The sequence below is a fragment of the Rousettus aegyptiacus genome, unplaced genomic scaffold (assembly GCF_014176215.1).
Source record: "Rousettus aegyptiacus isolate mRouAeg1 unplaced genomic scaffold, mRouAeg1.p scaffold_m13_p_18, whole genome shotgun sequence".
Taxonomy (NCBI): Eukaryota; Metazoa; Chordata; class Mammalia; order Chiroptera; family Pteropodidae; genus Rousettus; species Rousettus aegyptiacus.
In genome coordinates this window covers 4,083,210-4,364,303 of record NW_023416293.1, presented here as the reverse complement: position 1 = coordinate 4,364,303, position 281,094 = coordinate 4,083,210, and the positions used below count along the sequence as shown (strand labels likewise).

The window sequence follows — 281,094 nt, the reverse complement described above, 5'->3', positions numbered from 1 at the left end:
CTTGTAAAAGGTCTAAGTTTTCAAAATTCTCAGGTGTCTCCAAACTCTTTTATAGAAGTACCATACACGATATACTACATGCCAACCTATAGATTCATTTGTCTTCAAAGGCAAATAACCTGTGCGCATTGGGCTGCAGAACAAGCAATGGAAACAAATACTTGACTTAATTATAATATTTGATCCAACACGCCTAACCCTGTTTGAAGGAGAGGCGGCCTTGTTCCGTGGACTGACTTCTTGAACAATGAACCATTCATTCTCTTGTGATTGTACCTGAAGGAAAGTCGCTTTTTAAAGCAAGAAATTAGCCTTGTGGTGGTGGGGGGGGGGGGGTGGTGAGGGGGAGGAAAGCTTGGAACAGGTACTGGGGTAGGAAATTGGATCTAGATTAATTCAACATGGGCCACCCAGGACCTAAAAGCCAGTTCTGAATTGAAGTCTCTTATCTAAGTTATAAACTGCTGGCCCTTACTTCTGTTTTTAATGTAGATGAACCATCATCTCACTGAAAGTACCTTACACTAATGGAGACTTTATATGACCAGCACAGCAGGAGGAGCAGAAGGAGGGGCCCAGTGACCTGCCCTCTGTCTTGAAGCCTTGGTAGAGACAGAGCACAGAATTGTCTACACAGCATTGTTCATCTGGATTGAATTCTCCTTAAAATAACTCTGTTTGGGGGGGGGGGGTTTATAGCAAGGAGAAATCCATAATATTGTATAGCCCTATTAACCCAAAATTAGCCGTGCATGTTAAGGTAGGAAGATAGGAGTTTTGGGATGACTAGCGACAGTTCTGGCAGAGAGCCAGTTTGAATGAAGAGCTGACCGTGGGAGAAAGAATACAGATGGAGAACAGCAAGATGAGCCTGCCCGGGAAAGCGGGAAGGGGCAGACACCAGCCGCTAACTCAAGCGCTTCACCCGTATCTTATGCATCATCTTATGCATCCAGGATTGAAACCATCTCTCCTCATCCCCACACAGTTAGGAGAACAGGAACAAACCACCCCTCACTGTCTACATTAGCACAATTTCATCATTCCGTTGGGTTTAGCAGGATTGCTATACTCTTCCAGCAAACGACCTGATTGTTCATCTCAGGAAATCCCAACACTTTCCATAGAGAGTATCAACAGTTTATGCCCAAAAATTCTTTGAAATCCTGTCTCAAAACCTTTGCCTCGTTGTTCCCACCATTACGGTGACTCTCTTTCCAAATGAGGCCACATTCTGAGGTACTGGGGGTTAGCATGTGAATTTTGAGGAGAAACGATTCAACTCATAACACAAAGATATGAGAGTTTGTCCCATCTTTGCAAGTTCAACCATTCACGATTGATGCTTTTATTCCAGTAAGTCCTTGGGACTAGGGATGGCTTTCGAGACGGTCAAGTTTGCCATGGTGTAATGACACTTTCCACCTTAGGGCAGATACATTTCCTGGGCTGCTATGCGGATAATTTAACTTTATTCTCAGTAATAAGTAATCATGAACTGTTCACGAATTATCGAGGCAGATGCATGCCTGGGAGCCACTGTTCGTACTCGGTTTAAAGGATACATCCGTTTCGATTGCATCCAGAGAGCGAGAGCAGCAAATGAATGTGTGCCCTGGTCTGCCTCGTGCCGCCCACTGACAAAAACGGCTCCGCGCAGAAACACAGTTCAAAGAAAACAATCTCTTTTAGTCAAGAAAAGTTGACAGGGAACATGGCCTGTTACTAACTTGGGTGAATTTATTCTGCTTTAACATTCAAAGGCTAATTCTAGGAGAAAACGTTACACTCTTCAGTGCGAGTCTTGCCTGATTCATTTACCGACTGTGAAAATAACTGCTGATCTGAATGGTCAACGCTTTAAAGCAATCAGTGAGGACAGCCTAAAAGGGTTGTTCTTTTTCTGCCTTTGTTTAGTCCATTTTTGTTGGATTTGATGGAAATCTCTATTTTGAGGAGGAAGATATATTTGCTTCCTGGAAACAGATGTTTTTTGACTTGGCAGATTAGACATTTTTATGGCTATATTGATTTTTAAATTTTTATATTTGCATAGATTTCTAGTTATATCGATTTTATGATAACATAACATAATATATAAAAATATATAAGATAAAGATATATTTATGACTCAGAGAGGGCACCAAAAAAAAAAAAGATATATTCGTGTTGATTTTATGGCTATGTAATATTGTAATATTGGTGTAATATGGCTATGCAATATTAACGTCATGTAACATTGCACACACTCAAATATTTCAGACATGTAAACGTGTATGATACCTACCTGTAAATCACGACCTGTGATAAGACAAATGCACGCGAAACCCACCAACCAACGTAAAAACCTGAACATTACCAGTAACGCTCCTTCCCTCCAGGGTTGCAATCACTACCCTAAATTTGGGATTTCTTTGCTTTAAGAAACAAACGCTGTCGCGTACGTAATATGTTGTTTTGTTCCGTTTTGCTGGTTGAGGGCTTGATCGAAATAACAGAGTGCGTGAAGTGTTCTCTGCCCAGCTCTTTTCTCTCGAGGCGGTGTTCCTGAGGTCTGCCCAGGTTGTCGCATGAGGCTGTCCTTCGTCCCTTTCCCTTCCTACGTCAGAGTCCCCTGTGCTAAGGCTCTACAATTTACTTATCCATCTTCCTGGCCATGAACATTTGCGTTGTCCTCAGTCTCTTGCTCTTGCGAATAACGAACATTCTACGCGTACATCAAAAAGTTACTCTCGGACATTGGTCTTCAAACTTAAAAATACACATAACATTTCACACACATAGAATGAACACACCTATTTCACATGTACGATAAAAAGTTCACGTCGCGATCCATATACACATGCGAGCACACACACATGTGAAATGCATCCAGAAACAAAACTTATCCTCGCTTATAGATAATGTCCTTTTTTCCTGCTCTATTGTATTCGATTCTGTTTGTGAAAGATGCTGGTTGTGTACCACGTACTTGGTTTCTTGACTTTACTGATAGATACCTGTTTGAAAACACCTGATCTAGAATACACATCCAGGAGCGAAACTGAGAAGTCAGAGTTACAGGCACGTTCAACTCTACAACAGGATGCCACATTGTTTCCCAAAGGGATTATGCCAATTTACACTCCCACTGGTGTAAATGTGAAGGAATCCTTGTAGTTTTACATCCTCTCTGACTTGATAGTGCCAGAATTCTTAAGTTTTGCTAATCTGGTAGGTGTAAAGTGGTATCTCACTGCAGTCCGCATTTGCAATTCCAGGAGGAATAATCCCTAGCGTATCTCGTGGTTATTCACCTTGTCTGTGAAATGTCTATTCATATCTTTTGCCCATTTTTTTTTAAAAACAAGGCAGCCATTGAACAATTGACATCACATTCTCCGGGTGTTTTGTTCATTTAATCCAGGGCTCCGATGGGAAGATTACTGAGTTTGGAGTGGGTTGAGAATCAAAGAATTCGATCTGGTGGGGGAGGATAAGAGAAAAATTAGTATTTCATTTTTCGTTTTTACTATCGAAGTCTCAGTTTACCGGTGTCGGGAATACACCTGCATCAGGAATACTCTTCTCTCAGCTCGGTCCAGGAACTTTTCTCCCCATTTCTTGAACATGTCATAGCTGCTGAAGACAGGCTGGGGGATGTCAGTCATTTCTCACCGACACGGCTTGAGAGGTCACAGCCCACCTACTCACCCCCACATTTCTCTTCCACCCCCCTTGAACGCCTCGCCCCTCTATCATCAGGATGATGGGCTCCTGCACTACCTAAAGGCTTCTTCTGATGTTATCCACGAGATGGAATTCTAGGTCCTTTCCTTCACACACCCCTCTCTTCCTTGGTATCTAGATCTTCATGAAAGTGGAGAATCGCCGGCCACTGGTGCTGGGAATAATGTGCTCTGACCAGGGAGTCCCGGGTCTGTGAGCTGCCGTCCTGCGCTGTCTCCAGGTGAGGGCGGACCTCGTCCTAGGAGGGCTCATGTAGCCCAGCAGTCTGTGAAACCACTTTATAAAGTGGATGATGTATTTTCCCATGGTAACCATGCTATAATTGGAGTTTGCACTGTTAACTAAATCAATCATAAATAGAGCCACCCAATATCTTAAAAACAAAAATCAAATAATACACAAGCCTCAGTAACAATAAAGTTATGACCCAGGAGATGAGTTACGTTCATATCTGCCACCTACATGATCTGGGGCATGACTTCATTGTTACAAGGTTCGCGGTGGTTCTAGGGTGGCTTTGATGACATTGTCCTTGGGAGTAAGCTTTGGGCTCTGCTTCCCGCAGCTCAAGGTTTCTCAAATTGGGTTTCTTGGAGTCGCGCTGTTCTGGAGAAAAACTTTCGAGCTGACCGCAAACCGAGCCCACAAGAGCAAGGAGGGCAAACGGACAGCCAGGGCGCTAGGCCGCTCCCCTGTTTCAGCCCGGGCTGCCTTTGTGTTTTACTTTTTGAAAACAGAATCCCATGTAGAGAGTCATTTTTATAAACGCAACTTCCTTTTTTAAAATTTGAAAACCCCTGCAGCAGCTCACCTGGAAGCCAAGGTCCTTAGAACAGTGGGCTGTCGTAGTGGCTCAGAAAACTGAGCTCAAGTGACTAGTCTAAGGTCACAGTGATTAGTGACAGAGCTGGAGCTAGAATCCAGGTACTCCTGAAGTTCAGAGAGGAAGGCCAGGCTGGTGTTTGCTGATAGTTCATTTTCCTTCAAATGGGCATATAACTCGTAACAATTATTTTTTTTTTCCTCCTTCCCATGACATTTCTGATGGCCGTTGAAGGACCCACAATTCCCTCTGTCCCAGTTAGGATAGTCTTCTGGCTCTTTATTGTAGTAGACCGTGGTCGTCTCCTCAAATCTGTGTACCCTTCTTCCATAGCGATGGAGTTTCAGCCCACACCCCCCACACGCAACTAGAGGCTTCATTTCCCAGCCCCCCCATGGTTCAAAATGGCTATAGGACAATGTACTCGCCAAAGGACTGTGAGCGCCACTGATGTGTGTAATTCCCACACCACTTGCTGAAAAAGAAACAGCTTATCCAGGACTTTCCTTTCACTCTTTCTCTCTCTCACAGGCTGAACGCTCACGCGGTGGGGACCCTGTACCCCTCATGCAGACAAGGACGACTCTGGCGGAAGGTAGAGAAGCAGACAGAAAAGGCCTGGGTCTCCGAGGGACTGCACGAAGCTCGGTTGCGCCACAGGTGGGGACGACTCACCTCCAGGTTTCTCTAAGGGTCCAGGGTCGAATGCCAGTAAGTGGCCTGCAACCTTGTTCTGTAATTGAATCAGCAAATCCGAGAAACAGAGCTGGGAGAAGTCTCAGGGCTTTGAAACCCGTTCTGGAAGTTGGGTAGAGGACGTGCTTCTGGATTTCTGAAGTCTTGAGGTCACAGTGAGTTGCGACGTGGGGTGGGAACTCGTTTTACAGAGACGGAGGAGGCGCACTGCTGTGGAGACAGCCGCCCTCCCCGCCAGGACCCACAGCAGGCGGCACGGGGCAGGATGGGGCGCAAGGAGGGGCCCGGGCCAGGCTCGGTTTGCTGGAAGCAGCCTGCTCAGGGTCTCCAGAGAGTCTGTCTCTTCTGACTCTTCTAACTGGAATCTCTTCTTTGGGGACCCTTGATGCGATCCAACCTCCTTTGCTTAGACAGAAGGACACTAAGCCCAAGTAAGTCATCTGGGTCTCACGGTGATTTCGTGGCGAAGCTGGGACTGGAATCCAGGAACCCCTGAGGCGTAAGCTACGTCCATGCAACCTGACAAAAGGTTCGCTCCCATTTTACGACACAGTCTAAGTCAACCATGTTGGTGCAGAAACGAAGAGTTCCGTCTTTTGATCTTGGCTTCGTGTTTGTCCTTGAGCCTCTTTCCCAGAGCCCAGGCCTCGCCTGGGGCCCACCTTCTCCATCGCCCGGCACGCTCTACGATTTCCCTCCCTTCACTCGGCAGCCCCATCTTTCTGTCTGACCTTACTCCTTGGCTTCTTTTCTCTCTTTGTCCAGTCCTGGCACAGCGTGGAAGCAGAGAGTGGGCAGAAACCCGTCGGCTGTCAGCTCACAAGACGCCAAGACAAACAGGACCGACCTCTTAGAAGTACGATCTTACGACATCCAGGAATAAATGAGGGTCAAGTCAAAGGCTCGAGAGCTGAAAAAGACCAACACTCCACTGGAGACGCTTGGAGCCAGGTCGTCAGAATGAACGACGTCAGGGAAGAGATGAAAGTCTCATGAGAGCACATGCCGCACTGTTCATACTTTCTTCCTGTCAACACCTCTCTGGTTGAAAAGAAATAAGAAAACTGCACTTGAGTTTCACTCTGGTGCTTCGTAAGATCAAGCCGGAATCTCACATTCTTTCACTGCCTTCTATATTTCTCTCCCTTCTCCCCTTTCCACTTTTTAGATTCAGATTATTATTTAACAGACAAGGGTTCTAGCTAAAAATAAATCCTCGTCTTTCCTGAGCTACCTATGATGTCATTTACTGTATGCTTATGTCTCCAGAGTCAGTACGCCAGACACTCAGGCATGTAGATGCACAGCTCGCAAAATAAAACCACGGTTCACGCGCAGCAGCTTCCGAGGGCTTGTGGTGTTGCTGTGGCCTGTGGACTAGACTTTTCCAACGGCTCTTCGTCTAGATTGCCGCTGTCCTTCCATGTTGCCGTCCATCCGGGCATCTTAGCTGGATTCTAGCCAAGCGCTGATGCTCACGCCTCCCCAAGGAGGTTACTCTGTTCTCGACGGTCGGAAACTGAGGCCCGACCTAATGAGCCCTTTGACTGAGTCAATGGAGAAGTTTCCAACTAAGTTAGGAATAAAATGTACTTTGTGAAAAAAATAGGAACATACATTTTTTTTTGGTGGGGGGTGGGCGTGGGCAGGGGAGGGTAAGGGAGGCAGATACCAAAAGGCTATCAACGCGCCGACGGTTAAACCTGTGGGCGAATTAAATTTAGTGGTTCAATTCAGGACAGAACATATTGGGAAAGAATAATAGAAAACCAGGACTCTCACTGAGCTTCATAACTCCAGCAAATTTGTGGGTTTGGGTTAACCAAGGCTGGAATTCCAGAACTCAAGTTACCCAAGTGTGGCAGATCGGGGGGGTAGTTGTGGGGGGGTCTCTTGATTGGATGGGAGATCTTCAATGTCAGCATTCCTGTTCAACTGCACTCAACATTTTTACACAATATGTAACTAACCTTCTTTCCATTCTTGTGTTGATAAGGAGCCCAGAGACTAGACAGAAAGGAGGAGGGAAAAGTCTGTATCCACTTGGGGACCAGATGCGGCCACCGGCTGGAGAATGTGGACTGTTTATTTCCAATGAGCTCCTCATGCCTGGCACTAAAAGACACTGAACACCTCAGGCTGGAAGGACAGCAAAGCAATGACCGCATCCTGCATTTGTCACTTGATCCATAAGCTGTCATGAGTCCCCAGCTGGCTGTGTTAAATGCTCCATCTCCCCAGGGAGCTGGAAGTCCCCGGAGGTCAGGGACGCCCTGACAGCTCTTCCGCGACTCCCATGGTGCACCACGTCAGTTATGCTATCAGCCAGGGGTCAACTTGGGAAGCAGAACCACCGTAAGTATTACAGGACACGTTAGGCAATTGTGGGAGACACTGGGGAAGTAGGGGCGCCTGATGGTGAGTTAGAGGATCAGTCACTAACCAGCTCTCCCGAAGCACTGCTGCGAATGGACCAGTCAAAGTTCGCTGCCGGAGCCCATCGGCAGAGATCGAACGGCACCTAAAAGAGGGGGGTGAAGCCTAAGAAAAAAGAGGAAGATAGGAAAGCGCTTCGGGAGGGCATACAGTTACTGCTGCAGCCCCGAGTTTATTTAGCGCAGCCTTTATATAAGTTTTTGGATACAATAGCAGAGTATGATAGCAAAGCACAGAGTACAATAGCAAAGTACAGAGTATAATACCATAGGAATGCTGACATTTACATAAGTTCCTATTCTTTTCTGGGCTGTAAAACATTCCACTATCTTAAGAAGATTTCTTTAGGAGGCAAACCTCCCCTCCAGGGTCAGTAATGTTTAACTCCACACCCTGCTTCCTAGAACCTTTGTTTAACAGTCTCAGCAGCAACAGCAGCTTCATGGCTATCAGCTACGTGACTTCTTCAGTGTCTCTTAATGGCTCCCGACAGTTCGCCAAAGAGTGTGGACAGCCAGGCACGGGCAGCTGCTGGAGAGGGACCGCGAGAGCAGAGCTGATGGAGAAGTCCGTGGGAAACGATGGCCTTTGCTGGTGGCGGGCCTGGGGCCACAGCTGGTCATAGGACCAGCAGGCAGAAAGAATGCTGCAGAAAGTAGAATGGTGGTGGCCAGGGGCTGGGGAGAGGGTAAAATAGGGAGATCTCAGTCAAAGGGTACAGAGTTTCACTGACCGAGATGAGTAAGTCCCAGAGATGCCGTGTGCAGCACAGCGCCAGCAGTGATAGGCCCATATTGTGTACTTAGAAATTTGCTAAGATCTCAGTTTAGTATTTTTGTCACACATTAATAATAATAATAATAATAGTAAACAAAGTGGGAGGAAACTTTTGGAGGTGATGGATAGTTATACGGCATAGATCGTGGTGATGATTTCATGGATGTATACTTATCTTCAAATGCATCGAGTTGTATACATTTAAAATGTACGGCTTTTTGTATGTCAATCATATCTTAATAAAGTGGTTTTTTAAAAAGAGAAGGAAGGAAGGAAGGAAGGAAGGAAGGAAGGAAGGAAGGAAGGAAGGAAGGAAGAAATGGAAGGAATGGAAGGAAGGAAGGAAGGAAGGAAGGAAGGAAGGAGGGAAGGAAGGAAGGAAGGAAGGAAGGAAGGAAGGAAGGAAGGAAGGAAGGAAGGAACTTCTGTACGTGGAATGCAGAAAAGCAAGAACAAGCTGGAAACCACCTGCATCCGTCCGTCACCACATCAGACCACAATGACAGTCACAGAATAGTAGCTGTTGCTTTGCTTCCACTTTCCAAATCTTGTCCCATTTTCTCTACCAACTCTAACTCTAATCGTACAGAGAAGGGGACTCTGGGAAACACAATTCCAGTTAAACCAAGTTGATACAATAAATACAGTGTGAGTTCATCACAGGTTTGTGATAGTCACTCAGCTCAGTTTCTAGCACCATGGGAAAGGCTCTGATTGGAGTTGGGAGATCTAGGAATCCCGGTCACGGTTCTACCTCTAAAAACGTGTCCTTGGCTGAGTTGCTTAATTTCTCCGCACGGCAGTTCCTCAAGAGGTGACACCACCTCCCAGAAGGTCCATGCAGAGGTGAGGGAGTTACAATGTTAGCAGTGTGCTTTGATAACTTCCACCCAAAGCTTCTAAAAGATGCTAGATTCTGCAACATTATTCCGCTCAGATTTTCCTAGTGTGCATTTAAAGCATGTCTATTTAGAGCTGTCTCCTGGCTAAAGCATGGGTTTGAAAATCAGAAATTCCAGCTATTTTTTCTCTAACTCTAATCTTGGTGTGCTGTGAAATTTGGAGCAAGTCATTAAACTGTTTGCTGTCAACATAAATTCACGTACAGAAAAAAAAAGATAATAATTATCCAGCGACAGTAATTTCCCAGTACTAGCTAAGCCCCTCAAAGGAATGGAGGTCCAGCAGAGAGGTTATGAGCTTCGCTTCCAGGGCTTACTTTGCTATCCCCTTCCTGAGACAATAGATAAGATTACGCCGGAGTTTCCTAAGCCAGCAAACCTGCCCCATTTCACCTCTTGCTGAAGCTACAGCATTTGTTTCCTTTAATGATGTACCAACAAACAGAAAAACATTTGTTTCCTGATTCTAATCTAATCATCTGCAAAGCGATAAAGGGAGACCTGTCTTGCTCCATCCACTGGAAATGGTGACAGGGAGTCGAAGAAAAACACAGGAGATGGACCCGGGCCAGGGCGAGGATGGCAGAGTCTGACCCACGCAGATGCTGTCTCGCTGGACCAACCACTTTCTACAGAAGTGGGGGTGAGTCAAGCCCTGGCAGACCCCTCTTCCCGAGACCACAGCTCTGAAGAACATAAAACACAAAGTTCACGCACCTCACCCGGTGGATGTGGAGGGTCGACTTCATGGCGAGCAGAGGGGTTAAGAAAAGAATGCGCAATACTGTTTCTCCCACAGTTATTCATGAAGAACATGTGCTTTTCTGGGCCTAAGAACTCCGGTGTCTACCCTTAATGCGTATGTACCATCCGGGCATTAAATGGTCCAGCTCTTTCTACCTAGCATTCCTAAGTGTTGACCGGAACCCACTAACAAATGGAAGCATATGACATGTGAACAGAAAGTAGCATCTCTGGCCTTCCCAGGTGATAGAGCCCAGAGCAGCATCTTTCATCCTCAGCTTCCCACCGTTAGCCTGAGTTTATTTATAAAGGTGAAGCCTTGCGTTGCCCCAGCCACATTCTCTCTCTCGTGACTCTGTGTTCCAGAGCCATCCTTCAATTCAGCAAGTTGGCCGATAGACAGTAAGTGAGGTCTGAATATTTATATATAGAGTCCAGGATGAACAGATTCAGTACTTTCAAAGCCTGGCATAAAAATAGCACTACAAATATTTCAAGATAAAAATAATCAGTTCCAAAGTCTTTTATTAGTTTCTCCCTTTTTTAACTGGAAGACTATGTGACTTACAGCATTTGGGTCCTGTGTCATGTTTGTTATGTTTATATAGTAACCCAAACTCCAGATAAATATTTATGCGGTTACAAAACTTTTAACAAGCCCCAAACTTGGAATAATCCGAAAGAAAACCAAACGCCCCACTTGGGGCAGTCGTAAATCTCCAGTTGTCAACGTGACTTGGACATCGGAAGGAAAGGGGTAAGCTGGAATGGCTCCCATATGTTTGCCGCGAGCGGACTTTGAGGGGAGGAGGGTAGATGGGAGGACAGCAGCAGGGGCTGCCGTGGCTGGTCTTCATCTTCACCGAGTGTCCCGACAGTCTGGTAACGTGCAGAGAGAGCATCATTTTGCACTTGTCAGCTGCTGCCCGGCGGACACCTGCATAATAAATGAATAATAGGCTCTGTGGGGCTCTTCTTACACTAAAAAATTCAGTGCATATGGTTCTGGCCAGTTCTCTATCCCATCCTATCTTATTATGGTCAATATTGGAAGTACATGTGCTCCCCAGGCCGTAAGAAAAGAGGATGGCAGCTTTGAAGACAGAGCTGAGGCCAGAACTTAGAGATTCGGTCTTTAAGGGACATGGCATAAAGAAACTATGTTTGAAACCTGGAAGCGGGGTCATCTGAGAAGTAATCGGGGCCCGTGAGGTAGAGGGTGAAGAAAAAAAAAGACTCTAGTGAGGGTCGTTCCTTTGAACACACAAAGACCCCCGGGCGCGCATTTTAAACTGGAAATCATTTGAGAAATTGGAGGAGAGAGAGAGGTAGTAAGCAAAGGATGCTCCCGGCCATGCGTGCATTACAAGGTGGTGCAATGTGGGGCCAGGGGTCTCTGTGTGTGTTCGCCCTGCTCGGCCCCTAGGGACTCACACGTATGGCTTCTTTCATCCCTATTTGGTCGACCCATCCCCGTTTGGTCTTCCTCCTTCCCTGCTGCCCTCTATATCGACATGCATTGTCGTCTTTTCCAGAGAACCCGGCCTCCTCACGATGTGACCAAAGTCGATCAGCTTCAGTTTCGACGTTTCAGGTTTAATTTGCTCTAAGACCCACTGGTCCATCTTTCTGATGGCTCAGGGTCCCCACTGAGCTCTCCTCCATCATCATATTTCAAGTAAATCACTGATCTGTAAGATGATAATCGTAACTAGTTACCTCACAAGCTCTTGAGAAATAAACACAATACAGAAGGTGCTTAGCACAATGTCAGGCACAGAGTGGGTGGTAATCAACATTCGTTACTACCATTATTATTATTATTATTATTATTATTATTATTGCCCAACCTCTGAGACACTGCCTCACTACCTGCACTGCAAGGAAAGAGTTTCGTACTAGACTTATTTAACTGGAACAACCAGAAAAATTGAGCGGACGACTTTCACGAAGGGCTTTGATGTGGAGGAAGGCTGTTCGTGGTTCTTTTTTCTGGAAGCTCTGGCCTGGGGTATCGCCAGTTCCTCCCTACCCAGGAGAGAGAGCCCTACCCTCGCTGCAGCTAAGCAAGCAGAGAAGTCAGGCTTCCTGCGAGTGGAGGCTGTCAGGGCCTCCTGGTCCTCGAATAGTTCAAAGCATTTCTCGAAGCTTTGCTAGCGGGGCAAGGAATGAACTGTGAAGTAGCCCCCGCCAGGGCCGATGGCCGACAGCTGTGGCCATGGCAGCTGCTGTGACCCGCGTCGCTGCGCCTGACCCCCGGCATGGGGACCCCTGACAAACGATCACGAGAGCCTCGCATTTTGTCATTGGTCCGGAAGCCAATGGCAGGTGAAAGGGAGCAGGAGTCTGTTCCCCAGCGCGGTCATGTCCCCGCCTCCTGCCATCCCTCTTCTTGCCGTGGAATCCACGGAGCTGGAGGGGCAAAGGGAGAACGTCCATGCTTCGGAGCTGCGCGAGAATTGCTCTCTGATCCCGTTTTCGCTTTTGAAATTCAGCTAAATATCTAAGCAGAATTTTACACCTGGGACTATCTGAGCGAGGTTTTGAACACTGAATATCATTTGGGCAGCAATAATGATGCAAAGCGCCGTTTATTAAGCATATACTATGTGCCCGGCAGTATTATGGGAGCTTTACAATATTATTTTGTTTCATCTTACGAGTATATTCTAATACCACGTTTACGCAGCTGGTGAGTAGCAAAGACGGAATCAGCTCACCTTTCTCGTCCATAGAAAGCTGCCTGGTGTTTTTAAGGATCCTCCTGAGGCCTTTTTTTTTTTTTTTTTTTTCCTTCTTTAAAATTATTTATAAAGTTTTCTGGTTATCAAACTAATGTATATTCATTCATATTAGAAAAATCAAAAAATATGAGATGCATAAAAAAGTAGTAATCTCACTACCCTTTATCACTGTTATTGACTTAAAACTTTTTCCCAGTGAATTTTTCTGAGCATATATTTATAATATTCTTTTTTTCCCCTCAAAAGTGGGATCTTAAAACTTTTCAGACTTTCCAAAGATTTTTAAATTTCCTTGAAATACGAGAAAGCCCGTCTTACCCAGTAAAGTTCGAATGGACTTCCAAAGTTCGAATACAGTTCAGAAAACTGGCCACACAGTTTCAAAGGGGGGACTAAATTTGGCAAAATGCCTTTCTCCGCCCCGACAGGGAGTCTAAGTGCCTGGTCATTTGTTTCCCTGGCAGTGGGACCAATGGCTCTTAGTGTCATTAGTAGTTCTGAAACCTCTTCAGGCATTAATCATGCTCCAGATGTTACAAAAATTTAGCGACTGAAAATGAACATTCATTAAAGTCTTCAGCTGCTGCCTCAAGGTCAGGGGTATTTCGGCTTCATTCTCTTAATTCGGAGGCTCGGCCAGACCTCATCAGTGGGATTCCACCCTCATTATAAACCAAAGGGTCTTCATTATGCATATATTTTAGCATTTTATATTTTCAGTTGGCCCATACCAATGGGTGTATGTGTCCCTTTAAAACATCTTTCCTTTGATAGGTGGCCCTTCACGGGGTCCTTTTGCAAGGGTGAGAGATTATACTGTTTTGATTCTATCTTTGCCCCTGAGATACCAACCAGTAGCATTCTTTCTACTTTGTCTGATCAAATGGAATTATTTTTAGTAGAGGCTGCTTTGCTTGAAAGGCCGCTTATAATCTTAAAAAGCCCTTTAGATTGCAGCCATGCGGGCCTCTTGACAGTGTGTGTCTAGAATTGCAATGTCTTCTCTGCCCAGAAGACCGACTACCTTCGAATTCACCCTTTCTGCTCATGTATGTCCGAAAAGATAAATGAACGGCTTTGGCGCCGAATACAGTAACTGCAGCATGCATCATTTTTGACAGCCGCTTCCTGAACTTCAGCCCTGAACGGGGTTCGAACCAATTTTAATTGGTTCTCAACAGAGTTCGACAGTGCCGAGGGAATCTATGAGCAGGGGCGGCGGCAGCGGAGGCCAGCCGTGTGTCCCTACCCACGGCTCTCCACGCCGCCTCGCACAACCCCGGCCGGTATTCTTACATAGTCGCTTAAAGATGGAATGTACGGTCTGGTTTGCGGGAGCCCGGCTGGATAAATACGGAAACAATGTGGGAGCTATGTCATGAACCACAACGGTTTTGCGTTCTGTGTAATTCGAAGACAAGATTCCTTAGCTGTGTGTCACTTACCTCCTTTTTTACCGCTGTCGCCCGATATTTCGTAACCATCGATTCTCTGCCAGTGCCCACATGCAAAGATGGGTTTGTATGAAAAAATAAATGAGAACAGCACATTCTGATGTGGTGTAGTGTATCAGCGTTTTCCTCCCGAAGCCTCGTTCCTTGCCTGTCCTTCCCCTTTTAGGAAACAAAGGACACAGAGCATAACTACTTATCCTGTTACAGCTCCCGAGGAGAAGGGTGACAACATGTCAGAAATCAAAGAAGAGCCTTCATCCTTTGAAATATCTCAGCGTCCAAAGATAGGAACAGCCACAGAGGGCGGAACACTGTGCTAAGCAGTTTGATCTGATTCTGCGGACCATCCATTTCCAGTTGGAAAACTCAATTATTGTCCACTGTGAGAATCAGAAGGCCGGATTCATAGCGGCGTCAGCGTATGGAGATTTATCTTTCTCACTTAATGAAAAGACTGGATGTGGGCTCTCCAGGCCAGGTCCTAAAGGACTCGAGTTCTCCTTTTGTACCAGGTCGAATTTCCTCCTTGTGTTTGTCACCTGGTGGTGGCCGCAACACCACCAGGCCTCGTTCTGAAGGTGGGAAGAAGGGGACAGGGCCATGCTAGCCAGACGGCCGGCCTCCTTTCACCTGAAAAGCAAAAGGCTTCTCTGAACCCGGGGCAGATTTCTGCCGTCTTCTCGTTGTCCAGAAACCGTGTTGCATCGACGCCCTGAATAAGCTTGAAAAATGACTTTTTGCTGGGAGAACTGCTGGCTTGAATGAAAGCGTGAGTGCAGAAGAGGAAGGAATGGGTGCAATTTAGTCCTTAAGACACTACGTAGAGGACGGCGGAGCTGAGCGAAAGGCCTGGAAGAGGAACATGGGACCTCTTTGACTGTCCACATGCTGTGTTCTTACAGGCAACAGGTGTCACAAACAGCCCTTGCTCTCTCTGTGAGCGAGTCCCAAACTTCTCGTCCGTATGTGAAAATTTCTGTACCGGATTATTAATTTCTCATTATGGTTATTATGAAAACCTACCATGCTTAAATTAATGGGAAAGGAAGAATGTTATTTATAAAAGCTGAGTCTGACCATATCTCCACCCTGCTTAAAACCTTTTGGGAACTTAAAACCCTTCCATAGCTCCTAAGATAAAATGTAGAGTCCTTGGCATGGCCTTTAGAGTCCTGAAGGACACAGTCTCCATTCATTTCAGCAGCCTCTTGTCTGTCTCTCTGCCTCAGGACCTTTGCATACGCCCTTCCTGCTACCCAGAAGCCTCGTCCCCCCCTCTGGGCCTAGCACCTCCTGCTTCCTGTTCAGATCCAGGATAAAAAAAGAGTTTCTAGAAAAGCATCCCTTGACCTGTCGGGCTCGCTTAGGGCACCCTGATATGAACTCCAAGTATTCTCATCTTCCTGGCATTTATCTAAAAAATTAATTCCTTTGCTGTAAATCGTTTCAAGGCTGCTTCCCCTGCTGGAATGTTAGCTTTGAGAAGGTCGTAAGGGTCTTGTCTACTGCACCTGGCTTATCACTCGTTGTGCCGTAAGCACTTAACAAACGTATATCAAATGCGTGAAAAAAAAATTGTAAAAGTACCAAAATCACTTTGCCATTTATATGTGTTCATGCTACTCAGAATGGAGTCTTCTAACTGGTGCTAGTCTGCAGATTGTGCACTATCAATCTGCAAAGCATGGGAATTGAAAGTCACCACATAGAGATTCTTCTAGCAAGTTTTAAAACATTGTCAGTCAATGATTTGGAAATTTTTAAAAATAAAGGAAACCTAGTCCTTCGACACAGATCAGGAAAGAAGCACTGCTATTGGTTGGTTAGATCTTACAAACTGTCACTCCACGGGTAAAATGTAAACATTTCTAAAGCTGCGAGAGCTCCGAAGCCCATGCCAGCAGTGGTTAGAGCCGGCAGGTCACATGAAGCTCCTGCAAGAGGGAGGCCGCACAGACCCCTCCACCTCCCGAGCAGAATCCCGTCTCCCCGATTCCATAGCAAGTTGTTAAACATTATTTAATTCATTTGTTCCCACGTGTAAATGGGAATAATAATAGGACCTATTTTGCAGTGTTGTTGAGAAAGGTTGAGCTGGGCAATTGGATGCAAAGCATTTTCACTATATGAGTATGTGATGTTATTATTATTACTTGCAATACATGAGAGAACTGTTTTGCACAAAATAAGAGAGGATTTTGAAAAAAAAAAATAGAACATGGTTTTGATTAAAATAACATTTGGGATATAAAAGCATACTGCACAGAGATTGATATCAAAGGACACAGAACAAACTGCCCGCTGGGTGGCCGTAAGCTTGTGTGTGCCTGGGGCAGGCTGAGACCTGGCTCTGACCTCAGATCAAGGAAAATATTTGCACAGCGGAGCTGGCATATTCGTGCATGGTTCCTATATAGGAAAACTTGCAAACCCAACAGTCAGAAAGGAGAATGATGGGTTTTTTTTTTTTACTCTAATAGTCTTCTCCAACTCAGAGTAGATGCCTGAAATTCCACCAAGTAAGGCTGTATCTTCTGAGTTGAAGGCTTTAATGTAAAATGCAGGCATAGCCTATAGGGTACAGTTTAAGCTCTTGATAGTCATTTACACTTTAGTATGAATAAAAATTCTGAAGAGAGCTTGGACAGGGGCTGTCTGTTCATATCTTACTCTGACACTTGCTCCCTAACGCCGCTCCCTCTGTTGCCTTAGACAGGAACACTTCCTTGGCTGTCCAGCTTCACCCTTCTCCCTCTTCCCTGATAGGGAGTATAAACTATGCCGCATAATTCAACACTTACTTATTTTGTCCCATCCGCCTTGCCGTACTGTTTCATGTGTGTTTATCTTAAGTGCATGTCTGAGTTCAGGGACTACACTTACCCTTTTCAGTCACCTCTCCTTCCCCTGCACAGGGCTGGATGCACAAGAAACTCTTCTTAGATGATGGGGAAGGTGAAGCAGAAAACCCAGGATGTCTGCGTTGGTAGAGTGTAGGGGTAGGCCTTGCATTTGGGGCTGGAGAAGGTCATTCGTGGCCTTAAAGAGAGCATTTTCAGTGGGGAATTGAAGAAAGGGCAAAGAGAAAGGAGCAAGAGGCAGATGAAAACAATGGAGAGTGAAGTATAACAGAAAGTCCTTTTTCTCCTCTTTTTTGCTTCCTCCTTCTTTACTTTTTTTCTTTCAGTTTTATTGAGATATAATCGACATACGGCATTGTGTAAATTTTAGGTGTGCAGCATAGTGGCCTGACTTCCAAATATTGGGAAATGATTGCCATGATAAGTTTAGCGAATATGCATTACCTCATATAAATACAAAAAAAAAATGTTTTGGGTTTTGTTTTGTTTTGTTGGCGATCAGAACTCTTGGGATCTATTCTCTTAGCAACTTTCGGAGATATCGTACAGTCACTGTGTTGTAGATCACATCTCCAGTACTCGCTCATCTTATAACTGGACATTTGTACCTTTTGACCACCTTCCTCCGACCCCCTCATCCCCCAGTCCCTGCCTCTTATAGCCACAAACCTGATCCCTTTTTCTATGAGTTTGGAGGGTTTTTTTTTTTTTAGATTGTACATGTAAGTGAAATCATACAGTATTTGTCTTCTCTGATTTATTTCCCTTAGCATAATAACCACGAGGTCCACCCATGTTGTTGCGAATGGCAAGATTTCCTTCTTATTATGATTGAATAATATTCCATTATATATGTTGAATATAATATAATATCACATTTTATTTATCCCTTCATCTCTCTGTCGATGGACACTTGGGTTGTTTCCATGCCTTGGCCATTGTAAACAACGCTGCAATGAACACGAACGGAGGTGTGGCCGTCTCTTCAACGCGGTGATTTTGTTTCCTTCAGATAAAGTCCCACGAGTGGAATAGCTGGTTATACGGGAGCTTTAGTTTTAATTTTTTTGAGGAACCTCCACACTGTTTCCCATAGTGGCTGTACCAATGTACATTCCCATCAACAGTGCTCAAGGGCTCCCTTTTTTCCACATTCTCACCGAGATTTGTTATTTCTTGTCTTTTTGATGATAAAGTCTTTTTTTAAAAAAAGTTTGTCAGTAAAGAAAGGTGAGTAGGGGCAGCTATAAGGAGGGGGTGGGAAGATGTTTTCACGATAGAAGAGACCTGGGCTTATGTGTTTGCAGAATGAACGAGACTTCAGGGAGGAGGCATTTGTAGGTAAAGAGACCAGAGAGAGTTTGGCGCATCACAGTCCCCAAAAGGCATGAGGTCAGCTGTCCCAACAGAGAGGTTAATCTTGGCTAGAAAGAGGGGTCCTCCGGCTCGGGGACAGAAGGGAAGGAAAATTGGGTGAGCGGGGACAAGGGGAATGTCGAGAGGCGGAAAAGAGCGTGAACAGGGCAGGGAGCTGGCAGATTTGATCTTGGAAAACAAGAATTCAGGTTCGCCTGCAAGGGAAGGCCACCCCCACTTTTCTTACCCACGTCCCAGAGTTTGAGGCTTGATGAGAGTGGAAAGAATGTTTGTCGTAGGTGCTAGGATGTCAGCAAAGAGATGCTTACAAAAGAACCCTGTTTCAGTGACTGCTGTGGATGTGCAATAGACCAAGAAAGAATTAAGGTCATTAGTTCATTCAGCAGTTTCGTACCCAGAACCCACCATGTGCCAGGCAATACCTAAAGCCTTAGGGATATGAAAGAGATTCTGTCCCCTCCTCCAGGATCGGTAGACAGGCAAACGGACAGTCGGGATACAAGGCCAGGGATGCTACGACAGGGGAATGTGTGCGGGCCGGCGGGAGATGGCTCCGATTTTGATAGAGAACTAAGCCCTGCAAAGCTTGGTCCAGTCAGAATGAGTGGCAGCGTCAAAGGGCCAAAGGCAAGAAAGAACCTGGCATTTTGGGAAATTAAAAGTGGAGCAGTGTGGCCGGATGAAGAGAAGGTGGCGAAGAGGGGGAAAGACTGGAGGTCGGAGGGGGAGGCAGGGGGAGCAGGTCCCAGGGAGCCGGATCTGTCCCCACAGCCGCCCCGCCTCCCCCGCCCGCCCCGACATGCTCCAGAGTCTGGTTTTTATCCTGTGGGAGGGAGGGAGTTTGGAAACAAAAAGACTAGTTACGAGTAGTGACAGTGGAAATAAACAGAAGTGAATAGATTTGAGGGATTTACAGGAGGCATAATTGTTAGTTGATTGGATAAGGGAGAAATGAAAGTGGACGCTCAAGTTTCCAGCTTGGGCAGCTGGGCAGAGGGCGGTGCCATTCACTGAAACGGGGAAACAGGAGGAAGAATGAGCTACGGGGGAGACGAGCTTATTTTGAACATGTCGACTTCGAGGGGCCCGTGGGGGAATTCAGTGCACATGGCTGTTTGCATCCGGAGCCCAGATGGGGGAACGGGGCTAGAGGCGCTGAATTATTGGTCATCGGCATTGGATGATAACGGACACCACGGTCATTGGCACGAACCGAGGGAGAGGGGAGAGGAAGGAGAGAACGAGACTGAGGCCAGAACAGGACAGATCACAAGCACTTAGGGAAGAGAGAGGCTGAAGAACCCGCAGAGGAAGAGGAGCTCACACGGGAGACTGGGGGGCGGGGGTGGGGGGGCGTCCAAAAAACAGGCATCGAAGTCTAAAGGGTGTGATGTTATTATGGAAGTCAAGGGAAGAAAAAGCATTTCACAGAAGGGACAATCGACAACTTCGGAAGCTGCCGAGAGGTCAAGGAAGACTGAAGACTGTCGCCGGCTCTAGTGTCGGTGAGATGTCACGGTCTTGGTAAAACCGGCTCAAGGAAGGAAGCAGGAAAGGCCGCGACATGGACCACTCCTCAAAGAGGATCGAGTAAGGGAGAAAATAGAATGACAGATGGAGGGGACACGGGTCGAGGAACGTTTTAAATTTCATCGTCGTTTTTAAAATTCGAAGTAAATCGGATTTGTTTAAATGCTGATGTGTAGGAGCCTGTAAAACAAAGGTCGAAGACATAGGGAGAGCGAATAACTGATAAGAATGGATTTCCTAAGGATGCGAGATGGGATAGAATTCAGAGCACCGAGGAAGGCCTTGGACAGAAATGATGATAGCTACACTCACGACTACAGAAATTTTCTCGTGGCAGGCACTGCGCTGAGCCTCTGATATCCATTATCTCATTTAATGTCCACAACAATCCAAAAAAATAAGTACTATCTGTATCTCCATTTTTGAATGGGAACCAATTTTTAACCAAGGCTCACACAATTGCCTCGATTGCTCTATATGTCACTGAGCTAGTAGTAAGTGGCGGAGCTGGGACTTTTTCCATCTTTGCAGGAACGGAAGAGGAGAGGATGGATTCAGACGCGGGGAGCTTTGTGGTTTGGTGGCAGGGAACTGTGGGCATTGTCATCTGGTGCCTTTTATCTCCCTGTGACGTTGGAGATGGGCTAGAGGTGGCAGTGGAGGGTGCCAGAGGGGAAGGAGAGGGTCCCCGAGTGGTGAGCAGTACGACAGCTGAGGTCCTGACAGAGTCACAGCTCCGGCAGTTCCTGGCAGCCCGGGATCAGAGAAGAGGCGGGACACAGGACTGGGGACCGGTTCCCACTTGTCTCTCCCTCTTTCAGACAAGGGGGAGGGGTGCAGACCTTGGAGGTGTACCAGCCAGAGCGCCAATTCAGTTCCAAAAAGGAGAAGGAACCTGCCAATGCTAACACATGTCAGAACAACGTTCCTGCTGGATCCCGGGAAACTGTGGTCCAACACCCAAGTCATTATCAGACTTAGCATTTTTCGTTGGTTATCGGATCAGCTTTGTAATTTGTTATCATTGCAGCTCATTTTTGATGTATCAAATCTCAGTGGCATAACCGTTTTTAGTTCCAAAATATTTCATTTATTGCATCCATATTCATTCAACAAATGTGTATTGAGAGTCAGGCAGTGGTAGCCAATACACCCATTGTCCCTGACCTCCAAAGCCGGGGGAATGTGTGGATTTTAACTAGACTAGAATGTAAGTCCCATGAAGTGAGAGACAGATTATTTTGCTTATCGCCGTATTCTTTGTGCCTTCTAAGGCTCTAGGAGGGGCCCTACTACATACTCTCATGGTTATATATTTTTATAAAAATTTCAAAAGTAAGATATTTTAACTAGTTAAGACTTCTGTTTCTATCCCAACATTTCCGTCATCACCCGCCCCCCATGTCAAGTGACATTGAAGTGGCCATAGGTATTTGGAGATCCAGCAAAGAGGAAGTTACATTGACAATACATGTATGAGATGTGGGGGACATATTTAAGTCACACGGTTATCACTAGCTGTCCTACTGTGGGAATGACTTTCAGGGATGCTCCTACCATCCTCTGTGAAGACTCGCCTGGCGCGTCACAAAGGAGCGGGGACAGTCAGGTGCGGTGTCACAAACATGAGTGTGTCCTAGTCTCCTGACGCCGGAAGTTTGTGCATGTTAGAGAAAAAAATTTCTTTCTTAAAGACGTTCTCCAAAATGTTGTAATCTTCAGGCCCCTCAAAATGTGAATCTGCCCTTGGCTCGATGAATGGATGACTCTAAGTCTTCTCGGGGTCGAGTAATCACCAGCTCCTACGTTACTTTTCTCTGGCACAAAGTCTAGTTCAAAGCTGGCTCTTGGTCCTCAGAAATACATCAAACCCTTCTAGTAAATGGTCCATTATCCTATATGATGCTCTTATGAGAACAGCTGGACCAGCCTCTCCAAAGGGCAGCTAACTTCCGGTAGGTCTTCAGAGCTGATGCATCCACCAAATTCTTAGTCCCTTTAGAAAACATCCAAATAAATATTGTCACTGCCAAATTCTTTGTACCAAATGCTTTACAAACGCAATCATTACACTTTAGATAATGACTGTATTAGTAGATTTCTGGTAATGTTCATTCATTCATTCAACAAACGTATTGAGTCCTTACTACGAGCGCGGGGCATTGGAGGTAAAACATTGCACGAGACACAGACCCCTTCTTCGAAGAGCTTTTAGTCGAGTCGGGGAGTGAGACGTTTAAACGCGATGACAATCCCCGGTTTGGACTAAGACCGGGGGTGGTGATGAGCGCAGCGTTTTTTCAAAGCTCTGGGTGAGGCACCTACTTGGGGCAAGTCAGGGAATGCTCCTGGGAGAAGCTGAGTCAACGCCCGCCGCCGGGCAGGAATGCTGCCGCGCTGGGTGGGAGGGGAAAACTGGATCAAAGGTCCCCAGATCTGATCTGATCGATCCTCAAAATCACCTGGGGGAGCTCCGAGGATCCCAGCCCCCCACCGTCCCCAACCGACCGACTCAGAATTTCGAGGACGTGGAACCTCAGGAAGTCTGTTTTCACATAAAAGCACCTCCCGTGGTGTTTCTGATCCACCAGATCTGGTGCTGACCTTAGAGGTCCTGGGGGGACAGGGAGGCCCAAGGGACCTCTGAAGGAAGGTCGGATGGCGGAGGCCTCAGGAGAAGGGAGGAGGGCTGAGGGCAGAGCGGGGTGGCGGAGGGAGCCTTCCAGGGACAGGAACCAAAGACGGGCCGCGGCCCTTTTAGACAAGTTGTTCAGCGAGGCTGCAGCTCACGTGGCCGCTGGCTCACTCAGGCTGTGAAAGCCCTTTAGCATCCTCGGAGAGGGCACAGGGCCTGGTGTGTCAAGCAGGCCGCAGGGGCGTGGGCAGGAAGGCTCAGGCTGCCCCATGACCCTGCAGGGACTTCCATGAAGTCTTTTTGAGCTAGTTCAGCCTCCAATTCTCTCGTTCCAGAGACAGCTTTGTGTCATTTACCTTAAAAAAAAAAAAAAAGCTTTCTTTAGATGTAATTCATATACCATCAAATTCACCCTTTTAAGGTATACAATTCAGCGGTTTTCAGTATATTCACAAAGGTCTGTAACCATTGTCACTATTTAACTTTAGATCATTTCATTACCACCCCTCCCCCAAAGAAACTTGAACCAGTTTGGAGTCACCTCCCATTCCTCCACCCCTATCCTTAAACGTTTTCTCCATCCGTTAGCAACTGCTAACCTGCTTTCCACCCCGATAAACTTGTCTATTCTGGATATTCGTGTAAGCGGAGCCATATCATATGTGACTCCCACGTCTGGATCCTGTCACTCAGCATGTTTTCAAGGTTCATCCAGGCCGTAGTATGTATCAGCACTTCATTCTTTTTGATGGCTTCATAATATTCCAGTGTATGAAATTAGTTTCTCCATTTTGTTTATCCATTTGTCCGTTGTTGGATGTTTGGATTGCTTCCACCTTTTAGATATTAGGAATAATAACACGTTTTTGTGTAAACGTGGGTTTTCAGCTTTCTTGGGCGTATAGGTAGGAGTAGAATTTCTAGGTCACATGGTAAGTCGGTGTTTAACTCTTTGAGGAACTACCACGTTGTTTTCCAAAGCAGCTGCCCCATTTTACATTCGCACCAGCAGGGTGTGAGGGTTCATATTTCTCCACATTCTCCCCAACATTTGTGTTTGTTCCTGTTTTCATTATAGCTATCTTAGTGGGTGAAGTGATACCTCGTGTGGCTTTGATTCGCATCTTTCTTGTGACTAACAATGTTGAGCATCTTTTCAGATGTTTATTGGCCATTTGTAGATCTTCTTTGGAGAAACTTGATCCTATGCCCATTTTTAAACCACGTTATCTTTTTATTGTTGAATTTAAGAGTCCTTCATACTTTCTAGGTGTCAGATAAGATGTATGATCTGTAAATAGGTTCTCCCACTCCTTGGATTGTCTTATCACTTTCTTGGCATCCTTTGAAGCAGGAATATTTTTAATATTGATGAAGTCAAATTTATCTATTTTGAGGGATCACTTGTGCTTGTGATGTTGTATTTAAGAAAATATTGCCTAATCCAAGGTCATGAAGATTTATGTTTTCTTCTAAGAGTTTTACAGTTTAGCTCTTACGTTTAGGTCTATGATCCACTAGGATATATAGGACATATATGTATATATAAAAGCCAAGTCTACTTATTGTTTATCACGATCATAGCAGATATTCTGATGCTGGCCAGGTATCCCTTCAGAACAAAAGACTATTTCCCCAGCTGCTGGGAATGTGGACAATCTGCAGCTGTCAATCTTATTTGGGAATTGCCTTAGATGAAGAAGGCACTTACCTGAGATCACCCTGGCTTCCAGGGCAGCCCGCCCCTTTGATTGATAAACATTGGGATTCAAAGGCCTTCCCCCCTTCCCCCAGCTTAATACTACTCCAAAGGGTCACCCCAGCTTTAAATCTTCCCATGGGCATGGCTGAGGCCTCACTGAGACCCCTGCACTGTGGTCCAACCAACTTCCCCTTGTACGCAGTCCTGCCTCCTTCCCTCCCTTTCTACAGGTGCTGATATCAAGAGCACATCCTAACGGACTTCTTCTATAATAACGTCAGCCTTATTGTCTGCTTCCCTGGGAATTCAGCCTACGACTATTGGTAGCAGCAGTGGTCCATGAAAGAAGATACTGAAATGGGATTTGGAGATTAAATTACCCACCATCCGGCTGGCAGTGAGGACCCCGCTGATGGCATTCATTGGAGTACAGATAGGTTCCACCACAAGGTAGCACTGAAATTGTTAAAACTTTCACTGATGGTGAACCAGAATCATATTCTTGTGGAAAGGAATGTACAAGTAGGTCTGATACACGAGCAGCCAAGTCCCCATAGAGAGGCAACCAGGGGACCCTGACCCTCAGAGAGTTGTGGAGACGATGGTAGAACACGGCAAAAGTGCTGGACAAAAGAATTCTGCTCAGTCTGTACAACAACAAAATCAAGAATAAATGATCCGTAAGCCAAGAACAGCCACGCCAATAAAAAGCCATGGTTCCTTATTCGGTTTCCGGAAAGAAACTAGTTCTCAGACCCAGAATCCATGGACCGAAGAAGAGGTTAGGTCCCAGTAGGAAGTGCCCTGCGACACCATGAGTCTTTCCCTAAAGGGAACCATGGCCACGTATTTGGGTAGCCACATACTGAGAAAAGAGAATGCTCTTTCAAGGACTGTTGGGCGTGAGGTCTGAGTTGAGCCTCTGAGACCCGAAGTATCATCATGAGACCCCTCCCTGCTAGAGTAGGTACGTATGGGGCCGGTTAGCAAGTGGAGGCTGACCCAGGCATGGCCCCCGCATGCCCGCTGAGTCCATGGGCCCACCAGGTGGTCATCTCCCCAGGTCTCGAATGTATAATTAGAATGGATGTTTCTTGGTTTCTTGGCCTCTGGAATAAAAGCTATTAAATGGAAAAGCCTTTGAAACTCCCTTTCTTACACCACTTATGAGCCAAGACAGTAAATCAAAAACAATAGCACATCCCAGGCGGGGAGACAGCAATTTATAGAACGTAATTACAAATGTAATTTAGAATCCTAAGGGGCATAGGGCTGGTGGTCCCCATCGAGTCTCCACGAATCTCGCTGGTCGGACAGATGCTGGAAGATGACCGTAGATTACTGTGGTCCGCCGAACAGCAGCCCCATTGGCAGCTGCTGGGCCAGATGTGGTATCTTCGTTAGAGCAAATCAGCGTATCCTCAGGTGCACGGCACGTGGCCGCTGAGCCAACGAGCGCATTCTTTTCTATTCCTTCTGATACAAGGGTGAGAACAGTTGGTTCACTTGGAACAGAGACATACACATTTGCAGCCCTGCGCCAGGGCTGTGGTAATGCTCCCGCGCTTGGCGTAATATAATCCCGAGAGACCGGGTCTGGCTGCATATTGATGACAGCATGCTAATTGGACCAGCCGAGCAAGAAGTGACTATTGCGTTGGAGACCTCCATGACACACGCATTCCAGAGAGCGGGAGGAAAAACCCCACGGCGATTCGGAGGTCTGCCATGTCGGTAACATGTTTAGGGGTCCGGTACTCTAGAGTATGCTGAGACAGCCCCCAAAGTAGAGGATAAATTATTGGCTCTTCCACTTCCCCCCACAAAGAAGGAAGCTCAGTAACTAACTAATAGGCGCCTCTGAGTTCGAGAGACAGCGTATTCCAAATGTGGGCACATCACTTCAGCCCACATACCAGGTATATAAAACCTTGTCACCTTTAAGCAGAGTCCAGAGCAGGAAAGGGCCCTGCAGAGAAGGCCCGGGCTGCAGTGCGAGCGGTCCCGCCGCGCGGGCCACAGCGCCTGGCGGACCCTCTGTTACTGGAGGTATCAGTGGGAGAGGACGCCATGAGGGATTCACAACACGCCTCGGTGGGAGGAGCACGATGCGGATCCCCAGGGCCCTGGAGCAAGGCCGTGCCAGCCGCAGCAGAGAATTCAATGCCCGTCCGGGAAGCTCCTGGCAGGCTATCAGGCCCTAATAGAGCACCTGACCGTGGAGCATCGAGTGACCAGGCAGCCAGAACTGCAAGGGTTATGGAAACGTAAGGTCAGACGGGTCCCCTCGGAGGGTTGAAATGGTACATCTGGGATCGTCCCCTCTTCTGTGTCTATCCCGCTGGGAAAGCATTCGTCATGGGATTAGTTTCCTCCTAATATCCTAAGAGTTCGCTGAGGATGTGGAATATGTCTCGTTCATCTTCGGGTTCCTCGGGTCTGGCCCAGTGCCAGGCGCTTAGTAAGTATTGGTGGAATTGGATTGAGTCAGAAATAGAATCCGGTCACCTGACTCTTATCCAGTGCCCTGATGCTATCCCAAAGCAAAGGCCGGCGTAGCTTCCGTGGACATCAGAAGGCCGAATGGACTATCTATCCCCCGACTCTCCGCCAGCCATTTCTGTCACCTGTTGAAATTTCAGTGAAAATTCATTCTTTTGGGTATTAAATTAGTTTATTCATACAAATTATTCAAATCCCATTAAATGCATTTAAAGTCCATTTAAATTACATACAATATAAATGTAGTTTTAAATTACAAACATCTCTGGGAGGGCTCGATTTTCATCACAGTTAACGCTGCTAAAATTCTCATGCCGGAAGGGAACTTGGAAGGTCTTAGTTTCTTTCCAAAGTGACAACAAGCCTATAAGAGCCACCTGCAGAGAGCTGGCTTTGGATAACTGTTACTAGGAGCGTTGGAAGGGACAGGTCCAGAGCAGGGGACATGGGGGTTGGTAAGGGCCGGTCCTATGCAAGGTACCATGAAGGGAAGTACAGAGAAGCAAGAGGATGTTGGTGCCAAGGGAGGAGACGTCCGCAGAGGACATGAACGCTGTGGTTGGAGAGGGGCGAGCAGCAAAGCAAAATCCTTCCTGCTTCTCAGTATGGTCAGGCACCTTCCCGTGTAGGGTGCTGCTGGTCCCTCGTTCCGATTTCCAAAACACCTCTGATAAATCTCTTTGCTAGAGCGCCAGAAAATTCTCAAGTAATTTTCCAATTTTAATTCCAACTTCGGCTTAAAAATAAATACATGCCTCATGGCATTTTTAAGAGGGGTGGGTGTTTGATGAAATAAAATGAGTGACAATAGAGTGTCACAACTCCGGCAAGGTTTCACGTCGCAGGTTTAGTTCCCCAGTGAGTAGGAGTTTGATGAACTAAAAAAAAAAAAAAAAAACGAAATGGCTTCTAAATCGCTCTGCCCCACTACGCCCGATTTGCAAACACATACCCTTCCCACACTGCCGAAAAGCTCCCAGCGCCGGGGTGAATGAACCCTGGGAAGCCAGTTCTTGGAGCTCACCCAGCAGCTTGAAAAAGGCAGTGAAAAGAGATGTGAGCAGTCGGTGATGATAGCGGCGAGACCCTCGGGGAGGCCCAGCCACTGGCGGGACCAGCCAAGGCGATTTGGACGGGCCTCCGGGTTACAGCACAAAAGCTTTCCTGGGAACTCTCGCGACGGCCTCACATTTCACTCTGAAAGAGGCCACCGCCACAATGGCCACGCTGCGCCCTTCTGGCTCCCCAAAGACGCCCAGGAAAAAAAAAGAGAGAGAGAGAAAAGGGCAAATCGGCCTTATCAGCGCCTGTTTATTCTTGAGCTTGACTCCGAAGCAGCATCTGGTGGTGTCTTCGGCTCTGGGAGAGGCTGGAAGCATCTTCCTGCGTGCGAAGGCAGCTCGTGACTTCATTTCATACTCTTTAGCTCTGGATGACGTAGGAACCTCTTTATGTGATTATGATCTCGGGTTAATATTTCAAACTTTGATCTTCCTATTCCTCAAGAAGAGAGCTCGAGGAGTCCATGGGTCCAGAATCTGTCTCTTCTAGAACCCACCAGATGCTGTTGCTGCTGTGGAGACACCTTTACAGACGTCCCACTGAGGCCCGGATGGCTTTTGCATTTGTAGCCTTTTCTCATACTCACGAAATAACTCTCTCTCTCTCTCTCTCTCTCTCTCATTTTCCCTATTCTCAAAACTTCATATAGCTATTAATAGATAGGATAAAGATAATGCAGCTCAGACCTTTGTAAACTTTTTTTTTTTTCAAAAATAGAACTCTCACAAATGAAATTTGTACCCAACCTCAGTATATAAAACAAAGACAAGTAGAGGTCCTTTTGGCTGAGCTGGGGTGGGGACCTGGAGCCTGATGTCACCCAGGCAGCCCCTGGGAAGCAGATCTGTTCCAATTCTTCCAAAATTCTGCCATCAGCCAAATCGCAATTCTCAATCTCCCAGGGAAATTTTGTCATCTGGCATTCAATGGCTGTTTTACATTGTTACAAAATATTGGACAAGATCCCAATGGGAGGGGCAGGCACCTGCACCTGGACTTGGGAGCCAGTGGGTGTGACATTGGGGAGGCTAAGTGACCACTGCCAGCTCTGCCCAGCGGCTCTCATACCCACCCTGTCTGTCCTCCGTATCACCGAAAGCGCCTGGTTGAGAAAAGCCCTTAGAAAGACCCAGAAAATGCCAGAAGACAGAAAGAGTGTGACACATGCCTGACTTAGGTCAGATGGCACGTCAGCTTTACTTTCCTAGCTGACTAAGGACGCCTCCCACAAGCCATTGGCTTGCTTGCCGAGGCCTGTCTTGAAAACTGACAGGAGAAGGTTGTGACCGGCCAGGTTTTCCCCAAGAAGTGAATGAATGTACGTCAGACACAGACACACGACCCCTCAAAATCTTCCCAAAGGCTCCGGGCCAGCGGTCTCTTCGTCCGCACAGCCCTATTGACTGGGGCTACACGTCAATAGGGACACCCGGGCTGGGTCAGCTAAATAACCCCAGATAGTTGTAGGTCAGGATTTTTCTAGAAGAGAGGCAAGGGGCTCTGCCTCAGTGGGCACGGGGACCCACTTTAGTATTGGAATCAAAATGCAATGATTCTTTGGAACCAGTCAGCCCTGTCCCCAGGACGAGGAAGGCGTAGAGTCAGGCCTGAGCTTTAGGGGGGGATTTCACGTGTCCTGTGGCTCTAGCAAAGACAGGAAAGCATGCAGCCTGTCCCGGCTCATTCCTCTCACCCGTCGAGCCCAAGAGGTTCACCATGTCCTCAGCATGGCTGGAGACAAGCCCGTTAAACGTCCTGTCCTGCGAAAACTGACCCGTCCAGGAGGACACGTGCCGAGAGTCTTTCTCCTTTTGGTAGCCGGGATGGATTATGATACTGCTGTGAACAAAGGCGTGAGGTCCCCGGTTAGGGGCAGCCCGGCCATAGCTGGGAGCAGGCCAGGCCACCTCTGCGAGGGGCCCTAATCCCCAGATCCTGGGCCCAACGCTCCACTCAGGGGACCCACAGCGAATGCTGTCCCGAGGGGCAGCTCAGGAAAAGCAGTGGAGAATCTGGAGTCAGGAGCCAGGTTGTCTGAGCTTAAGTCCCAGTCTCCGGAAAGGGGGACAGTGATCATACTCACCTCGCTGAGTCATTACAAAGAAGAAACGAGCTAATACACGTAAAATCCTCAACGAGGGCCCGGCACACGGCAGGCGTGACATGAGCGTGACCCCTGAATTCACCTCTGTTCTGTGCTGTAAGGCGCCGCTCGGCCCCGCTGGGGCCACACTCCAGCGATGGTTTTTTTCAGGTGCTGAAACGTGGGGTGCATACGGCTCCTTACCCTGCGTCCCCTCCCCCTCTTCCGAGCCCTGTAGCATGACGTTTGTCCTGGAAGAGTCCCGATGGCCCTGCTCCAGGAGTTGCCGGCAGTCACACCCACGTGTGATTTCGTTGGAAAAGTCACTTTTCACCTCTTGTCTTAAGCCATGAGGGAGAACAGTCATGTACTCTGGATGCACGCGTCTGCACTTCTCCAGTGACTAAGAGGGACTGATTCGAGCGGGAGGTGCGTGACCGAGGAGCTCGCTTCGCGAAGCCACGTGCTGGAGACTTGGGAGCCATTAACTCCTCACTCTTGCTGCTTGGCCGGACGCTCTTCGCCCAGTTCCTTCTACGCTCGGCCTTTACAAAATGGGAATGAGCTCTCCGTGAGATTTCCTGTGAACACTAAGGAAAACGCATGCCAAGTGCCTCTCTAGGGAGCAAGTACGGTGGGTATAAATGCTTTTATGGAATCGAATCCAGTCCTGCTTCCTCCCTTCCCAACCGGAACCACAGAATCGACAGGGCCGTGTCCCTAGGACAAGATGGGAATGGACCTGCCCTCCCTCAGGGAGCGGCCCTGCCCCCTGGAGCCTGGCGCCTCGGCCTTTGCCGGGTCAAGCGCCCATCCCTTCCCGGGATTCCAGCCAAGATGCCAGGGTTGCAAATTTCTCTAACTTCAGAGGAAGCTTTGTGCAGGGGTTGAGTCCTCACAATGGCTTTGGCCATCTATGTCCATTCTGTTTGCTCAGATGCAAACTTGACTATCTTTTACTGAGTGTCTCTTGTACCCCGGGCACCACGCTAAACGCAGCCACCAACATTATCTCGTTTAATCCTCTGAGCAGCTCTGTGAGGTAGGAGTCATTGCCAGTCCTGTTTTAACCGAGGAAATGGACGCTCGGGACTGAGCAGGGCAACACAGACGAGCCGGGCCGGGCCGGAGCTGGTTGTTCCTTAGCATAGTCATTTGTTCTCCACGGAGACCGTTTCCCGTGTGAGCGGAAATGGAGCTGCCGTTTGAGAAAGTGCTAATGAGAACACCCAAGGCAGTGGGTGCTTCTGCCGTATCAGAGAAGGTGCTATCGGTGCGGCTGCAGGGGACCATCTGCCTTGGGGGGTGAAGGTGAAGAAAGAGGGGGTTGCTCTTTCTCTTCCTAGTCCCGAGGACCAGCGCGCAGGCCAGTGAGCTGTCAGGGCTCTGACACGCAGAGCGTACAGGCTGTCAATTCTCCAGCAGGGCCCCTGACGGACTGTGCTCCATCCCGCATTATTGTCGGTACCCATTTCGGCTTGACCGTCCAGACGCGTCAGAGATGCCCCGTTTGCTGGAGTCCTTCATGTTTGCCGTGAAGGCTTCACGTGGTCCCATGGTGCAGTGAGTGCAAGGGATGAGTGCAAACTAAAAACGGCATGAGAGATGGCGACCCTTTCTGAGCTTCTCTTAGATCTCCGTGTAGAGATGGAGGAGTCGATTACTAGACCCTCTGTTGCAGGGAGCTGAGATGTAGAGCAAGGTGGAGCTGCCTAGAGATCTATTCCATAATACCTGTTCTCTTCTTCCCCCTGTATCATAAAACTCCAAGTTCATTTGGGGCAGTAACGTGCCCAGCTAAAGTCTACATTTCCTAGCTTTCCTGGCCAATGAGATACAAGAGGATGTTATATATGCAGTTTTCAAGAAGTTTGCTTTTGTTGCCAATTTACACTTCCCTTCCTGTCCCGCTACCTGGATTGTGGATGTGATGGCTAGCACAGCGTTTTTGGACCGTGAGGTGACCTTGGGGATGGAAGCCAGTCCTAAGGCTGGTGCTGGGGAAAGCTGGAGCAGCTTGGGGTCTCTGATAACTTCACGGAGCCACCATGCCCGCCCAGATGAATACCTCTGTTCTTCTTTTACATGAAAGAATGAACCCTTGCTTTCCGTTGTGTATAGTCTCGCTCAGTCCTAACTGATAGATCCTAATTGATAGAAGTTCCCGGAATTTCTAGCTAGCCAAGGGCACTCGAGCCCTATCTGTTCTATCTGTCTCTTAAACACACATACCTAAGTCTTGCAAGTGTGATGAAGCACAGAGTATATGGTCATCTGTAAAAGTTTAGGTATGGAGACTCTTTAAGAAAGAAATGATTAATCAACTAAATTAATGCCTGAACTCGGTCCTTTGTTGAAGTAATAGACATTAAACATCTACCATGTGCCTGGTGCGGAGCTGGATGCATGGTCTCTATTCTTAGGAAACTTACAGACAATTTAAACAGAATGAGATGTGTATTACAAGGAAGTGCTGTAACAGAGAGGAGTTCCCTAACCTAACCTTGGTGAAGGCCTATGGGACCAGTGGGAGTTTTCAGGTAGAGAGTAATGGGAGTCACATGAGGAGCTTCCTATTGCTGATACACAACCCCTCTCAGTGGACCACACTGTCTCTCCGAACAGGCCACGACCCGGCAGCTGATTCTCGCTAAGCTTGCAATGATCTTGTAGTGACCGATACTGACAGCCACTGCATTACCCTACCCACGGTATAGAAGGTGGTTCATCTTTTTACTTCTTTTCCTTTTACCACAATCTTTACTCCTTTCTAGGGCCTAGAGTAAGAGCGAAAAAATGCATGTGGATCAGAAAGTCTGATTCCACATTGAGAGGAGACCTAGGGGAAGGGCCTCCTCTGGTTGTATCCAGAATAAATTTACACATTCACTGTGCTTTTAGGCCTTGGCCTTGGAAGAGAGGTGGTATGGGGCAGGGAGCATCCCCAGTGATCAATAGTCTCTAGGGACCCAGTTTGACTGTCACTCCCGGAGCTGAGGATGGGGAGGCAGCTCTAGGTCTGTGCCTCTGCCTTTAACAGAAGGTCAAAGTTTTTGATTACATTATAGATGAGACTGAATTGGTTGTAAGCAACAGAAACCAAGTCGGCCAGATGAATCACAGAGGGTACGTCACTGAAATGGGTAGAGGTTTTGTTTTTGCACGACTCGCAGGAAAGCAGGCAGCTCTGCCCCGGGACAACACCACAATCAGGGACTAGGCGGTATCGCGAGCGTCTCGCCGTGTCTCTTGCCTGGTCTATGTCCGCCTGCTCCATGATGGACTTTAATGCTCTCCAGTCCACATGGCAATAAAATAATAAAAACTAAACAAAATGCCATGTGTTAGTTCCCGGTTTTTCACGTGTTTAAGAGATCGGCCCAGACTAAATCGAATCCAGGTCTTGTGACAAAGGCATTAACTAATTCAGCTTGGTCTAGAAGCCCATCCTGGGATGAAAGCCGTGGCCAAGGAAGAGGGTCACAGCAGGTAGATGGAGCCGCAGAGCTCACACCTATAACCACGGAGAAGGGAGTGGGCAATGTCGGGGAGGGGGGTTGGCAGACAGCCCAGGACGTGTCTGTTGCAGCTCAAGGAGTCCCAGGACCTTACCTTTCTCCCCCAAGTCCTCCCTGATCCACACGTGGACCGACATGTCTCAGGCAGAACCTGATTCCTCAGACAAATGTCTGTGCCCTAGCTAGAATGTAAGCTCTGTAAGGACAGAGATTTTAGTCTGTTCTATTCACTCTCTTACCGCCAGCATCCGGAATAATGCTCGGCACCATGACGAGCTCAAATACTTGGTATTCTATGCCTTCTCAGGAATGGAAAGGGGACAGGGCGGCGGCCGGGACCGTGGGGAGAGAGCACAGGACAGAGAAGAAGGATAGAATCGTAGAAAACACTCCTGGGGCATATTTGTAGGCATGACCCGCCTGTTTTCCGGGCCCTGGACATGATTCAGGAGCCCAGGAGACACATTCAGGTATTCGAGGAGGCGTTGTTCACTAGATGCCAAGTTTTCCTGTCTTCTCAGCGTCGACAGGCCGGGTTCACCACCTCCTCTGGTCCTGTGATTCCTGGCTACCTTTGGGCCCCTCTGAGTCGCGTTTGTTTATCGGTAAATAGATCGCAAGGTTATCGAGAAGGTTAATGATATCATATGTAAAATACTTCTTTGTATGTAGTAGGCGTTCTATAAATATTTATTGGCTCTTAAAAAAAAACATGGCTGTTGGGTTCTCTGTTGTTTTATAGGGGCTGGGGCGGGAATAGGACAGAACTGTAACTCTGCAATGTCCTACAGTTTCTGGGTTCTTAGAGGAGATGGAATTATCTAGCATAGTTAACACTGCTCACTTAAGAACAGCCCTACCTTCACCCAGCTCCTTTTGTAGAATGTTCCCTCCTTGCTGTAGGAAGGCAAGCTTTGACCCTTCAGTAGGAGCCATAAACACAGCATGGGTCAGTTGGGGGGATGATTTGGTTTGCGCTGCACCACGTGTAACTTCCCGCTCTCGGCCAGGTCAGAGGGCAGGTTGGAGCTGATGGTGACTGTGCAGTGAGTCCTTGGCCTCGTTCATGCTAGGATTTCTTTCAGACCTTGGTTCCCAGCTCCCCTGCTTCCACAGCCTCCCCTGTTTGGTTGTCACGCCCCGCCCCCACGCTCCAGGGCTCCTCCCCCTCCCGTCCCACTAACCTGGGAGAAAAAGTCTCCCAGGCCTGGTGCCCCAGGAGTCTCCCCGCTCACCGACCACTCGCCCCAGTTTGGCCTCACAAGGGCAGACCGCGTTTGAGTATCATCCCTGTCCTCGGTTTGTCCCATTATCCACCTCCAACAGTTAGGGACACAGTGACAGTCTAAACCACAAGGAGAAAGCAGGAGAAATTTTAAAAAGAGAGGACAAGAACAGATCATTTCAAAAGGACATTCAGCTCCATTCAGGGACACAATCTCCAATCAACAAAACGAAAGGCAAGCCGGGACCCCGCAGGGACGGCTGACAGGCAGCTCCTGGTGGGAGTGTTCCGGACCCGGCTTCTCACGCCGGCCTCCCCCACACGGCCAGCAGCACCCCCGCTCCGGCAACCACCCCCGCCCTGGGCTACCGGGTCCAGACCCCACCCTGAGCTGAGCTAGGGCCTCCCCGCCCACGGGCTGAAGACGGCTCCCTCACCTGGAGCTAACAGCAGGACCGAGCTTGGCTGACAGAATTCTTTGGCAGAAAAAATGCTGTCTGAGTCAGCCCTGAGAAATAATTAACCCTCCTGATGTTTCCTGGAGCACTAACGAGGGTTGAATGCTGAAAATGCAGTGAGTGTGAGCCGTGTGGCTCCTGAAAGGGAGGGGAGGGAGTACCCCACCCGCGGCCCCCTCACCTGAGATAGTGGGGTACCCCCCCGCTAGCTCACACGGGCTCTCTGGGCCTCAAGATTGTTCTTGGGGTGGGGAGCACAGAGAAAGCCCCCGTTTCCCTAGACACTCTTCCTGAAGGCCTGTTTCCGTTTGGGGTCTTTCCGTAACATGTGAGTCAGGCAGTAAGCACAGCTCCTAGCGCTCTCGAGACGGTATAGGTAAAACACGAGGCCCACGCGGGCAGAGAGATGAGACACGAAAAGACATTAAATTAGATAGCTTTGTTGGTCATACATTCACACATCCAGTGTGAAAGCAGAGAAGACGTTTCCTTGAGCCTAAGCGGATTATCTTCTGCATTTAGACCAGCAGCTTAAAGACTTGCCAAGATAATGTTGTCATTCCTATTGGCTCTTTCTTCTAAAAAGCCTCCAGAGCTCCCCATTAATGTCCCCAGTGAACCTCGGTCCCATCCCCTCCTTCATTTCCTTCCATTCCCATGCTCATTTCACAGCCAGAAAAGCCAAGAAACAGGCCTCCGGCAACTAGCCCGAGATTTACACACTCGAAGATGCAGGCGAAGATTTTAAAACCCCCCTGGCGCCTCCATCCTCATGCACGGAATGAATACATCGAGTTTTTAATTGTTAAGTGCACTCTTGGAAGACACAGGGTCCAAAGAGAATCAGAGAACTAGAAAGTGGCTGGCATCGTGCTGGGGGGGACTTGCTGTCAGCACAGACGGTACTGGTGCAGTAGGATGTTGCCATGTACGAGCTTGGGTGTCAACAAAGTTTCTGTAGTCAGAACGTGCCTGATCCTGTCTGCTCTTGGAAGCTAAGCAGGGTCAGGCCCGGTTAGTACTCGGATGGGAGACCAGCTAGGAATACTGGTTAGTACTCGGATGGGAGACCAGCTAGGAATACCAGGTGTTATAGGCTAAAAAAAAACAACAAGAAAAAAACCTTTCTGTAAAGGGCCGAGTAAACACTTAAGGCTTTGCAGACTGAATACTATCTCTAGTGCATATTATTCTTTGTTTTGTTTTGTTTACTTTTATTTAAAAAATGTGTTAAAATATACATAACATAAAATTTGCCGTCTTCTCAGTGGAAAAAAGTCTCTTCGAAAAACGGTGCTGGGAAAACTGGATATCTATATACAAAAGAATGAAGTTGGACCCTCACCTTATACTGTATATATAGAGAGAGAAATGAACTCAAAGTGAATTAAAAACTCAAGCAAATAACTCAAAATTATAAAACTCCCCGAGGAAAACATAGGGAAAAGTTTTATGACATTAAAGTTGCAATTGAATTTCTTGGATGCGATACAAAAAACACAAGCAATGAAAGCAAAAATAGACAAATGGGACTACATCAATCTTAAAAACGTTTGCACATCAAAGGACATAATCAACAAATTTAAAAGGCAACCTATAAAATGGGAGAAAATATTTGCAAGTCACGTATCTGATAAGAGGTTAATATCCAGAACATATAAAGAACTCCTACAATTTGACAATGAAAAGTCAAAAAAAAAAAAAAATTTAAAAATAGGCAAAGGACTCAAATAGACATTTCTCCAAAGATAGCATACAAATGGCCAACAAAAATATGAAACGATGCTCAACGTCACTAATTATCAGAGAAATAAAAGGCAAAACCACGATGAGATATCACCTCACGCCCATTAGGATGGTCGCTATCAACACATGTGCGTGTGCGCGCGCGCACACACACACACACACAAAATAAAAAGGGTTGGTGAGGATGTGGAGAAATTGGAACCAGCAGGCACTGTTCGTAGGATTGAACACTGGGCACAACTACTGTGGAAAACAGTATGGCAGTTCCTCAAAAATTAAAAAGAGATCCGGCAATCCCACTTCTGTGTACATATCCAAAAGATCTGAAGCGGGGTCTCTGAGAGACGTTCGCACACCCCCGACCACAGCAGCACTGATCACTATAGCCAGGAGGTGGGAACAACCCAAAGGCCCATCGATGAGTCAATAGGTATGAGCTATGTTCATACGACGGAATTCAGCCTTAAAGAGGAAAGAAACCGTGTCACGTGCTACTGCATGGAAGAAACATGAGAGCATCGTGCTCCGTGAAATAAGCCAGTCCCAAAAAGACAAATACTGTAGATTCCACTGACATGAGTTATCTAGAGTAGTCAGATTCACAGAAAGTAGAACGGTGGTTGCCAGGTGCCGAGGGTGAAGAAGAAATGAAGAATTGTTTAATAGGTATAGAGTGTCGGCGTTGCAGGACAAAAACGTTCTGGAGACCTGCTTCACAGCAACGTGAATGGTTTTAGCACTGCCGAACTGTACACACTTCGAAACGGTTAAGATGGAAAATTCTTTGTGATGCGTTTTTACCACAGTTTTTTAAAAGAAGCATTTAAAGCCCCAGCTAGAAAAAAAAGTTACTATCTTAACCGTTTTAAGTGTACAATTCGGTGCATATGTGTGTCTGTGTTTAATAACTCTTTAAACATGTAAAAAAATGAAAAAAAAATAGGAAAAAAACACAAAAGAAGAAACTGTAAAAAAACATTCTTAGAGCGGTTTGTAAAAGCAGGCTATCGCTAGATTTCGTCCCTAGGCTGCAGTTAGCTGACCCCTGTGCTAGATCATCATACACATGGCCCAGATTTGGAAAAATGTTAAGATTTTAATCCAGGACAAAGGGAAGTTATCGCAAACGTGAGACGGTGCTGTGGTCGTGCTGTGGTCATTAGGACTGCTGCCTTATGAGACGCTTAGCTCCGCCACGTACAGGCTGTATAATCTCAGACAAGCTGTTTGCCCTCTCCATTCTGTTAGCTCATCACTGAAACCGGGGTGATAACCGAAGCTTCTTTGTAGAGTCGTGAGGATTAGACAAGATTGTGTATGGGACGCACATGGCACAGTGGTGGCCACGTAGGAAGATCACAGCAAACGTTGCCTCCTAGGAACCAAGGGATTGTGAGGACCACACCCAGTAAACCACACCACCAGGGTTAAACCGTTGGAACTCAGCGATGAGATACTGATCAAACATGTGTGCTCATCCTGGGAAGTCTCTGGAAGCTCAAGGGCTGTAAGAGCTGATTGCAGATCGCCCTGGGGCTCCTGGGTGGGGAGCCAGCCCCCCTAAGCTGACTGAGGTTCTGTTTGAACCCTGTCCCCTGCCCCTTGGCTTCAAGCTTTACTTTGGGGGAGAGGCTGCCACCACCAATTGTTTGCCCTTCAGGCTGGAGAACAATGAGGGTGACCAGATGGTCAGGAGGGGCAGGCGATGAGAGAAGTCACAAGAAAGAGAGCCTGTGGCTAGATGGGTGGGACCGAAGTCTCGCCATCCACACACGTCCTGCTGAGGGCAGCTTTCCTCTGCCCCCGTGGGTGGGTGTGACCGTTGGCAACACCGCCAGGAGCAGGGAGTGACAGCTGGGCACACCCTGGCTTCTTAGCAGGCATCAGAGAAATCAAGGAGAAAGATGCGGATTCTGACGCTTGCCCCTGGATTCAAAAACAAATTCCTGACTCCCAACTCCTCCCCAAGCCTGTCAGCAACATTCGCTGGAGGCCCACCCTGTGCAAAGCCCTGTGGGAATCTGTGGGCACTTAAATGAAACTACCATGGCTCTGGAGGGCTCACTTCGATTCACAGCACAAGCCAGCGAGGGAGGAAGTCACCAGGACCATGCTGGCTCCAGACTGCTCCTTGCGGGCTTCCGAGGCAAAGAGCACGGAGCCTCGACGTGCTCAGCCAGCCCCGCCTCCAAGGCAGCCCCTCTAGGGTCGCTGCAGCCTTGACTTGAAGGGCACGGGCAGGCCAGGTGGTGGGTGGGGACCCACTTGGTTTTAGCAAAAAAAAAAAAAACAATCACAGATCCAATTTCAAGGCTTTTAGTCTCTCCACCCTCTCCTTCCAGTCTTTTCTAAATAGCTGCATGAACTGGACCCCCTAGGAGGGGAGGTGGTCACAGGCACCCGGCTGGGCTCCGCAGGCTTCTCTTCGAGCCCCCCACCCAGCTCCTGCTGTCTGCACAGGTGGGCAGCCTGGCTTGGCTGGGTGGAGGGACCGGGATCTGCAGGAGTCTCTGGCCCAGTGAGGAGACTAAGTGGTCCCGACACTGAAGACGGAAATGCCTTCAAGACTCACCCTGGGAACTCAACCCAGAGGGATGAAACGAAGAAACCAGATGAATCCCCGCCCCACTGCACGCACACCAGAGCCAGAATTTTCCGTAGCCCAGCTACGGACATTAAGAGAGATGTTTATCCTGTGCAAGGAGCCTCTCTTATGCCTCTCTTCCTAACCGTTTGACGGTGACCCTTCTGAGGCGTCATCTCCCCACGCACCTTGGGTTAGTTGTTTCCCAAACAGCGGCATCACAAGGATCCATTCAGTTGGCATCTTCGGTCATGTTGACCCAGGGGTTACTCAGGCTTAATCAGACTCTAGGTCCAGTGGCTGGAGCCATACCAGGCACCCCCAGTTCAGCAGAAAGTGGCCCGAGCTAGTAAAGGAAGATATATTTTAGAGGTCAGGCCCCGAAGCTGCTCCCTCTAACTGCAGGCTCTAGCTCAGACCAGGTCCAAGATAAAAATTTACATCATTTTGCATTTTAAATAATTCACTAGTCACTCAAAGAGTACTGACTGATGAGTTGCAATTAATGAAGCAATCAGTTGCAAATTGCCAATAATTGCTATCATTTCAAGTGTGGATATTTTCTTCTTCGTTTTCTTCGCTCTGCTTTCTGTCTGTTTTTAAACCAGCATATGTTTACTGAGCTTCTTTACACAAGGTATGGGCTAGGAGCCATGGGGCATGAAAAGATAATACCAGCCCTATATTTGCATTTGAGATATTTTTAGCGTGGCTAAGGTAGTGACATGGTATACACAGGGGAAAAAAATCCAAATGTCAAGAGTGGAGAGTGATGAATACCGGCTCTGTAAGGGCGGAAGTTACATCGGATGCTCAGGAAGTCTGATTTTAAGTTGCTTGACAATTGTAAACTACTTCTATTGCCGATGAGATGCTTTTCTTTACGTCGGTAGTTCCCCAAATTGGAAGTCTGAATTATAGATGCAAGTTCTAAAACAAAACAAAACAGTGTTCTACAGCCAAAAGCATTTGGGAGACAGACAGGTTTCTTTTTTTGATGGAAATCTAATTGACATATGGCATTGTATATGCTTAAGGAGCACAAGACGTGTAGTTTCCTTATCACAAAGCATCACAGGGGCTTCAAGAGCCACATGCGTTAAGAATCAGCTCCAGACGGCATATGCGGCTCGCCCCAGATTTGACCTTGAAACAGTCCCTCCTTCACGCCCCTCTTCCCACGGCCATCAAGCACGAGTATCTTTCTAGACACTGCGATTCCAGAAAGGATGAACATTCTAATTCAGTTTAGAAGGCAAAAAAAAAAAAAATGAGAGCGTTCAAGCCTCATTCTCTCCATGAAGTCTTTCCTAAAAGTACAGCCCCACGGATCCCTCTTTCCTCAGATCTCCGAAAGCACTTGGTGTCCCAGGTTAATGGCCAATCTTTGTCTGTCTCCTCTCTGTTTATACAGCTTCATATCTCACACCAGCCAGCACGTGCAGGTCGTACAGCAAGTGCTCACTGATGGCGAGTTACCCACTTATTAAATACGCTCCAGAGTCACGGGTAACGGCAGACCCCGGACTCAGCAGGCCAGAGTTCAGATGTGGCTTTGGCTTATTGACTGTGTGACCTTGAGAAAACTACTTAACCTCTCTGGACTTCCGTTACTTCAACTGTTTGTACCTCATAAGGTGGCCGTGAGCACTGAACGGAAGTGCCCAGCACACGGTCGACATTGACTAAATGTTAGCTGTGTGATTTCTTCTGCTAAGCTTGCTCATGGGGTAAAGGAGAGAGCCTGGCCAGAGCGTGGAGGGATTTCGAGGACAGCCCATAACGCTGGCCCAGAACACAGGGATACTGTTTGTGTATCTCTCCTAAGATCTCGAAGCACTTAAAAAATCTCAAGTTATCAATTTTCACAGGAGTTCCTTGACATAGGTTGGAATCCAGTAGAATTGCCCTAGAGAGGGGTTCATGACCTGCTCAAGGTTACTTGCCAGGGTCAACCACAGGCTAGAAATAGAAATTGGCTCCGCAGTCACCTCTTTGTCTCGGTAGCTTCCTCCCGGTGTGGTTTTGGCAAAGATAAAACATCCAGGAGCGATGCGGGAACGGGAGTGAAGGTCAAAGAACAGCATCTGTGTTTAGCACGGCTCGGCGATGCTTTTGTTCCTTCATCCTCCCACAGCTGGCTGATCTATCCAGCAGCCTCCTGTCCCTCTCTAAGGCCTCAAAATAGTACTCTCTGACCTCCATTCCCCAGGCTATGCCAGTGAGGGGGTGAGGACGCCCTGGGGACGCCGTGCGGAAGGCCCGGCGTGCACGAAGGGGCTCCCTGACCTCAGACCTTTCTGCGTCAGCATGTCCTTCCTTCCCGCCAACCTGGCTGCCTTCCGCCATCACGGCAGCCACACCAGGCCCTTGGAAGGACCCGTATTTTCCTTGCGGCTTCCATAAACAGGAAACAGTCTCTGTGGCTGGTCCCCTGCCCAGGCATCCAGGACCAAGTTGGCAACGGCCACATTTACAAGTGCAAAAGCAGTCAAGTTCAGAAAAAAAGCAGAACAGAAAATCATGTATCAAAGGGACTTAGAAAACTACTTGTGTGCGCGTGTGTGTGTGCGCGTGTGTGCGTGTGTGTGTGCGTGTGTGTGTGTGTGTGTGTGTGTTTTTAGACACCTCTCTGCTCTCCCTCTCCAGTTACTCAGAGCTCCCCGCTTGTACAATTGCAGCAGTTAATAATTTATGGAGCACCATACTGCATTCGGCGTCTCCCGTGACCACCCAGATTGTCACCACCCCGGGGAGTTTACTGCCTAGTCATTCGGACAGAATGGGCAAGTGAGGTAGCAGTTGAACAGTAAGGGACAGTGACCTACTCTAGGGTTTCTGATCTCACCAAAGGTTGGAAGACGTGGTATGAGAAGGCGGCAGAGGACGATGGAAAAGTCCGGTCTGGCTACTTACGTGGCATTAGTGATACAGAAGCAGGTAGGTATAAGGATGAATTCCTGACCAAGCCCTCAGGCCACCACTGTTGTCACAACATACGCCTCACCTGACAAGCCGAACATTCCAGGCGAGAAGTCTGTACAAAAAGCTGAGCGTGGCAGTCGAGCCTCCAGCACTGGGGATTCGATTACTAGTCACCCGCACGTGACCGCGGGCACCATTAGTCAGCTGCTTCCTTGGTACAAACCTTTGCTCAGAGTTTCTGCTTCTATATCTGGGGCTTCATATCTGCTCTTCGTTGCTCTTTACGTAGAGAAGACCAAGATACGTCCTCCTCTGGGTCTCTGCTCTCTAATAGTTTACGAAATTCGGCAGAATGGATAAAACATGTACTCGTTGCTGCCTTTGTGAAGGAATATTCTGGAAGGTTATTCTAGAACCATTTTCTCAAAAGTATGCATGCCTAGAATAGCATTCCGAACATCTCGTTTTTATCACTGATAGGTAATATACAAATCAAATAGTAAACACTGTCGACTTGCATTTTATATGCATTTTAAATCCCTTCCTGTATACATCATCCAATTAAACATACCATCGATATAAGATGCACTTTCATTTTTGTATACCATCAAGAAAGAAAAAGACTTTCATTGATTGTAAAATGCATCCTGATTTCAGCTATTCAAATGTGGAAGAAAAAAAAATGCACATCTTAGAATTGATACAATATTACACTCAGAGGAATCTCATTTTCATCCGGTTCTTGCCAAAAGTCAGAGAACAGCACCCTATCCTCTCTGCAAGTCTGATGAGGCCAGCCTGCTTTAGAGCTGCTATCACCGAAGAAAAACCAGGAGAGAGAAAAGGAAGGGGGAAATGATAGATTTAGTGCTTGTACGGATGAGATACCATACGGATAAGCATATGGTCTGCGCATCCCACCTCTCCTCTCTGGGTCTGCCAAGTCATTGAGCTCAGTATTAACGGGAGGGTGAGGGAGGTGACTTCTTGACCTGCTTTGTACAAAAAAAATAAATAAATAGTAAGAGCATCGCTTGTACCCGAGGCAGCATGCGAGCTGTGCTGCAGAAACGGTTTCGGCGGGAGAGCCGGCGAAGGCTTAGTGGAGAAGGTGTTCGGTCTGAGCTTGGAGGTGACGGCGTCTCAGGACTGAGAGAGCAGGAAGGCGGCAAACATGTGGCGTGACCGGGTGGCCGTGCCACCTCCTCGGTGGCAGCAGATGGAGGGCAACAAAGCTGGACGGAGGTAGGTGACCGGACTTCCAGGTCACCACGCAAACGGCTCAGGATTCCGGACTTTCTTAGGCTGGCATTGGCCGGCCACCCTAAGGCTTTTGAGTTTGGGAATAATTGATGCAAAACCACATTTCGGGGGGAGAGGGGGAAAGTAGCATTTCAGAAAAAGAAAAAACAGAATTTTAAGAAGACAAACTGGCTGTTCCGTGTGTCCTGAACTCAAGGGGAAGAGGTAAAAGTTGAAAGGATCGATGGAAATAAAAACTAACATTTACTGAGTGCACTATCGACAGAAACAGGAAATTAAAAGAAAGCTTTTCTGAGGCAGCGGTGGTCGAGATAATTGACCCGGATGATGAGTTTGAGGTAGTAGGAGAATCTGCCATTAAGTGGACGGAGACATAGAAATGACACTGGGGACAGAAAGGCTGGAAAATCAGACTCGGGCATCATTTTCCTAGAGGCGGAAGTTGAGTCAGGGGGTGCCGAAGTCATGGGGAAAGATGTGATTTAGAAAAGAAGAGCTCTAGGGCCGCAATTAAGTAATTTTTTAAATTAAATGATATTTAAAATGTGCAGACCAGCATGGGGAATAATATAATAAACACCTTACACCTACCACCCAGATATTCAAATGTATCACCCTTTTGATATATTTGCTTCTGACTCCTTCTTTACATTTTTTTTTCCTAAAGAATAAACAAACATTACAGACAGAAGCGAGATTTAAACATTTCTCCTCTCCTTCCCAGGAGATAAACACTATCCTCCCGTTTGATTGCCCTGTGACCCTTCTAATAATTTTTGTACTCTTACGACATATATAGAAAGAGTCAAAAATATTGAGGTAGTGTTTGAAATCGTTTGCATACAAGTATGATAGCATGGGTATCCTTTTACAATTTTCTTTTATTTCATTCGATATTCATATTATGTTTTGGAAATTTATCCATAATTCTGTATAGGTATATAAAATATATTTAACTTCTGTATAGCATGCTATAATATGAATATATCATGACTTTCTCCATTTTTTCCAATGTCAGCTATTATAAACGACGCAGTAATGGGCATCCAAGTACGTGTTCCAAATACATGCTCTGTACTTGCCCAAGTTTCTGAGAGAAATATATTCAGAAGCAGAATCCTAGATTGTAGGATATACACGTTTCTGACAGATATTGCCAAATTGCTTTCTAAGTATGTGTTTGAAACTCTACATTTCCACCAATTCTTGATGTTGCCAGACTTCCTATTTTTTTTTTGCTAATCTTATGGGCATAAGCTGGAATTTTGTTTTCTAATTTGCATTTTCCTGATCACGAGTGAGCGTGGACTTTGGCCATTCAAGTTCCTCTTTCTGGAAATGAACTTGCTCGTTCTAAAGTATGCCCTTTTTTCCAATGACATGGGTGGATTTTTTTAAAAACCGATTTGTAGTTTTTTATGTATTTTAGGTGGGAATCTTTTGTCATGTGCATGTGTCCTAAATTGCACACGCGGCTGGTCTTTTAACACTGTTCATAGTGTCTTTCATATTTTTTATTCTGAAAATGTTCAATCAATCACAAAACTTGAAAGAACAGTATCATGAAACCATTACTCGATACCTAGACTTGACCATTAACAAGGTTTTGTCTCCCTCGAACGATCCTTTTTTTCCTCTCTTATATTTCTGCTAACACATTTTAAAGCAAATCTCAGACCATACTTCAGTAAACATTTGTGCAACTATGGACATTTGCCTATGTAGTCAAAGCATGCCATGATGGCACCTATCAAAGTCAACAATATTCCTTCATGTTACCTAATATATAGTGATTGTGAGCACAAGGTAGTTTTTAACTGGGGCTCAAAATTTCTACCGATAAGCACAGATGTACCGCTAGGATAGTTGGCCTTCCTACGTGAGGATAACGCAAAAACGATTCCATTTTTGACTGATCAACAGTCTTTTTTCCAGGAAGCAGGCAGGACCTTCTCTACCTGGGGAAAGATGCGAGACGCCTGCTTTAGGCCGTGCCTCGGGCAGCTGGTAACACAGCTTGTGACCACTTGAGTCTCTTCGGTTAGAGAAGAACCATCAACCTCAGAGAGGGTGGTCTGCCCCCTGCCAGTATTTCCCGATGCTTCCCTGTGGGGCTCGTGTGAGTTCACACATAAAACTCTTAATTCCCTTAGATATATATGAGTCTAAACTAGGTTATAGTCAGGATGGTTTGGGGGATGGGTTGGAGGGGGGTTCATTCCTCTGCTACGTCCCAGAATGAAGAAAACAGACATTTACCAGGGAAAAGAAAGCGCTCGAATACAATACTACAATAGGGTTTCTCAACTGTACTCTCTGTGAATCCCTTTACGCAGAAAAAAAGAGCCAGTGGATTTCTCCTGATACTGCTTAATGAGGTCAGAGACCCCAAAACACTGGAATTAATGGGCGACTTGGATAAGATACCAGTGAGGTAATGTCTGGTTTTGGTTGAATATCCTAAATAGATTACTCACTCTTACTAGATAAAAGGTAAAGATACTGTCGTGGGGTAAACACGAATCCTGCTGAAACGGGGCCCTCATGGGTCCCCGGACTGGGGAACCTCCGTGCTGTTTCAAGGACCAGTGGCTGTGGGGTCACAGGTGAACCTGTTGACTGACAAGAAAACCAGTCAACAATACAATCTCTGCGAGCTCCTTTTAGCTAGGACCCCAGACCACAAATCACAGCCAGGCTGGACCATCAAGGAGAGTCGGGCACTGAGCTCATATCAGAGGAGGCCAGAAAGAGGTCCACGTGACAGGTCTCCTCTGTCTTCAAGAGAAGGGTGAGCCCGGCAGAGCAGGAGAGTCAGGCCCAAAAGGCTCCGCAAAGTCCCTGGTAGCTTCTGGGTTCGGCCTGTGCCTGGAGCTCTCTATATTTTACCAAGAATTTCCACGGGCATTGTTTCAATTGACCTTCGAGAACCTTGCAAGATAAGCAGATGAGAGTGAGGCTCAGATTGGTTAAGTGATCGGACAGGGCCTCCGTGGGAATATGGACCCCAAGCTCATGGCTGTTTTCCTCTGGCCATTAAGATGGTTAGATAAAGGTTCCTGAGTTGTCCCTTCTTGACCTTACACACTAGGGTTGCCAGAGGCCTGGGAGAGGCTAAGAAGAGGGACAGGAAATCTCCTTCTAGTCCCTGGTGTTCCCACATGTCACCACGCCAGCCCCCATCACCCTACCAGGGGACCCTCTCTTGTCCTCACCCAAGACCGCAGGCTGCAGAGCAGAGAACAGACCCAGCTCACGGATCCAACAGCTGCCCAGTGCTGGTCGCAACGAGACTAATGGAGTGCGAGGGACATGGACGAATTTCCCCAGATTCTTGCTTCCAGCCGAGTCATCCCACATGCTCTCTGACTCCCTGTGGTAGGGTCCTTGAAATTTCATTTCACAACTTCCTGCAGATAGCAGGGCAGTGATGGTAAACCCGTTAGTGTTGGCCAGTATCCCAAACAGGCCGACTGCTGCTCGCTGGGCCGCGGGCTTCCTCCTCCCCCACACCGTTGCCAGGCCGCCAGCCTGTAATCTTGGTGGCTACCTCTGTGACCTCGCCAGGAAGCGTCTCCAGGACATGTGAAGGCCTCTCGTGATAGTGCGCCAACGGCAAGGCCTACGCTTACCCCCGCCATCCCTCCCCCATCTCCCCAGTCTGTCTCTCCCTTCAGTCAGAGGAAATGACCCTTTTCACCCACATCCATTGACAGACAAGCTCGCGCTCAGCAGAGGCCCTGAAACACGGAACAGACAAGCTCGTAGGAGCTGGGGGCTCAGCTCCTCCGGGACCTGGAGGGACAGGGGTCTGCACTGGGGCAGGTTTGCTTTGCTCCACCTGTGTGATGGCCGCACCCACAAAACTGTTCCTCTGAGAAGCCCGGCAGCACGTCTCCCTGTGCTTCGTGGGACGCCCAGATCCTCCTCCGGTGACAATCACCAGCCCCCTATGGGTCACAAGGCTTTAGTAATCAGGAACGAAATAGCAGGGAAATGCGGATGACAGAGAAGCAAAAATAGTCCCCGTACCTGCTGTCATTAAAGCCAGAACAAAGCGCCTGCCTTCCCCGTCACCTCAGCGACCGGCAAAGTAGAGGGAAAAAAAATCACAATTACCCTGTATGTACAGTTCGTAATGGATTTTTTAAAAAATATAAATACATTTTTAAGTACATTATTTCTCTTGATCCTCGGAATAAAACCGTGTCTGGTACACAGGAAATTCAAATGTTGGTTTCTCTTCCTTTCTCCCAATGAGGTGGGAAGGGAAGGTATTATTATCCCTGCTTTACCAAAAAAGAGACCTGGGCCATAATTATTCAAGATTAAATATATAGGTAGATTGTAGGGGCCCTAGACGCAAAGGCAGCTTTCTTGGCTGTACATGTCCTGCTTCCCAGAATCCTGGGGTTAATACGTGACCGTTTCCTTCCTCTTAAGTCTCCATCCAATTAGTCCTGTGGATGCTACAGCTTTTAAAGTACCTCAGACGTGTACCATTCTTACCATTGCTGGTACAGTTCTAAGCACTTTAGATCTATTCGCTAATTTAATCCTCATAAGACACTACGGTAGGGATGATTATTCTCACTCTACAGACGAGGACATGGGTGTACCTAATGGTTAAGTAATTCATCAAAGTCACCCTGTGGCGGGGCAGGAGCACGAGCCAGGCGGTCTGGCCCCTGAGTCTGGGCTCTTGGTGACCGCGTCTCATCAGCTCTCCCTACGTTCTGAGTGTCCGCCTATCTCAGACATTACTCAGTACGTCCTTGAAGACAAGAGCCATCTTTCTACCCTTTTTCCCAAGCCCCAAGCACAATGTCTGGCACAGTATGTGCTCACTGACGATCTCATGAATAAACGTTTGGGAAAAGAGGAAACCAGAGGAAGGACGTCCTGTCTGAACCTAAACTCTCAGAGCTCGAACTGGTCACGCACGCTTTCCTCTGCTGTGACCCAAGACATCGAACAGCCCCAAAAACAGATCCTTAATTGCAACCTGGTCCATCCTCGGATGGCCTTAGGAGTAACCAGCTCTCCAAATGGCAGTGCCAGCCCCCGAGGACCCGGCGCAGAGCTCCTGGGGACCCGGCCTGTGGCCCACGTCAGTCTCCCAGGACCCCACTTCTGTGCTTGGAACCAATCAGCTCCCCACAAAAAAAGGGGGACCTGCCCCGCAGCTCGGATGCTTGTGTGCGGAGGTGAATCACACAGCGAGGACTTCCCAGAACGTCCGTGTGAATCAGCTGCTCAGGTTGGGACGCGTCCAGGACATGTGACCACGGAGGGTGGCATGTCGATAATTGAGATCTAATATGAGCCATCTGGTCTGGAGAAACGGCCAACCGGAGGGACAGGGGCCTGGAGGCCGTCCAGGGAGCGGACTTATCCGGGGGGAAATGATGAGTCAGCTCTGCCCAGAAACCAGCGCCTTTAATGGAACCCTCGGCAGGAGGCTCACGGCCCCTCTTCTTGAAGCCAGAACGGGTAACTCCGTCTGAAGATCACCCTTGGATTCAAAGCATTAAGGTGCCTGGGCCCAGGCCTAGCATGGGCATGGGTGAGCGTGGATGTGAGTGTGGACGTGGGTGAGCAAGGACATGGCTGGGCATGGACCTAGGTGCAGGAAACCTTCATTGCTGTGTCAGGACAGCATGGGCTGGAGAGAATCATTTCACGGTCAGATGTGCCAGGCAAAACGCAATAGGAGATACTCGACGAGCTGGGGACCAGCATTTTCCCCTAGAATGGGGACGGTGCAGCCTTGGTCCTGGAGGACAGTGTTTTACTGTGTCTTCTCTCAAGCTGTTGCCTGAAAAAAAGTAAAAAGCAGACCAATTCCCAGGTCTAATTATCTCCCTTCAGTCTCTTCCTGGCCGCAGCGGCCAAGGCTCTTGCCAAAACTCTGCTTCACCAACACCCTAATCCAGAAAGCCCCACGTTGGCAGGAGAAGGCTCTGCTGGCCCAGAGCAGCTGTGAAGCTTCCTGACACCAAGGCAGGGCACAGGAGTTCAAGGCCAGAAGCTTCAAAGCCCTTGGCCTCTGTGTCTGGACAGAGGAGAGGTGGTGGTGACCACTGTCTGGAAATTCACCAGAAAATGACACAGCAATCAACAGCCACTCGCCCTAACGCCCCCCTCCCCAGGAAGTTAGGAGGCTTCTTAAAGGCCTGTTTGTGCTTATAGTGGGAACTCCAAGGTCAGGGTGAGCTCCACGGCTGTTTCTGTCCGGGCTTGCCAAGAGCTGAACCTGGGCCTCCCAGCTGGGCAGAGCTGAGAGATGGGCCAGGGGCTCTCAAGGGCATGCTGGGGAGCTCCCCCGCACCACGCCACTGCTGATCTGCACTTCCTTGCCCTTCCAAAGACGTTTTCCTACCTCAGCCCATGGGCGAGCCTGGGACCTATTATCTCTTCTTGGCTGGAACAAGAGGTAGCTCACTCCTGAAGGATGCCCTGAGCTCGAGGCTATCTCTGACTCGTAGAGTAGTGAACCTCAGTCACCTTGGGGGCCTGGACTTGCATGAGTGGGGAAGGGGGGAAACCAGCCAGGCGGGCATCTCCTTGACCTCCAATCTTGCAACCCTAGTGGAAGAAGGACCAGGTGTAGCTCGCTGGGTGGCTATGAAACCTGAGGAGAAGCTGGAGTGACTTTGCCTGGCGGTTTGAGAACAGGTGGGCATTGTGCGCTTGGGTGCAGAGGAATCAGAGAATACCTATTTATTCACGCTCAAATACGACCGCAGCCTTGCACGGGGCTGTGGGGGGCAGGGAGGGGAGTCGGTTTCCGCGACCCTGGGTGGCTTCGAACCGGAAATGCAAGAAGAAAGGCTGTGCCCATCCAGCAGGGTATTAGTGAGCCACATCCAGAAGAAAGGAGGCTCAGAAGCCAAGATGGATACGTCTCGCAGCCCTCACCCCCCTATGCGTACGATGGTTCCATCGATTGCAATGTAAATCCCCGAGACATCTCTGGACATACAGAAATTCCACCGGTCAGTGAGTAAAGAAGAATGTTCTCCTAAAAACCGATAGGAGGTCGTTTCTCCATACATTCCTGCTGGTCATTAGCAAATATTTACTGAGCAGTACTGTCTGCAGGGTCCCGACAGAGGTGTTTGGTTACCCGGGTCAGAGGCTGCCCTCCCGCCCCGCATCCCTGAAAACAGACCGACCATAAAGGGAAACTGAGCTTAGCAGGAGCTTGAGATACCAGACACACCAGGCTTGGAACTGGGCAAACACCAGAGACACGTGACACCTCATTTTTGTCCCGAAGACAAAAGTTTTGCACGTTTTGGCTGTTTTCTCTTTCACAGTGGCTGGAATGCTGGTCGAGGGGAGGGAGGAAGAAGAGGAGAGAAACTGGGTGAGAGTTACAGTGACCGGCGGAGAGAGTGACAGTGGAGCGAGGGGCCAGGGGAGCTGCCGGACAGTGCTCCGGGGTCCGAGTGGGGAAGGAGACAGGGCGGGCAGCCCGTCAGACGTGAGGTCCCCAGGGGCTGGGATCGTCTTCTCCATGCGTCCTCCATGGTCACCAGGGCGCTGAGCTGGGTAGGTTTCCCTGTCTCCCTTTGCCTGCGGTGATGCAGGCCGTGGTTTATCAGTGCCCTGCTTCCTGCAGCCCCAGGTGGCTGCGCCAGGCTCCCAGGCCAGTCCCTCACCCATGGCCTCTAAAAGAGAAAGTCAAGATAGGCGAGTGGGAGGACCCTGCTCACCCCGTTTCCAGTTGCCGCTGCCCACGCCGATGCCCTTGTTCCCAACCAGTCATTCCGAGCATCTCTGCTGCTAAGCCCACCGTACTCAGAGGACCCCAGCCTCCCCCGGGAGGGGCTGCACCTGCTCCATAAAAGTCTGTCTCTGTACCTTTGCTCACACCCTCTTTGTATCCAAAAACCCAGCCATTCCATCTACCAGCATCTGACCTTTATCTTCAAAATCCAGGCCCTCTGTGCAGCTTTTTCTGATTCCTGCCCTCAGTTAACCTCTCTCTCCTCTGCTCCGTAGAGTTCTGTGACTTGATTGCAAACACTGCTTCTCCTAGCTAGTCATGCACATAAACATCACCTTTTCTGTGTGTCTACTCCCCTCCTCTCACAAAACCCCAGTGAGTACCAAGCAGATGCTCAGGATAACGTGTTGATTGACTCGTTGGACTGAATGGCTGAGGACATGACAGCTGTGATCAACCGAGAGTCCACGCTCACCATTTCCCAGGCCACCCGGATTGTGTCCGTGCGGCAGAGCCACGCCGCTGAGTGGAGATGTCATCTGATCTATTAATTAACGCAAACACCATTCATCCAAAGGCTCCAGGGCATGGTTTAAAAAAAAAAAAAAAATCCAGAACATTTTAAAAATGGTAAAAATAACTTTACCAGCCCAGAAATAACTGAAGTTTTATTCCTAGGGCGTCGGTCCCAGCATCGATCTCCCCCTTCTGCACCACCTGGCCCCCGCCGGCCCCCACCAGCTAGTCGCCCCCTTTTCCCACCTCGCTTCCTGAGTGATTAACAGAACCCCTGCCAGCGAGGGCTAATTGGGTTAATGGAGTGACCGTGGATTCTGTTCTTCTCCCCGCCGCCCGACCCACCGGGCTGGCTGCTTTCCACTACCTTGCCTCTCATCTGATCCAGGATCACTGATTTGCAACAACAACTTCCATTGTCGGCCACATCTGGGACTGTGGGGTTTTCAGTGAATCTCCTCGAGGCAGGGAACAGAAGATGCTGCTATTTTGGTTTGTCTCATCTACAATGGGGCCATTCTCTGGGGTTCAGGGGCATGCGGAAGAAATCTGAGCGGCCGTGGGACCCAGGCCAGAGCACAGTGTGCTGAGGAGGAGGGAGGCCAGCAGGTGGGGGAAAAATTCTGACCTTTTCCTCCCGGCTCCTTGGGTTTGTATTTCATTTTAATCAGTTTCAGATGAAACCGACAAGCCAGGAGCCTCTGGAATCTCAAATGGCCCCGGCCTTTGGCCTCTGGTCTCTAGAACTCCTGGCATGTGACCTGGCCTGACCCAGCTGGCCCCAGAGGAGGCCGCACTGAGGGTGGCCTTTCTGATCCCCAAGGCTCTCAGCGGTCTTGGAAAAAACAAAGCTTTTCCCCTCTGTTGTTTTCCTGAGATACGGTTCATTCCGCCTCAATCTGTTTCGCCTTAAATGGATCGCTACCTGCCCTAAGTATGGAAATGTCAGCATTCTTGGCGTGAGGTGCTGGCACGGTGAGAGGCAGCCTCCAGGAGCCCCAGGACAGGCCTGAGGGCACGAGGGTGCTAACACCGTCTTTGATCTCCCAGTCCCTCCAGCATGGCTCTGGGAAGGGCCTTTGTTCCTTAGGGTGACTTCTATCCCTGCCTTGGCCCCTCCCTCCTTTTCTTTTGCGCCCCACCCCCAGCCTCGAGGCTGTCCTTATCCTTTCTGGCCCTAGGCAAACTGCAGGGCTTCTGATCCCAGAATCCCGGAAAGCTCAATATGGGTCCCTGAGGGTCAGCCCTGGGCAGATCCCACAGACACACACCCTCATCCCACACAAACGCCTGGATGGGCAGGGGATGCTCAGACCCTCTTGAATCCCCAGTGTCCTGCGCCCTGTCGTGGCAGGCGCTCCATACATGCTTATTTCTGCCTTCGGTTTTGATTATTTGTAAACTTACCGAGGAGGGTGCCTTACCCCACACCCTCCTCTGTTCCCACCGGCAGGCGAGCTTCTCGTACGTGTTGTTTGCCCTGCAGGACACGCCGACGAGAACAGGTGCTCAATAAATAAGTAATGGATTGAACTAGATCGGAAGCTTCTGGCAATCAAATAAGAGCGGAGGTTCTCTCCAGAAAGGAAGAGATTGGCCAAAGGTAACCTAACTCACCAACACCTTTCCCAGCCACGTTGGAGGGTACGTGCTCCATGGGGGACCATTTCCAGTCGGCCTCTAGGTAAGTGACTCCACGCGACTGTCTGCACACCACTGCCCTCCGCTGGACACTGAGCCAAAGCTGCCCCGAGACCCGGTCCACGTCAGAATGCCCTCAGGTGTCCTTCCCACCCATGCTGGGCACAACTACTGGGCAAACTGGTTTCCTGGCTGCCTGCTGCTCTTATCCATTTTGTTTCCCCCTGCCCACCGTGCATCGAATCCATGAAACCTGAGCTGAGACAAGAGGAACAGAACTTCTTTGACTCCCCGACACATCGACACATCGCAGGTTCCCTAAATACTCAACGCGTGAAAATCGACACCATGACCCACGTTCCAGGCACGCCAATGGCACTGTGGACTGTTATTATAATTATTCATTAAGAATCCATTTAAGAACCTAGAGTCTAGAACAGTTACAACACTGATGATTTTTGGAAGACTACTGAAGACAGCAAAAAGGGACAAAAAGCTTCAAGCAGAAGAATTCGGAAACAATTTCTCGGTCTTAACAACAACGAAACCTTCCTCTTCTGGGAAAAGATAAAGCAGAGAGAAAGTAAACACATGCACTGCCAACTCGGGGAGATGAGACCGCTCTCTCCCTCACGGCGACGTGTTCTGTCTTCAATAGTAGGTATCCGTGAGTTTGCCTTATTATCTCTGCCTCTGACCTTATTAGCTTATAAGCACTTTGCCCGGCACAATGACTGGCCTGTAAAAAGTCTGCAATACATAGTTATTGAATTCCTGGCAGTCAAATATAGTATAAGAGTGGCTAACAATTTGCCAATGGCCACAGGAAAATAAGCAAAAATGGAAGCTTCACTTATTACTTATAAATTGCTTCAATTGGCTAAGAAATTATTTTCAACTCCCAAAACGGAACTCTGGGGTTAGCCCAGGGCCTGGCAGGATATGTGAATCTGAAGCTTCAGGAAGAATTCTGGACTAATCAGAGTTCCAGGAGTCATAGAGCATGGAGGTGGAAATGAAGACCCAGGTATCACCCAGGATGGACTATAGAAGGCGAAATCAAAGTCTGGCACCTCGGGACTGGATGCTGAAGGACCAGGGGGTGCAGAGGAGGCCAGGACAGAGGCAGAGCAGAAAAAGCCAGAGAACTGGAGGAGGAGAGAGGAAGAGTAGGACCAAAGAAGCCAAGGACCTGGGGAGTTTTCAGGACAAAGGAGTGGCCCGTTGCCTCACACGCAGCTGAGGAGCCTAGTCAAGATGGGATTGAGAGCTGATTGCTGGATTGGGCAATACGAAGGTCAGCGGGGACCTGTGAGAGCACTTGGTGACCTCGGTGAAAGCTGCTTCAGTTGGGGGGGGCGGAGGTGGATAGAGTGGAAGGCGCCATGGTGAGAATGGGCTTGAATGGGAGGCAAGGACATGAAAACAATTGGAAGAGGCGACCGACGCAGAGGAAAGAACAAGGCCTTCCGGGTCGACCTTGCACCCAGGCTTTGTCTACCAATCCGGCTTCCCCATCAACTTGATGCTGGTGACATTTTCTAAAAATCAAAATTAATCCCGCCACTTCCTGTTGTGATTAACATGCGCGGGCTTGCCACTTGCTAGACAACGAAGAGCAAAGTCCGATTCAAATCTGTTCAGTATAATTGATTTCTCAGGCTTGGTTTCTTCATCACCTATAAAGGAGAGGTGCACAGGTCCATACTCTCTGTTCCTAAATTCCTGGGGCCATGTGTGTTTTGGAATTCATAGCTTGTTGGAATTCCAGAAAGGGAATGTGGTACACGTGCCCTATAGTACAGCGCCCAGGCTCCACCCCGTAATCAAACACTCCGAGTGGGACAAATCGAGACTATAAACAACCTCACTGGAGGTGAGGTTAAGTTTTCCACCAAAGAAGTCACTAAGGTGCTTTGGTATTTCAGAACTTCTCAGATTTTTGGAACTGGGATAAGGGACCACCCTCACAGGGTCGTTTTAAGGCTCAGATGAGTCATGCATGGAAAAATGAAGCCAAAAAGGTAACCACAAAAGCGCAAAGGTCTTGCTCTTCTTCCAACGTTGTGTGTGAGTGTGTGAGTGTGTGTGTGTGTGTGTGAGCAGTTTACAAAGAACACTCTCTGACGGCCTTGTGGAAGCCATTTCTCCACAGCTGAAAAGAAAAACCTAATTTAAGGAATGCAGCCGAATGTAGCTGGCGATAGTTGAATGATCAAGGACAGATCCCCTAACCTCTTCTTCATCTTGATTTCTCTTTCTCTTTAGGGGCGGAGGCTGGGCTTGGTGAAGCTGGAACTCAGTGATGGGGACCCTCACTATGGCAATCGCTTCTTTACTGTCACCTTTCCTGCTAAGCTATGAGCTCTATAAGGCAGGGACTAGGTCTGTCTTATTCGCAGCTGGGTCTCCAGTGCCCAGCACAGTTCCTGGTGCCTTCCCAGAATGGGCACTTGATATATGTTTTGATGAATTGAAAGGAAATTGATCTCTTATATTCTGTGTTTTGACAGAAGACAAAGTCAGCATTGTCTTAACTCAAGCAAAAACTTCTCCTCCCTGACTCTGCCCTCTCTGCCTCTCACTTCTGTTCCTCATGGATCCCCACCCCATCTTCCTTAACTAAGGACTTGGACCCCTGGCTCACAGCCTTCTTCATCTTTTCCCCTTTCTTGCTCATAAGTGTCTTTAGTACTTGTGAGGACAACCCGGTCTCACCAGGAAATGTTGCTCCTCTGATATCTAATCTGACCATAAATTCAGTTCCTCTTTCCTTTATTAGCTTCAGATTTCATCGAGACCTGGTCTCTTAACCTCTCTTTTTTGGCCCAATTAATTACTCACCTATCTAGTCTGGATCTCACGATTTATTACTTCAACCGCTCCTTCGCCAAACCTTCAACATTTTTGTCCGTCGGCCACATGTACCCTATAAATCCCTAACATCTGCTTTTTCTATTCCCAGATCCAGATTTTTGGATGGTGCTGGAGACAAATCCCAAATGTGCAGATGAGGGCTTTTCCCAGATGATCTCCGATTTCAGCTGAGTCTTCAACTCTGCTTGACATAGTTCCTGGTCTGCTTCCTTATTTATTTCTCATATCGGCTTTTCCAAATCTTCTCACAGTTCCAAACACATCCTTGCCCTCCCATCTTAGAAGATGGCCCTGCCTCTTAAATGACAAAGCAAATTTACCTTCTTGCCCTTGTATCTCCATACTCACCTATATCCTCACCCATTTTTCTTCCTCCCCCAACACCGCGAAGGCCATGGGGAATCTCTCGTCCCCATGCATCTGTGCCTTTGCTCCTTCCCCCCGCAGTTACCGCTGAGATTTTGCTTTCCCTTTTTTCTTATATGTCGATCTCTCCTTCTCTTATGACTTCTTCTCTAAAGGTCACAAACAGACAAAATCTTTCCACCTTATAAAACACTCTTTCTTTACCCAGCGTCTTCGGGCCACCTTATCTCCTTTTCTTTTCATGACTGCGCTCATAAGACTCTTCGGCCTCTTTCGGTCGGTTCTACCTGACCCCTAGCACAATGGTGGCTCCTCTGGCCGAGGTCACCGAGGACCTCCCAATGATTACAATCAATCGACTCATTTCATTTCTTATTGGACTTGAATCCTATCTGCCACCTGACACCCTCTTCAAAATCCTTTCCTCCCCTCACTTCCCTTTCTGGTCTCCTTTTCTCTCTCTGATAATTTCTCCTCCACCTCTTTGGTGGGCTCTACTCCCTCTCTCTCACCCTTTGTACATGTGGCTCTTTCCCAGGATTGTCCTTTTCTTCTCTTCTTATGCTATATCCTCTCCGCGGGATGGCTCAACTAAGACCTTCTTCTTCTAACGACCCTGTTTTATGCCACTGCCGGAATTTCAGATGGAGATACCCGGCTAAGCTACTGCGACATCTCCACCAGATGTCCGAGTAGCTGGACCCTGTCTTCTGCATTCCTGTATCTCCAGCTTATCATCAAGCCACTCAATTTTTGCTGAAGGAACCTGGGCTTTACCATTGCGGTCCAGCCCAGAGAGCTGCAGGACACATGCTCCTCCATTCCTCCAGGGGGCGCTGTGGCAACCGCCAACTCCCTGCTCGACTTCTCTGCGCCAGCTCCCAGAGCCCCTCGCTCGGGGCTCCGCCCCCTCCCCGGCAACATCCTTCCTCCCTATTGGGCAAGGGCGGTCCTGGCCGCCCAATGAAACGAGGCATTGGTGCGAGGAGGCGCCGCCATCTTTGGGCTCTGGGACCCTCCAGCGGTTGGTGGCGGTGGGAGCCGAGGAAGTAGGTGGGCCGGGTCGCGCCGCCTCCGGTGCCGGCCTTCCCTCCGTCTACCCTTCCGCCGCGGGCTCGCCATGCCGCAGTATCAGACCTGGGAGGAGTTCAGTCGCGCAGCCGAGAAGCTCTACCTCGCCGACCCTATGAAGGTAAATTGCTGGCGGGGCCGGTCCCTCTGTCCCCAGCTCCAGGTCAGAGGGTCTTCCCTGTCGTCGGCTCGGCCTGCGGAGCTGCTTCTGCACCCTGGGAGGCGCTGACCCCAGCAAGTCATATTTCTACTCCCTGATTAACGGCCCGATAAGCCCCCGAAATGGGGAAAAGTCCGGGTCATTTCAGGGCTCTAAGGTTTGCGGTCAGCCTTCCCGCGTCCCCGATCCCTGAGCTTCCCTTAGGGCTTCGGTTAGTTTACGTGTCTCTAAGGGCAGGGCTCCTCCCCCTGCAGCTCTGGCTTCCAGTCCTTTAGTTGTCTTGCTGCCCCGTTCCGCCAGCGGGTCAGGGTACCTCGTATAAAATAAACTATTTTTTCTGCCACTGCCGAGACATTCTCGAAAAACCCCAATTTGGAGTTACCTACACACCTTAGAATAGTAGGTCTCAATCTGTTAGAGGTCAGCGCCCTTTTGAGAACGCGAGGGTGCTTGCACCCTTTCCTCAGAAAAATGCACTGAAACGTTAAGGTTTACAGTTTTACGAGGCTTGTGGATTCATTCATGGCCCTAACAAAAATTATAAGTGGATGCCAGACGTTAGCTCCTTAAAAAGCTAAGATTTGTCGTACATAGGATTATTTGTAGCACTTCGTTGTTACTGCTAGCTTTTTAGACCTGGTTAAGTATCAAGAAGCTGTAAGACATTCTGTTTCACTTTTTACAGTAAGATAATATAAGTGGTGAGGTAGAATTAAATGTTTTTCAAATTGAAACTTTATGACACGATTTCTGGCCCTTCCATTTGGATGATTTTCTTGGTTCATAGTGCCATTTGTTTGTTCATTCAAGCAAAGTGCCATGAGAATAATAACAGGATTTTTGCCTAGAAATACCCACAGTGTAAACAAAAAATATTGGAAAAGATGGTAAAAATAAACAAGTTCACATCAAGAGTAATCATTTTAAGAATGTGTTGGTGGTAAGGAAAATGAAAATAAAACGGTAATTATAGAACATTGCTGTGAACAAAACATGTCTAGAATAGGCAGGAGAGGGAAAACTTCAATCCTTTGCCCAATCAGAAAATGCCAGTGGTCTAAAAACTTATGCATCTTCATGATATAGCCTTCTGGTATTTGAATAATTTTTTTGATAGGGAGGCGAGAGGGGACGAGGGGAAAGGGAGCTTGACAGTTTGAGTGCCATCTGTGTAACAGACACTTTACATATATTTATATGTGTAATTTATGTGAACATTTAACCCCTTGAGGTAGGTGAATAGATAATCTTAGATACATTAAAAGATGTGCCTAGTCTAAGAAATTAAGCCGAAGTTTGAACCTGGGTCTCGAAATCCCAAGTCCACGCTGGTTCTCCCAGTTCACAGTGCCAGGAAGTTCACAGTGCCAGGACTAAAAAGAAAAGTCTTGTCTGAACTCTCTGGAATCTGTTTTTGCAGAATTCTGTCTTCTCTCCCCACCACGTTGAACCTGTTGATGATACCCATCACCTCTACCGTTCTCTCTTGCATCGCCCTAATTGAAGATAGTGTTACTGCCAGACCATGTGATGACGTACTAGTTGTTCTGTCTGCCTTTTTAATCCTCCTTCATTCTCACAGCACAACTGCCTAAAACACAAAAATTGAATTCTCTTAGTTTCCTACCTAAAAACTGGCTCATCTTTGATTGCTAGAAAAAGCCCAGATTTCCATCCCACAGTCTGACTCTCTTCAGTCTTGCTGTCCTTGTCTCCCGCCATTTCCACTGTCTTCAGCTCTAGTCTCATGAAGCTACAGAATTCATCGACTTCCTTCAGACTGCTGCGTTAGCCTTTCTGCTACTTTCTTCCCTAAAAGAGAAAAAATAAAACATTTTCACAGCCACCTCCATTAAGCCACTGTACACTTCCTCTCCCCCCAGTACAAATGATTAGTTTTCTTTTTTGGTATTTTACCTTTATATGCCTGTAAAGGACTTAATTCATGTTCTTTTCTGTTTTTGGTTATTTTTGGTTGGTGGAATTCAAAGTTCCTAAGAGAGCAAGAACCTTGATTTCTTTTCCTCTCTTCAGGGCATCTCACATGGTAATTTAGGTGCCCCCTAAGTCACACAGTTTACCCTCTTATAATACTTTAGACCCTTTAACTCTCATTTCTCTTAATGAAGCCAGTGAGTATTTTAACTAAGAGCGAAAATTTTACATAGTTGTCATGCTTAGTATATTTTAAAGTTTCAGTTTCTTTTTATTTCTGGAGAACTGAAGTTTTTAAAATATAAAAGTGAATTTCCTAGCTCAATGAATAGAATCAGTTAGGTAGTCCAAAAGTAATTAACCTGTTTTTATTTATATCTACTTAAATGCTTGGTGAGTTCCCTTCCCTCCCTCACCAAGGCTCGTCTCTTAGGGTGGGGTCTTGTCTTTTCTTTTTTCTTTTCTTTTTTTGAGGGAGGCATCTATTTAACTGTAGAATACCAAACATAGGAGTTTTCTAGATTTGGGACGGTTGTTGATAGACTTCTTTTCAAGACAGAATTCTGCCTTTGTGTAATAATGCATCATGTTGCACCATCACGATAGAGACCTGATTTTGCTGAGTACTTTAGTCTCAGCCCACCTCCTGAGAGCCATGGCGAAGTGTGTGCTGAGATTTCCTGAGGAATAGATTTGGACTTAACTAGCCCTCTCTTTTTTTTTACCCCTTCTTTTCCTCTCACTCCTCTGTGACTAGTTGTGTTGGTATTGTAAGGGAGGAAAAACTTCATCCTCTTACATTTAATTGCTGAGGCCCTGCAAATTAAACTGACAAAAGATAGACTAACAAGAGGAAAAGATATTACATATGCATTGCAGTTCACAAAGAAATATAAGGAGACAGAATTTGGAGCCTATATACTATCTTAACAAAGGGTGACAACAGGCGGAAAAGAGACTGGACAAAGGAGAAGGGTTTGGGGCTTCTAAGCGGTGGGTTAAGTTGTGAGAGGGTGACTGGGGCACATGATAAATAAATTTAGTACAATTTGTTATGTAGATGAGAACGCTTCTTCATAACAATTGAACATTTATGTCACCTTACAAAGGTTAATTTATGTCCTGCTTTTAGTCTGAAAGGGCTGATTACCTTCAGCTCAAAACAGTCCTTATGCCAAAGTGGCTTATTTTGGTGTGGCATGCTGTGATCCTATTCAGGATATGCTCTTACTGTCAAATGCCAAAAGAGCTTAAGAGTCTCACAGTTCCTGAATATGGATGTGTTTGGGAAATTTTAAGACTTTAAAAAATAATAAATTGTAGCAATAGGAATGGAATGTTATAAAATGCTGTTTTCTACCTCATTTCAGTAATTAATAAGTTTATAATAAAGATGCTTTAATCTTGGCTATTCTAAAAGAATCCATTTTAGCCCACTTGAAGATTAAATTATTTATGAGAAATATCTTCTGATTTCACTGTCGCTAAATATGTATTTTTGTTTCAGGCACGTGTGGTTCTCAAATATAGGCATTCTGATGGGAGTTTGTGTATTAAAGTAACAGATGATTTAGTTGTAAGTATACATTTTTATTTGTTGCATACTTTCAGATTTGTTTTGAGTGAATCATTTGAAATTATTTACAAAGAATTTATGCAGATCACCCATTAGGATGCTCATTTTGCATTTCATTCCAAAGTCTGCATTCTAGAAGCTACTTTTATAGTCTCTTGGGGAAATAATTTAACTTGCTTTTTTAAGATAGTACATCAAGTGTAGTTTAGTAATTGTTCTCTTCAGACCTTAAGCAAGAGGAATGTAGAGAGCAAATCTGGCTGTAAGGGGTAAAGGTTTCCCTAGGGCGCGTGAGAGGTAAATGTTGGCATGTGAATACAGGAGTTAGGCTTCATAGGTCTCTCCCTCCTTCCCTGGCTGCTCGCTCTTGTCACTCACTTCCTCACATCCCATTCACTCCTTAACCTGCTGCCTCCTTCCTTCTTCCTTCTTCCTGCAGTGTTCCGCTGAAACCGCTCTCGGCGAGAGCCAACAGCCCCTTAATTTTCAAACCCAGCAGTCTGATCAGTTCTTACCTCACTGACCTTCTTGCTGCTTTTGATGCAGAAAACCTTTTCTCTTGAGGAAATTCTGTGTCTCCATGTTGTCTTCTTTCTCTGTTTCTGTTTCATTCTTTTCTAATTACTCGACTGAAGTGCCCCCGTAAATGTTGGTTTCCCCAGGATTCTGTCCTCAGTTGTCTTTTCATCCTACTTCTGGAGTAATCCATCCAGTCAGTCATTAAGTCCAAACACCGCCTGTATCCACATCTATTTTCACATTTGTACATTTAGCTCATATTGTTCTTCTGACCCCAGACTAGCGCTAAACTGAGTGTCTTGACCTCACTGTTCCCCAGAGTCTGCCTGTGTGGGATGGAATCATCATGCTGCATAGGCTTCTTCTATTTTATAGCTTTAGTTGCAGATCATGTTTGGTCCCTTTTTCTCATTCTCATGTCTACTATTTCTTCATTTGAAAACTTGTATTTTGATTGTCTGATATGTTCTGTACATTTTTCTAAGCATTTGGGGATTATTGATTAAGCTCCTTCATCTCGTTTCTTGTCATGAATGATCTGTCTTCGCTGCTACTTTCAGGTTTAAAATCTCATCATCACTTGCCTAGTGGACCATTAGAAAAGTCTCCTAACTGTGTCCCTAATTCCAGTTCATTCTTCAGTCGTCCTGTACTTCTGCTGGACTGATTTCTAAGATGCGAATTTGTTTGTTACTACCCCACTTAAAACCCTTTCGTGGCTCCTTGTCACTCATAAGGTAAACTCCACCCTCACATCCTCTCTAATCTGTGTCTTTTCTGTATCACTTCTGAGCACCTTTGGCTTAGGCCTCGGCCTTGAACATTCCGTGTCTGCCTTTGCAGTATCGAATCCCACGCCGCCCCCCTGCGGCAAGACTGCTGCTGATCTTTCAAACCCCGCTCGAGGGGGTTTTGCTTCGTCTCTTGCCTTGCTTTTCGGCCGTTTTTTGCTGCATCACAGTTGTTTTATCCCACTTGTCTTTGCAGTAGATGGTGAGCTTCAAGACAATAGGAAGATCAGCAATAGTCTTACTTGTATTTGCAGTGATGAACATAGGATATTGACCCAGAAGGTACTTAGTAAATATTATTTTAATAAATTAATTATTTTAAAAATTTCATAGCAACTTTAAAAATCACTTTTTGTCTTTGGTTACATATGTGTGTTAAGGGTTCCATTGTGAGGTTGCGTGAAGTCATATCTTTTAATGATTACCGTGTCTTTCAAGAACCAGTTAGATATGTTTGGTAAAATAACTGAAAATGTGGAAAAGGAAGAGTAAATTGAGGTGTAGTGTGCTAGACCTTGAGTCAAGAGATTGGAATCCTAGCTTAGCCATTTACCAGTGTTTCGGCCTTAGAAAAATTCAAGCCAAACATTCCTCAATTCCATGTCTGTAAAGTGCCGTAGCAGTAGTCTGCTTACCTTATTGGTTTATTGTAGAAAGTAAATAAAATATGTGAAAGTGCCCAGCATTAGTGCTGCCAGTTAGTGGACTCAGTCTATACTTGAATCTTCAGCATTCACATTGGTAAAAATTTTACGGAGTCAATAGGTATACCTGCTGAAGAGAAACCAGTGTGTCCTGTTTTAGAAATAGGAAAAAATGCAGAATGGATTTTAATACAAAGGCTTTATCTCCAAATGATGACTTTTTGCCCCTAGCAATGTTTAAACAGAATTAAGGATCTCTGTGTTAGCCAATATTGGGGAAAACTTTAACATTGATGATTCCCGTGATGAGATCTACATATGAAAAGTACTTTTTGTTTCCTTTCTTAAAACTATTGCGAATAGAAGGGACCAAAGATGTAGTCAGAGCCATCCTCCTGAATAGTAAATATGTGAATCAACTATAACAGTAAAAATCTGTTTCCTAATGACTCTTTTAAAGACTTTGTATGCTTCCACCACTAATTCATTTTTAATATCTAATAATTCCTTCAGAAAACTCAATCTTAAGACTTCATTATTTTCATGTGGCTTTGACTTTTATAATCCCCTTTATGCTTCCTCTTTTCTAATCCCATAATATTGTCTTCTATAGACCTAAAATCTTTTTCTGTCATACTGTAACGAGAAGGTGTATTGTCTCCCAGAGCACATATACTAAAATTGAAAATGGTGGTTGTTATGGTCTCTTTATAAGATCGTTACACAAATATGTGTAATATGTGGATTAGAAAAATTTTCAGGAGTAAAGATTTAAAGGACGTGATGAGGTTCAACTCCAAATTTTTAAATCAGTGAATATTATTGCAAGATCATACGTTCAGATTGTTTAAAACTCATGCCTTTAGAATGGGCTAAAGAAAAATAGACCTGTATTGCAAAATGGGGAAAAGAGCTGCCAGCTTATATTTGATATTTTTGAACATTGTAGAACAAATGGTTTTATGACCATCTATAAATAAGATCTTAAGTATCCTTCTAATGAAGCATTTAACTTACAGCAAGAAAGAATTTGGTTTGGTTTAAAAATTATAAATACCTTCAGAAAATCAAGGTTGGACAGATTTATCTGTTAATTTGGGTGGTCACCAACCATAAGCAAAGGACTCTAGATTTTCTTTTTGACTGTCATCATCTCCCTCTTCCCCCAACTTCACAAATAGAGAGAGGGATCCTAAGATTTCTCTGCTTTTCTCAGTGTAACTCAGTTATTTATGACCAGATCCCAAGGAGGAAATAACCTTCATTTCAAGCCTGTAGTTCTCATTAGACCATAGTAGGGATTCAATGTGACTTAACTGGTCAGTTTTGAGAAGCTTCTGATAGAGTTCATTGAGTTTTTAAATCCATTTTTTAAATGCCACACTTAAGGAATAATTGATGGGGGCTTGGAAACCGTATAATTTTCTTTGCATATCCAGGGAGAATAGAGGAAAAACAAAAATAGAGCAAAAATAGTGGTAGCCCAGACTCAGCTTTTTACCCAATCATATATTTGCTACATCGTCAATAACCTGGTTTTATGTAGTTAATGTGTACTTTTAAAATTTCTGACAGTGTTTGGTGTATAGAACAGACCAAGCTCAAGATGTAAAGAAGATTGAGAAATTCCACAGTCAACTAATGCGACTTATGGTCGCCAAGGAATCCCGCAGTGTTGCCATGGAAACAGACTGAATGGTTTGAAATGAAGACTGTTTGACGTGTTCTTAGGAGTAAACATCTTTTGAATTTGAGAAAATGTTGGGACAGAAAATACTTTATGTAACTAAGTGGGCTATTCAGAAGCCGAAAGATCATTGTTTTGTACTTTGTTTTTTTAATGTTTACTTTAGAGAGCTGGGAATAGAAACAATTTCAGTTAGAAAGCCTTTATTTATTTTTAGAAATTGAACAAAAAATCTATCTCGGAAACTTTTTGCGGATTAGTTGATGCTGGGTAAACTATATAGCTATTTCTTTTGGTAAATTTGTATCAGTAATTCAAAAATGAAGTGTCAAGAAAAGTCTATTCTTTAAATTTAGTTTGTCCATCTTTAAAAGAAAATTAAACTTAACCATTTTACCGAATTGATAGACTTCTTATGGAGCATAAAATTTGTATTGTTGATGACTAACAAATATAAACTATGGTAACCAGAATTAACTGCATAGCAGTGTACCTAATAATATACTGTAGTATAGCCTTGATTGTATCTAAAAATAATTATGAAAACAAGTACGCTTTACCTTAAACTTTCAAAACTTAATCTATATTTTTGAGTATAAGAGATTCATAGTATTAATAGTTTGTCGAGCAGACTTACTTTGAATCTAGTTTTCAGTGCTCGAAACAACTGCAGTTCCTTTAAATGCATGAACAGGATATTCAGTGATGGACTGAGACCACCATATTACAGAAGTATTTGCCACACATTTCCTATCTGTAGTTTCTAAGAAGGGCTAAGGATTATGTTAACTGTTAAATTTTTGCAAAGCTCTTTAACATCTCCCCCTCCCCCATTTCTCTACTTATCTAAGGTATTAGCTTGACTGTCACACTTGTTATGTTTTCCATTAAACCAGAAGTATGATATTTGATATTTATCTATTTGTAACCTTAATTTTACCACCTAAATGTGATGTTCACTTGTTGATTCCTACATTAAAATATTTTTGGTAGGAGCTTGTTGTGTTGAGGAAAATTTTAATATGAAAAGGTCGATTAGCCATACAAATTTTGACATGTTTCAGAGAGGTCAGTAAATAAAATATTATGTGGCTATATATTATTTCTCTCAAAGTTTTTAACATCTCAAGAATCACTGATTTCTTAACTGGGATATACTGTATTCGTGTCTAAAATGAGCTTACTGATAAGGTAAATTTTGCTTTATTTTTTGATACTTTTATCACGTGACTTTCTGTGAGCTGAATGTTAATGGCAAGGTTGTGTTCTTGGTTAAGAACAGTAACATCAAATTGTGTAGAATGTTTTGAGTTTGAGCTGTTACTCCCCCCGCCCCTTCCTGAATAGTGGAATCACTGGAGGGTTGTTTTGGCCTCTTTCTTTTCTCATTTATGTCTTCCACTTTTTAACGCTGTTTTATAAAGATAAGCAGAGAGGGTTGGGCTACTTTTGGCTCGAGTCCTCAGCAGCATGTGGGAGAGTGGTTAGAGCAGAGGTGCCAAGGCCGGCTGCCTGCTCTGCAGTCTCGGCTCCACTGCTTCCTGTCGCTGTGGTCTTAGACAAGGCACTTCTGTAAGCCTCCGTTTTCCTCTGGAGATTGAGTTAACCATAGTACTCATAGGACTTTATGAAGATTAAAGGGTATAATCCATTTCAAACCTTTAGCACAGTGCCTGGAACATAGTAAAACCATTATTTCTAGTATTATGATTATTGTTTTTCAGGGGAAAGGGTATAAGTAGCTACTAGGTCTTAAGTTTTCTCATAATTTTAATTGAGTGATTATTTATTGGTAACGTCTGCCTTTTCTGCCAGGCTATGTCTATTATTAAATGCCATTTTTGGTAGTTGGGAAATACAACAAGATTGCCTTCAAAGTGTTTTTACTCGGGGGCAAATCCTTACATCTAAAACTTGTGTTCATTTGTATCTGTATAAAGTAAAATCATTGAACTAATTGGTGGTAAAAGTATTGAATCTCTTAAAGACCATATAAATAATAAAGCATCACATCATTCTGAAAATTGCAGTGCTGGATACTTGTGATTTTTTTTTTTTTTTTTAAATCAGGAAGTGTTTCTGGGCACTACAATCACTTTCATGGATTAATTTTTAACAAACGGTTTTGTAGTATATTTGCAAAAGCTGCTGACTCCAAGGTAATCCAAATGAAGTGATGAAATTGAAATAAGATTCTAGGTACAGTTAACAGTTCAAATAATTCCATTTTTTTCTGTAAAGACCCACTCTTGTTGGATTACGAAACCCATTAAACATCACTGTTAGGCTACATATGTTCTCTGTTATAAAAGATTGGCTTCTCCCTTTTGTAATTGGCTTCTTCCTTTCAGGGTTCCCATCCTGCCAACTTTTTGTCTTAAAAATAGAAAATCTCTTAGTCACAGTCTAACGACTTGTATGTACCCTAATGTATAAAGAACTCTCAAATTCAATGAGAAAATAACCCCTCCCCCCACCAAAAAAAAATCTCACCAAAGATTTGGGCAGATGCTTCACTGAAGGTGTTAGAGATAGTGCCCGCCCAGATAACCCAAGATAATCCTCCCATCTTCATCACTTCTCCAAAGTCCCTTTTGCTATATAAATAAAGGTAACATTCACAGGTTCTGGGGGTTAAGCTTGTAGCTCTCTTTGAGGGGGCCATTATTCAGCCTACTACTAATACCTTTTGTCATAAGAAAGTTTCACATTTTGACAATAGTCATTTACTCTTAGCCTGTTCCCGTATGGTTTTGGTCTGACACGGTCTTGGCATCATGCACGCACAACCTGGAGATGCAGGGAAATCAAAGCCTTGACTGAGGAGGGGTGGAAGCTAATAATCCCACTTTTTGTCCCCTGGATGGACAGGTCTCATTTCATAAGGCTTCTAAGAAGGTCCCCTAGAATCAAGCACCAGTTGCCCAGGGCAGTGGCCGAGTTGTCTTGTCTTCCTTTTCACATCCCCAGCCCTTTCTATCCCAGGATGACCTCTCAGAGAAGCTACTTACGTGGAAGCCTTTGTCTCAGGCTCTGCTCTCAGGGGAACTTAGATTAAAAGACCAAAAAAGAGCTCTTGGAAATGAAGACCAATGTGATAGCTGAAATGAAAAAGAAGTGTGAAAAAAAAAAAAATTGCAGCAATATCAGAAAATAGAGGCAAAAAGAAGAGGTAGGAAAAAAAAAAGAGGAAAAGCAGCTTAAGACTTGGGTGATAGGACTTGCAGAAATGAGAAAATGGAGTGGAAAAAAAATCACCAATAGCATTATTTTAAGAAATTTTTGCAAAATTAAAGAACATGAGTTTCTAGCCCAACCCTCCTAGTGCTTTACACAAAGGGTGAAAGTCAAGACCGATGACCTCAGAACCTCAAAGTGGGGTTAAAGAAAAAATCCTATGAGCTTCCAGAGGGAAAAAAGAAGGTTCTTTAAAAGGACTGGGTACCAGCATGGCTTTGAACTCTTCAGGGACAGTACTGGAAACTAGAAGATCCTGGAGCAATGCTTTCAAAATTCCATCCTGGAATTTTTCATTTTGTATTTGGCCAAAACGATTAACAACAAGAAGCATTGAATAAAGACATTTCCAGACACATGTAGATTACGTTTTACTCAGCTAACTATCCCCCACTCTCAGTACATGGAAAAAAGTTTATTTTTCGTTTGAGTTACAGGTAGCTGTGGCTTGGCAGCCCTGCCCCTGCTCCAGTGTCCTCATTCCAGGGTCCAGGATGAACGAGCAGAACCCCGCAGATCTTAAAGCTTCTGCTCAGATGTCGCATCATATTCTGTTAAAGCAGGTGACGTCTCCAGGCCTGATGTCAGTGACATGGAGAATTATATGCATCCTTAGGGAGACGAGGTCACATAGCAAAGGGCGTGAATATATAAGCATTAAATCCCTGGGAACAGTAATTTTTACAATACCTCAAAGTTTTACCCACACACTTTTTTTAAAGAAGGCACTCAGGGATACGTTCCTCTAAAACAAATAAGTGAGCCAAGAACGAGGAAGATGGGGGATGAAGGAAGTGGATACTTAATACAAGAGAGCAGGAAGGAGTCCCCAGGATGGTGGTAAAGGGGAGACTCAGGGTAGCTGTGTACCGGGGATGGAGCTAAAGGACCAGATCCGAGGCAGATCAGAGGGCTCCCCAGATGCCTCTTGAAGAAAACGAAATTGAAGGAAATCTGATGTGAATGAATTTACTATGAAGGAAGGAATTTAGATAACTGGGAGAGTGGTTAGTGTTGAAGTAGTGATTGGTAGATAGGAAATTAAGCAAATTTTACAGGAAAAGAAAATTAAGTATAGTTACTATAGATCAACCCCGAATTGCCTTCATAATAATGAAAACACTGAATATTGATGTAACTGAAATTATTTGGGGAATACAAGGGTTGATGGGAAGTCCAGATAGTGAGGTCGGTTGGAAAAGGAGTTAATTTCCGTGTCACTTGAGGTCTTAGAACCTAAGAGGAGGTTTAAAAAAAAAAAAAAATATATATATATATATATAAGTATACAAGCATGAAAGGAATTAGCTAAAAGGGTTCACCTGGTTTTTTCTCTTCAAAAAGGAGATTAGGGGTGGAGTAGGGAAAAGGGCTGAAACTGCTGTGGTCTGAAAAACCTTGTAGAGGCAGATGACGATCCAAACTATTGACTGAGTAAAACGTGCCGGAGTTTAAATAACAGTCCTCCCATCCCCTGCAAAGCAGGAACGAAATGACTCTCACACTGAAGTAAGGCATTGTTATAATGCAGTGTGGAGCACAGGCCCATAGGGGGCGCAGGAGAGCCTTCATTGCTTTTGAACTTTGTGTTTGCGGGCTGGCTTATTTACATAAATTCTTCTGTTGACCTTTGATCTTCACAAGATTGTGTTGTTGACCATGGCCCTTGAAGTTATGGGAATATAGTACAGTCAGAGATCTCAAGAAACCTGAGAGGAAGTAGTTTAGGGAATCAGTGTGAAGTCTCTTAAAAGAATTTTCAGAATCAATAAGTAATAATGTGGCCTTCCTCTTTTCTGTGGACATAGGAAAAGTGCTTAAAAATCCAACATTTGACATCTTTCCTCTTCATTTATATGTTATGAAAACAAAATGCAGCTGAGTACATTTTAAAGATCTTATTGGCTTGATTCAACAACTCATGAATTGGGCAGCATCCAATCTAGCAAATAGAAGAGCTCAAATATTACCAAATGGAAGCTTTTAAAAGCAGGAAGTGGGCAGGACAAGGAGTTATTAGCAAAATAAAAGATCATTTCAGGCAAGGTCACCGGCCTTTGGTGGGAGGCTGGGGTCTACCAGGAAGATTAACTGACTAGTACCAACCAGGTAATTTCAGACTGACTAACAGACCCGTCCCTGGTGGGAGAGGCTGAAATTGCAGTTAAGTTAGGTAAGTTAAGCCTTGGTTTGCTAATGGGGGGCACAGCGCGAGCGACTCCATCTCCAACCTGTCATCTCTTTTTTAACACATATTTTTATAAAATATGAAATCTATATAAAATTTTAAGTTATTTCCTATTTGCAGTGATTCAGTACCTCCTGCTATCTCCCAACGGATAACTTTGTAAATTATCAGGTCTATTGCAGTAGGCAAGTTTGTAGAAATCAGGATTCTGCCTTTGTTTCATTACTGGTCTGTTTGTTGGGAGCATCATGTGCTAGAGGATAGTTGATAAATATGAATGACTATAAAAATGACTAGAAGACATCGTATGAAATAATTTTATGTCATTAGTCTTCTTACAAAATCCTCTCTCTTTAGGACGCTTTGTAAAATAGCCATGTGCTATTCCCACCCCCACTCCTTTAATGTCACAGTGGATTTGTAATCTGGTAACCTGGAAGTACATAATACAGGTGCCATCAATGGATGTTCAACTGGCATCAGGTAAAGCACTTTGTTGATAAGCGTCTGAAGAGCAAAGCATGCCAGGCAGGAACACCATGATAAGGAAGAATGAAGGAAAAGCTTGGAGTGGGGAGCAGAAAGAAACAGCAGTTTATTAGAACTGATCTGAGCCTGGAATTTGGAAGCATTTCCTTTAGAATTTCCTCTGAAAACAATGCTTTAAAATTAATTTTTATTTGTATCCATATACGTGGTTTTTAAGAAATCAAATATTTAAGACAGAATAAAATATAAATATACTAAAAACTAGTGAACCGTTTCTATAAAATATAACAATATAACAATCCCCCATCCCTCATTTTTCCCACTCTACTTTTAAGTCTTTTGGCATTTATCTAATAATATGCTTATAATGCATGTTTCTTCATTTGTCAGTTTTAGACATTGTCACTAATTTTCTCTAATAGTAAAGACAAGTATACACCCGCCTCTACTGCTTCCACTGCGTCTTCCCAATACAGTAATAATAACTATTTTTGCTAAATCAATAGGGTTACATAATTATGACTATGTAAATATTGCTCACTGCAGAGCCAAGCAATTTACCATAGTTACGTTCTTTCTTGAGCAAATTTCTGTTTTCCTGTAGTTAATTTTTTCCCTTTGCTTATTTTTCTATATTCCTTTCCTCAGTTTTTTCCCCCAAAATGCCATCAGATCTGACAATGTCTATTCATTTTATTTTCCCAGAATTTGACTGTCAGTGTATAATTTTATTTTCCCTCCTGAGAGTTGCCTCCTGTCTCCATCCATCTTCCTCATCTAATTGGGACAGGTTGCTAAGTCTGCTGAGCAGTGGTCAGCCTGGAGCCCCTTTTGCCGCTCCTCTATATTAGATCTGTTTCCCGAATACCATGTCTTTCCCTTTTATGTTTAACTCCCTTGTTTTGCAGGAGCACATCCTCTAGTAATATCCCAAGAAAGGGTACAAAAGAAGTAAAAATGTTTTTCGTTCTTGCATATGTGAAAATGTCTTTGATTCACCTTCACACTTTATTATAAACTTATTTATTGGAAATAATTTTCCCACAACATTTGAAGGCCTTGTTTTACTATTTTACAGCATCTGGGGGTCCTGCCTAGAAGTCTGATGACATTCCGGTGATAGAGTCTTTGTGCTGACCTATTTTTGTTGTTTGGAGTTTTATACCCTTCTCTCTAGAAGCTTTTAGGATCTTCTCTTTTTCTTTAGCATTCTGAAATTTCACAGTGACTTACATTGGTGTGGTTTTCTGGGCTTTTATTGTATCTTTTCAATCTGGAGACTTCTGTCCTTTGGTTTGGAAAATATTCTTTGATTATTTCTTTAATAATATTTATTATTATTATAATATAATATAATATAATATAATATAATATATTCTAGAGATCACAGTATACCCATTCTTTTGCTCCATACCAATGATTTTTCATAAGTAGAATTTTGCCCTGCTGAGTGGGATTCTGTAACTTATTATTGACTGTGCATATATAGATTGTACTTTGAAATATCTTGCACTGTCTTAAATTACATATTCTAATGCTGGATGCATGATCTAACCAAGGAAGGTATTAGTATACAGGAAGGAGTAAGGAGTGAGGTTGCAATCTCACTGCAGTTATTTTATATAAAAATAACAGCTTTATAGAGATATAACTGACATACTACAAAATTCACCCCATTAAAATGTACAGATCACTAGGGTTTAGTCTATTGAGAGTTGTGGCGACGCTACCATCAGCAGTGTCGAAGTTTAGAATATTTGCATCACCACTGCGATTTTAAGAATAGCAATTTTGCATCCCTTGGTGAAATGGCCAGAGGCAGAGTTTCTGTTTGAAAGATTTGGGGAAGTAACGGAGGAATCTCACAGACTGCCAGTTACGAAGGAGTACAGAGATTGCAGGGGTGAGAGGAAGCTCTCTTAGGAGGGTGTGGAATTAAAGGAGAGGAGATTTCATCCTGTCGGGGCGAAGGCTTGGTGGTGGGAAGGAGGTGAGTGTGTTTGCTGGCCAGAAACAGCCTGTCTTCACTAAAATGGAAAATCCTTGGTCCGGGTGAGCAGCAAGGTTGCAGATGGAGGGTGGTGACGCTTATCCTGAAGTTGTATGCAGGGCGACAACGGGAAGCTTTACATCCCGGCGGGAGGCCCTGCCCCTTGCCCTCCTGCGGTCTGCCGGTGGTTGAAACTGCATTTCTGAGCAGTTCTGAAAGAGGTGTTGACGGGTTCTCAGGAGCGATAAGGAGGATGGGAGACGGAGACGACGCGGGAGGCTTTCTATGGATGAGGAAGGCTGGAGAGTAACGCTCGTAGCAGAAGCCAAAAGAGCCCCAGCGCCCAGCGGCCCGGCGCCGGGCGGCTGCCCAGCGGGAGGGGATCTGCCGGGCAGCCGGGCTGCAGGCGCTGGGGCCGGCGGCGGGGAGCTCAGTCCGCACCCTGAAGGGCCCTGCAGGCGGGTCGTGCTGGCACGCAGAGGTGCTTCTTAGACTTAGTCTCGAAAGACGACTTTGTTTCTAAAATTCCCAGTGGGTCCCGGACCTATAGGTGTGCAGATCCAGTAACAATGAATTGCGAGAAGGATGACATGACAGAGACACACGGCGCGCAGGCTCGGCTTCTCTTTGTGTTTCGATTGCGCCAAGTCCCTGGGTCCGCGGGCCGCGCTCGGAGGAGCCCTGCGAGGCCGAGGCGGAGCCGTAGGGGGGCGCCGAGGCCGCCCCGGGGCGCTCAGGTAACGGGCCGGGCGAGCCTGAACCCGGCCCTGCCGGGGCGGGACCGCCCAGCCGGGGCCGAGCCTGGGCGGGGTCAGCGCGGGGGCGGGCGGCGAGCGGGCCGGAGTCGCCGGAGCCGGAGGGGCCGCGCGCGCGTCGTCCCGGAGCCTGGGAGCTGGGGAACCCACGACCGTAAGCGGCCGCGGCGCGGGGCGCGCAGTTTCGGGGCCCAGAGGCCGGGGCGGGGTCTGCGCGGCAGGGGGCGCGCGCCGGGGCCACGGGGTGACTTGCGGACGGGCCTCCGCTTCCCCTGGTGTCGCCCGCCCGCAGCTGCGTCCCCGTCGCGGGGACCTCGCGCGCCCCGCCTGGCTCCCCGCCGCGCTCTGGCTCCGCGGGGCGCAGGCGGGAAGAGGCCGGGGCGAGACCGGCCTTCGGGGCCCGGCCGCGCGAGCGGCGACGTCCGAGGCCCCCGACTCGCGGGCCGTCCGGGAGAGCAGGCCTTCCAGGGGTGCGCCTCGGCCCCGCGGTGACATGCGTGTGCGCGTCCCCGGAGTCCTACGGCCTATCCCAAGTCCTCGCCGCAGTGTGCTCTCTGGCCATCCCGCCCGCCGCCCGGGTTTCCCCCTCCGCCCCGCTGCTCTGCCAGCCTGCCCCGCCGAGCCTCGGGGGACTTTGGCCTCGGGGTTGCTGGAGTTCGCCGTGTAGTGGAAGTGGGGGGGGGGGGTGGTGAGATCAGGTAACCCGCCCATGCGAGACTGAGGAAAAGGGCCGCGGACTCCTGCCTCCCGCCCTGGTCAAGGGGGCACTGACTTGGAAGCTGGGGGACTTGGCTCCCCGCCCCTCACTTGCCCTGGCGCCATCGGCATGCAGCCTTGGCGGTGGGAGGTAGGGGCTCCAGCAACGCTGAAATCCTCGTTTTGACTCCTTTTTCTTAAAGCTGTAACCCCGCCCCCTCCCGTTCCCTCCCCTCCACAGTATAAACTTCAGGCTCCCCAAAGCCTGGATCCGCCAGCGGCCCGGATGGGCAGACATCCTCTCCCCTGGCACCACCCCCCACTCTGCCCTGGCAGCTCTGGGAGGCCCCGAAGGTGGGGTCGGGGTGGGAGGTCAGGGGACCTCTGCATCTGGTGCCTCAGGGGCAGTGCAGCGCCTTTGCATGGATTTGTGAGCTGTTATTTGTGTAATTGTTGAAGACTTTGGGATTTATGCCTGTTTCAGTACCACTGCGGCCGCCTCTGAATTCAGCATAGTTTAAAATAAAACATTTTCAGGAAAGGGCTGCTGCAGAAAGTGGCATTGTCTTCTGGTGCCCTGGTTGCTTCCTTCAGGGAGCTGGAGGCTCAGGAGACCTTTTTCGTTACTGTCACTGGGCCACCGGGTCCGATTTAGCAAAAAGCGCTCAGAATGTCAGCAAGCAGTTTTTCTTTCCTGAATTTTCTTACCTAGGAGGGGCATGCGGTGACTTCCTGTCATTTCCCTAAGGAAGTGTAGACAGTACTTAGGGACTGACCTCTGCTCAGCAGGGACTGTCCCTCATGGGGTTTGTAGTTTTGTTGGGGGAAAAGATAGATAATAAAGAAAACGAATATATAAAATGTAAAGTATGTTGGAAGAAGGTGTTCGCCATGGAGAACAAAGCGCCGCAGAGGGGAATGGGGGAGGAGTGTCGGGTAAACGGAGAAGGACTCGCTCGAGGTGACTAATCCTGAGGACTAAGGGAGTGGCAAACTGCTGCTGGGGTCACGGTGCCCCAGGCTGAGTAAGTGCAAAGACCCCATGGCATGTGCCCGGCATGGCTGAGATGTCTGTGTGTGTGCTCGCTGCGGGCCAAGCTGCCACCGCCGTCCTCTGGCATGAGCGACCTACTGGATAACCGAACTGGCCCAGCCTAAGAGTGAGAGGACTCCAAACTTTCTGCTGCCTCCCCCACAGTTTCTGAAAGGAAAGACATCCATGGAAAACAACTGCTCGGCAAGGAGCCGAGGCAAACTTCAAGGCCGGGTGGGGATCTAATCCAACCCATCTGCTTCGTCCCCCGCCTCTCAGCGGTGCCGTGTGCACCCTGGCTGTACAGACTGACTTATGGGGCGGCTTGTCTATGGGAAGCTTCTGAATGCCCTTGGGCAGAGGGACCCTTAGAGAAAGGGCATCAGATCGGACCGCCAGAGGAAGTGGAATACCTCCCCCGTTCTCCCCTGGGGGTGTCCTGGTTCATGTCTGATGTCTAAATCCAGCACCAGCTGGAGCTCACAGGGAGCCCTGTGTCACCGATGCCCAGTGCCCAACATGCCCGGGCTTAGCGATTGTTCACTGGGCACTTTGACTCTTCCCTTCCAGCATCCTGGCCAGAGCCAGACATGTGACCACAGGAGCTGCCCAGACTCTGTTTCTTCACTCAAAGGCGTGGAACACAGCTGAGCTCACAAAATTTATGGAAGGGCTAAACAAGAGCTGGTCACCACTGCAGAAGAAATAGCCCAGAAAATACCCACTTGGGGCTGGAACGGGCACAGATAGAGCAAGCGTGGGGCGACTTGCGGGGTAGGGTCGAATATGTGGAGATCCTGTGGTTAAGAAGTTCCAAGGGATCTTTGGGAAAGGACGTGTGTAGGTGGGGTGCGGGCAGTTCTGAGGGGGTCTGGGTGGCCCTGCAGCCTATGCCCGGTCACCTGAGGGCAGCCTAAGTGAAGGGAAGGCCCTGGGCCAGGGCACGGGGCACCAAACCCTCAGACAGAGGTCAAGGGCCCAGGCTTGAGGCAGAAGGGGCCTCCCAGGGTCACCTGTGGGTGTCCTTGGCCTAAGACCTGCAGTTAGGAGCCGTGCGGGTAAGGTGGGGAGGTTGCCTCACGGAGGAGGCACCCCAGTGGTCCCTCGAGGAAACCAGCCATTATCCAGAGATCCAGCCGCCCCCTTCCCTGAGGAGGACGGGGCGGTGGGTGCTCCAGGAAGAGGTGTCTCTCACAGTGCGATCCTGTCCTTGGTTGCACTGCTGACCTTGAACAACCGGGTTTGAACTAGGTGGGTCCACTTATACACGAATTATTTTTAATAAACAGTGGGAAAATTTGGGATAATTCACCACAATTTGAAAAAACTAGCAGACGAACCTCATGATTTTCTTAACATTTTTTTTCCTCTAGCTTACTCTATTGTAAGAATACAGTACGTAATACATAAAACATACAAAATGTGTATTAATTGACTGTTTATGTTATCAGTAAGACTTCCAGTGAACAGTAGTGGGTCATCAGTAGTTAAGTTTTGGGGGAGTCAGAGTTAGACGTGGATTTTTGACTGCACAGGGGCTTGGCACCCCTAACACCCCACCCCGGCATTGTTCAAGAGTCAATTGTCTAACTAAACACAGTTGTGCAAAATGCATCTCTTCTTCCATCAACGTTTATTTACATTTCTGAGGGAGGTCAAAGTTCACCCCTTCTCATCTAGATTGTGGCTAGTTTTACTTTCAAAAGCATTCCTCCCACGGGCTCAGAGACTGGAGTGGAGTCTTGGTGCCCACTGGGCCCTGCTATCTCGGCCTGGCGGGTGGGCACTGTTCTCAGGAGGAACCGGCTTTATGCAGGCTCCAGACACAGCAAAGCCACCCGTTAGGCTCTCCAAGGCCTAAGAAAGTGCTTGCATTAGGGGAAAAATTAAAAATGCTCTTCTCTCTGAGGAATTCAAAGACTTTCCAGAAGATTCTGTAGCTAACTCACAAAGGGGGACCCGGGTCAAGAACAGGAATTTCTGCTGCTTTTAGTGTTTGGGAAAATTGCTAAACAGATTGACTGAATTCAGATAACTTGGCATTCAACATCTGGGTTAACTCAAACAAACGACTTAGCCTCTCTGGGCTTCATTTTAAAATCTCTTAGAAACGAGAAAAACACCCTTTACTTCTCAGGGTTACTGTAGGACATGAGATGGTATGGTTAGAGTCATCCCACCCCTGCGGCTCAGTCAGGGCTTCTCTGGGCTTCCTCACAGGACACCATGAGGTGCCCAGACACACAAGGGTGACTCAGAAGGGTTCTGAGTGTCCCCGCCATGGGCCCATCCGGCTGACTTTAGTCAGACTGTGGCCCGCACCGTGAGCCTATGAGGGCTGCAGGAAACTGGTGACCAGGAGCAGGAGGCCCTGAGTGGCTCCATGCCATGCTGCACAGAGAGGCCAGGGAGTGGGCCCTCCACCCGTCACCGAGGGCCACCGCCTCAGGTTGTCTGTCCCCCAGCAGTTCAACCTGGGACTTGGCCTTCCCTTCGTAGTGAGTAACCTTTGCTACGTGGAGTGGTGACTTTCCGGTCTACTTCTCTCGTTAGACCTGGAGAGACCTTTTGGAAAGTAAGAGAAATACTTCGGTTCCAGCGCCAAGCCCCCTGGTCAAGCCCTGGAGTGACGAGGGCAGCTCAGGGAAGTCCTGACTCTTACCACCTCTGGGGCAAAATGGACGTCCTTTCCTGCCTTCCAGTTGTTCTGCTTGTGTTCCAAGTTGTCCGTGGGAGGAGGCAGGCGCAGGCAGACCCAGCCGCCAGACGGGGGGGAGGCCACTGGTTCTGGGCCTCTGTCCCAAGAGGCAGGGCTGTTCTCAAGGCTGTGGCGTGCGTGGTGATACTGTCAAGATGGCCCATCTTCATTTCAGAGTCGCCCCCAGGACCTTCGATTGAACTCCAGAAGTACGGTTAGCCTTTGGCGAGTTTTTATTCCTTTTCGCAACCTAGACATTGCCGCCAGCAAGCTAACCTCACCGAGAAACCAGAACAGTCCTAGGAACTCCCACCCCAGGGCTTGGGGCTTTCGCTAAGTCCCAGGGAGGAAAGCTTGCGGGGGTGATTCAGCTGGAGGCCGACACGTAGCAGTGCTATCCTATTACCCGCGATTCTGGAAGCTAACAGAAGGGGAGCACATTGTGAGGAGCAGCCGTCTTGGGGCGGGCAGGGAGGGGCAGAGTGCGGTTAAGGGTGGGAAGGAAATCCAATAGGCGTATTACGTGGCCCGCTCCTATTATCCCCTGAAATAAGAGTCGTTCTGTGTTCAAACAGAGATCCCAGGTGTCGACATTCCGCGAAAGGTAATGCTTTTTTCCTCCTGGGCAGTGAACTGTGTTCCACTGGGGTTTTTTTTTCTCTGGTAATTTAGAACCAATGGAAAACTCTACATCTCCTATTTTAATTGGCAGAGTGTGAGGTGGAACAGGACTTTACACGGAGCTCCGCAAGCAAGCGTGTGCGGGAGCCTGCCTGCCGCTTGCAGGCGATCTGGCCCCTCCTTACATCAGAAAACTTAAAGCTGGACACTTAAAGCTGTGAATGAGTTTGGAGTGGGCCCCAGCTCCGGGGGCGTTTCTGTCCCCTCTCTAAAGGTGCTCAGGGCCGGCCAGCCCGCCCATGTGGCCCTCTCCTTGTCCCAGGCCCTTCTTCCCCACACTTCCTGCCTTCCGGCCATACCGGCCTTTGGCCTTCCGTGTCCCATCCCTGCCGGAACCTTCTGTCTTTGCTCTTAACTTCCCATCCGATTCAGGTAGCCCTTCAGGGACGGTCCCCTGGCCTCGGGCTAGGGCCCTCTCCTCCACCTTTACCCTTCTCAGGATTTAACAGTCCTGAAGGCCTCTGGAAGCAGTTCTCATAGATGGGGAGACTGAGGCCTGGGCAAGTGGAGTCACTAGCCTAAGGTCATGTGGCTGGCAAGTGGCGGGGCGAGAATTCAAAGCAGGCAGGCGGTGCCCGAGCCCCAGGCGGGCTGGCTCCGACTCCCTAAATGTCCCCCTGGGCAGCAGTAACAGATCGTGTTCTTTCTGTCCACACAGGCACGTAGAGTCGGGGAGGGGGGCGACAGCGATGTCCCTTCACCCAGGCTGCAAAACACGGCTCCCCCAGAAGGCTGCCCCTCAAACTGTTTCAACTTCTATTCCCCTTTCTTTTTGCCTGAAACCACACTTTCCCTCCCCGTTGGGTGCTGTGCTCCCAGGCCTTGGCTCTGGGTCCTACAGGGAGATAAACAAGTTCTTGTCAGTGCAGAGCGTTTGCTCAGCCTGGCTCAATGCGTGCGGCCTCGCCCATCCTGAGTCCCCAGTCAGCCACTGGGGTTCAGGGAAAGGGCGGTGGGGGCCAGGGAGCCCCGCCCCCCTGGATTTTCCCCATCCACGGTGGGTCAGCCTGCCACCCAGAGTGGTCTCCGCTGCAGTCGGCTGGCCTGGGAGTTTGGGGGATCGCTGTTAGGGAGCCCCAGGACCTGGGCGCTGTCAGCCGTGTGTTGGCATCGGTGGCAGGAACGTCCCATTCTGTGTTGCCTTGGCAGGCGGCCCTGAAAGGGGGGGGCGGGCATCTCTTTTTCCCTTTCTGTTGGATGTCCCTTTCGCCTCCCCCCAGGGAGGAGCGGCTAAGCCGGGCGGGGCCCAGGCCCGGGGAAACGCAGGGATCCCCTGAGCACCCCCTTCTCTCTGGCCTGACACCGAGGGGCCCGCGGCCCCAGCGGTTGCCCGCACTCCCTGTGCCCCCACAGTTTCCTGCCCCTGCGGGCTTCTCCTGGGAGCTCCCGGTTCCGACAATTCTGATGGTTCTGACGTTCATGTGAGTCTGAATCACGGTCGGAAAAGGTCAGCGGGCAGGGCCGAGGGAGGAACTCACATGTGCGCGGCGGAGCTGGGCCTCCAGGGCAGGCTCGGGCTGTGTCCACCTTCTGGGCTCCCTTCCGCCATTCGGCCTGCACCGCACATGGCCTGAGGCCAGGGACACAGGAAGCGCTGAGCTGGAGTTAGTGGTGCCTTTCTATGCATGTAGGAGCATCTCTGACTGTGAGGGTCTCACCCCCTGCCTGGGTTAGAGGGAGGGGAGTCCCCGAGGGCAGACTGGCAGACCCCACCCTCCCATCATGTTCCGCAGGATCCCGATGACGCTGATTCTCATCTTTTTGCCTCCAAAACCCTGATATTTGCAGTGTGCCCGGGATATTGGCTCTCCAGCCTTCTTTTTGGGAGAAACGTCCCATAGTGCCACATGCTACCACCTCGGACCTCTTCCTGTACCTTACGTACAGTTCGTCTCTACAAATCAAGCTGCGTGGGCCATACGTAGTTCCTTAAGGAGAATCCAGCCATCTTTTTGTCCAAAAGTCCTACTAATTTGCTGCACTGTCATTCAAATGATTTTTTAATTCATTCATTAAACGAATATTTACTCTTCAACCGGTAACTGTCAGGCACTGGGGACATGGCAGGGAGCCAAAGCAACAAGGTCTCTGCCCTGGAGGAGTTTGCTTACAGCGGGGAGGCCGGTATCAGTCACGCAGCCACAATGGCCAGTGAGATGGCGACAAGGGTCATCGAGAAGTGTGCTGTGCTGAACCAGGTCAGGAGAGGCTGCTCAGAGGAGGGACTCTTGACCTGAAATCTGAAGGGTGAGCAGGAGCCAAGGAGCTGAGGAGGGAGGGGAGGAGTTGCCATCGTAGTGAGACTGGAAGGAGGTGGGGTGGGGGCGGCCGACCGCGCAGGCCTGGGAGGCCACCTCGGTGTGGCTTGGTCCCAGGGGCAGCAGGAAGTTACGTAAGGGTTTTTTACAGGAGTTGGGACATGATCAGACATGCATTTCCAAAAGAACATTCTGGCTGCAGAGTGTCGGAGGGGGCCACGGGGAACACAGGAACCCCGGGGTGGGGTGGGGAGTGGACTCGAGAGACATCTTGGCTGTGGGTGGAATGAAGGAAAGGGGGGTTTCGAGGGCGTCGCCTCGGTTTGGGGCTTGGCATATGGAAGGTGGGCAGTGCCAGCTACAGGGAAAGGAAACTCCAGAAGAAGACAGAGTGTGGGGGGACAGGGTCGCAGTGTGACATCAGACGGATGGGAGGAGTTGTGAGACGCGCAGACTCAGGTTGGCCGAGGCCCGTGCGGGGGTGGCGTGGCGCTCAGAGGGCCGGGTCAGAGTAACGCGTCCGTCGCCTGTACTGAGGCGGCCGTGGGGAGCCGCGTCCGCAGACGGGATGGCCCCGTGTGGACGCGGGGTCCCTGGCGGCCGCTGCGTCCCCGACAGTCCAGCCGGCTTTGTTTACCCAGCGTCACGTTGTCCCCGGGTGCTTCCGCGTCGAGCTTCGTCCCAGGGCCCCCTCGGTCACCCGAGAGTCACGCGCAGACGTCGCGCTGGCTCCGACTCGCTGGCCTCGCTGGCGCGGTGGAGCCACAGGGCCTGTCCCTCCCCCAGGGTCTCCTGTTTCGCAAAATGTATGCTCAGTAGAGAGGATGCGTACTTGGTAAAGGATTTTTTTTTTTAAGTGGGAAAGCTCGTTTCGTGACAGTTCACGCCCTCCCCGCGGGCGGTCACTGCTGCCGGTGTCTGGGTGCACTTCAGGGACAGTCTCCAACACGTGTGTGTCCTTCGCTGCGCATTCATTTTACACGCTCTTCTGCACCCGGCTCGTTTCACTTAACTCTGCGTCCCGGAGCTCTGTCCATATCGGCAGATGGATTTACCTCTTTTTTTTTTTTTTTTTTCACTTGCATAGTGTTCACTGTAGGACTATGTCATAGCTTATTTCACCAGTCCCTAATTAAGGCACATTCTGAGTGTTTCCAATCTACTTAAAAAACAAAACAAAACAAAACAAAACAAAACGAAAAAACTTCAGTGAATATTCTTGTCCTTACGATACGTTATAGAAATGTAAATTTTGTTTTGGGGGGAGATAAATGACTAGAACTAGAATTGCCAAGTCAAAGACCGTCCATTGTTTATATTTTGACATTACAAAACTGTATTACAAACTTGCTTTTCATCCAGTCTTTTATTTAAAGACAGTCTGACTATTTGGAGCCAAACGAGGTAACGCTCTTTTCTGTCCTCAAGAGAGACGGCTCCATCCTTGACAATAAATACCCTTTCGAGAGGCCACCCACGCTGTACATGTCCTTTAAGATCATACTTTTCATGCACCTGGGACAGCAGAAAAATGTTTGTCATAAAATGTCTCAGAGATGGGCCGTTAAAATAGCACTGAAAGTTTTGAAGACTAAGCATTTATTCTTGAGAGTTTGTCCATTGGGGGACGTGATATATTTTCTTTCCCCCTGAATTTCTCATTTAGTTAGGATTATTCTAGGCTTTATAGGATAGAAAACTCAAAATAGCAGTGGCTTAAACAATACAAAAGTTTATTTTCCTGTCATCCAAAGGAAGTTTTGGGGGTAGACAGGCCAAGGCTTGGTGGGTGGCTTTTTCCCTCTTTCTCCATCATTATTCTAACACTGACTTCCATCCTCATGGTATAAAATGGCTATCAGAGTCCGGCCATCATGTCTACATCCCGGAAAGCATGAAGAGGAAGGGGAAGGGCAAAAGGTACATGTTTTCCTGCTTAATCAGGGAACTTTTACATAGTCTGCCACACACATGCAAGAGCCATGTACCTTTGTACAGGTCGTGCACTGGACAACCTTAGAGGATGGCATTGCTAACCTAAATAATAAATAGATAGATAGATAGATGATAGATAGATAGATGATAGATAGATAGATAGATAGAAAGAAAGAATGGTTTAGGCTGTAATAAAGAATAAAAAGCATTCATATGAGCAAAGGAGAGATTGGAATCTGGGGCACAGACTCAGGGAGCAACCTAAATTATGCTCCAAAGGGAACAAAGAAAGGTTTTTGAAGGGCAAAACGGGGAGAGCTGTTCTCATTTCGGTCCGCCATGTAAATGAAGGACATTGGCTAGGTCAGCTGGGATTGGTTAAGCCCATTATGTAAATGGGGGGTGCCGGCTGTAAATGGATTGAAGAATGCAGAGGGTCTGGTGACCATGATGAGGAGGAGGTAAAGTCTCTATATGTCCATGTAGCAGTCATGGATCCAGGCTGTTCGCTGTCGAGACTTGAGCTGAGTTTAGTGATAGGTCAGCAAGGTGCCAACGGTTCCATGAACTGTGCCGTGAGACGTGCACAAGCCCTGTTTTCTCAATGGTCTCTGACTCCACTTTCAGTGACTCTTTTAGCAACGCCTCTTCCATTTTATTTTCTTCATTATCACCATTCGCATCATCGACATCATGGATTTGTATTTTTATTTACAACTTTCTAGCAGATGGCAACGAAGTGACTTGTAACAAAAGCAGTATATTAATTTTCGGACAGTATTTTGAAGAATGGGATTTTTCCCCCCTCTAATTCACACACAGGTACTAGCTCTGCCTCAAACACACTTACAGCTGTTTGTCAGCACCTGATCACTCTGTCGTACGGAGCTGCCAGAAGGGGCAAGAAATGTAGTGTTTAGCTGGGCTTCTCCAACTAAAATAAAAATTCCATCGCTAAGAAAGAAGGAGTGATCATAGCTGGCAGTCTGCCACACTCTCTCAGTCTAATGGCAGGTCTGCTGGAGCGGCCAGCTCAGGGCAGCTGGGAGCGGGGAGTTGAGTGTCGTGTAATCCACCGTCCAGGTCACTGTTCACTCTACCAGGAAATGCTCGTGTCCCCAAGTACACATCCTTGCTTTGGTCCTCTTGGCATGTAATTGACAGAGGGGTCATCTGAATTGCAAACACAATTTCCAAGTTAAAACTCCCGAGTCAGCTTCATCAGGATAAAGTAGTAATTCATAAAAGAGATAAAGTAGGGTCTTTTTGCAACTCATAAACGATTGCAATGGCTGCGCTTCCAAGTCTGCAGTTGTCAGCTGATGCGCAGCTCATGGCTGTAGATTCCTGTGGTCCTTCCCTGCACCGTGTACTCACTCTCTCTTTTCCACGTCTTTGCCCGTGTTCTCTTTTCTTCCCGGATTTGTCCCCATCTCATCATGAGTTTCTGCCTGGTAAACTCCTATTCATCCTGAAGAATCCTGCTTAGTGACCCCTCCTCTGTAAAACCTTTGTGACGAACTTAACCACTCCGACTTTTGCACACTTCTCTTCCATCTGCGTACAATTGTGCTCCGCTTAACGATACTCTCAGAGATGCGTTGTTAGACGACTTCATCATCGTGGGAACACTGCAGCCCTACGTGGTACAGCCTACCGCATACCTAGGCTATTGCTCCCGAGCTACAAACCTGTACAGCCTGTTACTGCAAAACAGCACGAAGTTAAATCAAGCACGAGAGAAAATGATGTAGTCGAGAGACGTGCTAAACAAGATAAAAGCCCTAAGTATCTAAAGGAACTTGATCTCCTCTGTAGCCTGAACCCAGCAAGGTTCATGGCCACGGCCGGGCCAAAACCCCAAGACAGAGCTGGGCGTGTGGGCCTTGGTTTGCTCGGTAGCACAGCGAAGGTATGTGGCTGACCTCATGGGTTTGTGAACAGAGCAGAGAGGACACAGGGTCTGGTACAGGCCGGGCAGATGCACTCAAAGACCAGGGTAAAGCAGCAGCATCATGTGCGGGTCCTGCCTGGCGGGCTTCGCGGGCCCCCAACCCATCCCAGTCTGTCTGTCCTGTCTCCCTCTGTCTCTGTCCGTCTGTCTGTCTGTCCGTCTGTCTGTCTCTCTCTCTCTCTGTTTCTTTCTCTCTCTCACACACACACGCAGGTGCACACACACACTCATACACTAACATGCTCATTCACATTCAGGGTGATGTTCTTTTTTTACCTGCTTCTGACACCAGAGCGATATGGCATACCGTTTTAAAGCAATTCTTTTTTGTAAGTATACAGAGTACTCTCTAAAATAAGATAAAAAGTATCGCATAGTAAATACATAGAGCAGTAACATTGTCGGTCTTTGATTATCGTTACTAAGTATTATGCACTATACATAATTGTACGTGCCATACTTTCATACGACTGGCAGGCAGTGCAGTAGGTTGGTTTACACACCACCACCGCACACACACGTGAGTAACGCATTTCACAGTGAGAGCTACAACATCACTAAGCGATAGGAATTTTTCCGCTCCATTATAATCTCAGTGACCACCGTCATAGATGAGGTCCGTCGTTGACCAAAACGTCGTTGTGCAGTGCATGACTGTACATGTATTATTGTATCGCTCACTCGAAGGGTGTTATTTGTTCATCTGTTTGTCCTGCTAGAGCATGAACTCCCGCAGGTACAGCCCGTGTCTTGTTCCCTGAGCCTAAAAGGACCATAATCACACGCAATGTTTGCTGAACCACCTTCTGGTCCAAGGCCAAATGTACACTTACTGTTCCAAGGCACCGATCCAACCCTCTCATTTACTTTAAAAGACAAATGACTCCTTAGTCTACAGACCAAATTCCAATTACAGAAGAGTTTGCTTGGGCTTTTACTACCAATCTTAAAATGAATCATATGTTTTAAAACTTGTATTTTTGCCCCAAGCATAACAGAAAAATTATGTTCAGTCATTAAACGGACGTGCCTTGTAATGATCCAGAGATCGAAGCACCTACTTTATTTGACCTCCTAAAGCTGTGTTTTGTAAATCGGACCCAGAAAGACAGAAGTAAATAAATTGCTTCGCCTGCATCACTTGTCACTTTTAAATAGTTTACATTTAGTTAGTCTGTTAAGGTGACAGTCATCATGTTGCTCAACTAACTTCTTCAACTTGAAACTCATTTCTGATTTCTCTCCAAGTTTCATAAATGTATAAATGCATGCCCAGAACTTGACCTCACTATCTAATCTGGGGAATTAAACCATATATGATCTCATTTCTTATATGAGTAGTTAATTACTGCTTATCAGATTTCCCTCTAAGCCCATTCACTAAATGACCACTGTCCTCCAATTATTGTATTTCAAAAAAAAAAAAAAATCAGGCTGCTTTATAGCAAAACTACCTTCTCCTTACTAGGCAAGCTAATCATTTTTTTTAAGGAAGGGCGCTATGACTCCAAGAAAAAAAAAAATGCTTTCATTCAGAAAGGCTTCCCTTCCCCAGCCCCCCAGCCTCCCAGCAAAGTATTTTGTCACTGTTCTGGAAAAGTGCATTAAAAAAAAAAATGACCTAATTGGGTAAAATATATTTCTGGAACTTTTGGGGTGGATCAGTTAAACTAATTTTAGGTGCTATCATAACAACAAAGCAGCCACTCTCATTGTGTATTGTATGTCTTCTGAATTTTTCATGGATGTTTTGGATTTTTCAAAACACGGATGTTTCGAAGTGGTTAGAATATTTTCTACACCAGCAGGAGCTGACCACACAGCAGAGCTAAATATAGCTCTCCTTGGAAACGGGGAGGCTTAGCAAACAGAATTCTGCCCCCTAATGCTGAGACTGTAACTTCTCCGGGGAGATAGAGAAGAGCTGGGTGGGACATGTCTTGCAAAAGGCTGATAGCCAAGGATGTACGTCACCCTGTGCTGTCACTCATCCTCCCAAGTCACGTTCTTGGTGAGGACACAGGGAGCACAGCAGGTGCCCCTGGACCACAGGTGTCCATACCACACGCTTCTTTGCTTCCAGTCTGTTAGCGCACATAGGCCGTGAAGGGGCTCTGGGCATGAGCTGCATAATCCAATGGAGATAGGGGCCCCTCGGGGGTTCCTTCCAACCTGGAGATCTTGAACAGGAATAGGGGTTTCAGGGAGGGAAGTAACACATGTTGGTGGAGCACCTGTTCTGAGCTAAGCGATCTTCCCAAACAGCCCGTGAGGTTGGCATTATTATCCCCATTTCACAGACGAGGCCACAGATGCTCAGAGCAGTTTGGTAACTTGCCCAAAGCCCCTCACCTCGTAAATGGTGCAGCTGGGATTTGAACTACTTGAACAAGGAAGCAAGCTAGAAACTCCCTTCTTATAAACTCCAAGGTGATCTGTTCTGAAAGTCCATGGTCATTGCTATCTGGGGAGGGAGGGTCCCATGGCATGGGGGTTCTCCGGGAAAGCCAGGCTGGCTGCTCACAGGGCAACAGCCAGGCGGGCCACCATGCTTTCCCAGTCTCACAAGGTGTTTGTGTTTTACCTGATGTAGGGAGGGCCTGGGAGATAGATAACATGTCCTTCCACCACTTAGGCCTGCACCACCCTCCTCCACGAACCGGGCAACCCGTGGCTGACTTCTGAGCCAGTGGGTCTCACTGAGTGAAGGATCAGAGCCCAGGTGGATTGCCACAGTTGAAGGGCAGCAAATAAGCTGCGGGGACACCTGTGACCGTGGCCATCCCAGGCTCATAGTGGAGCATCCCTGCAGTGACCGCTCAGTGCACTCCTGAACTGTGTCGATGCACCTGTCCAAGTCTTGCTCTTCAGGTCTCTCTTTCCTAGGCCACGTACAGACCTGTCCCCTCTCAGCACATTGCAATCACTGGGGAGCTTTAAAATATGATGCCTGGGCCCCAGCCCCCGCCACCAAAGAGAACACTGTTCCGACGTCTCTCGTCGTAGATCAGCTTCTCAGGTCTTTGTCCAGGATGTAATGGACAAAGCAGAGGGTGTGGCACGCCCTCTTTTGTCTGCGTTCTTCGGCTCAGCACTGTTTGTGGGATTGTCACATCATCCACATCATCGTGTGTGGCTGTGGAACATTCGTTCTCGTTCCACAGTATTCCGTTGTGTGAATGTGCCACAGTCTGCGGTGGATGGGCATTCAGGTCGTTTCTCGTTTTCTGCTCCCGTGACTAGTTGCTGCTATGAGCATTCTAGTCTGTGACTTCGGGTAAACATGGACACAGTTCGCTTGGGTGTAGACCTAAGAGTGAATTGCTGGATTGTAGGGTTCGTTTGTGTCTGATCTTAGTAGATTCTGCCAAACAGTTTTCCAGAGTGATTGTGGGGAGCTCTCCTGTTACAGTTTGATTTACCTTAGTTTCTCTCAGGCACTATTCCCTCAATTCCAGCTTTGAGGGTACCCTCCATGTGCCCTCTGTCACCTTAAAGGTAAATGTCTTACTTGAGACTTCCAGCGGCAGAACCGAGGCCCACGAGCCAGAGGCAGCCCTGAGCCCCGGCTTCCCAGCTTCAGGTGTGTGACTGCATGGACACTGGGTGCCTCTGCGTGCGGAGCACTGTGCTGGGGGCGACGGGGGCGACGGGGGAGACGGAAGGAAGAGAAGATTGCGTTCTGGCCAGAGAAGAGGGAAGGTGACTTGGAGGGCACAGCCGCGTTGCCCCAATGTCTTGCCGTGGCTGGCGGAGGCTGTGAGAGCAATGGGAAGACAGGCCCAGGCTAGCCAATGAGCCCTGGCGACCTTGAGTGGAGTCATTTGATCTCCTGAAGCCTCAGCCCACTCACTCTCTTTGTTGTGATAGGCTTGGCTGTTACAGCATTAGTTCTGTGGTTTGTTGGCCATCTTTTATAAACAAGGCGCGGTGAAGATTTAGGGCTGAAAAGGACATAATCCTTGGTTTCTAGAAGCATGGCTTCATGGGACAGAGAAATCTCCCCCAAATAATGAAGCGTAAGGAACAGAGATAGTCCGGGGAAGGGTGCAGAGTTTGGGCGGTGGCACCTGCTTCCTGCATTCAGTTCCTGCCTCTCCCACTTACTGGCTGTTTGGTCTTGGACACGTTACTCAGCCTTAGTTTTCTCATCTGTAAAATGGGAACGTTGTGAGCATCGAATGGACGTGCTCAGAGCAGGCCTCCCTGACGTTCCCCATTCCCCTCAGACAGTGAGCCTCAGGGCTGAGAGGGCACTGGGGCGGGGCTTCAGGGGAAGGCACTGCAGGGAAAAGGCAGGACCACGGAGGAGAGACTTCGCCGGCTTCAGAAGAGAGGGGTTTCGACAGGGGAAATGGAGGTCTGTTTGCGGGGGACAGAGAAACTGCTTCAGGCTGTAGAGTGGTGGTGGTGGGGGGGTACCCCGTGTGTCTGGCGACAGGTGCAGACTGTAGCTTACAGGCTGTGAGAAGGGGAGGTTATGTGATTTTGCTGGCCGTCCCTCCCAGGAAAAGAGAGTTGGTAAAATTTGACAGCTGGGCTGCAGGGCCCCTCCCAGCTATGGGTAGCAGGCTCCCCCGCAGCTGTAGCATTTACTTCCTTTTTCTAATGGGGTCTTGGACGCCATGGGTGCTGAGCTGTGGGTCCGCCCTTCCCCAGAGGATCGTAACCAGGAGGGCGGCTTGCGTATCCAGCCTTCTGGGTGGGACCAACTCACCAGTTGGGGAGCAGAGAGGCTCTGGGATTCTCTGCTCACCTGTGACCTTGGAGATGGTGTTTCCTCTTTGCCTTTCTTTTGGATCCCGAGGAAGAGCTGGAGTTCCTCCCACCTCCGGCCCAAGCGTTCATTCAACGCTGTTGGTGGGCTCCCTGCAGGACTGGGCTGTGTTCACTGGGATTCCTCGGGGAGCAATGTCCCCTTAGAGTTTACAGTCCAGCCTAGAGCAGAGGTTCTCAGTGTGTGGTCCAGGGACCAGCAGCAGCAGCAGCAGCAGCAACAGCACCACCTGGGAACTTGTTAGAAATGCAGATTCTCCTGCCCTACCTCTGACCCCATGAATAAGAAACTCAGTTTAACAGGCTCCCTGGGTGATTCTAACACATCCGAAAACTGAACCACTGATCTCCAACTGAGGGCCATTCCTGTCCCCATCCCAAGGAGCATTGAAAGGGTCTGGAGAAATATTTGATTGTCACAACTGGGGGAGAGGGGTACTGCTGGCATCTAGTGGGTCTTAGAGACCAGGGATGCTGTTAAACACCTTACGATGCACAGGACAGCCCTCACAGCAAAGAATTATCTGGTCCAAACATCAGCTGTGCCAAGGTTGAGAAACCCTTCTCCAGAGGGGACAGGATGAGGGCGTGGAGCGCTGTGACTCTTCTCTTTCGGATTTCTTGCTCCCTGGTCTAATGACTGGGACATGCACGTGGGCGCACACGTTTCCCCTGCTATGAAGTGAGAGGGTTGGACTCGAGGTCTCGAGTCCCTTTCCAACTTGGGTGTTCATTGGCTCCAGCCAAGCTGCTGGGCAGCCCCGCGGAGGTCCCCAACAGGCTGCTGCTACCAGAGTCCAGCTGGCCTCGGGTTTCCTTCTCCCATTGTGGGCGATGTTGGCTCCCACAGGACCAGCCCCAAGGAGCCCACCCTGGGGCGGAAAGGCGGAGCCACCCGCAGGCCGCGCGCACTCGCCGGCTTCGTGCAGGAAGCCGGACGGACGGAGCGGCGCCCTCTCTCCTGAGCCTCAAACCTTCACTGTTCTCAGACTCGAAATGAAGCAGCGGCCCTGGCAGGGAGCTCTGGGGCCTGGGGGCGGCCGCAGCGCCCTGGACGCCAGCCTGCTGGCCCTGGCGCTCCCCGGACATTCCAGGGGCCCCGGGGGAGTGGGGGCCTCAGTCCCGGTGCCCAGCCCGGGAGCGGGGCGGAGTTAAGCCGAAGGCGGGCGCGCAGCCTGAGCTCTGATTGGTCCCGCGTCTCCCGGGCCCGCTGCGCCTCACCCCCCACCCCCGGGGTGGGGGGGGGACTCCGGGGCGCAGCCCCCACACCCAGGGCTGTGAAGGAGCCAACCTGGCTCACGCTTTTCCAATCCGACGGGTGAATCTCATGGCTCAGAAAGATTACGGATGACTTTTGTCTCTTTTTCTTTGTTTCCCAAAAGCACATAAAATCACGTGTTGCATGGGAGAGAGGCGGGAGGATGGGGCCAGGGCCTGGCTGGGTGGTCGCTGTGGCTTATGGACTTTCCTCCCCACTCTCTGCAGGAGTCATGTGGCTGGAAATTGTCCTCGCGTCAGTGCTGGGCTTCGTCATCTACTGGTTCGTCTCCCGGGACAAGGCGGAAACGCTGCCGCTGGAAGACGGGTGGTGGGGACCTGGGGCGCGGCCCCCCGGCAGGGAGGATGAGAGCATTCGCCCTTTCAAGGTGGAAACATCGGACCAGGAGATCGACGTAAGGCTCCTTCTTCCGGGCAGGGCTGAGCGCAGGGGCCGCGGGAAGCCCGCCTTGAGACTGGGGGTGGGCCTTGGGCTGGGGCCCTGGAGGCAGCCGGCCTCCCCTTGGGGGTGCGCTGCAGTCTGCTCTGCTCCCACTGGGCGCAGGCCGAGTCACGCGCTCTGCCCACCCGGTCCCTTCTCCTTCCCACCTCTGTCTCCTCCTTTCCCCACCCAAGGCCCAGCTGTGTCACCTCCTTTGTGCCTGCACACAGTAGGTGCTTTGAAACCTTACAGAAGGAAAAGGAGAATGGGTGGGGACATCCTAGGTCCCACCCACCCTTCTGGCCCAGCTCAAGCCTGGCTGTCAGATCTGCCCACCCCAGTGGAGGAGGGACACAGGGTTGGAGTTTGACAGATCTGTGTCCAAATCCTTCCGCTTATTTTCTCGGTCTCAGGGCCCAAGCGGAGATCCTGAGTGACCAGCAAGGCCCTGGCGACATGAGAGGCTGAGGCACAGAGAACCGGCTGCCGGGGCCAGCACTGGTTAAGCACCTACTGTGCGTCAGGCATTCATGGTCCCATTCAGCCCCTGTGGCAATCCTATAGAGTGAGGACTAGTGTTCCCATCCTACAGATGCAGAAACCGAAGCTCGGAGAGGTAAAGCAATTGACAGATCCAAGGAGACCGAGAAAATAAGCGGAAGGATTTGGACACAGATCTGTCAAACTCCAACCCTGTGTCCCTCCTCCACTGGGGTGGGCAGATCTGACAGCCAGGCTTGAGCTGGGCCAGAAGGGTGGGTGGGACCTAGGATGTCCCCACCCATTCTCCTTTTCCTTCTGTAAGGTTTCAAAGCACCTACTGTGTGCAGGCACTCTGCTGGCGCTTGGAAGAAGAGATTCTTTCCTCTCATAGATCATAGTCTAGGAATTGAGAAAAAGAAATGTGCACAGAGAAAAGTTAACTAAAAGAGTAATAGGGATAAATGCCATAAGAAGTGCCGAGAAAAAAAAAAAGTCATGAAAGGTCTGAGAAAGAAGGGGTTAAAAACCTGAAAGTGCTCTGCATCCCAGAGAAAGCAGGCTGCGGTCCCCCTGTAGGACTTGGTAAGGAAGGCCTCGCTGTTTAGGACTAAGGCTGAGCTCTGAGGATAACTCCTGCAGTGAGTTCTTAGACTCAGAGCCTAAGACTTCTGAAATCTGTTTGGGGGACTCGGTGCTGGGGGACACTCTGGGAAGGCTAACACTTCAGAGACTCCGTGAGCCAACTCGAGCTTCCCCCGGCTGGAGCTGGTCTCTTGGCCTGATGTACACCCGTTAGAGCTGCACTCTCCCCGCCTGTGATTTTTTATCCCAGCCGAGTTATAACGTATCATTCAATGCTGTATACCAGAGTCGGCAAATCATGCTCCATGGGACAAATCCCTTCTGCCACCTGTTTTTGTACAGCCCCCATGCTGAGAATAGTTTTTATATCTTTAAATGGTCGAAAAAGTCAAAATAAGAATAATATTTTGTGACACGTGAAAATCACAGCGTTCAAGTTCAGCGTCCACAGATGAAGTTTTATTGGAACACAGCCGCATCCATTGGTCCACGTACTGTCTGTCCATGGCTGCTTCCACGATGCGAGGACAGTGGAGGAGCTGCAGCTCGAAGAACCTAAAGTATTGACTTCCTAGCTCTTTACCAAAAAAAAACAAACAAACAAACAAAAAAAAAGTTACTGGCCCATGTTATATATAAGCCCAGGTAAATTAAAGATATGAATTGTTCATGTATTTAAAACTGGAAGATGAAAAATAAAACCAACGCCTATGCTTCGGGAACAGGCACCGTTATGGGAAACAAGGTTTCTTCTGGGCTAAACTGACAACCCAGGACACAAGTCTGCAGACCAGCGCCCCTCCCCCGCCGCCCTCCTGTCCTTCCCACCCCCCTCCTCCTCCATGAAACGCGGGAATGTCGCTTTGCCTCTGCTGCAGTGCAGTGTCTTCTGGAAACAAACTTTCTCTGTGCTCAGCCCCAACCACCCCTCTCTCCCTGGGGTCCCGTATTTTGCTGCAGGATTTACACCGGAGAATCGAGAAGGTGCGTCTAACTCCCCCGTTGGAGGACAGCCGCTTCCACTATGGTTTCAACACCAGCTACCTGAAGAAAATCCTCTCCTACTGGCGGAATGAATTTGACTGGAGGAAGCAGGTGGAGGTTCTCAACAGATACCCTCACTTCAAGACTAAGATTGAAGGTACGTTTCCCAAACACCAGCTGCGGGGATGTATGTTATAGGAACGGCTTCCTTAGACACGGGATGTGACTTAGACAAAGCTGGAGGAGACCCAGAATCCAATTATTGGTCAGTTATTGGTCAGTTAAATGTATTTATAAGTGATAACGTCAGTGGGTTGCAAAAATAATGCAAAATCCCAACAAATACAGCAGTTTGAGCCTGGATTAACGTGCTGTGTGTCCAGACCCCACATGCTGAGCTGGCTGCCTCCCGGCCTGGGGCTGATCCAGGAAGACATCCCTCCTCATTCTCTGTCTGCCACTGTCCTCCTCCCTCATGTTGGGACCTTTTACGGGGTTCTCCGAGCCCCTGACTGGCCCCTGTGCTCGGGGATGCTCAAGGCTCAACCTCTGACCCCTACCTCAGCATTCTGTCCTCGTCCCCACTGGCCTCATTATTCCGCCCCCCTGTTCTGTGGTGAGATCGGTCCCTACAGAGGCCTCTGGGGTTGGCCAGCCTATCATCTTAGAGGAGAGGAGGGAGCTGCCCAAGTCACAGGGAAGTGGAGTTTCGGGGCAGAGCCCAGCTCTCCAGACTCCCAGCCTGTCCCAGCTGGGCTCTAGTCATGACACCTCTACCCCGCACCCTCCCCTCAGCACTCGCCAGGCCCAGCGCTGCCTCTGAGCCCAAGTTGGCCCCTCGCTCAGAGGAGCATCCTGTAGGCACCACCGACCCCGAGAGAAGCCGAGAGGACGTTTCCTCCACAAAGGGCAAATTACGAAGTGTGGGCTTTTAATATTTTTCTTAATCTTAAAATTTTTAATATTAAAAATTCAAAAACTAGACGGATATACAGTGTAAGGAGTCTCCATCTCAGCCCTTCCCCCCGCCCACAGTCCCCTCCCCAGGGACAGCTTCTGCTTCCCTTCTATCCGCTTCCAGAAAGAGCATGTATGTATATATGGGTACTTTTTTTCTAATTTTAAACCCAAATGATAATGTGATAGAATATGAATTAAAAATAATCTCACATCATGCAGTGTGTTCCAAAGGAGGTAAGATTGCCTACTAAAATAAACTTTAAACTAGGAGTAAATTTAGTAACATAGAAGGACACCCAGGATGTATTGTTAAGTGAAAAAAATAAAGTTCCAAAATAGAATGTATGTAGGGTTCTATTTTTGTTAAGACAAAGTTACGTTCTCTTAAGTGTTTAAAAAAATTCGCAAGTGTCACAGCCAAGAGGAACCTAAGGAGATGTGACAAGTAAGTGTCCTATGGTGCCCTGCATGGGATCCTGGATCAGAAAGAGGACATTAGGTAGGTAAAAACTAAGGAAATCTGAGTAATAGTTCATTGTGTGTATATGACAATATTATTCAGCCTTAAAAAAAAAAAAAGAAAAGAAAAGAAAAAGGAAATCCTGCAATACCCAACAAGAAGGATCAGCTTTGAGGACATCATGCTAAGCAAAATAAGCCAATCACGGGGTCTGCACTGATAGGAAGTATCTAAAATTGTCAGGCTCGCAGAAGCAGAGAGTAGAATGGCGGCCGCGGGGCAGGGGGAACAGGGAGTTGCTAGTTAATGGATATAAAGTTTCATTTCTGCAAAATGAATCAGTTCTAGAGATCAGCTACAATGTCCCTATACATAACATACCCGTGGGTCTCATGTTAAATGTTTTTAATACCATTAATTTAAAAAAAATAAAAACATTTTTAAAAACTAAGGAAATCTGAAGAAAGCGTGGACTTCAGTTATTTACGTATCAGACTGGTTCTTTCCTCGTAATGAGCGTAATGAACGTACTGTGCTAACATAAGCTTTACTAGTAGGAGCCACTGGATCTGAGCATATGGAAACTTCCCGTGCTGTCTTCCCTGTTTTGCTAGAAATCTAAAACTGTTCCAAAAGAAAAAATTTGTTAAAAAAAAAAGTTTGGCTGGACAACACAATGTTCTCTTCAGATAGTAGGTTTACGTGTGATTTCCCCCACGCCCGACTTTCGATTTAGCCATGTTTTCTCGTTTCTACAGTAAACATGTATCAGTGGAACGAATTAACAACAGGCCAGAACATAGGGGCACTGTGCTGTCAGCTCCGGCCCCCCGGCCCTCCTGGCGGAGGGTTCCAGGTGTGACAGCAGCCCTGGCCCTGTTTGCCGTGACCTTCCTGGTGCTCTGTGAGCCCCTCAGCTGGGAAGGAGCTGCACACCAAGGGGCAGGGGAGGAGCCTGGAATCCGTTCACCTGCTCTGGCCGGGATGCTGTTCCAAGTGCCCAGTACTCTACCTTAAACAAAAGTTCTGCACTTAAAGGAAGTTATACATTTAATATATTCCCTTGGAGAAAAATTAGAAAGTACATATAACACAAAAAAGAAAATGAACGCACTTGAAATTCTGCTCAGAGAGAATAATTTTTTACATTTTTATAGTTTATCCTGTCCGACTTTATAAATTCGTGTACACACAGTGTAAATGTATACACACACATGACTGTTTACAAGAGTTCACTTAGACAATGGATATGGCTTGGTAATTTCCTTTTACCACATAGCAAAATACACTGAACTGTTTTTCTGTGTCAAGTAAATACACATCTGTTCTGTCATTTTAGGCAACTGTATTTCATTCTAGAATATCATTAAGCCATAATCTATTTAATTCTTTTGCTAGATATAAGGGACTTTTCCCCCTGCTTTGTAAATTGTTAAACAAGTATTTATTGAGCCCTGCCACAAGCCAGGGACTGGTCTGGGCTCTGGGAAAACAGCCGAGCGGCCCTGGCCTTGGCCGTGGCCTCGAGGAGCTCAAGTTCTCATGTGCACGGGGCATAGAAAACGTCCCGCCCTTGCAGGTGGCTGTGAAGGCTGAGCGAGGGCCCAGGAGCTGGGGCGCCGTGGGAGTGCTCAGCCAGCGTGCGCGGTGGTTACTGTGATGGGCACCATGGCTGTGGCGGCCGGGGTGGCAGCACCCACTGTCTGAGCTCCAGAGGGTGCAGACCTGGCTGGATGTCCCGAGGGTCATGACTGCAGCCTCCCCAGCTCCCCCCACACTGACTGTGCTCTGTCTCCCCAGGGCTAGACATCCACTTCGTCCACGTGAAGCCCCCCGAGCTGCCCTCCGGCCGTGCCGCCAAGCCCTTGCTGATGGCGCATGGCTGGCCCGGCTCCTTCTACGAGTTTTATGGCATCATCCCTCTCCTGACGGACCCGAAGAACCACGGCCTGAGCGATGAGCACGTTTTCGAAGTCATCTGCCCTTCGATCCCCGGCTATGGCTTCTCAGAGGCCTCCTCCAAGAAGGGTATGGGGGCTGCTGGAGGCTGCGTAATCTACCCCCTCCCCTGCTGGGGGCAGCTTTTCCCACCAGGCTCTGGGTGGCGGTGGGGGAGAGGGAGGGGAGTTTGGGACAGTTGCTTTCAGGACCTGAGGGCGCTGGGGAAGGGGCCTGAAACTGAAGGGAAGCAAGCCAGGAGAGGAGAGCATTTGTATTATGCAACGTGCCCTCGGGGTCTGAAGGGAGGGGTGGGCGCGCGGCTGGCCCGAGCGATGGTCATGGCTGTTCGATGCTGGCTCAGGATCCTGGATTCTCATGTCATCACTCAGGGGCAGGTCCACATCTGGGCCCTGAACTGGTCCAGGGCAGCAAGGCTGACCAGCCCCACACGCCCTGTGGGCCCCCAGAAGCTCCCCCGGGCCGGCCTCAGCCCCCCATCACCCACCCTCACAGCCCGGCTGTCCACTCCCTCCACAGAGGCGGGCACCAGGCGCCCCGCCTCGCAGACTCAGGATTCCTTCCCTCTTCCTCGGAGCTGTTCCTACCTGACCTGGAGCACGGGCAGGTGCAGGATTTCGCAGGACACCAGGAGGGTCCAGGGAGTGACCTCTCCACGACTCTTCTCTTTTCCTCTCACAACCAGGCTTGGATACGGTGGCCACCGCCAGGATCTTTTATAAGCTGATGCTGCGGCTGGGCTTCCAGGAATTTTACGTTCAGGGTGGAGACTGGGGGTCGGCGATCTGCACCAACATGGGCCAGTTGGCACCCAGGTGAGGGCCACTTTCAGGTGTGCGGGTATGCGTGTGCGTGTGCGTGCAACTCGAGGAGGTGGACGGCTGTGGCGGCAAGGCCATTCACACCGGGCCCTGCCTGGACGTAGTGTCTGAGCCCTCTCGGCAGGGGCCGCCCCAGGCATGATGCTCGTGAGCGCGGGGGAGAGGCGAGAGGGGTCCCTGTCAATCAGCTCTGCCTTAGACACAGATCCTCCCTCAGTTAGGTGTCACATAGGGTTGGTGACTCTGGGCCAGGTGCCCAGGTACAGAGGGCCCCTTAGGGAAGGGAAAGATCAGGGAGTGGAGCTTTCTGATGGGCTAAGCGTTGGGAGAGACCTGACTGGAACTTTGTAGAAACTATTTTCTCCACAACCTGTTCCCTCACCTCACGTGGCCACCTTAGAGGGGCAGATGCTGCAGGGGGCTGGCCCTGGCGGCCTCTTCTGCCTCCATCTCGTCCCTCCCCCCCCCCCCCCCCGTTTCCTTGACACCAGCCCGGCCTCACCTGGTCCCTCTCTCCCCTCAGCCACGTGAAAGGAATACACTTGAACATGGGTTTCATTTTAAGAAACTTCTACACCCTGACCCTTATCCTGGGACGGCGTTTCGGGAGGCTTTTCGGCTACACCGAGAGGGATATGGAGCTGATGTACCCCTTCAAGGAGAAGTTTTTCTACAAGATGATGAGGGAGAGTGGCTACTTGCACATCCAGGCCACCAAGCCGGACACTGTGGGTGAGTGCTCAGGAGAGGGCCCGGGTCAGTGGCCTTCACCAGGCCAGCCTCAGTTGCACGCAGGAAACCTCCCACCAGGGGGAGCCTCACCTACCCCCAAGAACACTATTCACATGGTGACGGCCTCCTGTGAGGGACTAGAAGCTCTTCTGACTCTTAAACTGCGTTTTCCGTTTGGTGGATTCAGTACTTCCTGTGGCCTTGGCCCCTCTGGGATTGTGGGGGCAGGGAAGGGAAGTCTCAGGACCCTGAGGGGGACCCTGAGGGGATTCCACTGTGACAGCTACGGAGAGCCCAGCAACCATTTCTGCCACCAGGGCCATGTTGAAAGAGCATTTCTTTTTTAAAAAAACGTAAAAACACTTAAAAAGATAAACTTATACAAAGATAAAATGAACACATGTCAAAGATATTAACTCACTAATTAATTTTTTTAAAAATGGTAAAATGTAAAACAACAATTCAAAAGCAACTAAGAACACAAAATTAATGGACCAATACATGCAAAACTTTTCAAAATCCACAGAGCAGTCAATGAAATCTCCACTGAACAACAAAAAAATAGTTTTTCAGTTTTATTGAGATACAATTGCCGTTCGGCCCTGCATGCCTGTCAGGTGTTCAGCAAGCATCATGCCTTGGCTCGTATCAATCGTGAAATGATCAGCACAATAAGTTTAGTTAACATCCATCACCTCATATAGATACAAGAGAAAACACATTTTTTTTCCTCATGATGAGAACTTTTTTAGGATCTACTCTCTGGACAGAATTCATTTGCTTCTCTATGAACAAGAATCTCTTGCATTACTGAGTTTACAGAGCTATAAAACAGCTAAGACAAGGGAAGAGGGGACCACTGTCGATCAGAGAACCCCAGAAGGGTCCACTAGATGACTCCCCGAATCCTACTCCCAGGGCGCTCGGGAATTGTTTGCCCATTCCAATGTCTTTTATGGTTTTCAGAACAGTCCCATGCTCACACACATGCTCGTGATGATAATAACAATAACAATAATAATAATAATACTGCTTTATGAAACCAGTTTTGTTCTTCTGATTATAAAAGTAATCCATGTTCATGGCCAAAAAATCATAAGACACAAACAGCACGAGACAGGAAAGGTGGTCAGTCTCCGGTGACCTCTCCTCCTTCCCCACCGCCCCATCCCCCGCCTTCAAACGAACATGCCAACATTTTGGTCCACGGATCTTCACCAGTGGGATCCGCTGTAGCGTCAGCACTCAGGTCGAGACAGAATTCGAGGCGCCAGCCCAGAAGCCTCCTGGGCCCTCTTCCAGGCCCCGTAGCCCCCCAACCCTCCGGGTACCACCCTGCCGACTTGTGACGGGTAGACTCGTCGGGCCTGTTTTCATCCTTTATAGAAAATGGAACTGTAGAGTCGGTTCCTCTTTTTGAGTCTGGCCCCTCCGGCTCCACGTCCTGTTTGTGAGTCTCACCCACGCTGTTTTTAATGCCCGCCCAGCGTTTTAGCTCACGGGAAGATCAATATTTGTAACCAAGCCCCTGTTTTGGATTTTTAGGTGGTTTCTCATTTTTCAATAATCATAACATATAAACAAACAAACAAAAAAAAAACGGTACCTTTTTAAAAACAGCGTCCATATGTATTTCTCATTTGGATCTCGAAACCCCAGAGTCACAGACCCTTGTGTTTAAAGAAAACTGCCCGTGGGGTGTCTGAATCCCCGACGAGGTAGTGCAGGAGGCATCACTCCTGTTACCGGATGACACTCCCAAGGCGAGAGGTAGGGAAGTGAGGTGCAGGAGCACCCCAAATGTCAGGGCTTAGCTGTGCCCCGCCATGGGCTCCCTGGTCCCAGGCCTGAGTCGCTCCCTTACTTCTTTGTGCCAGGCTGTGCCCTGAATGACTCTCCCGTGGGACTGGCCGCCTACATTCTAGAGAAGTTTACCACCTGGACCAATTCAGAGTTCCGAGACCTGGAAGACGGAGGCCTGGAGAGGTGAGACCCACGTGCCCCTGTGGCCAGCGCCCCGTCCCGGGGCACCTTCCTCAGCCGTCACCCTCCTCCCGTCTGGGTGGGACAGCCGGCAAGTTCTGTCTGTTGTTGGATGACTCACAAATCCTCACCCTCTGGCCAGCATAGCCCTGGGGACTGGAGGAGGGACCTTGAGGCACAGAGAGGTCTAGGCCTCGCTCCCGGCCTCACGGTGTGACCGCTTGCTCTATGGAAGCGCACCCCAAAGGCGGCTGCAGAAGGAGGGCATCCTCTTGAGGCCACAGCCTCCGCAGGACATGACTCCCGGGTACCTGGCTCGACTCGGCCTCCATCAAGGTCAGCCCAGGCCCACCTTCTCCAGGGCCCACCCACCCCTTTCCTTATTTCTTCAGAGACACACCAAGCACCAGATACAGTAAACTGGGACTGGATCTTGCCTCAGGGGAGGGACTTTGTCTGGGCCATGCCCACACCCAGCACCCGGGACAGAAATGGGGATATCGTAGGTGCCCAGTAAATATTTCTTGGGTAGATGAGCTCTGAAGATGCGAGCAAAGGTCTGTGGGAGTCCAGAGAAAGGAAGATTCACTTTATCTGAGGGGCAGAGAGGAGAAATGTTGGGAGGATTTGGGCCTTGACGGGTGAATAGGAGTTTGCTGCGTGGAAAGGATAAAAAAAGGTGAGGGGGGGCAGGATTTAGGCAAGAAAAGCAGAGGCGGAGGTTGGAGTGATGAAAATGCAGGGTGTGCTGAGAAAGGTTGACTTTCCAGAGGCTGGTAGGTTGGGGCCAGACCAAGAACTCATTCCTGTGGGCGGGTCCTCCAAGAGACTCCAAGCTCTCTCCCTGGGACCTCCCCCGACCCCGCACTGGGCAGGACCCAGGGGTCGATGGGGCTCCACTAGGAACACCTTGGCAAGGGGCCTGGCTCTGCTCCGTGGACACAAATACCTGGGGCCAGATGCGAGGCCCCCGCGGGCCGCCTGCAGGCTGCCTCTGGCTCCTCCTGCCCAGCTACAGGGAGCGTGGGAGCTTCGAGCAGGGGTTGGACAGGCTCAGATCCGTGTTCTAGAAAGATCACTAACTGCAGTGGGTCGAAGGTCGTCACTGTGGTATTTTTCAAGCTGTGGTCAGAGCCTCGGGAGATGGAAGCACTCAGCCGACTTGTTAAAGGCGAGTTCACGAGTTCATGGGGTTTAAATGTTTGTTGAAACTATTTGGTTTTCATTGACCAGTTTCCATTTGTCATCGAAATTGCATTTTAAAAGATGTGTATTTGCTCTGTCCCTGCCCCATGCTGCTCTTGCTAGAGATCCAGGATTCAGACTGAGAATATATTCCTGTGTGTGAAGATGTCTTAGGAAGATAGTCTTCACTTCCGAGAAGCCTCTTTTCTTACAAATCCTTAATGTTTTCATATTTAACATTCGTACCCTCTCCTGTGCCCCCCTTTTGCACCCCAACAGCCCCTCTCTCTGCCCCTGTCTTGAGTTGTACTGGTCGGGAGCAGGGCGCAGGTGCACTGAACATTGTTTGAAAGGTGGTCGTGAGGACCAAAGTGTAACCGGCCGGCTACATCTAAATAGCCGAGCAAATGAGGAAAGTCAGCAAACTGGCCGTTGTGGGCAAACCGGCTTCTGACGAATCAACTAGGTAGCAGCAAATGTGCTTTAACCCAGGCGGCAGTGACCTGAGCAGGGCCTCGGGGTGGGGTGGTGCATGAAGACAGCCGGGGACAGGGAAAGAGAAGTGTCCACAGGGACCGAGGTTGCTAGCTGTGCCGCCAGGGCTTGGAGACGCCATTTACCAAGCAGGAAACAGAGGGTGAGGAGGGGAGTGTGTGCGTGTGCGTGTGTGTGCGTGCGGCTTCACGGGCATGCGTATGAGTGCACTAGCACGGATGTGTGTGTGTGTGGTGTCGGGAAGGGCTCAGCTGAGTTGCTGAGCGCGTGCGGGTCACGGACATGCTGCGTGGGAGATGCTGGCCGGATGTCCAGGCGGAGACGCCCACTCGATGACCTGACTCTCACACCTGGAGCTCGGGGGAGGGGTCGAGTTGAAGGAACTTGTTCCCACTGTGCTCGTTGTGAATCAGTAGTTGGAGCTCTGCGGTCGGTCTCCTCAGTGCATCCGGGGATGCTGGGAGCGGCCGTACTGGCTGCGGAAGGCAGGCGAGAAGAGAGGTTTGGGGACCGACCTGGGGAGGGGCCTCTCCCTGCGAGGCCTGGGCGGCGGGGCGGTTGCAGGTGGCAGCTGCAGTGTGCCCGGGTGAGGAGGCCTGGGAGAGGGGTCAGGGCGGGGGGCGGGGGGGAGGCTTGGGTGATAGTTGACTCTCACACTGCGGCCAGGTCCAGAACTCCGAAGGCTGCCTGGGACCAGGTTCTGGCAGGGGTGGGCCCACCCGGGAATGGCCTGTACTGAGGACCCAGAAGCGGGCACCCGAGGGGTGCAGCATTCCGCTCACAGACCTCCTGGACTTCCAGTGGTGGCCAGCCCAGAGGCCCTGGGCTCCGGTGACCTCCGGTGACCTCGCCCGCCCCTTCACTCGGGCGGGAGGCGTAGCGGCGGTGGGCGCGGGGCTGGGTGACGCGGCCCAGGATGGCGGCGAGAGCCAGCATAGCCCGCCCCGTGCGTGGTCAGCGCTCTGCATCGCCTGTAGTCGTGGTGGCCGGTGACTGCGGCTTGAACCTGGCCTGCCCGCGGCATGGGGACAATACCCCTGACCTTGCCGTGAGGGCTGAGAACGCCAGACGGGCTCGGGCGAATGCTCACAGCTTGAAAGGGCAGCCCGTGTCCGTCACACGGCGGCGCCGGGCGCTGAGGGTGTGGCCTTCGGTCCTGCTTTCCCAGGAAGTTCTCCCTGGACGACCTGCTGACCAACATTATGATCTACTGGACGACGGGCACCATCACGTCCTCCCAGCGCTACTACAAGGAGAACTTGGGAAAGAACATCATGGCTGAGAAGCACCAGCGGTGAGCCTGCCCCCGAGGGTGGGCCTTCCAGGCAGGGAGCCAGGAACCAGCCCAGCCTCCAACTCGAGGGCGGGCATTCGATGGCAGGAAAGGACAGCCTTGCCTGCAGGGCGCACTGGGTGCAGGGGATGAGAACACCGTTTAAAGAAGGTCGGGGGTGTCTGGGGAAATCCCTCTGCCTTTAGAATTAGCTCCTGGAGAGAACCCCAGGCCTCTCCCAGGATGCCGGCCTGGCGAGGCACTGATGTTCCTGGCACTTCTCTGGCTCCCTTTCCTAAGCCCATATGAAGACCCTCGGGACCCTTAGTGGGTGGAAATTGAGGGGAATGGTTAAAACTCTGGATCTGTCCTTTTCTTTATGGCTCCCTGTGGGTGAGCCAGCTGTCCCCCTGCCCAAAGGCCTCTGAACGTGCTGCCGTGGGGCACAGGCCGCCGGGCCACAGCCTACGCCACCAGAGACCTCTGTCCCTTCCAGGATGAAGGTCCAGGTGCCCACTGGCTTTGCTGCCTTCCCTGATGAGTTACTGCACGTCCCAGAAAAGTGGATGAAGTTCAAGTACCCGAAGCTCATCTCGTACTCCTACATGCCCCGCGGGGGCCACTTTGCTGCCTTTGAGGAGCCGGAGCTGCTGGCCCGGGACATCATCAAGTTTGTGGGGCTGGTGGAGCGGCAGTGACGTGGGGGAGACTGGCTGCCTCCGCCTTCTCGGTGAAGAGCCCTTTCCTGGGGGGTGGGTTTGCTTCTGCCTTCCGCCCATCGCAGGACCCCCAAGGCTCACTTGCTAAGCAACATGGCTTTGAAAATAAATGATTTCACTTCTCAGAGCTGCTGGAACTAAGTGCCTTGCGCCTGCCCTGACCCACCTGGGGTTCCGCTTCCAGCAGAGCGGGCCGGTCTGCAGCCTGAGTTGGGGCGGGGGGACCCCAGGATGCTGCGCTGTACTCGCTCCTGGTGCCTCCGGGGCAGCTCGGAGCCGAAGCCGAGGGGCCCGAGTGCCTGCTAGGGCCGGGGTCTGCACAGGGACCGCCCCCAGGTCCACGCCCACCCCGCCCTCCTCTGGGGATTGAGGCAGCCTCGCTGGCTCAGACCAACACCTGCGCCCACTACACAGACTTGCGCCTCTGGCGCCCCCTGGAGGCAGTAGGAAGGCAGCTTCTCTGGCAAGTGCCCAGAGCGGAACCCCAGCCTCGGGATCTCCCTGGGAGGGAAAAGGCAAGGGACTGCCCATCCTTCCCGCCAGGATCACAGCTCAAGGGTGGTGCGCGGCCCTGCGCCCAGCCCAGGCCACCCTCTCCTTTCCTCCCCTGCCACAGTCCTCGCTTGACCCCAGGCAGGCCTCAGCACTGCTCCCCGTACCTCTCACCTGGGAGGGAGAGACAGAGTCACGGGCAGAGCCAGAGAACCGTACACTCACCAGCCTGGCAGAATGGACACTTTATTAGTGGTCCTTATTGTCCCCGCCTCCTGCGGGGTGACCCTGGCCCAGCCACAGCGTCACCGGCAACACGATACAGAAACATTGTGCCGCGGTGAGGTGCAGAGGCGTGTGTGCAGCTGGCCGTTCCCACCCTGCTCCCGGACGGGGCGGGGGCCAGAAGGACCGCCTCGGGCCTGGGCCTGCCGCAGGCTCTTTGGTTATCGGTTGTGTGTACGCCTAGGGAGGGCTGGGTGGTGTCTGGATCCCCAGAAGGGAGGTCTCCCACTGGTTACATTCTCCCTGTTACCTGACAGTCGCCACAGTCAATGGGCCTGGAGGGGCATGATTTCCGTGATCTTGCTAAAAATTACAGGCGGCATCACCCAGCTACAGAGCTGTGCAGAAGAGGGATCAGGGACGAGCGGGGCCCCAGGCGCACGAGCAAGGGCAGGGCGCTGCATGGGCTCCCCCGCCACTGACCCCAGTCCCACCCCCACGCCCCGGCCGAGGGCTGAGCTCTTTCCTGGTTCCAACTGTTCGGAGCAGTGCTGCTTAAAACGGGCGGATGGAAGTCCTGAACTCGGTGGGGGTCGATGTAAAGCAACTTCTCCACCTGCGTCTCCTCAGCTCCCGACCCCCGAGCCTGGTCCGGCGGGCAGCTGGCCCGCCCTCAGGCCTCCGTGGGGCTCTGGGCCAGGCACTGCCCCGGGACGGTCCCGCTGATGTTGTGGATGGCACCGTAGTTCTGCTGCTGCTGTGGGGACAGGGCTGTTCTCTCCGAGGACAAGCCGTTCAGAATCCGAGGCACATAAGGCTGCCAGCAAACAGACCGTGTTAGTGCTTGGGGGGCCCCGGGCCTGAGATGTGGTACCCATCCTTCCCCCACCACCCTTCCTCCTTCCAACAGTGATCCTGACAGACATAAGGAAATAACATCCACTTAGGACATCAGGACCCAAAATATACCAACTGCAGGATCTCCCAGCAGCCGGAGCAAAACAGAAAACACCATTGATCATGCAGTTCTCATGACCACAGAGAAGGAAGTGCACACACCTCTCTCTCAGAGGAAACAAAACCTTTCCAAGCACTGGATCCTAGGAGAATGTCTTGCTTTACAGAGGAAGCAAGTCCATCTGCATGGGGCAGGCTCAGGAGCTGTCAGTAGGACGGATCCTTAAAGGATGCTTTCCAGTCCCAGGCTCCAGCTGCCAACCCCGGCCCCAGGCTGACAATGCGGGATTGATGTCATCGACCTGCCCTGCCTCTTCCCTCGCCCGGCGGCACAGCCACAGCTGTGCCTCTGCGTCACGAATCCGAGAAGCTTCTCTGGGGCTGGTCCAAGCACAGCCACCAGCGGCGAAAGGGCCTAACGCCCGGGGGACCCACCGGAAAGAACGCTACCGATGAGACGATGCCGCTGCCCCAGCCCTGGCTCTGTCGGGAGGGCCGGCGGCCACGGCTCTGGGGTCCCGTGGCTCCCCTTTCCTTTCCCATGCCCGCCCGAGGAGCGGGACCGGCAGCAGGGAGAGCCGGGAAGGAAGGGCGCCCCGGTGTCTGACAGGTGCCTGGAGCAGGTGCAGCGCTCAGCGGCTGAATTCTGAGGGGAGCCGGTCTGACAGCACGGAGGCCCTCGCACAGGCAGGTGCCGCTGAAGTGCTCACGACAGGTGCCCCCACACCACAGGGCCTTGCCATACGGTTTCTGTTTCGCCAAGGGCCCGGACTCACCAGGCATTAAATATGCAAAGCCAAGTGAGCAGGGGAAATGAGAGCGAGGGGGATGGGCGTGCATCACGGCAGAACTAACTCTCCTCTCAGTGACGAACAGGGCTTCTTCACACATGTAAGTGAAAGCACCCGGAGGGACCCGGATTCCTTCTCAAGTGACACCAATTCAGCAACTTGTCTGGCACGTGATCAAGGGACCTCTATCTTAGGAGTTGATTGAAGCACGTTCGTAGGGCCTGTCTGGTCGGGGCCCTTGCCGGGCTGGGTCCCGAGGGAGAACCACGACTCACCGTGAACGGTGGGGGCACGTGGGCCGGGCCGTCACTTCCCTTGTCACTTGCTGACTCTTCTGTCTGCAGATAACGGCAGAAACTCGCAATGGTAAACAGAACCGATCTTCCTGAACTAACACCCTCCAGACAAGCAGGCTCTTAACACCCAGGATAATGGCACCAGCTGGCATCCAGGCTCCCAGAAGCAGCCTAACGGAGGATTGGGGTGGGGGGCCGTCCAGGGAGCCGGGAAGGGGTGGGGAGGGAGGCCGCACATTGCACCCAACTACCCACACCTTTCTCGTGGACGAATAAGATCTGGAGAAGGCTGCTGATGCGCGAAAGGGTGGAGGAGCAGTTGAGAGCGAATGGACATCTCCTCCCGGCCCTGGCCGGGCGGCAGTGAGGGGAGAGGGAGGGGCCCTGTACCTTGTAGTTCAGAGGGCTGAGGTGCTTGAAGCATCCAAAGCAGGTGTAGCCCAGGCACACCAGGATGGTGAGCAGCACGACCAGGAAGGTAAACAGGGTGGCAGGGGCCGTCATACCTGGGGACAAAGGGGGTGCTGACCTTAGTGAGGGAGGGGGGGGGGGGGGCTGCCATTCGCCCTCACCCTGCCGAGGACGGCGTCCCCGCCTGGTGTAGGAACTATGGGTGACTTCTCCCTCAGGCATAAATAAAGAGAAGGCGCCACCCCACCCCCCCACGTCCCCTCAAGGATGGTGTCTTCGCAGCCAGAAGCACACACGGCGGCCCAGTGAACAGCCGGCATTACCTCGGCTCAGATTTCAGGTAGCAGGACACCAAGGTTATGCCGGCTGCCTTGTTGGGTCGCTTCCCTCCCATCTCTGGGGCCCGGTGCCCTGGGTGCCACATCGTGACTGGTCACCGAGTTGATGCTGTGAAAGCACTGAGGGTCTACGGCCACGCCGCCCTGACCACGCCCGGTCTCGTCTGACCTCGGAAGCTAAGCAGGGTCGGGGGCCTGCTTAGTACTTGGATAGGAGACCACCTAGGAAGCCCAGGTGCTGTAGGCTTTTACAAATAACAGATAAAAATATAAAGCACTGAGGGCTTTAACTGGCTGGAAGGGCCATGGGTGAATGACCGCCTCCCTCGCCCACCCCCACCTGGGGTCAGAGGGTCCCTCACCCAGGCGCAGGAAGGAGAAGAAGTAGAGCCAGAAGAGGCACAGGATGGGCGCGGCCAAGGCCTGGTTCACGGCCGCGAAGTGGATCCTCTTCTCCAGCTTGGCCGGGAGGTAGACGAAGTAGAGGTTGTGCCGATCCACCATGTGCTTGAGCAGGATGTAGATCAGGCCTGCAGAGAGGCGGCCGTCAGCCCGACACCTGGCTGAGCCACAAGCGCCCCTCTGCCTGCTGCCTGTCTGTGCCCGGGTAGTGCCTGGAGCTACCCGTGCACGGGGCTGGGGCTGGGGCTGCCATGTGACTGCGGGGACCAGCAGGTAGACGAAACATATAAACACCTATCTTGGCTGCTCGTGTTCTCAGTCCCTCTGGCCCGCTCCTTTCTTTCTCTCCCCTCCCCCTTCCAGGCCTCTTTCTGGCTCCAAGGAGCAGAGGTGTCTGCGGGGCTGCACCCGCGGAACCCTGAAACGCACTCTGGGCTGCTGCACGCTCAGATGCCAGGCCTCAGCCTCTGCGGGGGCCCCTCTCATGCCGAGCACACCCAGATCCCTCATTCTCCGGCTCTCCTCCACGCTGACCTCCTGCCCTCATCACGGCCGATGGATACCCCGGGATCTCATCCCAGGGGTGGCGTGAAAGGTGGGTACTGCCTTTTGGATCATGTCAGGTTCTTTGAAAAATTCATTTTGTTTCGAAAGACTAATACTGTATTTTTAAAACAGTACAAGAGAGTAAACAGAGAAAACTAAAACTCCCGCCTAGCCCTGAAGCTCAGCTATCACTGTCAGCAGGGTCCTGGGTGTTCTGTTTCCTTCCAGAGTCCTCCATTTGTCGGCCAGTTCCTGACGTTTTATTTTAGTTGCAAGACCTTGGCCGTTAAAATCGAACAGTCCTAAGTTCAAATCCTGGCTCTACTCCACACTGACATGACTCAAGTGCCTCCTCTGTGAGAGGGGACAGAAACAAGACCTGGCTTGTCGGGCCGTGTGAGAGTTCGTGCGCAATGAGAATTCGTGTGGCCACAGTGAGAGCACACACGAGACCTTCGCTCGCCACTGCCGGCCCTGCCATCACGTACGATGAGGTCTTTGTTGAAGGAGCAACCAAGAACCAAACGGTCAGCCGCCGAGAAGCTCAGACCAGAAATACCGAGAGGCCACAGTGTGACAGCCCGTGCAAGGAGTTCATTGCAAGCGAAATTAAATTTGGAGTCATCTCTGACCCCAAGACGTTCTCTGTTTGTGGGGCCCCAGCGACGGCTGTCCTGGGGTGCTTGGCAGAACCAGCCACCCACCTACCCTGGACGGGCTCCGGGGCCACTCACCGAATGGGGCGATAATGGGGCAGGTGATGCTGTAGGCCATGATGACAGTGAAGATACACAGCATCCACGCATACATGGCTCCAAACTCATACTGGAAGGCCTGGCTCTGGAGGGGGCGGTGAGGCGCTTACAGGCTCGCTCTCCTCCAAGGGCGAGGGGGCGAGCCAGGTGGAGGACTTGGGAAATTAGAGAGGCTCACGGCCACCCCAACCTCTCGAAGTCCTTGCTGTTCCTTCGTAAGCCTTCTTCAGCGTCACTCAGCTCAGACCCGGACCTCGCAAGGTACAGCGATGCATGCTTTTTTTAGTGTTTCTTCTTCTGTTTGAATCATGTCTACCCAACAGTCCCGCGAGTCCTCAGAGGGCAGAGACCGAGGTCTGAGGACAGACTGTAAAGTGACCCCCCACTGACTCTGGCACCACACCCAGTGTCAGCTCTGCTCCTTCTAGCGTGTGCCCTGGGCCACATGCTTAACCTCCCTCCGGCTGAGTCTGGGCATCCGCCACCCGCTCCAAGGAGGTTTCTGACAGTAAAATGAAAAAAAACTCGGCGCATCTCCAACTTTCCTCTCAAGGTACCCACATGGCAAAGGAGAGTAGAGGAGAACCCACGCCATCAATTCAGGGACTCCTAGAACAAACGCTGCGAGCCCAAAATGCCTTTGACCTCGGCAGCCATCTGAAGAATTCATGTAAATGTACACCCAAGAGCAAGGACTGAGTTGATGCTGGTTGCATGTGTGTGTGTGATCAGACTGGTTATAAAGCAAAAAATCCACACGCTCTCCTCCGGCGGATGAGTTAGAGTGGAGAATAATGAAGACATGCCGCCTCCACGGGGAGCCCTCATGCCTCCTCCCCGCCACGCCCCTGCAGGGGCGGCCCTGTGCCCAGTGCTGGGCGTGGGGGTGGGGTGTCAGTGCCGGCCCCGTCCCCACCCCACCACGCCCCACCCCCACCACGCCGCGCCCCGCCCCCAGCCCGCACCTGCTTGACGTTCCTGCGGTCCGCGGCGGTCTTGGCCATGATCATGCGGAAGGTATAGAGGATGAGGCCCGGCAGCCGCAGCAGCTCCATGCCGTTGCCGATGAAGGCCGAGGCGATGACGTAGTTCACAAAGAAGGCGCCCTGGTCGGGCAGGAAGACGCACCTGGGGGCCGGGTGCAGGTGTGAGCTGGGAGCCTGGAGGGCCTCCTTCCCCCGGGAGGTAGACCAGGACCCTCCGCCGGGCAGGAGCACAGACAGCCCCGAGGCTTTGCACTCGGCCCTCCATTCGGTATGTCTGTGTGCGCAGCACACACACGTGCCAGGCACTGTTCTAGGCCCTGAGAATGACACAAATCCTGTGACCCTGTCCTCGTGGAGGTCACACCCCAGCTGAGGGACACACACACACACGCCAGGTACACATGTGCCAGGTACGCGGACAAGCAAGCAGGGCGGGCAGTGTTTACTGTTCCCCGCCGTCAGCGGTGATTCTGAGAAGGTGATTCTGTGCAGAGGAGGTAAAGAACCAGCGTCCTCTAGAAACCTGGGCGGAGGGAACGACAGGTAACGGCTCTCGGGGGAGGGGTGAGGAGCAGGCTGAGAAGGGCAGGGTGAGGCCGGGGTGCGGAGGGCCAGCCCAGGCGGGAGGGCAGCTCTGAGTGCAGGGAGGGTGCCCGGGGGCAGGGCGGCCACGCCCGTGGCTGCCGTCACCTGTGTGTGGCACGAGGCCGGCTGTGGTCGAGGTGGTGGACAGACTCTGGGTCTGCGTCAGAGCTGTCAGGATTGGCTGATGGACCGGGTGTGGCGTGAGAGGGAAAGAGGGGAGACACGAAGGCAGGGGTTTTTTTTTTTTTTTTCAGAGCAACTGGTAAAACAGAGTCACGGTGGGGAAAGCTGTGGGAGCCCCGGATTCGAGGCTCAAAGCCAGGGGTTTGGTCTGAGACGCCCAGGTGGGGCTGCGGCCGGCAGCGGGATCCGGACTCCAGAGGCGCAGGCCGGGGAGATAAACGTGGATGTCGCCGAGGGCCAGGGGAGGGGGGAGCAACTGGGGGGATCGTTTTATGAGCTATATAGATGTCTAACCAATGTACTGTATACTTGGAACTAATTTAAATGAATAAATGTTTTTAAAAGAACACAAAATTTTTTTTAAAACTAAATGTGGATGTCATCCATGTATTCTGATCAGGAGTAGTAAGGTGACATTAAAGCAGTGGATCCGGCTGAGGTCACCCACAGAGACAGCGTGGATAGAGGACTGAGGGCTGAGCTCTCGGCAGCTGGTGGGACCAGAACAGGGGGGCCCAGAGCCAGTGCGGACAGCGTTTCAAGGAGGAAGGGACGATGTGTCAGATGGTGCTGATGCGTCCCGTACGAGGAGAGCTGACCACGGGATCTGTCCGTCTGGAAGTTACCGCCAACCTGGACGAGCGCGGGCCGGGCGTGTGTGCCTGTGGCTGCCAGCTCGCCCGGCAAGAACCCACTGTAAAGTAATTCACGTCGCCCTCTCAGACGAGCACAGCCAGCCCTCCCTATAAACGTCCCTTCGGAAAAGCCCACCCTGAGCCTAAGGGACTGCATTAGGACCTAGAGCGAAGCGCGGCAGGGACCCTGTCTCTCAACTAGCTGGGTAAGCTCGGGCAAGCCATTCGGCATCTCTGGGCCTCAGTTGCCTCACCTGTAACATGGAGATAATGATGGTCGCGACCTCATAAATCATGATGAAGGTAAGTGAGAAAAAGAATAAAGCCCTTAGCATGGTGCCCTCTTAAATAATAAGCATTGCTGCTAAGCGAGCACGGTGAAAATGCTAAGAAGCGCACATATCAACGATTAGTTAGACTCCATTCTCCTGGTAAAAAAAAAAAAAATCCCCAGGCCAGACATTCTGATTGCAACGTCAGTTACTGCTCTCCATCCCTGCTCCCTGGCCCCGCTGAGACCCAGCAGCTCCTTCCCCCCAGTGGCACTGTCCGCGGTAAGTAAGTTTCAAGGAATGAACGAGACTGCCACTAATTGAGCCTTGGCCTAAAAGATTAACCGCATTTCTACCCAGTACACAAAGTGGGCCAGCTCCCGCGGCATGCGGCTGAAGGCCCCGCCCAGCCCCAGCCCAGCCAGGAACCTGGGAGGGGTGGCGGGGACGCCCCAGGCCCCGTGGGACATTTAACTTGACCGTGGCTCCAAAATTCTCCGCGGCTGATACTTACTCCAACCTGACAGAGGCTTCAGAGGAAGTTTTGTCAAAGAGCCACCGAAAGAAAAAGTCCAGACTGAAAGACAAATGAATCCTGTGAGAATTTATTTCCAACGCTCCATGTGATTACAACACATTTTCATTTTTTTTTCCTGCTCTGAAAACAGGCTAAATCCCAAGATCCACATTTAACTTTTAAAATGCCATTTACTACAGTGTAACTTACCAGGGCTTAATTTAACAGAAATCTCCTTCCTTGAGATAAACAAAGCCAGGATTAGATCCTCCCTCTAACTGGAAGATCGTGATAAATTTTGTTTTCGAGCTTAAAAAAATTTTTTTTTTTTTTTAAGGATAAAAGATCCTATTTCCAAAAGAATCAATGAGCCAGTATAATTTTACTCCCGAGTGGATGCGACAGGCTTTAACGCTGTCAGAGAGCTGCGGCCACTCCAAAAGCGCTTCCATTCTCCCCAGGACAGTGCTCTCCAGACGTGACCTTGACTGTGAATTCAGAGCAAGAGGGGGCGACGTGGGAGTACCTGGTGAGGCCGAGGGAGGGCAGGATCAGCACCATGAAGATCAAGAATATGTAGACCTTGGTCATCATGATCCGGTTCTCCCCTGACCTGCGGGAAGTCAGCGGTGAGCACGCACGGACCCCAGGGTTCCAGGTGTCCCCGGTCGGCCCCTTGCTGTGTGCCCGCTGCCCCGGGGATGGGGGGAGGCCAGAGCTCCTGGGTACTCACTTGCTCCAGTGGGACTCCAGCAGCGTAGAGTAGTAGACAATGGACGGAAGCAGGGCCGAGAAGGACCACAGGAGGAGGGTCGGGAAGAACTGGCTGATGACTGGGTCCTGCAACGCAAGGTCCACGGCAGAAAGAGTTAGAGCTTTGAGGTCACGACCTGCTGGCATGGTGGCTCTGCAGACTGCTGGGGCTGCGTCTGGTCCTCCTCGACTCTCACAGCCAACGCTGTGCTTGGCCCAGGGCAGGTATTCCATAACGTCAGCTGAATACACAGCAACAGCACCTTACATTAGCACAGCGTAGTTCTTACAAGTAAAGACAGCAACTTCACATATGACTGAATTCCCTTGTCTCGCTGACCAGATAGATAACCTCAAGTCGGAAAGACTTGATAAAAGGCTCATTTCTAAAAACTGCTGTTGAATTACGTGAGAATAAATTTAACTGTAAAGGACCAAGGGAGATGAAATCTAGGAGGGTTCTACACTCTTTAGAATGGCTTTGCGAATATCTTTAAATTCTTGCTTTCCCATAAAAAAAAAAAAAAAAACTAGAATCACAAATAATGAAACAATGGTATGGTTCATGTCAGACGAAGGAGAATCCTAATTAGCAGGCTCACCCTCCAAAGAAGAGCCCTTGACCGTACGTCAAAAGACCGGCAAAGGAATGAATGTTTGCATCTTTAAATCTAGACAAAACTGCTTAATGTCCACTATGCATTTTTTTATTATACATTGAGTCAAATAAGAGAGCTTCGACCACACATTAGCTCGTTCGACCACCAACATAACAGGCCCGTAAGTGTAATATGGCAGGTGTTTTGACTCCAGTTTTCAGAATTCATCAGCTGAAGAGCAGGAGCGTGAGGGCCAGGACCTCAGGCGGCCAGCCCGACCGCGCGCTTTCCCACACGCCGAGTGGAAGGGGAGAGAAGGGGAAGACTGAGGGCGAGGTTTCGGCAACGCTAACTGTGGGACAGCGGTATCTTTTTAAGCAGATGCCAATTTAGGGAATGTTTAGCTGTTATGGATCTATCTAAGATTTTTTTTTTTTTAAATCATCCTATCTAGAATCAGTGACTTTATAACAAGATTCCCAGAAACTGAAATGTAAAAGAGACGATTCATGGTTCTGCCACCCCGATCCGCGAAGCTCTTTCCACGCCTGCCCCCCCGCTCCCCGCCGTACACCCGGGTCGCTGGCCCGGAGCTGCACCCGTCGCTGAGAGGGAACTTTACTTTCTGTTTCTATCAGACACCCCCAAGGCCCGCCACGACATCCATACAATTTTTTAATGAATGCTTAACGTGCTGTCAGATCAAATATACTCCATTCAACTCATAGGACACCTACTACTGACTATTTAGATTGATTCCATATATATATGTATATGGAATAAATATGTATATGTGGAATATCTAAATCACTAAAAGACATTGTAATAAATGTGGCCACACCTACTCAGGGCTTAAAAGCAGTTGTTATATGTCAATCACACCAATATAAATTTTTTAATCAATTGTTATTATTTTTAAATGCAGACATGAGCTGAGCGACAAGGCCTCCTGGTTCGGTGCCCCCCACACCCCCCTTGGCCCCCGTTCCTCCCCCACTAACCATGCTGTCTGATCACCGGCCCGCCCGGGATGGGTCTTACAGCGGTCACTCACGTTCAGCGCGTGGATGGGTTTGGTGACGTTGAACTTGTCCATGGTGGAGAGGATGATGGAGGGTGTGGTCAGGAAAAACAGCACCACGAAGAGAGTGAAGTTGATGCCCAGCCACTGGAACCACCAGCGGAGGCCCTGGATGGACAGGTTCCTCCTGCAGAGGCGAGGACACAGGCCCGGGCGGCTGACCTCCCAGGCTCCGCCCACCGGCCACATCGACAGTGCCCACGACTTAAGTGGGTCAGAAGGTCCAGCGGAGGCAAGCCAAGGGACGAGTCTAATGACTCTGGCTGAGGGTTCATTTCAATCTCAAGAGTACAGGCATGTTTTCTGCACTGACCTTCATCTACAGAAAGGTCAAATTTTGAGTCCCTCTGAGCTCAGAGGTAAAACAAGTTATTCGCTGCTAACAAGGCTCCCCTAGTCCGGGGGCCAGAATCTACCCACAGAGATGCCGTGAGCCCCAAAGCAGACCCAACAAGGCTCCAACGTGGCATTTCTTAGACACGTCTGTGATGCTCTGTGACTAATGACACATTCTGCCCAACGTTCCCAAAGGGCTGGGGTCCAAGGAGGAGGGAGGTACGGGAGAAAGACACAAAGGTCCAGCTGGAGCCTGCCCTGGCCTTTCCTCCTCATCAAGAACAGACCAATGAACCAATCTTAAGTTTAGAAATAAGAACCGAAGAGCAGAACCATCAGAGGCAGAACCAGAGTCCAGTGGGGCACCCAAGACTCGCTCTGGACGAGGAACAGAGGCCGGACCGGATGGCACGGCCCTCACTCTCAGTGTCACGCTCGAGGCTCGCCCACGGACCCCACGGACACGGCTTAGCGCACCAGCACGTCTCCTAGGCAGGCCGGGCAGCCAACACTTGACCTAACGCTGCACTGTCAGATGCAGTAGCCATGAGCTGTGTGGCTACCGAGGATCGAAACGTGCCTAAATTGAGACATGCTAGAAGTTTCTAGAAATCCATGCACTTGATTTCAAATACCATTGGGTATGAAAAGGAGAATGTAAAACATCTCGATTTAAAAAAAAAAATGGCTATATATTGAACTGATAATATTTTAGATACATAGATATATATATATTTAGATAATATAAAATTCATTTCGACAGTTTTTTATCCTTTTCATGTGTCCCCCAGGCTAAAGAGGCAGCTGACACTTGACCTAAGACTGCACTGTCCGCCATAGTAGCCAAGAGACACATGTAGCTACTGAGCATTGAAACGTGGCCCTTCCTGGCCTGGGGGCTCACCAGCAGATGTCCTCCGGGTAAGTGGCGAAGGTGACAGTCCACTTGGAGATGCAGAGCTCTCTGCTGTGGAGGGAGGGCTGGGGCTCCCCTTTGCACCGAAGGCCCTGACACTTGCAGGCGTTGAAGTCTTTCAGGATGCTGCCAGGAAATGCAGAAATGGCCAGGGCCCAGACACAGGGTGCCATGTGCACCCACAGTGGAACCACCCAGTGACCTCCCAAGCGGGACTGGGAGCCTCGTGGTACAGGCCCTTTGCTTTATTGTTATTAATTTATTATAATGAATGCTATGAAAGAAACACCGCGCTTGCAGCATGGTGTTTAATCCTCAGAACCACCTCGCAAGCCAAGGACTATTATTCCCATTTTACAGATAAGGAAACTGAGGCTCTCTGAGTTGGGTTCTGTACCCTCATCTGTCTGACTCCAGCTCCTACGCTGTTTGCGCTGCCACCTCCCCCCCCCCCAAAACCTGCTGGCCTCGCCCACGCCCCAGAGCAGCATCAGGCCATGTTACACGCAGCCCGTTCCCATCTGACTCCGAGATTTCCCTCCCTAGGACTCCCACCTCAACCCACACCATCTCTATGCATCCTCCTCTTTCCCCCTTTGTCTCCCCTCTCCAGGACCAGGGTCCCCGCAGCAGGGGGCACCCTGGAGTGCCAGGGGTCTGCCCCCACAGCTATCATTTGTAGGAAGAGGCCCTTGCACAGAAGGATCTGTGGTTGCAGAGCAGGATGGACGGCATCCATCCTGCCTGGCAGAATGCCGGGACGCAGAGCCAACGAGCCCCGTGGGGCGGCGGGTGGGAGGCCACAGCAGGGTAAGGCCACATCCACCTGAGCGGGGCCCAGCTGTCACACAAACATGGGCTGGGCTCACTGCGGGAGCGAGTGTGATGGCTGCCTCCCCAGCCACACCCGGAGAAGCAGGTGAGCATGCCACCGAAGAAATAATAATGATAATAATAATAATAATAATAATAATAATAATAATAATAATAATAAAAAAATCCCAGTGGTGCTGATGCAGCAGAATCACCTCTATCCAAAAGGCACAGCAAAGCATCTGGACAGGGACAAGGGAGTCAGCCAAGGAAGGGCCTGGGACACTCACTAGGTGGCCATGGACTTCTCCTGGAAGGTGACGAAGGCCATCCCCAGGGGCTGGTCCTGGACCCTGCACTCCTCCTCTGTGATCCTCCCCATGAGCTTGTCCTTCATGCGAGTGTAGTAAGAGATGGCGTCCTCCTACCGGAAGACACACCCCCCGGTGATGTCGAGGGCTGTGCAGGTGGCCGGGAAGACCCGCACTCCCGGCCAGGGCGTGACGGACACTCACCCGCTCACAGCCCTGCACCACGCAGCAGCAGAACTGGCCACAGGGCTTGGGGTTGATGAGGGTCCGCTGACCTGTCTTCACCTGCAGGTTTGTGTAATAGGTCAGGCTCTTCTCAGTCTTTTTTCTGCAGTCGGGGGAGGGGGGGCGGAGTGGGGAGGGAAGGGGTGAACCTCAGACCACGGTCCTGCGGTACGGACCCCACACGCTCCATTCAACCATCTGTTACCACCACAAACATGGGTCACTACCACAACTGGGAGTCCGGCTTTGTGAACAGGAAAGGGCCGCGTCCCCGCTCCTCCCTTCGCAGCTGGGAGACCCAAGGCCATCGGGGAAGGACAGTGGGAGTCTCAGGGGGGAAAAGCCAGAAAGCTGCAGCCCAGCTCACCCTGTGCGCCCCCGCCCGCCACGCACGCTCACCTCTCCTTGCACAAGTAGATCAGCTTGGCCACGTCGTAGCACAGCCGGACCTCCTCGACCACACACGTGGGGTACGCGTCCCTGTGGCCAGCGCAAGCCGGAGGCGAAAGACGCCATTGGGAAAGAGCAGCCCCAGGCAGGAGAGACCTGCCCCCCCGCCCCCCGGCATCTCTAAGGCTGGCAGAGCAATCATGCTCCCCGTTCCTGTGTCAGCAGACACCTCTTTTCTCTTTCTCTTTTAGCAAAAGGAGAAATTTTGAAATGTAATACAAAGAAGCATTTTTGAGCAGCGTGAAAGCAACTGCCTGAACCTGACAAGTTTATACCCGCTTGGCTTTAAATCAGCTGGCACTTCTCAGGAGGAAAAATTAACACTAGTTACCTCCTCTACCCTCCCAGAGGAACAGATTTCTTGTTTGCTCCCGGTCAGATCTACCGTGGACCATCACTGAAAACCCGTTTAGCCTGTGACCCTTTGGAAGATCGCAGACCTTTGAGGTCTAACGAAAGCAAAGCAGCCTCAGCCCAGAAAGCGTCCACACGCACATTAATAATCTTAGTAACCGCTGCTGCCTGGCAGGCCGCTCTGGGGAGCTGTTTCAGAGAACGGACACACGGTTCCCACATTCGGTGCTCATATACAAAAGAATGTTTCCAAAATACTTGGAGTTTCTGGTGAGGCTAGTCAATATTTCAAACACTCATTTAACAATTCTCTTTAGACTAATAATCTGCTTAGTAAGAGTCCTCATATAGAGGGTAAAGGGTAAATAAACAGTAGCCAGCCCTAGTTTATACTACAAATTAATGACCACTGAATTGATAAGGAAGGAATACAGACTAAAACCTCAGCTTTTTAGCCCAGGTTGAAGGCCTCCAGCCCAGGGCCCCAGGCCTGCTTCTCCCCCACCCATCCCTTTCCCTGATGCTCCACACCGAGGCCCTGTGTCCAGGGCATTGTACACACAACTTCCTTCTCTCTGGAAAGCCCTCCCTGCAGCCCCGTCTGCAGGAATCCTTGGCGCAGGTGTTTGGTGGGGGCTGCTGGGAAGGGAGTCCAGCCAGGAGAGCCTACGCTTGCTGAACGGTGAGCTCTGTGAGGACAGGGCTCCAGACACAGCGAGCTCACCCAGGAGACGCCCGAGTGTGGACGATGGGCGATGGATGAATGCGCAGGAGGGCCCAGGTCCCTCCCCTTCTGGGACTGGCTCCACCTCATGTACCTCTCACTCTGCGAAGCGGACACTGAGAAGCCCAGGGAGGATCATTTCCTTCCCTCAGGTCTGTTTATACCAACAGCCTGGCCTGTACTCTGGCTGCTGTGGTCACATGGGGCAGCCATGGCTGCCTGCAGGGGACAGGCCACTAGCCCAGGCCCTCCTGCAGCACCGGCAGAGCTAGTGCAAGGCAGCGTGGCAGGGCCAGGTCCTTCCCAGACCTCAAGGCATCTGCCCCACGGGACTGTGTGGTCCCACCTGGAGGGGCTGGCTCCCCGTCCCACCCCCGCCCTGCTCACCGGAAGTGGCTCTCCACAGCCTCCTTCGTGGCATGTCTGGGGAGTCCTGTGATGAACAGGGTCCGCCTCACCTACCAGACAAAGACGCCAGGGAGGAGAGTCACCAGGACAAGCCAGTCTGCATACAGGCGGGGCCAGGTTTCCCACCCTGTCCCAAGCTCCCCTGCCCCTGTCCCCCAAAAAGACGAACAGGAACACAGCAGACTCGGTCTTGTCCTTTGTGGCCCAGCAGAGCCCTAGTGCGTTATCTACACAGCAGCTCCTTCCAGGATTTTAAAAGCAATTCCATGAGCCTCCTTCATATGACAGGAGACTATGAAAGAACCCAGAGAGGGGAAGTGGCTCAGACAGGGTCACACGGCCCATCAGAGGAGGCCTTGGGCCTGGAACCAAGTAACAGAAACTTCCATCCCTATCAAGCTGCGGTTTCAGAGAGGGGGCTGTTTATAATCCAAACATCTTAGAAAGTACTTAAATCAGTAACTGATAAGCCTAAACCCCACAAATCTAAGGGCTAGTTGGCAGAATTGGGGGGGGGGGATGTCTAAATCCTAAAGCAATCTATCAGAAAGTTTTTTTTTAATGCCAAATTTGAGTGTAAATATGCAAGCCAGGATCCACAGCGGTCCCCTGCGGGGCTCACTGCTACTGTGTTCCTGGGGACTAAGATGGGGGTGCCATCCCTCTCTGGCCAGACCCGGGACCCTCCCCACCCCCACCCCACATGCCCCGCCCCCAGCCTCACGCACCAGGTTCTCCTCCTTGTACTTGATGGACTGGGTGTGGTGCCGCATGAAGCCCACGGTGAGGAAGAGGTAGATGACAGCGAAGACGGTGTGCAGCCAGAGGAGGTCGTTGCTGAGGGGGAAACCGCCTGCCATCAGGGCCGGGCTCCTGGGCAGGCGGCGGGGGTACCGACCAGCTGGGGGGCTCGGCCACCCTCCTGGCACCAAACTGAAGGCCAGCGCCTTCGTGACAACAGCGCTCCCTGAGAGAGGCTGTCCAGACAGATGAACCCCAGACCCGAGGCACCTCCTGGTTTCCTAAAACCCCCTTAAAACAGCAGCCGCCTGGGATATGTGTGTGCCCAGGGCCAAGCCACACGCACTGCAAAGGGACTTGCAGACATTCGCCCGCCCGCTTGGGACTACGTCTGGCCTGCCCTGCCTTCTGGGACCCGCCTTCGGCTTGGCCTCGCCCATCTGCACCCTCACACCCTCCCACCATACTCACTCCGTCTGTAGGTTTGCTATCGTCGTCCTCCCAAAACTGTAAGGGTCTTTGCCTGCGGAGAAGCACAGAGACTTAGTCTCGGGGTCACGCTAGGGAGCGGGGCGGGGCATAACCCCCCTTGGCTTGCGGAGCTCTGAGGAGGAGCACAGATGGCCAGACCGATCAGAGGACAGTGACGTCTGTCCAGTCTTTTCGGAGATACCTACCCCAACCGAGGCCTCTATTCTATTCCAAGACACTCCCCGACAACTTCTTCTCAACCCGCCACACGGGTAAAGTCAAATTTGAATTCATCTGCCTGAGATTTTTGTGGCCCTCCTTGAGAAATCTCGAAAGATCCTAAGCTGTTCCCATAACCAAGGCTGGGAATCACTGGCTCTCAGAGTGGACTCATGGTGACATTTTGGAAGCTGGACTCCTGTGGCTGCTTGGAAATATAATTCCTCGCTTCGATTTTGACTTTGAACATGACGAACATTTTCTGGATCCGCCAGTTGTGGCCTCTGGATTCGGGTGGGGGCAGGAGAGTATAAAACACTCCTAGACACTGCTGAGTCTATAAATCTGAGTGTTTCCCTCCTACTTAAGATAGAAAAATCCAGAAAAAGTCACCCTGAGACCTTCTCACATCTGAGTGTGAGCATGAATCCGGGGCTCTGGTCCACCCCGGTGAACCCGTTTCCCTAGGCCTGGGCCCAGCAAGGACGAGGACAACACGAATGTTTACCCAGCAGGTCGCCCGAGAGGTTGACCGGCAGAATGACGCACAGGGACAAGCAGCTGACCACCACCAACAGGAAGATGATGTGTCTCTGGAAGGACAGGTAGTGGATGGCGTCCTCCCCGCACCACTCCAGGATCTGGTCATCGCTGGCCAAGACACACACGTGGAGCCTTAATGAGCAGCAGTCACAGGCCAGGCCCTCGGGGCCCTGCACAGATTATTTCCTTTAACCCTGTGAGGTAAGTTCTAATTTTTGTCTCCGTTTTTCACATATGATTAAACAGAGGCCCAGGAGAGATGCAGAGCTTCGCACCTGTCCCCTCGGCCCCCATCCTGTCCCCTGTCACCCCCTCGGCCAAGCTGGGGGAGAGCGGTGGAGCTGCTGAGTCCACATGCGAAGGCTGAGGGCACCCTCTCGCCCCTGGCTCCTCCCTGTGTCCCAGAGCCCGGAGGTGGCCTGCTCCCCCCTCTCCCACCCTCGGTGCTCCAGGTCATTTAGAGACCCAGGAAATTCCGGGTTCTGACAGCCAGACTGCCACGCTACAGAGGGGGGGGGCGGGGTCTCCCTCTTTGCTGCTCTGCTGACAGGGCGGCAGGTACCGAGTGTCCTGCTTCTGGAAGCTGGGAAAGCACCGCCCTGGGAACAGCCCAGGGAGCGGAGTAATGCCGCATGAAAAGGCAGATCCGAAAGGTTTGGAGCCCGGAGAGTGAGTCAGGCAGACTGACGCGGTGGAATCCGGCTCCGAATCCAGCTCCGCCACCTCCGGGAGCGGGTCGCCTGACTCACCTGAGGCTATGACTCACTAAAGCCGGGAAGGTACTGCCTGCTAGCTACCTGGTAACTTAGCAGGGACACAAGAAGCTGTGAGGATCAGGCGCCCTGCTGTACCTGGCACCTGGCAGGTGCTCGGGAAGTAAGCTGGCTAATGTCACTCCTTACTACTAACCTGGAGCACAAAGCTTTGCAGTTAACTAACTGGCTTTCGCTTAGAAATAAGCCACGGAAATGCAAATACTCTGCCCCAACACGTGCTTACTAAACAAACACTGGTGGCGATTAAAGCCATGAGCACTTTTCGGTATTTTCGGTAGTTTTTCTTGAGACGCTCTTCTGACTTCCCCGTCTTGCTGGGGAAGGACAGTGTGGAAGGAAACTGAGAGGCCTCCTTAAATGTCAGTCGTAATGCTGGCTGTGAGCAGCTGTTAAAATTTAATGGTAACTTTAAAAAAGTCAAAGCATAGTCCTTCCTGTGGCTAGAAGAAAAAAAAAAAAAACCCTGGGAGCCGAAATGCAAAACCGCGTCTGATATCACATTAGAATGACAAGGCAGAATACAGGGCTGCACCCGCACGACTGCCCCGCTCGAGCCGAGAGGAGTGTCCACCCAGAGAGGACCACTGGGGACACGGAACGATGCACGCGGCAGGCACGGAGCGGGCAGCGACGGCAGCGCAGAGCCTTTGCTGGTTACCGGGAAAAAGATGAGTCAGAATTTCTGGTTTTGCACCTGGCTGAGGTGGGGTCCACAGCCCAGGGAGGAGGGGCATGGGTGTGGCCTGAGCCCCAACCAGCAGCGTCCATGGAGAGTGGTGACCAACGGGGAAACATGCCATGGGCATCTTTCAGAGACAGGGTTATGGGTGACTTAAAATGTCTTCCTTTTTGATGATTTTTCTGTGTATGCTAGACTTTTTTGCACAATGCGTTCATTCCAACAGCAGAAGGAAACGTGGCTAGTGACATGATTTTGTGGTGGGCAGGGTGAGGCTGGGATATCCGCTTTCCCCACCTCTGTCCCCTCCCTCCCCGAAGTCCCTCCTCCAGCTTCCTCCTGCTCCAGACCAGAGATCACCAGCTTCTTCTGCAGAAACGCTGCTTCCTGCCAGTTCCCTTGGGGAACAACACCCCCCCCCGCCCCCAAACTCTATTGTTTACGACACACTCTCACCTGTTCATTTGTTTGAATTATTTATAGTTGCAGAAACCGCGACCCAGAGACGGGGACTTGCCCAGTCCTAAAACTACCACAGTTCATCAATTCTAAGGTGTCCTTTTCGTATTTCGATACCTCTGAAATGCGGTGCACCCGCCATGTCAGATAATGTGCATCTTACGACAAGGGCCTCTTGGATTTGATGGAATATGGCAGCAGGTGGCGGAGTCAAGACTCACATCTTGGCTCCTTCTAGCACATTTGAGGTGACAAACTGGCTCCTAATCACCGAGCACCTCTTTTCGGATTTCTCTTCACAGGCCCCGTGTTTAAAACTTTAACCAAATGAGTGGAATGCATCAAGCAATCATTAGTACTCCCCTTTTCACTATTTCAAAGACATGCAAAACTTTCTAGAAGATCATGTAAATACATCCACGTTAAATATTAAGTAGATATAATTACTGTCTAAAGCAAAAAAAAAGAGAGAGAGAGAGAGAGAAAGAGAGAGAGAGAGAGAGAGAGAGAGAAAGAGCTTACTTAGCTTGTGCGGGGCCTGCATGGGCTGCCTCTGTTCTTGGCCCCCACACACTGCTTTAGACCAAAACTGTAAAGTACCTAAAAGACCCCATCTCAAGATCTGGCCTCTTGGCTCTTTCCTGCCCATTGGCCAAACACCCAAACAAACTCACGCAAACAAAGACACACACACACAGAGGCAGGCATGCACAGACGCAGCTGCACGTGCTGTACTCACTGCAGACGGAAGATTGCGGTCAGCCAGGGGCAGCATCCCTGGAGGAAAGACCAGGGATTAGCCTCCAGCAACTCTGTCCTTGGGAGCAGATGTATTCACCTTCTTTGACATTAAATAACCATCTAACCTCTTCCTGTATAAAACAGCACTTCTGACCCAAATTCAGCAAGTTACCCCTGGTCCCAAACATGACAAAGTCTGCAGGCTCCCAGTCCTTTGCAATATGCACTCCATGCCTGGAATTCTTGCAAAAACCTCTCGAATTTGACAATTTGTGGAATTTGACAGGCTCCAAGGTCAAATGGTGAAGCTTGAATCAATAGCTAATGGAAACTCAGGGCAGCTTTGGAGAAACGGATGTGGGTTTTGTTTGACTGTTTTAAAACAATCGAATGAGATGTGGGAAAAAAGAGCCCTGGGGTGGGATTTAGAGAGGGAAGTGGATATCTGTGGGTTTTATTGTCCATTGCATCTCTGAAACATAATACTCCCTAAAGCTGGACTGTTTCCTAGCTGGGGAAGACAAATATTTGTTCGTCATCTAGTTGACAATTACAAAGCACCTAGCAGGTATCAGGTGACAGGGAATAGCGCTGAATAACCCGGACTTGCCTACACTCGGCTCCCAAGCAGGCAAGTCAATAATTAACTGTCACACTAAACTGTAAGTTTAGTAACACAGACAAGTGTTGGGACCACAGGGGATTGCACAGCCCTCTGCCTGACAGTGAACCCCAGTCCTAGGTCATCCAGCTGCCATCTCGCCTCTGCCATCTACCAAGTCCAAGTCGCTCTGTCCACGCCGAGAAGAGTTCTCACCAGCACTAGCCGCTCAAGGTCCAGGTACTGTCAGCAGCTCAACAGGAACTGCACTGCCCTCTCTCCCCACTGACTCCTTCCTGCTGGTCCCCGCCACCCCGGCCACAGCCCCAGCTGGCCCCTAGATACCAACCAGCTCGCTTTCAAAGTCTTGCTGTCCTAGGGAGGAAGAGGATGACAGCCTCTGGAATCTCGATTCGCTGGAAATACAACAAGAAAAAAAAAAAAAGAAAGTCAGATAATTCTTCTAAAAAGTCTAAAAACGTGTGTCCAGTTATCTTGCTGCCTCTTAGAGCTCAGGACCAAAGCTACGAACCCTCAGTGGCTGGGACGAAATATAATTCGCCCTGTTAATAAAGGACAATGGCTCGTTCCTAGGTGTGTAAGATATAAAACTGTGATGTGTGATTATAACATGGGGTCAGGGCATTGATAGACCATCCCCGTGCCCCACGCCCTTGACCTTTAGCACTGTGACTGGTCCACCTAAAGTGACTTTGAAGGGTTGTCTGTTTACAAGACAGTCCCCAATATAATACAGACAAAACTTGGAATAAATACTGTTATTTTATCAAATGTTAGGCACCGCCGGTTGTAAAGGGCGTAATTATTTTATGACCCAGAAAGAAAGAAAAATGCTATCAATTAAACTATGACTATCACCCACAATAGGTTGCATCCCAATTTCAGAGAGGAGAAAATGTCAAAATGTGCATTTTAGAGTTGATGAGTTTACACTGTGGTATTTAATCAGTTCTTTTCTTCGGAGTAGCCCATAAAAACATCCCATTCGCTGTGAATTCGAGGTGTTTGTGATGTTAATTTTTGCTTCTATTTTCCTACTCCTGGCATTTCTAATGGCACAGGGTGCAGTGAAACTTAATTTCGAAGCCTTTCTAGTGAACTGTCTCATTTGACCTTCCCAGTGAGCCTACAGGGAAAAAAAGGACAGGAGGAAACAAACCCCCCCCCACACACACAGCTTGAGGACTTAACCAAGGTCACACACACACTCCTAGAGGTGGATGTGTCAAAAATACATCGGCTGTCCCAAGTTCCCCCCACAGTCTGAGGCGTCCACGCAGCTGAAGCAAGAGGCCGCGCAGCCCCACCCCAGGGCCAACACCTCGGGCTTTTGCAAAGGCCAGAGTGAGCAGAGCCTGGCGGGGGGGAGGTGCATTGACAGATGTCCCCCTCCCCCGCTCTTCCCGCAGAGACCGCGTTTCAACACAGAAACCTCCAGTGGAGCAAGAGGGGGGGCACTTGGTGACGGGCCGGGCCGTGGAGGCGCCGGGCAGGCTGCCTGCCAGGCGCGTGTCTTCCCATTCGCTTCCTCTTGCCGCCTCTGACACAAGATCCGAGGGTGTGCGACAGCCAGCTGGAGCTGGGGCGTCCAGTCGTGCAGATCGGAATGCGTCTCCCCGCTCCGAGTGGCATGAGCAGAGAGCCCTCAGAGCCCAGGGCGGGCGTGACGAACCTGAGGTCTGTGACTTGTGACGGCCCTGCAGGGGCCAGCTGAGTTCGGGCCCCCCGGCTGCACTGGCCCCGAGGGTCAGAAGCAGCACATCCACAGCCCACGGCCCTCCTTAGCCCCAAACTAAGGAATTTCAAAGAAGATGTGCTTGGACACAGTCAAGGTGAGAAAGAAAACTGGAATCCTCCTCCTCGGATGATAAAAGCCCTAAGTATCTAAAGGAACTTGATCTCCTCTGTAGCCTGAACCCAGCAAGGTTCATGGCCACGGCCAGGCCAAAACCCCAAGACAGAGCTGGGCGCGTGGGCCTTGGTTTGCTCGGTAGCACAGCGAAGGTATGTGGCTGACCTCATGGGTTTGTGAACAGAGCAGAGAGGACACAGGGTCTGGTACAGGCCGGGCAGATGCACTCAAAGACCAGGGTAAAGCAGCAGCATCATGTGCGGGTCCTGCCTGGCGGGCTTCGCGGGCCCCCAACCCATCCCAGTCTGTCTGTCCTGTCTCCCTCTGTCTCTCTGTCTGTCTGTCTCTCTCTCTCTCTCACACACACACACTCACATACACACACGCTCATTCACATTCAAGGTGATGCTCTTTCTTACTTGTCTGCTTCCGACACCAAGGCAATGCGGCCGTAATCCCAGAATCTTCTTCTTATGATGGAAAACGCCAATATTAAAAACTAAAAGTAGAAAAGAAACCAAACGAAAGCATATTAGCTGACTTCTAATGCAGAGGCAGCTATCTTGGGGGCAAAGCCCGCCGGCCTAGCATCAGCACAGCTCGAAGGCCAGTTGCTTTGCTCAGCCCTCTTCCCCAGTCCTTGTCACCTTTTCCCACGCCGCGGAGGCCGTCAACGCTGAAGCCACGCTCGCCCCAGCTCCCTCCTAGTCAAGCACATCAGCCCTGTCCTTGGCTCTCAAAGCAGCACCGACAGTCACAGCCTCCCTCAGCCCCAGTCCGTCCTCAGCAGCCCGAGCAGGAGGGCAAAGCCTGGCCTCAGAGAGGCCCAGGCAAGCAGGTCTCTTCTTCCCTTTCCGTAGAATCTCATTTCTAATTACTGAACCAAGGGAGCAGAGCACCCCGGGCTGAGCCAGAGGTTGGTGATATGTTTTCTAAGGCAGGCAAGTCAGGTTACAGGGCACAACGAAGACCGAAGACCGCTCAGCAAGGTCCTGCCCTCTCGGCTCTGCAGCTCCCAGGGTCCGGGATTCCCAGCCCCACCCCCCGCAGCTCTTCTGAGACACACCCCCCCTCCCCCGCCCTTAACTTCCTGCAATGAGAACCCACCGCCACCAGCACCTTGCCCAGGACAGCGACTCTTTCTTCTCAACTGACCCCGTTTCAGATATACCCCCACCCGCAGCCCTCCTGGGGTCCCTGCCCATTGTCCCTCCCCAGACTTTTCGCCTTGGCCCAAACTCTCCCCTCCCCGAAGATGCTGGATGACAGCTCCACGGCCACCCTCGTCCGTGAACCCACCACACGCAAAGCCATCACGGCGCTCCTGCTCCCACCTCCCTCTCCACCCGGGGGGCGGGGTCTCCACCCGGGGGGCGGGGTCTACGTGACGATGTTCTCCACCTGCAAATGGGCCTGAGCTCCGAGATGGGGGCGATTCGGCAGGCACTTAAAGAGCCCTCTTCCACAAAAGCAATATGAGTAGCCTGCAGGTTCCCACGTCACCGCATAAAAGACCAGTGATGTAGCAAAACTTTAATACAACCACTTAGACCTTCACCTTAGGGCTCCAGCTGGAAAGAAAAGGACAGAGAACTCCCTGCCCCATCCTATGGACATTTTTCGTGCCGGAAAATTAACTTGATATCTGCCTCTTTCCTTTAGGGACTGGGGCCCTCACGCTACCCTAACTCCGCCTCCCCCGGCCTCGCCTCTGACCCAAAACCATCCCTCCGCTCCCATCTCACCCTATTCACTCAGGTGGCCTCCACTACGTGTCAGGAGGAGGCAGCAAGAGGGACCGACCATCTCTGGGCACTTGTGAAAAGGAGGAGTCCCCTACCGCAGTAAAACCCACCTAGCCAATGCTGAGTCATTACGGAAAAGGAAAACGGTGTATTTCACATTGGGAACATCTACATTAAAGAAAGTCCACCTGCGAGGGTCACTCTGATAAGGTGTGCCTTCCCCCCGAGTTCTCCTCTTCTCCACGTCTGACCCTCTAAAAGGCCCAAGGACCCCAGTGGGGAACAGGACGTGGCAGTGATAAACCGGGACTTGCAAGTGCTCGCATCCTGACCCGAAGTCCCCATTCACACGCCTCGTTTCTGTGGACTGTCCCTTCCCAAGGGCCTTAGAGACGTGACGGGCTGATGACTCGGTGATGACGGTACTAATCGCAGGAACAGCGGTGGGCGTCTTTCCCAGGCCTTATTTAATTTCCTCCACGCCTCTCTGAGGTGAGAATCATCACCTCCACGTTACAGAGCAGGAACCTGAGGTCCAGACAAGCTGTGTAACACGCCCAAGGTCACAGAGCCGGTAAGTGGCAGGATTGGGATGTACGCCCAGGTACGTCTGGCTCCTTGCCTCAGTTTCCCAGAGGCCCCGGGTGGAGGAGTGACTGGGGGGGGGGGTGAAAGGGGAAGGACGTGAGTCACGAGGGGTCTTACCAGGAAGCAGCTGACGTCTATGAGCAGGACGGTGGGGATGCCCCCGAAGGTGACCCCCTGCAGCACGGTGCTGTTTTTGGCCGAGTTGTAGCAGTAGGAGTCATTGGACTGGCCCCGCATGCCCAGCCGATCCCTGATGGACGCCGCCCTGGACTGCCACAGCTCCGGGGACGGGGAGTCGGTCATCGCGCCTGACCTCCCTGGAGAACTGGACCAGGCAGATGGTCAGGGTTCACGCCAGCAGAGCCCAAGGCGGTGTCTCCTCCAAGGGCTGGTGGGGCACAGGGAGCCAGCACCGAGGGATCGGGGAGAGGCGGGCACTGGACCCGGCGTGCCTGGCAGTGTCTACGGAGAATAGCTCCATTGTGGGAACCGTCCCAAGAGTCAGATGAATGGAGTGCATGGCTCATCCAGGGCACAGCTAGCAGCCTCCCCAGAGCTGGGGGGACCGGGAAGAAAGGGGAGGACAGGGGGTGCTGCAGCTGCCAGCCCACGAGGTGCCCAAGGGCCTCCGGCCTCCAGGACAGCTGCTGGGAAGGTAATTCCCACGGGGGCCCCTGGGAGGCCTAGAGCACAGGCAGGGAGCACGTGGAGGGGAAACGAAGGAGAAGGGAGGGACGGCCACTTCTGCACCACCTGCCGATCCGCGGGAGCCACAGAGGAGCCTCCACTCCCTGCATCTGGGACGGCGTCACACGTGGCCCAGCGACACCCCTGGAGACTGAGGCTCAGACGCCTAATCACCCGCCCCAAGATGGAGAAGCCGGTCAGGGCAGAATCAGGTCTGGGACCCAGAGTCCCGAACCCAGACAGCAGGTCTCTGTCGACTGGACCACGCCCCCTCTCCAGCCCGCTGACAGAGGCTAGTTAGTTAGTTCCGTGAGAGATGAAGGTCCGGGAAGGGACACCCAGGCAGAGAGAAGCGGAACGGGAAAGACAGAGCAGGCAGAGGGGGCGACGCCGGGTGAGCAGGGGGAGGGAGTCTCAGGGCCTCCTCCGGACCGAGTTGCCCACCATGTGTCCCCAGCTCCACCCTCTGACCCCAGCACCCTGGCTGCCTTGGGTCTGAATGCAAAGCCCGGCATGTCCAAAGCAAGCATGGCTCCAGGCCAGACGCCAGCCTTTCTTCCCTGGCTCGTGGGACCCTCAAGGGAGCTCATGGAAACCTCCAGTGTCTCCCGTCTCCCAACGCCGAGGGCCCCAGCGCGAGTGCCCGAGTTCTGGCCTGCTTCTCACACTGTCCGGGGCTGCAGGGCCAGGAGAAAGGCTCGGTGCTCCTTCCTCAGGCTCCCGTCTCCCCAAATCTGGTTAAACCAGATTCCCAGAGGACTTCTGCTAGGCCTGGTCTTTCCGCCTTCTACGGGGATAAAAATCTCAGGAACAAGAAGGTTCAGAGAACCCAAACAGAAGTTCGGGCTACCTAGCCATGCTGGTGGTGTGTGTGCTGGGTGTGTGCTGGGGTCGGGGGTGGGGGGCGGTGGGGGTTGATCCCCAACTCTGACCCCTGGGACTGCTGGGCTGGAGATAATCGCGCGCATGTGTGCGCGCGCACACACACACACACACACACACACACACGACGGGATGTGCTGGGGATGGGGTGGGGTTCCCCAGAAGGCCAAGTCACTTTCTCACTCTATGAGACTTGGCAAGAGCCGGAGGGTACGGCGCCAGAGCCACGGAGTTGCTGGCTCTAAACAGATTCACAAAAGCTACCTTCAGGAGACAGATGGTCCTGGCTTCCCGCCTTTGAACCCCGCCTTGGAACCCCGCTTTTGAACCCCGCCCAGTGGCACCACCCCTAACAGAACACCCCAGCCAGATGGACGCTGGGAGGCCCACGCCTGCGCCCTCCTCCTGGGCCCACACTTACCAGATGCCGAGGGGAGGCGGGACTGTGGACAGAGGCCCCTGGAGAAGTCCTCAGTCAGCTCCGGCAAAAGCAGCGGCCGCCCCGGCCACCTCCCAAGCTGCCTCGGGCCTGCCACTCATTTCCTGCAGCCCTTCCTGACCACGGGGTCGGCACCGGCCTGACACACTCCCCTGCAGGAACACAGAGGGCCGGTCATGTGGGAGCTGCCTCTCCCCGTTCAGGGGTCCCCGCCCGAGACCCTTCGCCACGCTCCCCGCGCACTCACACCTGCCCCAGTATCTCTGAACGCGAACGCAAACGTGGGACCTTTGGTTCCTCCAGGGACAGACACCCTCTTGGCCTGTCACCCCCAACTCCCAGAACTGGTTCTGGGCCCACGCTCCTCTGGGCCGCCCTGCTCCTCCGTCCTCGCCCAGCGGGGCTCTGGCCTCTCCTCTCTCCTCCAATGGCCTGAGGCCCTGCTGGGGCCAGGCAGTGCCCCCCACCAAGCACTAGAGGCTGTGGGTTCAAGGCAAAACTGAGTAGTAGGGCCTCATATGGGCCCCAACGGCCCCCAAGGGCTAGAATCAGGAAAAAGGAACACGGCAGAAAAAAACAAGGAAGGTTTGAAAAGTGAAGTGAAAAGGAAAAAAACATCCTCATAAAGTGCTCACAGAAGGAACATTGTCCCTGGAAGCAGGCAGCTGCGGCGGGTGGTGCTGGGGGCAGGACAGTTCTCGGCAACGCTGCCCGCTGCCAAGCTTTCGCGGAGCTGATGCCCCACGGGAGGAAAGCGCCCGCGGCTCCTCTTCCCCCTCGGTGCCAGGCATGCCTCTAAGTCTCTTTCCTCTTGCTAAACAGGATCCCTTGGGTGGTTTTACAAAGTCTGAGCAGAAGAACTCAGTGAGGTCAGCCAGCAAACACCACCAGCCTGAGATATATCGGCCCCCTCCAGGTGAGACGCCCAGGTGAGGGCTCAGCTTCGGGGGCCCTCAGTCTCTTACAAACTGCTCAGCTCAGCTGTAGCCTGTCCTGCCCATTACACACTTAAAATCCAGTTGAAACATCACGGTCCCTCCAAGGCCAGCCCCTCTGCCTCTTCCAGAACAGGCTCTGAGGGGGCAGCCCAGCCAGGCTGAGTAAGAGAGGCAAGGGGAGGCCGGGGACTCAGGTGGCCCTGATCAGGAGGGACCTGGCTCAGTAGGTGAAAGACTGATAGTTCTGGGCAGGGGCCAAACAAGCAAGTGGGCCTTGGCGGTCAAAGGAGCCCGGCCCGGCCGATATCTTTGCAGTATTCGGTCATCCTATATTTGTTAGACACATACATGCAAATGCCTAGCACTCATCCACGCCTTCCATCTCGTTCCTAGCCAGGACCCTGAGCATGGGAGAGCCAAAGAAGCCAGGTGAGCAGCAGGTGACTCAGGTCCCCAACTCAAGGTTCAGCCTATGCGCACCCCAGAGTCTGCTTGTGGCCCCTGGGATAGACGGTGGAATCCAACAGGTCATCTCGACTTGCCAAAGAAGTCAAGCACCAATGCTAAACCACTGCCCACTTGAGTGGCAGCAAGGACGTGACCCCTGCAGCACACCTCATGACGATCTCTCTGCCTCCCTCCCAGAAATGCCAGCAGAATGCCACTGGATGTGTGTGAGCTCCGTTGGTCCTCACAGAAGGCAGCGTACAAATTCGGGGTATTTTTAACATCACCAGATCTCCCAATTTTGTTTCGATGATAGCAGGACTCCAAGCAACCCCCGTCCTTCCGCAACAGGAATTAACTCTGATCATCTAGATGCAGAAGGTTACAAAGTAAACACAAACTTCTTAAAGCGCCACTAAACAGAACCCAGAGACCTGGACCACCGTTTACCTCCGCACACGTCAGCCCTGGAAAATGGGAAGCGGCGTGCCCCGCAGTTACGCGAGCAGGCTCTGGAGTTAGGGTCCAGGCACCACGTCGCTTAGACAAGTGGCTTAACCACTCTGTGCCTTGGCTTCCTTCTTCATAAAGTGGGGACGCTGACATTTCTCTTACAGGGCTGTTGGGAGACACAGACCTAAAACAGTATCCACAAAGCACTTAGCCCAAGGACCCGGGCGACTGAATACTCAGAAGCCGGTTCGCTTTTCTTTTAAGTCACCCTCCAGCTAATGGGAAACCAAACAACAGGACTCCACCTATTACAGCCCAACAAACAGCCGAGAGAGACCTTTGTCCCCACACTAAACGAACGGGAAACTGAAGGAGGGAAAAAGGCAGCCTCTGCTTCTGTTCACATTCACCTCAATGCAGAAGCCGACTCGAGGACTCCACAGGTGTCAGGGGGGAAGAGAAGAGAAAGACAATGGGCTCTTTCTGCAGTCAGGGACCACCTGGAGTCTTTCCTCAACCCCAGTGGGTGTCTACAGCCCTGTAGGAGCCAGGCCCTGGGACGTCCAGGAGTCACTCACTGCCCCCTGAGCCCACCACCCACCAGGCCTGGGACTGGCTTGACTCCAAACCCCCAGCGCCGCAGGGGCTGGGACAGAGCCTCACAACTTCCGGGCGGAGGGACACCCCGAGGTCTTCAGTCAGCCACACTATGGTTTTCTTCCCTCGAGGACCCTACCTGGGCTGAAAGATGGAGGCCACCCCAGGGTCTCAGGTAGCCAGTCTTATCAGGTCTTGGAGCCTCAATGGTTTGGGTTTCTTAGCAGAGTTCCCCTCACCCTCTTCTTCCCTCTCCCAAGCCCCCGGCTTCTCCCCTGGGACTCCAATAGGGCTGTAGGAAGTGGTCACCAAGGGCCAGCCCCAAGGCGGTATCAACCTTCCCAGTAGCAGTGAACTTGGAGGCCTGACCCTTTCCCAGGCCTGCCTCGCGTCCAGTTCGGGAAGGAAGCGGCTGAAATGCGAAAAGCTGGGGAAAGTCGGGGAAAGTGGGCAGGAAGCCCGGAGGCGCGCGGGGCTGGGACTGAGGCGCGCGTCCTGCGCGGCCCGGGACTGACCCTCTGGACTGACCCTCTGCTCCGCCCACCGTGCTGGGGAGTCGGGGCTGCGGGGGCCAGAGCGCAGCTCAGCGGAACTTGACACTGGACGTAGCCCGCGGGCGTAGAGCCCGGGTCCGACCCTTCCCGGGAAAGGCGGGGGGCGACGTTCCCGCTGCTCCAAGCCCCCTTCCCACCTTACCTGCGGCGGCGGCGCAGCTGGCGTGGCGGGAGGAAGTGGTCTGGCTCCACCTGGCCGGGCGGGGCGGCGTGCGGAGCGCTTGAAAGTTACAAAGTGAAACTCGGGCGCCGCCTGCACATGCGCAGAGCTGCGGCCACCGCTTGCCCAATTTGCAGCCGCCGCGGGAGCCCGGGCGGTGCACCCTCCGTCGGCGCCCCGCCCAGGCCTGGCCCCGACTGCTCGCTCCCAGGGGCCCAGCAGGGCGCCGCCAGGTCTAATTCTGCTCTTCAGCCCCTGGCTCGTCCCCATAGCCCGGGCACCTCGGGGAGACCCCGGCCACGCCCGGGGACGCGCGGCGAGAGCTGCCACCGTTCGTGGTCGTCCTTGTTTTGCACTTTTTTTCCTCGATGGACTCCTGGGCCGCCCCGGGGAGCGGGAGGATGGGCACTCTCGGCTGGGCTCAGCATCTCCGCTCAGCATCTCGCCTCTGGGCTGTCTGCGGCCGCCCGGCTCCTGCGCCCCCGTAGGGGCCCCGAGGGCCCTCGGTGTGGCCCCAAACGGGGGTGGCACGGTATTGCCGGGGCCGCCGACCTGGCCCAGCTCGCTGAGTGCGGCGTGTTCCCCGGCGCTAAGTACCAGGAGGGAACTTCCTCTGAGCCAGCGGCCTCCGCATCTGGACTCTCAGGTCCCCGAGAGCGCGGGACTGTGCGCTGGACAGGACGCAGTACGGGGTGCAGTGAGGACCTCGCGCCCCGGGAAGGGACAGCACCGCCACCCCGCCCGCCGGAGCTCACTGCCCGTCCCCGCAGGCCTCCGTTTCCACATCTGCAAAACCTTGCGGTTAGACCAAAGCGTTCACTCAGGTCCTTTTTAAGCACTAAGAATGGCTACATCCTGACCATCTCTGCACGCACACGTGCAGCTTGCCAGGGGCTCCGCCCTCGCTTCCATTTCTGGGCTCTTGTCTCTTACTATGATGATGGGCTCCATAGCTCCCTGCACATGGTCCCAGCACCAGCCCGTGGCTCACAGGAAGGGGGGGGGGTCTCCTCCTGCTTCTCTGAGGGCGCTTTTCCGGATCCGACTCCCTCCTTCTCCCCTCCTCCCAACAAACCTCAAGCCACCAGTCATGTCCCAGTTTGCCCTCTGACCCTGGGCTCAGCTCTTGTCCCTCCATATCTATGCCTGCCTATCTTTCCCGCTACTACTTCTGCTGCCACGGAGCCGCACCTGTCCTCGGGCAGGTTCCTGGTGTGGCCCGCTGGACGTCTCCCAGCTCCTCAGACTGACGTGTCCCCAAGCCTCACCCCCACACACCGCCTGCCCGCTGGTCCTCATCCCTTCCCTGCCCCCACTGCGGGGTCCAGGGAAGTCCAAGGGTCCAACCCCAGGTATTAGAAGAGGGACACCACTGGCAAAAAGAAAAGGTTAGGGTCTTCGATTTCAGTGAGGGGAGATTTTTCAAAATTTGATTTTTAGTAAGGTAAGTTTATTTCAACATCAAGAAAAGTCCATAATGGATCAGATTGTGAGTTGAGATAAGTTTAGCGCCTGTTACATCTCAGGCAGGGTGTGGAGTGCTTGTAAAAACATTGTTTGCTTAAAACTCCAGTAAATGTATGGGAGTCAGGAGTTTTTCCTATTTGATGGAGAAGGAAATGGAGCTTTAGAAGATACAGAATTTACAGCTAATAAAAGCTGACCAGATGAGCCAGGATGCGAGACATCCATGCCCCAGGCTGGGATCCAATACCCAAGTCACAGCTCAAAAGCCCTGGAATCTGGGCATTCTCGAGTGTGTTGTCTGACATTTTCAACACTTGCTCCCTTATCTGCCCCCAAATCTAAAGAAGTGATCTACGTTCTTGTAGTACTCATGATAATTTTGATCACAGATTTTCTTATGTTTTAGCAGGTGGAATGAAATAAAACCCACTCACCGTGCCCAGAAAAGTGAAAAGGTCAACGAAAATGACAAAACGAGTTCCGCCTTCAGTTCGAAGAGGACAAGGCCCTGGAATCTGAATGCATTTCACCCCACCTTCCTGTTTTACTTAACTAAGACCTTGACCGCATCCTTGAAAGCTCTTTCCTTAGTTTCCTAATCAGGTCGAACTAATCCCCGTAGAACTTTCTGTTCCCTCACAATTGGCAGGCTTCTGGGTAAGATAGAGAAATACGGAATTAAATGTGTTCCTTTGTTTCTCTAGTATCTGAGATGGGAAGGCACGACCCATACCTGACCCCGAGGTTTTAAGCCCAGAGTGGCAGCTGGATCCCCTGCCCATGCCACAGAGCTCAGCCCAGACCCTGTGACAGGACAAGGAAACCATGCTCTTAGACGCCAGAATCTACACACAGGTAAGTGCTTATGCTGTAGCGCAGGGAGCAGCATGAAGGATCGAGAAGACTGGGCAGGAGTGACCCAGTGGCCAGCGTTAGAGGGTGAGCCGACTGGTCAGAGGAGGCAAATTCGGAGCTCAGTAGAGAGCACAGAGCACTCGCCCATCAGCAACCCCCATCTCCCCCGGTGCCTAGGACTCTGACGCACACAGAGGCCAAGTCCCTCCGTGGCGCCTACGGCTCCAGCTTCCTTGGCACGGGCGCCCCGTCGGAGGCGCAGCTGCACTTCTGCACCCGCATGTTGGGCAGGCTGACCACCTGCGCCCGGGTCCTGCCTCCCTCCCGGATGCTCACGATCATGGGCAGCGAGGTCGTCTCCGAGGCGACGCACTGCCGCGGCCCCAGGAACGGCCACTTGGAGCGCAGAGGCTCCGGGGGCTGCTGGCAGGTGCCCACGCACTCGTAGGCCAGGAAGCCCGGGGGCTCCAGCACCCAGCGCTCCGCCCACTTCATGCCCTGCAGGTCGATGTACATCTCCCGGCGGCAGCAGCGGGCGCCCTCGGTCACTGGCGCCTCAGGGTCACAATTGCCCTGAGCCCTGTGGGGCAAGGAGGGGAAGAGTCAGAGGTCAGCTGGGAAGGCTGAGGTCAGGGGTCCCAGGGCAGGGCCTAGTGGGGCGGCTGGGAGGGAGATTTGCAATCCAGCGCTCATTATGGTAAAAACAAACAAACAAAGACACACACACACACACACACACACACACACACTCCTGGATATTTGAGATAAGGATGAATAACTAGAAATAACCAGAAAATAACGAGCGCTATTACTCCTAAGAGTCGAAGGAGAAATAAATGTACTGATTCCCATAGCCCCCTGAGAAAAGATGCCCACGTCAATGCAAGTTTAATTCGGCGTCGGTCTTGTAAGTCAGGTTCGCCCTTGGACCCGCGGCACCTACCCGAAGTCCCTGAGGTCCAGGGTGTGCAGCTCCAGCTGGGGCTGGCCCTGCCCGGCGCCCGCCGGCCCCTGGGAGGCGAAGCGCACCAGGCGGTGCGCGCTGGAGGCCAGGGGGCCCAGGTGCTCCCTCTGCACCGACACCTGCAGCAGCAGCGGCTGCCTGGGCCGCCGCAGCTGCTGCCAGAAGTTCACGGCCTCGGTCACGTCGAAGGCCTTCCAGCCGCTCTCGTGGACGGACACCAGCCTGGGACAGCAGGCGGAGGCACAGGCCCGCGCTGAGGGGCGGGGACTGGGACGGGCTCGGGGAGGGCCCTGGGAGAGCCCCGGCCACCCGCTCCCATCGCCCTCCCGTCGCCCTCCCATCCCCCTCCCGCGCTGGCCCAGACAAGACCCGCCCCCTACTCTCCTCCCTCCAGCCCTCCTTCCCCCGCCGGGCCGAGCCCCCGCTCCTCTCCCCTCCCCCACACACCCCCCGCCTCAGCCTCCCCACCTGGAGTCGATGAGGGAGGTGCGGTTGGAGCCGTCGTCACGGACGTGCAGCCAGCGGACGGTGACCCGGGCCCGGTCGCTGCGCGGGGCGAGCAGCCCGTGCCTGCGGAGCGCGGCCTCGGGGACCGGCTCCTGGAAGAGGCGCAGCACGGCCTGCACGAGCTCGCTGTTGGGGGGCAGCCGCTGCTCCATGCCGAACACCAGCAGGTGCGTGGAGGCCTCGGAAGCCAGGAACCTGCCCGCCACCTCTGGGGACAGGAGCAGGGTCAGTGGGGCCTCTTCAGGCACGGGGAGAGCTCTGGGGGTGGCGGGGCTCAGAGCCAGGGAACCGGGTTTCCCCAGGAATCCACAGGGAGAATTTGGGGACTGGGAAGCTGGTGGCCAGGGCAGAAAGGGAGCGCCCCCCTCACCTTGAAAAAACTTTGGGGCAGCCCAGCCCCCTAAAACAGGCATTTTCCTTAGAGCTTGTCAACCAGCAACTCTCCCACCCCGGGAGGGGGGCGCAGCTTTGGGTCCCTGAGTGGGGTGTACAGGCCAGTGGCCTTCTTTAGGCAAAGGGGGAAGGACTCAAATGGGAAGGGGCCTGGAAAGTGGGAGGCAGAGAACCCAGGCAACAGAAAGCTGTGGTCACCAGCCAAATCTGGCTTTTCCTAAGGGACAGAGTGTGAGCCTGAGTTTACTTCCGTTTTCTTCTCTGGGGAGGGGGTCTCATGCCCAGTGAAATGTCCCCAAAAGGACTAAGAGGAGCGAGGGGATCTGTAAAGAACTTTCGCAGGGCTCCTGAGCCCGGAGGTAAGTAGCAGGGCTGTGAACAGCACCCTGCTCAGAGCATCTGGTCTGTACCACCTGGGGCTCCAGTTTGACAACGCAGACTGAGGTGATCTCTGCTCTCCAGGCACACCTGCCCTGGCCGGGGAGCAGGCCAGGTGTGGACCCAGCTCTGGCCACTGAGGTGAGCCGCCCCGGGGAGGGAGAGGCTGCAGTAGGATTCAGACCCGGCCCATCTCTCACAGGCCATTTTTTAAACAATAATCTTGAAAATTATGGCGCCCCATTTTACCTCTCACGTAGTACAACACCCACAACTCTGGGACGTGGTCACAGCTAATTTAACCTCATTTCCAGAGAAGTGGACAGGTTGAGATGTTTGGTGACTTAACTGAAGTAAAGCAACAAAGGCCACAGCTGAGACCTGAACCCAGAAGTCCCTCCGGAAGAACTCTGCTGAGTCCGGCCTCTTTGCTCGCCAGCTGGACGCTCCCTGCCAGTCTATTTTCTCTTCATTCTCGCCTCCTTCCACGTTGCTCCCCTACCCCGCAGATATCTGTTCTGCCCTTGGCTTTGGCAGCGGGTCCAGCCTGACACAGCTCCTCCCGGCCTGAGGGGTGGGACTCCCAGTGCGGACAGGCCATGGGGCAGGCCCCGCCATCCTCACAGTCCCTGGTCCCTCCTCACCGCTGCGTGGACTCTGAGCCCCCAGATGGGCACATCCAGCCTGGGCCCCGCCTCCCCCCCCAAGGACCAGGGTGCAGCAGGGAGGGAGGGCCTCACCTCGGAAGTTCTGGCTGAACCTCTTCCCTCGCGATCGGGTCCCGTGGCTGCGCTGCAGCAGGGCCACGTACTGGGCCCTCACGTGGGCAGGAGTGACCACACTCTCTGCCTCGCCCTCGTCCAGCACGGGCACCTCGCTGAGGCGCAGCTGCTGCAGCAGGCTGCCCAGGATCTGCTCCTCGGTCATGGCTGCCCCGGGGCCAGTCAGGGGCAAGGCCCAGAGTGCCCAGCAGAGCCACAGGGACCTCATGGTGCTTCTCAGGAGGAGGAGCAGGGTGGATGTGTCCCCTGGGAGGCTGTAGGAGGGTCCCCCTGGGTGTGCGAGGAGCCAGGCTGGGCCAGCTTTATAGCCAGCCCTGGGTTGGGCCTGGGTGGTGGGAGGGAGGTGGGGAGGTCACACCCCTCACCCTCCTGGGAGCTCAGCAGCCAGACGGGTCCCTGAGCCCGAGCAGGGGGCTGTCTAGAAAGGGCACAAAGGCCATCCGTACAGTAGTCTTGAGCCTCTGCCTTCGGTTGGGTTCCTAACCAGTTAAACTTAAAAGTTTCCTTCCTGGAGGAGAGGTAGGGACCTCATGGTCTGCTAGATTCCCTGCCCGCCCCCCCCCCCACAGGGACAGAGTGGACTGGAGTCCCTAGTGTGTGAACCTTGAGTCCTATTCCTTGCTGCAACTGAACTGCATGCACCAGGGCTGCCTGAGGACCAACCTGCCTGCAGGGACGAGCATCTGGTCCTGATGCTGCCGAGATCCTGGGCTGTGCGCAATTCGGAACCCCAGTGTTTCTCACCGTCCTGGGTTTTGTCCCATGAGGAGCCCCATCCTCTCTCCCTTTTCCAGGCTGTTCGTGGATTTAGAGGTTAGAGTCGCAAGGACCACCCAGTCCACCCTGTCCTCCGATTTTTGAGCCAAAAAAACCGAGGCTCGAGAGAGGTGAGGATGTCCCCAAGGTCACACAGCTGATGATGCATGACTGCATAAAGTCTGCAGAAAGACAAGTACATCCCCACTCCAAAGTTCCTGCCACATCCTCAAACTGTTTCCAGCCAGAGCCCTGCCTGACCCCACCCCCACCCCCCGCCCCGAGCTTGGCCAAGTGCGTTCAGTCCAGGCGTCCAGGTCTGGGTGGGGGCGGGGGGGTCCCCCAGTTTCCTGAGGCTTCCCCAACCTAAATGTAGACTTGTGACTGACCGAAGAGTTTTCCCAGGGAAATAAAACAATTGGGCATTCACCCAGGTGCAGAACTGACAGCTAAAATACGGGACACTATTTGACACATCCTTAAATGAACAAAGTACTCATTGTTTATCTGAAATTCATATTCCGCTGGGAGTCCTACATTTTCATTTGCTAAATCTGACAACCCTGCCCAGAGGGCAAAGGAGAAAGTGAATGTGGATTGGGAGGCCTTTATGATGGGCTGATTAGTAGTGGGCAGGGACGGGGGGGGGGGGGGAGCCCCAGGCTTTGTCATGCAGACGAAGGAGCCAGTTCCCCCGCACTTCCACCCCCACCGGTGTCTGACCCAGCTCTGCGGGGTCAGGTCAGCTAGAGGTGGTAAATTGGCCCCGAGCTAGATCTTATATTCTGAGGGAGGAGAGAGGGGTAACGGAATGGGGGATCAGTACCCCAGACCGAGGGCCCTGGGCCCAGCCCTGAGGGGACCGTGGAGGGCAGTGGGTGGCAAACCCCACACGCAGATGGTCCTGGAGAGATGGGTGATGAGGGCCGAGGCAGAAGGGTGAGTGAGGGGCACCATGCCCCTCCTTCCCGAACAGGCTGGGATTTGACCCCATCCAGAGTCCAGGCCACCAGGTGAGGCCGCGAGAAAATGCGGGGTCGGGTGTCATCCTGCATCTTCCATGGGTGGGGGACAAGTAGGAGCAGAGTCTGACTCGGAACCTAAGGGAGCTGTGAGGGCGGCGAAGGCTGGGGCCCAGGAGCGGCTTCTGGGTTTGAAGCCAACGTCTGGGGGTCTCCAGAGTGGCACCCGGCCCCTCCCCAGCCAGAGGCAGACAGTACTGTCGGTGTTCCAGAGACACCCTGCGACCCGGCCCCAGAGGCTCTGGGCTGCCCCGAACCTGCACCTGTCAGCCTTCCTTACCTCAGGCCTGGGAGCCCGTGCGGCTCCTCGAGGTCTCCAGAGGCACCCCTGGGGAGTCCTCCCTGCTCTCCCAGAGCAGTTGGCCTCACATCTGCAGGGCTGGCCGTCCCTGAGGCCCTCTGGGCTAAGGAGGCGGGGGACAGGGGACGCATAGGAACCACGGTCCAGTTCACTGAGTCCCTTCCTGGTGAGAGTGAGTCCTGGGCTCAGCGTGCAGCCTCAGGCGAGTTTTCTACCTTCTGCCACATGAGTTTCCGCCTATGAAATGGGGATAATGTACTTTTTTTGGCAAAGAACTCAACAACATTAATCGAGTTATCAGGGAGATGGCAGCTCAACCCCACACACACAGTAGATGCTCAATAAAGGGGAGTCTTTCACATTGTTCCTAACTCTCGCCATGTTTAACTTCAAAAAATGTTAAGTTAACGATGCTCCTTCATTATTTTTTATAATTAATACGCACAGCAGAAAAGTCAAAAGGCGCAAAAAGATGCATGTAAAAAAGTCAGCGTCCCTTCATTCCTCACCTGCCCGTTTCACCGTCCCAGAGACCGTCTCGTCTGCACTTTACAAAGAAACACAGATGTATTTTTCCCCACCACACAAATCTTATCAATCCATCAACGTGATCTATGCCCCCTTTTCAAAATTATGATTTTAATTTATCATTATAATTTTTTTTTACAATACTGTGAAAAGTCTCTCCCACCTCTGGCCCTCAGTTTCCCTATCTCCCCCTCCCCCACCCCAACACACCCGGTGTTATTGGTTCAAAGGGGATTATTGTTGTCCCTGACAGTTAAGCCTCTTTAAAATCAGAATTTATCTCGTTTATCACCGTCGGCCAGGTGACAGTCCAGACACATTTGTGCAACAACCTTTTGATGACATTCACATATTTGTCTGCGTGGACCATCAGAACAAAACACCACGGACGGGGTGGCTTAACCAACAGAAATGGGTTTTCTCGCAGCTTGGGAGGCTGACAGTTTAAACGTGCCGGCAAAGGTGACACCTCCTGAGGCCTCTGTCCTTGGCTTGCGATGGCCACCTTCTCGCTGTGTCCTCACTGAGCCTCTCCTCGGTGCACACACATCCCTGGTGTCTCTCTGTGTGTCCACATGTCCTCTTCCTGTAAGGACACCAGATTGTAGTAGAATCCACAATAATGGCCTCATCCGAAATTAATTACCCCTTTAAATTCCCTGTCTCCAGATACAGACACATTCTGAGGTACTGGGTGTTAGGACTTCAGCGTATGGTCACCAGAGGTCACCATTCAGCCCTGGTCAGATGAAGGACGCTCCAGCACCAAAGAGGCTCAGGTTTGAGGAAATATCATGGTTTGTCAGGTATCTGTCAGAGATATTCAATGCGAATACAAGCAAATACGTTTTTTCTTTCTTTTTTAACTCAGAGCTTAGCACACTACACATATTGTCTTATGCTTTTTTCTTTCACTTAACAATGTATCAGGAAGAATCTTCTATATAGTATTGTTTCTTTCTTTTATTTTACTGCTACATGAGCTTTGCATAAATGTAGCATAATTTACATAACCAGATCCCTTTGAATGGATTGTTTATAATCGTTTGTTATTATAAATAATGCTGCAATAAATAGCCTCAGATAAATACCACCATATATATGTATGAATTATCTTTTGTATAAATGTCTGCAAGAGGAGGCACTGCATTACAGGTTTGCGTAGTTTTCATTTTGATAAATGTTGCCAAATTGACCTTCATTTACACCAATAGCAAATGAAAGCACATCTTCGCCAGGACAGTATCATTAAAGACCAAACTTAAAAAAATAATAGATGAAAAAAGGCATCACATTGTAGTTTTAATTTGCACTTATTTTACTATTATGAATGAGCTTGAGCATTTTTCCATATGTTTAAAGCCATTCTCCATATGTTTAAAGCCATTCGCATGTCCATTCCTGAAAACTATCTGTTCATACATTGTGTCCATTTTTCTTTTGAGTTGTCATTTTTTTCTTCTTGATTTGTAGACACTCTGTATATGTCAGGGGATGTTAGCCCTCTCTCTGTTACAAATATTGCAAATATTTCCTTCTAGGTTTATAAATTTTTTCTTACTTTGTCTATGCTGGGTTTTGCCATACTCTAACATTTTTATTGAATGATGTTAAATTTATAGTTAATTTAGGAAGTATTGGCTTCTTCTCATCCAAGGACACAGTTTGTCTTTTCCTCATTAAGTCTTTTTAAAAATTGTAGTTGGTGGTCTTACTTATATCTTATATGTAATTTGTTAAATCAATTACTAGACAGTTTATATATTTTTTGTAGTTATTGAAAAATAAGATATTTTATTCCATGGGACTGCTTACTTATTGTTCTTATCATTGACGACTATTGATTTCTAGGTACCAATTTTGAACCCAGCCACCTTGCTGAATAATCTTATCATTTTTAGTAGTTCTTAGTTGATTCTCTTGCATTTTCTAAGTACAGAACCTTAATGTTTGCTAATAATAACAATTTGATCCCTTCTTTTCAAAGTTTATTTCTGTTTTTTTATTATTATTATTATTGTTTTATTTCATTAACTAGCATCTCCAGAACAATGCTGACTAAAAGTGACGGTAGTCGATATCATTGACTTGTTCCTGGTTTTGATAGGACTACTTTCCCCGTAAAGTATGGGCTTTAATACATTTTGTCATGGTAAGGAAGTACCCATAATAGGCGTTTTTAAGAATCAAGAATGGAGTTTGGAGATTGGTGAAAATCCAAAGCACCAACGACTCTCCCCAGTGCGAGTGTAACACGCTATCACCGCACTGGAGAATTCTTTGCTGGTATTTACTATGGCTCCAGATATTGCATTCCGCAAAGCCCCAGAAATTCCACTCAGTTGGACAGAAATGCATGCGCACAGAGGATCACAGCAACATTGTCTAGAAGGAACCCGCCCAACAATCCATGAACAGTGTAATAAATAAATGCAACGCAGTCTAGTCCTGCAATTCTGCAGCAGAGAAAAATGAACCAAAACTAATGTCGACCATAATTCAATGTTTAAAAAGAGAAGAAAAAAGAAAATAAACCAAAACTGTATATAATATTGGTGACTATCGCAAATAGAACATTGAGCGGAAGAAGCCAAGCATGAAATATGCATGATTGCATCTGTTTAAATTCAAAACTAGGCAAAACTATAGTGTTGACGGATGTATTCATTTGCTTTCTTAGGAAAGATGGTTGTTTGCTAATAATGACAAATTTACTCCTTGTCTCTAATATTTACATCTCTGATTTCTTTCTATGGTTATGCACTGAGTATCTGCAGATTTTTTAGGAAAGCCTTCCAGGCCATCAGTGACTTCGACTTATCAACCTTGTCTTTATGCCATAATTCTATAATATACGCACTGAACTACTGTTCTTTTACCCTCTACCTACCAGCGACCTGAAGAGAAGAGGGGAGTCGGCCCCACGGGAGCCCCGAGTTCCATACCCATCTCCCATCCATGGCCTAATAACAGCTGAGCAGGCCCCCAGTGGTGAGTGGTGAGAGCCTTTATCCTGAGCTCCCCACGTGGTACCCAAGACCTTTTACTTGAAGCCCCGGCTACCTTCCATCTTAGCTCCCAGCTCTCCAGTCCACTCCCACAACTCCCCATGGAAAGCGAGCTCTGTGGAGGAACCACCTTGAATTATTTACAAATGGATCCCAGGACCTACCACAGCGGCAGGTGTAAGTAGAGACTCATAAATATTGAATGAAAATGAGCCCTGCCTTCTCCTGCCCCAGACGTTTGCTACCATTCTCTAGACCCACAATTTAACGCCTGTCCACCTTCCTACTGAAATCCCGCTATCCTACACGGAGCAGGACGTGCTTCCTTCCACCAGGGGACTCATCAATGGTGCCACTGAGTCAGAAGATGCGGCGTCTACCTGGTGTGTTAGGCTCAAAGCCGTCAGCGAATCCTTCACTGCCTAGTTCTGCCCCGGCTTGCAGGGCGTGGCAGGGCCATTCCCCCCAACTTTACAGATGGATCTCTGGAGTTCGCCGTTTCCTTTCTTCGTCGTGAGCCTCACTGGGGGGCTCTGACTGCCGAGCGCAAGGCACAGAAGACGTGGTAGGAACTGGAATGGGTTATGCGCACAGCACAGTAACGTCCGCCAGACAGCAGAGCCCAAAGGCTCGTTCTGTTCTGTCCTACTCGGTGCGTTTGTGCTTTCTCTTTATGACCCGTCAGACCTGGGCGCTGTCTGTCCCTGAGCTGCCTCTGTTGGAGGAAACGCCCAGGAGGTGCGTTTTGAGAGCGAGCATTCGATTCCGCCCTCGGCCACAGCGGCGCACACAGGCTTGGCCCCCAAAATGAAAGCGATCCCACCATCGCCTGCTGCTCTCTGTCCACAGCGGCCCTGGCAGCGTCGGCATCGGCATCGGCATCAGCATCACTTCCAATGTCTCCTCATTCCACACCTCCTGAGAGCCGCCACGCCCCAGCAGCTGAGTAACGACGCCACTGTCCCCTGCTTAAAGACGAGACTTGCCGGGAGTCAGGAGGTCACAGACAAAACACAAACAAATCACTGTTAGGTGGCCTAGGACTGTCCACGGGTCAGTTTCTCCTTCCTTCCTTCCTTCCTTCCTTCCTTCCTTCCTTCCTTCCTTCCTTCCTTCCTTCCTTCCTTTTTTTGGTGTGGTAATAATTCGCAGCATTAGTCTCTTATATGCCACCAAGGTAAATAGAAGTTGAAAAAGAAAAACACCCTTAGACTTATCGTGGTGATCACTTTGTAAGTCATAATGTCTAATCACTACATTGTGCAACTGAAACTAATATAATATTGTGAGTCAACTATAATTTTAAATGTAAAAATTTAAAACATTTTTTTAAGCGCCCGCACAAACTCGTCTCTCTCCCCAAATCTGTCCCAGAAAAAGGAACTTCTAGAAGCCGTCCATCTCCATAAGCTCCTCTCCCTGCCTCCCTTCAATTAATTAAGCAAATATTTACTGATAATTTTGCCTCTCCTCTGTGTCCTGGGGACATGCCTGAGGAGACAAAGAGGCGGCTGATACGAAAGCAGTGTGGAGATCCTAGGGAAAGGGGGTACACGCGACAAAGCTGTGTCTGAAGCCCAAGGATGCCCTGACCGCCCTGCTTTAGGTCTCACAGTTTCCTCCCCGTACCCCCAAGGGCAGCCTGGTCTCTCCCTTTGCCTTTCCCACCTCACCCTCCACCTTGACTCTCCCCTCGCCCTTGGAGAAAGACATTGCTGACACTTTGCAAAGGAAGCTCAGAGCAGTTCAGCCCCTTGCCCAAGGTCATAGATTGATAATGAGAGCACTGAGGGGCCCGACTCTGGCCTGTGACCTTGGACAAGTTCATCGCCTGCCTGTGCCTGGGTTCCCTTATCTCCGAGCATTCCAGGAGCTCAGCGTGAGTGAAGTTAAAAGAGTGTCGCCCAGGCACAGAGCAAACACCTAATCAGCATCGGCTCTTGTTATCTGGCCCTTTCAGAATCCAGGCTTCTCCTTGCCTCACCCGACTGACTAGTAGACCTTTGTGGGGGGCTGAACGCCTGAGGCCACACGGCGAGAGGCACAGCAAGAACTGAGCCCAGGACTCTTGCCAGGAAGGCGCTGAGTGAACAGAAACGAGGGTCCTCGTTCCTCCCCTGTCCCCTACGCCCCTTGGCCCAGGGAGCCCCAGGGAGGGGCCCAGCTGCTCCCAGAGAACACGGAGGACTCTGCAGGCGTGTGTCTGGAGACCACGAGGAGCCACATGGCCCCTCGGGGTGCAGCTTTGGGGCAGCCCAGGGCTGGGCCTCAGGGTGTCTCTGGAGCACCCACAGTAGTGTCTGCCCCTGGCCGGGAAGAGGACAGGTGCCACCCTGGAGACCCCCAGATGCTCCTGGGCTCGAGGCTTCGCCAATTTCAGCGTCTCCTTCAATTCTGAGCACAGGACCAGTTCCGGCCCCTCCCCACCAATGAAGTTCACGAGATGACCTCTGATCTCACATTTCCTTGTGGCCCTCACCTGGCAGCCTGAACTCTGGTTGGGGTCAAATCCATGTCTCTATGGGCAGGAGGGTGGTCGGGGCTCCCTGCACCTGCCTGCTGCAACCCCTATCACCCATCTCCCCAAATGTCCTCGACTCTAGGCACAAGGTCGGCACCGCTGACCTCCACCTCATTCTCCCTGTCCTCTGTCCCCTGTCAGGACAGCAGATCTGGATGACTTCCCCAGGCCTGAGCTTCAGGCCCAGTCCAACCCAGCAGAAGGCCAGACTCTGTCCCCCAGATCCGCGGCCTGAACCTGCTCCTTCCTCCGCATGACAGAGGGTGGGGGCTGCCCTCCTTGCTGCCGCTGATCAGCCCACTGTCAAAAGTCTCCCAATCCACAGTCGCCCTCTTCGGGCTGATTGCCCACTTAATTTATCTCCCCAGCAAAACCCTCACACCCAGGAGGAATCCACACTTAGGAAAGGGGCCTGTGTTTGCAGAGGGATAATAGGTCTGGGGGATTGGCCCTGCGTCTGCCCCTACTGCTCCCCTTCCCCCGCCCACACTCCATCGTCCTCCTGTATTAATGGTGTCTCGCCACCTCATCGGCTCTGGGCCAACACCCTGCTGCAAACAGCCCGAGGTCGTGGAACGAATCTGCTCCTCTTTTCTCCTGGGAGATCTCATGGCATCCAGCCTCATGGCTTCGTGGTCCATCCATTCACTGATGACCCCAGGCTCACACCTCTAGCCTGACCGCTGCACTGGACACCAGAACCATGTATCCAACTGCCCTTCCATCCCTACCTGTTCCCATCTCAGTAAATGGCTCTGCGCTACACATCCATTTAGACCCCCGGGGACCTCGGCGGTCACTCCTGGTTCCTATCCCGCATCCTTCAGAGTCGATTCCCAGCAAGTCCTGTTGGTCTCACCTGCAAAATAAATCTTGTCTCCACCTGTGACCTACCATCCCTCACCTGGACAACTGCAACTGTCATCTCCCTGACCCATTCCCTTCCCCCATAATCAATAGCGATCTTCGACAAACTTTAATCAGATGCACTCTACTCATCAAAATCCTCCAAAAAATGACGCAAAATGGATCATAGACCTAAGTATAAAATGCAAAATATAAAACTCTTAGAAAACAACGTAAGAGAAAAATGTAGGTGAACTTGGTGATGACTTTTTAAATACAATACCACAGGCGTGATCTATTAAAGAAATGGATAAGCTAGACTTCATTAAAATTAAAAATTTCTGCAAAAAACACCATCGAGAGAACGAGAAGACAGGTCATAGACTGAAAGAAAACGTTTGCAAAAGACTCTTCTGATAAAGGACCGTTATCCAAAGTATACGAAGAGCCCTTAAAACTCAACCATGAGAATATAAAACAACCCGGTTAAAAAGATCCAGACACCTCACCAGAGAAGACATACCGATGGAAAATAAGTGTATGAAAAGATGCTCAACATCACATGTCATCAGGGAAATGCAAATTAAAACAGCAAAGACCTGTCACTACTCACCTATTAGGAAGACCAAAATCTCAAACAGCGACAACCCCGCATTCTGGCAACGATGGAGTAACAGGAACTCTCATTCCCTGCTGGTGGGAATGCAAAATGGTACAGCCACTTGGGAAGACCATTCGGCAAGTTTCCCACAAAATTAAACACGCTCTTACCGTAAGATCCTATAGTTGCACTCCTTGGTATTTACCAAAGGAGCCAAAAACTTACATCCAACAAAAACCTGCACGTGGATGTTTATAGCAGCTTTATTAATAACTGCCAAAACTTGGAAGGACATCTGGGTAGACGTCCTTCAGTAGGTGAACAGATAAATAAACAGGGGGGGACATCCAGGCAACGGACTAGCATTCTGTGCTAAAAAGAAAGGAGCCATCAAGTCACGAAAAGGCATGGAGGAAGCTTAAATGCATAATACTAAGTGGAAGAAGCCAATCTGAAAAGGCTATATTCTAAGTACAAAACCGTGGTGATGATAAAAACATCGGTGGCTGTCAGGGGTCTGTGGCGGGGGGGGGGGGGGGCGGGGCGGAGTGGAGGGTGGGGCACAGAGGATTTTTAGGGCAGTGAAAATACTCCGTATGATATTACACCGGTAGTTACAAGTCACTCCATGTCCGTCCAAAGCCACGGAATATGCAACACCAAGAGCGAATCCCAATGTGAACTACAGACCTTGGGCGATGCCGACGTGTCGGTGTAGGCATTCCGATGGGACGGCTGCGTCCCCCTGGGGAGGGATGCCGGTCGCGGAGAAAGCCGCGCCTGTGTGGGGTCAGGTGGCACGTGGGAACTCTCTGTATTTTCCAGTCAATTTCTCTGGGAACCTAAGACCGCTCTAAAAGACAGTCTCCTATGACTTCTTATTATCCTTTGGATAAAATTCAAATTTCTTACTATGTCCTTAAAGCTCAGGCCGACCTGGGCCAGATTCACCCTCCCACCTCAGCTTCTTGCACTGGTCACTTGCTCCCTGAGAGCCGGCCACACGGCTTCCTTCCTGTCCCCAGACGTGCCATGCTGACCCCGCCTCAGGGCCTTCGCACTGGCTGTTCCCTGGGCTCCGCATCCAGGCCTTAGCAGGTTTAGCTAATTCTTGTCATTCGGGACTTTAAGATGAAACGTCGCCTCCTCAGAAAGCCCTCTCTTGCCGATTCATGAAGATCTGTGCCCTCCCTGCCTCTACCAGTTATGGTCTCTCTCATCATCCAGGTTGATTTTCTTCCTGGTGCTTAGTGCTATCGAAAATGACCTTCTTCCTCTGTTTGTTTAACTGTGTATGGACTGCCTCCCCACGAGGCTGTGGCTTCCACGGCTCAGACACTTGGTCCGTCTGACCCGTGTACTGCCGCATCCCTGGGCCGGGAACAGCGGCCGGCACTCGTGGTGGGTACTTCATCGACGCTTGTCGAATGAATGAGTGAATGAATGAATGAGTTCAAAGATGGGAGTTTGAGCGGCGCAAACATTGCAAACATCTCTGGATTCTCAATTTCTTTGTAAAATGAGAGAGAGAGATTCCTTCTGGCTTCAAACTACTAGAAGAGAGAAAGGGGTGGGTTGGGCTTCTCCCTGGACCAACAGGTGTAAGGTGCTGTCGGGTTCTCGCCAAGGAACCCCACCCCACCCCGCCAGCCCCAGGAAGGATGGTCCGTTTCTCAACGTGGGCCAGGCCCAGTCCTGGGGACGAGGTCGTCCACCTGGCAGCAAGCCTGGTGTCGGCTGGGAAGTTTCTGCACCTGTCCAGGGCTCAGTTCCACCAAGGAAGGGGGTTCCGGGTCCAGACAGTGCCCCCAGTGAGTTCTGCGCTGCGGGACATGTCTTGGTGAGGAGACAGGCTCGCCTTCAGCACCTTCTCAGGAAAATAAGCTCTTAGTTTAAGGGTTCGGTCTCCCCAGGCCCAGGAGGGGCTCTGGCCACCCAGGAATCCCCACAGGTCCTCACCCGCTAGGCCATCTGCGTTCACTTCACGTGGTGGGCCTGACCGGGTGAGAAGGACAGGGCCGGGGGCCTGGCCTCGCTCACCCTGTGACATCAGGGCCCTGCTGAAATCAGCCGCTGCGTCCAGCCCCAGGGAGCTCCTGGCTGGACTTGATGTTGGATGGGTGGGGACAGGGCGCGCCAGGCAGAGTCAGCCCGGAGAGACGGCCGGAGTAGGACTCTGGAGCCCTGGATTTGCCTGGTTCTGTCACCAGCTCATAGCAAGGACACTTCTGCACACTAGGCCTGAGGGACAGGAAGTCTTGTAATTTCAAAAATAAGTTTCTGTCCCATTCTTTTATTTATTTGTTTGTTTGTTTTATTTTAACAACACACATTTATTACCTCGCAGAACCTGTGGGCCAGGATCCAGGCAGCTTAGCTGGGGCCTCTGTGTGTCTCACAGGCTACATGCACTCAAGGCGTCAGCCAGGGCTGGGGTCCCCCCAGGAGGCTGAGGAAGGAGCCCTCTGTGTTGTTGTCAGAATTTGTACCCTTGTGGTTGTAGGACCACAGGTGTGAGGGCCCTGGCTTCTGGCTGTCCCCATCCCTAGAGGCCGCGTGCGGGTCCTGGACACATGGACTTCCCCGGTGTGGCTGCTACTTCACGTGCCCCTTCTTTTCTGAAGCAAGAAAGCTGAGGAGTAGGCAGAGAGAGGAGGGGGGCCAAGCTATGGTGGGAAGAACCTCCCCACCTTGAGTCAAGGCCCCATCCTCCCACACGTCCTTGGACCCTTCGGCAGACACCGGGCAGGCGGTGGTACCATTAATTGAGGCAGGGAAGGGATGAGGACTGGCAGGTAGGGCATGTGTGGGTGTGAGGAGAGTGGGCAGGTCAGTCCAAGGAGCCGGGAGAAGTCCAGCGGGCCACACCACGAACCTGCCCAAGGACAGGTGCGGGGCCCTTGGCAACAGGAGGTAGTGGCGGGAGAAGAGAGATGGCCAGTCACAGGAGGGACAAGAGCCGAGTCCAGGGCCAGAGGGCAAACTGCGGGAAATGACTGGTGGCTGGGGGTTGGGTGAGGGGAGCCACAGGTTCGTTCCGGGACCACGGGCGGGAGATGAGGAGGAGACCATCACGGCAGAGGACGGGAACCCAGAAACGGAAGAGAGGGCAGGGACCCCGCAAAGCCGCACGCGTCTGAGAGTGCGGCTGGTCAGGATTTACCGATTTTTTACCCTGACGGGAAGCTTTTCTGTAGCCCCTCACTTCATAGATGGGGAAACTGAGGCTTGCTCAGGTTGCCCTACCTGTTGGCGGCAGGGCCAAGCTGGAGTCAAGTGTCCGGGTTCCAGGCTCCCCCACACACCCGGCTCCAGGCCCACTGAGCGCCTCGTCACCCACGTGCTCCGTGCGGTGGGTCCCCCAAGGCTTTCCTTTGAGAGAGTAAAAATCAAATTAAAAAGCTGACTACTGCTGGCTCGGCCCGGGAGGCCCTGCTGCCTTGGCTCTGTAATTAAAAGCGGAATAACATGTCAAGCGAGGGAGGGAGCCGGTCCCCAGGGCTGCCGTGGGCTCAGCCTCGCCTGTCCGTGACCACAGGCCTCTCTGGAAGCAGATGGGGGGTGCGGGGGCAGGTAGGGGGCCCCACTCGGATCCGAGCACCAGGCTGCTGGGCCTGGAGGAGGAAGCACCTCCGGTGACTGGGGGTCAGTGTTGACAGAGGTGGCCCGGGGCTGGCCTTCACGGCTTGATCACAAGCTGAGGGAACCCGCAAGAGGAAGTGGCCCCGGCCGGCGAGCTGTGTGATCTCGGGCAGCTCACGACCGTCTCTGGACGATGAGCTGTTTGACCTTGTGACCAGTTTCACTGTTTTTCAGAACACGAGTCTGAGATGTTGTTGGTTCAGGGTCAGTAGCGACTGAGTGAAACGGGGGCATCCCCTGGGGTGTGCGCGCGGTCCCCTCCCTGACCGCGAGCCGGCCGAGGGCGGCACGAGGACGCGGGGCTCTGTAACTGCACCTCGGCCGCGACCACGGGGCGTCCTCACCGTGGCCCCCGGACGCGGCTTTGTTTGGGTCGTAATGGGAAGGCCGGGTCCTTCTGCCAGGTCCCCCGGAGGCCCCCAGACTGTGTCCGACCACGGGGCCCGGCCTTTTCCCGTCTTACAGGCCAGGGGCCCTTGGTCCCCAGGGGAAGCCGCCGTGGTAGATCCCGGACACGAACCACAAGGGGGAAGAAAACAGACAGGAGTGGCCCCTTGGGAGATGAGCGGACGGAGTTCACACCGGTTCACGAACGTGGGTTGGGCCGGGGTCCTGGGTGCGCGCTCAGCAGCCCGGTGGCTGTGCTGGGCACGGGCGGCCGGAAGCAGTCCACACGGGCCCCGCACCGATGGGGGGACACGCCTAGACACTCTGCTTCCCTGCGGCCTGGGGTCCCAGCTGCTCGCCCCACAGGAGAGTGGTCAGTGCAGCAGGAACCCCCACCCCGCAGCTCTGGAGAGTGGCCTCATCTTCCCGGATGAAGACGCCACAGCCCTGCTGGCCACGACCCGAGGTGCCCTCCATGGCCACGCTGACCGACCTCTGAAGCGGCTCTGACCGAGGCTTTTGCAGAGGGAGGTGGTCGCTGCAGCCACATCCTGTTTTCCTGAGCGTCCTTCCACTGCTCAAAGTTCTGGGTTCAGGAACGCCGCCCCACTCACCCCACCCCCTCTTGCTTGGATCAGCCAGGGCCACCCCCCCATCATTGCCAGCCCTGGGCCTCCTACCCCGCCCTTGTCCCACGAACTCCGTCATCCACTCCCAGAATCACCTCTCCCGTTCTCACGGCCCTCCGGTCCTCCCCTCAGCTCTCGAATGTTCATGATCCCCAGACTCTGCTTGCTCTGGGCTGAACTGTGTGTCCCTCAAATTCATAGGTCAAAGCCCTAACCCCCGACACCTCAGAATGTGTCTGTAGTTAGAGACGGGGCCTTTAAAGAGGCGGTTAAGCGAAAGCGAAGTCCTCGCGGAGGGTCCCTGATCCAGTATGACTGGTGTCCTCGTGAGAAGAGGCGATTAGGACGCAGCGAGACGGTGGCCAGCCGCCAGCCGAGCAGAGAGGCTTAGGAAGAAACCAACCCTGCCGACACCTGCATCCAAGGCTTCCCGCCTCCAGAACCGTGGGAAAATAAATGTCTGTGCTCAAGCCCCCCGGTCCGTGTGGCACTTTGTCACACGGCTCTTGGCACATGGATGTCCCCGAAGCTCTAATTCTACTCAGCTCTTAACTTACGGCGCCGGCATGCAAATCCACACCTGGGCCTCCGGACCGTTCCGAAGCCCAGCCTTTGTCCCCACCTGCTCTTCGGGAGTCTCTGCCTCACTGTCACCTCACCCCGGGCGGAACTCTGGGAGGCGGAGCGGGCGAGCATAGGCCCTGGCCTCCACTGCTGCTCACTGCAGCCCCGGGCAAAGCTGTGAGCCTCAGTTTCCTCATTTGTAAAAATGGGGACCAAAACACCCACCGGACAGTGTCGTTTATTAGGATTTGGAAAGGCGTATAGAGGGCCTGCCTCTGGATTTGACCTGCGCTTGTCATCGGTCAGTGGCAGCTGTTATTTTTATTATTTCCTGCAAACCTGATCTCCTTCCAGTATTTCTCAGGTCAGTTAATGGGGTCGCCAACCTGGGACGTTGGCCACACCTGCTCCCCCTCCCCTCCCCCATCTCATGGGTCTGTTTGCCTCATTAGCTCAACAATCCTCACAAATACCTGCTAAGTGACAGCCACCGGCTTTGCTAAGCACACAAGCAGAAACCTGTGGGCAAGAGGGGCTTCAGGTTACCTGCTTCAGCTCATCAATTTAATCGAATTGATTTTTAAACAATCAATTACGATCTAATGTGTTAGGGGAAGGGGCGTCCTTAAGCCTTGAAATTATCTTCAACTGGCCTCTCTCATCTTTTACCCAGATGACTGACTGCAAGACTCATTACTGTCCTCCAAGGCTTCCAGAGTTTTCTTTCTTAGGTAAAAATATGCCTGATCCCTCCCTGCTTAACACCCCCACGTGGCTGTACCTGCCTTCCAATGGCCCAACCCAGGGTCTCCACGGTCCAGCCGCACCTGCCTCACCTGGGCCTCCCTGCCTTGCCGTCTATCACCCAGTCACCTCCCTGTGCCTGGGCATCGGTCTCCGCCACCATCACCCAGGGTGTCACCCCTGAGCCCACCCTGGCCCTGTACCACCTCTTTCTACCCGGAAAACGCCCCTCATCTTTCAAGACCTACGTCACCTCCTTCACCGAGTCTTCCCGAAAACCTCTCCGCTCCCCGGCGCGCTGTACCACAGCCTCTGTCAGAGCACCTGCCTCCTTGTCGTACAGAGGTCGGAAGGATTTCTGTCATATCTGTTCCCCCCACGCGATCAGGAACCCGTTAGGGGAGGACGAGATCAGGCCTGGTTTTATTTGTGCTCCAGAGTCGGGCACATAGTGCTCCACATGCGTGGACTGAAGAAATGACCGAATGAACGAATGCACGCAAGTCAGATTGAGTCACATGCTTCTTACACCTCCTCCCGTGTAATCCTCACCCAGCTGAGCAAGTACAAGGTTATAGGAAGGCCGGCTTCTCCCTCCGCCCTCCCAGCCCCCTGACGCCCACGCTCCCCCCCCCCCCCCCCGGCGCTTCTCTTCACCTGGGCCCCCGTTTCCCAGAGCTGGCCCCGAATGTCTCAGGATATTGATGCCACACCATAGAGGGTCCCGATCCATGAATAACTTGCATTTCATGCACCCATAATGAGCTCTAAATAAATCCGCAGTGACTGGCAACCACGCGAGCCTTCTCAGGGCGTCACCTTTCCGGCGTGTCTCCCTGGGTCCCCAGGGACGCTGGCTACGGCCGCGATCAGCTCACTTCAGGTTGCCGAGCACGTATCCACCTCCCAGGACCGCACCGGCGGCTCCCACGCCCGCCCGCGGAGCTTTGGAATCGGAAGCTCTGACCTCACAGTTTGAGTGGAAGATGAGGATCTGCCCTATTTAGAGAGGCAGAAAAGACCAGAAGGCACTTCCAGCGGAGGAGATGGGGTATGCAAAAACAGCGAGGGGCACTGGGTAAGGGTGCGTCTGGGGTCCAGACAGATGGAGCTTTTCAGAGAGTCAAGGGGAATAGGATTGGAAATGGAACTCAACGCATGCTAGCTTCCTCTCCGTTTCCCTTCACTTAAAAAGACAGGCGAGCCCATCAGTTTGAGAACCAGGTCTGGGCACCTGGTGCAGAGCCAGTAGTGGCCCGGGGAGCAGGGGCCCTGGGCCCACTCAGACCAGAGCTGGACTCTGGCTCCACCAGGCCCTGGCTCTGGGGTCTGTGCTCCTAGTGAACTTCTCGGAGCCTCTGACTCCTTCGCAATCACCTAGAATCCACAGTGACCTTGGTAATCAGAGCTCACCTCCTGCCAGACACCAGCCCCATCCTTAATCTCATTTAATCCTCCCCTCGACCCTTCCAGGTGGGGACTGCTATTGTCCTCATACTGCAGGTAAGTTCCGGAGGGTAAGTAGCTAGCCCAAGATGAAATGGCTAGTAAGTGATCTGACTCTCAAGGCCTCTTGGGCAAGACTGGGGAGTGTTGATTCAGGTGACCTGCGAGAAGCCTGGATGCAGTGGACTTGATAAGGCTCGCCCTCCTCACCCTGGTGGGCCAGGGGAGGGGCCCAGGTGTGTGGGCACCTGGGATGACGCATGACGGCGGTGAGGGGCAGAGGATTCAAATGTTCCCCTCTCTAACCGACACTAAGCTTTCTTTTGTGAACACACGAAATCACCGGCCACGGCTGGCACCGAGCTGAATGAGGTGTCTCTGACCGGAGTTCTTCCCGGACCACAGCATCCTGGGTTTGTCGCCGGCGTGGGGCGGCCTGGGGCTCACTGCTTGGCACCTGGCGCCCTCTAGTGGCGTAGGGGAGCCTTTCCTCTGCAGCTGGGCAGTGAGGCGCGCGCTCAAAGCTGAGCTTCCAGGACCAGCTTTCTGGCGGCCCGCCCTGTGGGAACATTTTCAGGAGCTACCTGCTGTCCTTGCGAGGGAGGAAAGTGGAAAGAAGACTGGGAATCCGAAGGCTGGGTCCTGGCACCTGCTCCCGAGTTGCCCGAGACAAGTGCCAGATGCGGCTGTTCACACCCTCCCCATCTGTCTCCAGGACGGCTGCGAATCCTATCGGACGTGATGAGTGACAGCATCTTCTCAATTCAAAAGTGCTACTCGAGGGCAAGAATATTATGTTCATGAGAAAATAACCAACAGAGTATGGTCCAGGATGCTAACGGTCCATGAAGGGCTGGGAGCGAGGCGGAGCTGGGCAGGGGAGGGGAAGGCATCCCCAGGAGAGGGTGGGCGAGCAAGATCATGGAGGGCAGGGGCTTCCGCGACTCACAGGTGTCTCTTTAGGGCAAAGGGAGCCGGATGGGGAGATGTGGGCAATGGTGTTGGAACCGGAAGTCCATAAATGCTCATTTCTTGTTCCTTTTTCTCAATTCAGGAGACAGGGAGGAATGACGGTTTTATTCGTTTCTATTAAACAGAAAACATTGAAATGTCTTCTTCTCTGAGTGGGTTTCCCAGTGACTTGGGACTCTCAAAACGAGGTCCCTACACCCACCGAAGGTGGTAAGGAGGCCAGTCCTGACCCCACTCTGCTTTGGGTCTCCTCAGCCACCTGCCACGTCCCCTCACTCCTCACAGGCCTTTCCTTGTGCTCCGGCATGAGGGCCCCTCGGGTAAAGCGGTGAGGGTGCTGGAGCCCGAGGCGGGACAGCTTCAGAAAACAGGCCTTGACCTCAGCGCCCCATCAGCAAACAGCAGAAACAGTAACTGCGTCGTAATTATTCAACGAAAGACTAAACAAGACTATGTATCTTGCACACAAAATGCCGGGCCTGGCACTTGGGAAGAAAACACGCGTTCATTTTTCGAGGAAGTTTCCGTGTTTTAAGTTATATGTGAGGAGCTGCTTCAAAAGGAACATGGGCCCGGCTTCCCATCTCAGAGAAGATGAAACCGCACAGGGTGTCGGGGTTGCAGAAAGGGGAGGGACTGTGTCAGGGCAACAGTGTCACCTGCTGAGGTCCCGCCAGGCTGCGCTGTGACTCAGGCCGAGAGCAGAGAGGAGGGAGCTCAGTCGCGCTCTCTAGTGTCCCCCCAAGCGTTGCTTAGTAACAGTCACCTAGGAACACAGATGAAGCAGGGTGTGTTTACACTCCCACAGGGCCAGTGGGGAGCAGTGGAAACCTTCTTTAATCTTTTAACTGTGGTGATCACGCCTGCTTATTGCAGTCAGCGATCTCAAGGAAAATAAAAACATCACATGAGGAGTCTCCTTAATCTCACGCCCCCAAAGTAACTATTGTTCACAATTGGGACAGAGGTTTTGGGGTTCTGAGAGAAGCCAGTTATGCAATGGGGACTGAGGCTTGCTTTAGGCCCAGCCACCCCCAGGAGTCCCGAGGGAGGGAGTTGGGGCAGAGTGTTGGTTAGATCCCTTCCTTCCTCTCACTCCTCTCCTCCAAGCCGCTTTTCCTCTGTTTTCCTGTGTTTTCCACATCTCTTCTCTGTCCACATCTGTTCTTGGCCCTTGTGCAACACAGAACAAGGACCGAGTGTTACTGACTTGGGTACACCCAGGCCTCACAGGGCGCTGGGCACAGAGGGAGCACTCAGCACATACCGAAAAGGCTGTGCTAATCTCGAATGCCAGCTCTTACTCCTAAAACACCTGCAGGGGGCATTCAGGTGCGTTCCTGGTGGCTCAGGCACCTGGTAAGACAGGAACACAGCTCTAGAACCTCTGTCCGGGGCCAGACACACTGGGGGCCTCTTGACCTCCTCAGGGTCCCTGGCTCTGACTGCCAGCAGCTCCAGCCCCAGGGTCAGTCAGCCTGATCTGCCCTGTGAGAATGCGGGTAGCTGGGAGGGGCAGGCCCAAGGTTCTGGGAAGAAATGACTAGAACCATTTTCCAGGGCCTCTCTTCTCCCTCTCCTTGGAGGACTGGGGCCACAGCCACCTTCGGTCAAATCTGTCCCTGACCGTATGTGGTCAAAGCTCAGAATGAAGACAGTGAGTGGGTCCTCAGCAGGTGAGGGTTCGCCCACGCCAGGTCTACCCTGCGCACCAAGGCATAAGCCAGGTCTGGCCGTTGGTAGGTGCTCAGTAAACGGGTGTTGGTGGATTTAGGCCCGGGAAGGCAGTCCAAGATGCCACCTGGGGCAGCTCACCAGCAGGTCTAGTGCAGAGGACAAGATGTGATATCAGAAATGGATTCGAATCCTGGCACCAGTTCCTAGATCAAAACTTGGGCAATTTACTTCATTTTTTAAAAACTTTATGAAGTGTAATTTACATGCCATAAAATTCACCCACTGTAAGTGTACAGTTCAATGGCTATCTATGTACAATTGGGCAACGTTGCATCAGTACAGTCTTTTTAAAAATCATTTTCATTACCCCAAACAGAAACCCCATGCTCCTCCCCGCCCCACCCCAGCCTAAGCGACCACTCTGTCTCTGCAGATTTGCATTTTCTGGACATTCCACATAAATGGAATCACATAATTTGTGGCCTTTTGTGACTGGCTTCTTTCACGTCACATAATGTATTCGAGGTTCAACATGTTGTATCATGTATCATTACTTCCTTTTCATTGCCAAATATTATCCCATCGTGTGGCTCTATCCTATTTTGTTCATCCACTCACCTGTCGACAGACACTTGGCATTATTTCTATTTCCTATTACAAGCGATGTTGCCATGAACAGTCCTGTGCGAGATTTGCATGGACATGTTTTTATTTCTCCTGGCTCCACACCCAGGAGTGGAATCTTGGGGTTCTATGGTACTCGATTTAACCTTTTGAGGAACTGCCAGACTGTTTTCTAGTGGCTGCACATTTTACATCCCCACCAGCAATACACAAGGGTTCGAATTTCTTCACATTCTCGCCAACATTTTTTTTTTTTTTTTTAACTAAGAGTGGCCATGAAGAGGTATCTCACTGGGTTGAGTTGCATTTCCCTCATAATTAATGATGTTGAGCATCTTTTCACGTGCTCAGGTGCCATTTGTTTATCTTCTTTGGTGATTTGTCTATTCAAATCTTTTTGGGACAATTTACTTAACCTCTCTGACCTTCACCTTTTAAATTATACCAGCTCCTAAGGACAAGAGGTTTTATAGAAGGGATTCGCAAAGGGCCTGCCACATAATGGGGGCTTAAAATGACAGCTTTTACTATTGTCACTTCGGCCCCATAGGACTGAGCCTGCCCACCGGTTCTCAGGTTAGGAGCTAGAACGATGCTGCCTGGACTCAGGGAAGAGAAGGCTCTCCCCATCTCATGGGGGGGGTGACGGATGAGGGGTCCACTGCATTCTAGATGTTCTGTTGAGCGATTCCCCATGGTCTCATTTCACACCCACCAGAACCATATTTGTGGGGGGACAAAACTTTGAGGTCACAGAGACCCAGCAACTTGTCCCAGGCCGCCTAGTTGAAAGCGGTAGAAACTAGTTGAACTCAGAGCTGATGCTGGTGTCAATGGCACAGGGGACATGCGGCAGACACCCCAGCCTGCATGGGGAACCGCAGGCTCAGTCTGGCTGTGCAGATGGCACACCTGGCGTTGGCTCCTGGGATGCAGAGGGGCTGGTGGCTAAGAACATGGACTGCCCCACCCATGACCAACAGCTCACCTGGGCCAAGTGGCTTATCCCCTTGGGGCCTCAGCATCTTCTATAAAGTGAGGGAGAATAGATCCTCCCTTGGAGGGCAGTTGGAGGAGCCAAGGTTCAGCACGGGGCCTGGGCTGCTACAAAGCAGTTTCCTCCTTTGTGTCTGGGCTGCTGGCGCATCTCCACCCAGGGCACTTGGTTCTTCTCGGCCATGAGCTCTGGCCCATCCTAGGACACGGCCTGCTGACCTTGGGGCGCAGGTCGGAGCAGAGTGTCACCACAGCTCTCAGGGCCTGGCCCCTTATTTTCGCTCATTCCTACTTCCCACGCATAGACAGTACTCCCCCACAGAAGCAGGGGGCACCTAGTCAGGCCTCGAGTTCTCTAGAATGATGGACTTAGGATTAAGCATAAAAGAGCAGAAAAACAGGGTAATAAAAAAGAAAACTTTATTAAAGCTACTAAACTTAGCAGCACCGACTAACACTTTCTCTATGGTGCACCTATGAAGCAAGACTTAGAGCACAGTCTCCCCTTGTGCATTTCTGATTAACTGTGACAATTCTAAGTTGCTCACTTTCAAGTCAAAGAGAAATGGCCCTTGTCATGTTTTGTACCTCTCACCTGACAGTGGCATCACATTGACCCTGCTTCAGGCTCCGGCTGGAGAATGCTGGTGGAAGGTCCTCCCCAGACCTTCCTGCCTGAGCTGGGCCCTGACAGTGGAGGTGAGCAGGGGCATCTGGCTTCTAGCATCGATCACCCCTTCAGAGAATCTTCCAATACAGGACAGGAGGAGAAGCGAGAGCTGCTTGGTCTAACGGATTGAAAGAGGTTTTGTAACAGGATCTGCCCTCGCCCTGCACGGCCCCCTCCGGCGAGGGCTCTGGTAACAGCGGGGGCAGAGGTGGCCTCAGTTCTTCTTGTCTCCCAGGGTCGGGGTTCTCGTGACGAGTTTCCCTGAGTTGTAGGGGGTCAGTGTGGACACTGTGGGGGATTCCAGCTTCACTCTGTCCAGGAGCGTCTTCTTGAGGGCGGCTGGGGAGATCTTTTCTTGGTCAGCCATGGACTGCAGCTCTCTGCAGATGAAGCCCGAGAGGGGTTGAGGGAGGAAGGCAAGAAACTCTGGGGCAGGGCTTCACGAGGCCTCCCCTTGCCACCCAAGGTTAGAACCATAGACCAAACACTCCCCCAAGCTTCGTGGCATGCTCTTTAGCTAAGTATGGCTATCACGTAGATGTAGAGCACCACGTGGTATCTGTGATCACATGGACAGAGTGTGGAAAGTCACAGGGTTGGAGTCATAAACTTGCAGTTGAATCTGGCCTCCATTGCTTATTAGCTGTCTGACCCTGGGCAAACTGTCTGAGTCTCAATGTCCTCATCTGTAAATCAAAGCCAACCCCAACTATCAGAACTATGGTGAGAATTAAATGAAGTAGAGCCCACAAACCCTTAGCTAAACAAAGTCCAATAAGTCATGGTTAACAGAGCACAGACTCCAACACTGCTAATGGGACCAAAGATGACAGGTTCTGCAAGACAGTGACCAGCCCAGGCCAGGGACCAGCTGGGCAGAGGAGAGCAACCCACCGTGTTCGGATGCAGGAGGCCTCGACGGCATTGATGAGCAGGGAGCGGAAGCCCCCACTCTCTAGGAAGTGCAGGGCATGGATGGTGGCCCCTCCGGGGGAGCAGACGTTGTCCTTGAGCTGGCCTGGATGCTGCTCTGAGTCCAGCAGCATCTTGGCAGCCCCCTAGGGCAGGAAGGGAGTACAAGGAGCAAAGTGCTGTGCACCTTGGGACGGGTTTCTCCATGACACTGTCTCCCCCAACAGTATCCCAGCCTCCCAGCCATCCCCTGCCCCCAGCTCACAAGAACCCACAAGAACCCCCAGCCCATACCCTAGTCCAGAACATGCAGGGGGAAGATACTAACCAGCAAGGCCTGGGCCCCTAATCGGACTGCCAGGCGCCGCGGCAGGCCCATCTTCACCCCGCCATCAGCCAGCGCATCCAGTGCCATGAACGCCTGTGGAGACAGTCACTGAGCCCTGGGGCAGCAGGCAGCAAAGACACCCCTGAGGGTCTGCTTCTTTTGATGACTGGAGCTGGTGCCAAGGATCAGCCTCTCCACCAGCCACCTGCACTCGAGAGGCGGACGACACCCCCAAGCCTGCCTGCCATCCCATCTCGTTCCCCTGGATCCCCAGGAGATTGAATAAACATATGAGGGCCTCACATAGGCAGGCCCACTGCCGCTGAGCCCTGTGACGGCGTCAATCAGGTCCTCCTCCACCTCGGTGCAGAAGCCCACGCTGCTCATGAGCTGTTCCAAGAGCTGCCCATCCTCCACCAGGGCGTGGGTGCCTGTGGCGTACACTGTGGCACCCTCCCGCACCAGCACAGGTGTGTTGGTCATGCAGCGGATAACCTTGGGAGCCGGCTGGAACGCTATCAGCTTCTGGAGCAAGAGAGAGGGCCGAGTGAGTTGCCAGGGCACAGCTCCCGCTAACACCCACCGCTCCGCTCACACTGAGGCACCAGGGCTGGGACGGGCACCTTCTCCAATGAGCTGATGGTGACACCGGCTGCACAAGAGACTACAATGTGCCTGGGCTGGACATCGGCACCGATCTCGTCCAGAATGAAGGGGACGATGTGTGGCTTCACGGCCAGAAACAGGATGTCGCTGTTCCTCACTGCCTCCTTGTTGCTCCGGGTCAGGTTCACCCCTATCTTCTGCAGGAGAAGACTCCCAGCTGACAGCACGGCCTCACCAGGCCCAGACCCTCCCACCCAGCAGCTGAACCCCTGCCAGGCCCACTCTCCCAGCTGCAGCATGGAATTCCCTGCCCTGTCCTCTCAGAACCTGCCCCTACCCCCACTGACACAAAGTTTTCTAATGTTGCTACTGGGCAAACGAGCACAGGTGCTGGGTATGGACAAGCTTCTCCATGGCAACCAGGAAATGGCTATCCCACATCCCCACCAATCTGGTACCCAAGGCATAGCTCTGCTAGGTAAAGAGATTCTGTGGCTGGAAAGTGACAAAAAGAAAGGAGAAATGCTAGCACCCAATAGTCAGAAGCAAAGCTGGGTCAGGCTCTGTTCCAATCCCAGACACTTGTTCATCAAACAGCATGGTCTCTGTGTGGTCCAGGGCCAGGCTGATGGATACCTGTCCCCCTAGGACTCCAAACTGAAAAGCAGGGGGCCTCCGGTGCTAGGAACATCAGCCATCCTAGACGCAGACACTGCCTGTCACCCGCCTCATTAAACATTCCGTCCCACACCACCGCTGACCACCACAGGGGCACAGTATATCAGACCATCCTTCTCCTGGGCCTCCACCCTCTTCCCCCACCTACCCTGAGCGCGGACACCGTGGGCAGGTCCAATTCCGGCGAGCTGGCTATTATCTTGTGAGCCGACACGATGCCTGCAGCAGACAGAGCTTTTCAAGAGGGATCACGGCCCACCCCGTCCCCACGCTTTCCCTGGGAAATCAGAATCAAAACCCACCACTTCTAACAGCCCTCAATCCCTTACACCGACAGAAGGCTCTCTAGCTGCTTAACAGGCCTCCCCCATCAGACCCAGATAACCCCTTTCTTCATGCCTGCGTAGGTGGAGGCGGTTCCCAGTCCAGGCCAGGGAACACCTGCGCATCCGCCTCCCGCCTCCACGCGCTTACCTGCAGCCGTGAAGCCGCGCGCCAGGGCACAGGCCAGCTGGCCCGCGCCGATGAAGCCCACGCTCATGGTCCTGGGCTCGGCGTCCGCCCGGCAGGGGCAGGAATCTTGGGCTCGGAGGTACAATAGGGAAGGGGCGGAGGAGGCAAGAGCCCAGCGTTCAAGGGCCGAGCCCTGGGAGGAGGATCCAAGGGGTTTCCAGCTGCTTCCGGCCGGGGGTCCCGCGACCTCTCAGCAGGGCTGACACGGCCCCGCCCCTCCCAGGCGGCCAATCCGAGGCTGGGTCAGGGCTCTGCGCCCGCCTCCTGCGCACGGGATTGGCGGATGGAACGTCGGACGCGACTCCCGGAAGCACGGATCTCTGCCTCGTGTGCGCCCGGCCGCGCCGGCCTGGGACCTCAGTCCCTAATAGGGGGTCAAAGTTGTCTTCCCGACGCCCCCGGGACTGACGGTTGAGGCCAAGCTGAGGTCTGGCTAATGTTATTTTTGGCACCGGCCATCAGCTGCAGGTCGTGGGCCAGAGAAGTTCTCCAGGTTGCAGATTTGAGGCGACGAACGTTCAGACAGGGTCATGGAGACCTGTGAGCTCAGAGCCGTACATCTCGGTACACCCCGAGATTTCCGCTCGCTCCTCCCGGCCCAAGCTGGGAGGCGACGGGGGCAGCCCCGGTTATTCACTTGAACTTGCAGGAGTCACGCGAATTGGTCTTCTTAAGTATATTGCAAATAGGGTCAATTCTGTTTAGGAAATGATCGGCTCGCTAGGGTCTAGCTAAGGTATGGGGAGAGACAGCTCCCCTACTCTCTCTACCAGTTTTTCTAGTCTTCTCCGTGTAATTCACATCTCCACCCCCACCGGGGGGCTGCTTTCTGCGATTTTCCTGTAGCTGATCGCTGTTGCACAAGTCCCCAGGCCTTCAGTTTCTGCACCCCTAAAAGTGAGGACCAAATATTTACTCTGAAGCAAAATAGTATTTCTGTGACTCCTTCTGATTAGAAAAGTAATGCGTGCATATTAAGGAAAATTTGGAAAATGCAAGAAAAAATAAAGTCGAAATTACCCATAATCATACTTACTAAGGATAGTTTCTTATAAACATGTTTGGTGTTTCCTTACATTATTATGTTAATGCATATATACTTTTTCCATCATTGGAAATAAATGATATACATATAGTTTTGAAATTTCTATATGAGATATATAATAAGCATTTTCCAATGTCACTGAAGAGTTGTTTAAAACAAGATTTTAGCGACTACCTAGCATTCCATTACATGGATGCAGTGTACAAATTTAACCATTCTCCTAAAGATCAACGTTAGATTTATTCATTCATTCAATAGATACTTACTGAACCAAGTCCTGGGGATACAGCTGTGAAGAAAACGTGCACAAATCTGTGTGTGTGTGTGTGTGTGTGTGTGTGTGTGTGTGTTGGAGTGGGGCAGCGTGTGGAAAACAATGGTGTCTCACTCCTGTCAGACCCCTTATACACATCCATCCCTTTTTTGTGGTTGCCTTGGTAATCTCCTGTTTCAGCTTCCAGGAGTAGAGGTGAAATATGAAGAAAACTACAAGGTCCTAGGAAAGGAGGCCATATTGGTGACTCCAGTGCTGGCTTGATCCTGAGCCAGCGCATCCCACACAAGGAAGGGGACTGCCACCAGACAGATGGATTCAGCCGTTCCTGCCCTTGTCTCTCCTCACTCTCCCAAGTCCTGCCCCCTCGTCCCCTCTAGCTGAGTGGTTGCAGCTGGTTTCTCTGCTTCGGGTCCCAAAGGTCAAATCAAAGTGTCAGTTGATCTGGGTTCTTACCTGGAGGCTCTGGAGGAGCATCGGCTTCCAGAATCATTCATGTTGGCAGAATTGGGTTCCACGTGGCTGTAGGACTGAGGTCCCCTTTCCTTGCTGGCTGCCAGTTAGTTGTTCTCAGCTTCTAGGGGCCTCTTACGTTCCCTGGTTCCTGGCCTCCCTCCTCTTCAAACCAGCAGTGGCAGTTCAACTCCTCACGCTTCAAATCTCTCTGACCTTCCCTTCTGCCTCCTCTCCTGCCTCCAGCCAGAGTAAGTTCTCTGCTTTGAGGAGATCATGTGATTAGATTGGGTGCACCTATGTAATCCAAGATACCTTCCCTATTTTAAGGTCTGTAGCCTTAATAACATCTTCAAAGTCCCTTTTGCCATGTGACATAACATAGTCACAGTTTCCAAGGATTAAGGAGTCATGGACCTCACTGGGGAGAACCTTCTGTCCACCCTGTGCTAATGAGCACAGCATCACATTTTGGAATGAAGCCAATCTCCTGGATTTTTTTTAGCTTACCTGGGATGGTATGAGCAGGCCCATCTTTGCCACTGATTGCATGCGATTGGCTGGGAGTCCACCGACCTTTTAGAGCCAAAGATATGTCACTGAGTAGCTGGTGGAACTCTTCAGATTATCTATATATCTTTCTGGTAGAGAAAGCAACTGTATGCCCTGGTTCTCACAACACCCAAAATGGACAGGAATCACTCTGAGGTCTTATGGAGGTGACTTAGCCACTCAGAAGTCAGAGCCAAATTCTCTCCCACCTACAATAATATAATATTCTTTCCATGTGCTCAAATCTTGGCTGTCCATAGACTAGCTCCAGTTTCCCCTCCATGATTCAATGTTTATTAATTAACTCTGTAGCTAAAAAGAGTGAGTCCATGAACTTCAATGGTCAGGCACAGGGAAACCCAGCTGACTGGGAAAAGTAAGTGGAGGGGAATTGCCAGCCAGATGTGGCAGCTTCCAAATGACAATTTAACCTAATGTCTTGTGTCATCAGCAGAGCACACATACTGGGGAATGGGGTGAGAAGGAATTTATAATCTATTTTATGGGATAGAGCCTCAGCAGACTTGTATTGCCTCAGTCTTGATTTCTTCATCTGAAAAATGGGATTAATAATACCTCCCTCATGGGATAATTGCAAGAATTAAGTGATATAACATGTATGGAATTGCGTGGTATAGATCCCTGGTTCATCATGAATGCTCAGTAAGTGTTAGCTTGCTCACCGCACTGCTGTCACCCCCTGCCCTGTCTCCATAATCACTTCTGCAAGGGTTAAAGTGCTTTCTAAGAGGTAACGTATGTGAGTGATTGTCTTCAGCACCCTACAGAAGTTGGGGGTCTTCGGTCACCCCTTTCTTCAGATCATTATGTTGCTCTCATTTCCCATTGTTGCTCCCTTCACTCCTACGTAAAGGAGAAATTAAATGCAGACGTTATTAAATACTAAAAGTTAAACACCGAGACATGGAGAGAAACATCACTTTTATTTCAGCCGATTATCTACATTCAAATTTTATTTCTAAATAATAAGTAAAACAAACTCCGAAGTACACGTGGTATTAACTGGTGATGAGTTCTCTAAAACAGTGGGGGAAGTAACTAGGTGTGCACAGGCGTCCACGCCCTCGGGAGGAGGGGGTACGGTTAGGCCTGTCCCCCATCCCCAGGGCAATGACATCTTAGAGCTGAATCTCACCTCCTCCTTTTGACAAAAACACGGTGGCCCAAAGCCTTCTGCATGTGCTCGAGGTCACAGCGTGGCACCCTGTGTTATCCAGAATCCAGGTGACCTGATTTTCTGGCCATTGTCCTGGCCTGAAGCCCATTAGCCTCCCTCTGAGCAACCTCTCAGGAGACCGGCTGTGGGTATGTTTACTGGAGTCCAGAAGGGGGTCAACATCTGAGGGATGGGGCTTTTTTTTCAGATATCCTCCCTCTCTAGGGGAAACGGACTTTTTGGTTTCGTTACATATGTCATCATGTAATGGAGTAAATCAGTTGTTTCTTCAGTTCTTATCATAGGGTGTGTTGCCCCATACTTGGTTGAGAATTTGCCAGAGAAAAGACGCTCCCAGCCCACAATCTGTCTGCGCTTGGGCTCCGACCGCTGCCCAGGAGGCTGGGGTTTCCTGCTCAGCAACCCCGAGTGGCATTAGTTACTCATGTAAGTGCTTAGGGTGATGACAGGAGGGCAAGGAACGGAAGAACGCTTGGGAAGGTACGACAGGGGCACTGACTGGGGCAGGGGTCCCTTGCTAAGTAGAAAACTACAGCCTACGTTAAGACCTGCTTCGCTGCACGTGTTTAGGCAGAGGCAGCGGTGGCCACGCCCAGCGCCTACGGCTCCAGCTTCCTTGGCACCGGCGCCCCGTCCGAGGCGCAGCTGCACTTCTGCACCCGCATGTTGGGCAGGCTGACCACCTGCGCCCGGGTCCTGCCTCCCTCCCGGATGCTCACGATCATGGGCAGCGAGGTCGTCTCCGAGGCGACGCACTGCCGCGGCCCCAGGAACGGCCACTTGGAGCGCAGAGGCTCTGGGGGCTGCTGGCAGGTGCCCACGCACTCGTAGGCCAGGAAGCCCGGGGGCTCCAGCACCCAGCGCTCCGCCCACTTCATGCCCTGCAGGTCGATGTACATCTCCCGGCGGCAGCAGCGGGCGCCCTCGGTCACTGGCGCCTCAGGGTCACAATTGCCCTGAGCCCTGTGGGGCAAGGAGGGGAAGAGTCAGAGGTCAGCTGGGAAGGCTGAGGTCAGGGGTCCCAGGGCAGGGCCTAGTGGGGCGGCTGGGAGGGAGATTTGCAATCCAGCGCTCATTATGGTAAAAACAAACAAACAAAATAAACAAACAAACAAAGACACTTACACCTGGATATTTGAGATAAGGATGGATAACTAGAAATAACCAAAAAATAACGAGCGCTATTACTCCTAAGAGTGGAAGGAGAAATAAATGTATGCATTCCCATAGCCCCCTGAGAAAAGATGCCCACGTCAATGCAAGTTTAATTCGGCGTCGGTCTTGTAAGTCAGGTTCGCCCTTGGACCCGCGGCACCTACCCGAAGTCCCTGAGGTCCAGGGTGTGCAGCTCCAGCTGGGGCTGGCCCTGCCCGGCGCCCGCCGGCCCCTGGGAGGCGAAGCGCACCAGCCGGTGCGCGCTGGAGGCCAGGGGGCCCAGGTGCTCCCTCTGCACCGACACCTGCAGCAGCAGCGGCTGCCTGGGCCGCCGCAGCTGCTGCCAGAAGTTCACGGCCTCGGTCACGTCGAAGGCCTTCCAGCCGCTCTCGTGGACGGACACCAGCCTGGGACAGCAGGCGGAGGCACAGGCCCGCGCTGAGGGGCGGGGACTGGGACGGGCTCGGGGAGGGCCCTGGGAGAGCCCCGGCCACCCGCTCCCGTCGCCCTCCCGTCGCCCTCCGATCCCCCTCCCATCCCCCTCCCGCGCTGGCCCAGACAAGACCCGCCCCCTACTCTCCTCCCTCCAGCCCTCCTTCCCCGGCCAGGCCGAGCCCCCGCTCCTCTCCCCTCCCCCACACACCCCCCGCCTCAGCCTCCCCACCTGGAGTCGATGAGGGAGGTGCGGTTGGAGCCGTCGTCACGGACGTGCAGCCAGCGGACGGTGACCCGGGCCCGGTCGCTGCGCGGGGCGAGCAGCTCGTGCCTGCGGAGCGCGGCCTCGGGGACCGGCTCCTGGAAGAGACGCAGCACGGCCTGCACGAGCTCGCTGTTGGGGGGCAGCCGCTGCTCCATGCCGAACACCAGCAGGTGCGTGGAGGCCTCGGACGCCAGGAACCTGCCCGCCACCTCTGAGGACAGGAGCGGGATCAGTGGGGCCTCTCCAGGCACGGGGAGAGCTCTGGGGGTGGCGGGGCCACTGAAGGTAGCCAGGTAGGGGAGAGAACAGCCCCTGAGCCAAGCTGGGGTACCAAAAAAATCCCCCTTAGGTCTGTGGGTTTGTTTATACAAAACTCCAGCAGCAGGAAGGCGCAGCTTCAGGCCCTGTCTAAGTGAGCAAACATCAGCATCCTCACCTTGGGGCACTTGAGTCTGGTCCAGGCCCAGAGAGGCAGGGGCTGCAGTAGGATTCGGGCGGCTGCAGCCCTGACAGCTGAGTGAGCTGGTGTTAATACTTTAATAACTTTCCGTCACCCCAGCACGGTTCTGCCCATGGTACTTAAATATTTTGCTCACGATGCTGGTAGGCAGGGCACACCTAGTCATAACGTTGCAGAGCAGCAAACAGGTTCTGAAGTGATTTTAAAGCCCTTTGCTCAAGGTCAGGCCACTAGTGGCGGTGTGAGCACAGAACCCAAGAAGCCTTGACTCACCCAGGCACTCTGGGCCCAGCCGGGGCTCCTCTGCCCCCAGCACCCCGCCCACCCATGCCCGGGCACGCTCCCGGGGGTCTGCTTTCTCTTCTCCATCCTCCTCTTCTCTAAGGCCTTGGTTTTGGCAGTGGATCGAGCCCGAAACCCTGGATGGGGACCTCCGTGCAGAGTCCTTGTCCCTCCTCACTGCCCTGTAGAGCCTGGGCCTCGTTTATAACAAATCCAGCAGCTGAAGGGGCAGCTCTGGTGCCCTGAGCTAATGAGGCAGCTGAGATGCCGATCAGCATCCTCGCTCTGGGGCCCTTGGGTTTAGCTCTGGGCACTGTGAGGGGGTGAACCCCAGGTCCAGAGAGGGGCCCCGGACAGCCTTCCCAGACAAGTACATCCAACCTCGGCCCTCCTCCCCCCAAGGACCAGGGTGCAGCAGGGAGGAAGGGCCTCACCTCGGAAGTTCTGGCTGAACCTCTTCCCTCGCGATTGGGTCCCATGGCTGCGCTGCAGCAGGGCCACGTACTGGGCCCTCACGTGGGCAGGGGTGACCACACTCTCTGCCTCGCCCTCGTCCAGCACGGGCACCTCGCTGAGGCGCAGCTGCTGCAGCAGGCTGCCCAGGATCTGCTCCTCGGTCATGGCTGCCCCGGGGCCAGTCAGGGGCAGGGCCCAGAGCGCCCAGCAGAGCCACAGGGACCTCATGGTGCTTCTCAGGAGGAGGAGCAGGGCGGATGTGTCCCCCGGCAGGCTGTAGGAGGGTCCCCCTGGGTGTGTGAGGAGCCAGGCTGGGCCAGCTTTATAGCCAGCCCTGGGCTGGGCCTGGGTGGTGGGAGGGAGGTGGGGAGGTCACACCCCTCACCCTCCTGGGAGCTCAGCAGCCAGACGGGTCCCTGAGCCCGAGCAGGGGGCTGTCTAGAAAGGGCACAAAGGCTGTCTGGATGCTGCTGTCTGGTAGCTCGATAATGATTACGGTGCCTGTTGAAGTTCCCTGGCCCCACCTGGGTCCTAGTCTACGCAAAAGCAAGTCCATTCTGTGAAAAAGAGTCCCATAAGCCAGCCATTTAAGTGTCTGTCCTGGAGGCCAGTGTGGGTCTAGGTTAGTTCACTGAGAAGGACGAAGGGAAAGGATTCTGCATCCCTGCCCATTCCAGAAGCCCCGTGAGTCATCTCCTTCCATTCTTTAGTCCTTGAAAGTCTCCCTCCTCTGCTCTCCACAGTCCCAGAGGGGACCTTGCCCTCCCTCGTGACAGAAGGAAGCTAGATGCTGTCAGGACAGGGAATCTGGCAGCCCCAAGGATTTCTGCGGTGTCCTTGCAGTCACACTACTACGGAGGGAGAAACCCCTCAGGCATGGCATCCTTCTGGGGAGCACTGTGCAGTGAGCCTGGCTCACGTCGCCGGCCCTCAGACCCAGTCCGTCATGCCGAGAGAAGGGTTAAGGGACAGGAACCTGGGAAGAGTCATGTCCTGTCCGAAGCTGCAGGTTCTGGACATATTGGCGTGGGGGGTAGCCGCCAGTGCCTCCTCAAACACTGGCTGGGATTGAGTATGGGGTCTGCTGCTCGCTGCTGGCTGTTTGACCTGCTGGCAAGTCCCTTAACTACCCAGCGCCTTGGTTTGCTCATCTGAAGGAGGAGGTGATAACATCGAGTCTACTCCGTAGGTCTAGTATGAAGATTAAATGAACTAAAAGGTTTGCTGCCATCATCATCTGCCCAGTGTGGGTTTTCTAAACACGCGACAACCAGAAGAGCAGTCATTTCTCGAGTGCTCTTTCTGTGCTGGCCTCTGAGCCAAGCTCTGGACATGTGTTCACGGCAGCCCTGGGAAGCAGGTGTGAGCACCTGCCCCAGATCTCCTGGATGCAACGTCAGCACACCTCAGCAAGCAGGGGGTTCAACACAGGCTCCTGTCCCCAGACACCCCTCCTGGCCCAGGGGACCTGAGGATGTGCAGGAGGAAACCCTTCCCCAAACTCGAAAGGCTCACTTCCCGTGGAGTGAGGGTGAGGACCGTGGGGACGATGGCTGCGGGCAGGGGCCAAGGGGCTCGGTGGGCAAGGAGCACCCCCTCTTCCACTGCCAGCGGAGGGGCACGCCGCGTCCTCTGTGGGTACACTGTGTCACTGCCAGGTCTCTTGTGCTTTCCGCCTGCCGCTGTCCTACTCACACGTCCCAGGCCGGGGAAGAGAGAACCTTCTGGTGCTCACAGGGAGAATTTCCCCTGGAAATTGCCACCATAGGCGAAAGCGTGAAGGGTTTTTAATCGTCAGGTGGGGGAGGGGGGCTTAGAATTTGTGGGAAGGGAGGAATAGTAATAGCTCTGGAATAGTCTTCACGGGCTAATCGTGCTTCTGGGCTGCACGCTGTTCCTGAGTGTTTGACGCACAGCAACTCTTTATCCTCACGACCACGTGCCGTTCATGTTCCCATTTCAGAGGTGAAAACGCCGAGGCATAAACCTGTCACCTGACTTGCCCAAGGTCACACAGGTGGGAAGTGCCAGAGCTAGGCTTGTTCGAAGGGAAGGGAACGGAGTCTGTCACACAGGGACACCAGGCAAGGGAAGAGGAAATACAGAAATCCTGACAGCTGCACCCAGGAGGAGAATCTCGGGGGGGCGACGCACCGCGGCCTCCACTGCCTCCCGGCTCCCTTTCCTCCCGCCTCCCTCCTCTGTCTCCGCAGAAACTGCGTGGTTCGCGAGGAGGAATTCAAATCCCATCTTGGGGCTCATGTCTCACAGAGTCTGAACACCCCTGAAATATAAGGCGCCGGCTCTCCGTCGGGCCCCAACAGGCCCTCCCGCCCTCCATGACACGTGTAGCCGTCTTCAAAAGCGTTGCCGTTGCTTTTCTTGGCAAGTGCTGATTAGCAGGGAAAAGACTTATTTGATGCAAACATTTGGGCTTCAAGTTGGGCCAAAAGGTGCAGAAGTGTCACATTCACAGGCGGCGCGGGACCCGTGGCCCTTAGTCCCCAAGAGCTGTCCTGGGCTGGCGTTCCATAAATATGCAAAGTCCACCACCGCCCTGGCCGCTGGGTGACAGGAAGCCCTGTGGCTTATCACTGGCCAGGGTGGTACCACGGATATAACACCCAGGCTGCCGGTGCACGCCACGACCCCCTCACCGGGCCCCCGACATCTAGAGTCCCGGGGAGCGCTCGGGGCTGGCAGCTCACAATGGGGACATTCGGGTCCACGTGGTGGTTTCAGCAGGGACCTGCTGTCACCAGGCTGAGGGAGGCCAGGCCCCTGGTGCTGCTGCTCCCTGACAGTGTGCACCCACGCGAGGCTCTCTCCCGCCAGGGAGACGCCTCAGGACTGACGACCCACGGGAGTCCTAGCGGGTCAGACCCCCCTGCTGCTCCTCAGGGTAACAAGTGAAATCGAAACTTCATTTTCCAGAAAGACCCTCCTCCACTGGATTCTCTGCCACCCCGCAGAGGCCTCGCTGGTGCTCCGGGGCTGGCCTCTCAGCGCAGAGTCCCCTCTGGGGTCGCTGACTGAGGACCAGTCCTGCCCGCTGGGATGAGCTTGAGCAGCTCGAGCCCCACGTGGCCACCGACGCCTCCGGCTTCCTCTTCTCTCAGTTGTGGGCGCCTCCCTTAAGGAGGGAGAGCCGGGGAGCATTTCACGCCCCTGGAGGGTTTCTCCGCCAAGTGCCCCGTCCTCCGCCTTCCCCCTGGGACTTTGTAAGATCAGAGGGAACTGTCCTTACGTTGCACATCCTGCGTGGGTCGGCACACTCTCCTCACGCCTGCACGGGTTTACTCTGGGGACACTGGGTTCCTCCCACGTCCCAAAGATGTGCGGTTAAGTCAGTCGGAGTGTCTGGATGGTCCTGGTCTGAGTATGTGTGAGTGGCCTTGCGAATGAAAGGCGTCCTGTCCAGGGAGGGTCCCTCCTGGCGCCCTGAGCTGCTGGGAGAGGCTCCGGCCACAGGGACCTCGCGCTGGGGTCAGCGGGTTGGAAAATAATGACCTTACTTGCTTTCATTGCTCTTTCTGTGATGTATGCATAGCTCGCATTTACGGCAATGTTTAATGTTAGAAGTGTTTGGGGTCTTTATTTAGAAGTTTGGTGATGTTTTTGTGACCAGAAATATGTGGCAGGAGCTTCAGCTCCGACCAACCGGCCTTTGGGAAAATTGGTTTCCTCGTCCGCCGCTTTGCATAAAGCCGCAGTTTCTGAGAACCCGCGGACGACGTTAAGTGAGGGCTCACCGAACGAATGGTTCTAATTCTTCGTAGAATCGGAGGTGAAACGGACTATCCGGGCCGTTGTCCTCCCTCAGTTTTTAGAGCTAAGAAAACCGAGGCTCAGAGAGGTGACGGCGTCCCTGAGCTCACACAGTGAAGTCAGGTCTTCAGATTCCCAGCCCAAAGTTCCTTCCACATCTTCAGGCTGTTTGCAGGGCACAGTCCTGGAGGACCCCTGAAGCCAGCGGGAAGCAGCCGTCCGCCACAGGCGAGCGGGGGACCCAGTCATTCCAGGGCCAGGGCTGGGCCGAGCGGGGCCGGGCTGAGCGGGGCAGGCATGAGAAGCAGACAGACGGAGGACAAATTTCCAGACTCCTGTGGTTTCCTGGACACAGGCTCCTGGTCCTGAATGTGGATTCCAGGCAGACTGAGGTTTTGCTGGGGAAATAAAATAATTGAGCAATTAGCTAGTGGCAAAAGAAGACCAGAAATGTGGATTGGGAGACTTTTTACAAGGGATTCGGCAGTCAGGAGGAGGGCAGCTGCCCTTTGTCATGCAGAGAGGGGACCAGGCCTTCCCTCTGGGTGGAGAGTCTGGTCTGTGGTCTGCGGGGTCAGGATGGGCTTGAAAAGCAGAAAAACCGTAAAACAGCCTCTTCTGATAATGGGGGAGGGGAGACTGCTTACAAACAAAGCTGTCTGAATCAGACTGCTCTCCCCCAAAGCTTTCAAAGGCAGAAGAAGCCCATATCGTTTAGGGACCTGTGTTGTTAGGGATTTTTTAATTGTGTGAAGACTTTTTTTTTCCCCCAGAGATAATATGTTGCAAATGCTCTAAGTGTAATTGTATGAACGCTGTACAAGAATTCAAACGCTTCACGCTCCCACGCATGTCCTGTAGGCCTGAGGACACTTAGGACAAGGTCTTCTGCAACCAAGACAGCTGTGAGATCACCCAGCCCTTCACTGCTCTGTCCCCTCTGGAGAGGGTTCCGTGGTTTCTGCAGGGGCGCCCCCTGACCTGGTGCTGTCCCCCACACAGCCACGATGCCGGCTGCTCCTGAGCTTTGGGGTGGCCCCTTATTCCTCACTCCACCCAGGTTGTTCCTGCTCTACAACCCCTCTTCCTTCACCTCCCGCCTCCCACCAAGTCTGGCTTCGTTCCACGGGGGAGTCCCTGGGGATGGTGACTTCCACCTGGAGTCACCTGAGGAACCTGGGGGAGACAAGCGGGGATCTGGGTGTTAAAGTTCCTCTCCACTTTAGGTTTGAGAAGCGGGGTGAGCCTGGGGGAGCGCGATGGCCTGTGAGGAAAGAAACATCTCATCATATGGTCTGCAATCCAGCCATTCCAGATGATTCCTCAGCTTTCTGATTGGCTGTGAGAAGAGGAAAGAAGCCAGTCAGGAAAAAAAAAAAATTGAAGACTTTTTTTCCCCAAAGTCTTTCTTAGAGTTTCCCTGAAAATTTGAGAGTAAGAATAGGTGAAAAGAGGTTTTTTTCCTCTTTCTAAGCGCTCTGAATATGATCATATTATATGCAAATTAAGTTTACCATTTAACACTCTTAAGTTAGCATTATGTGGGTCAAAATTTTCCTCTAAGTTTCTGTTTCTTCACCATCCTCTCCTGAAAAGAACAAACAAACAAACAAATGAAAACAACAACCCAACCTTTTATGTCTTTCCCTACAGCTTCGTTAATTCTGAATATTTTCACTTTCAAGAAACTGTAGGAGGCAGGAGACCAGGGTGCTGATTCTGAACGGTGCCTCTCTGCCCGGGCGGCCCCTCATCTGCAGCTTCCGGGGCCAGGCGGGGCTCCCAGAGGCCCTCGTCAGGCCCAGCTGGCCTTCCCGCCCCCACGTCCTGTCCCATCCCAGCCCCCCTCCACTCGGCGGTCGGGCCCCTCGCAGAAGGGCCCCTGGGCAGTCACGTATTCGCTCACTCTTCTTCCTCGACTGAAATGCCCTTCATCTCGTCCTTGCCTTTGCAACGTTCTCACTGGCAGGTCTCTGATAAATCTCACTTGCATCGTGAAGACCCCTCTCTGACGTTCTGCCCGGCCCGGCTCTCCCTGTCCAGTTTATCACTGCGTGCTCCGGATGCCCTTGGTCGCTGTGAAAACAGCCGACTGACATCCCCTCCGACATTCTGGAGATGCTCACGTGCGGTCTTCCGATGGAGCACAGTGCCGGCAAGGAACGGACACCCTCTCGTTTGATTCTGTCATCATGCCCAGCACGGTGCCCTGCAAATCACATGTTCGCACAGTGTTTGCTGAGAGAGAGAGAGAGAGAGAGAGAGAGAGAGAGAGAGAGAGAGATGGATGAGCCCCCCCGTTTTGGTAAAATTTTGGAAATTTGGACCAAGAGTTCTTAGTCCAAAGTCAAGCCAGTATTCATTCAGGAAACTAGGAACCAACGCATACGACTTTCATGTTGAAAAATATAGACACTTGTCCAATGGACAGACAGTGACAAGTGTCTCCTACGCTGCCTCGAACCCCTGGTCATCTTCCCCAGGGCAGCGCTGAACCTTGTATGCACTTCTAGGACGGCCTGAACCTGCATAAGCTGAGGCACATGACAAGGGTATGACAGTATCTGATAACACGTTCTGTTTTCACCTGTCGACATACCCTTGACCGCCTCTCTGCCCTTGGAGACGAGGCCAAGGGCTGTCAGGGACAGAACGGGCGGGGCGGGGGGGGGGCCAGTGCTCCTGACCTCATGCGATTCCCTTACTTTAGGCACACCCTCTTCTAGATGGAAAATCCTTAAAGCCCCGGATCGGACCATGTTTTCTAGGCTGTAGGTTCATCAGCGTGGAGCCAGAGGTCAGTCCCCGGGGAGAGCCCCAGCGGAGCCCTGGTGTTGACAATGAAGGTCATTGGCAGATCCTCTAATCTCCGGAGCAAGGCTGATAAAGCGGGGAAGGATTTGCACATTCTGAGAGGTAATTGGAAAGGCGGGCCGAGCAAATAAAATGCATAATAATGAGCATGGAGAAATCTCTAGGATTAGCTCGGTCCTGCTGGGACGATCCTCTTCGCAGACACTTAAGCATTTTATCAATAGCTCAGCACTGCAGTTATCACAGGAAGGAAAAGCAGCTTTTGCCATCCACTCCGGTGAGAAGCCACCGGCACGTTTGACCTCCTCCCTGCATGTTCATTAGGGAACGTGACACTCCAGCCACCAAGCAGCCCCTACACCTCCTGCAAACACTTTTTTGCTTCCTCTGCAACGCAGCTCTAAGCTGTCCTTTGAGCATCTGGCCTGCCTCTTGGTCTCTAGGCTTTCTGAGAAGTTCCTGGTGGGAGCTGATGAGTTGGGGGGCGGGGGGAGGAAGATCAAAGACATATCTACGGTTCGAAATCAAACAGCAAAGAACCGTTTAGAAGGAAAAGCAATACTGTCTCACTCCATCCTTTCCCGCTCTTCAAACATCACTTCTGATGGTTTACCTCCCAAACCACAAACAGCATCCTTACTTCAGTCTCTCAAATTTTTAATAAACACATTGGTAATTTTAGTTCTTTTCAACACTTTGGAAAATTTAAACAGTATGCTAAAGCCTTTATTTCTTGCTCCTTGAGCTTTAGACAGTATTCATTCAGGAAACCAGTAACCTAAACATACAAGACTGTGAAAAGGCCACAGTCATCCATGTCCTCTACCAGCTACACTAATTTTTTGCATTGTCAACCTTGGTAACCTTAACATTGTTTATAAGTTGATTCTAAATGCTGAAAACTAATAAGTAACATTTACGTTGTCATGATTATATAAATAGTATTTATTATAGAGCCCAAAAGGATGCTATGGTTATATTTATCTTACTATCATTCCAAAATAAACCCTAGGCCACTCAAAGAAAAGTGTTCCTGGCATCAAAGACGAATGAATATTCTTTTCTTAATACTCTATCTATTGTTCCAAATCCACCTTATTTTAAATTTGCTTCACATTTGGACCATGATTTTCTCGTTCAGCCTTTCATTTTTCTCAGAGTTGCTGATTACTTTTCTCCTTGTTGGCAAAATAATGTGTCTTCACCACATCTTCAATATTATTCAGCTTTTCATCCATCTGTTTATTGCAGATGATTCCATTTTTTTTCCTAGAGACATCGTGCCTTCTTCCAGAGACCTCTGCTCTGTCGCTTAAACTGGGAAGAGGCTCTTGTCAAGGTCTCCTCCACGGTCATCACTGGGATTTCCCATCACTGCCTTCTTGGGTCCAATCCACTGTTTTCTAGATCCCTTCTTCTCTTCTTTCGGTTTTCTCCTTCATTTCGCTGGAATACATCTTCGAGCACCTTTCTCAGAAAGGAAGCTTAAATGTCTGAAAATATCTTTTTGATTTAATTGGCTGGGTGTAGAATTCTAGTTTCGAAATCGTTTTTCGTTAGAATGTTAAGTCACTGCTCTACTGACTTCTAGTAATCAGGGCAATTCAGGTTGCTAATGAAAAGTTAGATGCCATTCTAACGATCTACTGTTATTATTAATGTTTGTGTTCTCTCGAAGATTTTGGATCTTCAGTGCTGCAATGCGAACTCTTGAGCATTTGCGTTGTGTACCTGTGTATGGATATACAATATGTCTATATTAGTACTCTAGTGGTATATTGGTATAATATAATATATAATCAATATTTATATACAGAGACAATATAGTTCATTTACACTTCTATTGGTATAATATACATGTGTAGTTCTCTAAGATATATACAGAGAACTGGGTAGAAGGTGTGCATATTTTACAGTTTTATCAGATTCTGCCAAATTGTCCTCCAAGAACTCCCTACCAATTTACAGACCCCACCCAAATATGTCCCAGAGAACTTATTTGCTCACATCCTCACCCTCTCTTCCTTAAGCTCCTCCACTTTGCTAATCTGATGTGTGGTTGGACTGAAAGGAAACTTTCCTGACTTTGTTTTCCATTCTCCTGATTATCAGTGGGGCTGGAGGCTTTTCCAGGGCTTATGGGCCATTTAGATTTCTTCTGCTGGTTTTTCTATTGTGTGCTTGGTTTCCTTATTGATTTGCAGCAACTTTTTATATCTTCCGGATGTAATCTCTTGATTGCATCCATGGTAAATATATTCTCCCAGCTCAAGGCACCTGAAGAAATAAGACAGAGGGCCTAAAAGAAATCAGGTGGTAAGTCAGGAAGCATATGACTGAGACCCAAGTCAGGGGTGCCAGCTCTCCACACCCTCTCTTCTGGGTGGCCCCAGGGCCTGCTTCCAGGCAATGTCACGTACTAGTCAATCCCAGAGGATGCTGGTAATGATCTGATTCTCAATCCGGATGCTAGTTATATAGCTCATTTGTAAAAATTTCACATTATACGTTACAATTTATTCACTGTTCTATATGTGCGTTTATTCTAAGATACCATTAATGAAAAGGCAAGATGAGAGTAGGAGGAGATATTTGCAATACATAAAAATTATGCTAATGTGCCGCTTAGATCATTGCCTGCACTCTAAATTAAGTAAGGGTTTTTCTTTTTAGGATCTTTACAACTTTCTCTAACTATGTATTTTTATGTGTTTCTATAGATATGTGTACTTTGAAAAAAAAATTACTTTTTGGATTTGCCAAATAGATTCCCCCCCATTACAGACTTTTAAATATAGGTGAGTGGACTTTTGCTATTTTTCTGGAAACTTTTCAAATAATTTATTTATGTTCCCCTTAGCTTCTTGTTTCCTATGGTTCAAAGACGTGATAGATTTCTTTTTTAAACTCTTTATTTTACCCAATATTCTCAGTTCTTCTGTCTCCCTACATCTTTGCAGAGTTGCTGGGAAGGAACAGATAGACGCTGTCGGCATCCCCTCCAAAGATCTGACGTCAGGAGAAGCAGACCTTCGGTCCCGCTAAGGGATCAGGAAGAGTACGGATACAAGAAAGAAAGGGAGAAAATCACGAATTTTATATCTAGTTCAGGCCCTTCTAAGGCCACTTTTTTATAAATGAGCATTTAGGACAAACGAGCAAAGTGACAATAATTCTCGCCGGGCCACACCCCCCATTCAGCCAGGCACTCATCGACACACCCCGGCGTGGTAGTGACCCAGATGGCCACTGTCTCGTGAAGCTCTCAATCCAGAGAGAGGAGACAGACGATAAACAAGACACCAAAGAAGCCAGATAACAGAGGAAGTAAACAGGGCAATGAAAGAGAGAGGGACCGGGGTGGCCTCACGAGGCGGCAGCATCCAGGATGAGAAAGGGCTTGCTGGCTTCCGGATCAGGGAGCCGCCCGGGTGGCCGGAGTGTGGCGGGGAAGGAAGGGGTAGAGGCCGGAGGAAGGGGCTCCAGGCCATGGCACGGCTCTAATTCGGGGAGCCATGGGAAGCCACTGAGGAGTGTTCTGCAAAGAAGGGACATGATCTCATTTGCATTTTAAAAGATAATTCTAGTGGATAATCAAAATGTGGTATGTATATCCAACGAAATATTATTCAGCCTTAAAATCGGTGGAAATTCTAACATAGGCTATGACATGGCTGCACCTTAAAGATAGGAATTATGCTGAAGTCGAATGAGCCAGTCACAAAAGGACAAATGCCAGGTGATTCCACTTACACGAGGGGCCTAGAGCAGTCGGTCACATTCAGAGACCGGAAGCAGAGTGGTGGCTGCAGGTAGTGGGGGTGGAGTTAGTGGTTATGGACACAGAGTTTCAGTTTGGGGAGATGAAAAGGTTGTGGAGATGGTGACGGTCACGGTTACGTAACAGTGCGAATGTACTTAACTCCATCGAACTATACACTTAAAAATGGTTAAAACAGTACATTTTATATTACGCGTATTTTACCACGATAAAGAAATTTTCAAAAGGTAATTCTGCCCGTTGCACAGAGGACAGACAGCAGTGGGTTGGGGCTCAAGAGAGGGGGGAGAGTGGCCCTCCGGGGGCCACAGCACCTGGCAGCCTGCCAGAGGCGTTGGGGCAGTGGTCGTGGGGGTGGGGGGAAGTGGGCAGACTTGCCATCCAGGTCACTAAGACTTGGCAGTGGAGTGGATTGGGAGGCAGAGAAGGGAGAGGTCAATGTGTGTGTGATGTAATGACAAATGACAATGACGATTTGGGCGGACTAGAAAGCATTCCCCAAGAAGTTGTGCTAGCACGGTATATTTTAATATGTTTTAATTTCCAGATTGTCTTTAATAATATATATGATACATATAATTTTTTCAGCAAGATTTTAAAACCCACAGGTAATGCCACAGCGAGTGTCCAAGCCCGGCCCGTATCCAGCTGCAGGACACCGGGCGTCAGACCCCATCCACACGGCCCCCGTTGCAGGGGCCTCTGGTTCAGCAAGCTCCCCACGGTCCTGACTCCCGGTCTCTTGTCTGACTGCACGGGGTGACAAGTCCCGTCTCAGAGCGCTAGAAAGCACTAGGCACCGTGACTGGTGCTTCAGGGAAAATATAGTGTTGAAGCCTGGAGAACACCTTATGAGACGGGGACAAATTATGATCCCTGTTTTACAAATAAGGGACATGAACTTACAGAGGTCAAATGCTCTGTGAGTCTCTGCTCTCTACGGCTAGCAGCATGGGCCCCACCATCAGCCAAAGGCTACTCGGTCCCAGGGCGGGCACAGGTGGAATCCGAAGGCAGGGTTAGAGGGCACGAAACCACCTCACAGCAAAGGAGCAGGACCTCTCGGTCCCCAAGGGGTGGGAGGAGGCTCAGGGAAGGGGTCTCATCCAGAAACGCTCTGGGCCCAGCAGAGGCCAAGAGGGATGCGGAGGTCCTGAGGCTCGGCGCCTTTCTGGCACCTTCTCCTCGGGACCCACGGCGGGCCTGTCGGGCTGAGAGCTCGAGCCGCCGCCAGTGGGGTCTGGAGGGTTGTGCCAGCCACTCGGCGGTGAGGCGGGCTTCCTCTCCTCTGCCGGGAGGCGGCTCAGTGTCACAACATCTCATTCTTATATCTGAGCATCATTTTTCACCCTTCCTCATCCTCTCCCCACCTCACTCAATTCTGAACTATCCGTTTTCCAAAAATCGTGTTTCCAAAATAGCAATATGTTTTAAAGAATTAACACCTAGAAGCTTTCGAAATTAAGTTTTATCGATAAACCCTCTTTTTATCAATAGAATCTTACAGAGAACTCCAATACACAGAAGTAACAATGATATTTTAGTCCAATTTGGTTCCTAAGTCAAAGGCCTGGTGTTTGCTTATGGTGACGGCAAATGATAAGCACTTGGGGGGCTATTTAGATGGAGACGAGCCTGGAGACTGGAGCCACCAAAGGCCTGTGTTACAGTCCCAGAGGAGCCACAGGAACACGACACCCCGAACCCCCACCCCTGAGCGTTGCGCGCCATCTCCACGGAGGAGGGGACAGACCTGCCGACTCGCAGGAGCCATGCCGGGGGCTCCTCTTCCCCACACCTCGCTGAGCCCACTCAGGATTTTTAGGCAGTTCTGGGAGCCTCCCTAATGCCGCCGAGTGAATGGAAGGGAGGAAGGGGTGCTTTGAGGAACCCCATTTGCTTAGACACTCACTTCTGGTAACTTGGGGGGCAGACTTTAAATAAAAGCAGCCATTTCTCTCCGATTTTCGGGGCAGAGGCTGGGGGTTTGCCTCCCTCACCCCCAGCCTGATTTCCCTCCGTTGTTCTCCTGTGACCAGATCTTCCCGAAGCTTTCGCCAGAAATGAAAGAGAAAGACAGTATATTTCCTTGCGTCTCTTTGTTTTCGAGATGCCAGCTCTGGGCAGAGGCCTCTTTGGCCCGGTCAGTCCAAGGCAGTTGTGGAGGCAGGAGTAACGAGCTGAAGCATCAGGGCCTACAGTTCCCGCTAAAACATGTGGGGATCAGTCAGAAATGAATGTCAGAGCTGCACGAAACCCCGTTTTAGTCCAAAAGAGAAATTTTTTTTTTTATAACACAAAAATAAAGCAATTATCGAACATTCAAGAAGACTCAGATTCCTCCAGCAGAAACAATAGCAAATGATTAGAAAAGAGTTGTTTATGGAGGAGAGACGTACTAATTTGATGGGGTATTCAGCGAGCTTATAAATGATGTATTCACATCTGGCGGCGTGAAAGCAGAGTGAAACATGAGAATTCGAGCATCAGAAAGGACAGAACCTGGTCAAGCTGGCTGTACCTGTCTGTCTGTCTGACACTTGCGCTCTGTGTGTGTGTGTGTGTGTGTGTGTGTGTGTGTGTGTGTGTGTGCTGGGCAGGGAGACTGCGGGTCAATTGGCTCTAAGTGACTTTCTCCCATCCACCTTACTTCTGAGCGGCCGCCTGTCCTGCCAAGCTTTGGCTCGCATTTGTTAGTGCCCAGCACCCTCTACTGGGGGAAGAAAGAATCTTTGTTCCTCCCAGAAACTGCGTTTTTGATGGTTGGCAGGTGTGGGCAACAGAATCCCCTTCCGTAGAATTGCCCTCCATGCCCTCACGTCAGCTGCTCTCAGATTTTATTTTGGTAAATTATTCAGTTCCAGTCATTTTCCTCAACAACCTTCAAAGGCATCCCCACTTCTTCAAAAGCTACAAAGGTTTAAAGTAGGTCCATGCATTCAAGGGAATCCATTGATGAGCAGTGAATACGTTCAGAATTCTATTTGTTTTATAAAATACATTATGTTAGTACAGTAGCACATACATTCATTCGATAAATATTTGTGGAGCACCTTTTATGCACCAGGCGCTAACAAAGCAAACAAAAATTTCTGCCCCGTCCACGCAGGGCGAGGGACATTTAATAAGCAAATAGAATAGCGAGTAAAATAAATAGAATGAAAATTGGCCATATGGAAAAGAATAGGCAGGAAAGAAAGACAGGGATGTGTTTGGGAGGAGGGGTAGCTGTCATTTTAAATTAGAGTGAGAAGTGAGGGAGCCATTTCTGTGGACAGCTGGAGAAAGAACATTCCAGGCGGAAGGAGCAGTCCGCAGAGATCCAGGCCCGAGTGTCTTGGGTGTGTTTGGTTTGTTTAAGGGACAGCAAGGCGCCATCTTGGCTGGGGTGGAGTGAGGCAGAGTGGGTGCGGTCAGGGAGGAGTGCAGGCTGTGAGGGGCTTGCAGGCCATTGTAGAGAAGTGCTCGGGCTTTTATTCAGGGAGAAATGGGATCCAGTGGAAGGCTCTGAACAGATGAATGACATGATCTGCAGTGCACGTCTCCGATGTTTTACTGATAGACATGCACGATTAACAAAGTTTGGAAGCTCCAGGTCTCTATAATAAGCTCACTGGTTCTTTCACAACTGGGGGAGGTAACATGTAAGCTGTTTTAAAAATGAGCTGCAACAAGATGTGCCTCCTAGACAAACTCATTCCTTTGCTAAACCATGAAGTATGTATGTACTTTGAGGTGTCCAGTCCTGGGGTCTTTCTCAGTATGGAATGTCCGTTTTCACTGAGTACTTGTTTGCATTCCTAACTCCTCACCACTTTTTCATTTCAAGATGCTTTAGTCTTAAAGTGCCTGATTATTTACCCCATGCAAATTCAAGCTGTGCCTTACAGCTCAGTTTATATAAGTAAACTGATACCACGGGCACTTGGCCAGGATGTCACGCAGCCTAGCACCAGCAAGGCCGAGACCGAGAGTCACGGACTACAGCTCACACTTGTTTGAGCCAGCCCGGCATGTGTGTGTCCCCGCAGAAAAGACGATTCCACATTGCACATGGGACACTTGACTGCCCCTGGTTACATTTCACATACACTTTGTGTGATTGTCTCAGCACCCGAGGGAGGCGAGGAGCATGCTAAGAGCCCTAAGTGCCCTCGGCCTGATTCTGCTTCCGGTTTGGATTAAGATGAGCTGTTCTACCATGCTCACCGCCTGGCCTTAGATGTGTTCTAGAGTCACGATGTCCGATACAGCGGCCACAAGTCACACGGGGCTCCTAAGCACCAGATTTCAAAGACTTTGTACAAAAAAAAAAAAAAAAAAAAAAAAACCCAAACAGTAAACTACCTCTTGATAATTTTCTTATATTAATTACATGTTAAAATGATACTTTGACTATATTGGGTTAAAGAAAGGTATTGTTAACATTAATTTTATCTGTTCCTTTGTACTTTTTAATGTGACCATGAGAAACTGTCGAATTATGTCTGTGGCTCACATTGCATTTCTGTTGGATAATGGTGCTCTCTAGAGTGGCAGTCCCCAATCTTTTTGACATCAGGGACTGGTGCTTCTCTTAGAACCTGATGCCCGGTGATCTGAGGTGGAGCCAAGGCGGTGATGCTAGCGCTGGGGAGAAGCTTTGCTCGCTTGCCCGCCACTCACCAGCTGTGTGGCCCAGGAGTTGGAGACCCCTGCTCTAGAGTATTCCAATAACTTCCATTTATTGGGCAACTACAAGCTGCAGCGCACTGTGCTAAGTGCCTTACATACTATCCTATTTAATCCTAACAATCCTGAAAGTTAGATACGATCCAACCTGATGGTAGGATTAGGGAACTAACGCTCAAGGTTATGGAGCTTCTCTGAGGAAACACTACTAGGAAGTGGGAAAATCAGGATTTGGACCCAGATCGGTGACTGTACAGCCCTTGTCCTAAAGCCCACCACATCACACGGTCTGCATTCCGGGGACAACCCAAGTTGTTTTATGTCACTGCAAATGCTTCGATTTAACCCACCGGCATCATGTGACTCTGGGCCATATTTGTGTGGCCTTGACCTCTTGGGGGGTGATCCCGAATCGGTGACCTATAAATGCTTGGGACGGAGGCTCATTCTATAGAGCACATTAACTTAGTTATTCTCAGACGGAAACCTCATGGAGACTGAAAGGAAAGGTAACGCCAAGGAGCATTCAACAGTCACATCGGTCCTCCATTGTAGGAGGTGAGACCGGCACATCGTGAGTCACAGTGCTCCCCGGAAACAGGCTGAGAGGCTTGTAGCAACAGCCCGTGTGACACAGTGCCACCTGGATCCCACAGTATCCTTCGCAGCGGGTGATACTCTAGTTGAGACACACGAGCAGTGCCATGAGATTCGACAGTACCTTCCTGATTTGGGTCGGAGCCAGCCTAGAACCATTTGTAGATGCTGTTGAGTTACTGCACTTTCTGGGGGGCCCTTTTCATCTTAAAAATCCACTAATGAGTGCTGGTTCAAGGTGGTAATCTGCACACATACATTTAACTCCCTCTTGCAAACTCCCATTGAAGTGGCCAAAGCATCAGCAAGCAAAATGGACACACAGCAGAAGACCATTAACATCCCCACGCGTGGACCAGCGAGAGCTGGACCAACTACGGTCATGTGGGAGGATGGCCAGATGGTCAGTCTCTGGCAGCTGCGAACGCCTTTCTTTCCAACTTTTAATGCTACAAGAAAGGGGCAATTTCAGAATTACAGTCTTTTCACTTTGCCAGTCAAGGTCCATTTGCCTGTGGGAGGCAGAGCTAGGGCCGCTCACAGCTCTTGCTAAATGAAGTGGCGCCCGGCGGGAGCTGGCAACCCCGAAGGGGCTACCCACGCCGGCCAGGAAGGGGACCCCGAAGGGGCTACCCACGCCGGGCGGGAAGGGGGCCCCGAAGGGGCTACCCACGCCAGGCGGGAAGGGGGCCCCGAAGGGGCTACCCACGCCAGGCGGGAAGGGGACCCCGAAGGGGCTACCCACGCTGGGCAGGAAGGGGGCGCTGCCCAGCCTGCACCATGCCTCTGCAACAGAAATGCTTTGGGCATGGCCACCTGAATCCCTCACAAGAGAAATCACCTCTCATCTGATAAAGTAAACCTCCACTCGATCTAAGGTTTCCCCTTCCCTCTTTGAGTGCGCTTTTTAAGATTTATACAGATATCTGCATCATTTGGAGAAAACCGCTTTCAACTACCCAAACTGGAAAAATAATCCTAAGCAACAAAAAATCATACCCTGGCAGCCATGGACATACGCCCTGCAGATTCCCACTGGCTACCCCCCTCTGCACCTGCCAGGTTGCCACCTGGGCTGTACTTTCTGGCCGGTGAGCTCGGTCCGGACACCGAGGCAGACCTACTCCAGGGAGATGCTAGACTCCAAGAGATGACTTGGCGTGAGAACTCACCATCGACCTGAGATTCTTCCTACCCGTTCCTGTCTTCCCGCTCCCTCCATGGGTGTCAAACCTGCATCTGGATTCTCCCTCCCTTCTCCTGCCCCAGTGCCCAATAAAGCCCTTGTACATCTAATCCCATCCTAAACCTAAATTCATGCACACAAGGACACACTGAGAAAGGATTAATTGTAGATAGACTTATTTGAGGACTCAGAGGACATGTGTCCCTATGAAAGAGAAACAAAGGTATTCATAGTCCTTAAAGCATGCCCACACACTGTTCAAGAGAACACATCCATAAAACAGAAGCAAGTATGAAGAGGCACTAATCTGAGTGCGAGAAAGATTGTCAAAGGGAAAACCTAGTCGTTGAATTGACAAACATGTGAGCAGTGTCATACAGTGAACTGGATATGGCAGAAAATGAGGTCCCGTGGGGTCAGCAGAGAATAAAAGTAGTAATCAAGTAACAGGAAAACAGTGGTCTAAAATAAAAAGGCTAGTCTTTAGATCTCGAGTCTCACCCACTACCAAGAAATATTAAGGAAAAGGCCACACCTAGAAATAAGCTGACATTTTCTAATTTGAAGGTTAAAGAAAAAATACAGAAGTGTCTGAGAAACACACTGTATACAATAAAAAACTCAAAACATATAGCTTTTCTTCCATAATACAATATGCCAGAAAACAATAGCAAGTGTCTATTATTTTGAAAGGAAAAGACTGTAAGCTGAGGATTTGATACTCAGAAGGAGTCGATACCGCAGATGCAACAGAAGAACATTCCCAGCCATGAAAGGATTCAGACAGGGCACTGCCCATCGAGCTCTTTATTAAGAAAAGAAAATGAAAGTACTCTGAAGATACCAGAGAAGACGAAAAACAATATTAAAAAACTGGATGGGCAATGTAGCAGAATGATGCTTGGGCCCAAATAAAAACTTGAGACATTACAGAAAAGAGAGGGAAGAGTTGGCATATAGTAAAAAAACTGGAAACCAGGAAAAACAAAGAGCGATGTCTCCTAAGTTTGTTTCTATCCTCATGTAACAAGGAGAGTGTCCAAAATATTCCTGAAAGGAGATAATAAAGAAAAAATATACGCTTCTTTTTGAAACTTTAGCCTTTTTCCATAGACATCTGAGATCAAACACAAACTCTGTACCATTCTCAGAAAGATTCAGCCAAATGTGGAGCATGTGCACGTCTCTCCCATCTGCCCCAACCAGACCACAGCGGGCGAACGCAGCACAATTTGGGATCGCATAAAATGATCTGTCTTTCTCTATGACTTTTAAGGCCTGTGTTCTCTTTGACTAGCCATTCGAGTTCTTCAATAACCACTTACTACCTCGTTTTGCCCACGGCATCGCGGTGGAGAGCTGTTTTCTGCAGGACAACCATCCTTCTACATAAACGGAATCCCTAACACTGATAAGGGGGCCGCAGCGGTGGCTTCCTCTCTCTCTCTCGAGACACCATTTGAAAATGCAGACGAAAAAGAAGTGACCACTGCAGACTTTTAAAGGATAAGAAGAGACTATTTTAAATAACTTCATGTCCACAAATTTGACAACTTGGGTCAAAGAGATAAATTCCTTGAGAATATAGCTTACCTAAATGATACAGGATGAAACCAAAAATCTGAATAAGCTTTACAGTTATTAAATGTTCCCACAAAAATGTCACACCAGCTGGTTTCACACTTTTAATTCTATAAATGTAATAATGAAAAAGAGGCTAGTTAGCATTTAGTTATTAAAAAGTCAGCTTTAATATCAACAGGAATAATGGCCATGAGCCAACATCACGCAGGTTATCCGTGCTAGACTAGAAAGAAATGCAATCAGCTCTGATGAAATTCACTTCTTCCTCCCTTTCGAAGGCTTGGCAAATAAAGCTGGGTCTATTTGTTCCCTTGCCAGTCCCCGGACAGAGAAGAGTCTTGCTGCCCGCTCCTGGAGCGTGCCCCCACACTTCAGGCCCCGGGCCGTGAGTTCACACTTAAGCTTCTCCAGACCCAGTGACTCCACGTCTGCCACAGAGCCGAACGCCAGCAAATCTACAGATTCCTGAGCCACATCCTGAGGGCGGGAAAAAAATATTTAAAACAGACTCCTTTCTCTGAATAAAACTGTCAACCATATTCTATTTCTCAAGGAATTTTCAGCTATTTTGCCTTATCTTGTTATTGAATTTTAATAATCATCTAAATGATTTTCTATACACATAAATGTTAATTTTTCATCTATATATTTAGAAACAATCACTCAGAATAGTAACAAGTACCATGATTCCCAGAGTCTTAACATTACTTTAAATTTTTTTCATTTTTCCAGTAAAAATTCCGACAGTAAAATATACTCGGCCTACATCAGAATATGGCCACAGAAAAACGCAACACCCAAAAAACTTAATTTTAATGAGGTTCTCATGCCTGTGAATCTATTAATTTCATACTCTTAATGATTTCTGTTCTAACTGAATAATCAGCCTGATTGTCAAAGTATATAACATATATAACTCAACAAATTCAAATGCCTTTCGATAGACTTGCAACTGTTCTATCCACGAAGTACCTTTACAGACTGCAAGACAAAATTAAGTACTTCTAATAATGAATGCTCTGTAAAGAGTGAAAATATGTTCGCATCTAGGGTTGTTTTTTTTTTTTTTTAAATATTCAAAGAATAACTTTCTCTTATAAAAGATTTTTTTAAAAACATTAAAGAGATCTAGGGACAGACTCTTTATCTTTCTAGTTATTTGTTTTTTAAAAAGTCATTTTTTTAGATTTGAGTGAACCTTGGCTTCATTATTTGTGGCCAAATTCTAAACCACATGTCTTTGGAGTCGCAGCTGGTTGTTGTGAACACAACAGCTACCCCGACAGCAGCCGCGACACGTCCACAGTTAGAGGCCCAAAGACTGAAAGCCAAATCGGGTTTAAGTCTAGGTTCTTTTATTCATTTTCCCAAGACTTTGGTCAGGATAAAGCTAATATATACACATAACATAGAAGTTACATGTTTATAACTCCAAAGACGGTGTCAGGATCAATTTAAAGCCCATAGTATAAAAAATTCCACTATCCTCCCTAGAAAGCACAATTTACGAATTTTTGCTTATTGGGGTGGGGATGAGGAAAGTTCTGGTTAAACAAGTAATGACAGGCTTTGTGTTTATCAAAGGAAAGCAAGTAGCTTGGGTTTCATCTATTCTAAAAAGTAAATCATTAAATCAAAGAGCAAACATTAAAAAAAAGATTTTTGCAGACAAAGAACATAACCAACTATATGAGGGAAACTATGCACAATGAAAACAAATTTGTAAAAGGCTGAATGGGGGACTTATGATTAAATGATAAAAAGGAGGTGCTCTTCTTCCGGCTGACCAGTCCTGTTCACAGTACCCATGAGAAAGCAAAGCTGGGTAATCCCGGAGACTTAGTGACAGGAAAATGAGTACATGTCACCCAAAAAATGCATCTATCTTAATATTCCTTACTATTGTATAATTAAGAATAAACAATACCAATTACGCTATAATATGCGATATACATTCAGAGACTAAAACGTAGAAACATGAATCTGAGAATAAAATAAGGACACCACCTAGCGGCAAAATAATATAAATTCTGGAGCTAAAAACAAACAAAAACACCTAAGCGTTTTTTGGGGGACAGGTAAGCTTCACCATCATCTATTTGTATTTCTGATTTTTAAACAAGCCTTCCCACTAAGTAGCTGATGGGGAAAAAAGCACATATCCATTTTAATGACTTATTGTGGAGATTAAACTGATTTGGCTTTTGACAACGACCCCTCAAAATTACTCACCGGCTGGCTCGCCGCCAGTCTGGCAGCAGGAACGGGTCCCCTGTCTTCTCCAGGTGCTACCTTGGCAGCCCCTTCCCCATCAGTCATTTCTTTTGTCTCTTTCTGCTTATTCAGTTCAGCCTCAGCTGCTTCCTTTTCTGTGGGTTCTTCACTCTCTGCTTCCTTTCTCTCCTGGGCTTTCTCCGTTTCTGTAGCCAAATTCCTTTCCTCGGACACTGCGGCAGGCGTCCCTCCCCGCTCAGCACACGAGCCCTCGGAAACGCCACTCCCAGAGTCAGGCGCCCGGGCCTGCAGCTGCGTTGGTGAGCTGGAGTCTGAACGTAACCCTCTCGCCCTCGGAGAACTGTGGGGATATTCGACCGCCATCTCGACAGCATCACTGTCCGTTTTGGGGACACGGAAGCTCATTCCTGAAGTACTCGGTGCTTCGTCGCTGTCATCATCTGAACTCTCAGAGACGGATCCCTCCACTGTCTCTAGTCCTTCCATGCCCAACCTGCCAGAAAGAACATCGTTTATAGCCTCTACTTCAGAAAAAAAAGAAAAAAGAGCCATAGTCTGTTCAGGGAACAGAGACTGGAACCAACCGTCCCAAAGACCCAAGAGGATTTCTTTTTCATTTTATTTATTTTTATTTAAGTATAGTTGGTACACAGTATTATATTCGTTTCAGGTGTACGATATAGTCATTCGACACTTCTGTACCTCACAATGTGATTGCCCTACTCATTCTAGTAACCTGTCACCGTGCAAGCTTATCACAGCGCGACTGGCTATCGTCCCCTCACCCTTTTCACCCGCCCCGTCGTCCCCCTCCCCTCTGGAAACCGTCCCTTTGGTCTGTTTCTGTGAATCTGTTTTTGTTTTGTTCTGTCTGTTCATTTGTCTTGTTTTTTTTTAGATTCCACATATGAATGAAGCCACATGGTATTTGTCTTTCTTTAGAGGAATCTATTTTTTAAAGTTGTGAGTCTCTTATGAAAAAATTGATTTTATTTAAAGCTTTTTTTCTATATTGCATGAATTTCAACTGTTAAAAATTATTAATGTTAACTGTTAGAAATTAATAAAGTTTTAAAAAATCCTATGTTTTATTCATAATTGCCCAAAAACTAGAAACTATCCAAATGTCTATCAAGTGGAGGATGAATAAACAATACATATAACACCACTAATGGATCTCAAAAGCATTATAAAGAAGCCAGACACAAAAGGCTACATGCCGTTCTGGAAAAGATAAAACCACAGCAACAAAGGTCGCACCAGTGATCAGTGGCTGCCAGGGTGGGGTAGGGGACGGGAATGAACTGCAAAGGGGCACATGGAAACTTTTTAGGGTGACGAAAGTATCCTATATTTTGGTGGTGGTACGTGACTGTATTTTTCAAAACGCACAGAACTTTGCAATCAAAAAGGTAAATTTTCCTGTATATAAATTATACCTCAATAAACCTGATTTTAAAAAACACACACGATACCACTACCTTTTTCTCTCAGGAACGTTTAGGTCCCATTTCAGAAAGAACACACAAAATTCTACAATGAACACACAGTTACATGATCTTTGGGTAATAATTATCTTTCTAGCCCCAAAGGGGAGGCCAACAAGGAAGCAAGATCCATTTGGACTTAACATTTTCTAGAACGTGTCCCAAAGGAACTGAGCCGGTAACCAGAAGGCCAGCAGGGAAGGGCAGAACAGCCGTCAGAAGAGCGGCTAAGAAAAAGTACTGCTGTGCTTTCCACTCACGGGCACAAACGTGAAGACGGGGCTGGCCTCGAGGATGGCTGTGGAAAACCCCAGGGAAAACGACCACCTGGAAGGTACAGCCGGGCTTCTGCCTGGCGTTTTTCAAAGTTAACTCTTTCAACACTAAATAGTAATTCAAGTAGAAAGGTATTTTTATGTGGTCTTTCTCTGTAAGGAACAATACAGTCCTTCGGATTCTATTAATGGCACTCGTAGCAGAAACCATTACTGGTGTGTACCATGTGACAATCATTGAAACCTGAAGACTGAAGCACTCTGGAAAAACTCTTAGCTGCCGGCAAACATTACTTAAAGATGTGTTATACCGCACAGACGAGAAGGAAATGTACCACGTAACCCTAACCCTGAAGGGGATGAAATGGAATGAAAATGCGACATCCTTACCAAAAGCATTTCCTTTTCGCTGCGCTGGCTCCTTGGTCTGTTCTTGATGTGTTAGGCCGCTTCCGAGTCTCACCGATTTCTGCCGATACCATCTTGCTGGAGGCGGCCTGCATACCTAACCAGAAATTTTAACAACTCAGTGTCTACTGCCCCAAGTTTAATTAAAGAAATGATAAGTAGTCTGGACTGCAAAAAGAGCTGCAATCTGAACCTGTTTATATCAAAATCTAAACCTCAAGGTATCAAAAATTAATATGATGAAAATGAGATTAATCCCGAATTTACAGACTTCAAATAATAAGCATTCTAGATCTGCAACCAGATTTTTTAAAATGCCAATGTCCAATCTGTAAACCGTGAAGCTGACAGGTTCAAAACTAGCCCTCCCCAAACCTAAAGATTCATCCCCTAGTGCTAATTATTTGCATGTATTTGTCTCTCCCTTGTTATGTCATAACCTTTTTGATAGAAAAGATGCCTTCTTATTCGATCGTACCCAAAATAGTTCTAGCATAATGCTCTGGATTCTAAAAAATAAGTTAATGACAATCATTCTTATTAAAAACCTGCAAGTCTACAGCCATGCTACGCTGAACATCTGATGTCAGAAGCTAAGCAGGGTCGGGCCTGGTTAGTACTTGGATGGGAGACCACCTACGAAAACTAGAAGCTGTAGGTGTAAAAAATAAAAAAATAAGGGATTGGAAGCTGACACAGTCCTTGCAATCTGTGAAGCCAACCAAGGATTGCCTCACTTAAAAATTTTTTTAAAAAAATTTTTAAAAACTGACCTAAAACTGGAAGCAAATATGTTGAAGTCTAAACACCAACTACAGACTTAACTTATCCCCATAAACCACGACATGTGTTCTTATCTGGAGTCCGTGGCCCATGGAATTCAAGGGTCAAGTATATATCGAATGCTGTGGGTAGGTGTTCTTTTTTTGCGGGGTCATAAGATATACTGTGTTAATTTTGAGGGGAGACGGTTCACAGCTTTCACCAGATTTCCAGATGTCGGTAACCCAAAAAGCTGAAGGACTGACTGCGCTTTACGTGCAGTTCATGCACCTATGTGGAACAGTCTGGAAGAGCCAGCTCCGGGGGCGCCTGCTGACCACACGAAGGAGCCCTCCCTCTCACCTTTGAGGACGGAATCCTCCAGGCGCTCAGCCATCTCGTGGCACTGCTGCTGGTAGTCGGGGCTGCTGAAGCAGAGCCCGGGTTCTGCGAGCTTCCGCTGCAGGCGCTCGAGGCGCTTCTGCTCCTTTTCGGCCTCTCGCGCAGCTTGCTGTTTTACCCAGTCAGCCATTCTGGGGATGGGAGAGGAAAACGGATGGATATGTTACACATACGCTGACATACGTGTAATACGTGTAAACGCCCCTCCCCCCTGAGAAATTAATGCATTCGTGCTCATATTGTGACAGTCCCTCAGAAAGGCGCGCCATGCTCACTACTAGCGTACTATAATGGACTTAAGACCCAAAGATAATTAGGAAATTACAGAAAAGGTTAAATCTGATAATAAATTACAGCACAAATATTTCAAGTTTACGTTTCTGATATGCATGACATGTGTATCATCACTACTGATAGGAAAGTATGCTTCCTCTTCAAAAAATAAAAACACATGGGCATCTTACGCCTTTTCATGATTGACATCTCTGAGCCTCCTTCCACTGAGATCCCGGCAAGCTTCTCGATTGGTTGTCTTCTCAATCTGAGCACCAAGTGCTCGGAGCATAGACCCAAATCCTGAGCAAATATATTTGGAGAAAGCAAGTTAAAAAGTGTTCAAGGATGGATAAATGCTGAACTTATGAAAATAGTGATGATCACAAGATTAAAGATGATCTCTGCCTTTTTTTTTTTTTTTTAAGGGAATGGACATTAAGATTCTTACCCAGGGAGCGAATCTGAAAGTATTGATAAACTTAATTCAACCTCATGCCTTTCATCCTTCCTCTTATATTTCTGAAATATTGTATCTATACTACTGGTATATTTTAGGGGGCTTTACCCAGTGTCAGAGAATCCAAGATTCCCAGATTAAAAATTATATGATGAGATTTCATGAGTTTAAAAGGAAAGGCAATTTTAGACTGTCACTGGCTGATATGGCAAGCTTCATTCTTATCGACACAATTTCAAACAGCAGGATGATTATAATCTGAGATGTCAGCCCTCCGAAAACCAAACCAAATCACTGTAGATTTTCGGGAAGCTGAGGGATACACGTCAGTGCATCAGAAGACTAAGAATTGTTCACATTCTATTTTTGCTCATCTAGTTTCTTTTCTCTTTCTTAGATGTGTTAATACAACCAGGACCTTAATCTACTATACCATGTAAACAATTGTATTTCAATAAGATAACTTTAGACCTCCCTTGGAACTACAATAACTAAACAAAAATCTCGATAAAAGTAGGAGATTTTATTATTTTTACACACTTTCTTCAGCAAATTGGACAGAACAATGATCACTCTCTTCATCTAATCTTCCCCAAAGCTCTGGAGCCCACGTTGCCTAAGAGCTACCCAGCTGGAGAAGGTGGGAACTGTATATGCAACCTCTTCCTCAAAAAGAATTAAAGAAAATATTCAAAACCAGGTAAGTAAATAAAGGACTTCATAAAGCAAAACAAGGCTGGCATACCACAGAGACCCAGGAGTTTGTTAACTTAATACAGATGACTAAAGTCTGCAACTGTGTTACAACTAAGCAGATGACATTCATGTCCTACCTCCTTTCCCACCACGAAGTCTGGGTTCCAAACTATAAACAGCTCCATGCTGTACTGTGTCGTTGATGTTAATGAGCGATCCATTGCATTTCACAAAGAAGCACTCCTCTGGAACATCCTAGAGACAAATTTGGGTTTCTTTTAATGCTGTTTATGAGAAAAGTTTCTTGCAGGAAGGGACCTAGCTTGTTATCTTTTTATTACTCCAGTGACAAGCAGGTAGTATGTGTTCAATTAGTATTTGTTGAGTTGGAAATGAAACTACTAAAAGAAAAAAGTCATTTCATATGATGTATTCTAGGTACAATTATTTCCTAAGACCTAAGCATGATATATAGGAGAACTTTTTGTCGTCTGGGTAAATTCATAGTGGGACTGATTTGTGATGAGACTCCCTATGACACTCGCTGCCCGGATGCCAAACAGAATAGATGGAGTTGGATTTAAGCTGACTGGAGTTTTCCAAATCAAATATGACAGCAGGAGAGAGGAGCAGGGAGCCTGAGCTACATGCAGTGTTGTGATTAACATGGAGGACTATTCCTGTCTGTAAAATACCGTCTACTTTATGAGTTGTCATAAGATTAAATAAGATACGTAACCTCATATTTCTTTAATGTTTATGACTTAAAAGCCAGTTTAGTTTCTTTTAATATTTTATATGTCTAATGGGTATGGTATTTCTGAAATTCTAAATAACTTTAAAGACATTAACATGAAGGCAGGAATATTACAGTTCATTTTCTGTTAAGATGCTTGTCAATTATAGTCACTAGTAGAAAAGACCAAAGAAAATTTAGAATCGATTTAACTGTTTTCAACTATTTGTGTATTATAAAGCACTTTAAGCACAAAGTATGATGTGATTCTTAGCCCAATCAGCCTCAGGTCACCAGAGACAAATCTATAGTCCATCAGTGTCAAATTTATTGACTCATTGCAACGAGGGTTTACTGCACACCACAGGAATCACGGGGTGTTTCATCATGAACAACAACAGAGTTATAAGATTTGGAGCAAGGGCAGCATTTAGGTGAAATTTACATGAAATACTGCTTTGAGAGGCTCAAAACAAAGCAGGTCTGCGTATAAAAGGGGCAACATCAAGTCTCGACTGTGAAGCAGATCCAGGCTCTTGTTTCCTTGGAAACTATAAAGTTAAAATAAGTGTGGACTGCTGTGTTCAAAAGCCCCTAATCTGAAGCTCAGCACCTGGGCTAGAAATCAAGAGTGCTCCGTATATCAAAGCGACTTAAGATTCTCAGGCAGGAGTGGCATGTGTCAGTTCTTACTGACACAATTTCAAACAACAGTTTTTTACAGTCTATGATTTTTGAGATCAAAGTCTCTCACTGAATAAGAAAGCAGTAGACTTTCGAGGGAGTCATTATGACATTTCACCACTGCCCCTATGTCCCTGGGAAAAATACTGTTTCTTATTAACTTTGCTGCTGACTTTGTCATTCCAGTCAGATGAACAACAGGGCGGATTTTCACTTTCTCCATGAGAGCAAACACTAAGATTATCATGTGTCAGAATACTTTTGTTTTAAAAAAGATAAGTGTGAACTTGAGCTATGTTTACATGTTCCAGTACCTCATCGAATGCCTTTTTATGTCTTGTCTTTATGTTCAGCTTTGTTATGGTCATGTTTCTAAATACGTGGGTGAATCCATTCATTTATTTTTTTTTTTTATTTCTCAAAATTATTTTTTCAATACTCCTCAAAATTAAGGTCCTAATTTTTTTCTGGCCTCACTTTGGATCAACTGTAAGTTTGAAAATTGTACTCATGAGGTAAGAATTCTCTTCGCTGATATTAAGTCCCAATTATTTTAGAAAGAAAATATTTCCCCATTCGGATTGACAACAACGGTTCTCGTAGTTTTTAGACTGGACTGCAGTGTAGGAAGAAAAATGGAGAAGCTGAAAAACCACCTTATTTGCAAGTACACAGTGCTTTTTCATGGAACTGGTCCAAGCAAACATTTGGTTTGGACTACAATGTTAACATGTGTTAAGCTTATAAATAACAAGCAGGGGAAACAGCCTAAAGAAGCAAGGACGAGGTGTGGTTATAAAGAAAAACAGTACTAAATCAAGTGCCAAGATTAAAATTGGATTCAGGGAGACCACCCAATTTTTCGGATAACTGAACAGGTTTCCTATATCACAGCTGATAAAACCTTGCTTGCTTGATAATTAAACCACACATATAACTTGAGAACTCCATGATAGGTTTTTAAAAATATGCATGGACAAATGAGACCATCAAAAGATTAGCATAAACATCTAAATGACAGGCCCTAAGAATCCATGCCTTCGACAAGGGCACGTGTGTGAGCGCTTGGTCCCAACCAGTGAGGACCAGATAAATCCATTTTCCTCCCCAACCATCCTTTGGCCTGGGTTTGGATATCACATACTTCTTCTCTAGGTCGGAGCTAACGGGGATATTTGATCAGTGGACAAAATGCATGTCACATAATCACAGAAACATAAGACAATATAAAAAGACAATATAAAACATAAGACAATGAGCCTTAAAAGTGATCTGGCCCAGCTGTCTCATTTACGGATGGAGAAACGGAACACCAACGTGATTTCTGCTAGTCCACACTGAGGGCTGGACCAGGCGCCTGTGAGCAGAGGGCTTTTTCCCCCTTCTGTGGGGAGACACAAAACGAAAGCAAAGGTAGGCCTCAGCATCGGTTCGCAGCACCGTAAGACCGAGAAACCCTCGGCCTTAAGAACCAAAAACCCCAAAGAACAGACGCACCCCAGGCAGACCCTCTCCGCACCCAACCCTGCCCCGTCCCCCACTTCCCCCTTCCTTCCGGGAACCGCGAACCTCACCTGATCTTGGCAGTGCCGGTGGATGAGGTCTCGGACGGAGCACGGGGCCGAGGGGGCCCGCACCGCCCTGCGGCCGAAGCCGGGGCCGCGAATCCACACCAGCGCCGCCGACTCCGCCATTTCACCCAGTCCGGAAGACAGACGCCCGGGGCCTGCGCGCCGCACCTCACCCGGCGCCTCTGGATGACGTTAACCCAGCCGGGCAGCGCCCCGCCCCGCCCCGCCCCGCCCCCGGGGCGGGTCACGTGCGCCCGGCCGCGGCGCCGAGCCGGCGGGGGGAGGGGAACCGGAAGAGTCTGGCGAAGGCCGATAAGACCGCGGAGCACTAGGGCGAGGCGTTGCTAGGGGAAGTTGCTAGGGCGGGGCTCCAGGGACGCTCTATAAAAGGCTGGCGCTGGGTTGGGTTTCGAGCTTTGTGGCTGTAAGCGATAAGAGGTAACTAAGCACCGCCCCGCGCTGCAGGCTTTGGCCCTTTTCCTTACATCTGTGCAGTTATTTTTGGGTGGCGGGCGGGGAATCGTGGCCTGAGAAGGCACTGCTCCCTGGGGGCGTGAGGGGAGAGGCTGCAGTCCCGGAAGCGGTTGGGGGAGGGGGGCTGCTTCCTCCTCCCCGGGGAGATTACCCCGACCCAGGGGGCAAGGGAAACGACCTCAGGAGGTCTCTAAACAACGGCTCCCGGGTGGTTTTTCCTCTCGGTTTTACCACGCATCCTCTTCCTCTGCAGAAACTGCCAACCTCTCATTTTCTGCCAGCCGCGCTCAGTTTATTCTTATTTCCGCCTGTTCGCGTTCTGCGTTATCTCCACTTTAGCTCTGTTTTCAAAATATTTCACAGCAAGTGGGCCCTTGTGAAAGGCAATGGCAGGAGTGACGCTCGCAGTAATGCTGCTTCAAAAAACCCAGCCATAACTTTTATTCTGCACCATGGTAACACACTCGTACAGATTTGCATAGCACAACTTTAAGGCTCTGGGAATCTGGAGTCCCTTAATATTTAATATGCTGAGGTTATGGTATTTCTAAAATCCTGAACAATTTAAAACCGCTGGTGTGAAGATAGGACGGTTATTAGGAGATACCTGTGCCTGCAAAACACGAATGAATTTTCTGCTATTAAGATACTTGGGAAATGAAACTCATTGCCGAAGGGAAAGGAACAAAATATTCAGAAATCGTTTCACTGTGGCGGTTTGCACAGAAATAGAATTTCAACGCCTGTAAAGTTATAGATTCTACTGTCTTTATTTCCCTTACACAAGAGGGAAAACGGGAAAGGGGCTCATCGTCTATTACAACATTATATCTAATCCTTCCAAAACCTGAAGTCTAAATGAAATCGTTCACTTTTTGTTCCTTTGTTACATTCAAATTCCTATTATTTAAGAAAAGCCAGGGTGGTTTTAAATAATATTGAATCGGTATTTGTCATTTAAAACATGAAATAGGTGTTGTTATTAACTTTTCAAAGACACAAATTTCCAGAGCAATATATGTCATCCGTTGCTAAACCCTCACGATGAGCATGTAGCACCGTGATATATACAGAACAGACGTTAAATAAACATTCCTTCTCTCAGGATGCAGAATTCGATTTGGTTTGGTCAGTATCAGATTCGTTTAAATAATGAGGAAATTGAGGTACCTAAAGTTAGGGCAAAGGCCAAGAACACCATGCGTATCAGTGGAAAACAATCTAGAAAGACAGCTGATTAGCTGGGTGGCTGAGTGCGTGGTGGTGTCCAGTAGACAGTGTTACGTGGCCAGGTTGGTCAGTGGTTATGGAAAAATAGAGACAACTGCTGCCACCTTCTCCACCTCATGGTGTTAGGTAGGGAAGAGACAGGAAAACACATGTAGGGTTGTGACAACTGGGTGGCGAGTGGGTGGGGACCGGTTCCTGTACTATCAAAACAACATAGCTGTGCTCCTAAGACTGTATTTGGGATTCTTTCCAATAAACCACGCTGGCTTTGTTCCCGCCCATCTTCTCCAAAAGATTGACTCTAGCTGTACATTTGCTTTTTTGGTGACTGGTTCAGCTGCCACGAGAAGGACACCGTAAAAGCATCTTGAGGCAATGTGGAATAATCGTTCACTGCCAGGAAATGACAACACCAGTGTTTGTGTGGCAACTCGTGACGGGGGCTCCATTGAGTCGAAATGTCATACTGGTCTGCGAGAACAGGAAGCAGAACCACACACGCCGGCACTTTCCATAAATGGCAGCAAGCTTTCCGAACGAGTGAATTCAGACTGTGTCCATGTGCGAGTTGCACTTCTGTGTTTTCTGTCGTGTTCACGCTCAGAGGAGATGGAAAGAGGTTGTTAATGCTATCTTGACGACAAAATACAATGGTACGGACTGACTCCTCCTCTGCCACAAACGAGAAACTGCTATAATCTCCCAAATTGGCAAGTGTCGCCTTATAGATGGCTCCAGCCCTGGGAACAATGAAGTCAGCACCTAGGATGAAACAGCTTCTGGATTAGAGCTGTGCAGCCCACACTGGGTGGAGGATGGTGTGGGAGGTGGAGCCTAAAGCAAGGATCTACCAGAGAGGGCGCAGCGCCACCCTTCTTTTTATAGGACAGAAGAAACTGGACTTGTCAAGGATGAGGTGGAGCGTGAGGTGGAGTTGAGAGGTTCGTGTTTAGTGCTGATGCCAGAAGAAGCTGGAGAAGGGAGAAGACTGGGGTAGAGGTGCAGAGCAGGATAGAAAGCTGGACCCCCAGCCGGTGCTGACTACAGAAGCCCACCTCTTTGTTGTAACGGCAAGAAGAAAAGGTTTTCTTTCAGAGTGGACTTACGTCAAGGAATTCTGTCACTCCCGATTGCCCTGGATATCACCTTGTTTGTGTTATCGTGACGACACCAGCTTCCAAAGGTTTATCGGTTAACATCATTCTTTTAGCACTATCACATAATGTTGTTACATGGAAAAATTAAAATTTCGGCCATGCTATTCACTAGAACTGTACAGCAGTATTAGCATAGCACCTATCTTCCAGAAATTTATGATCTCATCAACGGGATTTTTTCAACATTGAAATTTGATTTCTCTCTAGGCAATAGAAATCCATAATCCTTTATGAATTCTGCATAGTCAAGCCTTCCAAAAGGGGATGTTCCTGCCAGAGAAGTAATAGGTAGATCTTTGGGGTATTTTTTTCTTTAATTAGTTGACATTAGAGTATGTCTACTGTATTAGTCAGGGTTCTCCAGAGAAACAGAGCCAACAGGAGATATATATGGAGGCGGGGGAGAGAGAGAGAGATTTATTATAAGGAACTGGTTCATGCTTCACATGATTATAGAAGTCGAAAAGTCCCAAGATCTGCAGGGTAAGTGAGTAAGCTGAAGACCCAGGAGAGCTGACGTTATAGTTCTAGCCTGAAGGTCATCAGGCTCAAGACCTAGGAATTCTTCCATTTTGTTTTATGCAGGTCTTCAACTGATTGGACGAGGCCCACCTACAATAGGACAGTCAGCTTCATTTAGTCTACTGATTCGAATGGCAGTCTCATCCAGAAACCCTGACAGGAGCATCCAGAACGATGTCTGATCAAATATCAAGGCACTCAGTCCAGTCACACTGACACAAAATTAACCATCGCATCCACTAACTGGGGTTATCTTGGATAAAGAAATAACCGTCACTATTTAATTTTACTTTGGCAACTCCAGAAAAGATGCTATTTGGTGAATAGAGAGAGGCTCATTAAAAGTTGGTGTTTCTTTCTCCCCAGAGGTTTCACTGTGTGAACCCAAGAAGCTCATCTGACTGCTTTATGCATCTGCTTCTGCACGGTTGACGAGCTACACTACAACTGTTGCTAAATTTACCTTTTCACCACAGGGTGCGGTCAAAATTCATAATTGTAAAATTCTTTTGAGATTTTTTTTGAATGAAAGGTGTATGCCTTATCAATTAAAATGTCAAGGGTCATTGGGCAACTAAATTAGGATTCCAGTTCGAATCAATTAAAAGTATTTTAATAACAGCCATCTGGCAAACTTGCCTACCTAGAACACGTTTTTAAAAAATAAAACGTAGAAATAAACCCAAAGATTTCCACACAGCTAACATCTGTGCGTTTTTCCATTAGAACCCTAGGCTCTTCTTGTTTTAAAATGGATTCCAACTCAGTGATCTCCTTAAAAGCCTACAGAAAATTGGTAAGTTTATATGAAGGAAGTTATTAAATTATAAGAAACAGGGAGAAAAGAATAGAGAGCAAACTCGGGGCTGCGAGAAGGTCCCCTGGTGTGGGGACAAGAGTGAGAAGTAATAGTCGCAGCTGGAGCGACAGTATAAAAGACAAAACAAAGCAAACACCGCCGTTGGGGAGAATTTTGTGTTGAGTCAAACACACCACAATCGAAACTAAAGACAGCCTGTAGCATGGCAGAATGATAGAATTAATGAAAATACTGAAAATCCTGAATCCTGAAGGCAAGGCTCAGTGAGGTTCAGTGCACCCCAGTTAAGACGACAAGGCAGTATGGTACAAATTTTAGAAAAAGCCCACCACAAAGGGTAGAATGAATATATGGGGTGAACCCTAGCAACAGTGAAAACTCAGCTATTCATAACGGCATTTTTCCTGAAAGCTCTAGACTGACAGTCTTAGCTGTTTGTCCTCTCCCATTGGGCAGCTTTTGAATTTAAGGCACTTCAAATAGAGCGCAAGACAAACTGCTTCGTGTACAAATAAACAATTTCCTCCCTGTTCCTATAATATGACATTCATTTCGACACGTAACTTCTTTAATTATCCGGAGCCTTGAAAGACAGACAATCTGTGCCACTCTGGATAAGAAGATAAGGATGGAAATGATACAAAAAGTCTCTCATTTTCCATAAGTCAGTAGAGGGCTTTCCTTTGACTATTTACTAAAAATTTATAATGCATGCGTATGGACTATATAAAGGATTCGTAAAGGACATGAATGTATATATATTTTTTCCTGTAATCACTGTCAAAAACATCTACATGTTGGTAGAAGGAGAGGAATAATGCATATTCACTCCTACTCTTAGGAGACACAAAAATTTCATAGATAGTCTCCAAATAGGGTTAGTATTAAGTCAGAGTAGAGATTCCCAAAGTCTGTTCCATTAAATGGTTAGGTCACCACAGTGCACTACTATAAAAGAATTCTGTTTTTGAATAAATTTGGGAACACTCCCATATATATGTCCCCCTGTAGAGATTCACAAAGTTCATTAACATGCTATAAAGCCCTTATGCATTCTGTTATCTTTGTTTAATCCAATATTTCACAAACCTGCTTGACCATGGAACTTCTTTTTGAGTTACACCTATTTGCATGCCCTAGGATTCATATTCAGAAAACGCTGTGGTCGAAGTATGGTTAACTATGGGATTTCCAAATATAAAACCAGAGAACACACAGCCTGCAATTCCTGAGGGTGTTCTTGGAGTTCAATTCGTTTTAATTCATAAACACGAACACACTTTTTTCTCCACACGCCATCAAAATCCACTTTACCATATACATTTTTTTCTCGTTGTGAGAACCAGTGCTGGTGAGCTAAATCTTTCTTCTTCCTGCCACTTGGAAGTTAAAACAATAGCTAAACACAACTGCATTGCTAGCCCGTCTCGTGCCCATGTGCAAAGTCAATAAACACGAAGGAATTAACTCGGTCAAGATGAGCCTCTGTACCATCATAGCTCATAATGGAGACTGAGAGACCTGCCACATGAACAACTCTTTATTTTTACCTACTAAGTGCAGAAAAGGAGAGGCGAGAGACGGGGAACTAGACAGACAGACACCAGGAAAACAAAGGTAAAAGCCTACTCTCCAGGTACTCTAAAACCGTAATAAATAATAATGATTCTTAAAACATCTCAGACTATATTATAAATGCTATATAATAGGCATTATAACAGACACAAACAAACTACATCTCATAGGAATATAGGAGTGAGAGAGAAAGGCAAAGAATTTGGGTTTCGGATGGGTATGCGGTGGATAGGCTGGTAAGGTTAACACACACTTTCTAGAAAGGCCCAGAGGAGGAGAGCACAGGGTTCAAGGAATGGCAAGAAGTCTGTTACTTCAAGAGCATGCGTAGCTGTGGGAGTCGGGGGTCGGGGGTGGGATTTGGGGGGTGGAAACTGTAGCAGATAATGGCTGCAGAGGTAGAGAGACTTTTAACTAGAGACAGGCAGACCTCAGGCTGTTAAGGAAAGAGAGAACACAGCAGGTTTTAGACTGAGAAGAGGCATGATGAGACCTGTATTTCAGGAAAATAACCCTGGGGAGAGATTGGAGACATAAACAACAACAGCCACCCTTCATTGAGTAGCTGTCCCTATTTTACTAGTATGAAAACAGGTTAAGTGGCTTGACTTAGGTTGCATAGCAATCGGGTGTCAGGACCAGCATTTCAACTTGGCTCTGATTCCGCAGCGTGAAGACCTACTATCAGATATTATGATTAGACTATTGCCAAGGTCAGAGGGAAGAAAGTCCTACAGACAGTAGCAGCAGAGAGCAGAGAGCAGGTGGGAGTCACCGAGGAAGCAGAATGGGTAGAGATGGTTCGCTGTCTGCTCGCAGTGACCTGGCATCCTACCAGAGAAATCACAGTCTAGAAAAGAGAACATCGTGGAGGGAGGAACGAGAAGACATTTGGTGAATCTTGAGTCTTCCTCCTGCCAGAAACCCTCAGGATCACTGCTGACGTCTTAGCAGTGAAACTCAGGAATTCATTTCAGTTGTGTCTGTATCTTCAATGTATATATATATATATATTTTTTTTTTTACCAGATGCCTTTTCTTGGCCTTTCTCTGTGTATATCTGGGCTCCATGTGCAGCCTGTCAATGTCTGTTATGAATTCATAATGATATTCTGTTATTATCTGCATGAATCTGGAAAGTGTTGGTATGTTTGCGTCATAGATCTGTGTAAATAGAAAACCCAATGAGAAGGGCTGGGTGCTATTATGATATTCACGATATTCATGAAATGCAGATGTGGATAAAGACATTAGGCCTGCACCTGTCATCCTGAGTTATTCCTTTGTGTGATTATTATATTGGATATCTACTTTGTTTGTGCATCAAAATTGATGTCTACTGTCCATGAGACAAGATGATCTGTGTTATAATTTGGAGACTGTGTAGGACTTGTTTTCGGGTAAGAGTGGCTTCCTGGAAATCCCATTACCTTTTCTTTGGAATTCCAACACTCGCGAGATGTAAAACAGGAAGATGGGATTCCCCCATCAGATAGTTCAACCATTCCAATTGTACTGGCTTCTTTCTCAAAGCCTGGGTACCTATTTATGCTTTCATGTCTTAGACCTAAAATCCTCCTCAATCCTGTTCCCTTCAGACACCCACACTTCGTTATTCACGCCTTCATGTCTTGCTCAAATGGCACCTTTCAAGCTTTTCTTATGCCTGCCTTTCCTCGACATTCCCTGCCCCACTTGACCTTGCGACAATTCTTTCTAAATTAACTTGATTGAGGTGACGTTGGTTAAAGCATTACATAAATTTCAGGTGTACATCTGTGTACTCTGCTGTGTGCTCACCACGTGAAGCCTTCTGCCTGTAACAATTCCAACACATCAACAAGAACACTGTCATCTCCTTGGCTTCCTGTGACAGGTATCAGTCCGCTTAAGGACAGGGACTGCATCTTAGTTATTTTTGTACTTCTAGCTTCTAGCACAGTGGCTGACAGATAGATAGTTGGTGCTCAGTAAATATTTAAGGAAGGAATGTTTATTAATTTTCACTCGCTTCATTGGAAGCTTTATTTTTAGTAACTTAGAATTTTTATTTTGGGGGAAGATAATGTCCCACATGTTTCAATACGGCAGATGTTAACCTTTTTCTCCCATCACTGTTTCCAACCTGTAAAGGCTCTGATGTTCATGTTCCAAGTGGGAGTGAGAAACCCATCAGGAGGCAGGAGGGGGGTGACCTGGTGGAGGCGAGCGAAGCCGAGAGAGTGATTTGTCTCCAGTAAGACAATATGGAGGAAGCAATGGTTCTATTTAAGACTATGGAGTCAGCTGAAAATTTATTTATATTTAAATCTAATCTCAAATTATAAAAGGTATTTATCATGGGGGTGGAATTAAAAGTAGCAGAATAATCTTGAGTCTTAGAAGTTGTTTGCATAAAATCTGTAGGCAAACAAAGGTTCTTTCTTTTAATGTGGTCAAAGTTCTCCATTTTTCCTTTTTAGTTAAGTGTTTTTCATGTCTTACTTAAGAAGTCTTTTCCAACTCCAAGGTCAAAAAGATTCACCTGTATTTTCTAATTTGAGTTTTTGTGTTTTGTTTAATATCTAAGGTCTTAATCCATTTGGTGTCTATTTTTACTTATTGTCTGAGGTAGGGATTCAGTTTCATCCTTTTTCATATGGATAATAATTTTGTCCAAGACTATTTATTGAATAGTCTTCCTTTCCCCACTAGTTTTAAATGCCACCTCTGACACACAGCAAAGTTTCACACCATCCAATTCTATTCCATTGGTCAATGTGTCTGGCCCTGGGCTGGTACGGCACTGTTTTAATTACAGTAGCTTCATAATAGGTTTTATTATCTAAAGGGTAAGCTGCTCCTCGCTGATCTTCTTTTACAAGCATCCTGTCTCCTGTTCACAGTAACAAAAACTCCAAAACAACCTAGATTCCCATCGAGAGATGAGTAGATGAATAAGCTATGCTTTATTCCCACAATGGAATATGTTTCAGCAGCTACAACAAATGAACTACATCCACATATAACAATACGATTGAACCTTAGCAATATGGTGAGTGAAAAAAAATAAATTCCAAAAGGTTACATACATTACGATACCCTTTTTATAAGGTTGAAAACGACTGGTATAAAAACGTCCTTTTTTTCGAAATACATCAAGGTGAATTAAAATGGTATAAAAAGAAAAACAAGCGAATGAGAACACAAGATTCAGGATGATGGGTTCCTTCAGGGGGGGAGAGCAGGGGTCCCCTGGGGGTGGGTTTATGTGTGCTCGTTACGTGATTAAAAATAACTAAATAAAAGATATGCTCGAACAATGAGGATGTGTTCAATCCAATCCCAAGGTTTAAAAAAAAGATGAGAAAAATAAAAGCTATAGAAATGGCCTTTGAGAAGCTATGTTGAGTTCTAAGTATTCCAAGGCCGATGATTTTTGTTGCTGAGCCGCCGTGTAATCTAAAAGCCACTCGGAAACTGCCAGGCAGAGATACCGTAAAGGGTGCAGACCGGCGCGATTAAAACAAAACTCCTGTTGTTTCTTCACACATTCTTTAATCTGTACAGATTGGGTATTGTGGTCAGTAACAAAGGGTTTTCTGGCTAGCATCCTTTCTCTACTGCTTCCTCCTCTAGTAGCCCCAAATTTATCTTCCACATCCCCACTGTGGAGTAGCCGAGTAGCCTGGAGCTTAGAAGTTGGACACCCCGTCCTCCCACGGCGGGCCCTGACTCATCAAGGTGGCCCCTCTGCGCCCCACCTCAGTCATCACTTATGGCTTAAGGAAGGGGTACCTGATGAAAATCGGCCTGATTGGAGTGAAGTTAGAGACTTCTGCTTGCTGGTTGGGGGAGGATGCGTTCTCCCCCACTAGACTTGAACTGAGAAGAATGTAGCCAGGCCCGTTGCTACTGGCCACGCTGGGAATAGAGACGACACCTCAGAATCCAGAGCCGAGGGGATCCCAGGACACGGAGCCTGACGGAACTGTACAGGAAGCCCACATTTCCTCAGGAATTTTCAGTTTCACAAGCAATAATACAAGGAAAAACACTTTTACTTTATAAGCCAACTCGAAATGGGTTTGGAGACCTGACGGCGATGTCCTGTCTAGGCAGCCCCTCACGAGGCGCTTGGGAGGGATGCAGAAATGGAAAGGAACCGTGAGCACCTGAGGTCCCTTTATACATTACCTGAGGGGGAAATGCGATGAGTACCATAAAAGTATAAAAACACAGAGCCGTGTGGCTGAGGGAACGAGGGTGGGGTGAGTGTAAAGAGAGGTGCTGTAGGGAGGAAGTGGCGTTTAAGGTGGACTTTGAGTTTTTTCAATGCTCTCTACATGCCAGGCACTTATGCGGATTATTTCTTTTAAGCCTCACAAGGTAAACAGTACTATTACTGACGTTTTTCTGTAGAAACCTCGGGCACAGAGAGGTTACTTTCCCAGCTTCGAACAGCCAGTCAGTCTAAAATGCCGCGCCTAACCCTTCGACCACGCCGCCTTCCCAAGGGTTTCAATAAGCAGGTAACTCGTCTCCACACACAGTCAACGCTGAATGACTTCACCCAGTGGCAGGGTTACATGGTCCGAGGAATGGCCCTTTCCTCTAGAAATCCCAGCTGAATTTGTAGAAGCCAGAAAGATAAATAGGAAAATGTCACCCACATGTAATAAATAAATAAATACACATTGCTACGGAGAGTGTTCATACTCTGCTTTGCTCTGAAAGGGCTCAGAGCCGTCTAGGCATACCCTGCCTTACCACTTATTCGGACAACAGCCCATGGAAGGTTATTGAGGACGTTTGTCCTCGCTCTGTAAGGCCCCAGGCCCTCAGCTCGTCTGCTCATATGTAGACCTACTTAGCCAGGTGTTTCCTGAGCTGGCAGGCACCCCAGGAGGGTGAGGTGAGACTCCCCAGCACACTAGCAGATTTCTTTCCTGTTGAGCAGCAGCCCAGCCATCGGATCCCTGACCTCGTCTCCCCCGGGCCACTACAGAACTGCACGTAGAAGTCCCTTGCCTGGGGCCTCCAGGGCTGGGAGGCCTGGGACTGGCAGGAGAACCTTGCTCTGAGCAGAATCTTGGCTCCATCAAGAGATGAAGGACAGGTAAAAAAAAAAAAAAAAAAAGGGTGTTCTCTTACTACATCGTCAGCCCTTGGTTAAGAGGGCAGATTAAGGTCATTTCTAATTTTCACATGAAAAAATCGAGTTGCAAAGGCGGGACGAAATGGCTATCTAAATAAATATTAAGACAATAAAATGCCCTCGCCCTCCCTGACTTTCTCCCTATATAAATATGTATGTTTTTCCTAGAGACCAGCGGTTCCCAAACTTTAGCACCATCACATTGCTGGGCCTCAGCCCCAGGGTTTCTGGACTGGGGAGAGACCTGAGAACCTGCATTTCTAACGAGTTTCAGGTGATGCTGCAGCTGCCAGATAGTTGGCGAGGGGCCACAGTTAGAGATCATGCTTTAGACCGTTGCGCTTGTCAGCTATGACAAGCCCTTTGACCCCTTTACCTTGGAGCATTCTAGAGGAAGGCATTAGAAAAACTGAAGTTTAGCTCTATGATCTCTCAGGTCTCGTCCAGAATCAGATGCTATGAGGAAGACGCGCAGTCAACAGTTATTGAGGGGTTTGTATTCCAAAGGCAATGAGCCAGTTGTGTATACCTCAGGAGGCATTTTCCTGTAAAAGTCAAGGGGGAAAGAGGAACCATTAAGTTACCTGTTTATATTTGCCCGGGAGAGAGACCTCCTTCCATGGAGCATATCCTGAGTTGAGCCCAAAGGGCAGCTAGAGGCTGAGAATCAGGACCTCCTCCATTGCTTGTTTGTTTTCTAAAGTCTGAGTCAGGAATCAAGGGCCGCCCACATTGATGTGCGAGGGACAAATGCCAGCAATAAGCCTTCAAGGCCAGAGCAGGGAGCCGCCGTGTCCCCGAGATCCTGGTTAATGGACAGCAGACCCAGGCTCAAAATCTACACCTTCTAATTTAGAGTCTGTGATGGAGTCTTTTTATGTGAGTTTTGTTGTTGTTGTTGTTATTGTTTTAATTAAATTGCAGACTTTCTTGGCACACCAGTCATAGCAGTTTGAGGACTTCTAATCTCATGCATTAGTCAAACTAAAGTTGCTCCTTGCCAACCAGGAAATGGTTCTACCTGATCTTAGTATCTGGTGTGAGATATAACCCTGGCTCTTTGCACATTGGATTTTTCATTCTAGAAATACAAGCTAGGAGTGGCTTTATGATCGTGCCAGGTATAAGCCCTGTCTGGTCAAGTTCAACTGGGCTATTCTCTTTTTTTTTTTTCTTTTTTGCCGGCAGGTGAGGACATTCAACTTTTTCCAACACCTCTGAGGCATGCTCTAACAGCATCTTGTGATTTACTGCTTAATTATAACTGTACCCATGCCTGCCTGGGCCTGTGAAAATACTGGAGCTCTTTTCTTTTCATCCAACATAGGCAGTCATAGTTATGGATTCAGAGAAGGCTTTTTTTTTATGGTTGGTGAATGATTTCTAAAGTGGTACCAAGCCAAGTCAACTGAAACAAGGACGCAGGAATAAAGCAAAGAGAAAAGAGAGGGAAACTTGTTATCCCAGGAAATGAAGGCTGGAGAAAACCTGAATTTAGAAGTTGATGCCACATTCTCTAGCTTGGGTCACGAACACATTTTCAATTGGTAATAAAGAGACCATTTGAGCTATCCTGAGAGAGAGAGAGAGACAGAGAGACAGAGAGAGACAGACAGACAGAGACAGAGACAGAGACAAAGAGACAGAGACAGAGAGATCCATAATGCTTCCTGAAGAACACAAGCCAAAATCTATAAACTCAGATCAAAAAAGCCTTTGAGCTGCGTTAACTTGAATATGGAGGTTCTAATCTAAGTCACTGCAGGCAGAATCCTGACGCCTGAGAGCCACAGGTGATGCTAACGAAGGGAACGTCTCAGACAGGAAGGACAGAACTGGCTCCAGAGCCCAACATGTCCCTGCTGGAGGAGAAAGGGAGCGTCTCGGCCTCAGTTTTGCTCAGGAAGCTAAGAGTTTGTTATGCTGGGATTCTCAATGGCTCCAGTTTCATTTTAAAGTTATTTTTTCTGAAAATCTCAAGCGGTGTTAGGAGCCACCATCAGAGGAGAAGCCCTTGACTCTCTTCTGAACTTGAGAAAGGCTGAGGGTGCTGTAAATTTGGGAGAAGGCTTTGAAAGAGTCACAGGAATAATCAGCATCATTCTGGACTCTTAAGCCCCTTTCATCCGAAGGTCTCAAAGACCAGCATAAGCAGTAATTATTCTCACAGCACCTCTTGGAGGGAAATAGATATTAGGATTCGATTAGCCGGTCACTCACGCTTCTACATCTGTAGACTCCAGGTTCCATTCCATTATTTACTTTAGAAAAATAAATAAATATTTCTCCCCAAGTTTGTGGGATGAACTTGCCTACAAAGTACATAGTTCCGACCGAAGTCTGTGCGCTGTATAAAGAAGTTCTGTATAAAGCACAGCCCCTCAGGGAGTTTACATTCAATTGAAGAGCTAAGATGCACATATATAATTTAACAATAACATAAAACTTCTCTCAAGACAGGGTATGGTTAATGTAAAATAAAAAGTTTTGAGTGGGATAATCACCATGGATGCTGGGAGTCAAGGAGAGAGCTTCATAGAGGAGGAGGGATTTGGACTGGACCTTGGATAATCAGTGTACGAGTATGTGCGTGTGTGAGCTCACATGTGCTTTCCAGCAGGGGACAAAAGCATGTGCAAAGATACTGAGGTAGTGATATACCTGACTTGTGTAGAGGACATACAGCCTGATATTGCTGGAGTCAGAAGGACAGTCAAAGATAAGATGGGGAAGCTACGTAGGTCAAGACCAAACAACGAAGAGCCTTAATACCAAATTCCCAAGATTTTCACTCTCAGTATATTCCAGAATAAATTAAATAAGACTAGAAAGTGGCCCATGTGAACAGTGAAAATTCATGCTTGACTTGAAAGAATAGAAGAAACGGAATTGGTTGCGGGGAAAAAAAAATAAACTGGGATAGTCTAGAAAAGATGGTTTAGCTATAATGATGGTTCTCAAAGCGTGATCCGCGGACCAGCAGCATCAGCTGGGAACTCGTAAGAAACGCAATGTCCTGGGCCCTGCGCGGACCTGTGGAGTCAGAGACTCTAGAGTGGGACTCAGCAACGTTTGAATCAGTCTTCTGGATGACTCCGATGCACGCTGCGTTTAAGAACTCCTGAGTCAGAGAAATGATCCTTTTAGCATAAAGGCTCAAATAGAATTCTCCTCATCGAATCCATGCTGTGCACTTGCAAACAACAACAAAAGACACACACACTCACACACATGAAGCCGTGAAACCAATTATTTGAATTAATCTTTTTAAAGACCTTTTTATTAAGTAAAAAATTTAAACTTAGTAAAGCAGACAATAGAAGAAAAACCTTCATATATCCACCACCCAGATTAACAATTAGTAAGATTTTCCTGTACTATCCTGTCCTCTCTTTCTCCCTAAATTATTCTTTTAACTCTAGAAATTATTTAAACTCACCCTTACCTATTTCAGTATGCATCTCTTAAAAATATTCTTATATGACCACAATGTCAATGTCACGCCTAACAGAACAGTACTTCCTTGGTTTCTCCTAACATGCCGACTATAATCAAAATGATTTGATCACCGAAATAGAGTCTATTTAATTGTATTGTAGCTGGCTATCTTTTACATTATGATACCCACCTACAACAATAAAATTGAGAGGTATACTGACTAAGAGAAGGAAAAAAAAATTTTCGTTTGTAAAATATCACTAAGAAAGAATATTCCTTTTAGATAGAGATAAGTTTGTGTTTGAGGAAAGTTCTTTATTGTCTATGGAGCAGATGACATTACCTGCGACATGAGTTTCCATTTTGGATGCTGTGACATCATGCTACTTGTCAGAAAAAGCAATTAACTGGGATGAATCTTAGTCGGTCTAAGTATAGATTCCGGCCATACATCTATCTGCCCCTCTATCCATACAGCCGGCATGAAGTGTCATTAGAATGTGCGATGTTTCCTGACACTGCTTTAGAAATACCCGTGCTGTACGAGTATTAAAGAGACACCAAAATATTCTCAGGACCTTCAAAATATTCTTAGTTCTCCTAATCTCTAGAGTCAAAAATAATAAAAATTGTACACACTAACATGGTGCTTTTAAGCTCTTTACCATACTAACTCTTTTAATTAAAAAAAAATTTTTTAAGTGCTTAAATGATACCAAAACAGGAGAAAAAGAGACCAAATGAAACCATAAGAAGAAATTTGACCAATATTTAGGTAAAGGGAGATGGAATTTTTAAGTTTAATTCTCTCAAGAAGTTATTTTTTCTGAATATATATATGTTCTTTTTAATATGGCCTGTCATTTGGAAAATGACAGAAACCTTGATATTTATAAAGTAATAAATTTCATCGACGCATGCTCAAGACATGCACACACCATGCGTATCCTTTATACCCTTGCAACTATAATCTGAGTTGGATAAAGCGAAAAATACAAAGAGAAAATTGGGTGAAAATTGAATTGTACCACCACTTAAAAAATTTGAGACACAGTACGGATTTTAACTATTTCACTTCCTTTCTTAACCTTTCTTGGGGAAGGAGAGGCCTAGCCCTCATCACCTCTTCTTCTACCTGCTTCCTCCCTTCTCCTAAATCATTTCACAAATGTGTCATTTTATGGTATTTTATTTAGATTTGTACGTTTGGAAAGACTGTAAACAAGTCGATAAAATGTAGAGTAGATCGTATTGGAGATAAGACCAATTCCAAAAATAGTTGTCTCCCATTCTGTTTCTGCTCTCCCAGCAATGATGCTCGCTGCCTTTAATTACAGTTTGAGACACTGTGTTGAAATATTTAATCTCTGAGTAATGACTAGATTTTAGTTTCCTAATTGGCATCTGTGTGGTTAGCATCTGTGCCAAAGCCTGAATCTAGAATGAGCACACAACACAAGACTTGGACTGTATGTAAGCATTTCCGATGCCTGCCACCTTTGCTCCAGCACCATAATGTCGTAACGAAAAAAGTAAAGATAAATATCATGTATTTTATGAGCCTACGTATATTTTAATCACTAACCAACAAACCTGTTAAGGTTTACAAGCCAACCCAAAAGTTCATGCGTGATCCACACGCAGAGAAGTGTAATCGTAGCTTTAAAGGAGCCCTTGGCCTTGGGAACACATCTCGCTCATTGTCTAATGGTATTTTAGGTTCCTGGGAGTGGTTCCCAGAAGATAATGCTCCACCCACAAGTGGGTGACTTATTTAAAACCTGGTGAAACCAGCTCGAAAGGACTAAAAGAATAGGTTAGGTAGAGAAGTTATCTGTTTGAATTCTGTCCATCAAAAATTTGGGGGTGGTTTTCCTAGGAGGAGAATCCACAGGAGGGGTCACCTGGGCATCTTCCTCCTATGCTTATTAGCTTCCTATTGTTTGAAACAAAACGAAACTCAGCATCTGCAACACACCTCTTTGGTGAGTGCGTGACACATGCTGTGGGTGTGGGATCTACAAGCTCACATTCCCTGAATAATGTATGTTTCCTTTGGCTGTGTTTGTCCAGCCTAAAGTTACACACGGGGAAGGTGGAGGAAGAGGTGGAATTACAGAGCCCAGCTGTTCTACCCATTGAGAACGTTCCTAAGATGAAAGGCCAATGCGTAGACTAATGACAGGCTCGTCGGCAAGTGGACAGCATTGCTCTCCCAGCCGTGGCGAGGAACAAGAAAGTTTGATCATCCCATCTAGCACGTTTGGGAAAATAAATCCCTTATACGCCTGACGGCAGTGTCTTAAGCCTTTAGGGTATAACCAGCTACTTTACGAGTTTTAGAACTGCATATTCACCCAGAGGTCATGGCATCCATGTTCCTCTGAAAATGAAAACTTCTCCTTCCAAACGTGAGACTAACGCCGCGTGGGCCTGAGGTCAGAGCCTCGCCGCAGCAAGGTGATACGGTTAGGTGACTGAAGGAGGCCACTCCCAGAGACTAGACCATCATTGTGGTTTCCTTCGCAGGCTCAGAACAAGGCCGGCTCTCACGGTAGCGAGCCTACCAGTCTCCAGATGAGGGCGGAGGCCAGTCGACCACGTTGGCTCATGCAGTTGTCAGAGTTTGATCTTCATTCACATCGTCGCATGCCACCTTTCCCACGGCCGGGACTCAGAACTCTGACTCTCTCCAAATTCCCATGAAGGGATTGGTCGTGTCCCAGACACAACGCTCAGTGCTTCCATGGAATTGTCTCTACCACTTCGTTAGATGAGACTTTTTCTCATGTTACAGAAGAGGAAACTAAAGCTTAAGTAACACAGGACCAGGAAGAGGCGGTGCCAAGGGAGGAACCCAGGTTCCTGTGACTTCAAAGGTCACATTCGTTCCACTTCCTCATTTTCCAACAACAACAAAAAAGTACGCATTTTATAAATAAACAAATGCTGTTGTCCGTCTCCACCCGGGGATTAGCAGGTTCTAAGCTTCTTTGTGATGGGGATCATTGGGCCAGATAGGTTCTATGTAAAGGTGACAAGAATGTTGATAATGTGAGGACATAAGATCCCTTGCCTCCTAATATTTATTAACTTCATTCCTGGCCAAAAATGATGAGCTGACAATGTTCTTTGGACCCTTTGTCACGGCAAGGTACAGTCCTGTCTGGAGTAGATAGAGAGGCCACCAGCACTGCCACTTAGAAAGAAGTTGGCTTCCCTTTTGCGTCCTCCCTCTGCATCTGGACACAACTAATCTACAGTTTATTTAGCCAAATCCTCTTCTCTGTAACAGACTGAAGCAGGAAGGGGTAAAAGTGACCCAGAGAAGGCCTTGGACGTTGGGCAGCTTTATTAATTCTGTGGTAACAACTCAGGGCACTGTGAACTTCACAAGTCCCCACACTGAGCCTCTAGCGGCAGGTGGCATGCTCCAGGAGGTCAGAGCCCAGCACCGCCTCCCCAGGACCAGGCGGGCCGAGGAACGTGAGGCCACATGTTCGTGGCCCCACCTGTTCACCCATTGCATATATATTTTTTTTAATCTCTAAGGTCTGGGTTTAGATGTTTATGATACCAGCAGGTGGACCCACAGGTGTCAAAGCCTTTCTGCTTCTGCTTTGATATTCTCTGGTCTGCATCGCTGGCCCAAGTTCTGCTCTAGGAGTTGGAGGGACAGTCGGGGAAGAAAGATGAGCTGTTTCTCCTCAGTGAGATAGAATGAAAACTCCCTGAGGTTCCCTCCTGGATCCACTGCCTAAGGACCGAGATGGTCTTGGCTCGAATGAAGTCAAAGTGGTTTAAATAAAAACTGATGATATTCGGTTTGAATTGTAAGACTAAAACCCATCTTTATCTAGACTAGAAAGGTAGCTTTTATTTACTCGGTCAGCAAACAAATATGAAGAATCTACTAAGAGTCAAGCATTAGTGTCATAGATTCGACTGTGAGAAAACACATTCTTCTCATGGAGTTTACAGTCAAGTGGGAGAGAAATATTAAGCAAAATATAGTCGTGTCCCATATAATGATGGTTCAGTTAATGATGAACCAAATATACCACATTGCTCCCGCAGGGTTATCATGGAGCTGGGAAATTCCTATTGTCTAGTGATGTCATGGCCATTGTGATGTCATAGCACAACACGTTACAATCATCCACAGCATTCAGTACAGTAACATGGCGTAAAGTTTGTGGCCTAGGAGCAGTAGCTATACCACACAGCCTGGGCGTGTAGGAGGCTGGACCATCTAGGTTTGTGCAAGAGCACTCGATGATGTTTGCACAATGACAAGATTGCCTAACGATGCATTTCTCAGAATGCAAGTGGAGCATGACTACCGTAGTACTCACGGGTGTGGAATTAGAACTTGGTGGTATTGTGTCATTTACATAATTTCAAAACCAGTAGGCACATAACCTCCGATTTTTTTTAAAAAAACACACATTATATATGGAAATCACAAAAACACGAATGGCGAGGAAACAAAGGAATTCTTGACAGCAGTTCCTAGGACAGAGAACAGGGGTGAGGGGGCGGGGGATGGTATTTCAAATGGATTTTAACCATTATCTGTTTTATGTTTGATTGATTTTAAAAGGAAATATTTGAAGTAAATATGGCAGAAAGTTAACACTTGTGAACATTGTTAATTCTGAGTTATGATTACACAGATGCTTGATATGCTGTTCTCTCTCTCTCTCTAGATTTCATTTTTTATGAGACGTATATTTGCATTTATTTTATATGGTAACTATGACTAAATGCTGAAAAGGCAGGGTCTGCGGGGCAGTAGAGCCTACGTGAGTCTTGGGGTGCAGGTGCATGGAGTCGGGGTTCTCAGGAAGAAGCTGAGCCTGCACGAGGGGTAAGGAGGATGGTCCCATTAGAGAGTGACCCAGTCTGGACGCCCAGACACTGCGGGGACTTGCATTAGGCCAGTTGGAGCAGTGGACACGGAGAGGAACGGGTGGACTCGACAGGGATCGAGGACGTGGAACGGCAGGACTCGTGGCTGGTGCGCAAGGAAAGAGGGAAGTGGGGACCAGGCTGAGACCTGCATGTTCGGCTCACATGACTGGGCGCGTGACGGCCCCATCCCAGGGTGTGGAACACGAACGGAAGCTGGGTTTCTAGCAAGGAGACTCATGGATCTACTTTCGGACTTATTGATTTCGAGGTATCTTTTGAAGACATTCAAGGAAAATCAGGGTACAAGGAAGTGGCAATAGGTGGGCAGCCCCGAACGACTGAAGTCTTCTACTACTAGTTGTTGGAGGACCCAAGCCTGGCCGCCTCTTCTGTGCCCTTCGTTTGGGGCGTGCCCAAATCATCACAGTGGGGGGCAGCAGTTTAGGGTGCAAACGCCTGCTTTATGGCGCTATGAGGAATCGTAGGGTGTCACCTGTCTGCAGCCAGGAAGCATAAGCTTTCCCGGCTCAGTGATGATTGAATAACTTCTTGAGAACTATGTCTGGTTTTTCATGTTCCTCCTTTTTACCCCCAGGCCTGGCTAGGCCTTTCTTTAATTCCTAGTCCTTGGTGATTTCAGGTTCCTTTTAGTTGGATTCTTCTGCGGTCTAAATGTTTGTGCCCCGCCCTGCCCCCCAACACACACACCCACCCCCTACCCAAATTCATTTGTTAAAAACCCAAAACGCTGGTGTTAAGAGATGAGGACTTGGGAGGTGATTGAGTCAGGAGGGTGGAGTCCTCATGTGATCTGTGTCCTTATAAAAGAGACCCCAGAGAGCCCCTCGTCCTTTCTACCACGTGAGGACATAGTGAAGACACGGAAGGCCCTCACCGGTCCCCAAATCTGCTGGCTCCATGATCTCCGGCTTCCCAGTCTCCAGAATGGGGAGAAAGGAATTTCTGTTATTTAGAAGCAGTCCTGTCTGCGGTTTTTGTTATAGCAACCCAAATAGACTGAGACGGACTCCAGATATGATCGTAAATTTTGCTTGTAACTGCTTTGGTTATCTACTGCTTACTTTCCTAGTGACTGCCACAGCCTTGGGTTGGGCTGTCCCAGAATCGGACCCTGAGGCAGGATTCGAGTGCAACTAGTTTCCTTGAGAGGTGATCCAGGAAGACGGGGAATGGGGAAGCGAGGCAGGGAGGGCAAGGAACTCAAGAAAAAGAGCACTGTTAATCGAGTTGCTGCTGTGGTGACTATGGCAGAGGCTCAATCCTGGGCATAGAACACAACTCTGAGCTTTTTGCCCAAGGGGTGAGGAAGCCAGGGAGCCTCTGATTCCCATCCATTATTGGCTGGGGGGCCCTCCTAGGAGCATTAACTCCCTGGCACATCTGTCAGTCAGTCTGTCTGTCTGTCTGTCAGGTGGAGAACTGCAGGGGCTGGCAGTTGCACAGCCTTTAGAATATACTAGAACACTGAGTGATGAGAGAATATGGATCCCATAAGAACTTTTTAGTTCCCCCTAGCAAACAGACTCTAAGGTGATGCCATGCTGCCTGGAACTCATGCCCTGGTATGAACCTCTTCCTCTGAGTGTTGGGGCGGGGGACCCATGGCTGCTTCTAACCACCAGAACACGGGAAAGGTGATGGGCCGTCAGTCTGTGATGAGGTTAGAGTATATAAAATTGCATTCTTGCTGGCTTTGCAGAAGCAAGCTGAGCACGGCCTCTGGCCTACAGTCAGCAAAACCTGAGCCTCAGTCTTACAGCGACAAGGAACTCAACTCTGAATCTGCCAACGACCTGAGCGAGCTTGGAAGCAGACCCACTGCCAGTCAGACTGCCAGATGGAACCCAGCCGGGCCGACACCATGATGTCAGCCTTGCAGAGGGTCAAGTCCACACCATGTTCACCCAGACTCCTAAGCCACAGGGTGTGAGATAATAAATGGGTGTTGTTTCAGCCACTAAGTCTGTGGCAATTTGTTGTGCAGCATAGAAAACAAACACACCCCCTTATCCTACGAGCCCCCAGTCTGGGCAAGGTGGCCGTGGCCCCTGCGTTTCTTCCTGTACCCCACATCCACTGATCAGCGATTCCTTCAGTCGAAATAAATATATTACTTTTTTTTTTTACTGTTAAAAGTAAAATGTCTTCATTCTAAAACATTTATGAAATAGTTATAAAGTAAAAAGGAACTAATTCAATCCTTTCGACTTTTTCTGAGATAAGTCGGCGCACTATCCAGTAGTTTTTTCCGTCCTTGAGTTCTGTAATTTTTTATTTGCCGCCCCTGCTATGGATAAACCTTTACCCAAATAAAAATCTATAATTAAAAAAGACTGCATTTATATGGACTGTTCTTGAACTTCTCCAAGGAGCAGCACACTCAAAACACCCCTGTGATCAGGAAGAGGCATTATTCCCAGAAGGAAAAGTTCCCAAGGACACAGTAAAGCCATTATCCAACCTTTGCTCAGAGAGAGTCTCAATCGTCGCGAGGAGGAGAGACGTCCAAGTGCTTGAGGCCAGTTGAGGCTTCTGAATTTAGCATTTAGGAGCTGAATTTAGCAAAGGAGGAACTGGAACAGTAGAGATCAGAGTTCAGCCCTCTGTATCCTCCCTTCCTCTTCATTACCTTTCTTCGTCCCCGCTGGCAGCGAAGGAAGACTCTCTCACGGGCTCTAAGTCCCCCGGGTGGTTGCCCCGAAACATCCCCTCTTTCTGCTGCTCACAAGGCAGTGTCGATTCTACCCCATAAAGCCTCCATGGGGCCACCTGCCAACGGGCGAAACTCGCCGTGGTCCCTTTGCACTGGCATTCCTTTCTGGGGCATCACTGGGTGCTTTAGGTTCCCTCATGAATCCATCTAGAAAACACTCCTTAAGTGACTTCCATGTGCTGAGCGTGGTGATGGACGACCAAGCAAGTGACTGAGAGGCAGCCCCGCCCTCCAGAAGCTCAGATCTAGTAGGTGGCCCCCGGTGCATACGGGTGACATACTGTGTCCTTTGAGTGCTCTACTAGCCATCTGCGTGTCCGTGGGACTGTGGGGGCCAGGGACAGGCGATGAGGGCTGAGGAGAGGAATGAAGGTGGAAGGCAGAGGGTCAGATAATACAGAGCCACTTTACACCCACCAGGATGGTCATAATAAAAAAAGATGGACAATAACAAATGCCGGCAATGATGTGGAGAAATCAGGTCCCCCATATATGCCGCTGGTGGGCATGTAAAATGCTACAGCCCCTCTGAGAAACAGCTTGGCAGTTCCTCAGTCAGCCATGGAGCGACCACATGACTCAGAGATTCCACTCCTTAATCTCTGGTATACCTAAAAGAATTGAAAACATACATTCACACAGAAACTCATTCATACACAAAAGTTCCTAGCAGTATTGCTCATAATAATTAAAGTGGAAACGACCCAAATGGCCATCGACCGACGAATGGATAAGCAAAATATAGAAGCATAGCCATATGATGAAATATTATTTGGCCGTAAAAAGGAATGAAGCACTGAGACATGCTATGACTTGGATGAACCTTGAAAACATTGTGCTAAGTAATAGAAGCCAGACGCAAAAGTCTACATACTGTATGATTCCATTTACATAAAATAATCTAGAATAGGCAAAGGCATAGAAACAGAAAGTAGATTAGTGGTTGTCAGGGGCTGGGTGGCGAAGGGAAGAATGAGAAGTGACTACTAATGGGTATAGGGTTTCTTTTCGGAGTGACGAAAACGTTCCAAAACTAGATAGTGGTGGTGTTTGCACAACTCTGTGGCTACCACTGAAACTACTGAGTTGTACATATAAAAAGGGTGAATCTTATGGGGTGTGAATTAGAGCTCAGTAAGACATTTTAAAAGAAATAACAGAGAGAGAGGTCCCTCACCCATTTCTCCCCAATGGTGACCTCTTCTGTCACCATAGCACAGTGTCATAACCTGGATATCGACGTGGATACAAACAGTATTCAGATGTCCCTGTCTTTAAATGCAAGCGTGTGTGTGTGCGTGTAGTTAGTTCTAGGCAATTTTATCACATGGTCAATTCGTGTGACCACCACAGTCAAGAACAGTCCCATCACACGGATCCCTTGTGCCACCTTTTTATGGCCACAGTCACCTCTCACCTACTTGACCCCTGGCCACCATTAATCTGTTTTTTAATCTCTACCATTCCGTTATTTCGAGAACATTGTATGAACGGAATCACGCACTGAGTAAGTGTCTGAGATTGACGTTTTTTCATTCCGCATAATTCCCTGGAGATCCATCTAGGTTGTCGTGAGTGTCCGGAATTCCTTCCTTTTAACTGCTGGACGGTATTCCAAGGTATAGATGTACCAGGCCGTTTAGACGTCCGTTCCCGGTTGGGGGCAACTGTAAATAAAGCTGTTACGAACATTCACGTACAGGTTGTCGTGTGAACGTCAGTTTTCATCTCACTGGCACGGACGCCCAGGATGGCCGTTGCTGGCTCACACGGCTGAGAGCACACTTAATAATGCAGGACGCGGCCACCCTCCTCCCTGCAGCGGCTGCGTCGCCAGCGGCATCTCAAGACGCCGTTTGCTTCTCTGTATCCTCGCCGGCATCTAGCGTTGTCACAATCTTTTATTTTAGCCATTCTGATTTTACACATATATTTTAAAAGTTAGACAAATAACCACTTTTGACAGTGGTTATTTCTGGTGTGTGTGTGGGGGGGCGGGGCTCTATTATTATACGGGTATTACTTCCTATATTATATATTTTTGTGGTGTTCAAATTTGGCATAACTCAATGCATGTTTGGACTCTACAATTCAGTGAGGATTCGTAAGCGTTAACAGGTGGTAAGAAAGCGAAGACGAATATTGCAAACTCTTCTGCTGCAGGGGAGCGTGAGCAGGAGAAAAAAAATAGTGCTGCGGGACTTTGAGGGGAGCCGCCAACGGTGAGGGGGGGGAGGGACTGTGCCCCGGCCCTCCTCCGTTTATTGAAGACCCTCCCTTCTCTTCCCTGCTCTGTGTTCCAGAAGACTCCATCAGCCAGGCTCCCTTGCCCTCCAGCTTCCAGAATAATGGGCTGGAGGAGAGAGGCTAGGCTTGCCACTCTCGAACACAACTTCCCTGCCCTCACTTTAAGGCCCCCATCCTCTCAGGCAGCCCCTCCTTACGGACCAGTTTCCCCCGTGCCCCTCAGCCTGTAATAGTCACGGCTCCCAAAGGCCCCGTCTCATCCCGCCTACAGCCCTGGGGACAGTCTCATCCTCCAGCCTCCTTCAGTTAAGCCCTGGTGGTTCTTAGCAGCCACCTCTCCTCTGCCAGGATGCTGGCTCAGGTGTCTGATGAGGCGAGCCTCCAAGGCAGGCAGGAGGGACTTTGCAGCTCAGGTGAGGAGACCCAGTTCTCTGGGCCTGAGCAAGGCAGGGGACGGTGGTCCAGAACTGCTGTCTGTGGGGTGAAGGTGTCAGTGGGATTCACACCTGACTCCCTCCATCTTCTTGGGAAACAGGGAGGCCGGGACTGTGCTGGGCAATAGAACTAGCTGATCCCGCCTTTTCATAACCATGCTTCCAGAAAGAACAGTCTTGTTCTTTTCTGGAAGGGGGGGTGGGAAAGCAGTATCTCTGCTCTTTTATTGAGGCTACCGAGTGTCTCTGGGTTTGATAATCACAAAACTAATAAGGGGTTAAGGGTGTTGACTCTGGAGCCAGACGGCCGGGTTTGCATCCTCGTAATCACTGTTTTGTGCTTTTGGACAAATTAGTTACCTAGTCTCCGTGCCTCAGCTTCCTCATCTGTAGAACAGGGGTGCTAATAACCGATTTGCTTCCTAGGTTTTAGGAGGATTAAAGGACGTAACACCCGGAAAACACAGAAACACTCAGCATAGCCCGTAATGTGCACTCAGCCAACGTCAGCCGTTATTACTGCCAGGAGGGGCCGTGGGCTGGGTGCCCGGAGCAATTGGAAGGGCTGGTGCAAGGAAGGAGACAGACCTGAGCACAGGCAGGTGAAAAGCCGCGGAGGGCAAGCCCAGGGAGCCCAGCCAGGCTTGGGGACAAACACTTCATTCATTCAAAGCCGGTCTTTGAGTGTTTACTATCAGGAATTGTACCAGGGGTTAGAACCACAGGCGGGAACTAATCAGTTTCAATCCCTGTGGACAGGGATGTGACAAGAATGTGTGGGTTCAGTCTTTCGGCGGAGATTTACACAGGGGCTGGGCCGCCTAGGGAAGGGGGTGTCTGGGGAGCCCCAGATAAGGAGGAGATGCTGCTCCACATCAAGTGATTCGGTTGCAAGAAGCTAGCTCGGTCCAAAGAGGGTGGGGCGGGCAGGCCATGCTGGAGGGCAGAAGTGCAACTGTGGGTTCTTAGATTCAAGAGCAGGAAACAGGGTGTAGCAGATAGAGCCTTTGGGGACCGGATGGACAGGAAGAGAAGCTGCTCTGTGCTCTCCCAGGGTTTCTGGTTCCTTCAGCCCTGCCTCTCAAAAAAAATAAAGTGGCTGCTCTGTTTATCTCACTCATGACCAAGGTCTTCTGCTCAATGTTCTCTCCAAAGGCCACTCTTACCCACAAAACGATGGCAGCCAATTCACAGGATAGCTGGCCTCAGGGCCAGACCCCCACCCTGGTCCACCAGCAGTGGGCAGGGCGAGCTTTCCTCTCAGCAAACTCGTTTCAGAGTTAGTGCTCCTGCAAAATCAGTTTGCATTTCCATTCTCGTGTTGCAACTGTCAAAGTAAAAACAGACGTCTGGGGTGATTTTGTTGAGGTTTGTCGTGCTCAGTGAGAACTTCCTCTGGCCACCGAAGAACTGAATGAAACATGAAAATGGCGGCCCGTTCTTCGCCCTTCACTTTGTCCTCAGGCCTGTCTGGAACATCACCCAGCCTTGCCACACAGCCTTTTTCCCAACTTTGTTTCAAAATGATGCCGTTCTTCTGAATTCTCTCTTGGCTCCTCTCCTGTCTCTGGCCTGGATTTTTTTTTTCTTCCCCACCCCTAACATTTTAATGAAAATTTTAACATATAAAAAGTTATAAGAACAGTACAGTGGTAGCTATCTACATACCTTACACCTTTACCATAGTTGCCTTTCCCGTCAATCTCTATCTCTTGCTTGGTACTCTCCGGAAAGCCTCTCAAAGGTGAAAACATAAAGGCTAGACCACCTGAAGGCTGAGTAGACACGTGCTCAGTGGACGAAGGGGAAGCCTGTACCACTGCCAGCCTCTGGTAGGGGAAGAAACAATAAGCAGCGCCCGCCCACCCTGAGAATGTTGACGGCTGGTCCAACACTGAGGAATTTGCTCAGACTGATTCTTGGTAAGCATCGAATCCCAGGTAGCAAAGAAATTTTCTCAATAAATTCCTAGGGAGCCTCTTCGGCAAATGGCCACACATGCACTCCTGTTAGCGGAACCACCCATAGGGGGCCAAACTCCAGATGTGGATTCGGGAAGGAAAAGTGACAGTCCTACTGTACCCCACGCAAGAGACAGACAGAAGCAAAATGGTCTAGGATGTGACGTCCGTCCTCAGTGTCTCCCTCCCCTCCCTGAATCTCCTCTCACCAAGGCCTCTCTGGGGGTACACCCCCGAGGCCTGCTCTCTGCCACAATTCCTGGAGTCCCCCCGTCCCCACTGAGCCCCATGATCTGAAGAACATGTGGCCCATCACACTGATCACCAGGTCTCAAGCACACAGACCCTCCCCTTCTCCAGCGATTTCTATGACTCTGATTTAACTTATAAACTGGAAAGGGGGAGGGGGAGGTTTTCCCATGCTCTTTAATTACAGTATCTAATATGTGCCTGTTTTAATTAATCCTTGAATAAATGAACAAATGACTAAATAAGTGAATGACTCTTTAGGACATAGAGCAACAGTGTTTCATTAAAACTTGATTTGGAGTTTGTACAGTATCAGAGAGTGAAACCAGAAAACAGTGACATCTGGTTTATTGTCAAGCACTGTCGAGGACGTCCTGCTGAATGCATGGCTAGGAGGAAGCCTCCCCTCCTAGGACGGCAAGGTCAGTGTGTCAAGAGAGGAGAAAGTGGCAGAATGTGGTCATCCACACCCCATCAAAAAGCTTCTAAGTCATGGGTAAGACGTCGTAAAGCTTCTGTACCAGCATTCATGACAGTTACACTGATGGGACTTGCCTTTGTATGGAATGATGACGCTCCCCACACTGAAGCTTCCTGGGTGGCACAATTGCTGAAAAGACTCATTGTGTTAGCCATAGGAGGGTGTCAACTTTATTTGGTCCCTTGACAGCTTGCAATGCCCTGTGACTCTGACACCGTGGGTGGCCATGAGTCACCTGTAACACAGTGTCTTGACAGGTTGCCTCGAACAACGCTTGCAGCCATCACTTGTCGGTTCACATATACACGTGTGTCCTGGTGGGGAACAGTTCCAGTTTCAGACCCTGTGTCTTATGGCCTGACCATAAGTCGGGCTATGTGTCCTTGTATTTTTAGTTCTGAAAATTCTCATCATAATGTCATATGGTTCTAATTGTACTTATAATAGTTCTTTCATTAAAAATCTTTCCACTATAAAAATACTATAATTATATTATTAAAATTTTGAAAATTAAGAAGAAAAACAATTCACCCATAAAACCACCATCCTTGTGTATAGGCATATACAAGCACAATTTTGCCAGCATTTACCAAAATAAATACACAATTTTTTGAGCTCAGAATTGGTAAAATAATTGATTTAAAAATAAGTACATAATTTTATATCTTACTTTCTCCACTAACATTACATTTAAAAAATGTTTCTAATAAACATTTTTAAAGAAAGCATTCTAATGAAAGAATAATATTTCATTTAGGTTACTAAAATATATTAATTATATTTCCATTTGTATTTTCACTGGTGCTAATAAATATGCAATAAAGATCACTGTACGTGCGATTTTTTTGTTTTTAATTCTTCCTTAGATTCTAGAAGTTGAGTTAACAGGCTCAGACCACGAATCTGCTCCCTGCCCTCGACATACATGGCGAACTGCCTTCCGGTCACCAGCGTCTGATGGTGTCTATTTCCTCTCATCGCTGTCATCAAACCAATGTGTCAAGATGAAGTTTTGAAATGATTCTCATGACAAATTCATTAAACAATGCCTCTCAATTTTAGTACATCAAGTACAGGTAAAAAAAAATGGATAATAAACAGATACATTGGGGTGTGTGTGTGTGTGTGTGTGTGTGTGTGTGTGTGTGTGTTTTAAACCAGGTAAGGAACAGGGGAACACTTAAATAGGGGAACCCTTAAATAGTTCTCCAAACCACAATTTCCAATGATTCATCTGAAACAAAGCGACGGCAGACAAATACATGGGCATGAAGAAACCACAACTAGGGTAGCTTTCTCAGAAGAAGAGTCTTTTAGTAGATTAGAGTCTGAGGCCAAACTCTCAACGGTCCCAGGAAGGCTCCACCCTCTATGTAAATCCCTTGGAAAGCATTGTTGCCTCTCAGTGTTGCTCCAGCTCTACTCACAGGTGCAATATATGGGAATGACTCTATTGTTTTCTAGTAGAACAATAAGCCATAGCTAGACACAAACCAAACAGCCATCCATTGACAAAGGGAAGGGGAAAATAACATTCACAGGGCACCTACAGAGAGCCAGGCCCTTCACATTAGTTCAGTCCATTTAATAAGCTTTCAGCCTCTCTCAGGGGCTCTGAAAACCATGTTCCAGGGGTGCAGAGTGATTGAGTTGGGGATCCTACAGCTGGGACTCCCCTGGTTCAGCCACTTCACTCCTCTGCAGGCTATGGAATAGCAGCACCTCTACACCCCAAGGAAGTAAAAATGGTAGAAAAGTATTTGCTAAGTGCCTCTAATAGGTTAACTGCAAATGGTTTATATTCACTCTCTTTGCTAGAGGAATTTTGCCGTTAGATACTAATCACTCTGAATATTACTTCAGCTTTTAAAAATTATAGTCAACATAGAGTATTATATTAGTTTCAGGTGTACGACATGGTTATTCAGCATTTATACATGATGTCTAGTAACCATCTGTCATCAAAGTTATTATAACATCGACTATATCCCCTGTGCTGTACATTACATTCCCGTAACGTATTTATTTTTTAACTGGAAGTTTGTACCTCTCATTCCCCTTCCCCACCTCTCCTGACAACTTTGTTTGTTTTGTTTCTGTGAGTGTTGTTTCTGTCTTGTTTATTTCTTTTGTTTTTTTTTTTAGAATCCACATTTAAGAGAGATCACATGGTAGTTGTCCATATTTTTTCACTTAGCATAACATCCTCCAGGTCTGTCTGATGCAGACAGTGGGGAGTCCCACACCAAGATAAGGTTCTTGACTCCACGCAGAAAAGAGTTCAAGTGCAAGCCAGAATTAAAGACGAAAGAAAAGTTTATCAAAGAAGGAATAACGCTCCACAGACAGAGCCATGGTCTCCTCTCAGAGACAAAGAATGAGACCCAAGTGTTTAAGGCATTTGGTTTATATGTGTTTTCCTTTCAAAGTATGGATATGCTGCGTTAAAGGCCTGTTAGTAACCTCAGTTTTCATTCTGTAGATTGTCGGATGTCTTGCCATGAGGAATGAATGGTTGGGTTTCTTTTGTGTAAGGTCTAACTTAAAAACTTCGTTTTCCTGTTTTCCTATCATGGCATAGGTACGTTGTGTTAAAGGTGTGGGTAAACAGTTATTAGTAATCTCTGCAGGGATCGTCTTTGTTCTGTGGGTTCTTTACGGTCTGGCTGGAGGGCTGATCAGCACTTGGAGGCTCTGACCATAACCTGATTTAATATTTAGTCAATTTGTGTCATTCTCATGCCTCTTCCCTATATCATATTCATGTTGTCACGAAGGGCAAGATTTCATTCTTTTTTTATGGCTGAGTAATATTCGTGTGTGTGTGTGAGAGACATCTTCTTTATCCATTCCTCACTGGACACTTTGGTTACTTCCATATTTTGGCTCTTGTAAATAATGCTGCAATGAACGTGAGGATGCAGCTCTTAACATTAAGCATTTTGATTTACATTCCAGATTTGAGCCACCTCTTGGAGGTTCTTATTTATGGGTTATATTTAAATGACACTCCAGAAAATTTGACCAATTCTTGGGAGGTAAGCATATTATCAAATGTGGCCAGTTTAAAGATTTTCAAGGTTAAGTTTCTCATAACTATGACTAATTTTAGTAAAAAGTTTACAAATCATGTGGGCTGCAGAACACGGCCTTTCGAGCAGGGGCAGGGTGGAGCCTCCCGGGTCTTCCCCGAGCTCGCCTGCCCTTCCTCAGCCTCTCTGTCATCTCAATGGGGCAAAATATGCATACATATTGTTACTTGAGAAAACATACCTAACACACGCAGCACAGTGCCTGACATACCATATATGCATATTAAACATTACCTATCTGTACTATTATATTATAACCACTGCCATTATTGTTACGAGTCTGCCAGATGAAAGCACAGGATAAGCAGAGATGTCTAAGTCCCTTGGAATTTGATATAATCAAATCATTAAACTACCTCTGCTGAAGAGCTAAATTCTTCTTGGATTAATTAAGGAGGTAAAACTGACTACATCTTTAAGTGTAAAAAAACAAGCATTTTTGAGGTCTCATGAGTTGCTTTGCCTTCGGTCTTTCTTTTATACTTGCTGAATGGAGATACTTTTTAGCTTAGATATAATTTACATATAACATTATATTAGTTTCAGGTGTACAACATAACGATTTGATGTTTGTATATATTACGAAACGAACACCATAATGTCTAGTTAACATCCATCGCCGTGTATAATTACAAAATTATTTTTTCTTGTGATACAACTTTTAAGATTTATCCTCTTGGCAACTTTCATATATACAGTACAGTATTACTAAGTACAGTCACCATGCTGTACATTACGCCTCCGCGACTTATTAATTTTACAACTGGAAGTTTGTACGTTTTGATCTTCTTCACCCATTTCACCCACTCCTCAACGCCCCCCTCGCTTCCGCCCCTGGCGACCACCAATCTGTTCTCCGCATCTATCTACGAGCTTGGTTTTGTTTTTTTGTTTGTGTGTGTGTCTTAGTTTCTACATATAGGTGGATCATACAGTATGTTTTTTCTCTAACACTTCACTTACCACAATGCCCTCGAGGTCCATCTATTTTGTCGCAAATTCTTTGCTTTCAGCCTTACACTCCCTCAAACTCGCCACCCACCCTGCTGCCAACACGACAATCACACAGGAAAATCTAACCGTGTCTCCTCCCTTCTTATCTTCCCCCACGGCTCAACTGAATGAGCGTGACAGACAAGGTTGTCTAGGACCAAGTCCCTGGTCATTCTCCAGCCTCCTCGCCTGAGATTTTCCGCCTTGATATATGCGCCCTGGTTTTATGAATGTGTTTGCTTACCTTTGTTCATGCTGTTCCCTCTACTTGGAACACCCTTCCACCTCTTCTTTGCCTAATCTATTCCTACTCATCCTTCCAGGCTCATGTAAATTCCTATTTAAAAAAAAAAGAAAAAAGTTTGTATGTGAATATCATATTTATGCATGTTAATGTATGACTATCATATGTTGGAAAGAAGTCAAAATATCTGAAAATATAAACTCAAAGTGTTAGACATGACCCCGGAGCAATAAAGGGTCAGGGGTACCAAGTCCCCTCTATAGTCGAAAATCCACACAAACCTTTTGACTCCCTCAAAACTTTAACTACTACTAATAGCCTACTGTTGACTGGAAGCCTTATCGATAACATAAAATCAATTAACATATATTTTGTATATGTATTACATACTATATTCTTAGAATAAAATAAGCTAAAGAAAAGGCTATTAAGAAAATCATAAGAGAAAATATATTTACAGTACTGTATTGAAAGAAATCCACACTTAAGTGGAACCGTGCGGTTCAAAACTGTGTTGTTTGAGGGTCGGCTGTCATTCTCTGTAATTGCTTCCTTCTTTGTAACGAGAAAAAAATTTAAAATTTTTCAAACATTTTAAGTAAAGTTTACAGACCGTCCCTTCCCAAACGTTCCCAGACTCTGAGGTTTCCTTATGGCCCCACAGAGCCCCCAGAATGCCTTCTTCCCTGCGTTGAGATCATCCCTTTTGCAATGGGGAAGTGTCATCTTTTCGCCTTTGTACCAAGTGCCTCACACAGCGCCAAACAGCCAGTGGGCACTCAACAGATGTTTGTTCAACTGACCTGCTCTGTGTCCACACCTAATGAGCAGCGAGCAGATCCTGCAAAGGCTTTTTTCCTAGAATTTTACTACCTGTTTATTAATACTTTAGAAATGTCGAAATCGTTGTATCAGAATGTTGGAGTTTGAAGGGGCTGGGGAGTGTCTCAAAGGCTGCCTAATGTCCCCGAAGCGTCACCAGGTGCCACTCACACTGTGAACTCTATATAGCACAAGGCATGGCTCGGGGCCTTGTGGTCTCAGAAATCAACTTCTTGGCATTCGTTCCTCACGGCAGACCTCTACCAACCCAGCTCACCGGGACGGCCATTTGCTCATGCGCAGAGGGCACGTGAAGATCTCCTGGATATGGGGGGGGAGGTGTCTTGGATCTACATACAGACCAAATGTAGTCACCAGGTTGCTTGGTGAGCAGGGAATAATGATAAGAATAGATGATGCCATTAATCATTTAATGAGTGTTCAAAACTAATAAAGCATTCATAGTGACAGCCCTGGTCCAACTGGCACACTTCATCCAAACAACTTCACCATGAGAAAAATATTTATCTTTCTTTTACTGATGAGAATACTGAGAAACAGATCATACCTCATTAGCTCTTAAGAGACATGTTTTTTTTCACATGTGCATATTCTGCAAAAATGAATCTTACAATTGACTGTAAAACTTTATAAAATATGGTCACTTTTAATTGATCAATCAAATATTTGCTGTGTCTGGCATGGGCAAGGTCCTATACAAGTTGTATAGTATATAAAATATCAAATTGTATAAAAATATCAAAAGTTCTTGTTCTATGTTGACAGTGCAGTCAGGAAGACCACAGATCAGTAAAGAAATCAACAACATGTCAGCTTGTAAGTTACTATGAGGGAAATAAGCATGGAAATGTGACACTATAATGTAGGAGGGAGAGGCAGGGAACTCGGGGCCTCAGAGGTCTAAGGGGTGACATTGGGGCTGAGAACTCGGAGCAGCCCAATGGCCTTCCCTATGGGCAATGGTGGTGCCAGAAGATAGATGACGTCAGCCCTAGGGCCCAGGGCCCCTGGTTGTGAGCAGCCCCTACCGGGTGACCTTGGAGGGCACCCTGAGCAACATGGGCCTGACCTGTGTCCCGTGGTCACAGCAATGCTGAGTACAGTAGATACTCGGTGCCCACCACTCACTGCTCCGTGTGATATGGTGACCACAGCCCCTGGGTTCCCGCTTCAGTCCTGCAGGGCAGGGAGCACTGCCCATCACTGACGTGGAGCCCGAGAAATAACCATGCCAGATGCCCAGGGAGCATTGGTGCAGCCTAAAATACAGCCAGTCAGGGCTGGGGACAAAAGCTGAACAGGGCTCCTGGTGCAGACCCCAATTTCTGTCTTCCTATCAGGTTACTTCTCTCCAATTTAGTGTACAGAACCTTTTGGGTTATGACCAAGGCAGCTGCAGGGTATGTTTTGCAAATCTGAACTACATCATTATTTTTAAATACTTGACCTTTAAAAAGTTTAATTGGATTCATAATCCATTCACAAGAAATTTCAAGATTTGTCAATGAAAGAAAGGGAAGAATTTTCAACATATAACTTCAACTGTTCAACTTTTTTGAATGATTAAAAACAATTATTTTTAATTTTTTACCACCTACTTGTGTGAACAAAGTTTTTCAATGATGAGATCATCAAGAATTTGAACCGCTCTTCATTAAAAAGTCTTAATCAGGAATGGCATATGGCCGTAAAACCTGGTATCAAAAAATATGTTCATGGATTAAGCTCAATGTTTCTAACTAAAACCTTTGAAAATAGTTTATTTGTAAGTTTTACACGTTTGATATTAATTAATACCTTCCTTGAAACATAGTATTTTCTCCTACAGTGATTATGTAATATAAAAATATATATTTTTCCATCAAGTTCTATAGAATAGCTTCAAATCCCCTCGACTTTGCTTTCGTGTACTACACAAATCCAATCGTTTTCTAAGAGTAAAAAGACATGGAAAAGTGAGAAATGTTGCCTTAGAAGATGAGTGAGCCAGCAGGCCCAGTGAAGAGCCGGGGACAGCATTCAGGTGCCATGAGGGTGGGCAGGAGTGAGGCCAGGTCCTGCAAGTGCCAGTTTTAACCAAGAGCAGTGGGAGGCCACTGATTGGATTTAAGCAAAGGTGTGGCTTAATCTGATTTACTTTCTATAAACCTAATTTCTGCATGCTGCAGTAGAGAACGGGATATAGAGGTGCAGGAGTGAAGAGAGAGAGGTCATACAGGAAGTGACTGGGGGAGCAGGTGAGAGGTGAGGCGAGGAGTAGGTCATATTGAGATGCTTTTCAGAGGTTGGTCCAATAGAAGTCTGGGGGTGAAAGAAAGGGAGGCTTAAGGAAGACGCCTACACTTTTTGATTTTAGCAGTTGAGTAAATCATAATGCCAGGACAGTTTTGGAGAAAAGACTGGGATCCAAAGCCTCAGTATAGGTATTTCAAACATTCATTGGGTTCCTACAATACATACTCAAATATCTACAGATGAAATGATATAAAAAATCTGGGATTTGCTTCAAAATAACTCAAGTAGGGGAGGGAAGGAGAGAGAGGAGAGATACAGATAACACACAAGATTGGTCACGAGTAGATCATTTTGAAGCTAGGTGATGGGTACATGGGGGTTCATTATATTATTCTCTCTAGTTTTGTCACATCTTTGACAATTTCCATGAAACTGGATGAGATCACCTAGTAGGTAGTGACAGCAAATTGGGGGTAGAGTGTGGGTGGCAGTGCAAGACCAGAGGAAAGAGACAGATAAGGCCACTAGTGTCCTAGGTTGTATGTACATCCTTTGGAGAGGAGATGGGTAATAAACAAGTAGACAAATATGATGGATTTAAATCAGACGTGATAGTGGGCGTGAGGAAAGCGTGTCCAAAAACAGTAGCCATGAGGCGGTAAATAGCACTTGACTGACTCTAAGCGAATGTTACATAATCATGGTGCTTTCAAAATCCTTTTTTTTTTTCCTTTCACTTATAAACAAATATAAATTAGTGGCCATTAAGCATTCTATTCTAGAGAAAATGTTTTAACTTAAAAGCTTTTGTTCCCATCCTCTCCAATTTTTTTAACTCCAAATGTTGAGGCCATCATTAGCCCAAGAGTTCTAGAAGCACAGCCAATTCAGAACTGACCCTGCAGAACCCCTTTTTGCCCCCGCAGCTCTCTTCCACCCATCATCTGGACTCTATAAAGTCTTCAGTCCCCCTTAGCTAGTTTTCACCACTCATAGGGCTCCAAAGGACCTCCCCTTCCTCCCCATCCTCCAAGTGCTGCTTCCCTGGGCAAGGCAATGCTTCCAGAGATCATAAGCCTCATGAAGGCAGAAGCATTGCTTGTGTTGTTCACTGCTTTATTTCCAGTATCCAGAACAATGCCTAGCATATAGTTGGCACTCAATAAATATTCACTCAGTGAGGGAACTTCCTGAAGCCACTAGGTAGGTAACCCAGGTGCTTATGTACTGGATCCTACTAGAAAACTTGAGGCCTATCTTCACATAGATGAGTATTACTTTCATTTTATAGATGGACAGCTGAATTAGTTCAGATAATCAAAGATCAGAACTATTTCACCTCAAGTAATCTTTCCTTTCCTTAGAAATGCTTTAAAGCCAAAAAAATAGGAGCTATGGAAAAATCTAGCATAGAAAGAGAACATTACCTGTCATTTAACATTTCCCAAAGATATGATGAATTCAGTCGATGTAGAACAGCCTTCTTGGATAAACCCAACAATAAATATTTTGGTTTCCTGAAAACAAAACAAAACAAAAAGCAAGCAAAACAAAAATCAAGCAAAACAAAAACTCTTCGTGGCCCAAATTATGGCAACTCTTCGCTGGCAGCTCAGTCTTGGGTTTTTTTGTTTGTTCTTTTGGCATATGTGCTGTTAGGATAGGCTGGCAGACTACATGCGCTCTTCACAGCAGCCGCGGCCACTTAACATTCATTAAATAATAATGTAACAGGAGGCCTGGATTTTTGTTTTGTTTCTCCTGGGTCTGTTCCTCACTTAAGTGACCTTGGACAAATCTATTCCCTCCCCCCATATCTGATTTCCATTTATCCGTTTCAGGATAATGTTTATGACTAAGATGCTTTCTAAGATGTTCAGATTCCAAAGAATAGTGCCCTTCATCTATGAAATGTTATCTCCTTCACTATCCTATGGGATGGCTGCATGACACTTCTACTGAAAACCTTCACTCGCAGTTGTCAATACCACCTGGGTGGTTGATATTCTAGGCCAATGAACTGATAATGTGGATAACCTGAGACGTAGAAAGTCTGAGGCTGATGACTGACGCTACTGAGGACTGGAAAATGGGTAAACATAACAACCGCAAACCACGTTTTCTTATTTCTGCTGTTTTCTGCCGCATCTAAACTATGCAGAAGCTGCTGACATTTGATTACCCTGATTTGACAATTCTACCGAATACTGACACGGTTAAAAGGCCCAACTGGCTGTTAGGAGAAGCTGGCGGGACTGGTAGTCAGGCTCTGTGCAGTAAACTGTGTATTCTATATTGTTTTAGAGGCTTACAAAACACAGCCATCTTGCTTCAGACATCCGGCCCAGGAAGAAGGCGAACTCGGTCCCCTCGGCCTTGGGCAGACAGCACCTGCGAGGGGCTGGGCGTCCCCGGTGGCCGAGCCCGTGCGGACCGGCCGCTGCGCGGCTCGCACCCCGCCGCCGACTGCCCTCGGCGGGGGCCGGTGTCTCAGCGGATAAAGTTGTCTACGAGCAGACCCGCCGCACCTGGCCCGGAGCGAAAGCGGGCAGAGGGGTGTCCGCCCGCCAGCTGCTCGAGCAGCGCGATCCGAAAGTAGACGCAGGACTCCTGGCCTCCGTCTCCAAGCTTCCTGTCGGAGTGTATATAACCCGGGCGCAGCGACCCGGCCGGCAGCGTCCTCCTCCCCGCCCCCACGCAGGCCACGGCACCTCGGGGGCGCGCGCCTGGGCCCGCGCGGGAGCGGGAGCCCCGTCCCCCCCGCGTTCCCGGCCGCGGCCCGAGACGCCCGCCGGCCGGGCGTTCACCCGCCGTGCCTCCTCCCACCCGCCCCTCCCCCGCACTTCCCCCTCGGCGCCCCAAACCCAGGCTTCGCGAGTTCGATGACGTGTGCGCACGGAGCAGGGTGGGGGTGCGAGGCCCCCGAGCCGGAGTCGGGACGGGGGCGGGCGGCCGTCTCGGCGGGAGCCGGCGGCCCCTCGGCATGTCTTTTGTGTTTGTACACACACGGCGCGAGGCGGCGGAGAGGAGGGAGCGGGCGGTGCGCAGGGGAGGGGCGAGCGCGCGCCAGCGAACGGGCGCGCGGGGGGAGGGGCGGGGGCGTGGCGAGAGCGGGGGCGCGGGGGCGGGGCCGAGCCTTCCCTCCATTGTGTGTGATTGGTTGGCGCGCGGCGCGGGGGCGGGGCGGCGTGTGTTGGGGGATAGCCTCGGTGTCAGCCATCTTTCAATTGTGTTCGCAGCCGCCGCCGCGCCGCCGTCGCTCTCTAACGCCAGCGCCGCCTCTAGCTCGCCGAGCTCCAGCCGAAGGAGAAGGGGGGTAAGTTTCCCTGTCTGCCCGCTTCCCCGGAACCGAGACCCGCTTGCCGTCAGCCGCGGGCAGAGCCCCGGCGGCGCGGGGAGGGGGCCCACAGCCCCTCCGGCTTGGCTCACAAACTTTTTGGCCCAGAAATGGAGGTGAGGAGCGAGTTTCCCTCTACCCTCAGGCGGCGGCGGCTCCCCCGTCTCTCGCCGCCTCAGCCCAACAGCAGCAACTGCCGCGGCGCCGAGCCTGCCCTCCCTCCTCCCCACGCCGCTGGCTCCTCTTTCTTCGGTGAAATCCCGCCCGCTGCCCCTTTCCGGGACCCCAGACCTTCACCAGGACCCGCGCGGGCCTCTTAACTACCGCCCCCGGGCCCCGGCCCCCAGTTTTCGGGCGGGAAAAGGGTGGAAATCGCCGCCGCTTCCCACCCCGGGGTAACTCGCTTTTTGCTGCCTCCCCACAGTTGTTGCTAAGCTTCACCATCTTGTCTCTCTTCTCTGGTCACCGACCATATTTTTTCCCCCGTTTCTCTCTTCCCCATTTCAGAAAAGGAGGAAAATTTTTTACAGAGGGACATTTTTTTCTCCTTTTTTGGAGAAGCGGAAACTTGATGCATCCGAAATGCAAAAAAAAAAAACTTTTGCATTTTTTGGAGGGCGGCACGTGGCAGGGGATCGGGGTATTTTCGAGCGTTTTGGTGTTTTGTCTCTTCGGAAGGAAATCGGATACGTTTTGCGATTGTTTCCATTTTGTTCTGGTCTGGAAGCCGAGTTGGTGCCTGCGCGAGACGCTGGGAGCGAGGCGGGAGGCTGGGGGACCCCGAGCCCAGGGGCCGGAGGAGGCGAAACCAAAAGTTTATGTGGTGCTTGGGGTGGACCCGTCGGCCGGTGCGTTAATTAAAGCCTTGGGTGCGGGGCACTTTTTTTTTTTTTTTTTTCTTTGCGGAGCCTGGTCGGACTGCCGCGAAGACGATGCTTTGTAGAATGCTCGCTGGTGGTAGCTGTTGTTCCTCTGGATTTTCGAGACGCCTTTTTGTCAACATAACTGTAGAGATGCAAAAACAGGAATGTTTTCAGATATTTACAGCAATCTATCAACTGCCAGACGCCAGGGAGGGGAGACTGCGGGGGGGGGGGCGCTGAAACCTTTTTCGCTGTAATTTGACTCGACCTTTTTGTGGTTTGTGGCTTCGTCCTTTTGACTTGTTTATGTTTACAGACATTTCTAATTTCTGCTTTAATTAAAGGAATTGAAGCAAAGGCTGTTAGGGGTCTTTTTGTTTTGCCGGTTGCCGCTCAGATTTAGCATTTTTGAGAGATGATTGGTGTTTAATGCTAACAATTTTCTCTAGTACTACAGTTTGTTTCAAGAAGTCGCATTTGGGTGGTAGACGTAATCTGCACCCTTTCAAATTACGTAACATTACAGTCATTATATTTTATTCTGATCATATGTCCAGATTTGGGGGGGGGAGTGTAGTAGCAGGAAAACTTGTATGTTTGGTAGTTGCATGTGATGATTTTGCTTGCTTTTTTTTTTTTTTTGATGCTGGTAGGTAAGTAAGGAGGTCCTATACCATGGCTCGTACAAAGCAGACTGCCCGCAAATCGACCGGTGGTAAAGCACCGAGGAAGCAACTGGCTACAAAAGCCGCTCGCAAGAGTGCGCCCTCTACTGGAGGGGTGAAGAAACCTCATCGTTACAGGTATTAAAAATAAGAGGGAAAATAATGGGACAGAATCCTGAAGCAGCATCCGTATGATCTAACAAAAAGGTGTAGAGTAAGCAAACTTTTGCTTTGGGGGAACTGACGTTTTCCCTTTTTTGAATATTTGCTAATAAAATTTTAAATCTTATAAAATTTAGGGTTAGGTTTCATTGGGAACATGTTCAGTTTTGAAGCCGTAATCTTGCCCATAGCCCAAAGGAGACCTACTACATCACTAATAATGTTAATAGAATTAACATTTTACTTAGTCATTAGAAATATTTTTTTAATAGTAAAGTGTTATTTTAAAATACATTTTGAGGATATTCTTGCTTTTGGCAAAATAATAAGATTGGGGCATTTGTTTTAGTCAAGTTCCCATCCTCATTTGTTTGAATTGGTTTATTTCCTCTTAGCATTTGGTTTTGAGCTACCCCGAACACTGTTATTAAAGGCATCTGCCATTAGAGGGCATAAGTTGTCCATACTTAGGTAGTCTGCAAATAATTTTACTGTTAGCCTAAAATAAAAGCTCATACAGTGGAAGAAATAAGTCAGAATTGAGGTAAATTTTTCACTGACAATTACATAATAAAAAATCCCACTTATTTGGTATTTCTATCATCAGGAGTATTCAGATGTAATCATATATGAGGAATGGGCAGTAGTCAAAGTAAAGGTATTCTGGGAAATCAAACACAAGTGTATTTTTAAATGAAACTCACTGGGTTGCGTTGGTAGGTCTTATAGAAGAATTGAGGGTTCAGGTGGAAAGGAAAGTGGTGCCAAACAGTGAGGAGCCTGAACAATTTGACTTCGTTATTAGTGGCCTAATATCTTTGGAGCTGTAATTATGACAGAAGTGATACATGTTAAAGATGAATAAAGTAACTAGTACTGTAATAAACTTTGCCAGGATACTGTTACTCTTAATAGACTTGAATATTCAGCTTATAAATTGATAAGTGAAATTCCATACAGAACCTAAAGAAAAGTTGGGTGGTTTATTTTTTGAAAAAATGCCTGTATTTATTTAAGGCTGACCACTTATCCTTTTATGAGTTGAATGTATATAGTAACAATTTCTTTCTTTCTTTGTTTTTTAAGGCCTGGTACTGTGGCGCTCCGTGAAATTAGACGTTATCAAAAGTCCACTGAACTTCTGATTCGCAAACTTCCCTTCCAGCGTCTGGTGCGAGAAATTGCTCAGGACTTCAAAACAGATCTGCGCTTCCAGAGTGCAGCTATTGGTGCTTTGCAGGTAAAATGGCGGGTGGGTCAGCTCTGAGTCAAGTCTTGCTGTGTACCAAGCACAATTCTAAATCTTTGTGTGTGTATATATATAATTTAATCACAAGCCTGTAGGGTAGGCTATCTTTATTTCACCGTTCAGATGGTCAGGTTAAGTTGCTCAAGGCCATACACACAGAACATGAAATCTGAATCCATTTGGGTCACAGAATTATAATTTGAACCTATCTGACTCCAAAGCCTGATGTGCATTCCATTATACTATTTAAAAATTTTAAGCATTGCATTGAAAACGACATTTAAGGGGGAAAGGTTTGGCTTATGGATGTTGCAGGACATTAAGATACGAGACTGAAGGTCTGTAATGGTAATCGGTTTCAAACAGTGATTGATGTAAAAGAAATGTTAGAGTAAACGTCTTGAACTGGAGAGGCACACGCAAGTGAAGAGAGCACACTGGCTAGGGTGGGAAGAGGCAGCGTTAAAGACTCGTAAAGACTCGTGCAGTGGACTGGAAGAAGAAGCAGGGATGGCGGGACTGCACTGGCTGGAAGGAGGAAGGGTGAGCTTAAAGATGACGCCCCGTCTGTGAAGGGACGGGGATTTGAAGACTTGTCGTTTGCTAAAGGGTTGGGAATTTTCACTTAAATGGTAAGCTTTTTGAATTTACTCTTGGCTCCAGGATGTCAGAACTTTGAGAAATACTATTTTAAGGGTGGTTATGTATTTGAAATCTTTGTGGTTTGTGCCAAGATTAAAACTCAGAATGCCCAGAGGTAAGATAATTTGTTTAGATATGTGCAAATAATTAACATCAATAACTTAAGTAATCTATTTTATATTGCATTTGGCATTCCCTAGATCAGTGTATCTCAAAATATGATAAAACTACCTCCTCTATCAGAGCATGGGGTTGGAGATAATAAAAATGCAGATTGCTTGGCACCACCACTGAGATGTGCATCAGAACCTCTGGGGAGAGGCATGTAGAATCTACATATACTCCATTGGATGGTTTTCAGGCTGCTGTTGCTGTGCCAAGCTTTTGCTTTATAAGTGAGAAGGATTTGATAGGTGGATTCTATACTGAAGTGTAATTGGTCGAGCTGTTTCTATGGTTAGTTTGAACTTCCTTTGATTGGTGAATTCCAGGAGTAGGCATCCATTAAATTCTCAATGAATTGAAATTTCAAACTACTAAAATCTTCCAGTGCTGTCACTTAAAGCTTTATTTTCTGTTTTAATCAGTGATTATCTTCAGATCCTATTTCATTTATTAATGCAATTACAAATCACATTTCCCCCACTATATTTTAAACACAGAAATATTACTACTAAGAATCTTAGCATTGATATAAAGCTGCTAATTTTGTGTTCTAGTTGACAGCCAGACTGTGCTCTAAGAACACATTATACTTGAAAGTCCAACATTTTTTAGCTTGATTGTCAGTGATAGCTGTAAATTGAGATTGCTAATAAACATTCTGGGTAAGAGACTATTGTCTTTTACAGTCATGTGTAAACTTCCTTTGTTGAGTTTAAATGTCATTGTACAGACTTGTAAATTAAGATTACTAAACAATCTGGGTAAAAGACTATCGTCTTTTTAATTTATGTGTAAACTCCCACTGTTGCTGTTAAGGTATTATATATTTGTCAGTAAGTGTGGCTATATTGGTTTTGAGCAAAATGCTCATCTGCTGCCCATAGTCTAGCATTAGATAGCTCTTTCTTGGAAAGAGTGATCTTTGTTACATGTTCTTCATTATATTTTCTTTTTTTATACATATACTTCCATTATTTTAAGGATATAGAGAATGGAGTGTTTGCTCATGGAAATATAGTAGAAGAAAGCAGTTGAAATAGAATTCAAAAAGTCACTTTATTTTTGGCTTTAGAATTAAACAATTTACAACTTTTCTAATACAAACCAAATGAGGAGGAGGAGGTAGTCCATTGGGGCTGGTAGAGAAGTTTTTCTGGGCTTGCCATAGATAATCAAGAATTGATTAACGTAAAACAGCTTTTGCCTTCAGCATCTGAGAGTTTGAAGTAAGGTATTTTTATGTTAAAAATGGACATAAGTGTTTTGAAATGGTGGAAAAGTCAGACATTGGATATATTCAAAATGTTATAAATTAATGTTGCCTCCTAATTGTAAGTTTTGTTTGGTTATTTGCCATTATCTCAAAATTGTGTTTGTTGGGCTATAAATTAACATGGCAGTCTTTAGTGCCATTATGGCCTTAATGTTTAGGAGACTTTGGTATTGGTAATGGAATTGGAAATATATGGGTTGTCAAATCCCTTCTGTGTGTTGAATCTTCTCCCAGAGTTGACCAGACACACAAACCTGTAAAACATAACTAGGTTCTAAGACAACAGTGAGAGCCCCAACCGTCATAGTACCAGGGGAGCCTATAGATCATACCACTCTTAAAGGGTCTCAGAATCACAAGACCTGTTGGCTTGTCCATATAGCATTTCATACTGCTGCATTTTGCAAAAGTGTTCTATATTTTTTATAATCTTGAGGTGAGATGAGAAAATTAAACTGGTTTCTTTTCTGAAGAACTTCACCCCTAGTATGTGATAGGCGTTTGTGAATCTTTAAGAGTAGGCTACAGTATGCCGTGTTTTCCAGACTTTTTACCCATTTCTAGAGTATTTTAATAATGAATCCCTGAGTATTAAAGACTGTTATTAGTACATTATTTGGAGTAGTTATAATATGAGGGACTAATTATATAGAAGATGCAAATTTAAATTAGGGTTTGCTATAAAAATGACCCAACACATATTTATTGAACATCTACTTGAGAGCAAGACATTATGTGTATAAAATGAGATCTCTATAAAGTAATTTAAGGGCATTAAAAGATGGCTGGTGTACAAGGCCAGCGAGTGCCAAGGAAGGAGGAATTCAAGGTTACTTGCACCTGGATACCGGGGGCAAGAGAAGTGCTTGCTTTCTCCTTCATGGAACAGGCTTGAGCGAGGCCTAAAGACTAGGTAAGACTCAGCTCTTGGTAACAAATGCTGCAGGAAGACCTGCAGAGTTAGTAAAATTTGGATGAAGCAAATTTTAAGTGTTACGGGCTTGGATTGCTCAAGTATTTTTGTGTTCCTTAGTTTCATTACCTAAAGATTACAAAATAGAAATAATTTTTTTAATGAGGACAAAAATAGCAACTAAAAACTTTTCTAAATATATCTTAGACGGGAGAGATATCTTCATAGATAAAGAGAGAAGGCCAAGTAACCTCTCAGTGCTTCTAATCTAAAACAGTTGGGCTCGCGACTGGATGAGTGAAACAAAACAGTTGCTTCACTTCAAAATGAGGAAACATGTTTTAAGCTAAAGGATTTTTCAGACAACTGTAAGATTTACTAACAATTTAAAAGTTCATTATAAGTAGAAGTTCCCTTTTTTCCTGTTTACATATCAAATGTTAATGGATCATACACAACTAGTAGTTTTTGAGTAATAGGGATAAGAGGATGTATTCAAAGAATTTTTTAGTGTAATAGGAAAAACCAGGTGAATCAACATTAATAACTAGAGGATAACAAATGTCATTACAGATTGAGGCATGTAGAGGAAGGTTAACTTGGTAGAGGATGGGGCGTGGGGGTGCATCTCCTAAGCAAAATAGGTCAGGTCAGAGTATATAAATAAGACACTAATCTGATGTGTTCTGAAACCTGGAGAGTACTCTGATAAAACTCAGGTGTAAAAAGAAAGGTAGATGACCATAGATGGAAACCAGTTGTCAGCTATATTGGATTACTTGGCAAGGCAAAGGTTCAGATAATCTTGGAGTAAGTAGGATTCAGAATAAGGAGACACTGGGGGTGGGTATTACTTTGAATTAGATACACGATTCCATTTATCTTTGTAAGGATAAGAATATTAGAGTTTAAATTTGATTTCTTTACTCAAGACATTTCCGTTCATTAGAAATCACATACTAACATTAGAAATACTAAACTTTCTTGGTAATGAAACAATTTGACTTTTGTGTGATTTGATAAAGATTTACATACTTGAGCTTTGCACTTTTCCTATGCTGCCTTTTAGCTTTATCCCACAGGTTTTAAAAATTTAAGCTATTTGGTAAACTAGTAAACCTCTTATGAGGTATGTTTTTTAGGGATTCAAAAACCTGATTTTATTTTAGCCGATAACAGATGTATCTTAACTGTCGGTAATACCATTGTTTTTCTTTATTCCTGTTGTAGGAGGCAAGTGAGGCCTATCTGGTTGGCCTTTTTGAAGACACCAACCTGTGTGCTATCCATGCCAAACGTGTAACAATTATGCCAAAAGACATCCAGCTAGCACGCCGCATACGTGGAGAACGTGCTTAAGAATCCACTATGATGGGAAACATTTCATTCTTTAAAAAAAAAAAAAAAAAAAAATTCTCTTCTTCCTGTTATTGGTAGTTCTGAATGTTAGATATTTTTTTTTTCCCATGGGGTCAAAAGGTACCTAAGTATATGATTGCAAGTGGAAAAATAGGGGCAGAAATCAGGTATTGGCAGTTTTTCCATTTTCATTTGTGTGTGAATTTTTAATATAAATGCGGGGACATAAAGCATTAATGAAAGTCAAAATGTTTCAGTGAACAAGTTTCAGCAGTTCAACTTTATAACAATTATAAATAAACCTGTTAAATTTTTCTGGACAATGCCAGCATTTGGATTTTTTTAAAACAAGTAAATTTCTTATTGATGGCAACTAAATGGTGTTTGTAGCATTTTTATCATACAGTAGATTCCATCCATTCACTATACTTTTCTAACTGAGTTGTCCTACATGCAAGTACATGTTTTTAATGTTGTCTGTCTTCTGTGCTGTTCCTGTAAGTTTGCTATTAAAATACATTAAACTATACCTGCTTTTGGTCTTTTATTATCACCCTTACCAGTATAGTTAATTGACTTGAAGTGTACACATTCAAAATAATTTGAGTATCAAGCATTTTGTCAGTGTCCTTCTCTTGATTTACATGGATTATCCATTCCATGTGTCTTTATGCGGAAGAAAACAACGTAAAAAGTCCACCAGTATGAAAAAATGGGCCAGTGTAACACATGAAAGTATTTCACAAAAAAATACTAAGGAAAATTCAAGAAAACCAAAATTCGCTGTCGGCGTCTAATCTAAAGCAACTTTTTAAAATATTTGCTTCAGTGTTTTAGAGGCCACACTATGGGTGACAAAGCCCCATTAACTTTAAATAGCACAAAGTCACCCTTCGCTCAAAGTAGAAGTACTATGGTTTCATTGTTTTTGGATGATCTTTTTCCAACCCCATCTTTTTAAGTTTTCATAAATTTCAATATTGGCTGCAACATTTTTAAAAATCTTCAAAATTGTAAGGCATGTTGGATGTTCGGATTGTTATCTAGAACTGCAGTTTCCAGTTTTGTGGTAAATTGAGTTTTGTAAATTTAATTGAATCATCTACATTCAGATTGTCAGTGCCTCGAAATTTAATAATGCCAGTTAATCCCTTTTCAATTGTTGGAACCATATTCCCTGTTATAGCCACTTTTGGCCATACTTTCCAGTAAGCAAAGTTGATGGCTCTAGATCACTCAGCTAAAGCAGTGTTCAACTCCATTTAATCTATAAGGTGGGAATAATGCCTTGATATAAAGGTTGGATCAAGGAAGTTGTATTTGGTAAATATACAACTTTTATATTTGGATGTTCTAAATTGTGTGAATGACCAGCTGCATTATCTGAGTATTTTTAAAGGCTTTTTTAATATAATTTTCAGCTTCTACAGCAAAACATTTGTAAAACCAATCCTGAAAAACAGTCACCCATGCTTTTATGTTTGCCATCCAAGGAAAGGAAAGATCAATTCTTTGTACGTTGAGTTAGGCAATTGTTTTTTAGAATTATCGCTAATAGTGAAAAAAAATGTAAGTGGAAACCATTTATGAAAAGTGTAAATGGGAATATTTACCATGTATAAAAAACTGCATAAGTAAGGGACAGGTGTATATGCCTTATATTGGAAGAAAAGGAATTACTGGCTTTCCTCCTAATTTTAAGAATTTGCAGATACCGGGTCTATTTGCCAAAGCCAGATCTTAACCCTTTGGATATGTTGCATTCTGAACCTGTAATTTCCAAACCTAGCTGGTGAACAATCACATGAAAATAATTAAATCTTTAAGTAGTAAAAGTACATTTATAAACATACTACACTATTACACTTCGTTTAATGGTAATTTAAGAGCAAATATAAATCTTCAGCTCAAAAATTAGTGCGTTGGATATCTGTTTTAAGATGCTGTGTATTAAGCCTGAAGTTAATAATCAAGCACTAATAGTTCTTAGCATCTGTTGTATTTAGCCTTGTAATGATTAGTGTAAAATGGGGATAATGAACCTTTTAAGACCCGTAACACCTCCCTAACGTCATAACATTTTGAGTTGAAGCTCTCCAGAATTAAAGTGAAATGCATCAGTGAACCAAGAACAGATTCGTGTCAATAAGGTATAATATTGGGCTTATGTTCTTACCAGTGTTAAGCTCCTTTTTAGCAGTAACTTCATTTTTAGATTGTAGGTCATTATAAAATCCTTTAATGAGAGAATTATGGAATTATTTTTAGAGCCTCTTATTTGTTAACCAGAAATCCTAGTTTTCAGTGTGATCCTTTGCATATGCTTCTACAGGCAGGTACTAGTATTAGAGTATGAGCAAAAGTATCTAGTTTATTCATTGTGATATGAACTACTAGAAGTCAATTGTGGCTGAATGTCCCCTGGTCAGTTCATTTTCTTCAGTGAAAGGGACACATGGCAGTCCTATCCATGAAAATAGGGGAAGTGGGTGTCTTCAATAGAGTAGGAAAAGTTATCTGCTAGTTATCCGATTCGCTGTTGTGAATCAATTATCAATAAGAGAATAGCCTTCTTTGAGTTCTTAGACTTAAATTTTGCTCTAAAAGCTCTAAACGTTTCTACTTTTTTTTCTTTCCCCGTGAAATGGTCATGTTAGCCATTGCTTCATTGTGTTAAACAAGTTTTTTGAGTACTACGTGCTCACTGTCCAGGCACTAATATGCAATAACTCATTACAAAATGAGACAGAAGAAAATTGGCACAAAGAACTTGGCTCTGTGGTCTGTTGGTATTTGACAAGGATTCTCACATCCCTATGAGGCAGGAAACTCATTCCAACTTTCAGGTGAGGCCATTTAATTTGGGAGGATTATAATTGACCAAGTTCTGAACAATATACATAGTATTGAGCTCAGGGCTGTCTTTTGACTCAAAAATATAAGCTGCCACCTCATTGGTCCCTGGTTTAATACTCAATAATAGGCTGATAACTCTTCTCTCTCTACTGTGCTTGGGAGTTGCTACATGATGACTCTGTCCAGGAAAAGTCTAGTGAATAGGAGTTAGGCCCAAAGTGACGTGTGGGAACTGTATTTGCATCTCTTGGTTAACTTCAGGTTCAGTTTTCAGCATCTTCAAGGTAACCAGCTCTCAAGTATTCAAGTAGCTTATGAAAATAGTTAACACCTTAAGATTTCAGAAAATATTCCGGAAGTCTAAACTTTACTTATGAAACCGTATATATGGCAAGATAATTTAGGTAAGTCGATCTTGGGAAAATCAGGAATTAGTAACTGGAAGAACTTTGAGGAAGGAATCGAAACTTTATCTTAAGTCGGCTTCTTTTAAGCAAATGGGGGAAATCTCACTTGGAATTTGTTCCCTTGTAGACTAAATCTGGGGCCTTGTTCCTTAATTCCTGTGCTCTGAGTGTGATATATACATATAAATAAATTAGAGCAGTTAATTTTGTCAGGGGCGCTGGAAGTTAAGGATAGTCAACGGTAGTAACATTGGGGGGTGGGGAGGACATACAAAACTGGGAATGATGGGGACATAACAGAAATCACAGGAAAACCCTCTGTGTGTTTGAAAATGCTGCTCGCCACCTGCTCTCTGGAGCCACCCCTTTTAATTCCTCCCTCCTCTCCCTCAGCTCAATTAAATCCTGTTGACTGTTCCTCCAAAAATTTCCACCGACTTCTACCATCCTAGTCCAAACTACCATCATTTCTCATCTGGACTATTGCAATAACTACAGAGCAGGCTGCATGCCTCCACTCAACCCCCTCCGGCATCTTCACACAGCCCCCTGAAACAAATCATGTCCGTTCGCTTCCCCACTTAAAATTACCTAATGGCTCACAAGGCCCAATGTGATCTGGCCTTGCCAATCTTTCCTCTCTTCACCATTCGCTAACTAAGCTGCAGCCAAACCCTCTCCCCACATACCCTTTGTCACATCTCTTAGTTTATTTCCTTAATATGTATCAGAATCTTGAATTGTTTACTTTTTATTGACTCTACCCCCACCAGACTGTGCTACGAGGGGTTTCTGTACTTTCCACTGTGGACCTAGTGCTGGTACATGGTAAACCTGAGTCAAAATCTTGAATTTATGCTAGCACGCATGAGTATTTCTGCTTTCCTTCGGATTTTAACATTAAGCTCCTATAACCTTCATGCATTGTAACTAATTTGTTATTCTGAGGATTAGTGAAAATAGATGTGAAGACACAAGACCTGGCACATAATATTCAGTCGATGCTAGACTAGAATTTCAAATTCTGATAAAGCAAACCAGCCTACCCATTGTTCCTTGAAAAGCAGTAGAGAAAAATCTGGCCTCCATCTTCCAGTCTTGAGAGTCTGCATTTTCTATTAGGTCTCCACTGAGTTGCTTTGTTCTTAGGTCGTTTAAGCACAGGTCTGTCCGTGAAAGTGAATTAGATGGCTACACCTTTATCCTGATAAAGTGAGTTGAGTCAGTAACTGCCAACCAGTGGTGAAACCCTAGAGGCATTCTCTTAAAAGTCATTATGAATACTTTTATCACCGCTATTATTAAATATTCTTTGGAAAGTTCTAGTCAATGAGAAAATGGGTTTTTTGTTTGTTTGTTTGTTTTGTAAAGAAATAATTATTTGCAGTTACAATTTCAGGCTCTGGAACTAAACTGCCATTCCTAGCCGTGTGACTAGACAATCGCCCAGTTTCCCATGCCTCGTTCATTCACTTAGTAAGTATTTATGGAACATATTCTATGTGCCAGGCACTTTTGTGGGAATACAGACTGTGCCAACAAAACAAGGTTCCCTGTCCTCGTGGAGCTACGTTCTGGTGAGGGAAATAGATAATAAAGATGAAGTAAAATACATATTTTATTAAATAGTGGTAATGCTAGATAGAAAAAAAAAAAACAACAACATAGATAAGAAGTATCGTGAACAGGGTGGGTAGGTATCGGGAGTTAGACCAGGCAAAGCATCACTGAGGTGTCGAGTAAAGACCTGAGGAAAATGAGACAGGAAGCCACACGATTGTGAGAGAAGAGTATTGGGTCCTTTTGGGGGACAAACCTAGTATGTTGAAGAAAAACAGGGAGGCAGGCGTGACCGCACAGGACAAGTAAGCAGACGAGTCGGAGGGAAACCTGATATGTAACAGGAGCCAGATCATGCAAGGCTTTCTAGGTCCTGCTGAGGACACAGTGAGAGGAGAAGCCTCCGCAGAGTTTGGAGTGGAAGGATAAAATGGTCTGGCTTATGTTTTAACAAAGTCACTCCAATTGTTCTGTGGAAAATAAGAATAAGGGTAGAGAAGGAAAAACAGGAATCTATTGCAGCAGACAAAATGTGGCATGATACAGTGGCTTGGCCTTGGATGGGACAGTGGAGGTGATGAGAAGTAGCTTTTTGGATATCTTTTAAAGGTAGGATAGCTAGGACTTGCTGATGGATGTGGGCTCGAGAAAGAGAGGTCTTAGGGGTGCAGAGGTTTTGGGCCTGAGCAGCTCCAAGGATGGAGTTGCTGTTGCTGGATTTGGGAAGGCTGAGCGGGGCAGGACTGGGGCAACACAAGGAGCTGAGCGACGGACATGTTATGCCTGAAATGCTCGTTAGACTTCAGTGGAGATTTCAAGTATGTTGCTGGATATGAGCCTGAGGTTTAGGAAAGGGTTTGGGGCTGGAGATAGTAATTTAGAAGACACGGTCTTAAAGCCAAGATGCTAGACAAGATCACCAAGGGAGTAGGTGTAGACGGAAATTAGAGAGGAGGTCTAAGGGTTGAGGCACTCAACATTTAGAGTGTTGAGAGTGAGGGAAAACTCCGGAGGAAACTGAGAAAGAGTGGGAAGCGAGGAAAAAGCCAGACAAATGTGGCTTCCGGAAGCTAGAAGAAGAAAGTTCTCCAAGGAAGAGGATGCGGTCTGCCCTGTCAAATACTGCTGATAAGTCAAGTAGAGTGAGGTCTGAGAATGGACCGTGGGACTTGACAAGGTGGAAATAATTGGTGATCTTGCTTGTTAAGAACAATTTTGGCGAAATGGAACAAAACCTGAATAGAGCAGATTCAGGAGAGACTGGGGCTTTAATTAAAATGATCACACTTCACATGGTCAATGACACGAGCACATCAAGAGTCCCCTGATGTAAAACACTGAGGACACAACGATACCCAGAAGTTTCACCTGAATATAGTCATGAGGAAATGACCAGATAAATCCAAAGTGTAAAACATTCTGTAAAACAACTGGCCTTGATGCTTCAAAAATGTCAAGTTCACAAAAAGAGAATAAAGGCAGGGGAACTGTTTCAAATTCAAAGTGACTTAAGAGACAGGACAATTAATAGCATATTAATCCTTCATTGGATCCTCGATTTTTAAAAAATTCAAATGAAATTGGGACATTTAGAGAAATTTCAATATGGACTATATATTAAAAATATGTCCATTTCAGATTTTCCAGGTGTGTGATAATGATATTATGGTTGTAAAGAAGAAGGTGCTTGTTTTTAGGAGATGCATGCTGAAGGGGTGGAGAGTCATAATGGCTTAATTTATATAGAGAAAAAGAAAAAATCTGGTAAAATGATAACTTACATGAATGGTGTTCATTGTGTCATTCTTTCAACTTTTCTGTAGGTTTAAAAATTTCAAAACAAACAGGTGTTTGTTTTTAAAAAAAAAGAATTGGAGGAAAGAAATTGCAGACAACAAGTATACAAGTAATGAGGTCCCCCCCCCCATAAAATAGGAGAAATAGGATGTTAGCATTAGAATGTATGTTTTGTATGTTCGCAGTGTTAGGGCTTTGAGGGTTTCATGAATTAAAATATGACAAGTGCCTGAAACTTTCCTGGCACATAGTAAATGCTCAATGTTCACTGCTAGTTTTATTTATAAATATTAACAAATAATATTTATCTTGAAAAATCTGAGTGTATCAATACAATAATTATTGATTTTAGTGAGATCTCGGTAAGATGTCAGGTTATAAAATAATAGTTTCTATACGCTACCAATAACTAGTTAAAATTTTTAAATAAACTATCTGCTTATTACAAGATCACATAAAAATGTAATATAAAAAATACTGTCTATAATACCTACTAATCTAACCCTAACCTTAACCCTATGAGGGGTAGCCTAAGTTGCTGTGGCCTCAGAGCTTCGTTAACCAATTTTTTGTAAGAGTAGTAAGGATTTTTTGAGTGTTTGCTATGTACCAAGCCAAGCACTGCACCAAACCCTCGGCTTTATTCTGAGTTCTCACAAGGATCTAATGAGATAGACTTTGTTATTATCTCCATTTCAGAGATGAAAGTACCGAGGCTCAGAGTATCCCTACCTTCCCATCCGTGCCAAGGACGTACCCGTATGTTTGTAGTTCCGCTCTGCAGCAATCGTCCTGTTTGGACCCTTCCAGGTTGTATCCTTTTGTCATTGCCAATGTCTGGTCTGAGGCAGTTTCAGGCATTAAGTAGGGAACTAGCTGTGGCCTATGCTGTAACCGTGGGCAGGACATTTAGCCTCCAGGAGCCTCAGTTTACCCATCTGAAAAACAAGGACCACTTGGAACCTGAGTGATTACATGTGGCTTATGAGTGACCATTTTAAAGACGTATATATTGTATATGAATTAGTAAATACTGTACGTCGAACCTGTTATTTCAGGTACCACCTCACTAAATTTCAAGTTGATGAAAAGATTTTAATAAGTAAACACACACACACACACACACACACAGAGCGTCCAGTTCACGGCGGATTTTGCTCGGTCATCATCATCACAATTGGACCTAAAATAAACTGTTCTGGTTCTGAGTGGAGAGGAGGGTGTTAGATTGGAAAGAGAGAGGTGGCCAGGATTTCTGCCTGGCCAGGTGAGGGGCATGTGAGGCCTGATGGCTTCACTGCCCGCTGAGCCGAGGCGACTACGCTGGCTCCAGACTGGTCAGCAGATGGCCGCGCATTGGCTCTTCCTGCACGTCCTGGGCGACTCGTGGCTCTCAGTACCCGAAGCGTCACTGGCTAACGAAGCTCTCCTGAGGGTCACTGCCCAGATTCGGGAAATACGGGGTGGGAAAGTCCGCCCCGCCAATCCATTCTGGGGAGCAGCCGGGAGTGGGGGCTGGCCACTGTCAGGGCCTCGAGAACTGAGCGTGCAGGATCCTCCCTGCCCTGGCCCCCCACATCCCGTCAACCTCGGATCCGGGAAGCCTGTCCCCAGTGCCTCTGGAGCCCATCTCCTTTCCTCCTTGCCAATGTTGTCTCTCTAGGGCAGACTTTTCCTTTTCCACGCGTTTCTAAAATCGCCTCCTCACCGGGCTCGCTCGCACCTTCAGGTGCCAGAAAGACCCGCCTCAGCTCTGAGGTGAGCCTTCCAGCCACCTACAGCCCTTGCTGCCTGCCAACACCCACGAGTCTGCCCCTCGCGGACCACGCCCCCGGGATCCCGCCCCGCCCCGACCACGCCCCGGAACGCGGCCCCGCCCCGACCACGCCCCCGGGACGCCGCCACGCCCTGGCCACGCCCCTCTGCGTCACGGGCTCTCGGGGAGTTCCCGAGGTTGCGCTCCCGCCACGTTTCCCGGCTTCACTGCGCTCTGGCCGCTCAGCACCCCCAGCAGGGACGTCCCCTACGGCCCAGGACGCCCCCTGTCGTCCCCGCCCGGAGCATCCGCGCCCACGATGAGGCCTGCGCCCGAGACCTCAGCCTCTCCCGGACAGGGCCCGGGCTTGCTGTCCGTGCATCTCCTCCTGGCCCTCAGGGTTTGGGCTTCTTACCCCGTGAAGGGCCGCCGGCCCGCAGGGCTCAGAGCTCAGGGCCTCCCCGCACCCGGCCCAGCCGCGTGGCCGCCTGGAGGCCCGCGAGCTGCAGCTGCGGCCCCGAAGATGCCGCACGTTCTCCGCACATTCTGCCCGGGTTACATGTGGCCCTTTGGAACAAAGCTGGCTAGTGCTCAGCTGCCTCCCGAGAAGGTGGATGTAAATGTAATTTTTATGAACCTAGAAGCCATTAGCATGTAAATACTAAGCTAATTCTTGTCGCAGCTCGCCGGGTGTAGTACTTCCCAGTGCGCGGCGCCTGCTTTTATCTACGGCAACCGCGTCTCTTCTGCTCCGCGAAATTGAGCTTCAATCTTTAAACCACCTGGACCTGACTGAAACTGATCAGGAAGCAGAGCTGTCAGAGAAAACTCCAGGACTCCGGAGTCCTCCGAAGGACAGTCACTGCGCCCTGGGCCTCCTCTCACCGGCCCGATTCCCAGTCCTCTGGGTTAAGTCCACTAGGAACTGAGAGAAAGGATGACCAGGCTGTCCCCAGTCCCTAGAAGGAGCTTCCTTAGTGGACACTAAGGAGAAGAGGGGCAGCGCTGAGAGAAAGGGCTGGGGTCAGGGCGATCTCTAGGTTAGTATTCCGCCCGGCCTCGGGGATGAGCAGGATTTATACAGGTCAGGACCAGAGATACCCAGTAAGGCTTCGGGATCAGATTTTACTTAGGAATCAGTCATGTGGGATTGTCGAAAGGTGATCAGTTATGATGTTACTGTGAGGCCTGAGGAGCTGCCCCTGGGGAAGAGAGTATCTTAAGTGTTAGAGGAGTCAGATTTTGGAGACACCAGGGATGGAAGGGTATTTAGATGACTCTCCCAAACCTGGGTGGGCGTTCTCTCCTGAAAATATCTTGAAGACCATGCTCAGCTTCCCACCGGGGAGAGGACCAGGGAAGGCCTGCGGTGGAGAGCCTAGGACAAATACCCAGGCCTCTGCACCACCCCAGCCCTGCCCAGAAGTCTTAACAGAACCATTGAATAAATCTGAGGACTTTTCCTCCACCTAACAGAATTGGGCACTTGGCAGTGAGTCCAAGAGAAAGATCCAGTTAAAATAGCCCTCAGGTGAGCAGGGGATATTTTCTCAAGGAAAGCGCACATCCAAAGAGAGTATGGTACCTCTGCTCGGGGGTTTCATCTAGCTTTCACCTGGGATCTGCCTAGAGCTGCGTTCCCTTTTACTCTAAGGCAAAGGGGGTTGGGCACTGAAGAAGTCTACTGGCGGTTCCACTCTTGGGAAATAAAGAACAACCACTTAGTCCAAGATTTCCAGGGACTCTGGGACTTAATGTTGAAAATGGATGAGAGTTTACAGGGGGATAATTGGCTTCATATTCAGGGCAAACATGTTTTTGAATACCTTTTTCCCCATGTGTCAAGTGCCATGCTAAGCTCTCATTCCCATATCATCACAGCAACCCTAAGGAATAAGTATTGTTTTCTCTATTTTAGAGATCCAGAAACTGAAGCCCGGAACAATGGAATGACAAGCCCCTGTCATTCAGCTTTTAAGGGGCAGAGGCAGAATTACAAGACAGGTCTTGACTTCAATCTAAGTAGAAGAATAAATTTTGATCATTAAGGAAGGTACGAAGTATTAGTTGGGTTTTGTGATGCGTACAAGGACAAAGAGGGACACACCCTGCAGCTTTGTAAGCAGTGCTTTCCAGACCGGAATGCCGAGAGTCCTGACTTGCCCTGTGCTGTTTCTGCTCTGTGATGCGAGGCCACCTCAGCTTTCCCCTGGCTCCTAGTAGGTTCCACCAAGAGAGCGGGCCAGGGTGGAGGGTGGGGGGAGGGGGTTGGGGGTGGGGCCGGAGGAGTTGCCAGGCTAAAGGAGGCCGAGAGGACTTGCTTTTTCCTGTGCGCTTCCTATGGGCTTTCTACGTGCTTCCGGTTTCCGGAAGCATCGTGCGATCTCAACTTTCCAATCCATCGGCTGCTTTCTTTCCAGCAGCAGGTTAGTCCAGAGGGCAGTTTCTCTTGCTTCCTCATGCACCAACCCCCCCACCCCCTCTGCCCACCAGACACTAGCACTGGTTGGACTGATGCCCCGCTCCTCAGAAGTTTGGGTCCCAGACGCACGGGGCCCCTCGTCACAGCTGGGGACACGCGCACCAGCGGCCCAGTACCCCTGCTCAGGTCTGTGTGTTAGCTCCAGGGCCTCTCTTGAGTTTCTAAGTTTTCATAATTCCAACCACTTTCATTCTTTCGGTTCTAGGAGTGGTAGCGGCTTCCTGCCTTCATGATGCCTTATAGTTTTCTTCTTGCCCTTTCGGTTACCAGTTAACTCTTTTTTATACCTACTTAACAAGTCTTTAAAATAAATTTTCTCCGTTAAAACAACTGGTGTGCTTTCTATTTCCTAACTGGCCCTTGAGTCCCCTTTCCTGGTGTTTGGTGTGATAATAGTGAGGAGTCAGCCTCACACTTCATTCCCAGGCCTGTGTGTATGTGTTCAGGGGACAAACAGACAGCACCATATGATGGTCTCTGATTCAGAGGATCCACAGTGTCCTGTAAGACAGAACCCCCTGCCTTCAAAGTGGTGACTCCCAATAGGTACTGTACCTGGGTCATCAGGAGGCCATTCCACCTTTCTATTAGGTCGGCTGCTTCTGAGTGATAGGGTATGTGGTTAAACCCGTTAATCCTACAGTTGTCAGCCCTTTGCTGCTTTTCTTTCAATGTGAGGTGACTTCCTTGGTCACAAACACTGTTGTGTGGCATATTGGGACTGTGAGTAAGGCCCTCTGCAAATCCATCTACGGTGACGCTTATAGAAACATGGGCAAGAAAGGCACATCCATATCCAGAATATATGTACAGTCCACTGGGGACAAATCTCTAGCCCTCCCATTATGGGCAGGGTCCAGCAACATCAACCCACCAGTAGATGACTGGCCGGGGCCCCCATGTAACCAGCACCACAATCAGGATACAGAACAGCTCCATTGCCTCAAATTCCCTCATACTCTCCTTTTTGTAGTTGAACTCTCTTCCTAACCTCTAACCCCTGACAGCCACTGATCCGTTCTCCATCCCTATAGTTTTACCATATATGCCATAAATGGACTCAAACGCTATGTAACTCCCAACACTAGCTTCTTTCACTCAGCACAATGCCTTTGAGATTTGTCCGTGTTGCATGTTTGCTCCTTTTGCTGAGCAGTGTTCTGTGGTCTGGATGAACTACAGTTTGTTTATCCATTCGTTCACTGAAGGACATTTGTTTCTGGTTGGTGATGACTTATTAAAGTTGCTATAATATGTGTATAAGGCTTTTGTGTGAATATATTTTCATTTCTCAAGAGTAAAGGGCCAGAAGTGGGTCCCTTTGTTTTTCCAATAAGTTTAAATTGGATTGCTGTTACTTGAAATGAAAAACAACCTAGCAAATACACCTCCCAGGGTCTCAGGGTCGTATGCAGTCCCCAGAGATCTTATGGTCTCCAATCGTTAGTCATAGGTCCATGGTGGTATCAGCTGGGACTCTCAGGACCCCAGCATATGTGGTCCCTACTGATCTAGAGGCTCTGCTATTTCTATACCACTGAAGAAGTCAGGATTCTCAGATGAAGCTGGGGCTCCCATCTCTAGGAGCTCTCTTCCTGGGCGTTATAAGCAGCCCGCCCTCTGAAATACTGCCCCCTTCTCAAGCACGGACAGCAAGTAGGCCCCACAGGGCCTGTGGTAGTTTTGAAAAATGTCCACAAATTCTTTGACACTCCAACCATCAAAAAGTGGAGTCTCATTTGTCTCCCTTCAAACCTAGACCAGCCTTGGTAACTCACTTCTAGTGAATAGAATGTAGCAGAAGTGATGTAGCATGGCTTCCAAGGCTAGATTAGAAAAGGCAATATGCTTTCGCTTGGCTCTCTCTCTCGGAATGCTTACTCTTGGAACCCAAGCCCCATGCTGTGAGAAAGCCAAGCAGCCAGCCACACAGAAAGGCCATGTGTAGATGTCTTGGCCACAGGTCCGGCTGAGGTGCCAGCCAACAACCAGCATCAAGCGGACATGTGAGCAAGCCTTTGGTGATTCTAGCCCCATCTGGAGACTCCAGGCCCAAGCCGACGCTGAATAGAGCAGAGATGAGCTGTCTCATCTAATGCCACCTAAACAGCAGATGTGTGAGCAAAATAGCGTCACTTTTTAACACTGAATTTAGGGGTGTTTTAGTATGCAGCAATAGATAAATGGAACAGAACCCCTCTTCCTTCCCCAGACTCTCTCCTCTGAGCCTTACTGCTTGTCACCTCGCCCCAGCATAATTTCTTCAATGACACCAGCTTTGGGAGAATGTGGTAACTTGCTAGTTAATGCCTGCAAATACCTTCTCTCCTTCCTCTATAGTAATTGAGTTTTAGTACAAGTTGTTCTGGCTAGAGACCACACTTCCCAGCATTCCTTGCAGCTAGCTATATCCAGTCGATTTAATTCCAGACAATGGAATGTGAGTGGAAATGATGCGTGCGACTTCTAAGCCTTGGCCGTAAAGCACTGGGCCTAGGCTTTCCCAAACTCTCTCCTTTTCATGGAACACAGATAGGATGATGCCTCAGCTGCAACCATGCAGAAGAGGACGACACTCCAGGAGATGACTAACAACGCACAGAGACTACTTGGGTCCCTGAATAACCAGGCGGAGCAGAGCAGCTTACCTATCCTGAACCATGGCTGCCCTTCTCTGGATTGGTACGTGAGAGAGCAATAAACTCCTATTTTGTTTCAATGACTGTATTTTGAGGGTCTCTTTGTTATAGCAGCTTAGCCTCTACCCAAATACTACTTATCTCAAGCCGTGTGACTTAACCTTCCTTGAGCCAAGGGCGTGGAAGAGCCTGGCTTCTTCCCTAAAAATGGGAAAATAAAAACCACAGGGAGGAAAACTCTAACCAACGCTCAGAAAATTATCCTGCTGTGAGGTCTTTTCTAATGAAAGCCATATAACTAGTCTCGGCAAGGCAGCTATGGGGACCCAGAAGGGGGAGGACCTGCCTTCAGATGGAACGATTAGAGAAGGCTCCTGCAGAGACTGTGGCGGTAAACTGAAGGAAAGGTTTGGATAGGTGGAAATCAGGTGTGGGCAGTTTAGAGAAAGGGAAAGTGAGCTAACGGGTGGACGTAGGAAGGTACCAAATCCTCGGCAGGGAGGAGGATGCAGAAGAGAAAGTACAGAGTTTAAAGGTAGAGATAAATATAAGCCGATACTTTAGTGCTTAAGTTCAACATGGCAAATTCATCGGCTTAGTACCCTAAAATATTTTTTCCTGTTTCTATTAGAGAACTGTCTGCAAACAGATCTTTACTTGATGAGAAGTTTAAACATAATTACATTTGGTATATTACATGCATATTTCATTGCTTTATTAAATCCTTCAAACAACATAGTTCTTGGAGGTATAATTAACCTCTTTAGAACAGTACCTCGCAACAGAATGAATGAACCGCAGACATCAGATAGTCTTTCTAAAGACTCCTTTAGTCTGTAATGTCCACAGTGAAGCCATGGGATAGTGGCCTAAGGCAGCAATGGTGGTGGTGCCCAACTCAGTTACTTCTACTACCCCTTCTTCTGGTGACAGACTTTCTGGCCACAAGGAAGGGCATGTCAGCCAGGCTGGACTACCGCCATCCCCCAGGCCACAGTGATTAGACCAGAGATGGACGTGGGCCTAAACTGAAATTTGTCAGCTTACAATCCCTTATTTGTTTACTTTTTATTTTTTACGTCTACAGCAGCTGGTCTTCCTAGGTGGTCTCCCATCCAAGTACTAACCAGGCCTGACCCTGCTTAGCTTCCGAGATCAGACGGCATGGGGCTTGTTCAGGGTGGCCTGGCCATAGACTCTTCCCTAGGATATATGCACAGGTAGGAAGAGAGGTTCTCGGGGTTATTGTATTTCCAGGACTCTCGAGCTGGGGCTGTCCCACGGAGGAAGAGAGCCTGTTGGCAAAGACAAGCAGAGAGGAAAGATGGACAGAGACCTGATTGTGTCGAGCCACACGTTCAGGGGCCCTGCAGCAATTCCTCCAACCCAACGACCTGCCCGAGGAGCCTCTCAACTATCGAGCCAGGAATTTCCCCTGTGAGTCGCATTTCTGTCACTTGCAAACAAGAGTCTTGACAACACAAGGGTGAACCATAAGGGAGGCTGCTACGGTCAACCACTTAACATCACATCTCCTCAAATTTAAGATGCCCTTGATTGTAAAATATACCAATAGCTACATACCACCAAAAAGGAGGAAAACGTTTCCGAGTAAGCTATGACAGGCCATTGATCATAAGATGAAAATATGAACACAAAAAACAAAAAAACTTACTAGAACTGATGAAATATGGTAGCCAAAAGCTGGAAACGACCTAAACCCCCAACAAGTGACTAGGTTAGACAGAATGTAGTATGTCCACTCGATGGAGTCCTATTCAGCAATAGAAAGGAATAAAGTCCTGGTACGTGCTATGCCTTGGATGAGCCTTGCAAACGTTCTGCAAAGTGAAAGAAGTCAGACGTGAAAGGATGCGTACTGTATGATTCTGTTTATATAAAATGTCCAGAAATGACAAATTTATATAGAGACCAATAAAAGAGAGAGAGAGAGAGAGAGAGATTCGTGGTTGCCTTGGGCAAAGAAAGAACAGGAATTAACAGCGAGCGGATATGAGGGATTTTACTGGGGTAATAGAAATGTTTTAAAACTGCTTTATGATAATGGTCGTGCAACTTGGTAAATTTGCTAAAAATTTGTTGAATTGTATACTTGGAATGAGCGAATTATACAATGTGCAAAATACGATTCAATTAAAGTTATAAAAAATAGATGTAAAATGGCTAAGATAGTTTCTCAGCACGGTGGGTGCTTAAGAAATGGCGACTCTTCGATCCGCTTGTGGCCTGGGTTCCTGCACTGATACAGCTGCCCCTTTTCTGGGCTCCTGGAAGGCGCGGCGTTTCTGTGTGTTTGTTTGTTTTGTTTTGTTTTGTGTTTGTTTGTTTTCCCTATCTCCTGCTACAGAGCCTCTCTGGAGAGCAGCTAGAAGGAGCACTGCTTCTAGAAACTACTCTAGTCAGATCTGGAAACAGCTGGTGGAGGGCCCCGTCTGCAGGAAGCTGCAGAACCTCAAGCCTCCCGCCCCGCCCCCCACTGCCGCCACCGCACGTACAAACTGAGAGGTTTGTGACCTACAGTTTCCCAGATCTGTCCTAGAGTCAGCAAAAGGTCACGGAAATATAAAGAGACGAGGCCGATTTCAGCTCCTGGAAAACTTGTTTCATCCCCGAGTCTTCTATGCAGCCGAACCCTATACCTGTCCGCCTCCCCCTCATCCTCTGGAGGTCACAAGCCTTGAGACTTGGCCATCAGTCGATGACCCCTCAGCATCTCAAGATGCTCAGACCCTGACCACAGCATTCGACCACATCCCCAGAAAGACACTTCTGCGAAGGCTTTCCAGCAGGGGGCTTGGACTTCTCTGCCAGGAGAAGCCGTGTCCTGCCTCGCCAGACCGCCGCACAGGGCCATGGCCTCCCCGTCCTGCCCCCGCCAGTCCGGCTGGATAGAAATGTGGGCTTCGGGGTCAGGGAGCTCATGAGCCAGCTCCCCATGCACTGGCCGTGTGACCTTGGGCATTGACTTCAGGAGCCACAGTTCTCAGACGTAGAAACAGTGTCGGCCACCCCTGCCTCTCTAGAGGCTGTCGCAGATGACTGGACTGTCCTGAGTGGCTGCACCAGGATGGGGGGCTCCCAGCAGAGACAGCTTCCTGCCCTGGGCTCCTTTCCGGTGCCTGCTGGGCCTGCAGCCGGATGTGGCTGCTTCGTCTTCACCTGGGCCCCACTTTCATCCCAGATATCTTGCTGTCAGCTGGTCATCAGGCCTGCGGGACAGCCTGCCCCCTTGATTTATCATGACACATTCACTTTCTTTGAGATGTTGGCAGACGCGCTGGGGGCTGGCAGCAAAAACAATGCCCACTGAGTGGTTTGGAGCCGCCACCATTTTGCTATTCACAGCTAGGACCTTCACGGCCTTCCGTTACTAAGCCTGGCCCTGGAGCCGCGGCTTCCTTTACTCCCACATGCCCCCAGCCTGGCAGGGAAGAGATAGGGGTGGGAGGTGAGTCCACCTCATGCCACATGGGGCCATGGGACACAGTCAGGCTCTGGAGCCCTGTGGGGCAGAGACGGCAGCTCCGGTCCCCGGCCTGGACGTCACACTTCAGCACTTGCTGGCCAGTGACCATGGGTGAGTCTCGACCTCTCTGAGCCTCTCATATTTTGTCTATGAATGGGCATGATTATACCTGTCTCTCGGGGTTGCTGGAGAATGAGTGTATAAAGGTGCACCCGTGTCACCTGGTATAGTTAGGGCAGGGGCGATGGGGCTGGTGGGCGAACAGCCAGGGGGAGGGAAAGAAGAGCAAGCGAGGGAAATGCTGGGGGAGACGAGAATGCCCTGGTCCAAAGGGGTCCGCGGTTTGGGGTCGTCACTCCACCCCCTGCCACCATTGCTCTGGCTCTGGCGTATGCCCGTCGCTCTGCCGCTGCACCCCCCCGCCCACTCCCCTACCCCGCACTGGCCGGCAAGGCCTCCTCGCCCCTCCGTCTCAGTTTAAAACCCTCCTCCTCCAGGAGACCTTCCCTCAAACTTCCCCACCAACGTCTAGAATAGATCCTTGTTTTTTCTTCCAGGCAAAATTTATACATTTATTATTGGTTGGTTATCTGTTTAACATCCACCTATCCCCAAGTCAGCCCCAGAGGGCAAGGACCATGTTGATTTTGCCCACTTCTGAACCAGCGCCCCGCACAGTGCCTGACAGAGGTTGCAGAGAAAATCCTTCCTTGTCTGCATCTCAGAGAGGTGACCTCAAGTCCAGACTTGGCCCCGCCTCCAGCAGAGACCGGCTGGCTCAGGAGGCCGGTCAGTCCGGCCAACCCCGACCACAGAGGCTGGGAGAGGGCGGCTAAGAGGGACCGAGCCAGGAAAGGAGGGACAGGCGACACTTGAGAAGGGTCCGGGAAGCCTCTGGCAGGGCGAGGGGCATTCTAGGCAGGGGAAATGGCACAGGCCAGTCTGGGGGCGTGACCCTCTCAGGCAGTTTGGAGAAGACAGAGCCCTGGGGGGCAGCCTCGCAGAGCTGGTGTGATGGGGCCCAGTGGGTGGAAGAGGCCGGGTTGCAAATGACCGTGTGAAAATTCTACTAAGGTATCCGGCCCTTGTCCTAGGTTTTTAAGGGGGGAAGTAACATGGTCAGGTTTGCCTTGTGCAGAGCTCCCAGGGGGGCCTCCCAGGAGGAGGCTATTGCCTGAGGGCGGAGTCTAGTCTCCAGCCTCACTCCCGCCTGGGACAGCGTCCTCCTCACTGGGCGGAGCTGCTGGGGCATCAGACACATCCACTTTCTTTTGCCACCTGCTGATCTTCTGCAGGCAGGTTACCTGTATCATCTCCGAGTGCCACCTGCCCCCACAGTGGGGGCTACACGCCTGGGCAATGCAGGCCCAGCCCAGCAGTGGCCCCGTGGAGGCAGTGAATCCTGGTGCTTTGAGAGTCCTGGCCAAATTGTCCTCAGGGCTCTAACTCCTGATGTCCTCCCGCTCTACCCACCCCCAGACCATGCTGCGGGGGTGGGAGGCCTGTGCTGCTGAGAGGGGAGCTCTCCTCAGCCGGTATTTTGATAAGGTTGGGCTGAGTTCGACTGCAGTAAATCAGCCCCCAAACTTCAATGACTTCACAGGAAGTCTCTTGCGCAGTCACCCCCATGCCCAGTGCAGCGGGAGCAGGGCCATGGCGAGCAGAGCTGTGGCGGGGTGGGCCTCTGCTCCACCTGGTGTCTCAGGGATGCAGGTGCTAGAAGAGCCACCGCCTGAGCAATCACCAGTCACGTGGCGTGGGAGGAGAGGACGCGGAAGCACTTCGTAACATGCACATGTCTTATCGCTACATTATAAACCTGAAACTAATGTCATATTGTATGTCAACTGTAATTAAAAAATAAATTCATAAAAAAGAGAGAGAGAGCACACAGAGAACTCTGACCCGATGTCACAGGTAGCAAGTGACAGCCCATTGGCCAGTGTCTAGGACTTTGGAAAAGTGGGAGAGCCCACGGGCACGCAGTGGGCAGCGAGCGGCCTTTCAGCCTGCCGAGTGCCAGGCTGAGAGCGGGGCGGCTCGGTCGGGGCGTGGGAAGACGCCGGACAAAGAATAGGGAGAAGCGCGTGAGATTCTTCCCAGTCGCCTCCACTCTCTCCCTGCTCCCCGACTGCTAGGGCGCAGCTCCGGTGACGGTGATGGTGACAGCGCCACTGGTTCCCCCTCCTAAAGATACAGGCCCTGCTCCGTCTGGCCTCAGCTCGATTCTGCCCACTTCCTTTGTCGCCCCCTCCCCGCCTCCATGCATCCCTCCAAGCCACACCAGACTCCCCGCTGCTCCACGAGCATCTTGAGCATCTGCTTCATTTCCTTTACTCCTCCTGGAATATTCTGCCCCATCCCTGCTCCCTGGAACCCCACCCACTCTTCCAGGCCCAGCTCGAATCTCGCCTCGTCCACAAAGGCTTCCAGACTCTTCCCACAGAGTGTCATCTGCGTGTCAGACAAGTCTGTGATGGTTCCCCCACCCCCACGGGCTCCTGCAAGTGAAACTGCCCAGCCCCCAGCCCCCACCTCCCCACCGAAGGGGCAGCCCCAAGCAGACCATGTGACTGCACGCCCTCCTCCAGCCACAGCTGATTGGACCTAAATGGCCAATCTGTCGCCTGGCAGTGGCCTATGAGGTGGGGCCTAGTGTGCAAGGATGAGCTGGGCCCACTGAACTCTCTCTAGAGAATTTTAACTGGGGACAAGGCAGCGGCGGCAGCAGCACCAGCTGAGAGGATGCTTCAGGGGCACCAGGAGGAGGGGGTGGACTGAGGGCGGCCCCGCAACCCAGACAGAGGAAGCAAAACCCTGAGTGCAACGAAAGGCCAAGCTGCGAGGAAGCGCATCCCACTCCGTGGAGAAGAAAGCGTGCCCTGGAGAGACGCTCTCACCACCCGCGTGACCCGAGGGCGGAAGCTGCGCCCTGCTGCTGAGGACTCTTCTGCCAAATAACTGCGGAGTCCGGTCCATTTGGAAAGCGTAACTCTAAAGCCAGCCAAGGATGCAGGCCCGATGGGCGGAGGCGCGCGTACGATCGCCACTGCTTGCTCCCCAGCATCGCCAGCGCACCCACTGCTGAAGGACTGGGGCCGCGGGGACACCCGGACACAGAGGGGCTGCCCGCCCAGCCCAGAGGCATCGTGCAGGGCTCCCAGGCAGGGCAGGCTTCCACTTCTCACCTGTAACTCCCCCAGGGCACCCTGGGCCCCAAGACCCGGCTCCGTACCCTACCGCTGCCTCTTGCGATGGGAGCATCGTTAAGCCAGGTTTCGCACCTGTAAAATGGGATAATGAGAGTTGTCTGCTCGCCAAATGGGGTTGTTAAGATTCACTGCTTCCTTTGTCCTGCCTTCCGTCGCTCTCTGTGCTCTCACGATGTGATGGCGGAGGCTAAGCGGATGGTCGCTCCCGGGACAGGCAGGGCTGGGGCAGACAGCGAGGGCTGACTGGCCTCAGGTGTCTCGAGGCCCCTCTGAGCAGTATGCCCCTCCGGCCCTTTCGTTCCTGTGGCATCTGACCCAGGAAGCCAGAGGCTGCCTTTTCCTGCTTCCCTCCCGCGCCCCAACCACTCACCACCATTTCCGTTTCTGCTTCTTCTCACAGTTGCCTTGTGTCCAGGACTGCCCCCCTCTGGAGGCCCAAAGCCACGGTGCCATCAGCTCTGCCCGTGGCGGGATGGCACAGGGCAGCTGAGGGCACAGAACTATTCCCCTCCAGGCTCTGGAGAAGATAAGCCACACAGAGACTTCACCTCAGATGCTGTGGCAAAGACTCTGGTTGCCTACCCAAGATCCACTCGCCCCTTCTTCCATGGTAACTGACCCTTGTGTTGTTGACAAGGGACAGGACTAAAAATCTACATTTCTCTCTTGCAGATGGGTTTGCCAAGGAGGTGTAAGTGGAAGTCATTGGGTGGGGCTTCTGGAAAAGCTCTCTAAAGGGGTGTGGGGGGTATCAACTCGACTGGGAATTTAGCCCCGTTTTTTTTTTTCCCACCTCCCCACTCAGGACTCACGGGTGATGGTTAGAGCATCTGCAGCCATCTGGTCCTACAAGGCACTCTGGAGAATGAAAGCCGTGAGCCAAAATTAATAATGGTGGAGCCTGGGCTCTTGTAACCGTGGAGTTGCCATCCAATCCTGGAATTCCTGCTTCTGGACTTTTTATGTAAGAGACAGATGCACATAATTGGATTTAAGTTGATTTCATTTCACATAAAAAGCATCTTCCAAAAAAACTGGCTTGTCAGATAAAATTTTCATTCATGGACTTCTACACTGAGGGGGATCCTGGGTCCTAAACCATGTTTTCCTAAGACATGTTATGCAAACCATATTTTTACAAATCTAGTCATTCATTGTTCCCCCATTGACTTACTTTATAAAGAGATGGCTTTAAGTCTTTCAAAATTTTCACTTGGTCAGTTAGGAAATGACCAGTAAACAACACTTAAAAAGTCCCAAAGAGCCACTTGAAAGAGAAGAATCCTTTATTAAGATCAATATGATAACCATCCCTGGTGTTTTGTGACTTTGCATTTCTTAGAGCAATGGCTGTGACAGCAGCCCAAGGTTAAGGGGACATGATCTGCCATCTGTCCTGGAGGGAGGAGCCAGTGGCCTAGCTTGGATCCTAGGATGGGTGGGCTGACCAGAAAGTCCCCAGTCCCCCCAGTAACTGCCCACCCTAGAAACTGGAGTTGAAAGCTGAGTGGGTAGCACAGAGGAGCCCATGAGAGCAGGGTATGTCCAGTGCGGATCCCCTAACGGGGGCGTGGTGGTGGGGGGTCTGGCTTAAATGGCTCTTGGGGAGTTCCTTGCCAGAGGTTATAGACTACATCTTCCCACGTACATTCATGGCCTTAGATGTTGTTGATAAATATTACGATTTTAAATGGTCCTGGGTCAAATCCATTTAGGAAACGTGCCCACACAGATTTCATTGCTCCAGGCCTTGCCCAAGCCTAACTCCCACAGTTAAGAACCCCTGGGCATGGGATCCTTATGCTTTACCCGCTGGACCAGCACCTGCCAGACCAGCACCTGCTAAACATACTTGGAAATAGTAGGTTAAGGCATCGCTTCTTCCGAAGACCACCAGGCCCTGTGCTGGGCTCTGTGGCGAAGACAGGAAGCAGCTTTGCTTGAGATCTCTAGGACCTAGTTTTAGGAAGAGGGTGGGAAAGAAGGAGGAAGGCACAAGTCCAAGTCCTCATCGGCATTCTCGAAAGCCAAGTGCAGAGCAGGGCTAATTAGAAGGTGGATGTGTTAAACCAGGAGGAGTCCGAACCTGCAGCCCCTCCCACCACACTCCCCCCAGATGGAGAGGAAGGAAGGTAAGGCAGTTTACCTGTGTCCTGAGGACTGCCGGCCCTCTGGAGGGTGGCAAGGGGAGGAGCTGGTCCTGGGCCCTGGAAGGAGAGAAGCCAGCACTGCCAGGGCCCTGGCCTATTGGGAAGCAAAGGAGATGGCAAGTTCCTTCTCAGGGTGCTGTTCCCTTACTTCCTGTGATAAAAAGGATTCTGATAGAGGGATGGGTAAGCAGATACCTGCAAACTGGGCATAGCTTTTAGAGGCAAACGGAATGGACTGAGTTACAGCGATTAGAAGAGGCTTTCTGCAAGCCCCCATCCCCATCTCCCCGCCTCCCTGCCTCTGGGCCCCAGAGCTCCGCCTTCCCTCTCACCTTTGATGGACCTTCCCGAGCCGGCAGAGGCCCCTGCTCTCTCGTCCTGTGCACGTGATCCAGCTCTTGCCCAGCCAAGGACATTGCTCCAGCCACTCTCTCCCCTCCCCTGATCCTCCTCATCAGCAGAGACACGTGCTGCTGCCGTCCCTCCCAGCTATAAAAAAGCCTTCTGTCACACTTCCCTCTTCTCTCTTTATAGCAAAACTTGGCTGAAGATTTATCCATGCCTCCCCTCTTCTCCCTTGGACCCACTCCGGTCAAGCTTTGGCCCCACCGCTCCTCCAAAACTTCTCTTGCCAACGTCACCAATGAGCTCCCGGTTGCTGGGCCAGTGTCCACACTCTGTCCTGTGTACTTGACCTTGCAGCAACATTTGAGCAGATACTCAATCCCCCCACCTGATAGCACCCTCTTCTAGGGGCTCCCAAGGCATCACGCCTGCCTCGTTTTCCAACCTCCTCCGTTCCTTCCTAGGCTTTCTGTGGGTTCCTCCCCATCTCACTGGCTTCTGTGATTTGGGGAATCCCTGGGGGCAATCAACCCATGGACCCCTCCTCTTTCTATCCATACTCCCTCCCTAGATGAGCAGAATAGGAATTTAACACAAACCACATGTGTAACTGGTAGCCATTTTTAAAAAAGTAAAAAAGAAAGGTAAAATTAATTTTCATAACACTTTATTAACCCAATAGAGCCAAATAGTACCATTTAAACATATGATCAGCATAAAAGTTACTAATGAAGTATTTGACATTTTTGGTATTAAATCTTTGAAATCTAACGTATATTTGACACAGCATATCCTGAATCGGACCCCAAATTTTCACCGAAAATTCTTGATCTGTTTTTAAATTCGATAAACTCTACAGTTGACAAAGATTTACATAAGCGAGTTGTTCTCAGCTTAATTTTTTCCCAATATCTGAATCAAATGTCAGTTCTTAAATTTTAAATTAATTAAAATTTTGTTTTTCAGATGCACAGCTTTCACTAGTTTCCAGTGCCTAGTGGCCCCACGTGGCTAGCGGCCACTGCATTGGACGAACCAGAGCTAATATCGGAAAACGGTGCGTCTAAACACCAGCAGGTCCGCGCAGATGGCTTCCGGATGTTCATCTCCAGGCAGCACATTTTTCTCTGCTCTGCAGACCTGTCGAACCAATGTCTACTCGCTCCTTCACTGGGATGTCTAATGGGCACCTCACACCTCATCTGTTCAAAACCGCGTCTGAGTGAGGCTCACCCTCACCCACCAAACCAGCAAGGCCGGTTTTCTCCATCTTGGTTAAAAGCAACTGTTTCTTTCGGTTGCCCAGGCCAGACCCTTGGTACTCTCTTGGACTCCTCTCCCTCTCTCCTACCTTATATCTGGCCTGGCAATAAATCCTGGTAGCTTTTCGTAAAAAAGTAATTGCCAAATCCCACTTGTCACCACCGCTGCTACCACCTTAAGCCACGCCCCATCATCTCTCTCGGGATTCCTGCTGGTCTTGCTGCGTCTGGCGCTGTCACTGCGACCCGCTTTTAAATGAAGTCAGACGCGTCCTTCCTCAGCTCAAAACGGGGCGAGGGGGTGGGGGCTCCCCGTCTCACGCAGGAGAGGGGCCCAAATCCTTACAAACGCCCACAAGTTGTTCCAATGCCTGGCCCCGCCTTCTCACCACTCCATCCCCAGCTTTCTCTAGGCGCCTTCTCCACGCTGGCCTCCTGGCTGCACCCGGATCACAGCAGGCCGCGGATCGTCTACGTGGCCGGCTCCCTGGATTTCCTCAGGCCTTTACTCAAAACTCACTGTCGCTTTCTCAGTGAGACTTTCCCAGCCACCCTATCCAAAAGCCAGCTCTCCTAAATGCACATTTCATATCTTCCTTCCCTGCTTTTTCCGCCTCGGCCCTTATTACCATCTAACAAATATCTTACTTCTGCTTTGCTGCGTCTTCCATTACTATATAAACTCCAGGAGGGCAGAGATTTGTGTGCGTGTTTGATTTAGCTGCTCCATCCCCAGTGTCTCGAACAGTGCCTGGAACCTGTTAAACGCTCAGTAAATATTTTAAAGGAAAGAATGAACGAATGACTTCCAGGCAGAAAGAAAAGCTGGAGAAAATCCGGGAGCAGTTGCCACCTTCAGAAGCCTGAAGCTGGAGGGTTGGGGAGCCCAAGCCGCTCTGCGGGGCGCGGAATGGGGTCTGGGGTGGGCGCTGAAGCCTCTCGCACTGGAACTTTCTATAAGATGAGAGCAGGCGCTGGAACCGCAGCGCGGCGGGAAAGCAGAGGGTGGAGCGGGGCTTCCCGCTCTGTAACCTCCGGAGAGGCCGGGAGAATGGCAGAGGCGGGTTGGCTTCGTCCACGACAACTGCCCCCGCCCCGGGGAACCGCGGGAGACACGAATGTCAACTCCGAGAAGCAAATCGCGTCTCTAAAACGCGAGGCGGGAGGTATTTGTTTTGAGGATCCTAAATGACAAATGCCCCAACGGCTGTGAGCCGAGAGCTGGCCGGACTTTGTCCCGGGAGGAGGAACGCGCGCGTCACGTGACCGCCAACCCCCGCCCCGCCTTCGGGTCCCCCAACTCCCCGGACTCTCTCGGTGTCCGGAAAGGGGCCCTGGGGCCGGGCTGGGGAGGGCGGCTGAGGACGCGCGGCCCGCCGCCCGCCGGGGGCTTTGGAGGCCGAGGCCACCCCGCTGCGAGCAGGCCGCGCGACCCCCAGGGCCCCCGGCGGCGCGGGGGAGAGGCGGGCGCGCGCCCGGGCTCCGCTCACAAAGGCGCGCCCTCCCCCCGCCGGCGCGCGCCCGCCTCTCCCCCGCGCCCGGCGCGCGCACCGCGACCCCTGGCGCCTGGAGCAGCGCCCGCCCGCCAGCTGCTCCAGTGTCCCCAGCTCCCCCGCCGCCCGACCCCGCAGCTGCCCTTCGTTTCTTTAGTTTGGTGGAGGAAGGCGGGGACATCTAGCTTGGAGACGAAAATCTTTCCAGGAAGTTTGTACCTATTAATATTTCAGTTCCTGGCAGCTGCTTTAAGTGTTGGGGGAGGAGGAAGGGCCAAGTTCAATGCTGCGGGAGAGGGAGCGGCGGGCCGCGCAAGGCCGGCGGTTCTCCGCGGGCCCGAGGCGGCGGGGCCGAGGGGCAGCCCCGGGGCCTCGGTGTCGAGTCCCCTCCGCGGGAGGCCGGAGGACGGGCGGGTGCCCTTGATAGCGACGCGCTCGGGGAGAGAGGCGGACCCCGAGGCTGAGTCGAAACCGCGAGCGAGGGCGCCAGATCCAGGCTTTCCGGGCGGGGGGGAGGGGAGGGGCGGGGACAGCGGCGGAGGTTGCAGAGAGGGCCACCCGGCCACCAGCTGTCTGCGATGAGCGGGTGCGGGCGGGGTCGGGCTCTGGGAGAATCCCCTCTTGGAAGGCACAGCTCGGCTAGCGAGGGAGAGCGAGGGCCGCATCTGTCTTCCTGGGAGGCGGTGACGCGAAGGCCCAGTGACCTAACGAGGTCAGGACGCTGGTTCTGACCTTGGTCCGCCCACACGCCCAGGAGGGCGCTGCAGAGAAACCTGACCTTTTAAAGCTCGGTACTCCTCACAACCACCTTGCAAGGTTTTTATCTCCAATCTACAGAAGCGGAAAATAGAGCTCAGAGAAGTTAAATAACCACCTCGAGGTCACAGAGCTGCTGCCCAACAGCGGGGTCCCGGATGTTTGGCATGTATCGTGAAAGAAAAGGTCCCTTGGAAGCAAAGGAAACAGTTCTTTCTGTAGTGTCAGCCAACAGAATAGTCCCCTAAGCCTTAGAGCCTAAGGAGAAACACAGGAACGAGGACTCCGGACCCACAGTACCTCTGAGCTTTTCAGATTTGCATGGTCCCCCTCATTTACCTGAAAGAGTCTGCTCAGGCTTTATAGTCAATTACATCTGCAATATCAATCATTTTTCTAAGAAAATTTATTTTGAACACCGCTCGGAGATTTGAAGCAGTTAGCATGGCCGCTTCTGGACTTCGGGCTCCTGACAAGGGCGCTCCAAGCGCTACCTGTCCCTAGGGTAAAAACCGAAGTCATCACACCCAGCAATGCCACACTGTCATTCCCCCAGTATGGTAGACCACCAAAGTCCCTCGCAGACACTGTGGCACCCTCCCTGCTCAGGGACTCTGTCCAGCTCTGCATGGACTCCAGGGCCGAGACTTGGAAAGACATGGACAAAGACATGAACCTTCTCACTCTGGTCACCAGGTCCCCTCCCTCTACCACTCTCCAGAGCTCCACTGGAGGGTGGACCAGAGCAGAGGATGTGACAGATTCAGGCATTTTAATTTAAGATGGAGCTTGCTAACTAGAAAATCTTCTCTGACCCCATCTCCGAGGAAAAGTACTCAAAGGAAAGCCCTCATGGAGCGCGAGGGTTGCTGGCTGCCACCTCTGTGTTCTTGGGACGCCAGGCTTGGTGACCCAGTGGAGGAATTTCAGCCCTCTGCTGTCCGCAGTCTGCAGGGGAGGCGTTTTAGAAGCTTCAGTCCTCCAGCATGGCTGCCTCCTATGAGCTTTCTCTCCCAGCCCTTAGACCCGAAGTGCCTTGCTTCTGTTTGCATTCATGCTGCTGAGGTTTCTAGAAGGGCGGTCCCTGAAGCAAATGCCCTCTCCCCAGCTTGGGTGGGCCAGGTCCTGCCAGCTGCCTTCACTTTTGGCTGCAGAAAGCCTGCCAGGCTGCAGTGTGCAAGGGCCTGGAACAATGACTGGTAGTATCAGCTATTTTAATGCAGAGTTAGGCACACAATCCTTGCTAAAAATAAATACAAAGGAAAACCCTAAGTAGCTAAGCCTATTTTAATACCTTTTATTTTTCTTGCTCCTGGCTCTTTTGTCTTCCCCTTGCAACTTGGGAGCCGTATTTCACGTGGGGCCCACCCTGAGTATTATTGCCAGGACTCCCACCCATGTCCGGTGGAGGCGCAGCCTGGTCCTGATCACTGACTGGAACAGAGTAAGAGGAAATAGAGGGAAGAAAAGAAAGAAGACTCGACAGCCATTTCTCTGAGTGCAATTTATATTAAATAGAATGACGGCACCACTTCCGAGAAATGATGACTAAAAAGGACCTTAGGGGTGATGACTCCTTTTCCCACCACCCTTCTGCCTTCCAGCTCTCCACAGGGAGAAGGGATGTTTGCAAAGCACCTGCCTGAGAAATGGCCAGCAGACATGCTCTCCTCTGCTGGGAAAGAACGAATCTGAGTGCCTTCGAGCTCCCAGGTGCCATCACTGGTTACCATTCCAGAGGGAGGCAAAGGGTGACAGACGCCTTTAAATTAATTAAACAAGGAGGCCATTAGACTTGTGGCTCTAATGCACGGGGGCCCAGGTAAGAATTCCAAAATCTAAGCCTGAAAATGCCTCAAGGTTATGACATCAAAATGATCCAATCGGAAACAGCCAATGCGGCTTTCAGCTAGAGCCAAGTAAGTAATTTCCTTTCTTTGCTTCTGCACTTCCTCCGTGTGAGCCTTTGTCCCCTGGCTCCTCCTGGAGGAGCACTCCTCCCCACTTCTGGGTTGGCACCGCCCCATTCTGATTGACTTTCGCTCAAATAAACTCTTACAATTGGTCATATGCCTCAGTTTATTTTTTTAACGCTGCCTAGACTGGAATCAGTGGCCCCTCCTTTCTCTGGGAACTGATCCGCATCCATATGGGGTCGAGGAGGTAGTTTCTACCTGCCCTGTCATTTACACGATTCTCTGTCCCTCCCAGGCCTCCTCCAGCATTGATAGGAATCAGGGTGCACGCCGGACCCAGTTAGGGCCCCTCCCCTAGGAATTAGAACAGGGGGAAAGAGAGGTAAGGAGACAAAGTCCAACATCCGGGCCCCCTCAGTGAATGTCTATTGACCTTTCTTTTTTTTTTTTTTTTTTAACACCTACAGCACCTGGTCTCTCTAGGTGGTCTTCCATCCGGGTACTAACCAGGCCCGACCCTGCTTAGATGGGATCAGGCACGTTCAGGGTGGCATGGCGTAGGCTATTGACTTCTTTTTAAGAATACCAGTCACACTGTCCTTTTCTTTGCATTTATTTTTTTTTTTAAATTAACGCATGGATATTTTAGATAACGTAGCAGCTCTGGATTCTGATTTCTTCCCCTGCATTGTTTTTTTTTCTTTGTTCCTTGGTTGCTTGGACCAATTCTGCAGAGTTTGTCTCTCTACAGTGTGCAGCTGCTGCAACTTCTGCTTGTTTTTTTTGCTTCTCATTTTGATTTTTAAACCCTCCTTTCGAGAGGTTGTCCTTATGTGTCAACAATTGGTCAGAGATTGTGCTCAAACGTTCTGGGCCGCTAAGACTTCCATACTGCTGCTGATGGAGCTATGCATCCATCAGGGGAATACATTCAAAGTCCAGGCAGCGATACAAGGCTGATCCGGCTTTTCTGTTCTGCTGGTCTCTTTCTGGTCTCTTCTGAGTGCGGCCAGGGTCTGCCCTTCAGCCAAGGGCTTGCTCTGGTCTTGCCTGTGTGCAGTGCGGCCTTGCACATGCGCGCAGCCTTCCGGACCACGCGGGACGTGAGGAAAACTGGTGGGTAGGGCCGTATTCGTCCTTCCTCTCTTCTCCAGCGGCCAAAGTGCCAGGGCATTGGTGACCAGGGTGAGGTCTCTAAGGGCCATGGCCAAGAAGGATGCCTGCGTTAGGACCTCGGGCACAGCTGGGAAGCCTGGGCTCCACTGCCGAGGTGCCGAGGGCCAAGCTGGAGTCTTTCTGCTCTCTCAGGAAAACCAAGGCCGATGCTCCGAGCCAGTTCAACGTGGCCTTTTACGTCTCCTTTTCACGAATGTTCTGAGAAGGCCCTGGCACAGGCCTCGAGGGACGAGACCGCAAACACAGGGTTCTCAGGTGCAAGAAACTCAGAGCTCAGGGTGGGGAAAGGAACCAGGTAAATAATTAGCTCTAGAAAAATACACTGGGCGCCCTAAGGAGAAGGGCGGTGGGGTGACGGGGAGCAGAAGGTGAACCAGGGCAGGAGTGCAGCTGAGCAGACACCGGGTTTCTCCAGCACTGTCTCCCCCTCTTGCCTCTGGGCTCCCCGATTCCACCTCAGTGGAGCTTGCGCTGGCTCCCCACAGCACCCTGCCTGGACGCTGTGACCTGGGACCTGCCCAGGGCTGGTGAGGACATCTTGTTGGAACAGCAGGACCCTCGGCTGCCGGGGTTCTCACCATCAAGCTCAGCCTGACTCTCTTGATGGGACCCGTGTGGCGCTTGGGGCCTTGTACCGGTGTCCAGATTCTCCCTTTCCTCCGAGTCTCGTGGCTCTGGCTGACCCAGTGGGGACAGGGCCTGGTGACCTCATGTACATCTTGTCTCCCTGTAGCGTAAAAGCTCCTCATCGAGCCTCACCCTCCCAGGTGTGTCCCAAAGCTCTGCCCACCCTCTTGCTCAGGCTGGTTGGGGACCTCAGGTATGGGAGAATCTCTCCACACCAGGCGGCTCCTGAGGGCAGACCCTAACCCTAAGGGGAGGGGTCCTCTCTTGCTATTTGCGGGGAGGGAAATGCCAGCGGTGCTCTGGATGACATGGAGGCTTTTAGTATTTGGGGAACTAGGTCAGAAGTTGAGGGGATGCTCCCTCATCAGACGATCTGTTCCGACAGAGGAATGTCACTTCCTGAGGGGTAGCGTCGGCTGTCAGCTAGAAGGTTCATTAAGGAAGCCCCGGAGACTAACAGAGAGGCGACAAAGAATCGTGATGATGAATGTGGGTGAGCTGAACCCGCCCCACACCAGGCTGCAGCATCAAACTGATGGGCTCTGTGCAGCTTTAGCGGGGAATCAGGATAGCCGTGGGGTGGGGAGCCTCGTGGCTGTCTCCCCTCTCTCCTTGGGCTGCTTCCCACTGTGTGGAGAAAGGGAGGAGGGAAGAAAGGGGAAGGAATGTGAGGGGGGGGCAGGTTTGGTTTTTCTTAGAGGTCAGGTTCTCGAGGTCAGAATCCCTGGCGGCTGGGTGGGAGGGAGGAGGCGGGGAGGACCGTTAGCAGAATGCACTTTCCTCACTGAGAGCTGACTGCAGGGGGTGTGAGGGGGTGTGAGGAGGCCTCATGGGAAGGGGCGGGGCCCACAAGCGGAGGGCACACAGCAGCCCCTGGCAGAGCTGGGACGTGGGACAAGGGGTCTCCTGACTTGGGCGGGCTGAGAGACTCTCTGTCCTTGTGGATATCTGTTCCTGTCCCAGACAGGAGTCCTCAGTGGCCCTTGGCATTTAATCAATCACCGATCACACAGGCAGCATGCGCCGGGACGTCACCAGACAACAGGGAAGAGGTGTCTGATGGCCCCTAAGCCCTCCCAAGTTGCAGGAGCCCCAGGTGGGAGAGGGACTGTGGAGGAAAGACCAAGGCGCTTTGGGGAGGAGGGCCTGGGCTACCTGCACAGCCCCCAGAGCCTCGAGCTGTCATCGGCTGTGTGGAGAGGAGGTTCTGCTGAGACCAGGGGAGGCTCCACTGAGACCTGTCATAGCCTTGCAGAGAAGCTTGCCTCACAGTGGAGGTCTCCAGGCCAAGCTCTCTTGGTCTCACTTTATAGATGAGGAAACTGAGTCTCAAAGAAGTTGAGTGACTTGTCCCAGGTCATAACAGCTGGTAAAGAGTAAAGTCAGAGTTGTATTTTTTTTTTTTAGAAAAAAAATTTTTTGAATTAAATTTATTGGAGCGGCGTTGGTTAATACAACTGCATAGGTTTCAAGTGTACAAGTCAATAATGCACGTGTGCTCACCACTCACCGCCAAACCTCTTTCCATCACCATGTATTCGACCCCCTTCACTTTTATCTACCTCCGCCCCTTCCCCCAAGTCACAGTTCTTCACTCCAGCGTTGGGAAATAAGATGCGCTCCCCACGAGTCCTATAGAAACATGTCTTTCTGACCCGCCACCCCTCCAAAGCGAGTGTCCAGAACTGCATGACACTTGCTGCATGAGGTGCCCCCCCCATGCCACCCGGAGGACGGAGCCCATCTCTCCTGATGGCCCCTAAGCCCTCCCAAGTTGCAGGAGGCCTGAGCGGTGGGGAGTCTAAGTGGGCGCTGTGGTGCAGGCGCCCACAGTTCCCGCCTGCGGCCCCGGGTCACGTGTGTCCCCCCATAGGATTCCCAGGGTTCGGCCCTCACCCTCAGGCCAGGCCAGCCATGGGCATCGCCACCAGAGGAGGTCCAGGGCCGCTGGGGACGGAGCCTTCCGACCTAAGTGGGAAGAGAGAGGGCCCTGTCGAACCCCAGCATTCGCTGGCCTGTGTTCCCCCAAATTCATGAAGTGCAGAGGATTGAAGAGCCGTGGATGAGCAGTGGGATCTGCTAACAAATGGCCAAGGGCAAGGCAGGGCCCGTGTGGCCAGCCCGCACCGTGGCCGGTGGCTGAGCCTTTCTTTGCCTCAAGGTAGCCTGGGGCTGGTGGACCAAGATGTGGTCCTCTCTTCACATGGAGCCCTGGAGTTTGAGCTGCCACTTTCTCTACCCCGCCCCCAAGTCCAGAGAGATGCCCCAGAGTTCGGTAATGCTGCGGGGGGTGTGTAGGGAGATGTGGGGAATGAGTGGCTGTCTCCAAGCTGGAGTCCCTACAGGGAGCGCCCAGTTCAGGCAGGGCTGGTGGCCTGGCCAGCACACCTAGTGAGGCTCCCTGTAGGGGTCTCCAGTTCTCTTTCAGCTGAAGCATTTGGAGCAGCCAAAGAATCCGTCCTAGTAGATGGGGGTGAAAGAGGGGAAACTGAGGCAGGAAGGGGTCTGGCTATACTACTTCCAGGCCGGGTGGAGCAGAGTCCTGACTCCCTACTGGGGTGGGGGGCATGTAGCAGGAGTGGGAGAAAACTGGGCCCTCGCGGCCTGTTCCAGGCACCTGTCGGGTGAGCCCAGAGACAGCTCCCCTGAATCACACGCCTGCCCTTGGCTTCGTATCCATTTTTACCAGGGGACGCTTGTCTTCTGGGTCCGCCAGGTTGGTCTGCTCATGATGTCCCAGGCTTGCACTGAGTAGCGACAAAAATCACAGCGTTGGGAGCAAGTACACTTGGGAATCAGAGGACTGCCTTCCACCCTCGAATGCCTTTTGATTTTAAAATCCAGTAACAAGGCAGTTTGTAGGCTGTCATTTGTGCCTGCTCGGGGCAAGCCCATCCGCGGGGTCTCCGGGTGGCTCCCGGAAACCTTGGGTACACCGGCGGTGCGCACTCTCTGTCCATAGGTGGGAAACCCAGGCACAGGGAGGGCCAGCACCTGTCCCGAGGTCACACAGCCACCCAACTGGGTTCTTGGTGGCCTCTGGCAGTTCCGGCCTGGGACAGACACTGCAGGACTGTCCGGGGAGGGACACGCAGGCCCCGGCGCGTCCCCGCCTCGCGCGGGGCTGGAGCGGCGGGCCCTGCGCGGACTCCGGGTGCCCCCGCCCGGGCTGCGCCCCGCGTTCGGCGGGGATCCCGCAGGAGGCCGGCGCCCTCTGGTGGCCGCCGCGGGCGAAGCCGGAGCCTGCGGTGCCCGGGCCCGCCGCGGGGCGGGGGCGACCGCGGCCGGGGACTCCCGATCGCGGGGGCCGCCAGGCCTCGCGGCCGCGCTTCCTTTTTCTACGGAAAGGAAGCACATCAGCGGTAAAACCGAACTTCTGTAAAATCGATACACTATAGGGACAGCGGGTCGGTAAGACGAGGTCTCGAGAAGCGCCCGCCCGCCCCGGCCTGGCGGGAGCAGCGATGGGCGCAGAGCCGGGCGGAAGTGGCGGCGATTGTCGCGGCCGCGGGGCCCCACCCGGGCGGGGGGAGCGAGGAGGACCCCGCGCCCGGCCCCGAGGCTCCGCCCCCCGTGCGGCCGCCCCGGGGCCCGCCCCTCTTTGTCCGCCCGCTGTGCCTCGCCCGAGGCCGGTTGCGGCTCTGCGGGGCCCTGCTGGTGCAAAGCCATCGCGTCTGGAAAGCCAAGAAAACCCCGACCAGGAGGGGCGGGGACTGGCTGCAGGTCACTCGGCACAGCCAGGACCCAGCGCCCGAGCCCGGGATGCACCCCTCCCGCCCCTGCGACCACCAGGCCGCCCCGCGGGGCCCCCGTTCCTCTCCAAACGCGGGCTGAGGCCCAGAAGTCAGGGGAGGGCTTCCGCGGTAGCCGTGCGGGCCAGTGTGCTGGATAAATCCCCAGCACCCTCTGGGCTTTTAAAATTGCCTTTCTTGGCAGAGCCCAGTCAGGCGCCACTTTCTGGGCTGTGAAATCAGAACAGAGCGGGCGATTTGCTGCTGCTGCTGCTGCTCCTTGAGATGTTCGTCCCGGCTCCCAGGCGCGGGCTTGAGAAGTCAGGCGCTTGCTTAGATGGGAGCGCAGGCTGGGGCCTTGCCTCCCAGTCCAGGGACTGAAGCAGGACAGTCGCAGCTCACACGAGAGCAGCGGGAGGTGGCAGATCAAGGCGTGGAAGCCGGTGCTGCTGAAAGACTTGAGAGGAAGGGAAGATGGGGGGCAGGTTAGGGCGCCCCTCACCAGGGCCTCCGCCACACTCTGCAGAAGCTGGCACGTGGTAGGTGCTCAGTGAATACATCTCTAATATTTGTTGCTTGAGGGAGGTAGACTTCAGCTGTCCGTCCACCTTGAACTTGGGCTCTGGCTAAGCAAGAGGACTGGAAAGGTGGAGGGGATTTCTGTGAGCCTGGCAGGACCCCAGGAGCTGACAGGCAGCCGGGATCCCCCCCGGGAGGAGCGGAGGCTTCAGTGGAGCCTCCTTGGAGGGAAGGCTGGCCAGCTGAGGATGAGGTGGAGGGGGTTCTAAAGGCTGGCAGAGGGTCCTGGAGGGTAGAAGGGCCCCTGCGAAGTGGCCTCTTCCCAGGGTGAGGTGGAGGCTGAGGGAAATGAGCATTCAAACAAACTGCTTATAAAGGCGACAGTTTGATACTGCAGGGGTGCAAACGAAACGTCCCCAGCAAATGTTTGCCCAGGCGGGCAGGCCCCTCTTCTCTCCAGCTCCTCCCTAAGATGGACTCACTGGCGATGACAGTTGTCTGCTCATCCAGGCAAGGCCCTGCCAGGCCAGGAGTAGCTCCAGTGGGATCTCACCAAGCCTGTTATGTCCCCAGCTACCGCGAAAACCCAACGAAATCATCTGTGCTTGTGGAATGTCAATGTCTGGGTCCCGATTCAACTTGCAACACCTACATGGACTATAGGTTATCACAACACTTACCTGCAACACATAAAAGGGACACCTTGGAAAGGGCCTGGGCCTGACAGGGGGCAGGGGCAGCAATCAAAACCAGTCCTGGTCTTCAACAGGAGCCGCAAGGCCACACAGGCAGCTCTCGAAGGTCCCCTGGCTGGGAACGATGGTATGGGGAGGCCACACAGGCAGCTCTCCAAGGTCCCCTGGCTGGGAACGATGGTATGGGAGGGCCGGAGGGCCAGCAGCCACAGGCAGAGCTGTCTCAGGTGTCAGGTGTGAGGGAGGAGGTTGCAAGAGTCTGACATGGAGTCCTGACGGAAAGGAGCCACTGGTGAGCCTGGTAGGCCAGGGACAGCGCAGAGCGGGGGTCAGGAGGCCAGGGCCGCCCCTCCTTGAAGCGCCTGGGGGAGCAGCAGAGGGACTCACTCTGGCAACAGGAGGTCATTGTTTAATTCACCTTTTGTCTTCAAAATTTAAAAAAGATATACAGTGAAGGTGTGTCAAAGGAAAGACCCCACCCACCCTTCCCAGGTCCCCGCTCCCCAGAGGCCGTGTCCTGACCAGCCCTCTCATCTCCCCCATGCATTTGCAAACTAATATGTGAATAATAGGTCAGGTTTTGGCTTCTTTCTTTTAGCGACTGGAATCATGCCATACACTGTTTTTTAATCCGCTCGTTGGAGATGCTCCCGGTCCAGCACGCTCCTTTTCTCCATCCCATAAGACCCCACAGAGTCAGTGTCCACCATCTTGATGGCCATTTGGGTTGCTGCCTTCTGCTCTGTTATAATACTACCCACTTCTCTGCACAAATTTGGGTACAGGGGCCGGCGGTCAAGGGAAAATCTCTATTTGAGTCCCTGTTGGTCCAAGGCGAAGGTGTGCCGACTGGGCATTGAGCGGGCAGTGGGACGTGCACACTGAGCTGGATGGGGGAGCAGCTGGGCTGTGGATTGGGATTCCGAAGTCCAGACTCAGTCTAAGTTGCTTTGCTGGTTTTGTTTCTGGGCCAGAAGGGGCTGCGGTCCACGCAGGCCCAGATGTGCCCACTAGGTGGCGATAAAGCCAGTAAGATGAAGCCCTGGCTTCAGAGCCCCTTTTGCTGTCCTAGTCAGTGGTTCCAGCATCTGACCTGTTAGCTCCTAGGAGATGAGGTAAGAGTCTCCTAAGCCACCGGCCAAGGTGGGGGACTGAAATTCAGGCTCAGGGACAGGCCATGACAGCCCAGAGGAGGGCCTGGTTCCTTTTAATTCATACAAGTTCAGAAAGTGCTTGCAACAGCTGGAGTGGAGGGAAACTACAGT

General features: G+C 49.5%; 8 protein-coding genes, 7 long non-coding RNA genes and 2 pseudogenes across 24 annotated transcripts; 6 read left to right on the top strand and 11 right to left on the bottom strand.

Moving 5' to 3' along the window:
- The first annotated feature begins 7,163 nt into the window (after positions 1–7,163).
- LOC118613351 lies at positions 7,164–16,969 on the top strand. The gene is made up of 2 exons (XR_004955397.1): positions 7,164–7,603; positions 11,643–16,969. It is a non-coding gene; the product is annotated as an uncharacterized LOC118613351 (long non-coding RNA).
- Positions 10,616–11,648, bottom strand: LOC118613352. The gene is made up of 2 exons (XR_004955398.1): positions 11,542–11,648; positions 10,616–11,044 (listed from the first exon to the last, which is right to left on the bottom strand). It is a non-coding gene; the product is annotated as an uncharacterized LOC118613352 (long non-coding RNA).
- Positions 16,970–50,485: 33,516 nt separating the features above from the next.
- On the bottom strand, positions 50,486–54,590 carry LOC118613350. Its single transcript, XR_004955396.1, has 3 exons — positions 52,395–54,590; positions 51,987–52,089; positions 50,486–51,452 (listed from the first exon to the last, which is right to left on the bottom strand). It is a non-coding gene; the product is annotated as an uncharacterized LOC118613350 (long non-coding RNA).
- A 3,306-nt stretch (positions 54,591–57,896) lies between these two features.
- On the top strand, positions 57,897–67,323 carry SRP9 (signal recognition particle 9). Of its 2 annotated transcripts, XM_016157458.2 has the most exons (4): positions 57,897–58,103; positions 61,585–61,653; positions 63,160–63,245; positions 65,183–65,290. In XM_016157458.2, exons 1-3 carry the CDS (start codon positions 58,032–58,034, stop codon positions 63,160–63,162), a joined length of 144 nt encoding a protein of 47 aa, XP_016012944.1. In that variant the 5' UTR covers positions 57,897–58,031; the 3' UTR covers positions 63,163–63,245; positions 65,183–65,290. The 2 variants fall into 2 exon arrangements, with proteins under 2 accessions (XP_016012944.1, XP_016012943.1); XM_016157457.2 differs by lacking the exon at positions 63,160–63,245 and having other exon boundaries at positions 57,906–58,103; positions 65,183–67,323.
- A 3,281-nt stretch (positions 67,324–70,604) lies between these two features.
- Positions 70,605–104,446, top strand: EPHX1 (epoxide hydrolase 1). Of its 5 annotated transcripts, none has more exons than XM_016157450.2 (9): positions 70,605–70,704; positions 91,470–91,657; positions 93,709–93,889; positions 96,953–97,180; positions 97,797–97,926; positions 98,456–98,664; positions 100,542–100,650; positions 103,496–103,621; positions 104,097–104,446. In XM_016157450.2, the coding sequence occupies exons 2-9, from the start codon at positions 91,475–91,477 to the stop codon at positions 104,296–104,298; spliced, it is 1,368 nt and encodes a 455-aa protein (XP_016012936.2). In that variant the 5' UTR covers positions 70,605–70,704; positions 91,470–91,474; the 3' UTR covers positions 104,299–104,446. The 5 variants fall into 5 exon arrangements, with proteins under 5 accessions (XP_016012936.2, XP_016012938.2, XP_016012934.2 ...); XM_016157452.2 differs by lacking the exon at positions 70,605–70,704 and adding an exon at positions 73,184–73,198; XM_016157448.2 differs by lacking the exon at positions 70,605–70,704 and adding an exon at positions 74,028–74,107.
- Positions 104,447–105,039: 593 nt separating this feature from the next.
- Positions 105,040–134,382, bottom strand: TMEM63A (transmembrane protein 63A). 2 transcript variants are annotated; one of them, XM_016157447.2, is made up of 24 exons: positions 134,256–134,382; positions 131,107–131,276; positions 129,234–129,441; positions 127,203–127,282; positions 125,260–125,326; positions 124,308–124,345; positions 121,620–121,762; positions 120,893–120,944; positions 120,409–120,517; positions 119,660–119,730; positions 118,144–118,224; positions 117,724–117,847; positions 117,499–117,632; positions 116,384–116,521; positions 115,117–115,270; positions 113,444–113,550; positions 113,237–113,323; positions 112,708–112,770; positions 110,498–110,660; positions 109,512–109,617; positions 108,192–108,359; positions 107,471–107,586; positions 107,060–107,122; positions 105,040–105,853 (listed from the first exon to the last, which is right to left on the bottom strand). In XM_016157447.2, exons 3-24 carry the CDS (start codon positions 129,417–129,419, stop codon positions 105,710–105,712), a joined length of 2,394 nt encoding a protein of 797 aa, XP_016012933.2. In that variant the 5' UTR covers positions 129,420–129,441; positions 131,107–131,276; positions 134,256–134,382; the 3' UTR covers positions 105,040–105,709. The 2 variants fall into 2 exon arrangements, with proteins under 2 accessions (XP_016012933.2, XP_036091285.1); XM_036235392.1 differs by lacking the exon at positions 134,256–134,382 and adding an exon at positions 133,699–134,099.
- Positions 107,956–108,076, top strand: LOC118613408 (annotated as a pseudogene).
- A 2,429-nt stretch (positions 134,383–136,811) lies between the features above and the next one.
- LOC107517098 (left-right determination factor 2) lies at positions 136,812–139,860 on the bottom strand. The gene is made up of 4 exons (XM_016157454.2): positions 139,578–139,860; positions 138,028–138,274; positions 137,539–137,781; positions 136,812–137,175 (listed from the first exon to the last, which is right to left on the bottom strand). The coding sequence occupies exons 1-4, from the start codon at positions 139,825–139,827 to the stop codon at positions 136,812–136,814; spliced, it is 1,104 nt and encodes a 367-aa protein (XP_016012940.2). The 5' UTR covers positions 139,828–139,860.
- A 21,426-nt stretch (positions 139,861–161,286) lies between these two features.
- On the bottom strand, positions 161,287–164,799 carry PYCR2 (pyrroline-5-carboxylate reductase 2). 2 transcript variants are annotated; one of them, XM_016157474.2, is made up of 7 exons: positions 164,552–164,799; positions 164,226–164,296; positions 163,417–163,596; positions 163,097–163,318; positions 162,794–162,886; positions 162,448–162,611; positions 161,287–161,933 (listed from the first exon to the last, which is right to left on the bottom strand). In XM_016157474.2, exons 1-7 carry the CDS (start codon positions 164,616–164,618, stop codon positions 161,768–161,770), a joined length of 963 nt encoding a protein of 320 aa, XP_016012960.2. In that variant the 5' UTR covers positions 164,619–164,799; the 3' UTR covers positions 161,287–161,767. The 2 variants fall into 2 exon arrangements, with proteins under 2 accessions (XP_016012960.2, XP_036091284.1); XM_036235391.1 differs by having other exon boundaries at positions 163,417–163,593.
- A 3,040-nt stretch (positions 164,800–167,839) lies between these two features.
- On the bottom strand, positions 167,840–171,428 carry LOC107517083 (left-right determination factor 2). The gene is made up of 4 exons (XM_016157420.2): positions 171,144–171,428; positions 169,932–170,178; positions 169,432–169,674; positions 167,840–169,075 (listed from the first exon to the last, which is right to left on the bottom strand). The coding sequence occupies exons 1-4, from the start codon at positions 171,391–171,393 to the stop codon at positions 168,712–168,714; spliced, it is 1,104 nt and encodes a 367-aa protein (XP_016012906.2). The 5' UTR covers positions 171,394–171,428; the 3' UTR covers positions 167,840–168,711.
- Positions 171,429–189,703: 18,275 nt separating this feature from the next.
- SDE2 (SDE2 telomere maintenance homolog) lies at positions 189,704–199,711 on the bottom strand. The gene is made up of 7 exons (XM_016157473.2): positions 199,559–199,711; positions 196,702–196,819; positions 195,600–195,711; positions 195,097–195,266; positions 193,954–194,068; positions 191,799–192,294; positions 189,704–190,043 (listed from the first exon to the last, which is right to left on the bottom strand). Exons 1-7 carry the CDS (start codon positions 199,676–199,678, stop codon positions 189,822–189,824), a joined length of 1,353 nt encoding a protein of 450 aa, XP_016012959.2. The 5' UTR covers positions 199,679–199,711; the 3' UTR covers positions 189,704–189,821.
- A 2,106-nt stretch (positions 199,712–201,817) lies between these two features.
- On the top strand, positions 201,818–208,739 carry LOC107517111. Its single transcript, XR_001598451.2, has 3 exons — positions 201,818–202,704; positions 203,002–203,734; positions 206,153–208,739. It is a non-coding gene; the product is annotated as an uncharacterized LOC107517111 (long non-coding RNA).
- Positions 208,740–208,752: 13 nt separating this feature from the next.
- On the bottom strand, positions 208,753–217,290 carry LOC118613349. Its single transcript, XR_004955395.1, has 3 exons — positions 216,476–217,290; positions 210,847–211,015; positions 208,753–209,939 (listed from the first exon to the last, which is right to left on the bottom strand). It is a non-coding gene; the product is annotated as an uncharacterized LOC118613349 (long non-coding RNA).
- Positions 217,291–225,388: 8,098 nt separating this feature from the next.
- On the bottom strand, positions 225,389–236,857 carry LOC107517109. Of its 3 annotated transcripts, none has more exons than XR_004955394.1 (4): positions 235,763–236,857; positions 233,699–233,794; positions 231,258–231,350; positions 225,389–226,066 (listed from the first exon to the last, which is right to left on the bottom strand). It is a non-coding gene; the product is annotated as an uncharacterized LOC107517109 (long non-coding RNA). The 3 variants fall into 3 exon arrangements; XR_001598448.2 differs by lacking the exon at positions 225,389–226,066 and adding an exon at positions 227,071–227,242; XR_001598449.2 differs by lacking the exons at positions 225,389–226,066; positions 233,699–233,794 and adding an exon at positions 227,071–227,242.
- A 666-nt stretch (positions 236,858–237,523) lies between these two features.
- Positions 237,524–245,492, top strand: LOC107517108 (histone H3.3A). Its single transcript, XM_016157471.2, has 4 exons — positions 237,524–237,651; positions 239,189–239,338; positions 240,449–240,602; positions 244,835–245,492. The coding sequence occupies exons 2-4, from the start codon at positions 239,211–239,213 to the stop codon at positions 244,961–244,963; spliced, it is 411 nt and encodes a 136-aa protein (XP_016012957.1). The 5' UTR covers positions 237,524–237,651; positions 239,189–239,210; the 3' UTR covers positions 244,964–245,492.
- Positions 245,493–259,538: 14,046 nt separating this feature from the next.
- LOC118613464 lies at positions 259,539–259,657 on the bottom strand (annotated as a pseudogene).
- Positions 259,658–264,969: 5,312 nt separating this feature from the next.
- LOC118613356 lies at positions 264,970–267,392 on the bottom strand. The gene is made up of 5 exons (XR_004955405.1): positions 267,306–267,392; positions 267,012–267,115; positions 265,972–266,115; positions 265,530–265,676; positions 264,970–265,231 (listed from the first exon to the last, which is right to left on the bottom strand). It is a non-coding gene; the product is annotated as an uncharacterized LOC118613356 (long non-coding RNA).
- Positions 267,393–281,094: the final 13,702 nt, after the last annotated feature.

Excerpts from the sequence above, each read along its gene's own strand:
- SRP9 (XM_016157457.2), top strand. The coding sequence starts at position 58,032 with ATGCCGCAGTATCAGACCTGGGAGGAGTTCAGTCGCGCAGCCGAGAAG. Across the intron at positions 58,104-61,584 it reads ACCTCGCCGACCCTATGAAG|GCACGTGTGGTTCTCAAATA; the intron begins GTAAATTGCTGG and ends TTTTTGTTTCAG. Across the intron at positions 61,654-65,182 it reads AAGTAACAGATGATTTAGTT|TGTTTGGTGTATAGAACAGA; the intron begins GTAAGTATACAT and ends AATTTCTGACAG.
- EPHX1 (XM_016157450.2), top strand. The coding sequence starts at position 91,475 with ATGTGGCTGGAAATTGTCCTCGCGTCAGTGCTGGGCTTCGTCATCTAC. Across the intron at positions 93,890-96,952 it reads CTTCAAGACTAAGATTGAAG|GGCTAGACATCCACTTCGTC; the intron begins GTACGTTTCCCA and ends CTGTCTCCCCAG. Across the intron at positions 100,651-103,495 it reads GAAGACGGAGGCCTGGAGAG|GAAGTTCTCCCTGGACGACC; the intron begins GTGAGACCCACG and ends CTGCTTTCCCAG.
- TMEM63A (XM_016157447.2), bottom strand. The coding sequence starts at position 129,419 with ATGACCGACTCCCCGTCCCCGGAGCTGTGGCAGTCCAGGGCGGCGTCC. Across the intron at positions 120,945-121,619 it reads CCTCTCGGGCGACCTGCTGG|GCAAAGACCCTTACAGTTTT; the intron begins GTAAACATTCGT and ends GCTTCTCCGCAG. Across the intron at positions 110,661-112,707 it reads GAAGCCTCTGTCAGGTTGGA|GTGCGTCTTCCTGCCCGACC; the intron begins GTAAGTATCAGC and ends CCCGGCCCCCAG.
- LOC107517098 (XM_016157454.2), bottom strand. The coding sequence starts at position 139,827 with ATGAGGTCCCTGTGGCTCTGCTGGGCACTCTGGGCCTTGCCCCTGACT. Across the intron at positions 138,275-139,577 it reads GTTCAGCCAGAACTTCCGAG|AGGTGGCGGGCAGGTTCCTG; the intron begins GTGAGGCCCTCC and ends TCCTGTCCCCAG. Across the intron at positions 137,176-137,538 it reads CTGGACCTCAGGGACTTCGG|GGCTCAGGGCAATTGTGACC; the intron begins GTAGGTGCCGCG and ends CTTGCCCCACAG.
- PYCR2 (XM_016157474.2), bottom strand. The coding sequence starts at position 164,618 with ATGAGCGTGGGCTTCATCGGCGCGGGCCAGCTGGCCTGTGCCCTGGCG. Across the intron at positions 164,297-164,551 it reads GCGCGGCTTCACGGCTGCAG|GCATCGTGTCGGCTCACAAG; the intron begins GTAAGCGCGTGG and ends TGTCTGCTGCAG. Across the intron at positions 163,319-163,416 it reads CCATCAGCTCATTGGAGAAG|AAGCTGATAGCGTTCCAGCC; the intron begins GTGCCCGTCCCA and ends CTCTTGCTCCAG.
- LOC107517083 (XM_016157420.2), bottom strand. The coding sequence starts at position 171,393 with ATGAGGTCCCTGTGGCTCTGCTGGGCGCTCTGGGCCCTGCCCCTGACT. Across the intron at positions 170,179-171,143 it reads GTTCAGCCAGAACTTCCGAG|AGGTGGCGGGCAGGTTCCTG; the intron begins GTGAGGCCCTTC and ends TCCTGTCCTCAG. Across the intron at positions 169,675-169,931 it reads ACCTCCCTCATCGACTCCAG|GCTGGTGTCCGTCCACGAGA; the intron begins GTGGGGAGGCTG and ends CTGCTGTCCCAG.
- SDE2 (XM_016157473.2), bottom strand. The coding sequence starts at position 199,678 with ATGGCGGAGTCGGCGGCGCTGGTGTGGATTCGCGGCCCCGGCTTCGGC. Across the intron at positions 196,820-199,558 it reads ACCGGCACTGCCAAGATCAG|GATGTTCCAGAGGAGTGCTT; the intron begins GTGAGGTTCGCG and ends ATTTGTCTCTAG. Across the intron at positions 194,069-195,096 it reads GGAGGATTCCGTCCTCAAAG|GTATGCAGGCCGCCTCCAGC; the intron begins GTGAGAGGGAGG and ends ATTTCTGGTTAG.
- LOC107517108 (XM_016157471.2), top strand. The coding sequence starts at position 239,211 with ATGGCTCGTACAAAGCAGACTGCCCGCAAATCGACCGGTGGTAAAGCA. Across the intron at positions 239,339-240,448 it reads AAGAAACCTCATCGTTACAG|GCCTGGTACTGTGGCGCTCC; the intron begins GTATTAAAAATA and ends TTGTTTTTTAAG. Across the intron at positions 240,603-244,834 it reads CAGCTATTGGTGCTTTGCAG|GAGGCAAGTGAGGCCTATCT; the intron begins GTAAAATGGCGG and ends TTCCTGTTGTAG.